At 44.2% G+C, this 288,358-nt stretch overlaps 3 protein-coding genes and 1 long non-coding RNA gene across 10 annotated transcripts in view; 3 read left to right on the top strand and 1 right to left on the bottom strand.

The window, feature by feature from the left end:
- WT1 (WT1 transcription factor) overlaps positions 1 to 37,222 on the top strand; it is a 48,630-nt gene extending 11,408 nt beyond the window's left edge. Inside the window, exons 4-10 of one of the 2 annotated variants that reach the window (XM_032357599.1) lie at positions 4,841 to 4,918; positions 5,958 to 6,008; positions 25,420 to 25,516; positions 28,490 to 28,640; positions 32,562 to 32,651; positions 33,258 to 33,350; positions 35,819 to 37,222. In XM_032357599.1, the coding sequence (XP_032213490.1) occupies positions 4,841 to 4,918; positions 5,958 to 6,008; positions 25,420 to 25,516; positions 28,490 to 28,640; positions 32,562 to 32,651; positions 33,258 to 33,350; positions 35,819 to 35,940 (682 nt within the window). In that variant the 3' untranslated portion in view covers positions 35,941 to 37,222. The remainder of the gene's footprint in view (positions 1 to 4,840; positions 4,919 to 5,957; positions 6,009 to 25,419; positions 25,517 to 28,489; positions 28,641 to 32,561; positions 32,652 to 33,257; positions 33,351 to 35,818) is intronic. The other variant, XM_032357598.1, reaches the window with a different exon arrangement.
- A 44,770-nt stretch (positions 37,223 to 81,992) lies between these two features.
- On the top strand, positions 81,993 to 253,753 carry LOC116598860. Of its 6 annotated transcripts, none has more exons than XM_032358240.1 (3): positions 81,993 to 82,082; positions 165,453 to 165,698; positions 253,302 to 253,753. In XM_032358240.1, exons 2-3 carry the CDS (start codon positions 165,481 to 165,483, stop codon positions 253,684 to 253,686), a joined length of 603 nt encoding a protein of 200 aa, XP_032214131.1. In that variant the 5' UTR covers positions 81,993 to 82,082; positions 165,453 to 165,480; the 3' UTR covers positions 253,687 to 253,753. The 6 variants fall into 6 exon arrangements, with proteins under 6 accessions (XP_032214131.1, XP_032214133.1, XP_032214128.1 ...); XM_032358242.1 differs by lacking the exon at positions 81,993 to 82,082 and adding an exon at positions 98,021 to 98,043; XM_032358237.1 differs by lacking the exon at positions 81,993 to 82,082 and adding an exon at positions 111,782 to 111,928.
- Positions 253,754 to 258,569: 4,816 nt separating this feature from the next.
- RCN1 (reticulocalbin 1) lies at positions 258,570 to 271,054 on the bottom strand. Its single transcript, XM_032358236.1, has 6 exons — positions 270,706 to 271,054; positions 266,587 to 266,780; positions 265,311 to 265,489; positions 263,527 to 263,587; positions 260,607 to 260,806; positions 258,570 to 259,763 (listed from the first exon to the last, which is right to left on the bottom strand). The coding sequence occupies exons 1-6, from the start codon at positions 270,957 to 270,959 to the stop codon at positions 259,656 to 259,658; spliced, it is 996 nt and encodes a 331-aa protein (XP_032214127.1). The 5' UTR covers positions 270,960 to 271,054; the 3' UTR covers positions 258,570 to 259,655.
- A 1,466-nt stretch (positions 271,055 to 272,520) lies between these two features.
- On the top strand, positions 272,521 to 288,044 carry LOC116599533. The gene is made up of 4 exons (XR_004289405.1): positions 272,521 to 279,899; positions 280,148 to 281,900; positions 286,210 to 286,361; positions 287,695 to 288,044. It is a non-coding gene; the product is annotated as an uncharacterized LOC116599533 (long non-coding RNA).
- Positions 288,045 to 288,358: the final 314 nt, after the last annotated feature.

Below are 288,358 nucleotides of genomic sequence, written 5' to 3'. Positions count from 1 at the left end.
ATGCCTCTTTTCACTTGTGTGTCTAGGAACACTTTACATGGTGTAAAGTTTCACTTAAGACAATACTGGTATTTGTTTCCTGCATCAGTAGGCATGAAGGCAGAAAGTCTGAAATGGTTTCCAGGGGTGGGCAGTGTTATCACAACCAAAGGCTCGAAATGGACTTGTCTCCAGGGAGGGGGAAAAATCTAGTTTCAAATATTCCTGCAACTTTTGTGCTGACCAAGTGTTTATTAATAGAAGTTGAATCCCCAGTGGGTTTTTCTTTGGTTAACTGGTGAGCTTGAGAGAAATAACAATACCAAGAGATTGACTGTAAAATAATTATTCATCATGGCCTGCTGGGCAGAAATTTCTCAACAGGCAGCCTCCATGGCGCCTTGGAGGGAAGAACGCAGGAGAAGGGCTGCGTGGAGGTCTGGCTGCAGCCTCTGTGTCTGCGTCCTGGTTATCAGGTAGGGGGAACCCACAGGGGCCCCTCTGTTGGTGTGGGGCAGAGCTATTGCAGCAAAAGCTGGCCATCGTGAATTCTGATCCCAGATGCCAGCTCTAGCTGCATTTTTCTTGGTTGGCATTTTCTTTTTTAATTCTTGCTTTCTTCTTCTTCTTCTTTTTTCCTTGTGGGGTTCTTTACTTCCACCAAAGTGCTCCTTTGTCAGTCAGCCACCATCTGGCAGACAAGACCCCAACCTTAGCCAGGTTCGACAGCTCTGTGCCAGTGGCGACATGAACTTTTCTACCTTGTTCTGCTGAATGTAGTAAACACACTTAGAGATGAACATGTACTTGAATTACACATGCATTTGAAGAGTGGGGGAGTCCCAGCTCAGATAATAGCTAAGGGCTTTTTTTCCCCTTCCTTTCTTTTTTGTGGAGGTCGAGAACTCAATAATACTGCAGTCCAGGCCAAAACAAACTCTATATGATCTACTACCGATTTCCTTTTAAGTTCCTCTTTTTGCTAGGACTGACTTCCTTTTATTTTACTCCAACTTGCATTAATCCCAGTTATAGAAGTTTCTTTCCTCTCTCCGTTGCTTCCAACTTCAAACATTTCTTACATAGGAAACAAGGGCCCTTAAAAAAAATCTACTTAAAAATATAAAGGATACCATGACTTGTGGAATATATTTTGGCGGCCTGCGATTTCAGAGTTCACTTCCGAACAGACAGAGTAGCTGAAATGCCTACGTGACCACTGTGGTTTGCTTTGAGCCAAACCACCTGCTTATCTGATCTCCTCTGGGAATGAAGTGGTCGACACCTACAGTGGTTATTTAATAATTAGATGCTTTATTTGTCAGAGGCCATATATTTCCTGACCAGCTCTGCCTCTTTCTGTGGGTTTTCATGATGAAAGCTAGGTGTGGACCGATGGCCCAAAGAAATCAGAGCTGGAGCATGCCCGGGCTTGGTATTTTTAGCTCGGGTTCACATTCTGTCTCCTCCCTGACAGCAGTTACTGCCATGTTGTCATTGACTTCCATGAAGAGGTTGTGCCAGCCTAGCTAAGTGACTGAGGCTCTGAGGAACCCCAGCCAGCAGAAGGCAGGATGTGGTTAAAATGGTGCTCCGATCCTATCACTGGACTCAGGAAACCGATTCGTAGTTTGGGGATTTTCCACAAGTCCGTCTTCCCTATCGCCCTTCCCAACTTCTCTCCCCTCAAGAGGATTCGCAAACTGAGCTATCGGGACCACTAAAACAAGAAGTGTTTCCTGTAATCTTGGCATACTATTCTTAGTTGGCTGAAAAGGATGTGTTTGGGCATCTTGCCTCTTAGAACTTTCTGGAGACAGAAAGTCACTCTGCTTCCTGGAGCATGCTCTCTTTCCCCTCCAGACCTGTCTGTATTATTGTTATGTTATGATTCCTGCTATTTAAGTGGTAGAGGATGAGCTTGCAGGCCAAGTGATGCCAGGATGTCTTCAGAGGGGTACAGCAGGTGGGCTGGGGGGCATCAGGCAAGCCAACGCCAGGCACTTCTGTGGGCCCCAGTCATCCTCTGATAAATGGGGATCATGACTATACCTGCCTCGCCAAGTTGTGGGGCATATTGAGGATGTGTGAAAAGCACTGAAAAATTAGATACTTTAGAAGATTTAAAATATAGTATCTGGATAGCCTTCAAAGAGCTACTTTTAGGGCTTTACCAAATCCCTGTAAAGTTAGACTGATGGAGATTAAGATTTCCATTTGGCGGATGAGAAAACTGAGGTACAGTAGAGAGCTAAACTGATTGGCTCAAGGTCCTAAAACTTATAGAGCAGTACTGACCAATAAAACCCATGCAAGCCAGATAGATAGATAGATAGATAGATAGATACAGATAGATATAGATATATAGAATTTGGAATTTGGAATTTGTTAGTAGCTGCATTTAAAAAATAAGACCGTGAAATTAATTTTTAAAATATTCTATTTCTAAAATAGTCAAAATTTTGGGGTGCTTAGGTGGCTCAGTCAGTTAAGCATCTGACTTTGGCTCAGGTCATGATCTCAGGGTCCTGGGATCGAGCCCCATGTTCCTCTCTGTGCTCCATGGGAGTCTGCTTCTCTTCCCCTGCCCTTGCTTGTCCTCTTTATTTCTCTCTCTCAAATAAATAAATAAATAAAATCTTTTAAAAAATAACCCACATCTTATTTCAGTGTGTGGCGCTAGCGTATTTCAAGTACTCGACAGCTTTGTCTAAGCAGTAGCTGTCCTACTGTGCAGTGTATTTATTAAGCACACGCTAGGAAGATACACTTATGTAAGACATAGACTGTATATTTGAGAAAGTTTGCTTTTTTGGGGCTGAGAAAATGACCTTAAAATATTTTCTCTTCACGGTACTTCCTGATAAAGACCCTTACGAATCTATTGGACTATTCCCTAAGTGTGTGAGAAAATTCCTAAATCATAAAGTTAGATATTTGGTGCTCATTAACCCATACACATAAACTTCTGTCCCTCATCTCCCTTCTCGGCCCTCTTGAAAATGGTGGTCTTCGTCGTAGGCAAGGATGAAATAATTTCAGAAAGATCCCACATCCCAATAGGGCCTAGGAAAATTGTCAACCGGAGCTGAGTGATTTTAGTTGGTGAACAATTTTTTAAAAATCAGTGACAAAAATACAGAGCTGCCGGGGGAATACAATGCCTGTTGGCTGAGATTAATGGCGAGATTAATAAATGGATTGCTTGATGAAAAGGCGCAAGAGAACAAAAACCAGTAGAGATTGTGGAGGAGGATGCTTATTAATGAGCTGTCAGCCCACAGAAAGTTCAAGAAACTCTTCTGTGTTAAATGCAGCAGGGCTGGCACTTCTAATAAAAATTGGGGGTCCTTCAGGAATTAATTACATCGGCCTTACAGCAAGAATTTGTGGAATTGCGAAACGTAGTGGCACAGACCAGCACGGGCCGCTACTGCAAATGGAGAAGCGGCAGGAGAAACTAATCATTTTTTTTTTTTCCATTGATCTTTAGGATATTGTAGTAGCATAATAGCCAGTCAGACTGAGGATGAGTGATGGGCTCCAGATACACACTGACTAATGAAAGGACCCGTACTTGGAGCTTGAAGCCACTTCACATCTCATATGTAAAATTCCCTCCTGGAATCTGATTTTCTCCTTATCCTGTGTGCCCACCACAAAGGAGTTCCAGATCGTTTTCCGAGTGATTATGTGAACAGCAGAAGGGACTCTGCCATGATTTATCGGGCTGTGCCCAGAGGGAGCACAGCATCCAAATATCCCAAGTTGCTGTGATTTCCCTGACCTCTCTACAAGCTCCCAGTTTGGCTGGCCCGATGAAACCTTCTCTTAATTAAAATTCGGTGTTGCCTCTGCTCAAGGAAGGCATACCACGACAAGGTGGAGACGGTCTGGGTTTGGGGTCTGATATCGCACGTTAGACACTGAAAGCTTCTCTCTTTCTCTTCTGCCATGAGGGTGGAGGGAAGGTATTCCTCTGTAATGTGTTTAGACCGAGGGTCCGCAGACAGCCCATTCATCTCTTGGGTCTCAAATTTCATAATTAACCGTTTCAGTTCAGGACTGAATGTATTCCACATAGAGCTTGGTAATTAAGGAGATTTCTGCCAGTTGATTTATGTACTGCTTTTCTAGGAAGGAGATAAATGGAAGAGGAGAGGAGAGAACAACTTCTGGTTGGTTTACGTGATAGTGTACTTTCTCCTTTGGGGTCTTAATGTAAATGATCAGCCGTTATTTTCCTTCTTAGAGCTTAGGGCTGGGTTTTTTTTTTTTTTTTTCCCTCTCCTTTTGACTTGTTCCAGGATTATACAATTTCTAGAGACGAATTTCTTCAGTTGTGCATAGTCTACCATTCTTTCTCTTTTGCTTGTCACATCCTTGAGTATGAGACCATCCACCAGCCATCACTCTTCGACTTCTCGGACCCTCATAATCCACATGATACATATCCTTTCGATTCAAACAACTTACTGGCCTTTTCACGAATAATTAATCTGCCATCTTTTTACTTTCAGCTCCAGGCTTTTAACTTTAATGTTGAGTTCTCCGGCCTGTGTTGCCTTTCAAGAGTTTCACTCCCTTTTAGCCTCTTCCCCTGAAAGGTTTAATACCTTTTTAGAAACTTCAGTGTTTGCTCTGCTGAGGTTTTTTAAAGGCTTCCAGATTACTCTCACATCCTTCCTGCTCTGTGTGACCTTGAGGAATCAGTGGGCTGAAATGAAAATCATTTCAGACTCACAGTATTCTGTCATTTTGGAAAACATGGAGGCTTTCACTGTAAAGAAAAGGTAAAATGCTATTAACTGTGTCTTTCTTTGTAGCTCTCTGTTTCTAACTCTGGATATTTTTCTAACAGTGACAATTTATACCAGATGACCTCCCAGCTTGAATGCATGACCTGGAATCAGATGAACTTAGGAGCCACTTTAAAGGGGTAAGGTTTTCTCTGTTCCGTTACCCTTCAACATACACCTGTTTGAACCATTTAAAAGGCGCTTTTAACTCACGAAGGAAATGCAGTCTTAGAAAAATAGTCATGGCTCTCTGTAGAATTAAGATGCTTTCCTCCCTCCCCCAGTTGGTGGGGTGTGTTCAGTATTAAATTTTCAGGAATATAAATAGGGGATTTCTGTGTGTGTCCGGAACAAGAGAGTTGAGACTATTGAGAAGGCGTAATCTGGCCTTTACTTATGGAGTGTTTTAGAGTTCTTCAAAACTGTGTCCGTTCAACCTCACTTAATGTTTGTTTTGCTGGTGATATCATAGATGTTAACTATTACATTAGCTTATTGAGAAATACTCTCAGTTTGAAATACCTGGGATCCAAATTCGTATTTAAGTGCTGATGCTGGGATACTTCTGACTCAGATGAGCTCACACCTGGTTGTGCCAACAGGTTTTCTTCGTGCTCAATAGATTGTCACAGTAAGGAAGACACAGTATAGGGAGAGGAGATTCTTTGCACCTGGAGATTTTAAAAGGCAAACAGGTGGAACTTGCTTTCAACAGTACAAGAACTCATTGTTGGCTGTTCAAGTCGGAGTCAATGGGCATTAGGGGACAACTCCAGTGAGGTCCCCGTAATATAGCAGGTGCTTTTCTCAGTCCCCTCACTTACTCTTCTTAACACTGTAAGGCTTAGGTATGGTTACCCTGTTTTCCAAATAAGCAGATCAAGCTTAGAAAGTTAAGTAACTTCCCAAGTTCCCATCATAGTAAGTGGTAGAGGTGGGATTCCAAGCCTGGATCTAATTCCAAAGCAGAGGCTCTTTCCAGGCTCCCTAATGCTGCCTTCCACTCCACCAACAGCCCCGGTGGCACTGGAGACTAAGTCCAGCACTCTGGACGAGACAACTAACTTCACATCTCTGTGTATGAGGGGCTTTGCATTGGATTCTGGGATCCGGGGGCTTGCTAGAGCCATGCATGCTCCATTCCCCATTCCCCATTCCCCGCCTCTTCTTCTCTTCTAGAGTTGCTGCTGGGAGCTCCAGCTCAGTGAAATGGACAGAAGGGCAGAGCAAGTGAGTGGACGATACAATGATGGGAAAGTCAATGGTGTAGGCCTTGTTGACTGGCACCTGGGGTGATGCAGGAGTTAGCACTGACAGTGGGTGACCAGCGTAGCAGTCGGTGCAGTGGGATGGAAGGTTCTCTCCGTCTCTCTCTCCCTCTCATCTGTCATAGACATACTGTGGGCAAAAACGGAGGTGGTGACATTTCTCATCAACATACTCCTAGGAAACAGCTTTGCAATGATGCACTAGGAGCCCTGCTCATTTCCTCTGGAATGTTTTGCAAAACATTCAATTTGTGGTATTAATACATCTCCCTGTTAGATCATTCACATCTTTCAGGCATACATGACTTGCTTTTTCTCTATTTGCTTTTAAATCTCTCAGGGAGATCTTGATTTTTACCCCAAGTCTGTAGCCAGAATTCTTAAAAAAAAACTTTTTTTTTTTTTTTTTTTTGTTCTTAAACATCTGTGCCTTCCCCGGGCCTATAGTCTGCAGCCTGGGACATTTCTGTAGCCATTTCTTTTGATGTTATTTCCCCTGCAGGAACACCAGAATTGGCTGCCCTCTACTCATTCCTCTTTCTTTCATTGGCTCAGGGCTGGCTTTTGGATCATCCCTCAGTGATCAGCAAAGTTGTTTTTCAGTCTTCCAGGATTTACTGTTAGATCCTTCTCTCCACCCCAGCCCCCATTTTTTCCTGCTATTTTATCCAAATCTCAACTTCCTTTCTCAAGACCCAAAAGTTTAAAACAAACAAACAAACAAAAACCCCTGTTGATTTGAATTTTCCCTCTCCACACTTGTGTCCAAGGGGCTACTGACAATTTCAGCATTTTGTCTTTCTACCTGCTCTCAACTTGTCCGATGTTTCTTGGTTTCTTGCTCTTACCTTTCTTTCTTTTCCCCTTCCTTTTCTTCTCTCTGCTCTTCTCAGAATTCAGAGATTGTCCCCACATTAAATGACAAGAGTAGACAGAACTTGATTGTGAAGTGAACAGTATGTTTCAATTTTTGAAATTTCTTTATGCTGGAGTACAGGGTTGGTTTGTTTGCTTAATTACAAAAATTACAGATATGGAATCCTGGCATGTGTTTGATTCTGGGTCTTTCCATAGTTGAGATAATTTTGATACCTTCTAAGGTCTTTAGACACATGATATTTGTCACTTTCTGGAGAATCAGAAGCTGTATTGTAAAGATGAAGCATAAAGTGCGAATAGTTTGTTTTGTTTGATCCTCTTCAAGATAAAAAGAAAACTAGAAGAGCTTTTGTTGGCCTGATGCTTACATTTTAGGAAAGGATTTCTGAACCAAAATGTATTTCTTGATTACTATTTTAATTCAGAAAGCTGAATGAAAAGAATAAAATGTCAACAGTAGGTGGTCCTACGGAACAACAACTCTTTGGAAAACAAAGTTGCTTTGTATAACTTACTAACATCTCTCACGCTGCACATTTATCCATTTAGAATGTATTGTAAGTCATCTACTTCCATTTGTGATTCGACAATCTATCTCAGGGTGGATGCTAACATTACTGGGTCCTATGTAAGGGGCCTTACGTATGTTTTCACCTTTGACCGCATGACAATCCTAGGATATTAGGGTGTGTCCATCTTTCAGATGAGGAGGGAGGAGAGATTAAGCCATCTAATCCAAGTTCACATAGCAATGTGAACTTTATTTTTAATTAATTTATTTTTTAAAGATTGTATTTATTCGTTTGACAGAGAGGGAGCATGAGAGAGCAATTGTGCAAACAGGGGAAGCAGCAGAGGGAGAGGGAGAAGCAGGCTCTTCGCTGAGCCGGTGTGAACTATAAAATGCTTGTTGTGATGTGTAGATTGATATTACAACACACTGGTGTGTCGTGACCTATAGTTTGCCTTCTCTCTTATCACTCTTAAAAATGGCTACTCCTTAGCTCTTTCCTCCAAGCCCCTGGGCGGCCGAGAACTGAATTCAGTTGAATCTTTTATTCCAGTAGAAAATTGGGCTTTTCTCCAGGGGGAGACACAATCTGGGTCAGCATCATCCTTCTCTCTGATGTCGTATTCACTTCCTTTTGTCAGGGTATGAAAACGCTGTTAATATGGAAAATACATTTGAGTAAAAATACTCCGTGAAGGAAGATAGATAACTATTTTATTTTACGTAAATCCACAACTAGTGTCTTGACACTGAAATCAGTGCTAAGAAAAATCATGGTGACACAGTAGATATAGAACAGAAATACTGGAGGTTTGCCTCCTATTTTAGAGAAAAAAGATAATTTCCATATCCCTCATAAAAATGAGACATTATCCCGATGTTTTTTTATTAAAAAGATCATGAACTTCAGACAAACCCCCATTAAATATTTGTTCATGTCTTTTTTTCCTTGAAAAATTTTACTTAAAAAAGAAGAGGGTTTTTTTCTTGTGTCCTAAGCAAGTCCTTGGAGACATCTTTCATTAGATGTCAGGGAGCAGTGTTATTACAGTGGGTGCGGATGGGATTTTTAGGGCGAGCGTGGGCAAAATGAGATGAAAACATGATACATTGAGGGAGGAGGAGATACTCTTGCCCCTGATTTACTCCTCTCTCCTCCTCTCTTTATTCATTTTCTGATCTCTGTGTGCCCATTGGGATCAGAATTACTTTTATGACCTCATATGGGAGAGTATTATATTTCAATTTAAGTCAGCAGGAGGTATTTTGTGAACCCACTTTCTTCACTCTGACCCTTTTCGTCACTCACAAATGAAACTAGATTTTTTAAGTGGGTCACTGGGAGAGAAAATTGCCAGGGATTCCTTCTAAGCATTAGTCTACCTTTATGAATAATTCTGTTTATGGTATTTTTGCATTGGTTGCCTGCTTTTTTATGTCTTTAAAAGCCTTTCCCGTGTGTTCTTAACGGCCGCTGATTTCCTAAGGCTGCTCCCAAGCCGCAGCTCCTCCGTTAGTCTCTGTTTTGCCTCTTCTGAAGAAAATATCCTGCAAAATGGAGTAACACATCAACCTTGACTGTGGTCCAAGTTATTAAAACAAGGAAGAAGTTATTCTCTGGGGAGTTGGGCAGGGGGAGTGGGAAATCGAATACAATAGAAATGTTAAAGGAGTGCTGAGCAGAATGAATGTCCCTTTGCTGGTCCAAGAAGTTCACAGACGGTTGGGAACACACAGTATTTGACCTGTGGATGGTTGAAAGGAAAAACGAAAGATTCACGATGAGTGATGTATGGTGAAAACGAAGCGGTGCGGTTTGGTAGGGCCAAGGATGTCGAATCTGGAGAAAATCCCCGCTAGACATGGTCTCATCCCCGAGAACCTGTGCCAAAAGAGATAACTGTCTTCTCTGGCTGGGAGTTCCAATACACAGCCCAGCACCTTCCAGCTCATAAACATAAGGTATTCGTCCAAGAGATTTACTTCTTGAAAATAGATAGCCTGCTTTTAAGTGGCTCCTGGAGCTTGGGATGCCGAGCAAAGGTGGAGAGAAATAGTTCTGTGAGTATCAGCATTCCTGAGTGAAACCCTCTAGCCCCGCCCCCTACAAAACTGTGTTAATTTCTCCTTTTAAATGGCTACCTTTATGCCAGGAAAGTGGTTCTTTGTCTTCCCTTGGACTCCACTTGGATCTGAACTGCCAAGACAAACCTGGGACTCCTGGGTTGTCAGGGTTGGGGTGGAGACTGATTTCGAGCTGTGTCTCCTGCTCCTTGCACCTGGGAAGGAACTTCTTTGCCTTCCATTCTCACTCCATGCTGCTAGTTTCAACTCTCCTCCGCTGTCTGCCTTTCCCATCCTTTGCTCTTTGGGCATATATTCAATTAGTGTATTTAACTTTTTAAATTTTTTAAGTAAGGTATATAAATTATAGAACACCTAAAAAATACAATTATACAGGGAAGGAAATGACCACTTTCCCCTCCCCAGCTCAGTAGTTCAGATGAAATTACTGTTAATATTATGTTGCATACACTTAGACTTTTTTCTTTTGGGGAGGGGCAGTGAGGGGCAGGGGGAGAGAGAGAATCCCAAGCAAGCTCCATGCCCAGCGCCCTACACAGGGCTCCGTCCCACAACCGTGATATCAGGACCTGAGCCAAAATCAGGAGTTGAACACTTAGCTAACTGAGCCACACAGGTGCCCCTAGAACTTTTTCTATGTATACATATACATTTATGTCCTTTTCTTTTTTATAGCCAATGATTGGGCTTCAACTTCTGTAAGCCACTGCCAAGTTCTGTATTTCAGCTATCTAGAGAGTGTTTTGAAAATATTGTCAACTTGTTAAAAAATATTTCATTTAAAGAACTACTTCAGGCCTGATAGACATCATCTCCATATTATGTTTCTATTTTATTTTTCTAAATATTTATTTATTTATTTGACAGAGAGAGAGAGAAAGAGAGAGAGACACAGTGAGAGAGGGAACACAAGCAGGAGGAGTGGGAGTGGGAGAAGCCAGCTTCCTGCCGAGCAGGGAGCCTGATGCGGGGCTCGATCCCAGACCCTGGGATCATGACCTGAGCCGAAAGTGGACGCTTAATGACTGAGCCCCTCAGGTGCCCCTCTATTTTATTTTTAAGTAAGGAGTCATATTCGTATTGTAAAGGTGAGGGGAAATGACAGGTTTATTCAGACCAGAAGAACAAAGAGACCAAGCAGGAAAGATAGAAGAGGAAGATGGTGGCAAAGGGTCCAAGATGGATATGAGGAAGGTGATGGATGAAGATGAAGTAGGATTCCAGCCTGTCCATAAAGGGGTGTGTGTGTGTGTGTGTGTGTGTGTGTGTGTGTGTGTGTTGGGGAGGAGAAGTATAATAGATGCGTGGAGAATGTCTTTCATGACCTAAAGGAGTATTTTCGCAATTGTGGCCATTGCTATTATGAACTATTGGGGTACGTATGGTCCTTCTTTTCACGACATCCGTATCTTTGGGGTAAATAGCCAGAAGTGCAATTGCAGGGTCATAGGGTAGCTCTATTTTTAATTTCTTGAGGAATCTCCACACTGTTTACCAAGTGGCTGCACCAACTTGCATTCCCACCAACAGTGTAGGAGGGTTCCCCTTTCTCCACATCCTCTCCAACACTTGTTGTTTCCTGTCTTGTTGATTTTGGCCATTCTAACTGGCATAAGGTGGTATCTCAAACTGGAAGAAATCAGAGGGGGAGATGAACCATGAGAGACTGAGGACTCTGAGAAGCAAACTGAGGGTTTTGGAGGGGAGGGGGTTAGGTGGGGGGTTAGGTGAGCTTGGTGGTGGGTATTAAGGAGGGCATGTATTGCATGGAGCACTCTGTGGTGCATAAACAATGAATCTTGAACACTGAAAAATTAAAATAAAAATTTTTAAAAAAGGACTATTTTGCAACTCTCATGTCTGTGATCCCATCTTGTACCCTTTTGAGACCCTCTACTCACCATGAATCCTTCTCCCTATCATTTACCTAAGAAAAAAAATCATAACCTCCAGCTAGGAAAACATCGACATGGAGGCTATGCTAGTAAAAAGCCATCCATATAAACACTTCTCTGAAGTGAGGGTCTGTTGCATACTTGAGGAGGTTTTTTCCCTATTAAAAGTGAAAAAGTTCATTTACTCCAGCTTTATTTTTAATTATTTTTATTTATTTTTTAATAATTTTTATTTATTTGAGAGAGAGAACATGAGACAACCTGATGGGCAGAGAGCCCAATGCAGGGCTCCATCCCAAGACCTCTGGATCATGACCTGAGCTGAAGGCAGAGGGCTTAACTGACTGAGCCACCCAGGAGCCCTCTAACTCTTTATTTTAGAAACAAAGCCACAAATATAATGTTCTTAAGACTAAGATGGTGACTCTCTTCCAAAATGAAAACAACGCCCCTCCCTTAATTATAAAAGTAATGCAGGCTTCCTATGTATTTAAAAAATCAGACCAGTACCCAAACATCATAAAGGAAAAGAAGTATCTGTTACCTCACCACCCAGTGATCACTGATTTTTATTAGGATGTGTTTGTATCTGCAGAAAGAAATTCCTGGAAACATTTACCCAATTAGTAATGGTGGTTGTCTCTGGAAAGGTTAGAAGGAGAGGGGGAATGCCTGATAGAGGTGGGTTTAAGAGATCCTAGGAGAAGATAGACTGGAGACACTTGTACAAAGATGCTTGCATGGAGTTCTGCAAAAAGGAGCAAAGAAAAGGGGTTCTAGCCCAATGAGGATAGAATGTCAGCAGAAGGTTGTTTTTTTCTTCCTTGCTCTCTTTCTTTCATTCCTTTCTCCCTCCCTCCTCTCTCTTTCTTTCTTTCTTTCTTTCTTTCTTTCTGATTGTATTTATTTATTTGACAGAGAGAGATCACAGGCAGGCAGAGAGGCAGGCAGAGAGAGGGGGAAGCAGGCTTGCTGCTGAGCAGGGTGTCCGACGAGGGTCTCGATCCCGGAACCCTAGGATCATGACCGGAGCCAAAGGCAGACGCTTCATGACTGAGCCACCCAGCTGCCCCAAGAAGGTGGTTTCTTAGAGAGAAGTGCCTGCCTGTTTGTTTACTGATGAGAATGATCAAGAAGAGGAAAAAAGTTGGTGGGAGAGGATAGAATTGCTAGAACACTGTCCTTGAGAGAGAAGAGGCTTCGTGGGAAGTGCAACTGGGTAGCTGAGAGCTGGGATAGGTCATCCAGTAACCTAACTGTTGATCAGCAAGTGCTCTTTGTTTATAAGGGTGTTAACACTTTTGTTGTCCTATGCACTGCAACTATTTTCTCTGATTTGTATTTTGACTCTTAATAGTTTTGTTTTTTCCTATCAGAAAGTTTTATAGTAAAAGTGATCAGTTTTTGTTTTATGGTTTCAAGTTTTTGGCTTTGGTATCATGTCTATAAAGATTTTCCCATCCCAGGGTGCCTGGGTGGCTCAGTGGGTTAAGCTGCTGCCTTTGGCTCAGGTCATGATCTGAGGGTCCTGGGATCGAGCCCCGCATCAGGCTCTTTGCTCAGCGGGGAGCCTGCTTCTCTCTCTCTCTCTTCCTGCCTCTCTGCCTACTTGTGATCTTTCTCTGTCAAATAAATAAATAAAATCTTCAAAAAAAAAAAAAAGATTTTCCCATCCCAAGGTTTAAGAAAAATTACTTATTTATTGGTATTTCTTGGTATATTTTAAATTTACTTTTTATATTTAAACATTAGTTCATCTTGAATTTATTTGGCAATTTGATTCCACCTTTATTTGTTTCTAGAGGACTAGTCAGTATCCCCAAACTATTTTGAAAAATCCAGCCTTTCCTCACTAACTTCAAATATTTCCTTTATTAGTCCTTGGATCCTATAAAATTCCTTGGGTTCATTTCTAGATGCTTTACTCTCTTCTTTTGATCAGTCTAATTCTTTTTGCCAAGTATTAGACTATTTTCTTAGCTATAATTTTATAGTCTGTTTAAATATCTGATAGAAAATTTCCTAGCATTGTATTTCTTTTTTCAGACTAATTACGGCTATTATCTCTTGTTTATTCTTCAAGATGAATTTTAAATTCAGCTTGTTAATTTCAAAGAAAGCCTTTATTGGGGTGCTTGGATGGCTTAGTTGGTTAAGAGCCTGACTTGATTTTGGTTCAGGTCATGACCTCAGCACCATCTAGCTTCATACTAGGTGTAGAGCCCCCTTAAGGTTCTCTCTCTCCCCTCTCCTTCTGCTCCTCACCACCCTTGCTCATGCATAGCAGGCATGCTCTCTCTCTAAAAAAAAGAGAGAAAGAAAAGAAAGTCTTTGTAAATATTAGTGGGTTAATTGTGACAAAGGCACTTATATTAATGTGAGATGTAAGAGAGGAACCTGGGTATGACATACATGGTAACTGTCTATATTACTTTAGAAATCTTTCTGTAAATCTATAACAATTCTAAAATAACAAGTTTATTTTTTAAACCTTAATTAGAATTTTGAGTAGATTGCATCAGGTATAAAAATTAATTTTGGAGAAGATTGACTTTTGAAAAAAAAGTGGATCTTTCTTCAAGAATGTGGATAGCAGGGGTGCCTAGGTGGTGCTGTCAGTTAAGCATCCAGTTCTTGGTTTCAGCTCAGGTCTGATCTCAGGGTCATGAGATCAAGCCCTGCATCAGACTCTGAGCTCAGGGCCATGTCTGCTTGGGTTTCTTTCTCTCTCTCCCTTTGCCCCTCCACCCACTCTCTCTAAAATAAAGAAGTAAATTTAAAATAAATAAATAAATAAAAGAATGTGAATGGCATTCCTCAACATTTTTTCAAGTCGTGTTCTGTGTCAGATGTCTCCATTTTGAATTTCCTCCTTTTCAAAAACTTTTTAGCAGTAATGCCTTTGGTTTCAAAATTTCTTTGAGAATGAGTGTGGTTCCGTTAATATATTACAAGGATTTTCCTTCATGTCTTCACCTTGATCTACTCTGTCATGTTACGAACATTCGTGGGACCTGTGGAAAAGATGATTATGCACACAGCCTTCACATTTGCAAGCCTCCGTATCACCTGGAGAAGCAGGGGACATCTTAATCTTCAGAGCCCTGTGCTTGATCCTGGTGTTTTAGGAGCACAGGGTTTTTTTTTTTTTTTTTTTTTTTTAATGTAATTGAGCATAGTTGAGTAAACTTTTTCAGATTTAAGAGTGAGCAAGCTCGTTGGGTAGGAGCTGTTAGGAATCTGGGCTGAAAAGCTCCTGCCCCATTTTTCCTGTGCAAGGCTTGTCTCACATGGATCTGGGACAGCCATTCTTGGTATCTACCAGCAGTTTCCGGCCATAGAGCCCAGGTTTTGAGAACAGCGAACCCAGTGAGTTAGATGAAATTTGGGATTCTGATAAACTATCACCTCAGTATCAGACACATTTAAGGAGAGAGCCAGATATTTCTTATATAGTCTGATTGAGACGGTCTATGAAAATACAGTTGTGTGTGTGTGTGTGTGTGTGTGTGTGTTGAAGCAGGAATGAAAGTCATGCCGAAAACCATCTTCCAAGTGCTGGGGCCAGTAAAACTGTGGTGTGTTTGGACTGTGTTCTCCCTAAACTGTTGTGAGAAACTGGATTTAAATATGTAAAATATCTCTTAGCTCTGCTCTGAGTGTTAAATAAGAGGGAAAATGTCAGTCGGAGGTGGTTTGTGCACTGTTTCAAGTGGAGAGGAAGCCTGATGGCTCATATGGGCTGATATATACAAGCATTGCTGTCGGCCTGTTAACCACGCAGCCTGTGTCCCTTGTTAAACAGCAGCTGACCACCAGGCTGCATGAGAACTGAAGGCCTAGGAGCCATGACTATAAAGAAACTTTCAAAAGAGGAATCCAAACTACGTTTTGCTAATGATAGTGTTGTTGGAACCAGCAGGCATCTTCCAGAAGGTAAGACCTTGAAGGGACCAGTACTCCTCTATAGATACCATGTTTTGAGAAACTCGCTGAAGAAATAAATCCAATGGCTTTTAGGTAACTGCTAGATTATGTACGAATCAAGACTTTTTCTGTAGCAGGTGACAGAACCCTGGTTATAAGTGGCAGAGGTCAAAGTAATTTAGTAACTTACGTATTACCTTTTAAAATCTCATGTCTGGATTCAAGGACTCAAACGATGTCATTAGAACACTCTTTCATTGCCTTTTGTCCCTGCTGTTTTCTGTGCTAGCTGTCTTCTCAGACAGGCTCTCTCCATTGTGGCAAAAGTAGCTCTGGTTTTGGGCATCTATAACCTCACAAGGAAAATACCTTCTTATTGTTTCTTCTCCAACAAAGGACCCAGGAAGTGCTCTCATTGGCCCGGGTTGGGTCATGTGGCTAGAGAGTGCAGTGATCTGATTGGCCAGGTGCTGAGTATGTCCTCACCCCTGGGGTCCAAGGCCTGAATCAGCAGAAAAGTGGAAAGGAAAAGGGCAATGTTTGCAGAGAAAGGTGGGCTGGATGTGGAGTGGGCAGAACAAGAGATACTCAACAGAGAATTAACACAGCCAAAGTTAGGGGCGGCTGGGTGGCTCAGTCCGTTAGGTTATCTGGCTCTTGGTTTCAGCTCAGGTTGTGGTCTTGCAATTGTGCTATTAGCCCCACATTGGGCTCTGTGTTCAGTGTGGAGTCTGCTTCAGATTCTCTCTCCCTCTCCCTACTGCTAACTCTCAAATAAATAAATAAATAAATAAAATCTTTAAAAACAAACCAACAAACAGTCAAAGTTAGTAAAAGTGGCATGAGTTCTTTTCCCCTCCAGATGATTTTGGAGCTGGGTGCCCATAAAGGTGTATGAAACCTGGAGGGAAAATAAATGAAGAATGGTGCAGAGAAGCCTTCTTTCTTTTTTTTTTTTTTTAAATTAACATATAAGTACTATTTGTTTTGGGGCTACAGGTCTGTGATTCATCAGTCTTATGTGATTCACAGCACTCACCACAGCATATACCCTCCCCAGTGCCCATCATCCAGCCACCCCATCCCTCTCAACCCCGCCCCTCCAGCAAACCTCAGTTTGTTTCCTGAGATTAAGAGTTTCTTATGGTTTATCTCCCTCTCCAGTTTTGTCTTGTGTCATTTTTCCCTCCCTTCCTCCATGATCCTCTGTCTTGTTTCTCAAATTCCTTATATCAGTGAGATTGTATGATAATTGTCTTTCTCTGATTGACTTATGTTGCTTAGCATAATACCCTCTAAGTCCATCCACATCCTTGCAAATGGCAAGATTTTTTGTTGTTGTTTTATTGTTTTTTGTTTGTTTGTTTGTTTTTGTGGAGAAGCTTTCTTTCTAATAATGTTCATGAGAAAAGTTTTCATTAAAAGGTACAATAGTAAGGGTGCGCCAGGGTGGCTCAGTGCGTTAAGCCGCTGCCTTCGGCTCAGGTCATGATGTCAGGGTCCTGGGATCAAGCCCCGCATCGGGCTCTCTGCTCAGCAGGCAGCCTGCTTTCCCCTCTCTCTGCCTGCCTCTCTGCCTACATGCGATCTCTCTCTGTCAAATAAATAAATAAAATCTTAAAAAAAAAAAAAAGGTACAATGGTAGGGCACCTGGGTGGCTCTGTGGGTTAAGCCTCTGCCTTCGGCTCAGGTCATGATCTCAGAGTCCTGGGATTGAGCCCCACGTCAGGCTCTCTGCTCTGCAGGGAGCCTGCTGCCCCCCCACCCCCCCGCCCCCCCCGCCGCCTGCCTCTCTGCCTACTTGTGATCTCTCTCTGTCAAATAAATAAGCAATATCTTTAACCAAAAATAAATAAATAAATAAAAGGTACAATAGTTAGAATTACTATAGTATACTTTTTAATTAAAGGTGACACAAGATAGATTAGATTTTTGTTAAATGTCAAATATTCATCTTTTTCTTGAGATCTGAACTGAAATGAAACACCTGAGGGGAGGAGGAAGGCTCAGATAGCTGGTTGTTTTCTGTAGACTGTGCTTCTGGAAGAATTTTATACCATGAACCATCAGACTGCAGACATTACTTGTATTTTTTTGTTTTTTAAACTCAAATTTAACTTGGTTGTTTCATTTTTAAGTTTGAGGTTCTGTGCTGGATTCATAAAAGAAACTGCATCATTTAAATATTCTCAGGAACAGAACAATCCTTTGGCTTTTACATACGCCCATTATTCCCACTATAAACGTTGAAATTACATGAAGAAAAGAGAACGGCCTGGCTGATGATGTTTGTGCAGAATTTTATTTAAATACTGCCCTTAGCGCATCACATTCAGGCAGGGAAGAAAATTGCTTTCATGTTGAGCTGGAGGTGGTTATGCTAGGTTGCCACCACCAAAAGGAATCAAGCATTTAAGCATCTCATGTATATAGTCTGATTATCAAGGATGGACAGAGAAGAGGGGTTGATAGGAAGTTCCAGTCTCTGGATATGCAAGAGTTTGACGTTTTCTCAGGTGCTTTTCTTCAACCTGATTAACTCTGCAGAGGTGAGAAGATGGAGGTGAGGGTTGGGGGATGCCCACCTGGCCAAGGACTAGGGGTGGGAGAGAGAAATCACAGGTCGAGGCTTCCCCTTTTTGAATATTTTTTGTCAAATACTAATTATCTTCAAAAGTCTCTCTTTTTTCTTCTTTCTTTCTTTCTTCCTTTCTTTCTTTCTTCCTTTTTTTCTCTCTCTCTTTCTTTCTTTCTTTCCCTCCTCTGTTGATAAGGGATTTCAGAGCAGCTCTGGTTTTCCTCATCTGTAAAACCTCAATTCCTTTTTATTAATCTTCTTGTGCCTGTGGAATATCAAAATTAATCATTTCTAGAGAAGCTACTCTTCGAACATTTTTTTTTTTCTGAGCCAAACCTCAGTGTACAAGTTTTTAGCATGAAGAGGCTCATAATTTGTGTTATAGGGACATTCTTCTCTTTTTGTGAACTTTCTAAGGACACATGTTTATGTATTTTAAAGCTATCTAGGAAAAGCCAACTTTCTCAGGATACATTTTTATGCATTTTAAAGCTGTTTGGGAAAATGTGCAGTCCACATACCCCCAAGAATGTAGTCACGAGGTATATGCTCCACTGATAACTGTTTCTGCTTAGTTGATTTTCCCAGTTAGGTGGAAAGAAATTTTTTTTTGTAAAAATTGTGCTCAGTTTTGGTTGTTGTCTATTGCTTATAAGCAGACCGTTTCCATCAGCTAGCTTTGTGCTTTCCTGACACCAAAACGAAAGTTGTGCCTCAGAGCAGAAGCTGGAGTGTCTTGAAGAGTATCTTGAACTTGATCATCCTGATCGCTCCCCTTCTCCTATCCTAGCCATTCCCACACATATCAAACCTTCAGCAAGCCTAATTTCATTCACACTGCTGGAGAAAAGAGCTGGGAATTGGTCAAGGGTCTTGATGATAAAAGTGAACCCAGGATGGGGTTATTCCACCAGAATTGTCTAGCTAGTTTTGAAGGACGAGAGCTGCACTGACCTGGACTCAAACCCCATCTCTGCCTCTTGCCATCTGTCTGACTTTGGGCAGATAACTCAGTGTCTTCTTAAATCTCAGTAATCTTTGCTGTAAAATGCAGATCTTACTGTGATGTCCTAGTGAACATTTACTGAGGACAAACCGTGGGCTGAGCAGTGTGCTTTACTCACTCACCCAGTCTCATTAGATGCTATAATGGTTTGATGGGGAGGTGCTGTTTCTCTTTTAAACTAGATTAATCTGGAGATAAAGGATCCAAATTAATTTAATTCTTTCAAATGTATCTGCAAGAAACTGAGTAAGTCTGATTCCCTTGGTATGGGAGGTTGAATAATGACCCCCAAAGACACCTATGTCCTAATTGCTGGAACTTTGCAGTGTGATTAAGTTAAGGATCTTTTTTTTTTTTTTTTAAAGATTTTATTTATTCATATGACAGAGATCACAAGTGGGCAGAGAGGCAGGCAGAGAGAGCGAGGAAGGGAAGCAGACTCCCTGCTGAGCAGAGAGCCCGATGTGGGGCTCGATCCCAGGACCCCCCTGGGATCATGACCTGAACTGAAGGCAGAGGCTTTAACCCACTGAGCCATCCAGGTGCCCCTGACTAAGTTAAGGATCTTGAGATGAGGAGATCATCCTGAATCATCTGGATGGGCCCTACATGTAAAAAGTACCCTTAGAAGAAGACACAAGGGAGATTTGACTATAGAGGATATGTGGCGAAGGAAGCAAGAGGTTGGAATGATGTGAAGAAGGCGCCAAGGCATACAGGCAAGTTCTAGAAATTGAGAAAGACAGGAGACAGATTTCCCCCTCAGCCTCCAGAAGAAAACAGCCCTGCCTACCTCTTTTTTTTTTTTTTTAAAGATTTTATTTATTTATTTGACAGAGAGATATCACAAGCAGATGGAGAGGCAGACAGAGAGAGAGAGAGAGAGAGAGGGAAGCAGGCTCCCTGCTGAGCAGAGAGCCTGATACGGGACTTAATCCCAGGACCCTGAGATCATGACCTGAGCTTAACCCACTGAGCCACCCAGGCGCCCCTACCTCTTGACTTTAGGACACGGAGGCTGATTTGAGACTTCTGATCTTCAGGATTATAAGGGAATAAATTTGTGTTTTAAACCACCAGATTTGTAGCAATTTGTTACAGCAGCTGTAGGAAACAGATGCACTGGAATTTGTCCTATAGCTTCAATGTTTAAACCTACCTGCAAGAGGACCAATGAAATTTAGAGTGAACCATTGATACCTGTAGATGATAAGTGCTTCTGGATTTTGCCCTTGTGGCATTGGCCATGTCTGCTGGACAAGTACAGCTTCTTTTTTTTTTTTTAAGCTTTCAAGGGTTTTGCAAGTTCTAATATTCAGTTTTCAAAGAATCAGGTGCTTCCCTGCTTTTACTTTGTTGCCATGTGGAAGGAGATAACGAAACCAAGATGGAAATCTCTAGCTTGTAGCTTAAACTTCCTTGCTCACCTTTAAAGCTGAGGTTGCAAACTGGTGGCCTTTGGGCCAGATATGTCATCTGGCCGGACAGTGATTCTAAGAAATCTCAGTTATTTGCTAGAGTTTTGTATTGGTTGATTGAGTGATTATTTAAGAGGGGTGTAGGGACCTTTCCCCACACTTTTCCCCACCTCCCTAGCAGAGGGAGAGAATCTCCAGCAGACTCCTTGGTGAGCAAGGAGCCTGATGTGGGGCTCAATCTCACAATGCTGGGACCATGATCTGAGCCAAAATAAAGAGCTGGACACTTAACTGACTGAGCCATCCAGGCACCCCATTTGCCAGAATTTAGAGCTGAAGTGATCTCATATAAAAATCTTGATTTCTGACTTTTCTGGAAAATGGAAAGATCTGACAGACTGGGTTCATAGAATTACCAGTCCTTGGCTGAAAGAGCAGGGTCGGTCCTTTCGTCCTTATTATCTGGGTTGGAAGGTAGATCTAGCCACCACAAGCTTTTGTACCCTAAGGGAGATTTGGGTCTCATCATTGCTCAGTCTGGTGGGATTCACCTTCCACTCTTGAGCTGCTCCATGGGTAATAACACCCTTGTTTCTAGGTCATGACAAATTTTTCCCCCACAACTGTCCAGAGCTTTGTGATTGCTTCATTTGGAAAGTGCATCTTTGCCTCCAGAAATCTCTTCACTGGGTGGTAGCTCCTTGCCCTTCTTAGAAGCTTTATGGCTCCAGACCTCTAAGAATTCTGCCTTCATTCCTATTTGGTTCATTTACAACATAGTCACTAGAACTATTTTAGGCTAATACTCTTGGAGGAAAAGCTTGCTTTTCTTTACTTGACCACCTAAGCTCATATCTGGGTCTATTGTTCCAATGGCAGCCACCATCATTCTGAGCCATTCTGTCTCAGATTAACTCCTGCTGATGACATTTGTCCATCCAAATGACTAGATTTTCTATGACGGCTACCCCCAGGTTGCCGCATAGAGAGAACTTCGAGAATCCTAACACTTCCTAATACTAGAGAACAGTTACGTGTATTATAAATACAATAGTTCCCCACAACAGCAAAGAAGGTCCTCCCCCCACCCTCTTTTTAAAAATGGAAACCAAAAAAGGTGATTTTTAAACGTAGAGACAGTATGAAATGGGATGGAAAATAAATGTTTTGGAAGCCAAATTGAGTAAAAAAAGATTTCAACAGTTGAGGTAACTCGCTAAAAGAAATAAAATGTGGTTTGAAGGATAGATGTGTCGTCTTGAACTGCAGGTGAAGAAATCATGTGTTCATGCTCAAGGTTGGAGCTATGGGCCTTTATTGCAGTTCATGCTGTCTTGGATGTTGAGGATTCTATTTGACTGAGGAGGGCCACTGTGACCTGAGTGCCAAGAAGTAATGTGCTTGGATGTGTTCACTGAGCCCTGACAGCCTGTGGGCTTAATGCATTGTGCTGTGTTTGACTGGCATACTGATTTTGAAAAATTTGCAGTGGAATCCCTTTGAGTGAGGCATGTATTTATTCTCTGGTCATATTTATTTATGTCACTCCCCCAATTCTTTTTTTTTTAAGATTTTATTTATTTGATAGAGAGAGATCACAAGTAGGCAGAGAGGCAAGCAGAGAGAGAAAGAGAGGAAGGAGGAAGCAGGCTCCCTGCCTAGCAGAGAGCTGGATGCGGGACTCGATCCCAGGACCCTGAGATCATGACCTGAGCTGAAGGCAGAGGCTTAACCCACTGAGCCACCCAGGCAGCCCCCACTCCCCCAGTTCTTAAGGTTTTTGTGTTTATGAATGGTTCTCCTTCTCCTCCTCCCTTTGAGTGGCACTCTTCCAGGGGCACTGGCACCCACTCCCAGCCACATGCTGAAAGAGACTTAACAAAGGAAGGGGGTCACGAAGAGGACGGTATAGATGGGGAAGGAATCAGACACCAGTTTATGTCATCATCTCTGAAAGAACCGCAGCTCTGTACCTGGTCCCATACCTGAAGGACTATGATGGGAAGAGGATTTAGATTCAGGCCTTCTCATGGAACATTTACAGACTAAGTGCCTTCAGTCACCAAGCTGAGAGGATACAGACAGTGACAAGTTGGACTCTGTCTTTGAGGCTGAGTTTACCCCAGAGCAGAGGAGACACACAGAGAGGGCTGCCAAACACGCAGAAGGAAAGGAGGAGGCCAATTTCTGGTTGGCTTAGAAAGGTCTGTCCTCGCAATTAAAGCACTTCCCAAATGGAATGGGCTGCCTTTAACACTAACTACCAGTCTTTGTTGTCCAACTGTTGAAGATAAGCTACAGGAGTTTGAGCTGAGGGTTGGAGTAGATGACTTTTCTCCCTCTGTTAGTGTGTGGTTCCATGACCTCTGACCTGCTTTCCTTTACTCACTCAGAGAGAGTGGTCACCATGTGAAATGTCTGTGGATTGTATCCGGTGTTCTGGCCTGACCCCACTGGGAAGAGTGTTGGGTTGCAGGGTTTCCAAGTGTGGAATGGCATTGCTAGGTCTGTCTTCTGGAGACGCCAAGGCCAGCAGGCAGGACCCAGGTGTAGTTTTTATTCATGGACCTGGTGGAAGAAGCTAGGGACGTATTTGGCAGGTACAGTCTTGTTTCTGGTTGCCTTTGTGTGTGTTGGCTTTCTTTTGGCTCTGAAGAGCATGTGAGTGGGGCAACACTTCTTTTCCTGGGACAAGTACTTTGAGGGAAGTCTATTTCCTGTGCTCTCCAGGAACCCAAATAACAACACATCCGGTGATTAGCTGCCAAGACGAGAGATTCCTAATTCTTCCCCTTTGATAGCAGAATTTAAAATAATTCAGATTTCTGTTGTGTCCCTTAGAATCCCTCAGCCTTACAAAATGTGTCCCGTTTTGGCTCCATGCAGAGGACTACACCAAGCAGAGGCCACGTCTCTTCCCAGCCTTCAAGGCAGAATGTTCTGGCAGCATCCTTCCTTGTCCTGTCCTCTGTCAGCTACCACATGGCCACTGTCATCAGCTCTTGGGTCCTCACTGTCTCTATAGCATGATCATAAGGAAAACAGACATGGCGTCTTTCTTGGCAAGTACACTTTAAGGTTCAGAGGCAGATGTTATCTGGATTTGGCATTTCTTTCTGACTTTTGCATGTTTAACCCCAGTTTAGCTCTTTGGGACACTTCCCCCCCACTCCCAGATATGTCAGAAATCACCTGGAGGATGTGGAGACAAAGTGTAGTAGGTTCAAGGGAACAGAACTGCCACCCGATTCCCCACACTGCTATCACTGCTCTCTGCAAGGGAGACAGGCAATTCTTTCTGAAATGCCTGGAGCCAGAATTAAATGTGAAACCCCACAGCTGCTGTGGCTGTGGGATGTGTGGACAAGTCAGTCATCCTGGCAGACACCCTTCCCCTCCGGGAATTTTCTCCCCTGGGGAAGTGGGAGTGGAGCCAGGCCCCGGTTTTCCCCACACCCTCAGCTGGAGCGGGCTGATCGGCCCAGCTACCTGCCTCCCGCTCGGGGACCCCTGGTGTCTCTAGAGTAACAGAGGTACAGGGCAGAGGTTCTCAGCCCTGAAGGCAAGTTAATTACTCCTGGAGGTTTGGGGTAGGGGAAACCAGTACATGGACCCCTTGATTCCCTGGAGTTAATTTTGTAAAGCAGCTTTATAAATTCCACACACCAAACAACTCACCCATTTAGAGTATACAAATCAGCAGTTTCTCGTACATTCACAGAACTGTACGACCATTCCCACAATTTTAGGACATTCTCAGCAGTCACTCTGCCATTCCCCTCAACTTCCCCAGTCCTAGGCAGCCCATTACCAACTCACTTGCTGTCTCTACAGAATTTGCCTGTTCTGCACATTTTGTTTAAACGGAATCCCACAGGAGGTGTGTCCTTTGTGGCTGACTTCCTCCACTTAGCCTATTTTCAGGGTTTTCCACATGACCATGTATCAGTATTTCCCACCTTTTTATTGCTAAATAATATTCCCTCTTATGAAGATACTCGAATTTGTTCATCCGTTCGTCAGCTGATGGGCATTGGGGTTGATTCCACTTTTTGGCTATTATGAATTATGCTGCTAATCAACAACGCATACAAGTTTGTCTGTAGATACACGTTTTCCTTTCTCTGGGGAATATACCTAGAAGTAGAATTTCCGGGTCACCTTGTAACATTACGTCTAATCTTTTGAGGAGCTGCCAGACATTTTCCAAAGCAGCTGCACCTTTTTAAAGAGGCATTTCCTAAAAGCTTCCTGTGCTGATTCTAGAAGGGATTGTAACACGCTTCCCATGTAGATACGAATCCTTACTTTGCCTCATTTGGAAGTAAAAGAACGGCAGCACACATGCCAGCTTTTACCTAAAGGAGAGAATACTTCTCGAGTCTTTACTTTTTCCAAGTTGTTCTTTTCAGCCTTCCACAGCCCTCAGCTCTCGCTCACAGCCCAAGGGAACCTGGGCACCAACTAGATGACTAGCCAGCCTAGTGCTGAGTAGGATTACCTGGTGTCCACGGACACCACCAGTCAGCTGCGAAGAGTTAAGCTGATCTGGGAAACTGATTTGTAGGGGTGAGTGGAGCAGGGCCGCAGATGTGTAATCCCCACTTCTGAGAATGTGACATTTCTCCTGTGTCATCACTTTCTTGGGGCTATCTGGTAAAAACTGAGTCATGAGGTGCCGACAAAAATCCATTGCACTCAATGTGGAACTTGAGGGATCTGCTCATTCCTGAGATATTTGGAGCTGTCAGTCCTGCCAGCTAGAAGGTAAACAACTTGCTGGGAATGAAGTCCTGCCCCTGGGTCTTTTCCCAGCTCGTCTGAGAGGGTAGACCCAGACGGCCGACCTGTGAAAACCTGAGCATGAGGGAAGGCTGCGTGGAGGTGACGTGATGGTTGAGCGGCCCCGCCCTTCCCAGAGTTCTGTTTCCAGAGCAGCCCTAGTGCAGGGATGCAAAAGCCAGCTGTCATTGTCCTGTGAGCATTTTAAGAACATTCCTTCTGCCGCAGATGAGCATTTCCAGATGGCACCGGTGGACCGACCTGAGTCTTGTCCTTTCTTTGTGTTTGCAGCCACGGCACAGGGTATGAGAGTGACAACCACACGACGCCCATCCTCTGTGGTGCCCAGTACAGAATACATACCCACGGCGTCTTCAGGGGCATTCAGGTGAGAACTTGGGAGGGGGAGCTTGCTGGACGGGGACTTGTATGCCTCTTTCCTTTCTCAATAGCCCTTCACTTCCATGCTGATGGCCATTTGGCCCTGGTAAGTCTGTTCCTCATTACAGAGTGCTCTGACCATAGGGACCTCTCCTTTTCCACTGGGGTGGAGAGGGCAGCCCCTTCTCTACAGGTCTTTGTGACCACGCCCACATCCCTGACTCGGACCAAGATGCTTCTGGCAGAAGCCCATCCCTTCCCCTTACCTGCTCAATTCACCTTTCCCAGGTGGGCTGTGGAACTCTTGCAATGAATGACCCAGACCCTTGGCTTCCAAGTCAGAACCTTGACTTGGTCTGCATTGTCAAGCGCCCGAAGCTGACTCTTCTCTTGCCTGGTGTTCTACTAGTAACAATAAATAATGACAATAATAGCAACACCGTGTTGGTGCTGGACACTTTCTATGTGCCAGGAGGTGTGCCGAATTTTATATATGGGCTTTTTGTCTTCATCAACTCAAGTTTTTAGATCAGTTCCAGGTTTAAGGAAAAATTGTGCAGAAAGTACAAAGAGTTCCCCTGTCCTCCCTCTTCCCCCTCCTCCCTGGGACTAACATCTTGCCTCGGTATGATACACTTGTTACACTTGATGAGCCAGTATTGGTACATTATTTTTTTTCTGAAACATTATTGTTAACGGAAGTCCATGGTTTACCTCAGGGTTGGGTTTTCGCACTGGGGGCTTCCATGGATTTTCTTAAATGTGTACTTCCATGCTTCTACCATTGCATTAGAGTACAGAATAGTTCCACTGTCTAAAAATAACAATGCCTGTGTTCCACCTATTCATCTGTCCCCCCTTCCTCTCCTCCCCCCGACAACCACTGATGTTTTTACTGTCTCTATAGTTTCTCCTTTTACCAGGACATCGTCATGTAGTTGGAATCACACAGGATGCGGCCTCTTCAGACTGACCTCTGTCACTTAGCAATATGCATTTAAGGTTCTTCCATGTCTGTATTTTATTTTTCCATTTAATCCTCAGTGCACCTTTACAGGTGGGCACCATTATGTCCATTTTATGGATGAGGAAACCGAAGTCCAGAGAAGATGTGTGACTTGTGCAGTCACACAGCTGGTCGTAACGCGAGACTTGTCTGATTCCGGAACCCCTGTTTTTAAGCACCATGTTGCATTGCTTCTCAGGGAGACAGAGGGCTGTGAGCAGTTTGGGGGGGGCCTCCAAGGAGAGTGGGGAAAGTAAAGTAAAAAGGTAGACATTTTGGAGAATTCACAAAAGTCCATGGCAGACCACTTCAGCAGAGCCTCTTTTGGGGATCAGAACCACACACAGTTACCAAGAGTCTCCGTGTGTGACTTTCATGTGTGCCTCAGTGACTCTAACACAAGTGACCGTGGTGATACTTTCACCAGAATAGTCAGTACCCGAGAAGTAAGTTGTGTGCGAGCCGGGTCCCCACATGATGTGTGGGGCAGGTAGCTCTGAGATATTCAAATTGATGTTTCCAGAAGCATCATGGTGATAGAACAGTATTCTCCCTCAGCCCAAACCTTCCAAGGGTGACAATAAGGTGAGGGTTATAGAAATATGAAATCTGAAGGAGGTACAGGAAGCGTCATCCCAGTCTCCCCTCCATCAAATGCCCCCGGCCTCCTCCACCAGGATCCTTGACTGACATCGACAACACGGCTTTATATCCTGCTGTTGTGTGTGCTACCTCTAGATTGAATCAAAGGAAATGAAGAGAGCTTTTGACTTCCTGTCCTCCAATCCCAGGTTGTCAGACTCACTATCATGGCTGCGGATAGACTCCAGACCTCACAGGTGTTGATTCACTACTGACTCGTTTTCTCCTAGAGTCTGACAGTCAAACACCGCTGGCTCGTCATTTAAATTTACACCACCGTTTGCCTCGAGACACTGTGGCCTATCAACAGCAAATTTGTGTGTCACCATAGTACTTTTCCTTCCAAAAAGAAAATCTCACAGGGCAAGGCAGTGCGAAATAGGATCTAGAATGTAAGTGTGGTGTGGAAGGTGCACAGATCGGGGAATGGTTTAGGCTCAGAGGTAGTTCTGGGTCTTAACACAAAACACGGATGTGCTCTTTGGTCTTGAGTTGCACATCTGAAAGAGAATGAAGAAGATTCAGTGTCCGTTGGGATACTCCCACTTCCCCCATCTATGAGTCATTGATCCTGAGAGCAAGAAGGAGAATTTGTCTCACGGTGTCCCCTTAGCATGTTGTCACGGAGAACTGACACATACCCACTCCCTCAAGGTAAAGGGAATCAACAGTGAAGGACATGGAAAGTGCCCAGAAGGCAGACACAGTGTTTTCTGGTGTTACTATTGAGCGATTACTCTGCCTATATCATTGGCCTCTGGTGGTTTCAGCCCTTCACAGAGAGAGCCCCCAGCTCTCAGGGGCCTCTTCCTTCCTTGTCATTTACTTTCACATGGAAAGTCTGGTCAGTTTGGGGTTCATTCAGTATCCCATATTTTTCTCTAATAAGGACTTCGTCACACATTGCAGACTGGGCCTGAAGTCATGTGGCTGTGTGTCCAAGTGAGAGGAAATAGATTCTGGGATGTTGGATTTCTAGACCTCACCGTCTCCAGTGGCAAAGCTGAGAGACAGGATGGATGGGTAACTCTTGCAGTCACCAGCATTTCTTTTCCAGATCCTCTGGATCAGCAACCCCAAAAAGACCTCAAAGAAGTACCAGTTCTGGTTGATTCGTAGTAGTGATGTTGGTGTGCTGCACTGTAACATGGTCTGATCTGTCGTCCATTAGTGATGTCTGCTGTGGGCATCTGGAGTATGGATGGGAGCAGTTTTACGTCTTATAACCGTCATCCCGTCTTTGGGTATATTCTAAAGCTCACTTCCACCAGGACTGACATGAATGTTCACATGTGGCTTAAAGCCTCCATTTCTCTCATACTCTGCTCGTAGGATGTGCGACGTGTGCCTGGAGTTGCCCCAACTCTTGTCCGGTCGGCATCTGAGACCAGTGAGAAACGCCCCTTCATGTGTGCTTACCCGGGCTGCAATAAGAGATATTTTAAGCTGTCTCACTTACAGATGCACAGCCGGAAGCACACTGGTAAGTGTGTCCCCTGTCCAGCCTCATTTCCAGTGGCCGGTGGGCAAGGAGGATTCAAGAGCTCCTGCTCTTGGCTGTCCCACCGCTAAGGAAACCAGAAATTTCTTGGATTGGCAGTAGGCAGTGCTTTGAAAGATCTGACCAAGAAGATTAAAAAAGCTGCCAGGTGGGGCGCCTGGGTGGCTCAGTGGGTTAAGCCGCTGCCTTCGGCTCAGGTCATGATCTCAGGGTCCTGGGATCGAGCCCCGCATCAGGCTCTCTGCTCAGCAGGGAGCCTGCTTCCCTCTCTCTCTCTCTGCCTGCCTCTCCATCTACTTGTGATTTCTCTCTGTCAAATAAATAAATAAAATCTTTAAAAAAAAAAAAAAGCTGCCAGGGGCATTTTCCAACCCGATGGTCTATCCTTTAATAAAGAATTTAGTAAACTGTCTTCAGGAACGACAGAGCAGAGTGGTGGAAAAAGAATTCTGCTGAACTAAAGAGGCTTAACTTGTGTTTGAATTCTGACTTCACAACCAACTGGTAAGACCTTGAGCAAGTTACTGAACCTCTCTTTGGACTTCCTTTTGTCTCATGGAAAATGGAGGTGGTAATGTCTGTCTTATTCCAGTCTTAAGACTATATTTACTTTTTTTTTTTAAGTGAGAGAGAGAGAACAAGCAGGAGAAGGGGTGGAGGCAGAAGGACAGACTGTCTCCAGCAGACTCCACACTGAGTGTGGAGCCTGATGTGGGGCTCAATCTCATGACCTGAGATGATGATCTGAGCCGAAATTAAGAGTTGGGCACTTAACTGACTGAGGTACCCTGGTGCCCAAAATCTAGATTAACTTTTATTCTATTTACTTACTTATTTATTTATTTATTTAATTTATTTTTAAAAAGATTTTATTTATTTATTTGACAGAGATCACAAGTAGGCAGAGAGGCAGGCAGAGAGAGAGGGGAGGAAGCAGGCTGCCTGCCAAGCAGAGAGCCCAATGTGGGGCTCGATCCCAGGACCCTGAGATCATGACCCAAACCAAAGGCAGAAGTTTCAATCTACTGAGCCACCCAGGTGTCCCTACATTAACTTTTAAAATCAAATTAAATGCAAGGCATTAACTATGAAGCACCTAGTATAGTCTCTATGTCAATAGGTCTGAATAAACAATAGTGTAACTATTAGAATACTATTAGCATCTCTAAAGAGAGAGGACCTATTCCGGGAGTTTGGTAATCAGACAGTTTTGAGAGATTGATGAGCAAGGTCAGTAAGACTTAAAGAGAGATGGTCCAAGGCAAAACTGCACTGTTTAGGTTAGTAACAACCGACCAGATAGGAATGGGAAAATGGATTTGGAGGTTTAATTTTTGTTTTCAATCTTTAAAAAAATGATTTTTGGTGATGTGTTAAGGAAAATAGGCTTTTCCCACAGGTTAAGGGATCTTAACTTCCTCTGGGAAAGAGAATTGGCCTCATCTGGTTGTTGGCTGCTACCTTGAGTGTGAGCAGCTATTTCACACAAGTTTGCTCTTTTCCTTGTGGGCACTGGACAGGAGTGTGGTTGGATTACCACTGCAGGGAATACTGAGTGAGAAGCAGTGAGAAGCCAGACTTCCCTACAGGGGAGCTGGCACTGTTTTTTCCCGTAACTGGAAGGACAATTTTATTGTTATAGTTACCCTTACTATTTTGTTATTGCTGCTTATTTTGCTCTGGGGAAGCTGAAGAAGAGATGAGCTGTATTCAGATCCCTTTGGATCATTAGATTTTGCTAAGTTGCTGTGTCTGGAGGATGCAGTTCTAGAACAAACCTGAGTCTGCACTCAGTAGACCACAGGCTCCAAGGCTAAAGATGAGAGAACTAGGGGCCCGTTACATTTCTACATGTTTCCCAAATGAGATCGTTTGAAAAGCATTTGTGAAGTCTATTAAGAAAATGATAAAGCAAAATTGTGGCTATAGAAATGCAAGGGAATACACTGGAGGCAATATGATTGTAGAAACCTTGACTGGGGAAGAGACACTTAGAAAAGCAGGGAGGGGGAGATGTGTGTGTGAGGGGGAAGCAGTGGGCAAGGTAGCCATGACCCCCACGCCCTCTGATGGCTTTAAGAAGCTCCTCTTTGCAGAAGACAAGGAGAGAAGCCTGTATTTAACAGTTCTGGAGCCCTTTTCTTGGAAGAATGCAAGCTTTTCTTATCTATACATGACAGTAGTAAGACTGTTGTATTAAGTATTTTTATATCAAATATTTTTTATGTGCCAGACTCTCTACATGCATTCTTTCATTTAATCCCCACACACTGACCGGTTATCTTGTGGGTAAAATATAGTGGAAGCAGAACCCACACTTGTGCCTTTTCACTGCAAGTCATAAACCCCCTTCTCAAAGAGGTGATAGTCTGTTTTGCAGCTAGGATTCACATATGAAAAAGAGAGTATGTGACAATGTGCTAAACCAGAGGCTGGAGTTGGCTGAGAAGATTTGCTGATTTGAGCCAAAGTCATCCCAGAAGGAGGAAGGGCTTGGACTTACTATCAAAGGGTCAGTAGGGTGCGGAAGAGGAAGCAAAGAAGGAGCAGAAGCAGAAAGGCACCAAAAAGAAAGTAGACTGAGTACGGTTGTTGAAGTATAAGGCACTGGGCCAGATATAAATACGAAGTGAAGGAGAGGTTCCTGCCCCCGGGATTTTCCAGCCCCTGAAGGAAGGTAGCCACAGACCCAGTCTACCAAGTTAGATGTTCTGTAATAAGTTCTATACCGAGGGAATGAAGGGCTTTCGATCTGATCATGAAATTTCCAAGAAGGCATCACAGAGGAAGCAGGTGGCATTGGCAAGGGACGTACCGTAGACTTGTTGACAGGGAGAAATGTGGAGATAAGGACAACGGGCATTTGGGGTAAGCAAAGTGCAAGGCAGATTTAGGGAATGCTGAGCTCTGGTATAGCAGGAATAGAGATTAATCAGGGGAACAGAGGATATGAGGCCAGACAGGCAACGCGGGAATGCCTTTTAACAGAAAGAACAGCTGGTCCTGGGATGGTTTGCTCTCCATCCCAGAACACTGGTGACTCAGAATTCTCATAAGAAGGTGGGAAGGCCCAATGGGGTCACTCAGTGCACTCATGGAGCTTTGTTCCCAGTATTTGGCTGAACTTTCTCTAGCAAGGACAGGGGTGGGGTTTCTCCCTTCAGAGGCAGAAGTTTGTGCAATCCCACTACTGACTTCTCTTGGATAAAGGAATACCGAAGCCTTTCTAGATACTTCGGTTCCTGGTTTCACTTGAGTGTCTCACAAACATGGAGCTGTTTAGGCTTGATCCAGGAATGAGAAGTCAGTAGCAGAGAACACCAAATCTTTAGACCATAAAACATAAAACATTTATTACCTGGGGCCAGCTCCAAGGCATACCCATTCCAGAATTTTGCCTCCAACTCAGTTGAAGAGTTAAGACGTCTTTGGTTTATTATTTTTCTAAAGATTCTCTACCAGTATTTCTCGAGCAGTGCTTGTGTGCTTGGCACTGGGCAAAGAAGCCCTTTATGGGGCTGGCCTGGCTCAAGCTACTCATGAATCCTTCAAAGCTGTGAGACTAGTAGCCCCCTTTTTCAATAAGGAAATGGCTCTTCACCCAGACCTTGAAATGGCAGAGCTGGTTGGGAACCTAGTGTCCGACATCAGAACCTGAGCTCCCGTCCACTTACAACTCAGAGATGAGGGACCTATCCTCATTCAACTCATCCTCCACTCTCCACTCACTGTCCAGGAGCTTGTGTGCAGGAAGACCTTGAGCCTCACATAGCAGCACCCTACCGCAGTCAACTAGAGTGCCTTTGGTTCTTGGGGATCCCTCAGTCCCAGCAGGAAAGGTTGCCTTTCTTGAGATCCCCATTTCCAGCAGCATTTTCAAATGGATTATGTGTCTTCCCCAAGGTGAGAAACCATACCAGTGTGACTTCAAGGACTGTGAACGCAGGTTTTCTCGTTCAGACCAGCTCAAAAGACACCAAAGGAGACACACAGGTTTGTAGGCTCCCTTCTCGTTGCTGGCAGTATGTTCTCTTGGGTTGCTGTTGATTTTGTGATTCTCTTTATTGTTGAATATGGATGTGAGAGGGTTAGCCATTTGCTTAGCTTTTCCCAATAATTATGTCCCCCTCCCCCACCGCTGGAGATTTTCCTTTTCTTAAGAAGGAAAAAAAAAAAAAAGATGAAGAAACATCCCACGTTTCTCCTGCAGACCACAGAACAGTGGACTCCCACTAGCCATTTCCTGATGATATGCTGAATAGCAGTGAACAACAGGGTGGTGGAGAGCACGATCAATTTATAGTGTGTGATTCACTTTTTCAGTCTTGGACACAGCCGAGACTCTAGTGGGAAGCTGGACGTTTGTGCTTAAGGGTTAGCAGCTCCCCAGACAGAAGCAGCTCTTCAGGGATTACATTACGGAATCAGGTGGTCCATGCCAGGCCTGGGGTGCGGGGGACATCTGAGAGAGATGCAGACATCATCACAGGGGGCTGGAAAGGCCCGTCTCCTCCGGCCACCTCCAGGAAGCTGGCCCCGGGGGCCTCCTTATGCTCCCACATTGTTAGGGCTGCGGCTAGACCTTCTCTGTCCATTTAGGTGTGAAACCATTCCAGTGTAAAACTTGTCAGCGAAAGTTCTCCCGGTCTGACCACCTGAAGACCCACACCAGGACTCATACAGGTAAAACAAGTGCGTAAACTTTTCTTCACATTTATTTTTCATTATTTTTTTTAAAAAAATACAGTTGAATGAAGTTGTTTGTATTGGGAGAGATGGGAAAAGATGAGTGTAGAAGTTCTGAGCAGGTGTAGCAAGAGAAAGAACAGTGCACGGCTCTCTTTAACTAATAACATTGTTTCAGAAGGGATGGGGCTGGGAACTACAGAGCAGAAGGGAGAAATGAAAAGAACACTCCTTTACTGTGTGTCCAGAAAGAAAGAAGGAGAGGAGCTAGGTCCCCACTGTCCCTAGTTTGCTGCATTACACGGTGTCGCTCCATTTGATAAGATCATCAACTTTACAGAAAAATAGCAGAAATTCTCGCAAGCCAAATATTTACTCTCTAGAGAGCTCACATTTCATGACGCTATTTTCAGAGACCTGAATCCTTGCTGGGCTAAAAGTTAATGTCCCAGGAGCAGACATGGTTTCTGCCAAACGCATATCAGCATGTGGGTATTATTCCCTCTTTACTAGTGTCGAGAGGGGAACAGGGCTTTTATTCACTGGTCGCTGAAACTTTTTGCTTTTCCACAAGCTTGGTGTGATTCCTAATGAAAATAGCACCACCTTTGCTGTGTATTTTCTAGCTTCGGAAGGAGGGTCAAGGCTTAGGGTTATCTCGCTGTATCTTTGCAACATCTTTGTAAGAAGAGGAGGGTAGGCATGTTTTATCCCCATTTTTCAGATGAGGAGACTGAGGCCCGTAGTGATGAAATGACTTGTCTTCAGTCCCAAAGCTAGTAAGTAGCAATCCCAATTCCTTCTGCTCCCAGCCCACCATGTCCCATGGCTTTCTTTTTTGGAGAAACAGTGCAGGTTCGTCTCACAGCCCAGGGAGGGTAGGAATCAGGAAGAGAGCCAAGGTCAGCAAAGCTGAGTGCCATTGAGACCGAGGAGAGTGAAGACCAATGAGAGAAAGGGTTGGGCTTTGTCCATTAGAACATGACCTTTGACAGCGTGGCTGGAGGTTGGGGTGCATAGCCAAGGGTCAGATCAGGAAGAGCAGAGGCATAGTGAGTGGAAGGTGAAGGAAAACAGGAGGTTGTGAGCCCCCACGCAGTGGCAGATTCTCAGCCCCAAGAGGCTGCACTTATAAACCTGTGCCCGCCCCAAAGTTGATGGGACAGGCCTCTCTTTTACCCTTCTCAGGTGCCTCTCGTGTTTCTTCTTTTTCTTAGTCCTGAGCTCATAATTTGGTGAGAAAATTATCATTCCTTATATCCCGGCCCCCTCCTCCTGTAACCCTGTGTCTATAGGCATATGTGCAAAATGACCCACGCCACTGGCAGACTGTTTTACCCTATTTTGATCAGCCCCCAGTTCTGACCCTGGGACAGTGCCTCCCCTGGGACATTGCTCCCTGCTTTTGCCAACCAGTAGTTCTCAGAGGAGCTAAAGTGGGACCCATGATATCCTGGGAAGTTCTCCTTGGTTTGACAGAGATTGGCTTCTGAGGCATTTTTACTTGGGAAAAAGACACACACAGCTCTATCTCCATTAGGGCCAGGCCTGGGAGGAGGGATCCTGCCAAGCTCATGGGCTTAGGAACAGATAGGCCTGGGGGATTAAAGCCCTGCTTGGGTCTGCCCTTGCTAGTGGTCTAGCCTCAGCTCCAGAGTGGGGATACTAATGCTTGTCTTGCAGAGCTGTTGTAAGGGATACGTGAAATAAAGGATACAGAAGACGCCGAGCACAAGGCTGGGCATATATTAGGCATTTCATAAATGCTGATTATCTTCTCTGTCCAGAATGAGGCTTGGAAGGAACTTCTGAGAGCTCCTTAGGTGGGGAGGTCTCGATCTTTTGGCAGGCTCGTTAAAAATCTTAAAACTATGCTTCGACTAGAACAGGGATTATGCTCGGAGGAACAATTGAAAGCAAAGGAAGTGGTATCAGCGACTTATTTTAAAATACGCAGCCCATCCAGAATATGGACACAGACAGAGATATGCAAGCTACAGTCCCAGCTCTACTGCAGGAGGGCGACCAATCAGTAATACCCAGGGTCAGGAACCTGAGCTCCTGCAGCCCAGTGAAGCTGGATTCCCTGGGAAGACAGTGGAGGGGAAACATCTATGCAATTCACAAAACGGTCTAAGAGCAAAGGTTGAAACAAATGTTTTCCCCTCGATTACATATGAATTGCCCATTTTGATTAACTAGACTCCTTCCTTTCCTGTCATTTCCCCAGTCCTCTGCCTTAATAATATTTCATACTTTCGACAGTCATTTAATCCTGAAGGGTCCAGAGGTGCTGCCATTCCAAGGATGCCCATGAAATGAGCCCGATTTGTTAGTCTAGGGAAAGAACTGGATGGGGGTGGGCTGGGGTCAGGGGTGAGTGCCTTGGGATGATTTAACTCAGGCCTTTGAGAGTTGAACTTGTGCCCAGTCTCTCCGCCGCAAGTGTCTCTGACCGGCAATTGTGTCAACAGGTGAAAAGCCCTTCAGCTGTCGGTGGCCCAGTTGTCAGAAAAAGTTTGCCCGCTCAGACGAATTAGTCCGCCATCACAACATGCACCAGAGAAACATGACCAAACTCCAGCTGGCGCTTTGAGGGGGTCCGACCGGGGGACATGCCTGTGTCCCAGGCAGGACGGTGTGTGAACTCCTTTCAAATCTGACTTTAAAATTCCTCCTCACTCACCTCTCTAAGAAGGAAATGGCCGGTGGTCTTCTTCAACCAGCTTCCAAGACAAGATGGCTGTGCTGCTGGATCCCGCCAGGTTTGCCCCAGGCCGCTGGGCTCTGCTTGGCTGGCTTTTCCAGAGACCCTGGAGAAGTGGCTGACAAGGTCCAGTTAGTTCAAAGCCCATCTCCGCCATTTGGTCTGGGTTTTCCACTGGGAGAAGAGCCATTGTTGGTAACGTCCCCCCCGCCCCCTCTTCTCCTTTTACGTTCCTTTTCACTAGGAATGGAGTCACTGTACTATTTTCCATCATAGAATATGGGGCATGTGTGTGTGTCTGCTAATGTAAACTTTGTCATGGTTTCCACTTACTAACAGCCAGAAATAAATCAGAGAGCAAGGCACCGGGGCTGAGCCCTGTCTGACATTCCGGAGGCTAGGCAGGCCGCTAACCTGGACAGCGCGATGTACTGCTCCCAGGCCTCTGAAAAGACATGTGTGTTTCAAGCAGCCTAAGAAAGAATCAGAACTAACCAGTACCTCTGTAGAGAAATCAAAAAGAATCTTCCCGTTGAGCTAATTCAATGTTAACATTTGCACAATGCTCTTAAGAAGCTGTGCTTGGAGATCTGAGATTTGGGGTTTATTTTTGACTTTTTGGAGTTCTAATCACATTCCTCTTCAGAGATGTACATCTCTACTCACACAAAGGAAGTGGAATTCATTTTTATCATCTGGGGTGTCCTTAGAATGTACAGACCATGTTGGGTATGTGGCTTCAAGTTGTAAAAATTAAGTGATTCTAGAAGAAAATTGGGCTGGTCCAGCATCCCCACTGATAAGACTATTGTTAAGTAACTTTGAGTCTAACAGTGTATGTGGCAAGATGAGACTTACTAGTGTGAGGAAATCCATTGTTTAAAGGTGGTTGAGTGTGTGTGTGAGTGTGTGTGTCTGTGCATGTGTGCTAAAGGAGGGTGTTTATTATTTACTGTTGCTTGAAATTATTGTGTAAATGTATATATCTGATCATGATTTGCTCTTTGACAACTAAACTTAGGAAATGTGTAAATGTTAGATGCATCACTGTTTTGGTGTTGATCTTACAACGTATCAATGATAACACTAAAAATGTAACCTGCATTTTTCACTTCACTCTCAATTAAAGTCTATTCAAAAGGAAAGTGGCAAGATTGTATCCTCTGCATTGTGTTCAAATCTTAAGAAGGGTTGAGACTGTCTTAAACAGGTAAGAAGATGCTATGGGACATCAAAGGTCACTGGTGTAGTCTATCCACATCCTGGCTACTCTCTGTTTCTCTCTGTCGAACCCCAGGAGGCAGTTATCCATCCTGGAAGCAGCCAGCCCCCCCCCCCCCCCCCCCCCCCCCCCGGTGAAGATGCTCGTGCTGTGGTCAGATGCCTTTATGGAGGGCTTGGTGAATTTAATCAGGCTATCCTTGTATCCCTAACAAGTGATACAAGATTCCAGGTTAGCGAATGAGACTAGGGATGCTAATGATGACTGGGCTCTGTCTGGAAAGTTCACAGGTACATACGGCAGTTGGGAGGCCAGAGGCTGAACACCTTGAACACCTAGCACAACTGAGTTGCCGTCTGGGGTTGTTAGAAGTCAACTCGGCAGGTGGAAAAGTGCTTAGACTTTCCAGGGCAGCCGAGTGTAAACGCAAAGGTCTACATTATGTATAAACTATAAACTCTTTTTCTGGTTCTGGTGTATGGTCTCTGAGCTGTAAATAAGGAGGTTGACTTGGTGGTGCCACTCCCAGCTCCAGTAGCTTGGAATGCGCCTGTGCCCAGGTTTCACATCTTCCTCCATAGTGTACCCCGGGCAGACGGCCGCTCTGCCACGGAGACTCTCTCCAGCCGCTCAGAGTTTGGGCTGTCTAAAAGTCAGGTCCTGAGGCCCCCTCTTCGTTTGCATCTGGCTCTTGCATCATTGTTAATTATAGCTAGTATGGTGACTCATTTGTATCAGCCAGTTTTATCTTTTCCTGCCAGAAGACAGCATTTCTCTGGAGAAGCTCAGGACAAGCATGGCCAACGTCAGCAAGTCAGAGCGAGCCAGGTCTCACAACGATAGCAAAGCCGCATTGTCTCAACCGCAGGAGGAAGACCAGAGATTCTCACACTGCCCTAGCAGTTTAACAGGCGACAGCTAAGGTCACGACCAACCTGGGTTCAAATCCTAAATCCCTAGTTTCCTCTTCTGCAAGGTAGGAACAAAAGATTCCCCTGCTTCCTAGGATTGTTGTAAAGATTAAATTTAAAAAGAAAGAGAAGAAGGAAGAAAGAGGAAGGGAAGGGAAGGGAATGAAAAGAGAAGAGAAAAGAAAAAAGAAAAGATCTAGGACAAAGCAAAGGCTTAAGAAGCATTACCTAGGAAACTAATTAGATAAGAACTCACCTGCTAATTTCCTTTAGCTCTGCCCTGCGGATGTTTCCTGGCATTGTCCAGCCATCTTCATTGGTCAGCCCTGCAAAATAACAAATCCAGGGTGCCTGGGTAGCTCAGTAGGTTAAAGCCTCTGCCTTCAGCTTGGGTCATGATCTCAGGGTCCTGGGATCGAGCCCCGCATTGGGCTCTCTTTTCAGCGGGGAGCCTGCTTCTTCCCCTCTCTCTCTGCCTACTTGTGATCTCTGTTTGTCAAATAAATAAATAAATAATCTTAAAAAAAAAAAAAAGATAAATCCATTTTCCTATACCCCCAAGCAGAGGTGAGGTTTGCAGCAAGAGGGCTCTTGCCGGCATCCGCACAGAGACAACATCTGCTCGCTCTGTGTCTTCTGTGAGGCTCTGGGTGGCAGTGAGTGTGTGCCTCACACACAGGAGACTTACGGAGCTGAGCCTCAGTCAATCATCAGGGTGAAAGTCGGGGAAAGTTGGTCGGGGGAGCTCTCTGTACCTCCAGTGAGGTTTGTTTGGTTTGTGTATCAAAATGTGCATTTCCCCCTCTTGCTTGACTAGAGTGTCTAGTTCAGAATATGGTTTAATGTCTTTGACAGCCCCCTTCTCCTTTGCTGGATTACTCAGACTGTTGCAGTTCTCTGTAGCCCCCTCGTGTCTGAACTTGTGTTGCATTCTAAGTCTGTAACAATAAATCGTAACTTCCGTGGGTGTAGTGCTTTCCCATCTAGGACGATCTGCAAGGTCAACGGGTCAAGTGTCATTGCCACTTTACAAACGAGAAGCTGAGGCAGGACTTGGTCTTGGTATCCTGTACCCACCAATCAGGCTCAGTGATGTAGACTCGCACTCCCTCCACTGTTTCAGATCGGTGAAACGGTCTTCCCAGCCGGACGGTGAGCCTCTGGAGAGGAGCGGATCTGCCTCTCCTGGGTTACTTAGAGGAAGGCCTTCTCAACCTTCAGTGACCATGGGCATCATGTGAGGGATCGCCAAGGGGCGTGCTCAGGTTTGGAAGCGCTGGGGCAGGGCCTGAGAGTCTGCATTTCTTACAAGCACCCAGCTGGGCCGTAAACTGCCCTTTCCACAGCAAGGACCTAGAGAGTGGACTCAATAAATCCTTGCTGAAAGGTGAGTGGTGAGATTTGCTCTTGACAGTCCTGGGGCCACACTGAATCTGTCTAGCCCAGAGAGGGAGCAGCCAGGGAAGACAGCCCCAGGACTGTGCTGCGGTGGCCTGTGGAGCTGTGGGTAGGGACGCTCATACTACAGGTGTTACCCCGGTGGATCTGGGAGAACCCATGAGGAGTTCTGGTTTCCAGCCTGGTCTCCCCATCCTCTGTTGGTGACTTGCCACAAGCAGGGAGGCCTCCCCGGGCGAGATGAAGTGTGCTACGTATCCAGCCCTTATGCCTTTCATGGTCCACGTTGCCAAAGCAGCCCTCAACCTCCCTGACACCCACAACTTGGAATTCTGTGGCTTTGGAGAGAACTGACTCCCCGTGAGCCAGCAGCCTTGCTGACAGGCAGGAATTCCCCATGTCCTGCTCCTACCGAGAACCACTTGCTTGGCACCTTGGGTGCCAGTGGGCAAAGGCAGTGGGTTCTAGAACCCTCTCCTCCCTGCCAGGTGCTTGCACTTCTGGTCTTGGACCAACAGGTGTGTCCAGGAGAGAGAGAGAGAGTGTGTGTGTGTGTGTGTGTGTGTGTGCGTGCACTCTCACCTGGGGGCATTTTTCTTCAAAGCCTCACTGCTGGCTGAGTGGCTACTAAGAATTTCTCACAGGTAAATGCTTACGACAGTAAGGGAAAGCAAGCTTCCACAGGAAGACAGATCCCTAAGAAAATTCCAAGGTGTTGGCCCTTTTCATTTAGGTCTTTGCTTCTAATGACCGTGTTATGTGTCAAGGGATTAAAATCTGTGCAAAGCGTAATAAGCAAGTTTAAATGCTCATGATGATGAAGATCACACCTGGTCTGGTTTCTTGCACTGAGAAAGCAGCTGCTTCAGGGGAGGGCGCCGGGCTTTTCTCCATTTTTCAAGAGAAACCCTGATTCTGTTAGTTCTTGAACTAGCCTTGAGAAGGAATGAGAGAGCCAGACAGCAGAGGAAGGGGCCGGTGGGTTTCCAGCCCAGCCAGCAGACAGCCCTGTCTACTCAAGTCCTGAATAAGGCCGGTTTTCAGAGACAGAAGAGAGCAAACTCAAGACCCAGGGCTCTGGAGACTCCCTTGCCTTTAGTCCCAGACTGAAAACCAGCCGGGTATGAGGGGAAGCCTCAGACAGATCGCAGATGTAAGCAGCGGAGGCAGACCAAATCAGCACATGCGAGCTGAAGAGATAACAAGATATTTTTATGGAGCAGGGGAGGACGGAAGGCTGGGCCAGGGGAGATGGGGCCGAGATAAATGCGCAGGGTGGGTTGGTTGAAACAAGCAGCTTTTCCCCTCGCAGCGTCCCAGGGGCTTTGGGGATGTTGACACCGGGTAAGAAGGATTGCCTGACACGGCAAGGATTCTGAGGGCCACTGAGGAGGCAGCTGGACTCCGGGAGAAAGGGGGAAGGAGGGATGGCAAGAGGGAGACAGACAGCTCTGGCAAGAAGGATGAGACGGATGAGGGATGAAGTGTGGATGTCAGGGAGGTCTGACAGGAAGAGGGGGCTTCTGTCTGACAGGGCCTGACCCCCACGTGAACCGGCGCCAGCACTGTGAACACGTACCCGGGGCTCTCCCACGTCGGAGATGCTCAAGTGCCAACAGGCAAGTGATCCTAACAGGGGCCGTGTATTGGACCTTCGTGTGTGGATGGAGCCAGGAGTTCTCCTGAGAACATTCCCATTTTACAGGTGAAGAAACAGGTTCCAAGAAGTACGTCCCACGGGGTAATATACAACCGGCTTATATAACCGGCTTGTACATGGCAGAGTTGAGATTCTCACTCGACTCTGACTCTTAGCCCCTTCCTTGTATCCTGTTTATCCTTCCGTCCCCACACCCGTTGGCCCCACAAACCTGAGGAGCAACCCCCAATGCCTTGCCCGCTTGTTCGTTTGGATACTGGGAACGTTTGTCCGGCGTGGGGAGAAAGGATATGCTTGATCGGCGTGGTGGTCTCTTCCCACATTGCAGAGTTCTTTTGTAAAATATGTTTTCATTCAGTATTTTATATTAAATACCGGAACTTAAGAAATGACATAGCATAATGTGAGCCGGACAGTGATAAAAGGGGAAAATTGAGAAACACATTTAAAAGTTCAAGGTCAATGAGTACTTTTAAAAAGCAGCATCCTGCTTTCCCAAGGAGCTGAACGTCAGAGGGAATGGGCTGAGGAGGAAGCTGTTGGTTTCTGGCGATGGTGGGGGAGGGGGAGTCCTGTGGATGTGTCCCGTACATAGGACTGTCCCCACATCTCAGCAGGCAGCCTCCATGTTTCTAAGATGTCATTGGGTCCTTACTATCCAAATGAAGAGGGCCAGGGACACTGTCACAGATGCCTCTTGGACCAATTTTTCTGAGGTCTAAAAATATAATGACCCATGTCCCTGGACTCAATTTGGGCACAGCTTTCCTTCCAGCCTCAACCCTAGCAAACCTCTCCCCTAGCCAGAGAGGAAGGGCATGGTGATGCTTGGTCAAAGTTTGTGGAGATCTTATGGGGGAAGATAATCAAGTGGGGCTGCGTGATAAAGATGTCTTTGAATTCACTGTGTGGATAGCCAAAATTCATTCTGAGGAAGTTTCCTGATGCTGCCTTCTGGAGACAAGCTGCCACCACTTTTTGACAGGGACCCTGAGCCCTCAGAAGAGGCAGCTGAAGAGATGTGAATTTTGAAAGACTCCTACATTCCCTAGGTGTTCTAGCAACATCCAACACTAGTGGCAAGACAGAATGGTTCTGTTTGCTGATCCAGCCACTCACCTCTGATGAGAGCAGCCCAGAAAGACCCAAAGCAGACGATGAGGGCCGCTGAAGCAGACTGTGGGGTGAACATGTCCTCCAGTAGGCAGGAACACTCCAGCAGCATGACACAGCCACTAAGAGCACAGGCTCTGCCTTCACACCTGTGAGACATCAAACACCTGAACCTCCTGCAGGTTTGCCAGAAGATGGAAGGAGACCTTGCAGGTGCTTAGCCCAACTACCCTCAGTCAGAGGCAGCCAGGTCTCTGGCTGTTCATCAAACGGGCTCTGGGGTACCCCCGCCAGCAAGTTATGGTTCCGCCCCACTGCACAGAAGAGGGGGGCTGCCCTGGAGGAAGCTGGCCAAATTCCTCTTGTCTCACACAATTGTCTCCATTTTCCTTGTGTGATCCACGAAACTCAGGAGGTTGAAGGGACTGGTGTTGTACTTCCCCACCTGTCAGTCACCTCAGAGAGGAGGGTGTGGGCAGGTGGGACCAGGCAGGACCTACCCTCATCAAGGGTCCTGTGGCATCCTTTGTATAAAGGTCTTCTCTGAACCCATCAAAGTGCCTTCTGCAGGTTCAGCTTCCCAAATGAAAGGGGAAAAGTATTCAGAAGACTTCAGCACAGGTGTGTGTGGGCAAGTGAGACAGTATCAAGGAATTGGGAACTCTATGGGTTTGCAGGCCAGTGGGGGCCTCAGAGACAACTTGCCATCTAAGTTGATGGCTGCATTGCCTGGTAGGTGCCCCAGATGAGCAGAGCAGTAGCTCAAATAACCAAAATCATCAGTGATTAAAAAGCTCTGGAACTGGGTTCTGGGATGAATTTATGGTGCGTGTGTGTGTTTAATCCATAATGGTAGATTCAGCTCTCAAATTATGGTCATCTCCATGATGCTACCAAACCTGGATGAAATGGGGCACCTGGGTGGCTCAGTCGGTTAAGTATCTGACGTTTCAGCTCAGGTCATGATCTCGGGGTTCTGGGATTGAGCCCCAGGTTAGGCTCCAGGCTCAGTGGGGAGTCTGCTTGAGATTTTCTCTCTCCCTCTCCCTCTGCTCCTCCCCCGCTTGTGTGTGCGCGCGCTCTCTCTCTCTCAAATAAATTCCACACACGCACAAAAACCTGGATGCAACTGAAAAATTTACTCATTTATCTGACCATCCACTGCCAAATTGCAATAAACTTCCTTTCATCTTGCCCATTTTCCTCCACACTTGTCCTTTTAGGCTCTGTGAATAGATGACATATGGTTTCATTCCCCAGATCTGTCACTTACCAGCTCTGTGACTCTGGACAGGTTGATTTAACCTTTTTTTTGTTCATCTGTAAGATGGGACTATAGCATTGCCTTCATAGGACACTTGGATGGGTTACATGGGGCCAAGCACCCGTGTGGTGCTCGGCCCATAGTAGGAACTTAATATATAGCAGCGTTTGCTCTTGTTTTATCTTTGATACCGCGGGCACCCCCTGGGTATCTGGCTATCTGTCTGGCTTGGCGTGCTGGGGGAAACCTCTTGGCTTTTCTCGGCACTGCCTCCCAGTTGGAAATTAAGAAGGGGCCCAGAATGATGGCTAGACGGGCCAGTATAGACAGGGCACTCAGTCCCGGGTGAGTATCAGCCCTTGTCCTGCTGCAGGCATTCCTGCCTACAGCTCCAGAAGATGGAATGCAAACACCAGGCGAGTTCGGTACCATGCCCCAGACTGCCAGGATGCACTCCCAGAAGCAGATATGTGCAGGCTTCCCTCCCCACCCCACGCCCCCCACCCCCTGGCGCCCCCCACCTCCCATCAGAAGAACTCATTAGGACAGTCTGTGATAGGGTGCTGAAACCGGAGGCTCGTTCAGGCGGGCCATGCATGGGGAAGTCTCGTCCCTGCTGAGCCTCTACAGCTGATAAAGGCAGCCTCTGCTGGCAGATTTCATTTTTCACCCGGCCATCTGCATCCAGTCAAGGGTAGCTTGTCTTTCCGAAAAACCTCCTCATCAGCGTCAACCCTGCACAACCTCTCCCCTGGGTTAGCCGCCACTCCTGGTGCCCTGGCGGGGCGCGGGGACGGTGTGGTGTCAACGAACCAACCAGCGTCGCCAGATGGTGCACAGAAGCAATGACATGGACAGGCTGTTTCTATGGCGGATGCCCTGCTGCTTTTCACCAGGCCGAGTTATTGCCGAGTTAGCGCTGTGTTAGCTGCTCTAGAAATCTCCAGAGCAGTGTTCTCATTTTCTTCACTTTATCATTGCTGGGATGCACTATTATCACCTGCGCATGGAGAAAACGTTGCTGCTCTCTCCTGTCACTCTTCTTCCTTTCTCTCTTGCCCTTCACCTTTCCATTCCTTCCTTCCACTTCCCTCTGGCAGGTTGGAAGTTCCCAGTTTGAGATCGTCGGTCTTAGATCACCCTGCCCTCTGATGCTGGGCTTCTCATGGCAGTCCCGAGGGGACACCCTGCACGACACTCCCCTGCAGTGGGTCCCTATAGAAGCCTCTTAGGTTTGAGGGGAGGGTACTTAAGAGAAGGACCAACTTTGAGCCTCAAAGCCCCCTACGTTTTTTTTTTTTTTTTTGGTTCACCCTGGGTCTTCCCAGAATATCCCTTCAGAGCTGGGATGGGCCACTGTCACCCAATGACTATCGTTAGAACAGCTCTCATGGACCTTCTGGAGAAACAGACATTCTATGCAGGCTGAGGAGTCATGTCACTCACTGCCGAATATGAAACCGGAAAGAAGTTTATAATTTTATTCACTTAGCAAACACATATCGTGAGCCTTCTATGTGTCTGACCCCTAGTTCAGAGATGAAGCTAGCATGGCCTTCTCCCCAAGAGCCTCATGGTCTAGTGGGAGAAGCAGGAACTTAAACAGATGGTACAAGCATGGGGTAAAGATCAAGCATGAGCTTTGCTTAAAGAGCTTTGGGAAGGTTTAACAGAGTGTTTTTCAGCCTGGTCCTAAAGGATGTATAGGAGTTTCTGAGAAGGAAGAGAAGGGAAGAGCATTCCAGGTTCCAGGCAGAAGGAACTGCAAAAATTAAAAAGATAGGGAATATCTTAGTATACCTAAAGCCGTAGTGGGGGGGAGGGGAGCAACTGGGCCATTGTCCAAAAAGACTGCTGCTTTCGCAAGATGGCGCACCCTTGGATCTGGTTACACAGTGGTGTGTAGAGGTGGCTTCCACTGGCTTGTGAGCCAGGAGTAAATATTTAGAATTTTGTTGGGGCACCTGGGTGGCTCTGTTAGTTAAGCATCCAACTTTTGACCTCAGCTCTGTTCTTGATCTCAGGGTCGAGTTAAAGCCCTGCATTGGGCTCCATGCTGGGTGTGGAACCTACTTTAAAAAAAAAAAAAAAAAAAGATTAGACTTTTGCAAGACAGTTGTTAAAACATTCAGGTTCAAAGCAGTTCCACTTTGTAGCACCTGCCAATTTCTATGGTATAAATACTCCCAACCCAAAGCGGAACTGCTTTTGTTCATTTGTTTTCTGGAGAGCCATCTTACAGCACCAAGTGTGTTTGTCCTCGGTTCAGTTATTCCCTTTTCCCAGGAAGGCCCCACTTTGGTTCTTTGTAAGTGTCTGGCCTTCAAAGACGGGGTCAAAGACAAGTAGAACAGCACTGTGCTTCTCTCTGTTTAGAAGAGGGCTTGGTGTGTGCAGGCCTTGTGCCTGCCTCATACCATATTCTTCGGCTTCCTCCCACAGGCCTATTCTAAAGCCTCACTGGGGCCCAACCTAAAGTCAGCCCTGATGGGATCGTGGTTTCAGCCCCGGGTTCCTCCCTCCGGGCGCAGCCACCCTTGCCCAGAAATAGCTCCTGCTGGGATGCGGGCCCTCGGACCCGCGCAGGAGATCGCAGCTCAGCCAATGTCAAGGAAGGACCAACTTTTTAAAGAAACACTTTTTTTCTTCCTTTGCACCAAAAGGACCAGTTATTTCATTGTCGGTGGACACAGCCTTGGCCTTGATAAGTCTATGTATGATTGCTCAGGGCCTGAAATCTCTGCCTCCCAAATGTCCTCCCACTGCAGCTTGATAGAAGGGGCAAAACAAAACACGTTCCCAATGAGGCTTAGCTGCTGGCTGGTGGTGTGTACAAGTGTGTACAAGTTTCTTTACCTCTCTGAACCTCATTGTCCTCATCTGCGTAATGGGAATAGCAAGCCCACCTCCTGTGGTTGCTGGAAGGACTTAACTCGACCATGTGCGTAAAGGACCCGGCTGTGCCATTTCGTCTCTTTCCTCCACTTCAGCTCTCACCACCTCCCGACTATTTCCACCCACTGCCTTATCCTCAGTTAGCTAGCGGAGTCTGATGCTTACTTTTTCTTGTTTAAATCAATGATGGCTCTAATTTCACATTTCTTTTGCTGGACCTTATTTGGAACGTATTCATTAGATTGGGAAAAAATCAGTGACCCTTCTGGGGAGAGAACTCGTGGCTATGGCTTTATTACTTTCAGGTTCAAACCCCTCTGAACCTGTAAATGTGAGTTTTTCTAGGTTTAATTAATTAATTAATTAATTAATGTTTTAAAAGATTTTATTTATTTATTTGACAGAGAGAGATCACAAGCAGGCAGTGGGGGCGGGGGAAGCAGGCTCCCCACTATGCGGGGCTCGATCCCAGGACCCTGAGATCATGACCCTAGCCAAAGGCAGAGGCTTAACCCACTGAGCCACTTAGGCGCCCCATAGGTTTATTCATTTAATTTTAGAGATTTTATTTATTAGAGAGAGAGAGAGAGGGAGGAGCAGGGAGCCTGATGTGGGGCTCGATCCCAGGACCCTGGGATCATGACCTGAGCTGAAGGCAGACGCTTAACCGACTGAGCCACCCAGGCGCCCCTACCGTATGGGTTTATAATGAGAATCAAATGAGACAATGCATTTAAGGCGGTTTGCGGTTCGGCAGGTGCCCTGTGAGCCGCCAGTGATGGGTTTCACTGCCAGGGTTTCACTTGCTACGACTAAATGGAGTTGAAAGGAGTCTGCACATCAAAGAATCATAGAACTGGAAGGAAGCTTAGAATCCAGTCCTTTCATTTACAACGACTTGAAGGGCCACAGAATGAGCGGCAAAGCCAGGACTCAAATCTAGGGATCCTAATTCACAGGTCAGAGTTCACCATGTCTCATCAGCAGGAAATGGTTAATCCTCACACAGGATTTTTTTTTCCCTACTGAAGTTGGAAGACCAGAACAACCCTCAAGGAAGATCATTAATATTGGGATTTGTTATTTTGAGGCTAATTAGGACTCACATTGCTGTGATCCCCAAGGGAGAAACTGTAAGAGGAGCCTGGGGCCTCATTTCCAGGAATATGGAAGCTGTTACATGTTCCCTCTGAGCACCCCAGTGGGGACCCATGCCCCTGATTGCTGAATGGACATACATCATCCAGAAACCTGGATGCTCTGAGCCAAATAAGAGTACAGGCAAGACCCTCAAACTGGGATTTTAGTTGTCTCTTTAGGGAAATGAGGCATTTTATCAGATTAAGAGAAAACTGGTAAAATGGGCAAAAATCAAATATCAGCCTCATAATAAGTGTATTTGGGAAAGATATTGACCATATGTAATATGCGTGAAAGTGATTTTTAAATACAATTTCTTTTTCTTTTTTCTTTTTCTTCATGTTTATATTGGCCCTTCATTTGAGATGACCATTGACATTCATCACTGTTGAAAACCTTCCTCTAGGAGCTGACCTTTTTTTTTTTCTTTTGCATTTTTGGCCCCTGTTTTAGTCTGAATACTCAAGACATAAAAGCATGGGAAAGGAGGGCTGAGGGGAGGTCAGCCCATCTCTCTCCCCCATGTGATGTCTTTACACCAATCCCTAGTTACTTCAGCAGAGGGGTGAAAATCGAAGGCTTTGGAACCACAGGGCCTGGGTTTGTGTCCAGCTCTGCTGCATTCCTCACATGTTCCAAGGAAGTCATTTCGCCTCTGCTCATCGCATTCTCTTATCTCTAAGAAGGAAATAATAGTACTACTTGCTTGTATCAGTCTGGGTCCAAGCAGGAGGCAGAAACCACACAGTGATTTGAGCAGAGATGGTTTAATCTAAAGAAGTATTAAGCATGGAGAGGTCAATAACTAGAAAGATGTGAAGAGAATTCTAGAGGGTACACCAGAGTTGAGGGAAGGTACCCAAGGGAAGGACGATCTTGGGGTGGGGAGGCCTTCCTTGAGGCTGGGGTTCAGACACAGTTGGAGGTCGCAGCCCACCAGATGGCAGAGACGTTTGCTGGGCTGTTTGGCCCAGAGCTGGTATACAGTGGCCAGGCACAGGTGAGCCCAGGTAGGTGGGCAAAGGGAAGTAGGATGCTGGGAGTCTGCTTCCTGACTGGTAACACTTGGCCCAGGATTTGTGGTGTCGGTGTTGGGAAGGCCATAAGAGACCATCCTCCAGGGCACAGGCAAACCTGGTCTGGTGGGCAGGTGCATAGGAGAGCTGGGGAGTCTCAGGGAGGCCTGAGGTGTTTGCAGCAGGAAAGACACAGCGAGGTGGTCACTGGGCTCTGGGCAGGGACTGTGAGGCTGCTGAGGGACTGGGTACCCTGGGCAGAGCAGAGCACCCCTGCATGGCCCCCACATGGGGAGGGGTGAAATGCCTGGAACCAGCAGAAGCCAAGGAGCACAGCGCAACCAGGAAGAGACGCTTCTTCCTCCCATCACGTTCCTCCATTGCCCTCTACTGACAGAGTTTCACACAGTGGTCACGGTGAAGAAGACAGGCTCAGAGTCCCGTCAGTCATTGCAAGGCAGGTACTGAAGGGTGAGTTTGGAGCGGAGCGGCAATACACTGACTGACCGGCACACGGGTTCAACGAGTTTTTTGAGGGACAAAATGAAAGAGGCACAGAGGGTCCTTATCACAATGCCTGGTAAATGGAATCTGTTCACTTGATTCCTGCTGGGGGGTATCAATCCACATTTCCCAAAATGTGTACCAAGGTCTTCAATTTATATGGTAATAAACTCCATTGTTAAAGAGAAGCCAGCTCAGAAGAACAGCTTGAATAACCAATAAAAGCTCCAGCCCAAAGCCATCCCAGAGGCCAGAGGCTTTGAATGGTGAGAATTAGCAGGTAAAACCTTTAGATCTGCTCTCTGGGCCCCTGCAGCCTGGGCGCCCTGGGATAGGACTGCCCCTGCCCCCCATCCACCAAGATTTATGGTGAGGCTGGGGTGCTCACCAACAAGGCCACCTGTTTGTGTCCTTATACCCTCTCCCCGCCTCTGTCATGGTTTCCTGATGGTTCTTTCCCACGTTTCCCTGCATGCAAGCGACTCCATTGGGTCCCCAAATCTTGTGAATGGTTTCATTAAAAGAGACTTTAGAGGCCACCTGAACTGACTTCATTTGCCTGATGAGGCACAGAAAGGTAAAGTAGATTTTCCCAAGTCATTCAGCTCCAGGCAAGACAGTGACTAGAATGCCGGTCTTCTGAGTGTGAGGCCCGTGTTTTATAACCGCAGATGGCGTTTCCAAAGGTGTGTCAATATAGGGGAGTGTATCGGCTTGGATAGCGGCCCCCAAAAATCGTGTCCTCCCTGGAATCGCAGAATATGACTTTATTGAAAATAGCCTCATGGGGGAGGTAAAGTTTGTTAAGACGAGGTTATACTGGAGTAGGTGGGTCCTTAACCCAATAGGACTCCTGTGCTCATCAGAAGAGAAGGAAAAAAAAAAGAGAGAGAGAAGAAGAAAAGATGGAGACAGAGACAGAGACACAGAACAGAGATTGGAGTCATGACAGTCCAAAGGACGTCAAGCATTGCTGGCATCCGCGAGAAGCTAGGAGACAGGCATGAACAGATGCTCCCTCTGAGCCCCCAACCGGTCCTTCTGGCACCTTCATTTCAGACTTCTGGCCTCCTGAACTGTGAGATAAATTTCTTTTGTTTTAAGCCCCTCCATGGTGGGAACCTTAATCCCATGTTCAAAGACGAACGTCCAGTGGTTTTGTGTGTCAGGAGATACCGCGCCTGGTGGATACCTGCAGTTGCTTGTCACATTTCACAGAAAACGTTATCTCAAGTCGTCAGTCTTGCCATCAGGATTTACCGGGCGTCTGTCCTCCATCCGTCCTTTTGCTCTGGGATGAAGGAGATGCTGAAGCATAGAGAGGTGGAGAAATTTGCCAGGTCCTAAGGCCGGTGAGCGGTCTGATGGCATTTGGAGCTGTTCTCTTTGCATCCCAAGCCACTGCTCTTTCTACGGCACCATAAATAATCCTTTTTATTATACAAGTTCTTCCAAAATACCAGAGGTGGGCCTGTTAACTGAGGCTATTCTATGAATTGAATTTGGTTTTGATCTTTAAATGGAGAAGGACACAGCCCCACCTTGACCCTGCTTCCCCTACCACCAAACAATTTCAACTAATTTTACATGGGAAAAGATGCAAAAGCGGTATATCAAATTGTGTCTGTGAGAATAAACAACACATATGAAAAGAATTGTCCGCTATGGTAATACGAAATTTAATCTAGGAATAGAAGATGTAATTTGTAGAAGCTATCAACAGTTTCCTATTTAACAAGAAAAATAAATATCTTCATAAATTCAAATGCCTTAATAAAGAGTCTATCATTTTCCTGGGTCATACTTAAAAATTTAATAGGAAGACTTTCTTGACACAGGCACATACACACATACTTACACTTGCAGATTAATCTCAACAATTGAGATGCCATTTCACATTTGCTAGAACAGTGAAAAAAACCCTAACAACGCCAAATACTGACAGAGATGTGGAACATCTGGAATTCTCATACACTGCTAGTAAGAGTTTAAAATGGTAAAGTCATTTTGGAAAACTTTTTGGAAGTTCCTCATAAAGTCAAATATACACCTATCCTCTGACCCAACAATTCACCCCTTAGTATCCACTCAAAAGAAATGAAAACATGCATCACCAGTAAGAATTACACGAGAATGTTTATATCACCTATAATCACAATAGTGAAAAACTAGAAACAACGCAAATGTTCATCAACAGGAAAATGAGTCAATAAATGGTGGCAAATTCATATAAGGGAATATTAGTCAGCAATAAAAAGGAATGAATGACTAATCAACGCAACCATCCAGATGAATCTCAACAGCAATTTGAGTAAAAGAAACCAGACACAAGAGAGAACATACTGAATGATTCCTTTTTTTTTTAAGATTTTTTTTTTTTTTGACAGAGACACAGTGAGAGAGGGAACACAAGCAGAGGGAGTAGGAGAGGGAGAAGCAGGCTCCCCGCAGAGCAGGGAGCCCAATGCGGGGCTCGATCCCAGGACTCTGAGATCATAACAGGACCCTGGGATCATGACCTGAGTTGAAGGCAGACGCTTAACGACTGAGTCCCCCAGGCACCTCTGAATGATTCCTTTTATATGAAGCTCAAGAAAAGGCAAAATAACTCGATGGTGATAGAAACCAGAACCGAGGTTGTCTATGGAGAGAGGAGATTAGCTGGAGGAGGGCATAAGGGAATTTTCCAGAGTGATGGAGATGTTCTGTATCTTGATCGAGGTTTCGATGACTTACTTGTATACATTTATCAAAAAATCATCAAATTTTCCCTTAAAAATCTGTACATCTCATTGATTTTACCCCAGTTAAAAAAAAACCCTCGTGTCTGTGTCATTATCCTTGAGGAGGAGGAAGGGAATAGAACATTGGCAATAGGGTCAGTAAATAAAACAAGAAGAGAAAAATGTTAAAAATTGTTTAGTGTTGAGTACAGGGTGGTTTAGTATCCCTGTCTCTCTACCTTTGTGCATGTTGAAACTTTCCACAAGAAAAAGTTTTTTTAAAATTAAATACAAACCCCAAGCCATCCTTAGTGTAGAAGGACCAAAGCAATTCTTCTTGAAAATGAAAGCGGACAATGCTATGATCTCAGTTTCACAGGGATTAGGATCTCCTGGCAAGATCCATTCGCACGGCACCTTAAAAAAAATTGCAAAACCAACCTGTCAACTCTAATAGACCAAGTTCTCTTAAATTTTACACTTAAAGTCCCAAACATGTACTGAAGTCTTAACACAAAAATGTTAATATTTTTGCTTGTTTGTTTGATTCCCTTGCCACCTCTATGCTTCTGTATGAAAACTCCTCCAGGTTTCAGAATTAAGGAAATTTTACCACCTGAAGAAACAACTTCATTACCCGCAAACATTTTTGGAGTTACCTTTGGTAGGGTTGATAAGAGTCTGGATGCTGACTACGGAACTGTCCACTGGACTGATGGGATTCACCGAGCTTTACCTCCGGTCCTGTATCTCAGTGTCCCCCCATGCAAGTTACAATTCCCAACTGTTCTATGTACACACAGAATTCTGCACACCTCCCAGCCAACTACTTCATCACTTGACTGGATTTCACATTTCTATGATGCTTGAGATATTTAAATGTCTCTGCTCTAGTTTGAAAGACCTTTAAACTTGGTAGAATCCTTCATTCTTTGAATATTTTTCCAATCTTGGAGCCCAGCAACACATAAAATCCATGAAAACAACAACCAACTGGATTCTGGATATTTCTCATTGCATTGCCTGACCTCAAACTCACAACTTCGAAAGTTATCCTAGTGACAGTGAAGGCAAGCCAGGAATTTGAAATGCTGTAACTATTTAGAGGTTAATGTTCCTTGAATTCCTTTTGTCTCTTACGAAGTTGCTACTTTCATAATGGTAATACTTAAAGGAAATAAATTGCCTCCGGTAGCTCATAGATCATACAGTTTTTTCTTGTACCAAATGGTACTTTTTCCCGGAAAAATTAATTCCTCTCTCTGAGGGGCAAGTACTAATTAATTGCTCTCTGTGAGGGGGACATATGAATATTAAACTACCGGGAGAAATTGTCTCAGTCTTCTTACAAGTGCCTGTGTGCCCAGATGTGCAGACAGAGCTCTCTTTGATGGCAATGCTGGGTCGAAATCAGAGCTAAGAGGAGAATCAACTCACGGCTGCCATTGCTGATGTTGCTCCTCCCTCCCCCCCAACAGTTTCCCATTAAAAACCAACCAGCCTGGACTTCAACTTAGTGATCAGCCTGAGGAGTTTCCCTTCTGATTCCTCCAGGGACCATTGTGCACTCAGGGTAGTTTTGTTTTCTCTGTACTTGGTTAATGCTAATTGATGCCCCAACTTCAGCGGGCAAACCGTCTACCTTTTCTCTCTTCATCGATGGCTCTGAGAGTGAGAGCATGGACATACGTGCAGCGGCAGAATCACCCTGGTCCCTGCTCTCCCCGCATTTACTTGCTTTCCTTTTGTCCCCATCCCCTGCCCCCAGTGGCTCTCAGGGCATGGTTTACTGAAGCACAGCCCAGAACTGGATATAAAAGTAATAATACTAATCCTCACATTTACTGAGCATGTACTTTGTGCCAGCCACTGGGCTAAATGCACTCCGTGGACATTTCATTTACTCTTCACACGGACACAATGACATCTCTGTAGCCAACTGCTTCCCAGGCATCTGCACTTGATTCTCCCACAGGTACCAGCAAGTCAGCATGTTCAAAATGGAACCCATCATTTTCTTCCTCAAGCCTCCTCCTCCTCCCTCAGTGGCTCCAGCCAGAAACCTGGGAGTCATCCTGGTCTCCTCCTTCTTCCTTATGCCTTCACCCAACATCCAATCAATCACCAAGCCCTGACAGCCCTCAATATAAATCTTTCTACACTGTCTCTACTTGTCTAGGGAACCCCACCCCCATCATCTGTCTCTGGATTATTGTAATAACCTCCTAACTGTTCTCTCCACTACCGGTCCTGCCCATTCCCATCTATACCAGCATAGCAGCCACCCACGAAGAACTTCTCTAAAATGCAGGTCATCGCGTCTCACTGCCCTTTGCCCTGACGATAAAGCCTAGACATCCTGGGGGGGTTACCAGGCCTTTGAACACCTGACCCCTACCTTGCAGCCTTGCTCAACAACTCACAGCTCCAAAGATCGACTTCATTTTCTACCACCTTTGAGCCTTTGCTCTAAATTTTGTCTGGATCCCTCCTTCTGTAGCCTCCTCTTCCCATTCTCCCAAATCTCTCTTATTCATCCTCCAGGTCCCAACCTAAACAGAGAAGCATTTCCTGAACTCCCAATCTGCCATCCCTGAGACCTGTCCGACAGCCCCACGTTTCTCCTATAATCGCCCCTACCACAGCAACTCCAGACTCTTACCTCCTATCTTACTCCAGGCAGAGTAACGGCTCCCCAGATCTCCCCCTGGAGCTTTCGTGGGCATGCAGCTCTGATGATACACCTTGATTTTAGTCTAGTGAGAGCCACTTTGGACTGCTGATCTTCTAAATTGTATTATAATATATTTTTGTTGTTTAAAGCCACTGAGCTTGTGGGAATTTGTTATAGCAGCCATAGAAAACTAATACATACTCTATGTAGATTTTGTTTGCCTCTGTATCCCTAGCACCCAGAGCAATGACTGGCCCACAGTGTGTGCTCAACAATATGTTGGCCGGAGATACCGCTTTGGAAATATTATCCTTTTCATTTTTCTCTGAGCATTCTGCTCTTCCTCTCCCGACTCTAGTTGCTGGTTCCTGGCTTCTTTTCCTCAGGGGATAGGGATGATAGGAAGAGATGGCTGGCTGGTAGCTTCTTTGAGTTTTTATGTATTTTTGTATTTGTATTTGCCATGGAGTGAAAGAAATCATGGAGGGAATGACTCAGAAAAGAAATCACCACAATTTAAAAGAAAGAAGGATTTCTTCTGAAGATCAGTAAGACATTCCTTTAGGCAGGAGGAGCGGCTTGGGAAAGGAGATGGTAAGAGTCGAGAAAGAGGTGACTAAGTGGTATGTCTTGGGAGACAGAGTGGTAGGACACCATAGACTCTCCAGCTGAATGTCTAGTGCCCTCCTGACCCGAAGGGGACAGGCAGACAGGGGAAGTGTCTCAGTAAACACTTGCGTGCAAGGATTCCTGGAACAGCAAAAAGACAATATTCCAGGCTTTGGCAGTGAGTCTCCTGGAACTTGCACTAGTCCTGTTAATATTAAACAAGATTAGACCCCAGGGACATGGGACTTTGACATAGGAATTAAGTTCCATTCTAGGAAAATCAAGTTATTTTAGTTCTCATGCTCTTAGGTGTGGATTGTAGTTCAGCTCCCCCTCATGTATCCATACCCCCAAAAGTCAACTCTGTCACTTTAGTAACAACTCTTTCTTAGCTATGGAAGGAAAGATATGTTAATAACCTAGACCACAGCAAGTGTTTTAAGTCCATCTGGGTTTTTGAAATGAAAATTTGGATCTCTGAGGCTTCTATTTTTGGGTGTCCATTCATTGCATACATTCAAATAGTAAGATCACCCAGGACAGTGCTTCAGGGCAAGCACTCTGCTGGGTTCAAGCTCCCTGCTCAGTGACTTGCTAGTTGTGACCCTTGGTTGACTCTCTTAACCTCTTTACAAGAAGCTTGTGAGTTAAACTAACCCATAACCTCTCATCAAGATTACTTGAATGAGGGGTACCTGGGTGTCTCAGTGGGCTAAAGCCTCTGCCTTTGGCTTGGGATATAAAATATTTCTCTTTGGGTGTGATGCCTAATTTACTTTGTGTTGAACTTTTTTTTAACCTGATAAATGCATACAGATTGAACTAATGTCCCTTGCTGTAATTGGAAAAGGAGATGACTTCTTCATACAAAAGCACCCCTCTGGCAACTCAGGCAGGCACGCAAGGGCTAGTTGTTATTAGCCAGTGCAAGCCCTGTTCTAGGTCCTGGAATGTCAATGGATAAAACCAAAATTCTGCTCCCACGGAGCTTCCATTCATTGGGGGAAACAGACAAAAACAATAACAACAAAACCAAATGAATATTTATTAGACCAGCTGAAGAACAGTAAGCAGGGATAAAGGGTATGGGAACTCCATTTTAAATAGGATCATTATATGGTTAGAGACCCAAAGGAAGTCAGAGAGGAGGGAAGAGGGAGCATCCCAGGTACAACGGTCACGTTCAGGAGCCCAAGGTGGGGCATCGCCACGTGGGAGGACAGGAGGAGGCTGGTGTGTTGGGGCCAATGGGCAAGTAATAGGTGAGTTCAGAGAGGTTGCAGGATCTACCCTGTAGGGAATTGTAAAGACTTTTGCTTTTATTCTGGGGTGGGAAACTGCTGGAGGCTTTTGAGCAGAAGAGTAACTTGATCTGACTCAAAGATGAAGAAGATCAAGGCCCAGCAATTCCAATCCTAGGTAAGTTCCTCAAGTATTGAAAATGGGTAGTCAAAGGAAAACTTATATGAGAATGTTCACAGCAGCACTGTTCACAACAGTCAAAAGGTAGAAACAACCAAAGGTCCGTCAGCTGATAACGGGATAAATTAAATGTGGTATAGCCACACAATGGGATATTATTCAGCCATAAAAAACAATGAAGTACGGATATACACTATAACACGAGTGAGACATGAATATGGTAAGCGAGAGAAGCCAGACTAAAATGGTCTCATATTGTAGGAGTGCACTGTATGAGTGTCTGTGGGCAAATCCATAGAGACAGAAAGCAGACTCATGGTAGCCGGCGAGGGAAGCTGGAGAGTGGGCAGAGATGGCTTTAGGGGGACCAGCTTCCTTTGGATGATGAAAGTGTTTTGGATCTAGACAGAGGTGATGGTTACTCAGCCTTGAGAATGGACTAAAAGCCACTGGATTACATATTGTAAAATATTTAATTTTATGCTATATGATTACTACCTCAGTAAAGAAATAAATAGAAGGATCCTTCAGGCTGCTATGTGGGAACAGGCTGAAGTGGGTGAGGACAAAGACCGGCGGGATGGTTCTTGCAATAATCCAACTGAGGCATCATGGCGGCGGGACAGGAGGTGGTGAGAAGTGGAGAGATTCCCGATAGAGAATTGAAAAGAAAAGTGCCTCCATGTCCTCTCTGAGGCTCAGTGCTCAGGGGACCCCATGTGTTCGACACCTCCTATGGCCCTTGTGATTACTCTCGGCTCTGAGTAGGACTGGATTTAGGAAGCCTGGGTATTCTCCATCCTAAGGCAAATACTGAGCCTGAGGATGACCACAGGGAATGGGGTGTTATGGGCCACGGAGACCATTTGCCTGGGACAGTGTGTTGTGAGTCACACGACCCCCATTGAAGGATTACACTCCACTTAAGAGTGGAGAGCATGTTAAACCTCTCTATAAACTGTTTTCTTCCTTCCCATCAATAAACATCGCTTGAGAGAGAGCCAAATGCACTTACAGGTCTTAATTGTTCAGAACAGTGACTAAGCCCCACTTGGTCAAGATTTTCTTGACTTAGCAGCTGTCCAGAAAGTGACAAATTTATGATTTGAGAGCAATTTCGGTTTTTTTCCCCCCTGAATCACACAATAATTTGTGGGAATTAGCCACCTGATAAGATAAGGGGTGGGGGTGGAGAGGGGGGAGGGGAGGGGAGAGGGCATTCAATGCCTCTCAGTGTTCCAGGGAGCGCTGTGGAATTTTCAGAGTGGCCAGGACGCACTGCAGGGACCATTAAAGGATTAACAGGCCCTGGTCGGGCGGCTGCATAGCGGTGAGGTTAGTAAATCATGGGAGGCCCGGTCATTATCCTGGGAATTAGTTCAAGTTGTATCCGCAGAGACAACAGCTATCAATCGGAGTCTCCAAGGGGAACACCAAAACCCGAAGCTGAACTCCAGGACTCGAGGGGCCGAGATTTCCAGGTCACAGGCAACCCGGCTCGCTTTCCCTTTCTGGCACAAACCTCCCAAACCTTCAATTCCGCCGTCACTATCAGCACATTTTTGAAGGGGGCAATCTGTTGTTGCAAGTGTATTTCCCTCCACTAAATTGTATTCGCTTTGCGCTGAGTTGCTTTAGGGGAAAAAAGAGATTGTTGAAACGTGAGAAAAAGCATTCATTGCATAAAAAGAAAGTTTCTTCCACATTTCTTCCAGTGTTTGTCAACAACGGAGGCTTAGGTTTTTGCTTTTTCTCTTTCTTTGTAGTTTTTCTTTTTAGTCAGTGGAGGTGGGAGGGGGAGATGTATTTCACGTAAACATGGAATTGTTTTAAAAAAGAAACCAACCCACCCCAATCCATCTGGCCTATGGAATATGGAGGTTCTTGACAAAGGCAATAAGTGGAAATAAAAAATGTACTGGAATTGCTTGCGTTTCACTCCCCAGATGCCCAGCAAAACGGCAGCAAATCTTTCCCCCAACCCTCCACGGGACATTTATTAATTATGCTGCCGAGTGAGACTCTGTTTGAGGAATCTGTCTCTGTGTCCTCGTGGAGTTCCCCGCCATCTGAAAGAGCAATTTTGCAGAAAGAAGGGATTTTGTGTTGCTGGTTTAAGGGCTCTTAGACCCCTAATGCGCCATCGCTGAAGGGCTGTTAACAGACAAGGTGGAAGTATTTGGCTTGATTCAATCAACTAGCCCGCTACCAAGCAAAGGTTCTTGTGTCAGGTCCTGAGGTGGGGCCCAGAAAAATGAACCAAGGAACAAGCCCGCTGGGGGAAGGCGGCAGGCGCGGTGCCTGAGCATCTGGACCTCCGCAGGGTCGCAGCCTGGGCGATGAAGTCTTGGCATGACTACTTTCTGTCTGTGACAAGACACTGGATGCTCCCCGAGCCTCAGTTTCTTCATTCGTAACACGAATAGTGGTACCTTCCATGCAGGGCTCTTGTGAGAATCAGGAGATAATATTTATGAAGTGTCTGACGTAGAGTGAGAGCTAAGAACATGGTAGCTAGTTTTTATTTATTTTTGGTTTTGGGGGGTAAAAGATTGCTTCCCTGGCTGGGTCCAAGAAAAACAGAGCTCAGGCCCTGGGATTCTCGCCAGTTGGACTGTGCCTTGTGGTTACTTGCCTAACCTAAGCTAGTGGAAGGGAAGGAACACTGGACGTGGGGTCAGAAGACCTGGCTTCAAGCACCTTCTCTTCTTCTATTGAGATGATTAGACTTGGGAAGAATTCCTTATTTGCTACCAGCCTCACTTTTCTAGTCTGTCAAGTGCGCCCACTCCTCTGGGCTTCGCCAATATGTTGTAAAGACGAAAATAGATAACTAATTCACGTGGTTCTGTTGCATGGCCAGAAGCCACACTGTGAGTATAAGACGATGGCAACCACAGTGGCTAATAATGAAGTCATGTGGGTTGTTAATGTCGCGGGCTGTCCTGGAACCCTGTGATGGTCTTGGTCTCAAGATAGGCGGGGTCAAAATGGTCCCAATGGTGAATATGCTTTTATTCCCTGGAGGTGGGACGGAAGAGTCACTTCCACCCACAGAAGCCAAGGTCTTCGCAGGGCCAGTCTCTGTCCTGGAGTATCACTAAAATCATGTTAATAATAGCTAACTTAACCACTGCATTCTCTTACCTCCCCGGAAGAGCTATTTTGAAGTGTGGCAATCAGCCCTGCCCAGTACAAGCTCAAGAGGACTGGCCAAGGGCACAAGTAGCTGGAATGACTCCAGGCAATGTAACGGGCCTCCCTTCCCCATGGCCGGGAGAAATGGAGCAAAAGTTGGCCCAAGGCTTTTCTCAACATCTTTGGTTTCATGGGGGGAGGAAAGCAGCAAAGACAGGCCAGGATTTAATTCAAAGTCTCTTTCTTCCCTGCATGGCAAGCCCCCTTTAGTATACCATGCGATGGACTAAGCTCTATGGTTTTGCAAAAATCTACCCTTAGAGCAGTAAATGATTCCTGAACGCAAGGTGCTTTACTTAGTACTTTTCTATGTTCTACTTGCTACCTTAGCAGGGAGTACAGATGGGAAGGGTGTCATGATCTGAAACATGATAGACCGAATTTCTACACCTCCTTATTGGGATCCCCGTGTGCATCACCAAATACCCCCAAATGTTAGCTTTCCCTGTGATCCGGGCCCTGGTATGGAACTGTGGGAGTTGAGGTTATCACTCTTCTTGCTTATTTCAGCTTTGCTCCTTTTGGATGAGGACTCAGCAGAAGACTGGCACCGATTTCTAAGAATGGAGATCTTTGATCCTAATGCTTTATGTGGTAGACCTCTCCAATGTAACCTAAAACGATTTGAGGAGATCATTCCAGAGTAATTTGCTCTTTCCTCATTGGGGACAAATTCTTTCAGAAATACATTTCTAGGATGCCTGGGTAGCTCAGTCGGTTAAGCATCTGCCTTCGGCTTAGGTCATGATCCCAGGGTCCTGGAATCGAGTCCCGAATTGGGCTCCTGGCTCAGCAGGGAGTCTGTTTCTCCCTCTCCTGCTCCCCCTGCTTATGCTTTCTCTCTCTATCTTTCTCTGTGTCAAATAAATAAATAAAATCTTGAAATAAAAAGAAATACATTTTTAAATTATTCCATTGTTATCCATTTGAATCTTTAAGTCCAGCAAACTTATATCTAAAGGGCCCTGAGATAGACCTCCCGCATAACCTTGTATTCAGCCCCTTATATTCTGGTCCACACTAGAATATATGCTTCTTCTGGAAACCAATGCTTCTTTTGGAAGCATTGGTTTCAGTCAAGATCAATCTCCCAGAAAGGATAACTGCACTGTCTGACTCGTGGTCATGATTTCTATTTTTTGAAGGCTCAATTTTATTTTGTTTTAAAGATTTATTTATTTATTTATTTGACAGACAGAGGTCACAAGTAGCCAGAGAGGCAGGCAGAGAGAGAAGGGGAAGCAGGCTCCCTGCTGAGCAGAGAGCCCAATGCGGGGCTCGATCCCAGGACCCTGAGATCATGACCTGAGCCGAAGGCAGAGGCTTTAACCCAGTGAGCCACCCAGGCACCCCTGAAGGCTCAATTTTTAAGAAGATTACTACCAAAATAATATGTTTGCTGTATAAAATAATTCAAAATGAGGTATGCAAAAAAAAAAGGTAAAAAGTAAACTTTTCACTTGATGCTACTCCTGCAGGTATCAAATGTTCATTTATATATAACATTTGAAAGAAAAATGGAATCATGCTGAATATACTGTCCGCAACTTATCTTTTTGCACTTAAAAATATCTTGGACATCTTTCTATGAATATAAATTTTAGAGCAGGAAACTAGGGTCCATGGATCCCCTGGGAGATCCATGGATGGACTTCAAGAGTTCATGGACCCTGAAATTTTATGTGAACGCAGATGTGTGCATTTTTGGGTTCACAGTGTTCCATAAGTCTCGGGGAGTTCTATCACCCCCAAAGCATAGAAGCAAAATCACCCCAATCCTATGTTTAAGGCTTTTCTGTACTGGCTGCTCCGAAAATCACAGTTAAAACCTTTAGACGTCATTGTTGAATTGCCATTGTGATATATGAGTCTAATGATGACTTTATGAAATTGCCTTTAAATGCTAAGTATCTTCAAGCGTAGAAACTCACTCTAACTCAGTAACTTGTTCAGTAGACCACATTGTACCTCTCCCTGCTCTGTAAATTTTGCAGCAGCCTCAAGCCAAAAACAATAAAATTTGACCTGGACAGATCCGTGCGGTAACAACCATGCTATTAATGGGGTCCCTGTGCTGTAGGGCTGTGTGCAACGTTCTATCCCAACCAAACAGAAACTGAAAAGAGGACAAGGCAGGCCTTCGTCGGGTAGCCATTTTGGAAGAGGAACAATTAAGGAACTGGAAGCCGAGATTGCAAATCAATATCTAATTCTTTGCTTTCTCCAACCACGGCACAGGTTAATGATTGTTCGAAATGCTCCAAGCCACCTCCAACCCTGCTTCGTCACCTGCAGGAATTACCCGAATTTGTATGTTTCCTTGTTTATTATCTGTCTCCTTTGACACCCCCCAGAATGGAAGTTCCGTCATCAGTCTTAGTATATCTTCAGCTGCCTAAGACAGTGTCTGGCAAAGAGCATTTAATCAAATCACTTAAATGAATGAATAAATTGATCAATCAGTGTGTGGACGCTACACTGTGAGCCCTTGGACACGCAGGCTGGCGTGTGCTCACACTTCCTAACTTCCCAGAGCTGCGTGAGGCACAGGCCCGGGTTCCTAAAGGAGGAACCAAGCTAGAAAGATGCTGATTGGAATTCCTAACTCAGGCCTGCAGCCTCTCAGCTCTCAGCAAGTCGTTAATTCCCGTTGTGGAGAGGATAACAAAGACAAACATCTTTTCCATTCCCCGATTACAGAATGGGAGAATGCTGCTTTTTAAAAAATTTTTAACCTCGTCTTCAGTTTTAGGATGACAAAATGCACCAGCGTGTACCATGCAATGATTTCACCCTCTCACACCAGCCGAAGGGTCGAGTGCAGACATGAAGCAGCTGCTGGGCTATTCCCTGGCATTCTGACCCTGTTCCGACCCAGGACGGGCAGCAGCCTGTCCTCTCGGCCTGCCCTGCAGCCTGAAGCTCGGCAAGGCAGCCAAGACTCTGGAGGGAGATGAGGCCACCCCCTGCCCCCCACCGCCCCCTCTCTAGCACAGCCTTGTCGTTTCTTGGACTCATAAATCCTGAGCCAGTATTTGATCCCACAAAGCAAGATTGCGGTTATCTGGGTGGATGGGCCTGTCATGGGGCCTGTAGACAAACCCCAGCCAGGCTGGGCCGTGCGGCATCATTAGTCACCAGGACAGAAGTTCTGCACCGGGTCAACCCCAGGGCCAGTCCAGCTCTGGCCTCAGACAAGGCCCCAGGAGGACAGCTCATTATTGTTCTCAGGAACTCACAGTCAAGCCTTCCCGTTCTTTTGGGAGGTGCAGGGGGTGGGGGGTAGGTGAGTAAATAAATCTCTTGCATCTGTGTGCAGTGCCTCTTAGACCCCAGTGTACCTGGGAATTCTCCTACAGAGGGTGTTATAAAAGCAGTTTACCCAGAGATTCTGATTCGGTGGGCCTAGTTCCAAGATGACCCTTAACATCGACCCATGACCACCTTGTGACTGTGTGAGCTGCATCCCCGACATGGGTTTCATGCTCTCTAGGCAAGGCTCCCCTGCATCCCTCCCAGCAGCCGCTCTGCAAGAGGCTGGAGGCCGGGGAGAAGGTTTCTGGGTTTCTGGAACAATTCAGTACTCACCTTGCTGCTTCAGGGACAGAAGGCAACGAGCGCGAGCAGCACTGGGACGAAGGAGCAGGAGAGCAGAGCCTGGAACGTCCCCCTCATGCCCTCCCCAGCACTGGGAGACAGGTCAGCCTGTCAAGTGACAAGACTATGGATAATCGTCACAGTGGTCACCACTAACCGAGCACTTCCATGCGCCGGGTACTGTGCTGAACGGTTTCTCCGCACCCTCTCTTCCATAAGGAAAAACCCTATGTGATGGCTTCCATCTTTATGTCCATTTTACAGATGAGGTACTGAGAGGTTAAGTGACTTTCCGACCTCAGCAATAGGCCTGTGGAGACTGTTCAGTGTGGACTGAGACCTGGCACCAACGATGTCTGTGATGGTTTTAAAACCACGGTCACAAATGTGTCGATTCTCTTCCTCTCAAGTAGGTAGAGTTTCATTTTTCTCACCTTCTGTGTGGCCTTCTGACCAATAGAACATGGCAGATGGGATGGCATGTCGCTTCTGGGGTTACGTGTGAAAAGACTGTGGTTTCCGTCTCAGGTGAAGGAAAATCCCAGGTAAGCAGCCCTCTGGAGAGACCCACGCTGTGGAGGACAGAAGCCTCCTGCAACAGGACCCAACCGGGACACTCCTGGAAGCCGAGGGCCTGGGCCCTTCAGAGACTGCAGCCCGCACGACGGCTTGCTTGTCACTTCATGAGAGAACTCATGCCGGAATCTTCCGGCAAGGCTGCTCCCAGATGCCTGACCCTTGAACACGGTGTGAGACTATAAATCGTGGTTTCGCACTGCTAAATTTTGTGGTAATTTGTTATGCAGCAATAGATAACTAACGTGGTTATCATCTGGGAGCTTTTTAGAAATGCAAGCCTGAAGCCTCACCCCAGATGTACCGATTCAGAAGGTGGGCGTTCGCAGATGCCCCCAGGTGATTCACAGGCCCGTTAAGTTTGAGAAACAGGAAGCCACTCCATTCTTGGTCAAGAATGCAGATATACATACAAGTGTCTATCTCCCTGCGCAAGCCCTTTATGTTAGCTCATCTGTGTCTTTCCTTTCCCCCTCTGTCTTTTTCCCTTCACCGAGGAAACCAGAGCTTCTGCCCATTGCCCCACCCTGGCGGCCATGTTGGACATTGTTCCACTTTGTCCCAGACCCACAGGTGACAAGGCCTCCTTGTCTGAAGATCTCAGTGATGGCTTATGGGGAACAATTGAGGGAGTGCTTTTGCTGGGAACCCATGGAGAGGGGAGTAGGGAGAGATTGGAAGGGGTGTTTTGGTTTCAAGTTATGAACAGAGAGTCACCAAGAGAACCCACATGTGGATGAGGATTGTTTTTTTTGTGTCATGATTTACGCAGTGTGCCTGCTCCAGGTTTGGGGCCACAGACACTTCCTAGGGGACCAAAACTGGCTGCCAGGCCTTCAGACTCTGGAGGCAGCCTCACTAGCTAGCGGGGGGAATCAAGGGAGGAACCTTTGCTATTTCTCAATCCCCAGATGGTGGCACATGTGGCAAGGGACTGTGACTCTTTGAAATCATTCTTCCTGACCTTGTTGGTCAGGCCACCTGACAGGATTCTTGGGAGTATTTCGGTCAGGTCAGAAAGCACCACGGAATAGTTTGAGCAGGGAGGTGATTCGTGGCTGCAGGTAATCGTTTTTAGTTGTGTTTCTGGCCTGTCTCCATCATGGCTGTTTTTACTCCAGCCAAACAGAACACGCTCTTTTCTGCAGAAGCACTCTGGGTTTCACACCTAGACCTTTGGATATATACTCCCTCTGCTTGCAGTCTCTTCCTCCTTTTCCTATGGGAAACTTCTACTCATCCTTCAGTGCCTGACAGAAGTGTCACCTCCTGGGGGAGGCCACCCCAGATTCCTCCAGGTCTGGTTTCTATCCTACGTGCTTGAATAGCCCCCTGCTCAGTCCTTCCTCCTACCGTTTATCACTCTGTAATGGCTGATTTCCTCCTCCCCCTACAAAACTGGAAACTCGGTGAGTGGCCATGCCTCATTCATCGTTCTATTTATCCCAGTGTCTGGCACAGGGTAAGGGCTCAATATTTACTGTTGTATGAATGAACGAAGGGATATTAGCTGTGCCGAGAATGGCCCCTGGTACATGCTCAGTGAAGGTGTTTGGAATGAGTTGGTGTCTAGTGATTGTTTCTCTGGAGAGGTTAGAAAGGTGGCTGAGCTCTTGAAGACAGAACCCACATCCCCCCTTGGAAGTTCCCAGAAACCCGTGCAAACCAGGAGACGCTCTGCCTCATCCCTCTGTCTTCTAGGAGGGCTAAAGTTTTGGCCTCCACCTCAGCTTAGCCAGTGCCCTGCTTTCATTAGTGCCTCTGCTTCTCTCCCTTCTCTTGACTTGATAAATAGAATTGAACTTTCTGGTCTGAAAGGTGCTGCCTTATTGATTCAAAAGCTGGCAACAGTGACCCCAGCCCAGAAACATTTCCTGGGGATCAAATAACCAGTTCCTCTCAGCCCTCATCAATCTGCAGCCAGGCTACACGTCCACTTACTCTAGGACTTACTACCTGAACCCTAACCCTAAGTCCCCCAGGCCAGGGGATGGCCCAGATAATTTACTATCATCTTGATTTCCCAGGGTTGTAATTTAGAAGGGTTTGCTGTCTGAGGCAAAACAAAGCCATACTTCGGTTCACTCGGGGTTCGGAGGGGTGCTACTTCTCTGGATTTAGATAATAATCCTGAGTCAGAAATACTTTGTACACAAATTTTCTTGCCTGGGTTATATAAAAAGCTAGAGATAATCATAAATATCTCCAGTTCATAAATAAGGAAATAAGCTAATAGAAGTTGAGTAAGATGGTCCTCTGGCCAGAGATATAATAATATTCTTAGTGATACTGATAAATAAAATAGTAATAACAGTTACTTCTTTAGTGTTTAGTATGTGTCATTTAATACTTCATATAGATCATCTGATTAAATGTTCACATTGATGTTATAGATTATGTATTACTATTAAAATTTTGGGGCGTGAAAAAGGGGATTAAGAGTACCCTGGTTATATGAACAGACATTTCTGCAAAGAAGACATCCAGATAGCCAACAGACACATGAAAAAGTGCTCTACATCACTCGGCATCAGGGAAATACAAATCAAAACCACAATGAGATACCACTTCACACCAGTCAGAATGGCTAAAATTAATAAGTCGGAAATGGCAGATGCTGGTGACGATGTGGAGAAAGGGGAACACTCCTACACTGTTGGTGGGAATGCAAGCTGGTTCAACCACTCTGGAAAACAGCATGGCGGTTCCTCAAAAAGTTGAAAATAGAACTACCCTATGGCCCAGCAATAGCACTACTGGGTATTTACCCCAAAGATACAAATGTAGTGATCCAAAGGGGCACGTGCATGAGAATATTTATAGCAGCAATGTCTACAATAGTCAAAGTATGGAAAGAACCTAAATGTCCATCAACAGATGAACGGATAAAGAAGATGTGATATATATATATATATATATAATGGAATACTATACAGCCATCAAAAGAAATGAAATCTTGCCATTTGCAACGATGTAGTTGGAATTAGAGGGTATCATGCTTAGTGAAATAAGTCAATTGGAGAAAGACAACTGTCATATGATCTCCCTGATATGAGGAAGTGGAGATGTAACATGGGGGGTTTGGAGGGTAAGAAAAGAATAAATGAAACAAGATAGGATCAGGAGGGAGACAAACCATAAGTGACTCTTAATCTCACAAAACAAACTGAGGGTTGCTGGAGGGAGGGAGGTCTGGAGAGGGGTCCTCTGCTTGTGGAGAGGGTGGTTAGGTTATGGACATTGGGGAGGGTATGTGCTATGGTGAGTGCTGTGAAGTGTGTACACCTGGTGATTCACATACCTGTACCCCTGGGGATAAAAATACATTATATGTTTATAAAAAAAATTTTTAAAAATTTAAAAAATTGACTATTAAAAAAAAAAGAGTACCCTGGTCATGATGAGCACTGAATGGCATATAGACTTGTTAAATCACAATGTTGTACACCTGTGAAACCAATATAACACTATTTGCTAACAATACTGGGAATAAAAACAAAAACTTAATTAAAAAAAATTAAAAACACCTTCACAGCAAAAGCAAAAATTTTTTTTGAGTATAGTTGACACAGAAATTATGTGTTGTTGTGATTTTCATTGGACACTTGCATATACTGGATCTTAGGCAAGTTAAGTAAACCACCCAGGGTCCTAAAGCCCATCAGTGGTAGCACCTATGGTCTACCTCTGGTTAACACAGCTCCTGAACCTTTTCTCTGAGTCATTCCTCTGTGAACCCCACTAGGACAGGGATCGCCGAGCCCTCCACTATGTCCTCACTACCAGCCAGAGCCAGCAAATGGTAGGGCGTAAGTGCCTGCTACCACTCCTTCCAAATTGAATGTCGTAGGCAGACCTGTGCCGTGTGTTGGGAGGCTAGTTAGGCCCATTTCCCATCTGTCCCATTTCATCCTCTGAGCCTCAGTGAGCTCAAAGTCAGAAGGATCCTAAGCAGAGCCCCCACGTATCAAATATGAGGCACGTCCTCCGCACACGGCCAGGCCCTCTGTGAGCGAGCTCAGATCCAGTCCTCTGCCCTGCCCCGCAAGGGTTATTTCTGAGAGAGGTTGCTTGTGATTCAGACAGTTGTACAGTAACTAAGCAGTGGAGCTGGGTGGATGGGGAACCCACATCCAGGCCAAAGATAGACTCCACGATGTTATCTCTCTTTTTAAAAACAGCTCTATTGAGATATAAGACACCATCCAGTAGGTCTATATATTAAAATGCACTGGTTTGGGATGCCTGGGTGGCTCAGTCGGTTAAGTGGCTGCCTTCAGCTCAGGTCATGATTCCAGGGTCCTGGGATCGAGTCCCACATCCAGCTCCTTGCTCCACAGGGAGCCTGCTTCTCCCTCTGCCTGTACTCTCTCTATCTCTCTGATAAATAAATAAATAAAATCTTAAAAAAAAAATGCACTGGCTTTTAGTATAGTCACAGAGCTGTGTGTAACCATCACCACACTTGGTTTGGGAATATTTTCATTACTCCCACTTTGGCTCTCTACCACCCCAACCCCATCATTCTCTTTCAGCCCTAGGCAACCACCAATCTATTCTCTGTCCCTACAGATTTGCCTGTTCTGGGCATTTTATAGAAAGGGAATCATACAATATATGGTCCTTTGGGACTGACTTCTTTTTCTTAGTCTAATGCTGTCAAGGTTTGTCCCTATTGTGGCATGTTTCAGGCCTTCGTTCCTTTTTTACTGCTCCGTAATATTCCATTGTATGGTTATATCACATTGTACTTATCCATTCATCAGTCGGTGGACATGGCGGCTGTTTCCAATCTTATCTCTCTTACCTGCCCTAGTTGCTTCCCAGGGATGTCCTGAGGACCAAATAAAAATTAGACAAGAAAGCATTTTCTAACTCCCAAGTAGGAGGCAACCATTTTTATTGAGCTGATGGAAACAAATGAGGGCGAGTTGGCTTATGGTTGTTTATTTCCAACGAAGCACAGGGAGAGCATCCTGCCTTGGGAGTTGGAAATCGAGTACTGGCACAAGAGCTGTTTGTGCTCTTATTGCTAGTGCCTCTTCGGCATGCCGTTTGGTGATAATGTTTTCTATCTTGACTTTTATTTTTTACTGTAAAACAAATGAGAGCAAGTGGCTCTTTAAGGGAAGGGTTTTTATTTGGAGTGATTCAAAAGTCTGGCATCTAACTTTAATGGAAAACAGATCTATCTTCTGCCACTAAACTAGGGAATTGTTGACTGGAAATAATCTTACTAAACCAATTAAAAAAAAAAACTCTTCACGGATCTTTCTCATCAGCAGTTCAGGAATTCATATATCTTTCAGATATCAGAAGGGGCTAATCTTGTGTGTGTTACTAAGGAATCCACCGAGTCTATTTTGTAAACACACTTAGATGAATCCAAGAAGAAAACCAGGACAGTTAGGACACTTGCATCCTTTTCTCTTCCTTATCCTGGGGTGAAATGAAACAGAAGTGGGAGATTATGTTCTCTTCCCCATCTTAATTTAGCAAACCAGGAATTGTTTCAACCAAGTCCTATAAAGGTTGCGTGCACAGATAGTCCTCGCGTACAACACACTTTGGGGGTAGGTGTTTCAGCCGCCAATCTGATTGCAGCATACAAATATCCATGTAAAATCCTTCCTATTTGCAGCAAAAGAGTGCTTCCATTATTTTTAAAAGGGGCTCTACACCATTCAACAGATTTACTGAGTGCTGACTGCATCTGGCAAGGACACAGAGACAGGCATACAAGAGGTACCAGCCAGACAATGAGAAAAGTGATCACCCAGATGGGAAGGAAGGACCTGAGTAGGGCTGGCATTGCAGGGAAGGGGTCTGTGGTGGGACAGCAAGTAGAAGGGCCAAGATGGGCAGGAAACACTACGAGCTAATATTTTTGTTTGGCATTTACTGTTTGCTAGACACAGTGCTAAACTCTTAACCCATATTTTCTTACCCAATCACTGCAATTTAATAGTGGTATGCTCCACAAATGGGTACCACGGTGGGTATCATTATTACCCCCCCTTTAAGGCGGAGACTGACTTACCCAAGTTATACCCTTAGTAAGTGAAGGAATTCAGGCCAAGTTTCTAACCACTGCCCAAATCTCCTCTCAAGCAAACAGAAACCAGTCTATTCAGGTTGCCTCATATCAGAAAGTAGATAATGACTTTTTAAAAGGAAAATGAAATAAATTTTCTCACTACAAATTATGCAACTTAGTTCTGAAATCCAAGTGTTGAATATGAAAAGATCAGAGTTTTACATTTTTTTACCATCTGAGCATTTTGGGACTGAGCATATTATTTCAGTGGCCCCAGGCGAGCCTGGGAACAGGATGATTCCTGTCTGTGATACTTCCACCCTTTCTCCAACATGCAGGCCCCTTCTGTATCACCTTTTCAAGTTACCATCTGGCTGTCTGTTCCATCCACGCTGTCCTACATCCCAAATCTGATATTTGTTTTCTTAGATAAAGCCAGCAGGAGGCTCTAGAGCTGAAAAAGACTGGGAGACGTGATCTGGTCTCTCTCCCATTTTGTGGAAATCTGGAGCCCAGAGAAGTGAATCATCCCAACTCACAGAGCTGGATAATAGGTCTCTGGTGAATTGCATCAATTCTTATGTGCCACTGTGTTGGTTTTTGGAGAAACATGAAAGGGACCCACAGAATTCCCCCCAGAGCCTGGGATGAAGACCATGGGTGGTTCCATAGATAATTTAGATGATGTTCAATAGCTCTTAACTTCTCTGCCAATCCTTCTGGTTTATTTAGGTCAAGGAGACAATTTGGCCCTGTCTTTAACACCTAACACCTGGTAATCTCTCTTTTTAACAAAAAAGAGAACAAAGCTGAGGCACAGAGTCTTTGACAGACAACTAGCTAGGTAGCACCTAATAACATTGTTTTGTTTTCATGGTGTTTATTATTACGCCTCTATTTTTCACAAATGACACGGACTTTCCATTGATACTATTGAAGCAAACTTTTCCCTAAAACATATCTATTTGTCTTTAAAAATAAATATAAATTGTTAAGCTAATAATATTGCAGATGGTTCACAAATATGACAAAAATCTTCACGATGGTAAGCAAATGCCTTAAAAGCAAGAGATGTTGCTGTAAACCATTTGAACGGCAAAGAGCAATGACTTGGGACCCCTATGCAGATCCCCGAGGTAAACATATCTCAGATCATACTGCCCTAGCCCCTGGCCTATTTTGAGAAGGGTCATCTTTGCTTGAGGATTGGGGATAAATGGATGAATCACTTAGCATCGTCCATTCCCCGCCCCATGATGTTGTCATTCCCACAGCCTGACTTCTCCATGGTGTATGCTCATCCGTTCCCCTGCCCCCTCACTCCCCACGTCTCCCTCCAGTCCTGCAATGGCCTCCAAATTCCCCTCACTTCTCCCCATCGACACTGACAGTAAAGATGGCAGACAGCCCACAGGGAATTACTGAATGTTGAGGAATGGTGGTTCACTGTGGCGTCCTTGAGCACGCTTGAGTGAATGAAAAAAATGCTGTGGGCCAAGGTAAAACTATGCTGGTGTGGGGGTTCCCGGGAACTTAATGGGCCTTGTATGGCAAGTTGCTCTGTCTCTTGGCCTCAGTTTCCTTTCTTAGCAGCCGCTGTGCCACCAGCCCTAAAATTCCGAGTTCCAACACTCTGCCCCCCATTTACCTCAACTCTCTGCTTGCAGGACGGTGGGTTGAAGAAAGGAGGACGAAGGAGAAAGGATGTGGTGAGGACAACGGGAGTTTCCTGACCTGTGAAATGAGAGAGTTGTGTGTAGCCTGTTAGAGGTCCAAAGGCACAGAGTTGTTGTGAGGATTAATTAAGATATCGTCTGAAATTGTCTTACCACAATACTCAGTGCACAGTATTATGTCATGGTAGTTAGTCTTACTCTCATGGCTTTGCTGAGGCGGTGAGTCAGCTTCTAGAGAGAGTGGAGGCCCCTGAGGGGCATCAGGCTTCACCCAGGGTCATTGTATGGAGGAGTCACTCCGCAGGCCTTGCTCGCCTCTCCAAGGGCTGGGCTGGGAAATAGGCCTATTCCCTTCCACTGGGTCTGAGGCACAGTCAGAAAATAACAAAACAAAACAGAGACAAATGGCACAGTCAGAAAAAAATAACACCAGGGAGAGAGTAAGGGAAATAGAGGCCCCTGCGTAGAGGCGGGAAAAAAATGACAAGGAACCAGTCAAAGGTCAGGAAATCAATTTTTTTCTCCTTACAGATCTATAAGTTTAGAGGCTTGTAAAGGTCAGCGTTGTCCTTTTAAAGTACCTCCAGGATTTACATCCTGAGTAACACTTGGTTTCCTCCATGGTAAACATGAAGATCCAATTAGTTTTCCCTATAATTCAAAGAGATCCGAACAGGGACCTTTCCGGTTGGGAGTCAGTTTGGCTATAAAGTTTCTTGCTACACTATTCTGAGGATGAACTTTAATCCATATCTTATCTCCTGTTTGAAAATGAACATCCCTTCTCTTCTTATCATAATGTTTCTGCTTTCTTTTTCACTTTTTTTCCCCCTTTCCTGAGGAGCCTTGGCCATATTCCTTTTTGGCAATTAGAGTAAATTCTTCATACTTGGTTATTTGCTGCACTCAGTTACCTTAAGAATTTTTCTCCCTGACTTGACTCCAGAAGGCATTTTAAGGTCCTGTCAAAGCAGAATGTTGCTGGAACCCAAGCTTTTTGGGCCCTGATTCTAAGTCTTTTACAGCGATGTGGAACGGGGATCACTGAATATTTCTCTTTTTTATGGCATCCCTGACCAGGGATGAAATCACCAAAGCAGCCGTTCCAGGAACCTTGTTTACAGAGGCTGCTTCTCAGTCTCCAGGTTTCTCCCTCTCCCTCTGGGTCTACGAATCCATCCTGGTCTTTCCCCGGCGGACTAAGGGGTGAGGGGGCAGCAATACCCAAATATAAACAAGCCCCAAGCTGGGCTTTCTTCTCACGCAGGACGTGGTGCTGGTGTGCTGTCGGGCTAGTTCTGGATTCCCAGGGTAAGAGGATAGATACAGCGGGGGAGAACCCCCTTTTCACAGAGAGTAAGAATCAATAGCATTTAAGTGCTCCAGGTCCTTCTGAAAGGCAGGAGTGAACTTTGATTAAGAGATCTGTGTGTGAGCTAAGGAGTTGTGGGTCTCTTTAGAAATCCAAAGGATGGGGCGCCTGGGTGGCTCAGTGGGTTAAAGCCTCTGCCTTCAACCCAGGTCATGATCCCAGGGTCCTGGGATCGAGCCCCACATCGGGCTCTCTGCTCTGCGGAGAGCCTGCTTCCTCCTCTCTCTCTGCCTGCGTCTCTGCCTACTTGTGATCTCTGCCTGTCAAAAAAAAAAAAAAAGGAATCTTACTTTGCTCTCTTTTGACTGAAAGAAGAGGAATGAGCTCTTCAACATGATGATATCTTGTTCAAAGATCATTGGGAATATTGGGCAGGAGATATTGGTCTCCTCAGGGCAATCCCTTGTTGACAGAGGATTCGTTATCATCATAATAATCAACATCTACTGAGAGTTGACTATGAACAGGCTCTGTCAGAGGCACTTGACATGCATTCCCACATTTAGCCCCCAAGCCTCTCTATGAGATGGGTACCATTATCACCTCCATTTTACCTGTATAGACACTAAGACAGACAGGCTAATTACTTGCTAAAGCCCTACAGAGTAAGTGGCATGTGACATTACATGGGACAACTTGATGTGTCATATTTTTCTCCAGCTTTGGTGAGTGAAAAATAGGACGAATGACCATACATCTACCTAATATGGTGGAGATATGGAGGGATGCTTTCACTTTCGCTTCTTAAAATGCCTCCATTTGGTGTTCTTCTTTGTTGCCCATCTGTCCAGATAGGAGATGTGTCAAATCAGAATGAGAACAGAAAATGCAACTCAAACTGACTTTAATAAAGTAGATTCATGAGCTCATGTAATGGTAAAACCAGGGTGATCTGGCACCTCAAGGACATTATCATGGACTCAGTTTCTTTTCATCTTTCTGTTTTGCCTTCTGTTTGCATTCTAGGCTTCATATGTGAGTAGTTCAGAAGGTAAGAGACCACTCATTTCCTAGCATTACAAATACAAACCCAAAGTTCTCCCCGGTTGGACAACTTAAGTTGCAGCTAATCCTTGAATCAATCACCACTCAAAGCCAGGGGCATGGAATTTGTTGATTGACTTAAGTCAACAAATGATCACCTCCGGATGTGGGGACAGAATCTGTACCCACTGGCTACATGAAATACATAAGAAGACTGGATACCCAAATAAAAACCCGGGTAGCGTCAGAAAAGGGAGAGCAGAGGATGGTTAGCAGGTAAATAATTTATATCCCTGAATAATTTAAAGATAATGGGGAGCCTGGGTGGCTGAGTTGGTTAAGCATCTGATTCTTGATTTTAGATCAGTTCATGGTCTCGTGGTTGTAAGATTGAGCCCCGAGTTGAGCCCCATGTAGAGATCTGTGCTGCATGTGGAGCCTGCTTAAGATTCTCTCCCTCTGCCTCCCCTCCTCCATGCTCTCTCTCTCTCTCTTAAAGAAAAAAAAAAAAAAAAAGATATTCATGTCTTTGGTTAAAAGTGATAGAATGCCCGCTGGCTGAAGTGTAGATTACTAGTCACACTTAGTATGAAATGTGCCAGTCTAATTGGTGTTGTGGCTCAAAGATGGCCCCAGGGACCCGGGCTTTTTCTGCTTTATCATACTCAGTGTTTCAGCAATGGTTACCAATGGCTGCTAAAGCTCCAGGTGTTACATTCTCAAATGTGACCCACAAAGAAGGAAGCAGGAAGGACGGACACAAAAGGGCTCTCTTCCCATGCATCTTGTCTTTTACTGAGATAGGAAAATCTTTCCCCAAACCCCCTTTCTCTTCCATCTAAACAGCCTCAACTGGATCATATGGCCATCTAGCTGCAGAGGAGGCTGGGAAAATAAATACCTGGAATTTTCAGTCGCTGTAGTGGGAAGCTGGTGAGGAGGAAGTGGATTGAGAATGGCCTTGAGCAGTTATCCAATAATGTCTTGTTTGGGTAATTTTGTGCTAATGAAGTAGAGGCCATGTTCTAAGATTTTGCTAGTGCACATTACGGAGAATATTACCAGGATCTTTTTAGTAAACCTCAAGACTCCTAGGTAGTTAGCTTTCATCCATATTACCTTCAAATACAAAATTCAATATAGTCTTAGATATTCAAGTGTTGACATCACTGAGACATTTACCAGAACCAAATTTCGGCAGCAGCCTACTTCACATTGTCAGCAGTAAATGAACGCTGCACACCTAATTAAAATTCAGATGTCTAAAGTAGCCTTATAAAAACTGGAAATCCCAATATAGACAGTTAATTATTCTGAAATTTTTTTTTTTTCTTTAGATGGCAAAAATATTTCTCTGCTAATTGATTGCCTAATCTTTGGGGCTATAAGCTCAGTCTCAAAGTACGTTACAAATATCCTATCACTCAATAAATTGCAGCTAGTATCAGCAAAACATTTTTGGCTTATTGGAGGACTAGAGCAACGAGGCCAAGAAAGTGACTCAATAGATTAGGGAAACGGTAGAGTGAAAGATGCTGAGAACAATCTGATTACACACACACATACATCCATTATGTTTTCAGTTTCAAACCATTCCAACTTTGGACATTTTTTTTTCCCTTTCTGACTTCCTTTGAAAAATGACATGAACAAATTTTTCACTGCAGTTGGAAGCAGACTCTGGGAGAAGAAAGAGGCCAATATTCGGGGAAACGGTGACAAATGAATCTGCTAGGAGGAAAGAAAAACTTAAAACATTCAGAGAGCTAAAGATCCAGGAGTAATTGCAGTTTGGCTGGGCAGGGCTGATGCAGACTTACATTTCATACTGACTCACAACCAACATCTCATGGTGCTTTTAGCATTTATGAGGCATTTTTACTTACACTGCCAATTGGCCCATGCGCTAATAAATCTCCTCTAGAGCATATTTGGTATGTACAATTACACAGGGATGTAATAGGTTTTATTTTGGCACCCCAGTAGTTTATTCCCCATCTTTCCCTTTTCTGGCAGCCAATTCAAGCCTGGTTCATCACAGTATCCATTCACCTGAACCGCTGGAGAACCAATCTGGGTCTTCCCCTGGGATTTGGATGTAGAACCGGTAAAGTTATCCACCCACCCCATTGGCACCCTAAGTGGCAAAGCTCCAAAGGTTAGACTAGAGCTGCAGAGGGGAGCCATGGAGATGGAGAGCACTTAGTGCCACTTCTGGACCCAGGATCCATCTTTGCCGGAAGCTGGTGGATGTCCTAGTTGGATGGACCCAAAAAATTCTACTTCCAGCTGAGCTGGTTTGGTTGAGTATCTGTCACTTGCATAGAATCCTGATCAATACCACCATCTACACAAGCTACCATCCATCTTGACAGGTTCAGCTTGAATTGAGCCTCCTGGATGGGGCCTTCCCCAGGGACGGCCTCCTGCCCATCACTCTTTCCAGGTGTCACCCCATTCACTGGCTCTTACCAAACAATTGGCATGGTGTTGAGCACAATCACAAAATTTTCAAATGCTTTTCAGCTGTATTGTAAAATCTTATGGGAATGGATAATATGGTCCCCAGTAAATAAACAGAAGTTTTGAAAAAAAAAATTTTTTTTTTTTGAAGTTGTTTGGTTAGGAGCTACACATCTCTGAAGAAGTAGTATAAGCAATGGTTGCGTTCCCAGATTAGCTCACAAAAACTCGTCTTATGAAAATGTGCGTACAATGGAAGAGAATGATAGAGGAATCATGCAGAAAACCGCTGCTTGAAAAAAAGTGAGTTTGATTTGAGAAAATAAGGAGAAACAGACTTTTCTGGATCATCTGGAGGAGTTTCAGAATTGCGTTTGTCTTTTTTTGGTCTGTTCTTTAAAAATTTTTACCTAACTTCCATTTCCATGTGGTTTGAAGAGTCAAATAGTTCAACAAGGCTTATCACAAAAAATAGAAGTTTCCAAACCACTCTGTCTCCTTAGTTTTCTGCTTTTTTTTAGAGACAACTGCTTTTAAATCTTTTAGTTGTTTATTTTGGTACTTAACACATGTGTCTAAGCCACTTCTTGGTTTTTCTTTCATAAGTATTATCGACTGATTCCCAAGAATTTGGTTTTCGTGATCATTTGCCCACCCTGTTACACACCACTCATCTTCTCAAAGAAGTTCTATCATAATTGTGATTGGATCAGTGTTCCATGGTCAACATCTTGTGATGAGATACATGCAATTCACAGTTGAGCCACAGAGTGTAAAAGTACCAAGATAATTTTTTAATTTCTATGCCAATTTGAGGTTTTCCCAGACATGACGATCATCCTGTTTGTTTGCTTAGGTTTTCATGTCCTTGTAATGTAGCCTCCAATTATCTCCCAGTTAGCTATATAAGTTCAGTAGACATTCTATTTTTCATTGAGTCCTCTTTTTGGAGATGTCACTCCTAGAGCCTTCTGACCTGCTGCATTGTGGAATGTTGTTCTCTGTGCCTCCTGGACAGCTGCTATCCTTGGACCTCTCTCCATCGTTATCCTGGGGATCCTTCTGGCTTACTCTTGAGTTAGATTTCTTGCTTCCTGTATCCCAACTTTTCTCCTTCTTGTTCCACTCCCTCATTGGGGTGGTGTACCTTCTCCTCTAGTAGCTTTTTTTTTTTCTTTTGGTAAACATAATCTAAAATTTACCATTCTAACCATTTTTCAGTGTATAATTCCAAGGCATTAAGCATATTCACATTATCGTGCAACCATCACGACCATCCGTCTTCAAGACTTTTTCCATCTTTCCAAAGTGAAATTCTGTACCCATTAACCACTCCTTATTCTCACCTCTCTGCATACCTGTAACCAATGTTCTACGTTCTGTCTCTGTGCATTTCACTATTCTCGGTACCTCATAGAGTTGGAATTATATATTTGTCCTTAAGAAAGGGTATGTGAAAGGTAGATTTTTTTTTTAAAGAACATGCTTGTCTAAAAATATCTTTATTTCTCACTTACTGATAATTTGGCTAGATATATAATTTTGTGTTGATGTACTTTTCATGTCTAATTTCAAAAGCACTGTTTCAGTATGATATATCAATGAGATCTCAGACTTTGGAGCCAGACAGCTTGGATTCAATCCTAGTGCTTACCATTTATTACCTAGGTCATTTGGGCAAGTTTGTAGTTTGTTCCTTTGTACCTCAGATTTCTCACTTGTAAAATGGAGATAAGAAAAGCACCTATTTCATAAGGTTGTGGTAAGGATGAATTGTAAAACACTCACTATAGTCCAATAGAGCTAAAGTTAAGTCTATAATATTAGCTACCATTGTCTTACAACTTCTAGTGCTGTTGTCAAGAAGTCTGAAGTTATTTTTGATTCTTGATCCTTTCTAGGTCACTTTTTTTTTTCTTTAGATGTGGTTCAAATCTATTTGTACTAATATTCTGAAATTTCATAGTGATGTTGCTTTGTGTAGGTTTATTTTAAACCATTTTTTCTGAGCACTCAAGATGCCCTTACCATCAGAAAACTCATGGCCTTCAGTGGGGGGAATCCTACTGATTAAACAATTAATTATTTAATGATAGCCTCCCCTCTATTGTTTTCAATCTTGTCTCCCTGGAATACTATGGTTTAGTTGATCTGGTCTTTCCTTTATTTTCACTTATATCTGTTATGCCTTATTATTTTCATATATATAATGTTGAAGAGCTCTGTCTTTTCTTAGTTCTCTTGTTTTTTAAACAGACTGTTCTTGATCCATAGACTTATATCTTCTTTTATCTCTCTGAGAATTGTAATTTTAAAAAATGGTTTTTCTTCTTCTTTTTTAAAAAATATTTTATTTATTTATTTGGCAGACAGATATCACAAGTAGGCAGAGAGGCAGGCAGAGAGAGAGGAGGAAGCAGGCTCCCTGCTGAGCAGAGAGCCTGATGTGGGGCTCAATCCCAGGACTCTGGGATCATGACCTGAGCTAAAGGCAGAGACTTTAATCCACTGAGCCACAGGTGCCTTCTTTTTATAGTCTTCATTTCTTTCTTGCTCTTACCACTTCTTTGACATTAGCATTTTCCTTCTAACATCTGGTGATTCTTGATATCTGCCAAGTGGGCAGAGAAACTCTGATTAGAAGCTTCGTGTGTGTGGATGGGTTTGTCAACTGTGGGCTTCACCAGAGCGCAGTTTTATGGGATCTGATCAGGAACCCTTCATGACATAGAGAAGAAATCTTGCAATCCCTTCCCTGGAGGATGTATGTCAGGCTTCCAGCCTGCTGGGGGAGAGTGTTGGGGCAATATTTAAATTTTCATCGAGTCCTCTTGTTTTTGAAACATTCACCCTCTCCAGAGAATAAACCTTCAGGGTTTTGCTGCCGTGGGGGGCAGCAGATGACTTGGAGAGCTTATCTAATTGATTCTTCAGTAGATTTCAAACTAAAACTCTTTTTTCGGCTCTGTTTCTCAGGTCTACAGTTCAAAATCGGGATTCTTTTCTGTGTTCACTATCACCCCCTTAGGAGTTTGCTTTTGTGGGTCTTATGTCAGTTACCACTAGATTTTTTTTTTTTTAAACAAGAAGGGAGCGTTTGTTCATGTTCCCTTCTCACTTTACTCAACAAGATCTTTCCAAGTCAATAAATAATCTCTAAACTATGTTAATAGTCGTCTTGTATTCCTTCATATAGAGGTGCCATCATTTATTTAACCAACTTTCTACTGCTAGACAAATTTGAGTTATTTCCAATTCTTGATACTGCAAGCAAGAAGGTGTTAAATATATATTTTTTAAAGATTTTATGTATTTATTTGACAGACAGAGATCACAAGAAGGCTGAGAGGCAGGCAGAGAGAGAGAGAGAGAGAGAGAGAGAGTGAGAAGAGGAGGAAACAGGGCCCTTGCTGAGGGGAGAGCCCGATGTGGGGCTCAATCCCAGGACCCTGGGATCATGACCCAAGCCAAAGGCAGAGGCTTTAACCCACTAAGCCACCCAGGCGCCCCGGTGTTAAATATTTTTGTTGCAAAAATTCTGTTTACCCTCTTAATTATTTCCTCAACTTCAATGCACTGCTCTTTCTGACAGTACCACTTTTGATAACTCATTAATTCCATGAGATGCTTTGTAAAATAAATTTTCTGCAAACAAATATGTTTGGGATTACTGACATTCTGTGTGGGTCAGTAGTCTAAGAAGCTCCACAGATGACTTTATTGCACAGTGCAAATTGGAAGCTGCCATCATCACAGGCTCAGCTTCCATTTTATCAGGAAGGCTGTACTGATTAAGGCTTGAGTGAAACAGAAGAAAAACCAGCAGGTGTCTTAGCCCATTTGGGCTTGTTAGGACAGAATACCATAGACTCAGTAGCTTATAAACAACAGAAATTCCTCACAGTTCTGGAAGCTAGGATAACACTGGCAGATTTGGTGTCTGGTGGGAGCCCATTCCCTGCTTCAGCCATTCATCCCCGAGCTGTGTCTTACATGGCAGAAGGGTGAAGCAGCTTTCCCAAGCCGCTTATAAAGTCCTGAATCCCAGTAGGGATCATCTGACCTGATCATCTTCCAAAGGCCTCACCTCCAAATACCATCATGCTGGGGATGAGGTCTCACCATGAATTTTAGGGGACTCAAGCATTCAGTCAATAGCAGCAGGACAGGAGTGGGTCGGGCTAAGATTGACAAATAGCCCAACATTAGTGGAAGGCACTCAGCATAATTCACTTACCTAGTGGTATTTTTTTTTTTTTTTAATTATTAGGATGTGCTCAGAGCCCTAGACAGTGGGAAGTAATGCTTTGACATATTTCTTTCTTTCTTTCTTTTTTTTAATTCATGAAACAAGGCACAGTTTGTTTGGAAGCCAAATTTTGTGGCCTAAGGAAGAAGAAGAAAAAAGGAAGAAAAAGAAGGAGAAGGAGAAGAAGAATGTTTAACACTGTTGAGAGTCTGGAGGCAGTGCTCCAGATGGAAAAACAAGCACCATTTCAGCAGTATCAAATAAAGGGCTAAGTCTAGTAATTCTCAAACCATACTGAGCAGAAACCTCGAAAGACAAGCTTCTAAAGATGCAGATTCCTGGGCCTCATCATTCTGAATCTAATTCATTTAGCTATAGTGTAGGCCCTAAATCCTGAATCTCTACCAAGGGTCCCAGGAAGTAGGTGGCCCCTGGACCACGATTTGAGAAACTGGCTTTAGATAATGTTTTACCAGAAATTACTAGGGTTGCTTCAGTCTGGAAACTTTTCTAGAATTCCCTTTGTTGGCTGTCACAGGATCTTGGGGTTGGGGCCGAGAAAACTTTTTCCCATCAAACAGGGCACCACGCCCAGAAGACATGCTGGGGTGACCCGATTTGGAGTTTTCACGGGACCAAATGTGCAGGCAAACATTTGGGATGGGAGGCCTTCTCACCGTCTTGTCTGGCTGGCGGTTTCCTGGGGTTACTGAAAATTCATGCAGGGCTGTCGGAACCGAAGCTATACAGAGCCTAGTTAAGCGCTCTTAAAAGCAGTAGAGAAAAAGAAAGAAAGAAAGAAAAAAAAGTCGTTTTGTCGTTTGGTCCAAGGAATAGTAAGCGGCCGCTCAAAAACTGCAACTGTATTTTTGGGTTCCCTGTTCTCTGCTCCTTAACCGTTTGTAACCTAATAATGCTCCTTTTTTCTCGTCCCGTGGTCTCCACTTTGAATAGCTCTAGGGTCTGATGAAAGCGCCCACACTCAAATCTCTGACCCCCACAAGTAACCAACGCCGTCACCCCAGAGGCTGGGCCCGAAGTGGGGGTCCCGGCCCAGCAGGACCAAGCTCTCCCAAGCTCTCCCAAGCTCTCCCATGAGTTTCCCTGCGCGCTCGGGAGGGGGCGCGGTCTTCGTCCTCCCAGGCCCGACCGCCGGTCAAAGGTCGCGGGCAGAGAGGCCCGCAGGCATCCCGCGCCGCGCTGCCCCGAGTGCGGCGACCCCAGCTGCCAGCGCGCCGGCCGCCGCGTCCCGCGCCACTTCCCCCCCCCCCCCGCCTCCGCGCGCCGGGCCGGGACCCTGGAGACGCGAGCGCCACCGGCCGCCGACGGTAAGCGCCGCGCGACCCGCGCGAGTTCCGGCAGCAGACGGCGGCGGAGCTCCGCAGATCGGGGGCTCGGCCGGCCCCTCCGCGCGCCCGGCTCTCACGCTCCGATCTGCGGTGGCCCCGCTGCCGCCCTCCCGCTCTTCTAGGCCCCCGCGGGCCGAGCTGTGGTTCTGGGGCCTCACCTGCGCGCCGACCACACTCCTGGAGGCGGGGGCGCAGTGTCCGTGTCCCCGGCTCACTTGGGGCCCCTGCACACTTGGCCCTGGCGCAGCCAGGCCGCGCGCGGGTTCGCCTTGACCACACGCCCCGTTTGCCCGCCCCGCAGGAGTTGCCAGCTTTCTCTTTGCTCAGCTCACAAATCCTTTCTAGAAAACACACCGGAAGGGGGAGCTTTGGGCCAAGCGAAGCCTTTTCTTTGCAAAACGCCCTCCTCCCGCGCAACTGGTTTTAATAAGAGCCTGGGGGTGGGGGGGGGAATAAGGCCAGGATCCCGAAGGATCCCCAAGAAGTTCCGTCCACGGAGAGAAAGAAGGGTGCACAGGGATTGTACGTGAGCCAAAGCATTCACTGTACGAGGGTTTGTAAAGACCTCTTTCTTGCACTTCTCAACTTTATTTGTAGCCGGGAGAGGTTGTCGGTGGCGGTGATGTTGGAAATGGGACATGAACAGCAGTTAAAAACACATTTATTCACATTGAAGACAAGCAAATTGCACAGTTAAGCACAATGTATCTTTTATTCCCAGTTTTAATAGTAACAAAGGAATATTGAAAAACAACCGCCACCCCTTCCTAGTCTCCCATCGTCTTAATCCCTGTGCACACATTTTTTTTTTTTTTTTACATAGTTGCAATTAGGGGTACGTGGTATTCTTATTTCAAAATCTGGAACAAGGGAGGTAAATTACATCCGGACAGAACGGATGTCTTCATTAGTTCTAGGAGAAAGATCTTTCAGTGCTTGAGCTGGAAGAGAAAGATTGTATCATGCTTTCAACCTATATTACAAAAGTTTAAAGGATAAAGGACATGAAAGGCTTTTTAAAAAGATCCTTGTGAGACATATAAATGTAAATATATATTCAAAGACATTCTTTTTGCATCTTCATTTAAAGCCAAGGACAAATTTCTTTCCAACACAGCACTTTGATCTTTATGCTCTTAAGGAAATAACTCTACCATGTACTAGAATTTTGAGAGCACTAGTTTTTCATCAAACATTTTTTTTAAACCCCTAATCAGCGTTTAATCAGAGACCTCAGGGTCTTGCACTTCTGTTCTCTCTGCCTGGAATGCTTTTCCCTTGCCTTTGCTTTGCTACCTCCTCCTTTAGATCTTAGTTCATATTCATTTCCCTGTCCACCCCCATGGGACAAAGATATTTTATTTTCTTCAAAGCACTAATCACGATCCGAAATTATTAGTTTGATTATTGCTGCCCCCCCCCCCAATAATGTAGGGGACTTAGCCGTTATATCCTAGAACCGTACCTCCAATCCCAGTATCTGCCAGGGCTGGTATTGAGTAAGTAACTTTACTGAAAAACCAATCTTCGCGATATGATATAGCCTTGGGAGCACTCGCTGAATGTGACCCTGGAGGAAAGATCTTTCTTTAGTATCCTGTCCCCCACCCCTTGCTTCTTTCTCTTAGTGGCTCTGGTGCAGCTGCTTTCAGATCTGCTGGGCCTTCTTAGGGCCCCACCCACTGTGACCCAGGTCAGCCTCAGGAAGTAGGCCCTGGAGGCAGCTGGGGCCTCAGGCAGTTATTTTGGGGGCAGATTTTGGACTAGAAAGTGCCCGGGATTCTCCCCCAGAGGCCTGGGACTGTTGGCTGCGCGAACCCCGACCCTTTAGCACTTCTCAGTGCTCGGCTGCATGCACGAGGCTGCAAGGTTCATGGTGGGAGCTGCTTGTGAAAAATGCTCTGTTATTGTTGGACTCCAGGCACACAGAATAATTAGGGGAGTGACATGCGCTCAAGTGGAGGCCTTTCCTTGTGGGCTGGGCCACGAGGCCGTAACTGGCCTGCTTGCTGGCAGAGGCTGTGGATTCCTGCGCAGTCCTACGTGGTTCCCATCTCAGAGGAAGCCTTGATGAGGAAGAGGCCGGGGGAGTGGGGGCAGACAGTTTGGAATTTCCCGTGATTCCTTGGGGATTGATTGTTGTCGAGACCCACCCTGGCCAACACCAAGGTGAAGTGGCTGGGCCTGCTTGCCTGTCCTCAAGGCCACACACAGCTCGAGGGCGCTTCTAGACTGCCTGGGCCTGTGAGAGAGCTGGAGTCCGCTCCTGTGGAAGGAACCAGTGTTCTGGGAACTGTCAGGTGCTGGAGAGGAAGATGCTTTTCCTTAAACTCTGCAGTCCCCAGTCCGGTGCCTGGCACATGGTGGGTGTTAAGTCAGTGTCTGGTCATGGAGGGCGTGAGAGGGCCCTTAACACCCTGTGTCAAGCCTGGGTGTGTGGGAGAACAGGGACTCCGGAGGCCCACTGCGTGGGTTCAAATGCTGGCAGCAACGTGTACAAACTGCCTGGGAGCATGCTGTCATAGTTCCTTGTGCCCTATGCTCTGCGTCTGTAGATTGCCAGCGAGAATCCTGTCCACTTCGTGGGGCTGTGGGGAGGGTGAGAGGTGGACATTTTGGAAAGCACTTTGGACAGAGCCTGGCACATAGTAATAGGGTAAGTGCTAAACAAAAATTAAAAATAAAATATGGCAAAGGTCTATTCCCTCATGAGGGAGGACAGGGAACGGGATCACGGAGGGGTACACTGGGCATTTCAACAGTAATTGCCAGTTGGGAACATGAGTTCCATTATACTGCTATTCTTTATGCGTTACACGTATAAATGTTTTAATAATGATTGAGTATATAATAAAACATTAAAACTGCACACCTCAGTGTATCCTATACCACATTTTAACACACTGAAGACAATTGGGGCATACATTTGTCCAACACTATCTTGCTCTTGTACAACCTTATGAGGGAAGAACCATTATTATTTCCAGTTTTCAGATGCAGAAACTGAAGCCCAATAACTTGCTTAAGGTCTGCATTGTTAAACAGAGGGGAGCCAGGGTTGGGAGCAGACTCTAGGTTCTTAATTGCTGTGTATGGCTTTCTTAATGTGTCACAGATCTAGCAGGTTGAATCTGAGCTTTAAAAAAATAGAATGTGTTACCCTGTCGATGTCCGCTCACATGAAGGTGCACGCTGTGACTTAGTGATGTGAGTCAAGATTTTCTGAATCATGTGAAAAACCCAGAAATAGCTGGCTGAGGAAATGGCTGAGTGCAAATCACTACTCGTAACCCTCTACTTCACATTTTATATTCATCGAAACAGCCTGCTATTCTCATAGTTCACTTAATAATAGGAAATGCTATATATTTTAACTTAAAATAAATGTACATAAAGTGAGATGCCACTTATAAGTGCTTTACTCTGTATATAGAACACATATAAAATCTTCCTGTAAGACATATATTGGGATTCCATCTAAGATTTCATTAAGAAAAACGTCTGTGATGTAAGAAAGAAAAAAGAATATGATCACTGGCTTAAGGATGTAATTGAGGTTTAGGAATTTGATGGTGTGTGTTAAATATTATTCAACAGACATTAAATGGTTTTGATGTATAAAGCATTACGTTAAGCATTTGGGGAAAGTAAGAGATGATAGCACAGTATTTTTGTTTTTGTTTTTTTAAAATTCATCTCTTTTTCTCATACCATCTCTCTCTTTTTTTTTTTAAAGATTTTTATTTATTTATTTGACAGACAGAGATCACAAGTAGGCAGAGAGGCAAGCAGAGAGAGAGATTGGAGGAAGCAGGCTCCCCACTGAACAGAGAGCCCGATGTGGGGCTCGATTCCAGAATCCTGGGATCATGACCTGAGCTGAAGGCAGAGGCCCCAACCCACTGAGCCACCCAGGTGCCCTGATAGCACAGTTTTATATTCAAACTTGTTTGTGGTCCTCCAATATGGAATACTTTAATATGTAGTTGACTTTTGAACTATACAGGTTTGAACTGTGTGGGTTAACTTAAATGTGGATTTTTTAAATAAATATGGTACAGTACTGTAAATGTATTTTCTCTTCCTTAAGATTTCTTTCAAAGATTTGTTTTTCTGAGTGAGTGAGAGAGAGGTAGAGAGCATGCATGCTCGCAAGTGCATGGTGGGGAGGGGTAGAGGGAGCGAGAACCTCCAAGCAGGCTCTGTGTTGAGTGTGGAGCCTGGCCCGGGGTTTGCTCCCACAACCCCGAGATCACTACCTGAGCTGAAACCAAGAGGTGGAGACTCAACGAACCGAGCCACCCCGCTGCCCCCGCTGATGATTTTCTTAATAATGTTTTCTCTAGCTTGTTTTAATGTAAGAACACAGTATATAATACATGTACCATACAAAATATGTGTTTATAGACTAGTAAAGCTTATGTGGATTTTCGACTGTGCAGTGGGTCGGTACCCCTAACCCCTGTGTTGTTCAAGGGTCAACTGTACGGTTGACTATTTTGAAACTTACGACACTAAGCCAAGCTGAGTATATTATGAACTATGAGATTCCTACTGTTGAAGTGTCTGGGAGAATTCAAAGAAAAGATCAATGATTTCACAAAGTCCCCGCATTTAAGCCAGACTTCAAAGACAGAGGAAGACAAGGAGAGGCATGCATGGGTGGCTCTGTTGGTTGAGCGTAGGACTCTTGGTTTTGGTTCAGGTCATGATCTCAGGGTTGTGAGGTCAAGCCCCGAGTCAGGCTCTGTACTCAGCAGGGAGTTTCTTGAGATTCTCTCTCTCCTTGTCCCCTCTGCTCCTCCCCTTACTCTCAAGTGCTCCCCGCCCCCAGGTTAAATAAATAAATCATTAAAAAAAATATACAAGGAGAAAAGGAGGGGGTTCAGAACTGACTGAGGATGAGCAAGTGGCTGGTGGCGAGGGAGGGCGGGGTGTGATGGGAAACCTTGAGGTCCATTCAGGGAATGGAGAATTTTTGACTTGACAGTAGGGCTAGTTTCCCTGTGGTGGGAGACATGGCTAGGAGGGCAGTTTGGAGTGAGAACCACAAAGAATATCACATGCCAGACTAAGGGGTCTGGTCTTTTTTATCCAGTGGGTAATGGGGAGCCACCGAAGTTTTTTAGGCATAGTTGTGACATGCTCAGCACAGTGATCTAGAACATTCTTCCGATGCAGGCTGTAAAGAGGGAAGAAAACAGATATGAAGACCAGGGAGGAAGCTACTGAGGTAGTTATAAGGACATAAACTAGTATGATGGCTGGGGATAAGGGAAAAAAAAAGAGATATTGTTAGAGCTGAATTTAGAGTTTGATGACTAATGGAATGTGTTGATGAAAGGAGGAATAAAAAAAGACTAAAGATTTGAGATTGGATGCCACTTACAAAATAGAGAAATCAAGAGGGGGAGGAGCTAGGCATATTTTAAAAATGATCAGTGGGTGAGGATTTGCAGAATTCAAATTTCTGTCTTACAGGACTCTTCTGAGCCTTTAGAGAGAAGGTATCCTCCAGAATTTCCCAGGTTATCCCCAGAGACCCCTTCTACTCCGCCCCAAAATTCAAGCCTTAGACCTTTAGCAACATCACCCCGACGTGATAACAAGGAAACGTCTCGCAGGAAGCCTTACTCCCAGGACACTGTGTTCTAGTACCCGGGTGGGTTTGCATTTGCCCGTCTCTTCAAACAGTCCTTCTAGGGCCTCTTTTGTCATGCCTTGGATTTGCAGCATCGGGGAAGTGCATTATCGATTTTGAGAGGGAGAGGAGTGAGGATTTCACACTTGTGGAGGAAATTGGAATTTTCTTAGGAAAAAGGCCGGGAGGAGGTGGAAGCTCTTTTCTCTTCTCCATGCTGCTACCGTTCTCCTTTAGACATTGTTTCCTTTGGAACAGGCCTTTGGCTTTTGAAACATCCTGTGTGGATTTAACACCAGGTCCTCCAAATGGACTTATCTCTAGATCTGCTACAAGCTCTTCAACTGACATTGAAGGACGTGATTCCAGTTAAATCAAAGTCTTCCCTTAGCAGAAAGCCATCAGTGTGATTTTTTAAAAAATCAAATTATATACCTAACCTAAAATTTATCATTTTAACTTTTAAGTGTACAATTCAGTGGCCTTAAATACATTGACTCTGTTGTATAACCATTCTCCAGAACTGTTTCATCTTCCCAAACCGAAACCCCATATCCACTAAACAATAACTCTGCACTCCTCACTCCCCCGGCTCCTGGTGACCTCTCTTCTCTTTTCTCTCTGTGAATTTGACCACTCTAGGGACCTCATTTAAGTGGAATCACACAGTATTTGTCCTTTTGTGACTAGCTTTCTTCACCTAGCATAATGTCTTCCAGGTTCATCCATATTGTAGTGTGGGTCAGAATTTCCTTTCTTTTTAAGGCTGGTTAAGACACCATTGTATGGCTCGATAGACCACACTTGTCTGTTCGTTTGGACCTTTGTGTTGTTTCCATTTCTCTGTGATCTCCAGGGACTTGTTTAAGCAGTCTCTGCATGGAACTTCCCTCCCCACAAATTGGAGATGCCTTTTGAGTTTGTTTTAGTATTCTATTAGAATAGTGTTCTAACGTGTTCTATCAATTAGATAATTGATAATAGAAAATCACAAGCCATCACATTAAATCAAGATGTGAGACTGAGCTCATTAAACTTTAGGGAAAAATACTTCTTAATCCAGACTTCAAGTGGTTTTAGATAGTAATTGTTCCGTACTTGTTGCGGGGAGCAGGGAGGCTTGGTCCCAGGAGCTCTGCAGGGGAAGATGAGGGCCAACTCAGTTAGCAGTTGAGTCTCTCTGTGCTCTCCTACATCTTTGTGCTGTGGGACCTGCTCTGCTCTCCTACATCTTTGTAGGAGACCCTCAGACTTTGGGGTGGAGGGCGGCGGAAAAGTGAGTAGGTTCGTTGGAGATCCTAGACACCACAGAAAAGAATTTGGGTGTTTCCCAGGAACATGCTGCTTCAGAGATTGCTGTTGTTCTTAGTTTTGAGTAGGAGAATCATTGGCAGAGGAATTTGGTGAAATAGGGATATAGAGAAACCACCAGAATCCAGCGCTCAGCCCAGCTTCCCACACCATCCTTTTCTCCTTCCCCGAAGACTTCGGTTTAGAGAAAACAAAAATGGTGTCGACTGAGTTATTAGGTTGGAATAACTTCAAGTCTAGTTTAATGAGTTTCTCCTCCTTTGCCAGCCTTACAGGGAATCAGTTTTATCATTTGAATTTACTGGTTCCCAAAATGTGTGCCATGGTGCCCAGGGGCGCTGGAGTAAACACGCAGGGATACTATGAGATAACTTAAATTTTTAGGGGAAACACAACTATACTGGACGGTTGTGGGATGCCCAAGAACTATGGAGTTCAAGGTGCTCATAGTTTCAACATTAGGTCGCACTGCATTCCTTCCAATGGTGCCCTATCTTTGTGAAGCTGGGTGTTAGGTGGTTGTAAGTTGTGCTAAAAACTGAGTACCTAATGAAAATCAGTATGGAGTAGGAGATGAGATCTGGTTCCAAAGTTTAAGAAGTTGTATGATGCCCAAGAGGGGTACACTATCCATTAATAAGTAATTGTGGCCATTTGAGAATGAAATAAAAATACATTTTTTCAGTTTATGTATATTATTCTTTCAAATGGCCACGAAATTATTAGGACATAAATACTTGGTAAGTTGTTTGGATTTTGACACTTAAGAAATGGAACTGTTAAGTATTTCTTTCATTCAAGGGGTGCTGCAAAAAAATTACTGAGACACTAAGGGCCCCATGTACCAAGAGAATTTGGGATTCTTTGCTTTAATTTATCAGAAAATTCCCAAAATATTTACTTTTAAATATATCAAATATGGGGCTGGAGGTGAGGTAACAAGAGAAATAAAATAAACACTTTGCTTGGAGATTTCTTAAAGGATACGTCTTTATTTTAATGATTATAAAATTTAATATGTATTGTTTATTTTAAAAAACCCAAAAGGGTTCAGAATAGAAAATAAAATCTCCATACTCCCATTCTCTGTTCCTCCCCCACTTCCCAGAGATGACCGCTGTTAACATTTTGGTGGATATTCTTCCAGACTTTTATTTCTCTCACGTGTATTTAAGATTAGCTGTTATACAAAAATTGGATCATAGACCTTCTATTTTGCTTATTCCTTTTAAAAATTCACTCTATCACAGCTATCTTTCCATGTCAACATGAATAGATTTGTAATCATACATAATGCATATATATTTAAACAGATTTACAAATAGACCTTCAAGGGGAAAAAAACCCTTTCAATTCTAAAACCTAATTTATGAATAACTCTAGGAGGATTCCACTGTTACAGTGGCTCAATCGTGCCCCCTTGTGGCTTGGCATGATATGTAACATTTTTCTTCAAAGATTTGCGTGTAGGGCCTTGTATTCTGACATGGAAGATATAAAAGTGAATGAAATTGGATCTGTTTTAGAAACTCACAGTCCATAAGAGGAGATGAATTGTATAGCTAAATAACTATAGGAGTCAAGAAGAAGTAATTAGGCACATCATAAGAGAGCTACAGTTAAATATCCCATAGGAGCAAGGGGTTAGTCCGTCTGTGAAGATTAAGGACTTCACGGCACACTCACAGGGACAGCGGTAACCACAACAATAACAGAAAATGTTTAATGAGCGCTTTTAAGCCAGGCACTGCTCTTTGCACTTTTTATAGCAAAGATGGAATTCCTCTCTTCTAAGCTTTACTCAAGGGAAGGATTTCGACTCGTGGGGTGATGATGAGGAGATGGAATGAAGGAGGGGATAGTACCCTCAGTAAGGGAGCAGCAGGAGCACATGCAGTCTGTACAGAGAGGATTGGGCCTTGTAGACTGCCGGGAATGAAGTGGGAAAGGACATCAGAAAGAGGAGAGTGCCTCAAATCCTAGGCTAAGGAATGTGACCTTAATTCTGCGGACAGGCAATGGTAACAAATGATCCAAGTTTTGTGATCAGGGGAGCCATTTTATTGGAGCTGGACTTTTGGAAGATTAACTTTTCAGCACTGCAAAGATGAGAGGCTACTGCAAAAGTCCGGGCAAGATATGATGTTGCTCAGAAGAGGTGCAGCAGAAAATGGAACGGACACATGAATCTGAGCTTGGTTAGGATGGCGGCAATGACTGCATCTCTTTCTTGAATTTCAGTCTAATTACTGATGTAAAGCCACAGTAACATTTGGTGAACTTTGAATGGAGGTCTTCATACCCCGTGGTTCATAGATTGATTTGCCAGGGCTCACATGCTGATTTCCTCCTTCTCCTCCAAACTAGTTATTTTAGGGACACCAACTAGAATGCATTACTCAGCCTCTCATTTGGCAATTTTGACAGAGCTCAGGTCCTCTGGTAGGGCGTACTATTCCTAGCCATTTAATATGGGATCGTGGCATGGTATGTGGAGAATGGTGTTATAATATGATTCTCTTTTCCAATGAATGTGACAGCAGAGGGAATTCGCTGAATCTGAGCAAACAGAGTTTGGACTAGGCCTGAGGAGCTGATTCTAAGGATGGAAGATAACTAGAGAGAAATGGAATTGCAACGGTCAAGTGCAATTTTGTGGCCATTTAAAAAGATGAGATGGTCAAATGAGATGATGGGAGTTTAGTTTGCCTTCCAAAATAATCTATTTGATTTTTTTTTTTAATAAATGGTTATCTAAGAAATCCAAATCCTGCCTTTAATATTATAAGCACGCAGGGTGGTAATTCTCAAAGCAAGGTCACCAGTTCAGTGGTGAGCCTTCAGGATCTTCTCGACGGGCTTAAGCATATCCCATAAATGGACAGGGTGTTATTTTATAATGAAAAGTAAGGTGCATCGGCTCACATTTATCTCTAATAAAGCTATAACAGATGATTCAGATCGCTTCCTCCCAGTTCTTGCTCCTCTCCGGCTTTCCCATGCTGATGTGGGAGCGTCCCTTACACAGCTCGGGGCTCACTCATGTGGAAAGAAGTGACCATATTGATTGCTCTTCCTGCATTTTCCCAGTAACTGGTGAACTTCTCTGCACTTCATGGGTCCTCTGGAATATTGTTCCTTGAGAAAATGTCTTGAGTTGGATCACATTTGCAAGATAAGTTAAATTGAATGAGGGAAAGTTATGTCAGGTGTTCCTAGAGTATCCAGCGCCTAGAATTCAAAAAGCTTCATCTGGCTTTCCTCTCTGACTATTAGAGGATATGCTTTTGCCGGTGGGTAAAGAGGTGTGACCGAATAGAAATATATAACATAACATAATGCAGTTCTTGAATTTGTGGGTCACTAATTAACATGCTTGAGCTGTTTCAGACTTCGCTGGAGTCATAATTCAAAACTGGTTTGTCATCGGTGTCCAGCAGTATCATATTTCAAACCCTATCAGATTATACTTGTGTACTTTATCACTTTTTAACCATTTAAATTACATTCCTGTTAATGGGATCTATGTTTTAACATCAACAGGCAGACTGGCGGTTTGCATGGTTCATGTCTAGTTGAGTTTTTATGGCTAATTGGGCACATATGTACTAAACTAACCCCTCTCTTCAGAAGTGAAGGATTTTACTAAAAATGAGCACATTTTTATTACAGGCAGTTTAGTTTCATCTGCTTAAGTAGTTTTTTAAACATGAACCATTTTTCAGTACAAGTGTGACTTAATGTGTTAACTGTATTTTTTAAATGCAGATTTCTTTCACTAACTTAATGGGAATTCACAGAAATCATAGCCTTTTAATTAAAGCCAATCTGTTTCAGTGCCAGACATTCTGAAAGATTCCAGTGAACCAAAAAAGAACACATTTCTGTACTGGAAGTGTGCATATGGGACCCTTCAGAAGCCTGACAGAAATGCCCGATGGAAGGATTTGAAACAGGAAAAAGATTAATAAAAAGAATGTCAGAGTAGTTTTCAGAATAGCTTAAATAATGTGTGTACTGAAATAATTTTCTACACCAAAGGATGACTTGATTGAAAAACTGTGACTCTTGCATAATCTTAATGCTATAAAGCCTAAATCTCACTTCAGAATGTTTATAGGAAAAAAAGAGAGCCCACGATGGCAATATTTTTCAAACCTAAAATTGATATAAGTGACTATATTTTCAGAACTAATTCAAGCAGTCTGACAAGTCCAATTTGGAAGACAAAGGAACAGAATATTTAAAATTGAAAGGATCCTGGAAAATCTGGAATGTACAGTCATTGTAATGGCGGTTGTAAGGAAATCACAGGATACATCTGGGTACAGTTTGGTCAAAAAGAAAGAGCCAGGGACCAGAAGTCAGAGGCACTTAACTAGCTGTGAGAGTGGACAAGTCCCTTAACTTTGCTGTATTTCTATTTTCTCTGTTGTAAACGGTGATTATATCTACCTTAACCATTATTGTGAGGATCCTAGTGAACTACTGGGTGTAAAAGCGTCTGGAAAAGTAAAGCTGAAGTGTTATACAAGTGGAATTGTTTCTGTGGTTTTGAGTTACCATGGCCAGGCAGGGGACATGTTTTATTTGCCATGGCCTCCAGCAAGTGCCTGGTGTGAGGAAAGGCTCCCTAGACAGAGCTGAAGGATGGACGGGAGGAGGGACAGAGAGACGGACGGATGGAGGGAGGGAGCGAGGGCAGAAGGAAGGAAGGAAGGAAGGAAGGAAAAAAAGAAGGAGGGGTTCTCGTTGTTCTTGTTTTATTCTCTCCCTCAGAGACTTGGGCCAAAAAAAATAAAACTAAATGTGTGGTTTGGGATTCTTCGGAGTTTTCCGCAGGTGCGCCGTGCTGGTACCCATCCAAGTCTGAACCACATGTATAAATACAGATAGAGTCTCGTAGATATCCTAGTCGTACATGTGTACAGGCTGTTTGGTGGGATTTCTGTCTGTGGTGCTAGAAGCGCGGTCGCAGACGCAACATTTTAAGGAAAGCCGATGATAACGTGCCCCCTGCTCCTTCCCTTCTGCATCCCTTACCTTCCCCTACTGTGGGGGCAGCCTACTACATCCTCCTACCTCTCGTCATTGACTCAAGCCTTCTCTCATCCCGAAGGCCTTTCATGGAGGTTCTGGAGGAAGGAAGAGAGGGGAGAGGCTTGTTGGCTGTAGCCTTTTGGAGCAAGAGTGATTGATCATCCTTTCCCCCCCTTTCTATGAGGGAGCGGCAGAGGCTGGGGGTAATTCCTTCATCAAATTGAGGGGAGAAATTCTCTTTTGCTTGCAGGGAGGGAAAATTGGCTTTAGATGACCCGTTGGACACCCGCTTGGGTAGCCCCAGCCTTGCGGACTTGTCCCCTGGCCTGCTCAGCAGAGGAGATGCCCAGAGACGGACGGCATGAGGCTTCAGGGCTGGCCGCCGGGCAGCCTGGTCGTGTGCTGGGTGATGTGGCAAGGATGCCTGAGTTGATTGTGGTCAGGTGCGTGCTATGGGGCAGGGGTGTTGGGTTTGACTCTCTTGCTGGTTTTCTGGCCCCGAAGAGAAGCCTGCTGGGTGAGGAAGGACGCTGAAGACCGCCCTGCAGGGGAGGGAGGTGATGAGATTTAAATTGAGTCACACTGACATTTGAGACTGAACTAGCACAAAGTGACAGTGACCCAGGAGGTGACAAGCTTGCTTGAGACCCACTACTCCAATGGTGAAGGGCAATTTGACAGGACACAATAGAAAGCAGAGATTAGAAGATAAACAGAAAACGTCAAACCCAAACGTTCAGTGTTGTGCAGCACTGAGCAGAGATGTTCATGGAGTTATTACATTAATTAGAAACGGTCCTCACGGGGTTTGACTCCAGTTCCTTAATCACAGAACCAGACTCCAAGCAGATAAGACCTTAAAGATGATTCCTTCTAGGCTAGTAGATTTCAGATGCTGTTCCAGGAAGTCCAGGGTGGGGGGTGGCGGCCAACAGAGGTTGCCCAGGACCCCTGGGGAAGGGATGAGGTAGGTGTAGACAGAGGAGGTGAGGAAGGGAGGGAGATACGCTGAGAAGGTGGGACTTCTGGTCTCTCTCCTTTTAGCTAGAAAAAGTTTGCTTTTATGTGCTTTATACTTCAGGCTTCGTTGCAAGATTACTTTTGTCCAGAGGGTTCCCCGATTTAAAGAAAAAGCTCCCTTATAATCTAACCCTCTTAATTCTGAGATTAAGAAATTGAAGTTCAGTCTGGGGAAGCGACAAGCCCCAGGCCACGGAGCCGTGAGCGGCAGAGTCAGGATCATAGGCCATTTGGTTCTGAGGCCTGTCCCGAACCAAAGAGTGACATTAGCCTCATGAATTCAAGGCACATTTATTAAGCAGCTACTAGACAGAGTCATACGGTAGGCTCTTTTTTTTTTTTTTTTTTAATTTCTCCTTCCTAAAAGATTAATGCAGTTACTGCATCCATTTGGTGCCTTTACTGCCGGAAAAATAACAGCCAGCAGGGGCTTTCTTGGGTTACCTTGGTAAGAGATCTCTGCAAGTCAAACACTATTAACTTTAATGAAGCGGCTTTGATGGTGGGGAAGAGACAGCTGACACCACATTTCCCTAACAATAAACCACTCTGACAGATAAAAACAAACAGGCTCCAGATAACATATAGCATTTCGGAGAACAGGGCCAATAATGAATGTAGACGGATGTGAGCCCGGCTTTCGTCTAACGCTGTGTCCCTCCATCTGTTGTGGAAACTTCTAAAAGGCCAGGCACGATGATCTAATCCGGCTTTTTACAGAAACCGCTGCCTGGGTTATTATAAGGATGGCCCCGGGGTGGGGAGCGGGGGGGGGGGGGAAGAAAACCTAGTAGTAAAAAAGTAGTAGTAGTAGTAGTAGAAAACCTAGTAGTGGAAAACCTTCGTAAAGAAACCTAGTAGTATGCTGGGCTGTTTCTGAAGACCCGTTCTGCTGTGTGTGTGGTATCACACCTGAGCACTGCTGGTTGGCTTGGCCAGAGCCGCTGCGGTGATATGCTTCTCCACCTTCCTGGCCCTGGTGTGGCCTCACCCACTGATGTCCTCTCCACGGGGCGTGCTCTCAGCCTCCAGGAGCGAACCCGAGATCTGCAACCACTAACAGAGGGGGCTGCCGGGGCTTTCCTCCGTCTTGGCAAATCCCAGGAGAGAACTTGGCTTAAAACAGCAACAGCAACAGCCATGAAAACCAGTGAGCGGTGGACCAGGTTTGGTGTTAATGCCTGTTGGAGTCCACAAAGAGGGAAATGTTGTATGGTTTGGAGCTTGGTCATGATGTGGTCGTTAGTCATTAAACCCAGATTTCAGTTAGACTAGGATGAATAACACATATTACTTTACAAAAGGCTTATTTCAGTTCCCTCACTGGGACGTGCCTTAACAAAATACCCTAAGGCATGGCTTGTCACTGGGGGCGGCTTGTATGTGTGCAGTGGGGGAGGAATCGTTATGATTGTACTTGTGAATTTTTAAGTTGTCTTCTCCATGTATTTTGTCATTTGGTGTTTACAACCTTCCTAGGAAGGTAGATTTTTGATAGTCCCTCTGATTTGTCCAGGGACATACAGGGAGTACACAGATGAGTCAGCCCTGGATAAATTTCAAGACTTGTTCATATCAGATGGAAAGCTCGGAGAGTTCTCTCTCTCTCTTTCTGTCTATTGGAGGTGGGGTGAGGGGTACTGGCTAGCAAGCAAAAGAGCCCACCCTGAATTACTACTGGAATTCACTGATCATTCCAGAGCCCTGGTGTACTCTTAAAAGCCATGCTCTTTCCTTGGGAGTATCTTTATTAACACAGCAAGTTGCCCAGGCACCTGCTTTCATAATGGCAATAATTATTAATGGGTCTCTAACTCAAAGTTTGAAAATAAGAGAAAATTCCCATTGCCTCTTCCCACATCCTTGGCCGAGATCAGATTTCTGTCTGTTAGCCACACCAGACATGGGTTAGTGAGACCCTTCCTGCAGAAGTGGGTGATGGGATGTAATTCGCTTGAGCCCTTGTGTTCGGGTCCTCCGACCCGTGACAGGGGCTGCAAAGGGATTTAGGGCCCTGCAAAGACATTCTCTTGTCTTCCAGCTTGAGAAAGCCTCTCAGAGGCCAAAGTGACTGGGTTTTGTGGGAGCCCTCAGTGGGCTCCAGTCAGCCAACGACTGATTCAGGGTTGCTCCAAGAATTTCTCCTGGCCCCCTTTCTCTGCATCACAGCAGCTCTAAGGGTGCTCCCTTCATCTTTGACTCTGGTTGCTGCAGGCCAACAGCCCAACAGAAGACGGAGAGTTTTCAGAGGGGCCTGAAAATAAGGGATGCTTTGGGCCCAGAGTTGATTTGCCACCTCTTCTCACCCATTTTTTTTTTTCCTTAAGTAGGCTTGCTGCCAGCTGTGGGTCTTGAACTCACTACCCTGAAACCAAGTGTCTCATGCTCCACCGACGGAGCCAGCCAGGCCCCCTCCCCCAGTTATTTCATATGCCGGTGAAATCATAATAAGATGAACATCAGGGGCTTGGTCAAGGGAAGGACTACAGTGAAAGTAGCATCAGGTGCGGGAGTGGAGCGTCCGGTTTAAGAGACCAGGAGGATGCGGGACGCTGGCTGGCTGAGCCTGTGCTCCCTCTTGGTCCCGTTCACTTGGAGCGCCCCCTTCTGGGCGACTCGGTATCAGGCGGTCTTGAGCTCCGCCCTGCCACCGCGCGGTTTCCTTCTCCCAGGGGATTAAGGGCCCTTCGGAGGTCTTGGCGGGCTCCGCGGATCGCAAAGCTCTGCCCTCTAGTGGTTCTTTGGGAAACATTCACGATCTCTTAAAAAAATCAATAAAATAAAATAAAAGAAGAAACAAAACAAGACGGTGTTTAATGCTCGCTGTATTTGAAACAGAATGGCCAGAGAGCAAGAAGACTGGAGAGAGCAGAGTCAGCTCCCCAGCTGAAACCGCTTTCTGCTTCTGTTGTCACTCCTTGGCCATTGGTAAGTTTAGGAGCCATCCAGATCCAATTAGGCTGTTTTAGTGAAAAAATGAAGCAACACGTCCCTGAAAACAAGGCTCGGTTTGGATTCCTCTGTCTCGCTCAGGACAGTGCCTCTTGAGCCCTTTTGCCTATGGTGCCCTTTGTTTACATTACTGACCACGAGTGCATCAACCTCCCCTCTGTTTCTTTATGAAATATCCCTTTGGGATTTCTCACCCTCTAACAAGTATTCCTGCTTTCTTGCATGTGGGGAAGAAAACGCCTTTAGTAATGCAGACTTTCTCATATTCAGTTTTCTCTGTTTCTTTAAAGTGAGGACAGATCTTAATTTATATGGCAAGCTGAACTGTGTGCTTTCTTCCGAAAGTTTTTAACTTTACCCTTAAGTTGACTCTTGCCTACTCGGTGACCTTGTACCCTAATTTTTCCGTTTACTTCCTGTACTGCATTTGAAGTGCCTATAAATCACGTCTTGGGTCAGCCCTTTCCTTAACATGAATAATATTTGTATTCTCGCTGTGCAACACAATTTTACAACAATGCCAATTTATTTTTTTTGGCAGTCTAGACTTTCTTTTTTCTTCCCTTTTTCAAAGCCCTATTGAATTTCAAGCCTCTCTCTTAGTTCTTGTGGTGATTACTGCTTTAAGGCACTAACTTTTCACCTCTCAAGGCATATCTGGAAAATGTCACGTGTGAGGTTCTAGGTGGGCTGACCCAGTTTGACGTGGGTGTAAAAAGCAGAACTGGGCACAGTCAGGCTGTGACGTGGACGTAGACCGGGAAGGCGGGGTGGTGAGAAAGGCGCAGGTGAGTCTCACCCAGTGCTTGGGTTGACCACTAGCAGGCTTACTGCCCCTCTTCTCTCCCTCTCTACGTAGGACCCTCCTTTAATTAAAATAACATACTTTAATGATCTCGTAATCATTGGTTTGTTTCCAGAAGCTATCAGGTTGTGTGTGGAAAAGTCAGTGGAGCAGAAACAAGATCCACTGACCTCATCTCCCAGGCTACAGAGGAGGGAATTTCAGCATTTTGGCACAGGGACGGTAGAACCAAATAGAATGTTTATCCCCATCATATCTTCCAAGAGCCTAGCTTTTTATTTTTTATTTATTTATTTTTTAAAATATTTTATTTATTTATTTGACAGAGAGAGATCACAAGCAGGCAGAGAGGCAGGCAGAGAGAGAGAGGAGGAAGCAGGCTCCCTGCTGAGCAGAGAGCCCGACACGGGACTCGATCCCAGGACCCTGAGATCATGACCTGAGCCGAAGGCAGCAGCCTAACCCACTGAGCCACCCAGGCGCCCCAAGCCTAGCTTTTTATGATAAACTCTGGCCATTTCCCTTCTTACCATTTTTCCCTCTTGTGAAAATCACTCAACTGCACTTTGTACCCATTTTGTGTGTGTGTCCTTACGCTGTGTGTGTGTATTGAACGTTCTCTGTTGGAGGGCTTAGAATTCTTAATTCTTTATGCCCTTACACAGTGTGAAATGCATGGGGCACCTGCCCAGGCCATCAGCAGTATCTACAAATCTCTGGGCACTCAGAATTTCAGATTGTCTTCCCCTGGCATATAATTAGTATTGTGGCCCAGCTTTCTGGTACATGTAGCAAAATGTGAAGCAGTCAGGAGACTTCCTGACTGTGTGATGGTGGGTACCTCACATCTCCTTTCTAAGCCTCATGTTTTCACCTGTAAGATGGGAGTAAGAGGAACAGAGGTGAGGAATAAATGACAAGTTTTATATAAAGCACTTAGCAGCACGTGGAATTCAATAATATTAGTTATAACAATTACGAAGCTGGAAGATCTTTTTTTTTTTTTAAGATTTTATTTATTTATTTGACAGAGAGAGATCACAAGTAGGCAGAGAGGCAGGCAGAGAGAGGAAGGGAAGCAGGCTCCCCGCTGAGCAGAGAGCCCGATGCGGGTTGGATCCCAGGACTCTGGGATCATGACCTGAGCCAAAGGCAGAGGCTTTAACTCACTAAGCCACCCAGGCACCCTGGAAGATCTTTATGGGGGGATCAGTTTGTATGGTATAGACCTGGACTTGTGGGGTCAGAAAGGCCCGAGTTTGGGTTCCTAACTCATCTGTATTAGCGCAGTGACCCTGGACCCTTATCTAACCACATGAGCCTGTGTGTTCTCCTCCATGAGTTGATGACTGTATCTGTCCCCCGCAGGCCTATGGTGAGGCTTCTGTTAGATACAGGATGTACGTGCTTGGCCAATCTCCTGTTCTCCACATCTTCTGAGATGCTGTGTGTTGTCTCCAGTAGGCATTTCCACCCTCGTTCCACTTGATATGAGTCAGAGATTAAGAAAAAGGGATCTCTTAGAATGACACCACCCCCACCCCATATTAAAAACAACCATTTAATACTTTCTTTCCAATATCTTCAAAAACCCAGGATTCTTCGGCTCCGCAATTTAAAACACTAACTCAGCTGCAACAAATATTGCCATTCTGCTAAAATTAAATGAATGCAACTGTTGTAACAGAACAATGGGTTGAAAGTTCTCCTCATCATTCTGTAGGAGAACACAACTCCCTGATGGGGAAGGGTACACGGTGCCACCGAAGGTCCTCGGGGCGCCGAGTGCTTTGGATGGATGTGAACAGTCTGGTTGGAAAGAGGTCACGGCACGTACCTTCTGAGTGCCTGAGTCTCCTGGCTTGTACCTACGGACGTGGCTCTGGGCAGAATGTTTGCTTGAGTGTCCCAAAGAATTTTTTTTCTTTTGTAAATGAAGTATTCCGTTTATAATCCATGCTTTCTGGGGTTGCAGAGGTGAGAGAGGAGGTCGTCCACGGACATGGGAACTATACGTGAAAGCATCGTTCTGCTCTGCTCAGACGTGGGGCCTGTCGGCTGCACGGGCGAGTCCATGAAAAACAGCACCCACTTTGGTGTGAGCAGTCCGTTTTCTGCTTACGTATACAGACTTGATTTATAATCCCAGTCCGGACAGCATCTGAGTCTAATTACCTGGGTCTATGAAAGTTCGGGAGATCTCAGCTAAGTTTGCAATTCAGGGATGCGCTTTACCAGAAGCAGATGGAAAAAATAAAACACTTTAGTTTATGACTATTTTTCTATTTGGGGGAAGGAGAAAGAACAAAAAGGGTTGCCAAATTGATCCTTGTCAAGCACTAATTAAATATTATTCATGATTAATTCTGATGTTGATGTATTCAGTGTTTTAGCGGTGTCATAAATATCAGGAGGAATGAAATAACTCACTTTGTGTAGCTCTAACAAATCATGCATACCACAGTTCCCATGTGGCCTTGTGAGCCTGCCCCTTATTATTATTATTTTTAATGCATACACTTGTTAGTGACTTTTATGGAATATTATTAGAGATGTGAGGCAATCATTTCCTAATTATGCCTTGGCAGTTGCCACGACATTCAGTTAGCAAATACTTTTAAAATTACGAAGAATGAACAGTTTCTATCACATAGAGATAGATACTGAAATATTTACAGATGAAATGTCTGGTGTCTGGTTAAAAAAAAAAATACATGTTGTCTGAAAGGGGGGGGGGTGAGTGGGTGGGAATTTAGATGAAGCAAGAGTAGCCACGAATGGATAATTCTTGAAGCTTAGGGATGGTCCATGGGGGTTCATTATAATATTTTCTGTTTTTGGGTCTTGGAGGGATTTTCCATAATGAAGTATCTGAGTGATTTTTTTCTTGGGAAGGCACTCAAGTTTATTTCTCAAGGAAAATTAGACTCATCAGTTTTTGTTTAAGCGCATGTTCCTTAAATTACAAATCATGGATCGGAAATTGTTGTAAATTCAGTTTGGGGCTGATAGACTAATGATGATGGTGAGGAGGAGGAGGAGGAGAAGGAAAATCCCAGTCGTGGCTTCTACTTGATTGAACATCAGCTGGGTGCCGGTCACAGGGCTGTGTGCTTTACACCTTTCTTTCATCCTCGAGATAGCGATGCTTGAGATTGGGATCTTGTAAAGATCACATGCTCGAATGACAGAAACAAGGTATCCAGGTTCCCACAGCCAATTCTTTCTTTCTCTTTTTAATTTATAAGGAGACTGTCCTTGGTGACACAGTTGGGCTGGAATGATGAATTCAAGTAATTTGAGCAGGAGGGGACCTTAGAGAGGCTTTCTTTGGAGATGGCCAACAGATGACATGCTGAGTCCCCGCTCCTGGGCCCATGGTAGCGGACATGGCTAATGAATGGATTGTGGCTCAGAATCCCACTCAACACAGTGTCCCAAACAGGTCAGAGGCTCAGAATTGGCAATTATTTTAGAAACCTATTCATCACCTCTCATTCATCTGACCACCTTACTGGATGAGAAAACTGAGGTGTGGGGAGAGGCAGGACTTGCTCAAAATTTCTCGGACTTCATTTCTCCTGGCATCGGTCCAAGGCTCTTCCCCCACAGTAGCTGAGGGTCCTTCCAGGTCCAGCTGTCTGTGATTCTCCATGTGTGCATACATGGAAACTGCTTAGAACAGTGCCTGGTACATGCTAAGGACTGGATCAATACTGGCTATTATTATTATTATTATTATCATTATTTGTTATAAGGAGGCAAAATATAAAATACACCAGCTCTCAGGTGTAAGAATGGTGACTAAGGGGCACCTGGGTGGGTCAGTGTGTTAAGCCTCTGCCTTCGGCTCAGGTCATGATCTCAGGGTCCTGGGATCGAGTCCTGCATCGGGCTCTCTGCTCAGCGGGGAGCCTGCTTCCCTCCTCTCTCTTTCTCTCTCTGCCTGCCTCTCTGCCTACTTGTGATCTCTCTCCATCAAATAAATAAAATCTCAAAACAAACAAACAAACAAACAAAAAAACAACCAAAACGGTGACTAAAACCAGGTCAGTTTGCAAAATCATCTGTTAGTTTCCTAAAACGGTAACAGAGCCCCAGGCGAAAGCCAGCCACAGAGCTGCAGCCCCAGACCCCAGGGCCCCCTGGCAACACAGACCGCTTGGCCTTCTGTCCCCAGTCACTGCTCCTCAGGAATGTGCGAGCAGAGCACTGTTTTGAGGGCTCCGTCTGGGGTAGATTGATGATGCAAAGCAGCCGACCTTAGCATTGCATTTGAATGGTGCCAGCAGCAAACCCCCCACCTCACCTCTTCTGGGCCTGGCCGGTCCATAAACCACGCGGCTGGCTCCATGAGGCCCTGTGTAGCACCCAGATCTGCGCTTAGCTCATAATCACGGGTCTCCCTCTCTGCCCCTGAAGACTTTTGAATCGTTTAATGACTCTGACCAACATTCCTTCCACCACCCATGGCAGAATTTTCATACAGACAGAAAATGTCCTGCTGCTCTAGTCTTTATTCTTGGGTGGTTTTGTGGGTTGGTTCTGCTTTCCCCAGGAGCTTAGGAATGATGCAGGTATTGTGAGTAGAATTTTTTTTTTTTTTAAATCTGTGAATTAAACAGCTAAGAAGCCCATGTAATTTGTGTGACAAGTGACAGCTTGTGTGAAAATAACTTACCCATATCCTGTTACACATTTGCATCCATTATGCTGGGTAAAGCCGTATGTCACTGGTAGACCATTAAGTCGTAGTCACCAGTGTTTTCCTAGGTGAAAGGGTAATTATTTTTGCTGTTTGTTCATATTTATTAATAGTCAGTGAAGAACATTAGGGTAAAGGATTATTTCAAACAAAGTGACAGATCAAATGTGTGGAAGGCATAGTGATCTAGCGGTTGATAAGAAAAGCTATTAGCGTAAAGATAAGCTTTTGGTTGGGATCTGCATTTGCTACTACTGACTGGCATTTCAGATAAAATAGTTGCCTCCGGAAAACTGAATAGAAACTTATGGAGAATACCAGTAAATGGGTTTGCTTTGGATGGAATCAGCTGTGTTGTAGAATAAGAGTAAATTCCCTATAATGTTATATGCATGCTGGAGGTAGTTTGCAGAGTGATTTTAAGTGACACATGAATATTTGTTCTTTTAATAGTTACGTATTTATCTTATATGTGCTAGGAGAACAGTGTAACTTATAAAACACATGATTTCTTGGATTATTTATTGTTTATTTAAATTAGATATTAAAAATGAGTTAAAGAAAAGGGAGTCAAAGAAAAGAAATAAGAGAATATTAGTAGAAGTGGTGGTCAAATCTGACAACAATTGAGATAATGATATGTGAATAAGTGATGTTTAAAGAGCATTGGACTAAAGACTGGTTGGAACTTTGGGATTAGATTTGCTCATTGGGGATGGCCCTATGCCTCAACATAACATGTCTTATGGAGAAACCATCTGGAGCTCTTACAATATTCCACCTTTGATTTAAATTTTCAGCCTAATATTATACTTTGACTTGGGAAGCAAAAAGCAATACAAAGCATGGAAGGTGATTCCGAGCAGGTGGTGGGAGGAATCTTTCTTCTGAGTGTGAGATGAAAAAAAGATGAAAGTCTTAAGTGTGTCCTTGGCTTAAAGAAAAATTGAGGTCTTGCACAAACTCTGCCCTTCATTTCCTACTTGATCTCTGGGATGACCTCAACTTTCCCTGGACCTCAGTTTCCACATCTGTAAAAAGAGGACTTGAATTGATCTCCAGGTTGCCTCCTGGCCCTGAGTTATTGATTCATTCAGAATTCTGAGAAGTGGGAAAAGTGAAGCCACCCTTAGTGGCCTGATGTTCTGGGAAATTTAATGTATTCCTTAGCCGTTGAAGAAGGGGCTACTAACATCAGAAACTCAGTTGCTCTCTTCAGGTGGACTAAATAACTTCTTTAAAGAGGACAGCACTCATCTGGAATGTAAATTTGAGTGTGCTTGTTAAAGTGAAACGCAGTCCTGCTTCTTCATCATCACACACGGGAGCCTTCTGGTAATTGGTGTCCCCAGCCGGGCTCAGGGACAGGGTCAATGATGATTTCCCAAGCGAGCAGAACTCTGAAGCTGATTCTTATAAACAGAGAGGAAGTTAGAGGAATGGGCAAGACAGGTCAGTCAGAGAGGGTAGTTTGAACCAAGACCTGGAGAAGGAAAAGAACACAGTTCACTTAGAAAAATGCAAGTACTCATGGATACAGCGTGTGATCGTTGTGGCACCGACCTCCCCTGCCTCAACCATGCCAGGCACGTGACAAGTGACCAGGACAGATGGTTGCTTGGCTAGGCTGCAGCGCTTGGTGGCAGCAGTGGGGGAAGAAATGAGACGTTGGGGAGTGGGACTGTCTCCCGAAGGGGCTCCTGAAGGGCTTCTGAGGCCTTGCTGAGGAGTGAAGGGTTTGCCACTGCTACTGCCCACCGTTAAGGAGGCAATGGTTAAGGGACACCTGGCTGGCACAGCTGGAAGAGCACGTGACTCTTGATCTCAAGGTTGTGAGTTCGAGCCCCACGTTCAGTGTAGAGATTACTTAAAAATGGAGTCTTAAAAGAACAAACAAACAAAAACCTAAAAAAAAAAAAAAAAAAAGAAAGAAGAAAAAAAGAAAGAAAAGGGGCGTCTGGGTGGCTCAGTTGGTTAAGCATCTGCCTTCCATCATGATCCCAGAGTCCTAGGATCAGGCCCCTGGCCATGAAGCCTGGTTCTCTCTCTCTCTCAAATAAATAAATAAAATTTTAAAAAAGAAGAAGAGAGCTTTGAGATCAGGAGCGTTTTGGGAAGGATAGAGGCTTTAGGATGTACGTGCCCTCCTCCAATAGCTTAGTCTTGTCTCTGTTGGGGCCTTTCTTATGAGGGAGTCTTGTCACTTGAACGCCCCCTTGAGGCTCTAATGATAAACGTCCTTGCCCCTCTAGCTGGATGCCTGGGGAGCTCTAGTGACTGTGCCTAGCAAGGGTCCCACAGAGGTCTCAGATGCTGATTCACAAATCCCCCCACCCCTTCTTTTTTGATGAAAGCAGAGTCTTCCCTTTGAGCTTCTTGATTGGACAAGGACGCACAATCTCAGGAGATATTTCTGTGGATTAAGAAACATGGGCATGTTTCTTCTTGTAGAAATTCTTCAATTTGTAGCTAATTTGCACAGAACGTGTAAGTGCCATTCCAGAGTCAAGCTGCTTGTTCCCTTCTGCTGATTTCAGACACAAGCAGCCTGTTCCTTCCTAACAAGTAGATCTGGGGAAGCCACCCCCAATTTGGTCACAGTACTGCGTTGGAGCCCAGGAGACTCAGCACTGAGCCAGGCACCCAGGGGAGGGCGTGGGGTTTCTCGTTAGCTCCGATGCAGAGAGAGGAGATGCAGCCTCAGAACCAGCCCCATCTCACATGGAGTCGCACAGGCTATTTGAAACTACAGTAAAGAGAAGCACCCCCCAGACACCCCAAAACATAAAGAGCTCCACCACCCCTTTTCATTTTAAGCTTTGTATTTGATGTCTATCCATTTGAGGATAGACTGGCAGACTCGTTGGACTGCTGAAGGTCAAAATCTGTCCCTGCTGCTTGCTAGCTGTGGGGCCCAGTGCAAACGGAACAATAATATGCCTTCTTTAGAAGACTTCGGGGTGGAGGGAATGTAAGGAACTTGGCCAGGCTCTCGAGAGGTGTTCCATGAATGGTAGCTCTTGTTATTACCTGGCAGACGTTGTCGTTTTTCTGGTAACGATCACCTTTCCCCTGACGCTGAACCCTGTAGTAACCATTAACAACGTACACGCATGGAGTATAGAGTTTAGCAAAGTTTCTATGTTTTTTACAAATAGGCATTCAACTGAGCTGAACAGTAAGTAGGGCAACTGTTCCTTCCTTTGTGAGGGGGAGTAAACAAAAATTGGAGCAGTTAACGGATATGACTGAATTCCTAGAGTGAATAAAAGACGAATCAGCACACAGATTCAGTCTTCTGATTGAAGTCCTGTGCTTTTAATGGTGCCACAGTTTCACTCTTACTCCAAGAATGTCTCCTCACTCCTGTAAGTGAACCGCACCGCCGTTGCTCTTAGGTCTCAGAACACCACCAGCCGGCTGTGTCCTGATGTGACGCTCATCTGCTTTCCCGCTTTCAGGGGCAGGCAGGCGGGAGAGAAGTCAGCAGGGATTTGGTACGGCGGTTACAATCATGCCTTGACAAATCTTGAAAACCCAAACCCATGGGACACCTGGGTGGCTCAGTGGGTTGAGGCCTCTGCCTTCGGCTCAGGTCATGATCCCAGGGTCCTGAGATCGAGCCCCACATCGGGCTCTCTGCTCAGCAGGGGGCCTGCTTCCCTTCCTCTCTCTGCCTGCCTCTCTGCCTACTTGTGATCTCTCTCTCTGTCAAATAAATAAATAAAATCTTAAAAAAAAAACAACCCAAACCCAGTATTCCATTCTATTCACATGTAGGGGAGGGCTCCTTGCTGCTTTGTGGCTGCCTGGGGAAAATGTACAGGTGACATCAGCTTGGACAGTGAGTGTGATTGAGCCTTTGCAGGGGCAGCAACAGTTCCAGTGATGCCCCCTAACCACCCCCTGTGTAATTCGCAGAAGACATCAGGTTTGGGTCTGAGAGTATAATACTCCCCTCTCTCAGAAGGCTCCGACTCCATCTGCACCCCCCAGCATCATTTCTTGTTGGTTCATTGTGGTTTGTGGAACCAGGTCACCTGTACGTTGTAGATTCTAGTCCTGTCACTTTCAGGTTCTTTCTCATTAGAATGCGTCTCGGATTCCATAGGTTTGTGTTATTGCTTAAATGCCATTTCTTCACATCCGCAGAGACTAATTTCACTGCAACTGAAGACTTCAGTGTGAGCTATTCTTGCAGAATGTGCTGTGATGTCAGAGAGAGGGCAGGCCTGGGAGCAGTCCTGCCTGGGTCCTCATCTCTCCGAGGCTGACGTTTTGTCTTGTCTATGATGAGAGAGTTGACTTCTGTATCCAAATCTTCAGCTTTTAGAGTCTGTGATGTTTTAAGCAGTGATTTAGGAACAATTTAGAAGAATTGATTGGAACCCCTCACCAAAACTGAGAATTGCTGAGTTGTGGAGACATGAATATTTGTATTTTTTAAAAAATTTGTCTTGTAGCTATACCAGGGATTCAAAAATCATATTATTAAGCAGTTTCTATGTATTGCCTTTGCATGGAAGCTAAAGGCTTTTTTTTTTTTTTATTTTTCAATTTAAAAGGGTGTTATTCTTATTTCCTTCAAAGATGTCTTAAGAGGGATTGTCCTCCCGTCCAGAAGTTCCTACGCCTGGTTTATGGTCAGAAACATGGAGGACATATTTAAAAGGTGCTGGATTCCTAGGTATCTCCCAGACCCATGGAATTTGAATCTCTGCATTGGAAGACCCAGCAGTCTGTATTTCAAAACAAGCAGAGAGACACACAAACTAGTTCTGGGTGATTCTGATGAACAGCCGGGTCTGGGAAATCACTGCTGAGTCGGCTGACGTTGTGTGATTACGGTGGAGTCAGTTTCTGATTCCTGGCTCTGCCTTTCTCCTTCCGGTAGTTTTGGCGTGCTCAGGGTGAGCCGTAGGGAATGCTCTGGGTTCCTGATTGGTTGGTGTGTATGAGCGGAGGAGCAAGGCCTGTGTGAGTTGATCATCTGGCTGCATAGCACATCCTGTCTTTGGTGCCCTCTCCCCGGGGACTTCCGATCCCACACGTGCCCCTGATCCAAAGCTGCTCCCTCCTCATGCACGTCAATAATCCCATCCTGTTTGGATTGCTTTCTTTCATTTTGGGATAACCGTTTCATTGCGGTGTCACTGACATTTCATACAGTCCATCATTTGAAGTGGGTCGCAGGCTGGTTTTTAAGCATATACACAAATAAGTGCAATCATCTCTTTTCGAAGAGAGCCTGTACCCTCGAGCTACCATTCTTCCATTGCCTGCCACATCCCCCGGCACCAGGCAGCCACTGATCTGGTTTCTGTTGCAACAGATTTGCCTCCTTTAGACGTGTTCTATAAATGGTGTCATAGACTACGTGGCCTTTCGTGACTCTGTTCACTTAGCATGTTTCCAAGGTTCATCCATGTAGCAGTGTGTATCCAGCCCTTCATTGCTTTAGTTGGTCAGATAACATTCTACCGTATGACTAGCCTGCATTTGATTGATCTATTTGTCCACAGGTGGACATTTGGGTTGTTTCCACATTTTGGCTATTATGAATAATGCTGGGTGAACACCTGTGTACAGATTTTTTTGTGGCTCTATGTTTTCGTTTCTCTAAAATATATACTGAGGTAGGATATTGTGGGCCAGATGGTAACTTAATGTCAAACTTGGACTGTTTTCCAAAGTGGCCATACCATTTTACATTCCTTGCCAGCAGGATAGGAGGGTTCCAGTTTCTCCTAGTCCTTGTCAACACTTGTTATTATCTGGTAACAAAAACAGCCACTTGAATGATAGTGGAGTGATATCTCATTGTGGTTTCCTTTCTTCCTTTTTAAAGGGGATTCCTGCTAAATAGAATTTATTTAAGCCATCTACAAAAGGTCTTTTTAAAATCAAAATGAATTTTTCATTGTTCATGGTAAAAACAAAAACAAAAAACAAACCCTAGAAAATACAGATAAACAAAAAAGCTGAAAACCCCAATCACAATCTTACCACCTAGGGAAAACCAGTGTTACACAATGGAGCATCTCCTCTTAGATTTCTTTTTTATGTAGTATTCACTCTTTAGAGGAGAATTTGGTAGACTCAGTGAAACCAATTGGTAGGATTAGAGGGGAGATTTTTTTTTAAGATTTTATTTATTTCTTTGACAGAGACAGATCACAAGTAGGCAGAGAGGCAGGCAGAGAAGGAGGAAGCAGGCTCCCTGCTGAGCATAGAGCCTGATGCAGGACTCGATCCCAGGACCCTGAGATCATGACCTGAGCTGAAGGCAGAGGCTTTAACCCACTGAGCCACCCAGGTGCCCCTTTAAAGATTTTATTTATTTATTTATTTGTCAGAGAGAGAGAGAGAGAGAGTGTGTGTGTGTGTGTGTGCATGAGCACAAGCAAGGGGAGCAGCAGGCAGAGGGAGAAGCAGGCTCCCAGCTGGGCGAGGAGCCTGATGCAGGACTTGGTACCAGGACCCTGGGATCATGACCTGAGCCAAAGGCAGCTGCTTCACCGACTGAGCCACCCAGGTGTCCCACAGGGGAGATATTTTTGAGCAAGAAGAACCCTGACCTTTCCCCTTCCCCCCCTGAGATGAGAACAGGGTTGGGCCCCTTGGCTGTAGCCCCGTGAAGGTTCTGACCTATGTGGAAAATGGAAGAAATCGTCTTTCTGATCCCCATGGTCTGTTGAGAAATGTGTCTAACTTTTAGCAATGTAGCTATTAGCAGTTGCTGAATGAAAGTCCCCGATGCCACTTAGACTTTGAATATGGCCTTGAGGGTGTGGGTTGGGGGTGGCGAGGTTCTCTAACACCCTGACCCTAAGAAACTTTTGACACATGCTGTGAGAGGCCTACTTTCTTTTTTAAACATGAATCACATTGGACTCACTGGATAACGGAAAAGATCATGTGTGTTGCAACCCCGTGTTTGATACATGACCCACATGTTAGTATTGATTTTAAAAAGGCAATCTTTTTCTAGCTGATTAAGAGTTCAGTGGTAACTTCTTATTTTCATAACAACTGAATTTGTCAAGAGTTCATTTAGGGGTGCTTGGGTGGCTCCGTTGGTTGGGCATCTGACTTCAGCTCAGGTCACGATCTCAGAGTCCTGGGATCGAGCCCCGCATCGGCTGCTCACTTGGTGGGGAGTCTGCTTGTTCTCTGCCCCCTCCCACTCATTCTCTCTCTCTCCCTGTCTCTTTCTTTCTCAAATGAATAAATAAAATCTTAGGAAAAAAAGGAGTTCATTGTAAATCTGTGATTTTGAACTTAGAATATATTCTCCCTTATCAGCAGTGGTGTTCTAACTGGCAGCCAGATGCCAAAGCTAACACAATCTATTTTATATTTTAGCTCCAATAATAAAAACTAAATATTGTGGAGCCCTTGCTGTATGTCGGGTGCCCTCCAGTCTTTTACACGGATTATTTCACTTCATCTGCACAGCCACCTTAAGAGGGACAATTAATCACTCTCCCTGTATTATGGATAAGAAAGCTGAGGCTACATGACTCAGCTTGGACAAGCAGTCTGGCTGTGCTCGCATTCCAGAAAATGGTCCTTGTCTAAAACTCATAATGAAACAAAACAGGAAAACAGTGCGATCATAGAACGGTTTGCTTGTCTGGACTGCCTACACCACTCCCTGAATGTAAGTTTCCTTCTGTTTTTCTGTTGGGTGTCACACACTGGGCGACCTCAGGGGAGGGTTCCCTCTGTCCTGTGCCTACTGCTTGGAAAGGAGGTCTAGAATTAAGTGAGGTAAATCTCTCCTGGAGGGGACACCACTCCAACTATATTCTTTTGGCCAATTAAGCCCTTTTTCTGGGAATGCATTTGAGCAGTGAGAAGAAGCTAGGATTGGTTCAGCTTCTTTTTGTTGATTCCACCATCCTGAGACACCAGGTCATGAGAGGGATGAGAGCTGTGTTCTGGGAGCCTTAGGAGGATGGGGTGGTAGCTCGGGCATGGGAGCCCTTGAAAGGGCCTTGTTGGGGAGCTGGAGTTCTGTGAGTGGTCCAGGGCATGGGGGCTGGAAAACAGTATTAACCGCCAGCCCGCTGTGAGCCAGGCGCTGGCCTGGGCTCTTCTTGGAGATTGTGTCATAACAAGTGCCATTGTCATAAATAGTTAATAAACTTCTATTTCATTCGGACCACTGCTCAGTGAAGTACGTGTTATCAGCTGCCCGAAACCCTTTTGGAATAGAGCTGGTATGAACAGTTAAGACTGTCATCCCTGTTGAATGGACACGGTTTGTAGGTTCAGAGAGATGAAATAATGGGATTCCCCATCCCCATCCCACAGCACTCCAGTTCTGCTGTGACTCCAGAGGCCCCGTGAGTATATGGTTAATTTTCTGGAGCCTATGAATCTAAGTCCCGAGCGCTCGAGTGGGACCAAGGGGTGGGGCTGGAACGAGCGGTCCTTTGGCCTGGTGGGAAGGAGGCCAGGAGTCCATGATGGCTGAGTTCCTGTCCCACCTTTTACCCAAAACTAATTGGAATGAGCTGGGAGTTTTAAGCAGTGTCTTTAAAGAGGTTAGTGGTTAGGGACTCAGGATTAGGGTCCGACCTGGGTTGGAATTCAGACCTTGGGCTACTTATATATACTCCATTTGCTGTTATTTGTGAGGAGGGGATAAGACTGCCAATTTAGCAGAGCTGTTGGGATGATAATGCTTTGTACCTGGTAAACGGTCAAGAAACGTTAGCTGTCACTGGTTACCTCCAGAAGCCCTTCGTACTCTGGATGCCCTTTGTACTCCCCTGATGCTTTCCTTTTTCTTTTTTTTTTTTAAGATTTATTTATTTATTTATTTGATGGGGACACAGAGAGAGAGAGTCTTAATCAGACTCTGTGCTGGGCGTGAAGCCCATGGGGGGCTCGATCTCACGACCCTGGATCGCAGATCGAGCAGAAACCAAGAGTTGGCTGCTTCACCAACTCTACCACCCAGGCGCCCCTCCCCCCACTTTCTTATGGTTCCCCGGAGGGGCCTCCTGGACACCCTCTGCCATCCACGTTCACTGAGACCCACAAGATTCAGTGATTTTATGGAAAGTTATTTGGGAATTCCATTGATTCTGCCTTTGTTTGGAGTTTGCTGTTTGGATGCCTTCAGGCTCTGGGAGACTCATTTGCCGCACTGGGTCTCTCAAGGCTGTGTGTAGCTGCTATATTGACACCTATCTGGGGCCAGAGCTGCTCTATCAATTCTTTATTAAGACCAGTTATTTTTTATTTATGATGCTTGCGTGTTCATTAAAAATGGCACTCCCTGTTGGGGATACCATCAAGGCTTTTAGCCAGTTTTTATCAGGTTGTTAGAGTAGATATGAATATTTTAATAGAGAGAAAGAGCAAAGCCTTCAACAAACTTAATTTGTTCTGGAATCTAAGTGACAGGCTTAACAGGGGTGCCAAGTAATTCAGTATAATCAGTCCAGATAGTGGACTAAGAAACACAATTAAATGGACCAGGGAGCTTCTCCAGAGAGGTCTTGAGGGGGTTTTCCACCACTGAGCAGCTGTAAATCACTGTATCCTGCACCCTCTGAGTCCAGGTAAGATCTTGCATAGCCACAGGCAGCTTCTAGCCCCCGTCAAGTTCCCAGGAAGCCAGGGGGAGTGTTTTTTGCAGATTCCATTTTAACATTTATAGAGTTCTTTTCCCAGGGTGCTGATCTTATTAAATTATGTACAAAATGATGGATAAGTCAGGTCAGTGTTGCGATTAAAAGCATATATTTGGGGACTCAGTCTGGATTGCCATCCTAGATACCCTGGCTGGTTTCTTGGTGTAGTTTAAGGATTATCCACTTGGGGGAGCTTTATGATTGAATTTTAAAATCCATATCAGCTTTTTATATGCAACGTGAGATCCCGATGAATACCACCCCCCCACACCCACTCCAGTGACAAGCTACTGAAGCAAGCGATGGTTGCAGAAATACAATGATAAATCAATGTGAGTGGTTTTACTTTATTGGCAATTTCTCCCTCTGGATTTTGAAGTTATTCTTGATTTTTTAAAAGCTTCCCTTTCAAACTGAAATAGTTTAAAGATAAAATAAAGAGCAGCGGTACTTTCTGCTGTTTCTCGGATGAGTGTTCCGCGTATGCGTGCAGACATCAATGCATACTTAAATAAATGCACCAGAAAAATCTCCTTTGAAGTTTTATGAACATGGTCAATTGCAGAGAAGATGAAATCATGAAGCCAAATGTCTGAGCAGGGAATGCCGTTTTCCAGAGTATTTGCCTCCCAACCCTCCATCACTCTTTCTCTCTTTCACGTAGGTGGGACAGGGAGAGGTCTAATGAAGGACAGTCCCTTGCTGCCCGGGCATATGTCCAGGTTCCAGATGGTCTTTGGGGTCTACCCAGATTTGGACAGTTTTGAAATAATGGAAAGCTAGTTAGGGTTCCTAATTAGGACATTTGCTAGAGAATGTTGTCACAATATGGACGCACTATTAACCCATTTTACTATGGAATAAAATGAAACCAATTATAAACCCACGTACACACAAGCGTGACTCTATGCGCCCACCTGCCCGCACAGAGGGAGCGGGAAAGTGTTTCTCAGAGGGGGGTAGCTGGCTCATTGTCTGAAGCTCAGTGTTGTTCTGTTCCCTTCTTTTCTCCTCTTTGTCTTCTCCTTTTGAGTTGTCAAGGCATTTATAGATTCTCCCCTCATTTACTTAGGGTTCAATTATTATATGAATATGGCTCTGCTATTTTGACAAAGCCTCTTTCTCATTTTTCCTTTTCTCTCTCCGGAAGAGGAAGGGAGGAATGCCAGAGGAGGGTCGCCTTTCAGCCTTTTGTCCCTCCGGTCAAGGGCATCTCTGACTCGGAGCAGCTGCCGCTGGCCCAGTCTTCGCTTCCTTCTGCGCTGCTGCCTCACCCCAGCGCGCTCAGGCTCACCTTCTCCCCCTCCCCGGGCAGCCTGGCCTGTCTCCACACGAGCATCAGAGCGTCCCCCTCCGTGGTCTGCGAGGACAAGTCTCAGGTACCTGCTCTAGTGGGGACCCCGCTCTCCTCCAACCCCCTGTCACTTGTTCACCATCGTCATTGGTCACATCGATATGACTTCCACTGTCTGCTCAGTGGAGGAGAAATCTCGCTTCCTCAGGAACCCTGTTGCTCCCACCAGGAAGGCTTTTCTCCAGGAGGAAAAGAAAAAAATTGCTGCCCACTCCTATTTTTATTTTTTGGTCTTTGGCTTTAGCCGAGTGGGTTTCAAACTTTTCTCTGTTAACCACGGACTTTTTTTTTTTTTTTTTTTTTTTTTTTACATAAATCATACACAGAAGCCCGGACCAGTCCTTGCCGGACTTCAGAGAGCTCTGTGGCAGGTTGTTTTCTGAGGCAGCTGAAACCATTTCTGCTGCCGTCTTGTGCAGAAGGCCTCTGCTGCTTCTCCCATTTGGGGATGGAATCAGTTTCTCCTCCCCCTGAATCTGGTGGCCCTTTCACTTGCTAAGACCATCAGAATGGGGCGATGGGGGAGAAGCAGCGCTGACCAGGTCCCAGCCCAGCTTCGAGCGGCCTCGCGGCTCTCACTTCCGTTTTCACGGGTCCTTGCCCTAAGACAACCGGGTGGAGAAACTGCCCCTTCTGTCCTCTTGGGTCCTTCCCCTCAGACCGCCAGGGGAAGAGGCTGCTCTGCTCTGCCAGAGGACGAGAGCCAGTGGGGAAGAGAGCTCCTGAGTGCTGGACACACAAGGAAGCATCTCGAACCCTCTGGTCCAGGTGACTCCCCAGCTGGTGGCAGGAGGATGAGCAAGCCCACCAGAAAAGCAGAGGAACCACCCAGCCAAGTGCAGAATCAAGAGAAATAGTCAATTCTTGGGATTTTAAGGCACTAAATTTGGGCTTAAATAGATGACTGAACTAGCCATAGAAATAGATGGCTGAAAGAGGCATCCTTCAGGAAAATCTTATGTGAAGCCTGTAGTGTGTGTGTAAGCCAGCTTATTTTTAATTATGAAATCAGTTTCTGCGCTATGACAGTGGAAACGGAGAAGAGACGGCTTCCAGCGGCCCCGTGTTGCTGCCTCCCCCCTTCTCCCTGCATGCCACACCACATCAAGGCTCAGCTTATTGTGTATGTGTCTACACCGTGAGCATTTTATAGATGCTTTGTGGAGGGCTTCACATAAAACTGGGCTTATGTTTACAAAGTCTTAACATCTCTTTCATCTCTTACGTTAGCCAAGAGATCCCTGTATCTAAGGGCACAGAAAGGTCCGTCTGCTCTGATGGCAGCAGGGCGAGGATCTGGGCCCCAACAGCCCAGCCTAACCCCCCTCCCTTGCGGCACGGTGGACGGGAAGGACAGCGGCTGGGAAGGCTGCTGGCTGAGCGCACTCCGGTGCCTGCTGGGAAAATTAAGAGTCACGAAGATCAGCCAAACCGACTAGGTAGATGGAAGGTACATATGGTACTTTTCCACTGCAGGTGTGTGATTTTTTAAATTCTAAGGAGATAGCCGCTAGGGCTACCGTTGCACATTAACCTATCCTTGAACCTTGGACTTGGTGTCCATTTTGCTAGTACTGCCTGGGTAATAATTGCCATATTCCGACTCCTTACTGCGTATTGGGCTCTGTGCTAAGCCCTTCACATACATTGTCCCGTTGAGTTTTCCTAAAGACCCCGTGAGCCAGGTAAAGCAGTGAGGACTCACAGCCCAGAGACTTAACCCAGCAGCGCCGGGGCACCGCACAACTCCAGGGGGCACCATTCACATGGTTGTCTGTGCATGCGGTTCACATGGTGGCCCGACCCGAGGTAGCAGCCAAGGGGGTGCAGAGTTGGGATTTCAGACTCCCAAATCTGAGCACTTCATTTTATGTGACTTCACTAAAACTTTTCACTTCTCTAAGCTACTTTATTTCTTCTATCTCTAGCTCTGTGTCCCAGTGTCAGTCTGTCCAGCCACCTGTTCATCCATCTATCCATCCAAGACCCCTCCATTCATCCATCCATCTTCCCACCCATCTGTGCCTCCTTCACTCTGTCTACCACTCACCCAGTCTGTTGAGTCGTGTCATTGAAGGTAGTGAGTGTCAACAATTAAGGTCTGAACTTCCAGTATCTTGAAATATACATGGACACGTGAAATCTCTAATGTGCCTTCTTATTTTTAAGTTCATTTGAAAGGCTAGCATTACTGAAAGTTTAAAACAACGAGGAAAGAAAATCATTTTCTAGAAACCCATGTGTCCACAATACAGATTTCATATTGTGCCATATTTGCTTCAGATTTCTTTTGTCTGTTTTAAAAATGAATATAGAATAATGAGAGTCAAAGCTCTGCCTCCCTCTCTTACTCCTTTCCCTCGCTTAAAGATGGCATGTCATACCCATGTCACACTCCCAGGCATGATCGTGTGTATTTACCGCATCTGTGTGTATCCATAAATAATATTTAGTATTATTTTGAATTTTATAGTTTGCATTTACCATGGATATGCTTTTGCCCTTCAACACTGTATTTTTTGAGATTTATTCATCCTGACATGTATACATCTAACTGATGAGCCGTTAAGTTGTTTTACTTCTTTTGCTATTACGGATGATGCTGTAGTGAACACCTTGGAACAGTCTCCATGTTCACAGCCGCATGAGCTTCTGTAGGGCAGACCCGGGGGAGTGGAGCTGCACTTCGTCTGCTTTCCTGTTCAAAATACTCTTTGAAGTGGTTGTGGCTGTTTACCCCCAACAGCGCTCTACTGCAGTTTCTGTTTTCCTCCAGGCTCGCTACCGCCTGGGTTATCTAGTGTGTATCAAATGGTATCTCATTTTTTTTATTTCCCTGAGCATCACTGTATAGTTGTGTAGGTCATTCAGATTTCCTTTTTGTGGAGTGCTTCCTCATAATATGCTTTGCCTATTTTTCTAATGGATAGTCTTTGCCTCTCTAATTGATTCATAGGAAGTTTCTTGTTTCTGGTGTTGTTGTTGTTAAATCTTTTCTGGAAACAGATCCTTTGTCAGTTAATTGCATTGCAAGTACCTTCTATGTCAATAAACACAGTTTGGCAAGCTCCATTCAGTCTCTTGCAACTGTGGGTTTTCTACATCTCCTAGGTAAGCGTTCAGAATGTTATAAGTCATTACATATTACTGGTCGTTACCGATGACTAGGTCAGTCAGACATGGCCAGACACCAACATGGTAAGGATTAAGGCATTGCTAATGACCTCATTTACTGGACCTGTATTTCTCTTCTCCTTAACCTATGCCTATCAAAACCACAATCTAGCAGCTGCTAAGGCAGCACAAGGAACTAAAAAGGCTTGTTCCTGGTGGTAACTAATGAGTCAAATCAATGAAAGAGAATTAATTCACAATAATTCTATCTTACCTAAAACAAGCCAATCTGAAGCATAAATAACCCACATTATAGTTCATGTGTCCTGGAGAGAATAAGTTCATTTAATTGAATCTTCTCAGCCAGCTGCATGAACAGCTTCAGTAATGACCTGCAGGGCAGGTCACGGAATCTGTATGTTAAAAAGCTGCTCCAGAGGATTGTGATCTGTGGCCATATTTGGAAATCTCTGAATTAGGCCATCTGGTTTTCTGGGTACCACTCTGCCTTTACTGTGTGGCCACCTTCTCTGGAAGAGGGTATTTTTCCGCAAGACGAGGCAGGAAGCAGATCCAGGGATGGAAAGAGCATCCCAAGGAAGAACAGGAGCTTCCTCCCTATCTCAGGTACGCCCTCCAGACTAGCTTCCGGCCTAAAAATCTGTCTGACTCCCCCCGATGGCCATCAGGAATCTTCACAGCTCTTCCTGTCACTCTCTCCCAAATGAAACAAGCACTACAGAATGCAACCTGTTGCATTTCCTCCAAAGGGAGACCAGAGGTCGGAGTGGGGCGATTGTTTTCTTACTGCTAACCTGGGCACTGGTCCCCTAATACCTAAGATTTTTTATTTTGTTTTTAGAAATGTGCTCTAAGTCCTTTTAGAAGAACGGTCACAGCCACTCAACCTCTTGGAACAGAACCTTTAAGACTTGGTGTGACTCTGTGTTTTGCTAATGTTATCGAGATGAACCTCCTCGCTGGTTGCTGGTCGGTTCCAGAGGCAGGCAGAAGGAACCCCTGGATGGGTCTGAGGAAGGATGTGGGTAATTATTGAGTCCTGCGGTGCCTCCTGCCGGGCCTTTATTGCCTGCAGAGCTCTGTGACTTTCTGAACTGGTTGTTAGGACAGATATGGACCCAGGATTTTCTGTGCTGCCTAAGCTAAGGAAGCATTATGTTGGAACAGGTTTTAAGGTTTCAGTTTAACAGAGTAACGCGACCATCCTAGTCCTTGATTGCTTTAGTTCTCCTGGCAACACAGAAGCCTCCGAGAAGTCGGCCAGTTACATGGGACATGGGACAATGAATCTGGCCTTTCCTTCCTGCAAATCAGGTTTCCAGGAAGGTGAAGGGGTGCTTACACCCTTTCCGTGTTCTGCTCACACAGTCTAGTGCTATGGAGTCTGGCATCAGCTACAGAACAGACTCTTCATGGGGTTGCTTTAACTCTCGGACTAAGTCCATGGCCTTGATTGCATTACTTAGGTAGATGAGATGTCCTAGTTTCCTGGCTTACTCGGCTGTTTGTTCTCCCCTTTCTTCTTCTCTGTCTTCCTCTCTCAGTTCTTTCTACAGTTTCCTATGGAAAGAGCCAGTATTCAAATCCTACCACTTGCTAACTGTGTGACCTCAAGCAAGTCCCTTAACCTCCGAAAGCCCCAGTTTTCCCTTCTTTAAAATAGGAGGAATAAGAGTGCCAATCTCATAAGGTAGAATGAGGACTGATAATTTGTAGGGCCCAGTATAAATGAAAGTGTTGTGGGGCCCTTTATTAAAAAATTACTAAGAATTTCGAAATGGTGATTGTAGAAGGTGAAACCAAGGATGAGGCCCTTCTAAGCACAGGACCTTGTGTGCGTAGGTTAGACACCCATGAAACCATGGAATCAATGAGATAAGTAATATTACTATTACTCCTATTGGTTTGTGTCTTCTGTTTCCGTTTCGTGCTCTAGGTTTGCCGGGAATAGCCAAACATGCCCTCCACTGAAATACGCACGCATGTACTCGTTATCATTTGTTCTTAGGGCCCCTTAAGTCTGTTGCGTTTGCTTTTCTTTTTTTCTTTGCTTGAACCTAGTAACAGAAAGCATTAGGTATAAGGTTCTGATTTCATTCCGAATGCCTCTGTTTGTATATTCCACTTTTCCTCTGTCCTTCTCCGTGCCCCTATCCGAGTGTAATTACACCCACTACTTTTGTATCCTCCTTATCTCCATGTGCTTCCCTGGTTTTCCTCAGTTTTTAAAAAGAAAATCATGAAATCAGAGAGGGAGACAAACCAAAAGAGACTCTTAACCATAGGAAATAAACCGAGGGTTGCTGGGCGGGAGGTGGGTGGGGAGATGGGGTGGCTGGGTGATGGGCATTAAGGAGGGCACGTGATGTAATGAACACTGGGTGTTATACGCAACTGATGAATCACTGACCTCTGCCCCCGAAACTAATTAATACACTACACTATTCGTTAATTGAATTTAAGTAAAATAAAATAAAATTTAAAAAATAATAAAAGTCACTTTAAAAATTAATGAGAGGTTAAGTCACTGTTAACAATGAAAACAGATGCTCAAGAAGAAGACTGGGGCTAGCAAGGGAGGAGATGGGATGCGACCGAGAACTGGAGAGCAAGACAGAAGAGACTTCGAGGGCTTGAGTGCTTCGGTGACTGGGGTTTGGTTCATAATAATTGCAGCCGATACGCTGTGCTGAGTGCGTTCCAGAGTTCATCTCATTTGATCCTCGCAATAACCTGAGAAGGGTAGATGGGGTTGTTGTCACTAGTAAACAGGAGAGAAACAGAGGCATTGAGGTCAAGGAACTTGACTTAGGTCACAGACCTAGTCAGCGTCGGCTCCAAATAGGAACTACTGAGGCAGAGAAGTGCACTCGGAGTTGTGTGTGTTTTGTTGTGGTGGCTGCTAACGGAGACCACAGCGTGTTGAAGTCCGTCCTTGTCCTTTTGTCATTACACCCCTACGTAGTTCGTTATGCCTTTCTAGAAAACATGCATATTTTCTTATGGAACTGTAGTGTCGTAATGATATGTGATGAAATTAGTAGTAATTCTTTGGTATTACATCTAACCCAATCATATTCAGATTCCGTTGGTTGTCCCCAAAACGTAATTTTAAAATCTTGATCCATACACACTAGGATGCAAATAAGGATCTCTGTATTGCCATGGTTGTTATATTTCTTAACGTTATTTTCATCTAAAGCAGACTCATCTTTGAAAAAAATGCCATTCACTGAAAAAGCCTAGTCAGCTGTCCCATAGGAGTCCTCAGTTGGGGTTTGTCTCTTTGCTCCTCCCTGATATTCCCTGATTTGCAAAACTTGTTTTTTTTTTTAATTCCTACACTGTATGTCGCGTCTCTTCAAGGTGTTGTTCTGGGTCGAGAAAATCAGTCTCCTTTTTAAAATCTCTTTGGAAGATATCAAAAAAGATTCAGTTTATTTCTCAGTGCTTTTCCTTTGGATTATTGGATTTGTTTTTAAATATCAGTCTCCTATTTCCCCTAGGGATGGATCATCATTTAACTCTTTTCTCTGCTGTTTTATGTACAGCTTTTCCCTTCTTTAAAAATGCTTTAGGGAACATCTTTGCAAATATAATACTTTTATTTTATTTTATTTTAAGATTTTATTTATTTGACACAGAGACAGCGAGAGAGGGAACACAAGCAGAGGGAGTGGGAGAGGGAGAAGTAGTCTCCCTGCTGAGCAAGGAGCCCGATGCGGGGCTCCATCCTAGGACCCTGGGATCATGACCTGAGCTGAAGGCAGATGCTTAATGATTAAGCTGCCCAGGTGCCCAAATATAATACTTTTTACCATTTCATTAAAATACTTTTTGTCATTTCTAACCCAGAGTTAGGGTGTCAAAAGTTATGATCATTTTAGTGGTTCAGAAAATTACTTCCCATAGGAATGTGGGGTTTTTTTTTAACATTAAAAAATTAAAACTTAAGGTTTCTCAGATTCAGTTGGAAGATCCCATGGGTTCTCTGGGTAACCACAGACTCAGGGGTGAATGTATAATTGAAGATTTGTCCCTACATCTTTCCTAATATTTTTCGAAGAAAAAAGAGTTTGCATTGCATGACCCACAGCAACATGTCCAAGAGAGGCAACATACAGTGTAGGGTTGAAATGAAGATAATTGGAGTATTGTCCAGACATACTAGCTTAGTATGTCCCATCGTTGTAATTTTGGGCTCATTTCAGTACAACTTTTTTTTTTTTTTTTTAAGATTTTATTTATTTATTTGACAGACAGAGATCACAAGTAGGCAGAGAGGCAGGCAGAGAGAGAGAGAGGAGGAAGCAGGCTCCTTGCTGAGCAGAGAGTCTGATGCAGGGCTCTGGGATCCCAGGACCCTGGGATCATTACCTGAGCCGAAGGCAGAGGCTTTAACCCACTGAGCCACCAAGGTGCCCCTCAGTACACCTTTTTTAAGGATTTTATTTTTAAGTAATCTCCACACTCAACATGGGGCTTGAACCCACAACCCCAAAGTCAAGAGTCTCTTGCTCCACCAACTGAGCCAGCCAGGTGCCCAGTACACTTGTTTTAAAGGAGATTTTGTTTTGGTATGATCTAGTAGATTCCAGGTTGGTTGTTCCAATGGATTCTACCAAGAGCCAATCCATTTCAAAAAGATTCTTCTGTTTAGGTATCTAAAGCAGAGGAAAAACAAGAAATGAAAAATCCCAGTATGTAATGGTCTGTTACATCCCAGATGGTTGGTTTTTGTTATTTTGCTTTTTTCATTAGATGAAGTTTTGCAGTTGCCTTTTGTAGAGAATACTTTATTATGTTTAGGAATTAAAAATATGATACAGTGCTGATTTCATGGAGAATACAGTAATTAGAATATCAGTCTTCCTGATTCTCTCACATCCTCATGTCTGCCTTCTTACCTAAGTCTGTAGCATCTTTTTCATGTGACACTTGTTGGCATTATTAATTAGAGATCAGTTAAGCTGCTGTAACAAAGATCCTCTAAAAGTACAGTGGTTTGAATAATGTAGAAATGACAACTTTCCTCTCATGTAACAGTTCCAAGGTGGTCCAGGTAAACGGGACAGCTCTGCTCTATGTCATTCAGGAACTTGGGCTCTTCCAAGCTTTTAAATCTGTTATCCCTTAGGATCTAGATTGATCCTTGATATTGTGAGTTCCAGTCCATGTGCATTAGAGAGAGGAAGTCTGGGGTTAGGGAATCTCTTTTGTCTTAGAAGTTGCACATGTTATTTCCACTCATATTCCTGTAATAAGAACTTTGTCAAATGGCCACACCTAAGTGTAGAAGAAGCTTAGCAGTGTAGTTTTTGGTGATGCACATATGTGCCCAGGAAGAAGAAGAGAATAGACTTTGGTGGGCAAATAGCTGTGTGTGACATATTATTTATGACAGTGGGTTCTAGAGTCAGACAGACATGAGTTCCAGTCTTGGCTCTGCCACTCACCATCAAGGTGACTTAGAACAAATAATTTATCTTCTTGATTTTTCTCATTAGAAAAATAGAGATTATAACTTCTATTTTCTTGGGGTTGTTATGAGAATCAAGTTGAATGAGCAAGTTCATGCAAAGTGCTTAAGAAAAAAAGCACTGGTGGGTAAGAGCACAGAATTGGAATCAAACTGGTTGAGTTAAAATCCTGATTCTACCTTTGCTGGCTGTGTGGCTTTAGAGAAATTATACAAAATTGCCCAAGATCCACTTTTTTTGTCTATAAAATGGAGATATTATTAGTACCTACCCATTGAAAAATGTGAACAGAAGATTTTCCAATGAAGACATCCACATGGCCAACAGATACATGAAAAGATGCTCAACATCACTCATCATCAGGGAAATACAAATCAAAACCACAATGACATACCACATCATATCTATCAGAATGGCTAAAATGAACAACTCAGGAAACAATAGGTGTTGGGGAGGATGTTGTGAAAGGGGAATCCCCTCAATGCTGTTGATGGGAACACAAACTGGTACAGTGGCTCTGGAAAACAGTGTGGAGGTTCCTCCCAAAGTTAAAAATGTAACTATCCTACAACCCAACCATTGCTGTACTAGGTACTTAAAGGTTGCAAAAATGCTGAGTCAGAAGGGCACATGCACCACAATATTTATAGCAGCACTATCAACAATTGCCAAATTATGGAAAGAACCCAAATGTCCATTGACTGATGAATGGATAAAGATGTGGTGTACACACACACACACTCACACACACACGTGTGCATGTGTGCACACATGATGGAATATTACTCAGCCATCAAAAAGAATGAAATCTTGTCATTTGCAGTGATGTAGATGGAACTAGAGTGTATTATGCTGAGAAAAATAAGCCAGTCAGAGAAAGACGAACATGTGATTTCACTCATATGTGGAATTTAAGAAACAAAACAGATGAAATTAGGGGAAGGGAAGGAAAAATGAAATAAGATAAAAACAGAGAGGGAAGTAAATCATAAGAGACTCTTAAATAAAACAAACTGAGGATTTTTGGAGAGGAGGTGGGTAGGAGGATGGGCTTAAACAGGTGATGGGCATTAAGGAGGGCACTTGTTGAGATGAGCACTGGGTGTCGTATGTGGGTGATGATTCGCTTCTGAAACCAGTGCTGCACTGTATGTTAACTAACTTGAATTTAAGTTAAAATGAAAAAAAGAAGAAAGAAAGAAAGGATTCGGTGAGGTCCTCCATGCTGGATTTATTAAATATTTGTTCAGACTCGATAAATCATGATGGTCTTCTTATAGTTATTACTGCGTCTGTTCATTTTTTGAACTCTTGAGTTTATCTCCAAAAAAGAAGTAGTGAATTTTCATGGTGTAAGCATGCATCTGTCATGAGTTGCTGCATTCTCTTAAGTCCCTATTAGTGCTTTGGTCCTGCATCCTGTTAATAGGTTTCTATGTTCAGATTGTATACTGGTTCCTGTTTGATTTCTTGGGAAAGCATCTACTGATGACTTTCCAATTTTAGTATATGTGCTGCCGAAGCGAGCACTACTGATGACTTTCTAGTCTAAATCACATAGACTAGGCTAGTTAGTGTGACCTCTATAGCTTGTTTCAGAGGTTGAGTACATTTGTTTTCATAATGGCCTCAATCTCCTGCAGCCTTTTGAATGGACCAAGCTGGCCAGAAGAAATCTCTCTATGGATAGCTAGGCAATGAAATAAAAATGGAAAAACACAGGGATGATACAGGGCTGCTTTAATCTCAGGGTATCTCTCTCTTGTATCATTGCAATCACCCTGGATTTTATTGTTCAGGTCTAAGTTTGGGGTATATTTATAGAATTCTGCTTCCCTGGTTTCATGCAGGTAACCTTAAGCCCACAGTTGCTTCTCTTCTCTTCCAGGGACCCCTCCATGATTCCCATATTAACTGCAGGGACACTTTCCTCTTGCCCCTCTTGCCGCCCACTACTTACAGAGCTGACATGCTGCTGTGTGGTACCATTGTGCTATCCTGAGTACGTGACATTCAGCCTGGCGCCAATGACATGAAATGAGGGGTTATGTATGCCTTTTTCAAACTTGAGACTAGCAAAAGACAAAACCCCCTTTTGTTTGAAACCATTGGAAGTGTAGTTTTGAGTTCTTGTTCTTTTAGAGAAACTGTGGGGTGGGCCCTTTTCTTCCCTACACCCCCATGCACTGGCTGCTGTAGTTTTGCATGGAGTAATTGAGCAAATGAAATACCAAACCTATAAAAGGTAGCATTATCAAAGTGAATGAACGAACGCTTACCTAGCAGAACTGTAAGACATGGAAAAATAGGAAGACAAGTTAATGATCTAGAAATTGTATAGCTTTGCTGTCTTAGAATCATGGCAAATGGAACATATGGCATTGGGTCATTTTTTGCATTGATATGAAAAGAAAATGAGTTTATTTTACAAATAAATGGAGTTTGTGTTTCTGTTTGCTATTCATGACTGTACTGTTTACTTCTCTTGAAATAGAAATATGTCACCTAAATATTAAATATAGAGAAAGATTTTTTCAGCTATTAATGAAGAATTTTTTCTTTACATGCCATGCCTTCATCCACTTCAATAAACATTTTATGCTTTTTTCTTCATTTGCTATTACGTTGTCTGATGAGGCTGTCTGTGAACAGAGGCATCTGAAGGAAAAAAAAAGGTGGGGGCAATTGGTGAAAAGACAGACATGTTAAAATTGTTATTTGCATGAGTATTAGAATTTCAGATTAAGGCCTAGAATCAATTCACTTCATTTTCTCATGGATTTTAAGATATAACAGTATTTCTATTTCCTATTTTGAAATTCAGAATAGCCCCAGAATTCCATTAAGGTTGCCATTAAAAATTTACCACATTTATTGTAATTCTAGTGAACATTTAGTATTTTTTTAAATCTCCACAGCATCCCTTACTTCAGAAGCCTTCTTTTCTTTGTAGAAATGACCCCTGCCCTATTCTCAGTTCATGTGACCCAAGCCTGGCCAATCAAAGTCCCCAAGTTAGTCCAAGTCAGTTATAAGACTTTAGAGAAAAAGGAGCTCTCTGCCCATTGAAATTGCTGGTCGAGATGCAATAGGAAGCTGGCACAGGTGACCTAGGCTTCTGCATGGTAAGAGTCTCCTGAGACTGAAACCAGCTCAGAGAAAATTGACCCAAGAGATGGAGCAAGATTTCTGGCCTTATTTTTTGAATACTCATGCCTGAAGTGATATTTATAACTTACTACTGAATTTCTTATTTTCCCCCTCAAAATATTCTGAGTCGGTTTCATCCACTTAGAGTTGGAAGAGTTCTGGCCAATACGGTTATCATCATTTTCCTCAGGGTGCGTTTTGTGCAACACTTGGATCACTGCATATTAATCACTTCACATATAATAGGAAGAGAGAGTATTCATTGAACAGTAAAATTAGCAGGATCATGTGACAGCTTTCTACCCAGTGCAGAACTCCCTTCCTCAGGATCCTTCATTGATAGTCACGTTAGAATCAAAATCACTTTGTTTCTTCAAGGCTTTCAAGACACACTAGTGTATTTGTTTTCTATTCTGAGTTTCAAAATAAGTCCTGAATTCCATTATGGTCTTTACTTTAAAAAGTACACCAAATTCACCATGCAAGATAGCTTACTATCTTACAAAGTAGTGCATCCCAATTTGGAAGTTCTAATTCTCAGAAGGTTTTTTTCTTCTATTGAGTTGAAAAAGCTTTTATACTTATTTCACCCATTGGTCCCAATTCTGCTTGAAACCACACAGATTGAAGCAAAATCCCCCTTCTACAAGATAATGCTTCAGATATTTGAAATACCAGTCTTATCTCTGCTCTGTCTTCTTTGCTCCCAGCTACATAAGTGCAGTTTCTTCTCCCATCCTTCATGAAATGGAGATGTCCAGACCACCATGGTTTCCCTCGCCTCAATTTCTATTTGTTAAATGTTCCTTTGATATGGGATCAGCACTGAGTTGGCACCCTTTGTTTTCCTCTAGATGCTTATTTGAGTGCAGTCTTATACTGAATTATATTTTGGGGCTTCTGTTCCCACTTGCAGTTTCTGATTTATAATAAGCTTGCTGTGACCTAGTACTCTCTTTCCCTCCCTATTTTTTTTTTTTTTTTTTTTTTTTTTTTTTGGTCCAAAGAGTTTTTAAGCCAGGTCTGTGTTTGAGTTTTGATTATTTGAATCTGTATTAGGATTTTGCAAACAATCATAAGCTTTCCTTTCCTAAATATCCAGCACCATGTGAAGGGTATCGTTTTGCCCATGTGTTTCTGCCTCATTTGTGACCTCCATTGTGTGGAATGTTGGAAGAATTCAAACGTTGACACTTGGGCTACTAAAATAGCCTGCTGACTAGATAAGAGTATTCATTTGATCAATTAGGAACGACGTTCAGATCTGTGGGTAAGAAAGAATCTAGAAGAATGGCTTAAATACAAATAAGGTCATGTGGAGAGAGCTGGGATGATGTTTGCCTAAAGACATTAAGGACTCAGGCACCTTCTGTGTTAGGTTCCACCACCGCAATGTCTGACATCTGCGCTCTCAACATTGCTTTCTAGTCCAAGCTTGTGCTTTCTAACATCCTGTCACATATATATCCCATATATTCCAGATGGTAGGACGGACAAAAGGTTGCTTTTCTCACTAAAATAAGCTCCTATTAAAGAGTTCCCCCAAGTCCCCACAATCTTTTGTTTCTATTTCATTGGCTAGTATTAAATCATGTGGGCATAACTAGCGGCAAGGGAAGTTGGGAAGTAGGACCTTTATTCTGGGTGGCAGCATAAACAACCAGCAATTGGGATTCTGCTACTAATAAAGGAAAATGGATATTTTAGAGACCACCAGCCCCATTCCTGGGAAGCCATATTGAAATATTTTTCTTCTGGCTGTGGAAGGAAAAAGTAAAGAAAAGATCTACTTAATTTGGATAATGTCTTTCCTCACTTTTGGATGGCCTTTGGATTTGGAATGCTTATTTTCCTCTCCAGGAATTTTTCTGAAGGCCTGTGTGGAAGGTCACAATTCACTTGTTTTGCATTCCTTCCTCCTCCCCTCCTGGCTGCATAATTTTGCGTGAATCTGCAGACCGTGGGATGGCAAAGATGAAAATTGGTGGAGCCCAGGACATGTTTGAATTAAATCCAACCCTACCTTTTTTTTTTTTAATTTAAAGATTTTATTTATTTATTTGAGAGAGAATGAGAGCATGAGCGCACACGTGGAGGGCAAAGGCAGAGGGAGAGAGAGACCCTCAAGCAGACTTCATGCTGAGCCCAGAGCCTGACACAGAGCTCAGTCCCACTACCCTGAGATCATGATCTGAGCTGAAAGTAAGAGCCAGACATTCAACCGACTGAGACACCCAGCCACTCCCTGCCAGTCCCTTTTTTAGTAGAGTTAAGAGTGAGCTCTAGTCTTTCCTTCTCTCATAGAACTGTGGAAGTAATTAAACTTGACATAATCTGTAGCACACAATGCTTGCTTGGATAGCTCTGATATGCACAAGTTTCAGTTACCCTGGTTTGCAGAAGACCAGTCTCCTAATGATACCATTCTAATTTCGGTTACCAAATGTAGTAACTTAAAAGTAGCATAAAGTTCCAGAAACTGTGCTGCTAGCTCTTTAGTCCATAAATCATCGTGTAAGTGACAAATGTCCATGATCAGTGACCAGTCATGTCGCCACCTCTAGTCTGTCAGTGAATGGTCACTGTGCACATGTTACTCAGCTTAGAAACAGACAGCAAAGTATGTATTTGTGTTTCCTCCTTGTTCCCCGGTGATAAACCCATGTGACATTGTATGAATAGGGACAATCAGAAAGAGAACTGGCCAACAAAAGTGAAAGTGCAGCAAAGAAATAAAAGTGATAATACTGCGAGTGAAGTTGGAATCCAACATAAATGGAACAGAGAAGAAATAACTGGTGTGGGCATGTTGACACTGTTGCCTTTTGAAAGACGAGCAGTAAGAGGAACTTAGTGGAGGCAAATATATTGACCTAAGGGAGGAAAGCAGGTGTGATTAAAGGATAAAAATGTCCCAGAGGAGAGGACACCAGCAAAAACTTCACATAAACGGAACTCTTGGAGATATTTCAGGACATTGGAAATACAAGCAAGGGATAAAAGGTTGTAAGCAGAGGCAAACTTAGAAAGGAAGGAGACAATTTGCTGAGGCACAGAAAAGTAGTTCACTCCATAGTATGAGTTATATGATGACAAGAAGGCAAGCACTCTTGAAATGAATCTTGATTTTTTTTTTTTTTACAAATAAATAAACCACTTTATTTTCAATATTTCTAGTATTTTGGTGTACTAAATAAGCAACATCCCCCCCTTTTCCTTTACATTTATAAACAATAGTGAGAATAATTTTAATGTTTTGACAAAAATTTTTGGAGGTCATGGGACAAGTGTAACGTTTTCCATTCACAGTCTTACACAGTCTTACCCTGCATGCTCATTTTAATCGCCCTGCACTTGCCGTGAGGGTCGCCTGTAGTTCACTCTAATATCCACAACAATTTTACAACTCAGGCAAGTATTATCACCCCCATTTCTTCCACTCTTTCATTCATACTTTAAATGAATGTCACAGAATGAATGAATATAAATGAATGCCCCAGAGATCATGCAGGTTCCACATTACATAGTTGAGTAACAGGCAGGACTTGAACCATGATAATTTCCCTTTAAGTTCATTGCTTCTTACAGCCCCACTACCATGACACCTATATTCTTTCCAAATAATCTCATTAATATGTGAGGTATGAAGAGGAAAAATGTTCTAAAGGTAGAGTCCTCTCAAATCTAATGTGTCCCGTGTCAGAATTTGCTGACTGGTGGATTAGTAATCATTCTTGGGTTGCAAGCAACAGAGACTGAATCCAACATAGTAGATTACTACAGTACTGGTCCCCAGTGAATCCCGTCTCCCTGCGGCCACTTTTCTTGGCAAGGTTTCTTTGCCACTTCTCCCTCCAATTACCAGATGAAGTCTCTTCTCCCATCCTTGGAATTTGGGCTGGTTTTAAACTACCTTTGATCAATAGAATGTGCTGGAAAGGAAGTTTCATCTTCTGCTTTTGTTCTCTTGGAACATTTCTTCTTCATTTAAAGAAGCCCAGTTTAGGCTACTGGAACATGAGAGAAAACATGGAGAACGAGGTATTCCAGCTCATGGCTCCTGCCAGTTTCCAATAAGCGAGTGAGGGAGGCAGTCTGAGATCAATCAGCCCCCGACAGATGTGCCTACTGACTGGAGATCAGTTCCATTCCTGAGCCCAACTGACACAGAGCAGAGACACACCATCCCAGCTGAACCCTATCCAGATTGCTAATCTACAGAATTGTGAGTAAATAACTGGTTGTTATTTTAAGGCAGTAAAGTTTTGGAGTACATTATTAGACAGCAAACCACTAACCAGTAGAAACAGAATATATTGGAAGGATATGGGGTTGTTCGTAAGATTGAAGAAATCCTTGTAGCAGGAATTACTCAACAGTCTTGCCTGGGTATCACGTACAGAGTGAATGAACTCTAGCTGTTTCTTCTGTTCTTGTGTTGTTCTGCTAAAGATTCAGAGTCCTGAGAGAGAAAATTTGATGGGTTACATGCCTGTCTTATGGGTGGATTGACTGACGAAAGGAGAATCTGCAGAAGGAACTTCCGGTTTCCTTTAATCTCCTATAGTTGGGGAGGCAAATACTGGAACTTGTGCCCCCAAAGTTGTACACAGATACTACCACCAAAAGAAATCAGGGTGGAGAAGGAATGAAAGATGGACATCTTCAAAATGACACTGCTTACTACAGTTACTTCTCTTTCTTGATAAGGATTCAAAAGCATTTAAAGTTTGTTATTTCATGGCAAATAAATTTGTGGGAAATTAAAGGAAATTTATATACACATAACAGGTATATAAGTTAGTATATGGAGAAAAATTGCATATTGAACTTAGGAAGTTGAAGGTCAGAAGGACTTTGGAGGGGCACCCAGGTGGCTCAGTTGGTTAAACATTTGCCTTTGGCTAAGGTCATGGTCTTGGGATCCTGGGATCAAGTCCCACATTGGGCTCCCTGCTTTGTGGAGAGCCTGCTTCTCCCTCTTCCTGTCACTACCCCTGCTTGTGTGCGTGCTCTTGCTCTGACAAATAAATAAATTAAAAATTCTTAAAAAAAAAAAAAAAAGGACTTTGAATCTCATCAAGGCCAAGAACCTCATTTTATAAATAAGACTGAATCAAAGGTGATTGAGCCAAGGGTACATTAAGTTTGTGACAAAATCAGGACTAGAACTTGGATCCCCACCCCCACCCCACAACAGTCCATAGCCTTAATTGTATAGAGAATGGACAAAAAAAATTGACCTGATATGTTTGAAATTCGCATATTACCTTCCTTTTGGGTATTCTCATAGTAGGGAGTCTGGGAGGCCTCTCTGACCATGTGTGACATCTTCCTTATCTTTCCTCCCAATAAAATACCCATCATCTCTTTTCTACCCTGAAACACATTCAGAGGTACTCAGGCCAATATTGCTCGGGGCCAGCCTACACCCGAAAAATCAGATGAGGTGGATGTTGCAAGATCCAACCCAGTGGGCACGTGAATCAGGACCACATTGTCGGGCTAAGATTCAAACAGTCTTAGAACTTTGGTTTGGTGATGGCTATACATTGTATTTTCCCTTTGTTTGAAATAGCTTGGTTTTGGGTGTTTTTTGTTTTTTGTTTTTTTTTTTTGAAGATCATTTAGGTAAAAATAGCATCTTTGTATTCTTGTCTGATTCTGATGCCTACTGTTCCTTTAAAGTCCTAATCCTGTGAGACCTGTGGATTAGACTGGATCATCAGGGATTATGGCCTCAGAAGAAACAGGAGAATCTCAAACTGAATGAACATAGACCTACCAAGGAGAAAAGACCCTGATTATTATTAAAGAAAATCTCTTGCACAAAAACAAAACAAAACAAAACAAAACAACAACAACAACAAAAAACAAGGGCAAGAACATAGAAGAGGAAAATTTTTATGAAATAGAGTTTAAAGAATATTTAGATCTTTGGTGTGGGAGAAAAACATAACAAATTGGTGATAGTAGATGCCTCTGGAAAGAGGAGTGGATGGTGGGAGATCTAGGTAGGACAGACACTTTTCTATTTTGAACCATGTCTTCAAAGCCTTACCAAAATAATGAAAGGAAAACAAAATAAGTGTTATAAACTGTTCCTTGACCAGAAGTCTGTGTTTTGCTTTGAGAACTTCCACTGTTTTTTAATGCTTCAAGCAAATTTTGGTGAACGAGTTATAAAGACATCTCCCTTAGCCTTATTCTCTGGACTTAACTAATATGGGTTTTCTTTAGCTAAAATTTCAATTGTTGCTACCCTTAAGGGATTTTTTTTCCCACCCAATACATCTTATCTCAGTATTTTGTGTCTTGGTATTAGTTGATTTTTATCATCCTAAACATTCAACACATTAGTAACACTCCGTTTTCCATCTTTCTAGTCTTCTTGCCCAATAACTGATATTTGGAAAATAGCTCCCAACCAACCTTATTTTCATGACATTTCTCTTATCCTCTTTAAAATGTGGTCCTTTCATTAATGGACCAATTTTATTCACCCAAAAGATGGATTATTGTGCCATTTGCAGGCTGTTTCAGTGTGTAACCGATTAAATCGGGGTTGGTAGCTAAAGGTTTCACATTGGCATATAGGGAGATAGCAGTTCTCAGCGGGTACATCTTAATGGAGATTTTTTCCATTTTGAAAGACATGTTTTTTTGACGGCTCTGCCATGGTTTTGCCTCCTCTGGAAATAATACCAGAGTTGCCGTTATTTGTGATAGGAGAGAGACTGTAGAAAGAAAGGATGTTGGCTTCAAGGTAAAGGTTTTGGCAGATCCAGTGCCATCTCATTGGTTACAAAGCCTTTCTGGAAAGCGTGCAATTATTCAGCTTGTACAGCACAATTAAGTAAACAATTCATTTAGTCTCTCTATTGATACTCCATTGCAGAGGGACTTGGGTGGCTCGGGAGATTGGAAATGGGAGCTGGAGCTTTTTCCCTCGACGTAGGTGGTTTGGATTTGTTCCTTAGGGTAGTGACCACATAGTGTCTCCATCTGATGGCTGTGCAGTGACCCGTGGGAAACAGATTGGTGGTTTCAGGCCCATGGAGAGGCGGTCACATCTCAACATCCAGGATCCCAGCTGGCAGAAATATGTGAGGATTATACTGACATGATTCTATTCAGTTTGTGCTTTAGTGAAATTTATATGGTGGAAATCCTACTTGCAGAAAAGTGAGCTTTAGAATATCTTCATAAAACTCGGAAGGAGGGTATCGCAGCCTTCCACATTTGTCAGATGATTAGCACACTTGGCCTGTTTATTTTGGCTTCAAGCTTTCAAGAATTTTTAGGGTCGTAAGACTTCTCCCACATTTGTGAATGTCAAGGATAATGTATGTACTCACAGCTAGTACAGACTTCCTGAAGAAACACAGGGCTTGGGTACAGGATTCTCTTTTCGTGTTTTTGTAAATTGTGGCACAACTTGGGACTTTTAGACTGAGTGAGGCTTCCTGAAATGAAACAGATATGCTTATAAATTATAAAGGTGTGCTTATAAAGTACCATTCAGACCTAAGATATTTTTTAACCTAGGTCTGGGGGCCATGTTGATTGGCCCACTGTTCTACCTCCAGATTTTCCCTTTCCAATTCTAGTATGTCGTGACCTTTTCTACACACACATGTGCACACATACAAAAATTACTACTTATGTTACTTTTTCTAGTTGGAGGAGGTCCATGCCTGGACATCAGGTAGATAAGCTTTTCAAAACCGAATGCTGTACCAAAGAAAAGGAATACGAATGTGTAAAGTCCTAGGGTGCCATAGTTGCCAGTAACGTCTGCATAACCCTGTGACACCATAGACAGTTGCCATTTGTCTCAAGGTTCTTTGAAGACTCAGAGTTAACCGCAGTGTTGAGCAGGTGAAGTATTAATAAAAAATGGGTAATAAAATTCTCTTTAGCACTTGGGAGGAAGACATGGGCCCATGCAGAGGAAAGTCTCGCCTCTTCTTTTGCCCCAGCTCACCTATCCCTAATATTTTGCTGTGGTGGAAGGGTTTTCCTAAGGCTTGGATGCCTCTTGGTGAGGACATCAGCTAGGTCTAAGATTTCTGGAATTTGATTTGTCAATATCAGGCATTCAGATGCAACGTGCCGTCAGATGCCCCCTCCCTTTCCCACGTGTGCGACAAGAGGTAAAGACGGAGGAGGCCACAGGTGAGAGTTAGTGTGGTCGAAGTTGGGAACGAACTTCTGTTACCAACCATGATTCGTGTCCTTCCGAGGAGCTGACCTCGTGGGGGGCGTTGCTGGAGGGCGGCCCGTGATTGGCCATCTGACGGACTACTTCCGTGTTGGGCCACATTGCATGTCAGATCAGTGCGCACCCACCGGGTCTGGTCTAGGCAGTGGGGTAGAGTGATGGGGCCGATGGGCGAGTCCAAGTGGGGAATGTGCCTCGGTGGAAGGGATGTTCGCCTAGTTGTAGCTGTAGTGGTATTTATTTCTCTATGTTAACGATAATCATGGACTCTAACTCTCTTAGAGTTAGACCCGTGAGTAGTAGACCACTACGATGAGACTATTTTTTAAACTCCTTGCTTTCTTGGCAGAAAAATGGAACATGCTGGAGAAAGGCGTGGGAAAAATAGCAGGCTTGGACCTTTCATCTTCTCCCGTTCCCTTTTCTACCCAAGCCTGATGGTGTCAGGGGCTCACGAATCCCTTGGGCATGGACAGAGCCACTCTGCATAGGTCCTGAGAGAGCCTGGGCATGTGGTGGAGTTGAATTTGTGACAGCTCTCTTTGTTTATGACATGCTTAAAAATGTCGGGGTTTGCTTTATTTTGTTGCTTGATTTAAGTTTATTATTTAAACTTCAAGGTATCACTTAAATACAGAACTGAATTGGAAGAGGGTTAACTTGGATCTTTTCATTGACAAGAAAATTATCAAGTTATATCTTCATCACCGAGTTACAGAAACACAGTTGGATTTTTTTTTTTTTAAACTCCTTTGGTGAAGACTGAACTTATTCTTTTTGAAAATTATTTGAGAGGAATCTTGTGGGAGTTTATAGAACTGATTCACTCGCTTTCAGGGAGACTGATCTGACTTTTCTCTCCTGAGGTTGGTAGTAAATGCTTTTTTTCAGTTTAGAGGAGAGGGGCTTTATAGCCACCTCTTTTCCATGACTCCTAACTCTCTGAGCAGTCACATTCGGCTTTACAATGAGGGGTGTAATGAGAGTTTGGGGGAAAGTGTTACCTGAATTGAGCCAGCCATTTTGAGGGGAGAGCGTGAAATAAAGAAAGAGGGGCGATTGACCTTTCCTTTCCAAACTTCAAATCTGCAGTGTGCCCAGGCCCTAAGAACTAACTTTCCTGTTAAGAGGGAAAAAAAATTTTTTTTGGTGGATATCTTAAACAGAATTAATTCTGGCTTTAAAGCTTTCATACAGTCATTTTCAACTTGCATAGGCTGTCCATAATTTCAGGAAAAGTGGGTAGCTTCAGGCTAGATTGTTTTCTCTGTTGGTGGGTGTAAATGTGTATGGAAGCTATTTGTTTCTCGTGTAAAATTGGATCTGTTGACATAAGCATTTTTTTTAAAGCTTGGAGATGTAAGTCTGCATGAAAGACTTCACTCAAAGTTGTCCTCCTGAGAACCTGAATTTAGTCAAACATGTTGCTGTGAGATGAGTCACAATTTGAAATATTTTACATAGATTTCTCTCTGAATTTTGTATCAGAATGGGTTTGTAAAGGAGAGTTAAAAGTAAGTGTCAGTAGATTGAGGAGCGAAATGGAATGCCTCTAGTGTTGAAATGTCATTTGGGAGGGGAATATTCCAGCTAAAATAACGATATTTTGTATTTATCATCTTCTCCCTTTTCACTTGTTACCTCTTTCTGAATTCACAATCTGTTCCTTTCTTCATATAGGAAACGAACTAGAACTGGACCACTAGAAAAATGGAAAATCCAATAAAATCTATCCTTAGGCTTAGGAAATTAAAATATTAAAAATTTCACACAGATTTCATTGCCATGTGTAGCCTGGTAAAGCAAAGGAGGCATCACAGGTTCATATAGGTCCAAATTTGTTTATTTTCAACAACATAATTGAGGCTAAAATTTTTAGCTTTTTTCCCTCCGTCTCCTCTGGCCGCGCGCTTGTCTTCTCTCCTCCCTTCCCTCCCTTCGACTCTCCCTCCTTCCCTTGCTTCTCTGTGGTAATACTTAGGGCTCTGTGCGGTTTAGTATCCCTTAGCATATGTTGAGCAGGCTCTCTTCAAACCAGGATGCAAAATTTTATGCTCTCCTCCACCCATTGGCATTCAGATTTATTAAGAATTAGTGGAGGGAGGAAAGGAAAATGTAAATACAGAGCTATTAAGTCCATGTCCTTATTGTACCCATTGGTCATACTGCCTCATTCATATTTTGCCTTGTTCCTAGGACAAAGATTCTAGCCTCAGTTCTGTCATTAACTGGCTCTTTAACTTGGGTCTTGGCTCCTCAACATCTCTGAGTTACACTTTTCTCATCTGTTAAAGTAAAATGGTTGCAGCAGATGATCAATAAAGACCTTTGCTGGATTGTATGCATACTCTACAAATTCTCAGTTCTCTTTCTGCGGGCATTTTAGCCCATTTCCTGTCTGACTTCCCAGTTAATGGGGGATTTCACCCATGGCTGACAGGATGAAAAGTGAGAATTGAGTTCTGCAGAATTTTTCTCAAGGCAACTGGGAAGCTGCTTTCTCAAAGCCAGAGAGATGGGTCACACGGAAGCACACTGCTCACCAGGTTGTTAATCCAGATACACAGAAGTCATCCATGTAGAAGTCATTTCCCTCTCTCCATTTCCCTCTCTCTCTCTCTCTCTCATTTTCTCTCTCCACCTCTTTATCACCACCCCACCCAATCTCTCCTGTCATTTCTATTTCCTAAATATTTCTTGCCTCTGACTTCTGTTTCTGTTGACAATGCCCCAGATCAGGCCACCATCATCTCTTCCCTAAATGACTACAGCAGCCTCATAACTGGTCTCCCTGCTGCCAGTCCTGCCCTATCCGTTTCTCAGATGGTAGCCAGTGAGATCTCATTTGATTCCACTCTTTGCCCCATTGGCGGCCTTCTTGATTCCTATAGCATGCCAAGCTCTTCCTCTTATCAGGAAACGTGCTAGCCCCTCTATCTGGAACATGCTTATTTATTTATTTATTTATTTATTTTTACACATGCCTGGAACCTTCTGTTTCGTCTCTTCTCAGCTTAAATATCACCTCGTTAGAGAGACCTTCTTTGACTAAGCACTTCTCTTTACTGTCTATCACTTTTCTCTTTCCTTCTTGGCACTCATTACAGGTTGTAATGTATGTATTTACATGTGTAGTGAGTGTCTTTACAAAAACTTAGGTGTACAGGGAGATGGGACGCTATTTCTCTATAGCTGAACCTAAGCCAGCTCATGAATCTTTCTCTCAATGATTTCCTCTCACCCTTCTTTTCTTCTCCCTTGAGGCCATTAAAATTCTGGAGGAGCTGAAGTGTTTTCACATCAGGGATGCAATGTCCAGTTTGTGCCATTTATCACTGATGGCCTCTAGTAGATGTATAGTGAGTTTTGAAGGGAATCAATAAATAATACTCTTCTTCTGCTCCCAAATTCTGGTCAGTTGAGCTGTAAGCAAAAGAGGGCAGCATAAGGAGATTGAAATAGCACCACTCTCACTAATAAAGCTGATGTTAGAGAATGTGTTTTACATTTGTGGGCAAGTGGATTTGCTCATCAAAGCTCTAGCCTGAAAACGAACACCTTCTTAAAATAGTTGCTAACTATAAATGCTGAGGTGGTTTTAATTAGAAAAGAACAGTAGTTGTCTTAATCTTTATTCTCCTGCATCTCTGCTTGTGGAAAGAGGAGGTTGGTCATGTTCTTGGTGAATTTTAACGATACAATTTCAGTTACTCCTTTTAAAGGAAAGTTCCAGAGCAGTGAGTGTCTGGTCCTTTTCAGCCCTCTGTAATATTTGTTCAAAGAAATAAAGTGTTTGTTATCCAGCAGCATGTTCTTAAATGAGTTCATTTAGTGTTAAGCCAGAAATGTTGGAAAATAAGAGTTATTTTCTAGGTGTTCATTTGTGTGTGTGTGTGTGTGTGTGTGTGTGTGTGTATCCCTTGAGGCATAGAAGGGCAACATTGGAGATAGGTAGGCTCTAAGGTGGCCCTAAGTGATCCTTGCCTCCTGGTTTGCAAACCTTTGTGTAATTCCCTTCTGCCTGAGCATAGGTTGGACCTGCCGGTGACTCACGTGTAATGAATGACTATGGCAAAGTGATGAGATGTCATTTCTGAGATCAGTGACATAAATACTGCCACTTCTCTCTCTCTCTCCCCTGTCATTTGCTGTCTCTGAGGGAAATTGGCTGCTACAGGATGAGCTGGCCCATGGAGAGACCCACGCAGCAAGGAACTGAGGGAGGGCTTTGGCTAACAGCCAAGAAGGAACGGAAGCCTTCGGTCTAACAGTTCTCGAGGAACTAGACCTTGCCAACAACCAGGTGAAGGAGCTTGGAAGTGGATCCCTCTCCACTTGACTCGAGTCTTCAGATGAGGCTGTAGCCCCATTTGATGGTTTGGGTGCAGCCTCTTTTTTTTTTTTTTTTAAAGATTTTATTTATATATTTGACAGACAGAGATCACAAGTAGGCAGAGAGGCAGGCAGAGAGAAAGGAAGGGAAGCAGGCTCCCCGCTGAGCAGAGAGCCTGATGCGGGGCTTGATCCCAGGACCCTGGAATCAGGGCCTGAGCCTAAGGCAGAGGCTTTAACTCACTGAGCCACCCAGGCTCCCCTGGGTGCAGCTTCTTGAAAAATCTTGAGCTAGGGTCAAGCAAAACTGAACTGTGCCCAGATTCCCGACCCACAGAAACAGTGAGGTACTAAATATTTGTTGTTTTCAGCTGCGAAGTTTTAGGGTCAACCATCATGCTATAATACATAGTAATACATTATCCGTGTGAGGTAGGGAAAACAGAATGTATCCTATCCAGCATCTAGTGGCAGAAAGAGAGCACTGGGGAGGTGTGCAGTAATGCTTATTGATATTAGTAAGTGATAGACAACCAAAATATCTGTTAAATTATTTTAGGAGTTAAAATTCTCATGTTGCCTTTTGGGGAGAAGGCAGACAACTGTAGAGGGGTACTTCTGTATCTTTCATCTGGGTTTATTGTTAAGTGCGTGTTTCTGGATTAATAGCTGCTGCTAAGGTGAGGAGGGCATGGAGGGGCATACGAACAATTACAGCACATCACGGGTAGAATATGAAAAGTGATACCTACAGGAGAAAATTCCATTGAAAGGCGGGTCAGAAAATCTGGTGGAGGAAAAGACAGCTAAACCAAGTTTAGATGGACTTGGGATTTTGACGAGGTTAACAGATTTAAGTTGAGGGATAGTCTTTACATACATCAGTCTTAATGGTCTCCTGCCACTGCTGTATTTTGTTAATGCAAAATATTTTTATCATGCTCTTTGCCATTCTGCAGGGACTCAGAGGATCCCAGTATTATTGTAGATAGTCTCTGAACTAAGGTAATATATATGGAGTGGGAAAGCACAGTGGTGGGTCTTGGAGTCAGACGGGCAGTGCTTGAACATTTTTTTTTTTTTAAAGAGTTATTTATTTATTTATTCGAGAGAGAGAGAGTGTGAGAGAGAGAATGAGCATGAGAAATGGGAGGGTCAAAGGGAGAAGCAGACTCACCGCCGAGCAGGGAACCTGATACGGGACTCGATCTGGGACTCCAGGATCATGACCTGAGCTGAAGGCAGTCGCTTAACCAATGGAGCTACCCAGGCGTCCCAGTGCTTGAACCTTCTGAGCTCCCCTATTTTACTCACTGAGCCCCAGTGTCCTCAACTTTAAAATCATAATGGTATCTATTGGGAGAAATAGGAATCCATATAAAGATTTACCACGTTATTTGTCATATAGCTGAATGGTAGCTGTCAGTCTTGTTACAAGTACTGACACCATGGCTGGCACATAGGCATGCAGTAAATATCAATTTCCTGCCCTTTCTGTTTTTCCTCTACTTCCTAAAATCTAGCCCGTGGGGCACCTGGATGGCTCAGTGGGTTTAGCCACTGCCTTTGGCTCAGGTCATGATCTCAGGGTCCTGGGATCGAGTCCCGCGTTGGGCTCTCTGCCCAGTGGGGAGCCTGCTTCCCTCTCTCTCTGCCTGTCTCTCTGCCTCCTTGTGATCTTTCTCTGTCAAATAAATAAATAAAATCTTTTTTAAAAATTAAAAATAAATAAATAAAATCTAGCCCGTATTTTTTGATTTCTATTTATTGATTTTTTATTCTCCAATGCAAGAAATATTTTGATGCGGGAAATCTTAAAAAGGCATTGCTCGTTTAAAGCTTCTTTGCTTTCTCCATTTATTCCTAAAGGTTTTATTGTTAGCAAAGCCTTCTGAGAGCTTTCAACATAAATAGCTTGAAATCACCAGATAACAGAAGATTTTTTTTTCTTTAAATTTAGAGATTAGGAGCCAGCTGAGCTAGAGGGGAGATATTTATCATGTCATTATTCTGGCTATGTAGGATTGAGTGCCATTTTGTGTCTTCTCTATGAGTATCAAATTAGCAGGAAGGGCTGTAGTTGTATGAAACTGGGGGGCGGGGGTAAGACAAGGGAACTGTGCTGTATCAACAGGATGGAGTGTAGTAGGAAAATTAGAGAAGAAAAATGAACAATAGGGGGTTGTTTTAGACAGAAGGCACAACGGTTAACAAGGGTTAACCTACACTACAATACATTTTAATTTTTCCTATTAAATAAAACTTTAATTTCAATTTAACAACATTGTGACTCTCAACAAGTTCTCAAAAATAATTCTGCTTTTGTAAGCTGTTGCATTTAAAATAACTCATTTGAAAGGAGTAATTTTTCATCTCAGCTCAGTGCCTATGATTGAATTGAATTCATTACTGAGTTTCTAGGAAGGTATTAAGCATATCAAAGACAAAAAAATTATGGTATTGCCAAGGAGCTGAAAAGTGTACAGAATTCTCCACGGTCAGGTTTTCATGACATGTAAAGGAACAGGGGTGGGAGGGATTGTTAGGATACTTAGCAGTGAAGAAGAGTTTAAAATGCAAAGTAAACGTAATATAAGGAAATAGCATCTTGAAAGTGAAATCCAACAAAGTTGAGAGTTGATTCAAGTCCCTTCAGTTCTTCTTTTGTGTGGAAATGATTTTGTTTTTAAATAAAATCTTATCCGTGGTCATGTTCAAGTGTCCACGGATTATCCCTAAGCAAAATCATTGAGGGTTCACGTCTTTGCTCCTTCATTCATTTGTTCACTGATTGATTCATTCAAAAAATATTAATGAGTACCAGCTAATTGGCAGGCCCTGTATTAAGTCCTGAGATATAGTGGAGAGTCACACATGCCTGGGTTTGGGGAAATGCTGCCTTTTCTATTGAATCCCATTCCCCCTCTGCAGAAATATTCATAACGCCTGTTAGCACATTAAAGGCTCTGAGAAGTCCTGCAGTGAAGAAACCTGTTTAACCTTCTCTGATACAATGTTTCCTAGACCTTTGTATCCTTAAGGGTCTATTCTTTCCGGGAACACACTGTGGGAAATCTAGGTTAAGATCAAAGAGGCTGTGAAGAAGGACAGGATGACTTTGGATAACCAGGCAAGTAAAACCCTGCTTTAATTCATACTTGTTGATTCCAGGGGCTCTGTCACCAAGCAGCTTGGCCCTCCACTTAATGAAGAGGAAGCATGGACTGCCTCAGTTTTGTCCAAGATCCTTTCTATTCTCTGTATTTCCAGTGGCCACATTTTTCGGCTCAGAAAATAATACAAGTTCAATATGACCAGCGAGGTTTTTCAGTCCGTTCACAATGGTCCTGGAGCTAGCTGTTGGCCAAAAGAAACTTCCTTACTATTCACAATGCTTCATTTGGGGGAAATAGATGAAAATATTTAATATATGGTTAAATAGGATTCTTTTAAAACCATTCCAATACATCTACCATCTGAGAGACGAGGTAATCTTTGGATTGCCCTTTTTGAAATTATGTACTTTCATAAAGTGAAAATACCCCTCAAAAATTATATGCGTGTACTACAAAAAAAATTAATACGTGGGAAGTAATGTAAGCACATGGTACTTTTAATTTCTCCGTGGCCCCGGGGCACAGTTATCTGCTCTTTTCTGGGAAATCACTCATCATGTAGCTATTGGGGAAAGGGAGCATTTTGGCCCCCTTTCTGGGAGCAATCCAATGCAGTATGGATATTAATTAAATTTATTAAACAAATAACACAGCGACTCGGGGAAGCAGGGGTCCATCTGCTCGTTCTGCAGACAGATCTCTGCAGAGACGCGAGCTGAATGGTAGTTAAAGCGAAGTTGCCGAGCTCAGCAGATGGGCTCTTGTCTCCAGTGGGGGAGATTTGGTGGCGGTCCAGCAACTCTTTCCCCCCTCCAGGTTTTTGTTCCTTGCAACTGTGATTGAAGAAGCCCTTTTCTGTCTTTTCCCAGCCTTGTGCCCCTCTCTCCCACCCCACCCCGCTTTGTTTATGTGAGCAATGTTTAAATCTGAGTGATTTGTTAGAGAGGCAAGTCCCGGCTGATCTCATTTTGTGTATGTGCTGTAAAGCTCAAGCAGAAGATAATTAGGAAAATGTAATCCCATTGACTTTACACCCCACTTGTGTACATTGCAGCAACTCAGCCTCGTGCCCTGGAATAAAACCTCTGAACAGATTTGAATTTAGTCAGCATTCCCATTCCTTGCCTTTGGAAGTTATTATTCTGAGGTTTAGATGTTTATGGATCTTAACATCGTTCTTTGGATTGCCTTCAGACCTAGGCGCCTTTTAAGCCATGCAATTTAAGGATTCTTGTTTGTTTGCTTTTTCCTTATGTCTTCATATTCTGTTGGCAAGAGTCTGGGTGCCTTAAATCCCGGTGTCTCCTTCACTTGCCATCTGGGATGAGATGACAGTGTTAGATCAGCCCATTCGGGATCTGCTGTGTCTTTTAGAAACCCACCTCCCCACCTCCCCACCAGCCTCTTCCATGACAAAAGGTGGTGAATTTGAAACCTTTCTGTAAGGAAGAACCACTTTGCTTTCAGTGGACGATCGTATTTGGTGTAAGTTTTGACAAAAGCCCACTTGGACCCAATTTAATGCTAGCATGTTAGGTTAATGCAAATCATCCCTCCCGGCCTTTTATCCCTAACTGAATCTTTGCAATAATTATTTTTGTAGAAGGCTCAGTCATTTCTGGCATTTCATGTCCCCTCACCTGAGACCAGGGCCTTTTCGGGGTGGGGGGGGAGAGTGGGGGGGCAGACGAAGCCTGCTAGGCAGACTGTGTGCTCTATTCATGGTAAAGTTTTGGGCTAGATAGATGCCACTTTGGGCTGAGTCCTGAAATGCCCTTGTCTCAGAGAGATAGGTCTGGTTCCAGCCAAACTGCCAGTGGGACACATTTACAGAGATAAAGGCACCTCTGTGGGATAGAAACTCTTCCCATCAGAGTGTGTTCCCTCCCCGGCCCGCGATGCTCGGCCAGCAGAGGTCTCTGTTGATTACAGAACCCAAAGACAGAGCGGATGAATCTGGGGTTTCCATTATCCCCAGGTATGCCGAGTTTTGTGGGACGATGGAGGCCAAACCTTTTTTCCAGTTTGTAAGAAGAAGTTGGTTGTTTCTGTCGCTCATGAAGGTGTTCACCAAGTCCAGCCTTGATACTGGGCTGTGTTTGTGCTTTTTGATACCGAACCTGAAACCCCAGTCTCATCACAACCGGAGATGCAGTGTTTTAGCTGCTGGTGCCAGCCCCTGCCCCTCACTGGGGATCCAGCACCTCCCCCCCACCCCCCCGCCATGCTAATATTCATAATAGGAAGGCTTCCGTTACTATGGCAAATTGTTGGAATGAGGTGGAGATTTTGTTTTTCATTAGAGCCCTGCCGGCGATTATTGTGAACTCTGAGAGTTATCGTTCCGTCCCAGTTTTTTTTATGGAATTTAAAAAGGCACAGCAAAAAAGACAGTCATGAAGTGTCTGGTGAAAAATGTTTGTTTACCAGCAAGTCGTAGGTGAACTGCCAATTTATTTCTCTAATTTGTTGGAAGTCAGAATTGGCTGGGGGCAGGGGGAAGACTCTACATTTTGAATTCATAGGCTATTTACCAGTGTCTGCTCCGTTTCTCCTTCCCCCCTGGTGTACCTGGGCTAATTCTGTTCTCTGATTTAAATCGCAATCTACTGGCTCTGGCATCTCAATTTAAGGGAAGATTGGATGTTGTTTTTCAAAGGGAATTGCAAGTGTTTTACTCTTGTCTGAAAACAGATTGTGGCTTCTTTCCCAAGGATAAGCTTAGGAATTACATATAAATCTCAGGGTTTCATTCTTAGCAAAATGTTTTCAACCCTCTTGTCCACACATTAGTATAAATGAATAAAACAGAGAAAAAGCCAGAAAACACCCTGACAGACAGTGTGTGAATATTTCTGATCTGCTTCCTCAGGCCTGCCATTCTACTGAACACATTTTGTTTACTCTACGGCTTCTAATTGCTTTATTGCAGATTTTGTAGGCAGCGTGACAACTTGGGAGTAAAGGCATCAAAAAGCTCTTGATGGGCAACAGAAGTTAACACTCATCTGGGAGCAGGGAGCAGCTTGAAAAATAACAATTTATTTTAAAATTCTCTGATAAGGGCAGGTATTTTTCAGATGTACTTGTTTATTTGGCGATGTTGTACCTTTCTTCTGGGAACTCAAATGCAGACTTTAAAAATATTCACTCTGGGGCTCCTCGACTACTCCTTACTGTCTGTCATGCTTCTGCTGACTCTTTAGTCAAGAAGCCGTGTTTGGGAAGATCACCGACAGCCTTTTGTAGCCACTATCTCAGAATGACAATGTTGTAGCTCTTCAAAGCATGGAGCTTGCTGTGTAGGACAGAAACTGACGAAAGGTCTCTCCAAGAGAGACCCAGGCCTGGCAGCTTGTACCTGAAAACACTGACGGTTGACCTGGGCCTCGGGGGACACAGCCCAGCTCCTGAGAGAAAAAATAAGGTTCATGGCCCTTGTCATTCCTAATGATCCCCCAGCCTGTTCCTGTGACTCTGTCTTATTTCTGTTACATGTCTAGAGCTTTTCATAATCCTGGATACAATAAATATTGATTGATTGTTGATTAAATTTGCATTTGGTTTCCAGGAGCCACGCAGAATAAGCCAGCACACTATGTTTTGGCCTCGGGCCATCTGAGTCTTCTCAGGTCCAGGAATCCCTTATCTTTGCTGTGCTGCAGAAAACAGCCTTCCATTCTTCTGATCTAGTCTTCTGAGGTCAAGCTGACCGAAGGGCCTTCTTGAGGCTGTGTGATTCTTTGTTCTCACTGTACTACTGTGTATTTTAATTCAAATTCAGAGTCTTGTGGCAGGAAGGGAATTTATAGACCCGTAGCCCAGCGCCCTCCCAGTGACAGCCATGGTGGAGGGATCTCGCTGCTTGTCCATTTGTCCAGTTATCCAACGACAGAGTTTACTCCTGCGTTGTTGCAGTTTTTAATTTTGTGTTTTTAAAATACTCGAGATGTTAGAAGCTCATTCTTTAAATTCATGAGTAGAAGTCACCATCTAAGGCAACCTGGACTTGGTTTCGAGAAGTGATGAAAATAAAATTCCAATTCAGCTCCGTGGTATCATGATATCCTTTTCTACATACTATGTCTTCAAGTAGGCTTACGTATATTTAATGTTCCCACATTTATACATTTCCAGATATGCATATGTTTAATGATCACTAGCTACCACTGCTAGTTCCTGGGCGAAGTGCTTTATATGCGTCATGCCGTTTAATCTTCCCATCGTACTGGTATTCTTATTTTAAAGATGAGAAGATTGAAGCAAGGAGATGCTGAGTGAGTTGCCCAAAGTCTAAGGAGTCTAAAATAATCTAACGTCGTAGCTCATAGCCAAGCCTGGAGTTGCAGCCAAGTCTGCGGACTCCCGTATGGCCTCATTTAACTGCTCTGCTATGTTGCTATCCTGTATTTACTCATTTCTCATTTCCTTACATCCCTAAGGAATCTGAAGCCTGTTCAAACAAAGGTGCACATAAAATAGCATAGTTCAAAGCCAGAGGGAAAAGAGAAATCATATGAGAACCCTTCAGATTTTTGGAGGGAGCAATCCCATTGTGCCTAACTTGGTACTTTCTAAGTCAACGTTGCCAATTTCTGAAGCTTTCTGCCTATTGGGAGGAAGGTGGGTTCCTACACCGGTAACTCTTTGGGGGCAGAGGCCTTGTCTTGCCACCACTGTGCTCCTGGGTCCTACCCGACAGCGTTAGGATTGGAGGAGAAGACTGGGGACGATGAAGCTGGATACCGAGGTTTGATTCAGGTTGTTGCTGCTGACGCACGCTCATTCAGAGCAGGTGTGGGGTCAACTTGGATGGCATTTGTGACTTGGGAACCCGAGGCAAAAATGGGAATGGGAGGGACGCCTGGGTTAAGCCTCTGCCTTTGGCTCAGGTCATGGTCTCAGGGTCCGGGATCGAGCCTCCGCATTGGGCTCTCTGCTCAGCAGGGAGCCTGCTTCCCCCGCTTTCTCTGCCTGCCTCTCTGCCTACTTGTGATCTCTCTCTCTCTCTCTCTGTCAAATAAATAAATAAAATCTTTTTAAAAAAATGGGGATGGGAGAGGAGGAGAGGTAGAATAAATATTTTATCATCTGTTGTCCACTGTATGCTATTTTGCATTTTTTGTATGTATCACTGTAAAACACCTTGAATCCCTTTTAGAATGAGGCAGGGCATTAAAAAATATATTATATAGATGCACATACAAACAGAAAATATTAGATCGAATTGACCCGTTTAATGACATCCTTTGCTGTCTGCTGACATAGACAGAGAAAGGGTGGAGGCGGCTAAGGATTGCCGGCTTTGCAGACTAGGTGGGGAGGCAGAGGGGCTCTCCGTGTGCTGTGGGAGCCACCCCGGCGAGCATCCCGGAGAGTGTGGCTTCTAGGCCTTTGCCACGCAGTTCATCTTCCTCTGGAACTTGAGAGTTCCCCCCCCCCCCAAAACTGAACGTACCTCAAATTCATGCAGGAAGAACAGACATGTTCTTACTTTATTGCAAGCAATGGTACTTCCATTCACACAGCTGGGGATCGTACTGAAAACGTTGCATACATCACGTGCATGTCATATTGACTTTAGTCAACCAACCTCCCCCTTACCCCCTGGTTTTCATCACAGATTCCCCGCCTTAGATTTGTGCACCTGACGTTTTACGCCTAAGTTCGTGGCTTGGCTTTCGTTACTCCCATTTTTTGGGGAGAAGCAGGTTCAAGGAGGCTGGTTCAGTCTTCCTTGTCTTGTGTGGTCCCACCTTTTCTCTCCTGCCCTTGTGGCCCCTTCATTTTTATTTGTTTGCTCCCAGTCCTCAGCGTCATGTCCCTTGCTGTGGTTGATTCCATGTGTTTGTGACCAGATGGTACCAGAGCCCAGAGTGATGGGTTTTGAGGGAATTTTCACAATTATCTTCTCTGGGTGGGGAGTATTTGTAAAACACGGTAAGCAGCCCGTACTGGGGGTCTCTCATACTGTCTCATAGTATGCTAAAGTGACTGCCAGCCTTGCCCTGTCATCTTCACGTGCTAGACCTCCAGCCCCTGAAGGAAGGGGAAGGAAGGAAGAAACCCTACACGGTTCGATCAGAACTCAACAGTCCAGTCATCACCGGGTGCCCTCGGCACATTCTTGCTTTGTTCTCCCCAGAGAAAGTTGGAGGGTGAGTGTGGCAGGCCTGTTCCACAGAGCTGCACGTGGCTCTCCTTGTCTAGTAACCGGCGCTGCTTGGCCGCGTTCAGGATGCCCAAGTCAGGTGGTGAGGTTTTGTCGTGTTACATGGGAGCTCGTGGTGCACGTCACTTACTTTCCATCAAGACAGGGAGTCGGTTCTTGGGTGGCCCTTTACAATCCAAGCCAGGCTGGATGAGTCTCACTCAACCTAAGAGTCTCTCAGACATCAAGACCTTTTGTTTATGAAGAAGAAAATTTTGGGATAAGGAAGAGCCTGATGAAAAAGATTCTTTCCTTTGGATAGGTTGCATCACAAAGAGGAGATTGTTTTCCTGTCTCCTCAACAGGGCTGCTGTTTCTCTGCTGGGATGACTCAGAGAATAAGTCATGAGACTCTTAAATAATGAGATAGTCCTTTTCATCTTAAATAATGAGATAGTCCTTTTTCATCTCTGACATCTGTGTTTTTCCCAGCCCTTCCCAGGGGTCACTGAGGTGCAAAGACAAGCTTTGGGTCAGTTCTCCAGAACTTTTACTGTTTGTAATACTTGTTGTTCATTCATTCACCAAATATTTGTTGAGTGCTTTCTAGAATCAGGACAAACTAAGAAAGCAACAACAATGGGTCCCTGCCCTCCAGGAATCTCTGTCTAGAGAAGGAGAAAGATATCAATTAAAGAATTGATCACAGCAACAATATTATAATTACAAAAGTGGTAAATGATTTTAAAGAGACTGGATAGAGAGACCTCATTAGTCTAGTCGTCATGGGACAATTCCAGTAATCCCATCCACGAATGTGGATGCCCAGATGTGGGTTGGGGGCGGGATGAGAGTCAAGAACTAGTGTGGGTGGACAGTAGGGAACAAGATGTTGAATAATGTGGTAGTAATTCTTCATAAAGGCAATGAGTTGATCTGTTTCATGTAATCCTCTTTTAGAGCTGAAATGTTTTAATCAAGTGTATATTTCCCTTTCATAATCAAAACTTTTAAAATAAAAACTAGAGAAGATGGATTGTTGGCGTATACACAACATTTACTTCTCTCTGTTGTGGAGGTTGAGAAGTCCAAGACGAAGGTGCCAGCAGATCTGGTGTCTGGCTAGGGGTGACTTCTGCTTTATGGACAATTGTCTTCTCACTGTATAGATGGTGGGAGGCGTGAGGAAGTGCTCTGGAGTCTCTCTTATAAGGACACTAATCCCATTTCCTGAGACTCTCCCCTCATTACCTAAACACCTCCCAAACTCCCCACCTCCAAATACCATCCTGTCGGGGATTGGATTTCACCATATGAATTTTGGGGGGATATAAGCATTCAGTCTATAGCAGTGTATGATGCATCAATCTGTTTATTCTTGGCCCTGTCCAAGGTGGGATGCCATTCTAGTGTGGAATCCTACTCTTCCTTAGGACATCTCAGGTCCCACTGTGAGCAAGGGTGTCAGCATCAACCCATATAACATATTCCAGTGACACATCATTTGTCTTTTAGTCTTGATATTAAAAAAAAAAAAATACAAGTGAAAGTTCTAGTATTTTCTTCCCGCCTCTCCATGCTTCTCATCATTGGATCATCCTGGATAGATGCTTGAATGTATATCCCAGACTTTGGAGATCACTGGACTAGAGGACAGGAAGATTGTTGGGGGATACTAAAGGCAAGCAGAGTAAAGCATCATTTAAAAAATGTAGGGGTGGAAGTGAGTGATTCTCTGTGCAGCAGGTGAAGAGTTTGTTTCTTTTATTTGTTCATTCAACAAACAATAAATTGAGCATTCTGCCAAGTGCTGTATTATACACTGGGGAGAAAAAGATAATTCACTTGGTCCCTGCCCCTGGGCAGCTCCCAGCTTCAGGAGGAAGACTGAAATGCCGATGAGAAATTGCAGAACAGTATGTGGAAAGAGTTAGTACAAAACGTTCAGAGGCCCTCACCTTCTGGGTGTCTTTGTTACTTTTTTAATGGACTCGACTCTGACCACTGCTTTCAGTTGCACTGCCTCTTCCGTACAGCCTTACCCCCACACGAGAGATGTTACCGTAGGTTTTATTCTACGTGCCTCTTATCACCTTATAACAGTCTCTATAATTACTTATTTATTATATTTATTTTTACTGTCTCCCACCCACAAGTATATAGCTTCCCAAGCGTGGGGATATTGGTCTGTTTGGCTCATTAAACTGTCCTAACTCCAGGAATAGTTTGTTGACTGACTGAATGAATGAATGGAGCAATCATCCATCTCTGTCTGATTGTTGAAGGTTGTAGACAGAGGCAGGGGGTGGGTGACCAAGGAGGATGTAATAAAGAAGGTGATGTTTGAGTGGGCTCTTAATATGGGGAGTTGAAATTTTAAGAGGAAAAGACATGTTGTGCAGAAGGAACTGTATATACAAAAATACAGAGATGAGAAATAGCCTAGTGGGTTAGGAAAACACAAATGGTTCATTGTGGTTGGGACTTAGGGTATATGGTGGGGAGCAATAGAAGATGAATTCAGACAGTTGAGGAAGATTGTGAAGCCCCTCATATGTGGTGTTTATCATTGGGGAACTTCAGCGGAAGTACCTGAAGATCTGTAAAAAGAGAATTTGATAAAACTAATTTGTGTAACATACAGAACATCTTACTTCCTTTATTTTCAAGCCTGATGTGCTTGTCCAGAGCCTCATAGTCAAGGAAAGGACTTTAATGATGCCCTTGGGCTTCGGATGAGGCCTGAGAAGAAACGGAAAATCTAGGTTAGGAAACAGGTTGTTTCCAGCTGGCCCATCAACTACTCCATAGTAGTTGTTCCTGTATATATATAGAGAACTAAATGAAAGAATACACTTGCTAAGCAGTGTCCAGATGACCTCCAAAGTGAAAAGGATAACACTTAGGTGGCGTTTGGTTTCATCCCATTGTTGCTGGTGTGAATGCCCCTGGATGTGTTTGTAGATCATCTCCAGAAATCCTTCCTGATGTTACAGTTTTGTGATTAAAAGCGTGAACTTTGGCGTTAGAACAACTTGAATTTGAGTCTTGACTCCTTCACTTGCTAGCTGCATGCCTTCTGTAAGTTCCTTAACCTCTCTGAGTTTCATGTTCCTAATGGAAAGATGTCAGTGTCTAGGGTTGCTTAAGGATTAAATGAGGTGGTCTGTGGAAGAGTTTCAGGTACTCATGGGAATGTAGTGGACATTCAACAATGGGTGAAAGAAGATTCATTCCTTATGTTCATGGGGAGAAATGAGGTGTTTGGGGTCAACCTTGATAAGCGTGTATGGGGTTGAGACACATTGATGTTTCACTGTCTTTAGTCAAAAGCAGAATAAAATGAACATGACCCATTCCATTACTTAAAAAGTTGGTAAACATTTCCTTTGTGCCAGACAGTATTGATGGAAATAGAAACTCAGCAGTAGAATTACAGAAAAGATGCAGTTTTTCTAGTGACCCATAAGGACTGAACGTACCAGGTACTGTGTTCCTCTTCCATGCTGACACTTTGGGGTACAATGTAAGAAAGAGACTTGGTTAAATTGGGATGATAATAACAAGGTCAACGTTGTAAGTATGATGCCTGAAACCAAAGAATCAGTGCCACGTAGGGAAAGGGCCAGCCCTTTCATTCCACACAGCTCTGGAATGTTGAAAATGACACAGGATGGGTAGGAGGAAGGTTGGCTCCTCACTCATGGAAAGGTCCTTGAGCCTTATGCCCTCTTGGTGGTTCATTAATCTCAGCTACAATTTGATCTTGGTCTATCAGGCCCTGTGCTACCTGCTTTCTGCTGATCATCTCACTGTCTATGCATAAAAGCAATTTAAATATTATTTCCCCTACTATATATTCATTTGTGAAGCTTAGAGAAGTGAAGAATCTTGTCTAGTTTTCCTTGAGGAACAAGTGGTGGATTTGGGACTTGAATTTCTGTCTCGTTCACCCTGAATTGGTAACGTCTAAGCTATGCATTTTTGCTCCGAGGTACAGCTGTCCTGTGCTTCTTTGTTAATGAAGGTTAACCATTTTTTTTTTTTTAACATGCATTGGAGCAGTTTGAATTCCTGTAAGACACAGATGAATGTCTTTTTTCTTAGTATCCGGTGTCTAATGACTATGAAATGATAGCACAGTCATTTGTGAAGGTGACTTGGACAACCGTCCCTCCAATGAGCTCAACAATAGACCGTTCTCTTGCTATTCTGTGTGTTCATTAAAACAAGCTTTAAAAAACTGCATGTGTTCATTTGGATACTGACTTCAGAGGGTAGGAAGAAGTGACATACCTAAGTAATCAGTTTGACTTGTCTCGTGATGTTTTGTGCGTTTGGGTATAATATGCTTAATTTATGTGTCATCAAGCTAAAATAAATTTTAACGTTCCTAGTTTCAGATAAGTATATTTTATAATAAAACATTAACTTAAAAAAGTCAATGAAATGATCATTTGGGTAATAGGCTGGATTTAAGATACCCAAAAGATCAGATAACTGCAGTTGAAATTCTTCGTGGAGCATGAATCAAGCATTTTGGGAAGTGGCATTCATTCTGTTAGACTTGTTCAGGATAAAGTTTCAGCGGATTAACACAAGGTTCAAGAAGTCCAAACCATCTGATATTCCTAAAAAGCCTGGACATCAGCCTGGACTGAAAATTTGATTTTTACACAATCACTTAGCTTTATGCTATTAACATGCCCAGGCCTGGCTTCCAGCTGGACCGGTTATGAGCTACACATTGGCTTTTGGTCTTACCAGGGACTTGGTAAAATAGGGTAAATTGCTTGTGCAAATTTATCACCACTTCCCAAAAGCGTACTGCTCCCCCCCCACTTCAAGCATGTGCTCTTTTCATAAATTCAGCGACTCTTTTTAGAGGGAGTAAGTGATAACAGAAAATTTTAAAATGTTACCATGTGCTGGAATTTGGCCTTTGTTTACTTAAACATTATTCAGCCAGAGTGTAAAATACACTGCTGGGGCCCTTTAAAACATTTTTTTGAGTTAGATTTTTAATTCAACTATAAAGACAATTCAAGTGAGAAACTTCAGCGCGTTGATTTTCTTCTTTGCGTCATTGCACTGTAATTAGCTGAGTTGTGTTTTAAATGCAGCACAAGAACATCTTTCTTGTCTGTTTATGTCAGAAAAAAATGGCTAATGAGCACTTATCAAAAAGATGAACATTTTTTCATTAGATTAAGTAAAATCAAAAGAGATTAATAATGTACTATTATGTTCCAGCTTGGAATAAATTGAGTAAAATAGCTAATATCTTCACAGATTCTTGAGAATTTCTTCGCATGGCAGGATCCTCCCCCACCTACTTAGGCTTCCAGGATGTGCCCGTTTGTGGCGACTAGCTTTGTGAAGTCAAGGCACATTCCCAAAGGATTTGGAATGCCCTTAATATTATTTGTAAAATCCGAGTATCTACGAAGCAGGTGTCAAAATTGATTTCCTTTGGATATGCTCATGTTCTTTGCTCCTTATCAATACAGTTCTTAAAAATTGTTTGAGAAAAGGATTTCCCTCTACTTTTCTCTCAGAGATCAGTCACAATGCCACCTGGTACTTAGGACACGCAGAGCATGCTTTTATTTTGAGATTTTTTTGGTGTGTGTTCATGTGAATGACTACTAGCCTCCGTGTTCCCAAAAGGTACAGGTGATAAAGGTTGATTCCTCAGGGAAGTTTAATGTAAAAATGTACAAATTTAAGAACCTTCTCCTTGTAAATGTCACTTAGATGGCAGGTTTTTTCCAGGTCATCAAAGGTTCTAAGACATTGCTTTCTTTTTTACTATGTGGAGTGAAAATCCATTTTTATCAGTGTGTTCTTGGGGGCTGTATGTACATATCCACAAAGCAACTGATAGAACAAGGCCTTATATGGATAAAGAAGAATTTAACTTTCTCAAGTTTTTTGAGTTAGCATTAAGGTAAATGGACAAGAAATAAATTCTCTATGTAAAAAAAATGAAAAATAAACTGCTAGAGACTTAATTTAATCATGTAACTTCTGTCCACTCAGCGTACTTTTTGGGAAAACATTTTATTTTATTTTTTTAAAAGATTTTATTTATTTATTTGACAGAGATCACAAGTAGGCAGAGAGGCAGGCAGAGAGAGAGGGGGAATCAGGCTTTCCTCGGAGCAGAGAGCTCGCGGGGCTTAATCCCAGGACTCTGGGATCATGACCTGAGCCGAAGGCAGAGGCTTTAACCCACTGAGCCACCCAGGCACCCTGGGAAAACATTTTAATTGAAGTACAGTACATTCATAAGTGAAAGAAGCCTGATAGGTTTCTACAGAGTGAAATACCCATGTAAACATCACCCAGACCAAGTTGTAGAGCATTACTAACCCTGCAACAGCATTCTTTACTCCCTAGTACTTATCGAAAGTAGTAATTGTTCTGATTTCTGTCACTGTAGCTTACTCCTGGTGTTTTGGAACTTCACACAGCAAGTATTCTTTTGTGTTTTGCATCTTTCCCTCAAAATTATTTCTGTAAGATATCGTAATGTGATTATGTGTACCAGAAAGTCATTTTTTGTTGTTGTGTAGTACTCCATTCCAGCAATCTACCCCTGTTTATTTATCCATCCTTCTATTGGTTTTGTTACCAGTTTGGGGCTACATTAACAATGTTGCTATAGGTATTCTTGTATGTGTCTTTTGGTGGACATATGAATGCATTCCTTTTGGATACATTCAAAGCAATGAAATTGCTGGGTCACAGGGTAGTGTGTGCAATTTAGTAGCTACTGGGAATTCTGAGTTGTAGCTACCATTCACATTCCCACCAGAAGAGTAATAAACTTCTAATTGCTCTACATATTCACCAACAAAATAAAATTTTAGCCATTCTTAGGGGTTTAAAAGTGAAATCATTGTGGTTATCATTGCATTTTCTTGATGGCTAATGATGATTAGCACCTTTTATCATGCTTATTGGCCATTTGGATATCCTCTTTCATTATGTGCCTACTTAAATCTTCTGCTTATTTGAAAAAAAAATGAATAGTCCATTTTTTTCTCATTGATTTTTAGAAGTTCTCTATATTTTGGGTATGAATTCTTTGCTGGATATGTGTATTGCATATCTTACTGGTATCTTTTGATAAATATAAGTTCTTAAGTTTGAGGAAGTTATATTTATTAATCTTTTCTTTGTATGGTAAATGATTTTTATGTCCTGTATGCAGAAATTATTTTGCTCACCCCAACATTAAGAATATAGCCTGTGTTACTTTCCAGAAGGTTTAGTGTTCTTTTTACATTTACATTTACATGTAATTCATGTGGAATTGCTATGTATGTGTGCTCTGAGGTGGGTTAAAATTTCATTAAAAAACGTCAGTTATTAAACATACCATCTTTTCCCCCATTGCTTTGAGTAGTACTTTTTTCATAAATTAGGTGGTCTTATATGAGTGATCTATTTTCTAGACCCTCTATTCTGTTTTGCTGATTTATTTGTCCATCGTATGCCAATATCACTATTTTAATCAGCCCATACTTTATCGTACATCTTGATATTTCATAATGTAAATTCCTTAACTTTATTCCTTTTCATGGGTTTTTGTTTTGTTTGTTTTGTTTTGTTTTTTGACTATTCTAGCTCTTTTGCCTTCCCATGTAAAATTTTAGGATCAGTTTATTAATTTTTATAGAAAAACCAGCTCAGGTTTTGGTTGGGTTTATAATGAACTTCAAGATCAATGAGGAGAACTTGACATCTTTGTAATACTTAGTTTTCTAATCCATGGACACAGCTATCTCTCCAGTTTTGTAGCTCTTTCTTAATTTCTCTCAGCAGTGCTTTATAGTTTTCAATGTATGGATCTTACACATTTTTTTGTTAGCTTTTTTCCTAGGTATCTGGTGTTTTTGATGCTGGGGATTCTTAGATAACTTACATTATAGTAATGTAAAATGATATTGTTTTAAAATTTCATTTTCCAGTTGTTCATTGTTAGTATATAGAAATATAGTTGATTTTTTAAAAGTGTGATGTCTGTATCCCATAATGGCTCAATTCACTTTTTAATCAATAGTTTATTTGTAGATTATTTTGAATTTTTTATGTATATAATCATATCATCTGTGATCAATGACACAGATTTTTCTTTTAAAACTTAGAAAAAATAATTTTAATTTTAATTTCCTTTCTTTGGACCACCATGCTTAATAGAAACACACTGATGATAATGTAGCATTATGATGCCTAATAGAAGTGATGATTTCAGACACCCTGTTTCATTCCTAATCTCAGGGGAAAAGGAGGTTTCCTTCTATTACTAGTTTATCAAGATTTTTAAACATCATGAATGGGCATTGAATCTCATCAAATGTTTGTTTGGGGGCATCTATTGAGTGACTATAATTTTTCCTCTTTAGTTAATGGGGTAAATTATATTGATTGATTTTCAAATGTTAAACTAGCCTTATTATTACTGTTATAAATTAACTTGGTTGAAAAATCTTCTTTTTTCTGTATCATAGGACTTGATCCATTAATATGTTTGATTTTGTCAGATTCCTTCATCTATGTTCATGAGAGAGATTGGCTTATACTTTTCCTTTCTGGTAATAATTATTTTTTGGTAAGTTTTGGTAAAGGCCTCATAAAATGAGTTCAGAAGTGATTTTATTTTATTCATCCTATGAAATAATTTATATAAGATTTGTGTTGATTCTTTCTGAAGTGTTTAAAGAATTCACTGATGAAGTGATTTGAGCCTGAAGTCTTCTTAGGTAGACTTTAAATTACAGTTTCTTATTTTTAATGGACATAGGACTGACTGGATTATCTATTTTTTTCTTGTATCACTTTTGATAAGTTAGTATTTTAAAAAAAGGTATCTGTCCATTTCATCAAAATTATAAAATTTATTGGTCTAAAGTTATTTATAATGTCTCTTGTGTTTTTAATGACTATAAGTTCTGTAGTGATGTTCTTTTTTCCTTTATAGTATTACTACATTTTATGAAAAAAATTTTTTTTTATTTAAAGAGCCAACTATTGGTTTTGTTGTATTCCTCTATTGCATGGATTGGCCAAATATGACTCCTAGTTAGATCTACCCATCACTTGTTTTTGTAACTATAGTTTTATTGGAATACAGCTAAATCCATCCACTTATATATTGTCTGTGCTTGGTTTTGTACTCTAATGGCAGAGTTGAATAGTGGTGACGGGTCATGTAGTCCACAGGGTCTGAAATATTTACCCTTTGTCCTTTTACAGAAAAAGTTTACAGACCTGTGCTCTATTATACTTTTTTCTTTTTTAATTAATTTTTGCCTTTATCTCTTATTACTGCTCTTATATTTTCTATGAGTTTAATTTGCTGTTCTTTTTCACGCTTCTTGTTAGGCCATTGATTTTCATCCTTAGATTTTCATTTAACTGTTATATTTTCTCTAAGTGCAGATGAGCTATATCCCACAAGTTTTTTTTTAAAGATTTTATTTATATTTTTATTTATTTGATGGATTGAGAGAGAGAGAAAGAGAGAGAGATCTCAAGTAGGCAGAGAGGCAGGCAGAGAGAGAAGGGGAAGCAGGCTTCCCACTGAGCAGAGAGCCTAATGCGGGGCTCTATCCCAGGACCCTGAGATCATGACCTGAGCTGAAGGCAGAGGCTTAACCCACTGAGCCATCCAGGTGCCCCTACCACAAGTTTTTATATGTCATATTTGTGTTATTATTCTGTTGAAAATGTCTTATTATTTCTATTGTGATTTCCTACTTAACTCAAAGGTTATTTGCAACTTTATTAATTGATTTTCAGGCATTTAAGGATTTTCAAAGTTTTTTCCTTGTTATTAATTATTAGATTAATTTCACTCTGGTGAGAGAGCATACTCTGATTTTAATTCTTTGAAATTTGTTGAGATGTGTTTGATGACCTGGTATATGTTTTATTTTGGTAACTGTTCTATAGATACTTGAAAATAAAATATCCTGTAATCATTGAGTGCTATGTTAAGTTTGTTGATCATGTTGTTCTAATTTTTTAAATTTTAACTAATTTATTTTCTGCTTGTTCTTTTAGCTACTGAGAGAGGTGAGTTAAAGCTTCCCACGGGGTTTGCGAATTTGTTACTTTTTTGGTTTTGTTAGATTTTACTACATTTGAGACTATGTTATGAGATCTTCATGTTGAATTGACCTCCTATCTTTACCAAATTTTTCTTTATATGTAGTAATATTTCTTGCCTTAAAATCTATTTTGTCTGTTTTTAGTACATTTATACCAGACTTTTTTTGGGTTAATGTTTGTATGTTTTCCATCTTTTTCCTCTCAGCTTTTCTGTGTCCTTACATTTAAGTAATGTGCAGTTGGGTTTTTAAAAAAATCCATTTTGACAATCTTTACCTATTATTTGGAGTATTTAATTACAGCTAATGTAATTATTGTTATTTTTTTCTCAAGTCTACTACCTCACTTTGTTTTTTGTTTGTCTCATCTGTGTTTTGGTCATTTCACCTTACATTATTTCCTTCTTTTGGATTTGAAGATTTTTTTTATTGCTTAGTTTTCATTTTGTTAACCAAATGCACATTTTCTGTTATTTTTATGATTATCCTAGAGGTTACAACATGCATCCTGGACTTACAGTCAACCTTAAATTAGGATTGTCACCACTTACTGAAGAATGTGAAGACCTTGGAACACTATATATATATAGTGGTGTTATATATATGAACACTATATATATATAACAAAGTGTTTATATATAACACTATTATAACACTACATATACTATATGTCGTGTTTATATATAACACTATAAATATCACTGAATATCTATATCTATATATCTAACACTATAAATATCACTATAAATATCACTGAATTTACTATCCCTTTGCTACTGCTGTGGAATATTTTAAATATCTACATATTTATATTATATATATTAAATACCATAAGATATTGTTATTATTATTTAAGGATTCAGTATTAATTTAAACTTACCTACTTATTTGCCCTTTCCCCTGCTCTTCATTGTTTTCTGCATTATTATGCTTTCATAGGAGGATCATTTTCCTCCTGCTTAAAGAGTACCATTCTATATTTCCTTTAGTGTAGGTCTGCTGGGATGAATTCTCTTAGCTTTTGTTAAAATGGCTGTTTATTTAGATTTTATTTTTGAAGGGTATTTTCTCTGGGTGTAGAATTCTAGCTTTGCAATTATTTACTTTAAGAGCTTTCAAGGTGCCATTCTTTTGTCTTCTGTTTTCCATTTTTTCATCAAATAAGTCAGCCTGTTGTTGTTGCTTTGAAGGTAAAATATCTTTTCTTTTTTTCTTCAAGATTCTCTTTGTCTTTGTCTTTGGTTTTCAGCAGTTTTATTATGGTTGCTTTTCTTTAATTTAACAAACTTGGAGGATAATGATTCTTGAATCTGTGGTTCCATCTCTTTCAGTTTGGGAAAATTTTTCTGTCAGTATCTCTTCAAATATTGCTTCTTGCCCATTATCTGCTTCCTGTTTATCAGAACTTTAATTACAACAATTATGTCACTTAAAAAAAAAGCTCTGTCCTATGTGTGTCAGTTATGCTTGTTTGTATTTTAAATCTTTTTATCTGTTTGTACTTCAGTCTGGATATTCAAACTGACCTATGTTCCAGTTAGTTTTTTTTTTTTCTTCTACTGTGACTAATATGTTGTTTAACCTATCTACTGAATTAATAATATAATGATTATATTTCATAGATTCCAGTGCTCTGGTAAAATGGTTTTTTAAAATCTGTTTTTGAACATATGGATGATAGTTTTCAGGACAACTTTAATTTTTTTAATTTCAAATTTACAGAAAACCTGTAGGAACGGTGGAAAGCATTACTATATATCTTCTACCAAGAGTCACAAATGTGTTACATCTTTTTTCCTCATTTGCTTTATCATCCTTACCTCCACACACAGGTGTTCTCCCAAGCCACATTCACACACACACTGTTTCTTTCTGAACCATTTGACAGGATGTTGCAGATGTCATGCTTCTTTATTCTAAATTCTTCAGTTGAGTTTACTAAAAACAAGGAATTCATCTTACATAATTACAGTACAGCTATCAAAATTAAGAAGTTTCATATTGATACAATACTATTGTGTAATCTACAATCTAAATTCAAATTTATCAGTTATTCCAATACTGTCCTTATAGCTGCATTTTTTTCCCAGTCTAGTATGTGATTTAGGATCATCCATTACGATTAGTTGTCAGTGCTATTTAGTCTCTTTTAATTGAAAGTACCTCATTTGTCTTTCATGATCTTGATATTTTTTAAGAATATAGAACAATTATTGTGTAGAATGTTCTTCAATTTTGGTTTTTCTGATGTTCCATTATGATTAGATTCAGATAATGCCATAAATAACACAGAAGTGATACTGTATCTCTCAGTCTTTGGGTTTGTTATTGGTGTTATTGACCTGAATAACTTGTAAAATCATACTGTCTTTGTGTGTGATCCACCATAAAGCTACTGTTAGTGGTTTGTAATGAGTGAATAATTTGTGGAAGAAATATTTGGGGACCAAGAAATAGTATGTTCCTTACCAAACTTGTACCTCGTTTATTTTAGCATTCGTTAATGATTCTTGACTGAATCAGTTATTACTATGATATTTGCAAAATGATGATTTTATAAATCTATTATCCTTTCTACATTTATTACTTGGCACACTTATGTAACAAATAACTTTTCCCTTAACCCCATCTATTAATTTTGCAGACTTAAGAATTCTTAATTAATTGAGAAGATGATACTCCATCAATCTTTTTCTTTTAGAGAATGGGGAGAGGGGGCAGAAGGAGATAGAGAGAGAATCCCAAGCAGGCTCCATACCCAGCATGGAGCCTGATGCAAGGCTCATTGTCACAGCCCTGAGATTATGACCCAAGCTAAAATCAAGAGTCTCATGCCCAACTGATTGACAACCCAGGCACCCTCCCCCCTTGATCTAATTTTTAAATCTAATGCTGAAATATTCCAAATTTGGCTATTTCAAATCCCCTTAGGCAGGGTCCTATGAACGTTTGCCATCTTCTTTGAATGTTCTTTACCTGCTGGCACAGCAAGATGTTCCAGGATCATTTTTTTTTTTTTAATCTGCCTCAGCATTGGAATCAGTCATTTCTTTAAGGCATCCTGGTTTCTTTTAGTGGAGAAAGGTATTTAGAATCTAAGATCTGTACACTTAAGTAAGATCGTTTTGCTGCCGGAGTGCCATTGTGTCTAGGCTCAATGGGGATAAGAAATCTCTATTTGTATTTCTAATCTATGAGTTCATATTGATACTCCAAAATTTAATCTAACACCAGAAGGTTCATTTTAGTTTTTTCTCCTTTCTATTTGTAAATCCTTTCTCCAAGTGAGAAACCTGGCTCACATTATCCTTGACATATCTACTTGTTTTCTCAGTCTTAGAATTGCTAGCCCTTGCACTATAAAAAAAAACATGTGCACAAACCAGTGTTTAGAATTTGTTAAAAGATTTTTGTCTTTAGCCTGAGGGTATATAGTCAAAACTCTGTATTCAAAAATAATTATTTTCCCCTTCAGTGTGATTGTTAGTCATTTGAAATATAGTTGGACTCATTTGGTTGTTTATATTCCATTTTATATCTCTTTCCCTTCCATCATTGTTAATTTCATTGTCATCATCATCATCATCATCATCACCATTATCATCATCATCTTATGTGAGTATGTAAAACATGAACATGGTCCCCAAACCCAAAATCACCCCAAAAGCTATATTCAGAGGAACATTACTTCCCCTTCTTCACCACCCCCCCACCTTGTTAATGTACCCTCATTAGTTTCAGGTTCAACCTTCCTAAGTTTCCTTTTGTAAATATAAACAAATAATTATCTTATTAAACCATCAACCTGAGGGATAGGCATCGAATCTAACACATCTAGTAGCCTTCTGGAACACCTCTAGGGATGGAGACTGGCTGGTGCCATCTTTATGCCTTCCCTTTGCCGTGCTCTAGAGCACCAGCTTTTCCTGGAAGGGAGCTTTTATGTGTGTGGTGCCCTGGTTCTTGCAGCTGTTGCCCAGAGGACACCCCCTGATCCCTTGGCTCTAGTCGCCCACAATGGGGTAGGGGTATGTATACCTGGGTCCCAGGAAACTATGGCAGGCAGAGACAAAAATCTTTTAACAAATTCTAAACACTGGTTTGTGCACATGTTTTTTTTTTTTTTTTTTTTATAGTGGGAGGGCTAGAAATTCTAAGACTTGGCAGGGTGTCACCCCCAGGACATTGCACAGATAACAGACTGAAGCACCGCCCCCCCCAGTCCTGTGACTGGCCTTTTTGCCAGGCCTGGAACTTGGGTCTGAGGAGCAGGCTCCAGGTCTGGCAGACACCTAGTGCCCTGTAGAGCTGCTTTCAAGACATACAGGCTGTGGATATCACCTTGGTGCCCTCCCTCTGCCTCGCTCCAGCTATTTAGGATCTCCCAGAAAAGAGTTTATTTTCTCTTCTTTCTTATACAAAAGTAGCATACTGTGTATGTTTTCTTGTCTTTCGCTTATTTTGACTGACTGCAAATATATCCTGGAAATCCCTCCTTATATGCCTTCTTTAGTTTTTTTTTTTTTTTCCACAGCTATGTATTATACCATCATGTGAATGTACCATAGTTTATCAACCAACCTTCTGTGTTGGTTTTATCCCAATATTTTTTTCAATAATGAATAATGATGTTCCTTATTTATATGTATTTTTGTATTCTTGAAGGTGTACCTTCAAGGTAAGTTCTTAGATATAAGTCAAAAGTTAAACTCACTTGTGATTTTATTAGATATTGTCACATTCTTCTCCCAGAGAGGTGGAGGACATTCCCACCCGCCATGTGTGAGAGTGGCTCTTTCCTTACGGTCCTGTCAAGAGAATGTGCCGTCAAGCTTTGTATTTTTACCAAATTTAATCACTGAGGAACAGTAATACAGCATAGTTATAATTTCTCATATTTGGACCGAAGTCCATCTTTCCATATGTTTAAAGGTCATTTAAAAACATTTGTGAATTGTCTCTTTGTGACTTTCACTTATTTTCCTTTTGAGTTTTTAAAACTCTTAACCCCCTCAATTTTAGAGATCTTTATGGATTAGGGATGGATATTAGCCCTTTCTCTCTGATGTCTAGTAATCATGGTTATTACAAAATTTGTGTGAGTCTCTGAGTCTCTTTATTGTCTTTTTTTTTTTTTTTTTTTTAACAATTTGGGGTTTTGGTTTTTTGTTCCTCTATCCTGGTAGGTTTTGACTGAGTGCAGACTTCGTGCATGAAATGCTACTGAGGCTGTAGGTGGTGTTGTTTCCCTCCAGAGGTGATTTAGTTTCCCACTGGCTCACAGATGATGTTTGGGTAGGTGAGCTTGATCAAGGCTGGTCAGTTTAAGGTTTGTCCTCCCTGTAAGAGAGGAGCACTTCTCGGATTGTACCTGAAAGTCTGGGGTCTTTGCCCTCCTCCTCAGCATCCCTGAAAGCTGATTTGTGTATCCACAGCAGTGAGACTCCTACTTTCTCCTTAGTTTTTTTTTTTTTTTTTTTTAGCCTTGTAGTAGTTGCCTTCCGCGGGTTTGTCTGTCTCCTGAGAGCACCTGCTGTGTGGACGCAGTAGATGGCCTCCAGGGAACCTGCACCTCCAGGCTTACTTCTCTGCAGCTGGCCTATTACTGCTTGTCCCCTTTTCCAACACGACAAGACTCTCTTGAGCTGTAGGCTGCTGCTGTCTCGCAGGCTTTGTTCCCCACACAGTGAGCCGGCATATACCCGACGGAGGAACAACAGTGGCAAGTGCTGGGCTCCCTTGCATGTGTCCCCGTCCTGCTGCCTTGATTATTTGCTCCTAGCTTCAAGCAGCTCTTCTACATTTTCTGTAGCTTTGATAGTGCTTCTCAAACTGAGGGGTCAATCTGATACTGGTTATTCTATCAGCTGGTGGCACGAGTCCTCTCTCCACTTAGCACGTTTCATTGGATTTGTGTAGAAATGAGAGAACACAGTCAAATCGACAAAGTGTTTTAAAATTGACAAGGAAATTGACCTGCTCATACACTGCTGGGGAGGGTAGAAGTTGGTACCACCTTTCTGGAGGACACTGATTTATATCAAAGTCTTTAACAGTTCATTTGCCCTTGGACTCAGCAATTCTGCTTCGAGGTGTTTATCCTATGAAAATAATCGTGGGTGTGTGGGAAGATTTATTTACCAAGATTCTAATCCCAGTCAATAAAATTGGAGTCAGAATCCTAAGTACGCAGCAACAGAGGGTTTGATAAATTGTGCTGCTTCAATACAATGGAATGTTACCAGGAATCCAACCTTACAAATGATGTAGAAAAATATGTACACATGGTAACGACCTACTGTTAAGCAGAAGAGATAATGACATGGTGTGTGCAATATGGTCCAACTTAAGAATGCATATCCAGATACATGACTATAAAACTGGAATAATGCCTATGGTTGGGGTCATTGGGTTGTTGGGTATCGCCCCTTTGTTATGCATATTTTAAATTTTTTCCATTTTTGGAAATTACCTTTGTTCCAGGGAAGAATATTCATAACCTTAAAAAAGTGCTGATAGTTGGTAGACCCAGCTGATGATATTTTCTGGCAAGCATTTTATGTTATATTCGTTGCCTGAATTCTCTCTTTATACCCTTAGTGGTGTTACAGATTTCATCAGAAACGCACCCACCTCGGGGTGCCTGGATGGTGACATCAGTTAAGTGTCTGACTCTTGGTTTCTCGGGGTCTTGAGGTTGAGCCCCGCCTGGGGCTCCATGCTCAGTGTAGAGTCTGCTTAAGACTTTCTCTCCCTCTGCCCCTACCTCCACTCTCAAATAAATAAATAAATAAATAAATAAATAAATAAATAAATTGGAAAGGAAGGAAGGAAGGATAGAAGGAAGGAAGTTGCCTTGAAAATACTTTATGGAACAGAAGACCTCCTTACAAAATATACTTAAAATTCCCACTAGTCAGATTTAACAGAGGCTTCACTTGTTTCTGTCACTGTTTGCGAAAGCCTTTTTAGTAAGGAGTCCTTTAAAAAAGTAAATAGGTTTGTGATGAGTACTTGGATTATAAGGGAAGATTTATTTCCTAGGAGAAAAATCAAATTTCCTTTTGAAACCGATGGCCAAAATTGAATGAAATTGCTTTTGTAAACCTGAAATCAAGATTTCGGCACCCTATCTTTATCCTTTGTTGCTTTCTTCTTGAAGGTCGGCTCCAAGACCACAATCACCAGCTATGACCTGCTGGGTTTCCAGGTTGCTTCCTTGGAATGTCCGTTCCTTGAGCACATCACCAAAGAACCAGAGATTTGCGGATTGCTGTCGGCACCATGAGGCCTATGGGTACTTCTTACCCATCCAGACAAGGTGGCAGGACAATGACCAGTACGGCCACGTGAACAACGCCGTGTATTACAGCTACTTCGACACTATCATCAACCACTACCTGATCAGGTAGGCTTGGCTTCCGAGCCCCACGTCCTCCTGTCATCCCTCCAGCGTGCCCTTTGCCGGGAGTCCATGCGGGGCATGATGGGAAGAGATTCCTTCCATTTTCTCACGCTAGGGCACCCTTTTGTTGAGCCCACTGAAAGTCACATGATTCAGGAGGGGAACGGGAGGACCCACACGTGAGTGAGCGAGTGTCGCCCCGCTGCACCTGCAGTCTCAGGTGTGCCTGTATCTTGGTCCTTTGCACTAAATTGGCAGCAAATGTGCCGGCTTTGAATCTCCAATGACCGTCTACACAAAAAACCACGTCTTTTTAAACTTGAGCAGACAATAACATCAGCCCTCAGGCCTTTTTGTGAGAAAAGCAGCTGCTCCCCCCAAACAGCGTACATAAGGGGGAAGGAGAGAGTAAAGATGTTGTTGTAGCCTCTGAATGCAGTGATGACATGATTGCCTTTGGGTGTGTGTTTGCAAGGTGGTTGGTATATATTTGGTGAGTATAATTCTCTATATGAAAGATTGTGTTGTAGAAAGAAAGATTATGTCATGTAGACAGATCTGAGAAAATCCTACGACCACTTTGCATAAGCTGGGCCATTTTTATCAACTTATTTAATCATATTGAGTTTTCTGTAAAAATAACTACATCTATTGAGAGTTTTCTCTGTGTCTAGTGCTGTGAAGCATTTTATACAGACTTAAAATTGAGGGATAATTGACCTATAACATCATACTAGTTTCAGGTGCATAATGTTATGATTTGATATTTGTATACACTGTAATCACCGCACTAAGTCTGTTACTGTCCATCACCATTCAAAGTTACAAAACCTTCTCTTTTTTTTTTCTTGTGTTGGAAACTTTTAAGATTTACTCCTTCAGCAACTTTCAAATATACACAACAATACTATTGACGAGAGTCACTGTGCTTACATTACATCCCCATGATTGACTTCCTTCATAACTGGAAGCTCGTACTTTTTGACCCCCTTCACCCCTTTCAGTCACTCTCTAGCCCCTTTCCCCTGTGGCACCACCACTCTGTTCTTTAGATCTGTGACTTTTAGTTGTTTTTAGATTCTACAAAGAAGTGAGTTCACATGGTATTTATTTTTCTCTGACTTAATTTCACTCATCATAATACACTCAAGGTCCGGGCGCCTGGGTGGCTCAGTGGGTTAAGCCACTGCCTTCGGCTCAGGTCATGATCCCAGGGTCCTGGGATCGAGTCCCGCATCGGGCTCTCTGCTCAGCAGGGAACCTGCTTCCCTCTCTCTCTCTCTCTGCCTGCCTCTCCATCTACTTGTGATTTCTCTCTGTCAAATAAATAAATAAAATCTTTAAAAAAAAATAAAAAATAATACACTCAAGGTCCATCCATGCTGTTGCAAAGGCAAAGTTTCATTATTTTTTATGACCGAGTAATTTTCCTCTGTGTGTGTGTGTGTGTGTGTGTGTGTGTGTGTGTGTGTACTCTGTCTTCTTTATCAATTCATCCATCAATGTGTACTTAATGTTGTTCCCATATCCTGGTTATGGTGAATGATACTGCTGTGAACATAGGGATGCATGTATCTTTCCAAATTAGTGTTTTCATTTACTTTGGATAAATGCCCAGAGGTGGAATTGCTGGCTCATATGGTATTTCCATTTTTAACTTTTTGAGGAACTTCCGTGGAACATTTACACTGTTTTCCATGGTGTCTACACCAATTTTAAATCCCTACCAACAGTGCACAGGTGTTCCTTTTTTCCCACCTCCTTGCCAAAAGTTGTTATTTTTTGACTTTGAAATAGCCATTGTAATAGGTATGAGATGACATCTCATTGTGGTTTTTTTTTTTTTTAAGATTATTTATTTATTTATTTGACAGAGATCACAAGTAGGCAGAGAGAGAGAGAGAGAGGAGGAAGCAGGCTCCCCGACAAGCAGAGAACCCGATGCAGGGCTCAATCCCAGGACCCTGGGATCATGACCTGAGCGAAAGGCAGATGCCTAACCCACTGAGCCACCCAGGTGCCCCCTCATTGTGGTTTTGATTTGCATTTTTTTCCTTGTGCTGAGTGATATTGAGCATCTCTTCCTGGTCTGTTGGCCATCTGTATGTCTTGTTTGGAAAGGTAGGTATTTAGATCCTCTGCCCATTTTTTTTTTTTTTTTTGGAGTGTTTGCTTTTTTGCTGTTGATTTGTATGAGTTTTTATGTATTTTGGATGTTTGCCCCTTATCAGATCTATGACTTGCAAATATTTTGTCCCTTTCAGTATATTACCTTTCATTTTGTTGATGGTTTCTTGTGCTGTGCAGAATCCCTTTAATTTGATGTAGTCCCACTTGTTTATTTTTGCTTTTGTTGCCTTTGTTTTTGGAGTCAGATCCAAAATAGCATCAAGGACAATGTCCTGGAGTTTACCACCTACATTTTCTTCTAGGAGTTTTATGGTTTCAGGTCTTACATTCAAATCTAATCCACTTGTAGTTAATTTTTCCATATAGTGTAAGATAGTAATCTCATTTCATTCTTTTGCTTGTGGCTGTCTGGCTTTCTTAAAACCATTTATTAAAGAGACTGTTCTGGGGTGCCTTGGTGGCTCAGTGGGTTAAAGCCTCTGCCTCCAGCTCAGGTCATGATCCCAGGATCCAGGGATCGAGCCCTGCATCGGGCAGTCTGCTTGGCAGGGAGCCTGCTTCCTCCTCTCTCTCTGTCTGCCTCTCTGCTACTTGTGATCTCTGTTAAATAAATTTAAAAAAGTCTTTTTAAATAAATACATAAATAAATAAATAAATAAAGAGACTACCCTTTCCCCACTGTATATTGTTGCCTCCTTTATTGTAAATTCATTGGATAAATATACATGGATATATTTCTGAGCTGTCTATTCTATTCCCTTGATCTGTGCGTCTGTTTTTATGCCAGTATCATACTATTTTGATTATGATAGCTTTGTAATATAGTTTGAAATCAGGGAGCATGATATCTCCAGCTTTGTTCTTCTTTCTCAAGATTGCTTTGGCCATTTGGGGTCTTTGTGGTTCCATACAAATTTTAAGGTTGTTTGTTTTCTATCTCTGTGAAAAATTCCACTGGGATTTTGGTAGGGATTGCACTGAAGCAACCTTCTTCATCAGTGACTGGTGGGAGTAAGTATATAAATACCCCAGCTTCCTCACTTCTTGGATGAGATAACGCTGAGCCACCCACTTTACATAGGCTCCCAGCTTCTCCAGTGGGATTAAGCTCCAGTTCCCAGATTGGCATTTTTTTTAATTGAGTTAAAATTTATATAACATAAAATCTACTCTTTTAACTATTTTGAAGTATACAAATTCAGTGGTTTTTATTATATTCACAATGTTATGCAACCATCACCATTATCTGATTCTAGAACATTTCCATCACCCCTAAAATGGGACCCCATACCTTTTAGCAGTCCCTCTCATTTCCATGTCCTCTCTTCCCTTGGCAACCATGAGTCTACTTTTTATCTCTATAGATTTGCCAATTCTTGACACATCATATGAATGGAATCATACAATATGTGCGCTTTTGTGTCTGTCTTATTTCACATAGCAAGATATTTTCAAGGTTGATCCATGCTGTAGTCTCTCATATACTTCCTTCCTTTCTATGGCTGGATAATACTCAGTTGTACGGCTGAGCCACATTGTGTTTATTCATTCCTTAGGTGATGGACATTTGGGTTGTTTCCACTTTTTGACTTTCACGAATAATCTCATCTTGGGAACTCCACCCTCATGACCTCGTCTAAACCTAATTACCTCCCAAAGTCTCCATCTCCTAATACCACCCTATTGGGGGCTATGATTTCAAAATATGAAGCTTGGGGGGAATACAGTCATGTAGTACATAACATGGCCTCTTTGTGGCTTTTGAATTTCTCTCATTTATGAATCTGGGAAGTCGATGTGCAGGTTGCAGATGATGATGATTGAGACCTCTATCCATGGAGGACTGTGTCTGTGTGGTTCCAGTTGTTTGAAACTGTTTCACACAAGATCTGTTTCTGCCAGTTTGTAGGGGGAAGGATAGGGGTTAGCAGCATGTAAGGAAGAACTCCTGACAAAACAGAGTGTCCTTTCGCACGTAGGGGTCTCCAGATGTTACACGTTTTCTCTAAAATTGTGAAAACACTCCGGCCACCAGGGACTTCCTAGTTGTGACATACTTTTCCTCAGAGACCTGAGGATGGTCTAAGAGGTGGCTCACTGACTGTCAGAAGCCAAGTCAACACCACATAAAGGTGTGAGAACATGGGGAAGATGAGCTGAAGAGAGCCAACCTCTTGTCTCACCGGCGTGAGGTAATGTGAGGAAGGGCAGCTGGTCTAGTCAAAGCAACATGTCCTAGCCTGGCTGGCACATTCCCCTCCTTTCAGCTGGCTCTCTGTGGATGGGCAGTGCTGTACGTGCACCAGACACCCATGGGATAGTCAATGAGCAACATCCCCAACTAGAACATTCTGTCTTTGAGGGGGACTTTCTGTAGGAGAGGGGACCAGGGAGTTGTGGAAGGCATGGTGGGGGAGGCTGAGAGAGACAGTGGAAGAGGCTGCAGCCTGCCCAAAGTTCCCATCACTTTGACACACGGAAGGGGTTAAGTCATTCTTGAACAGTTTATCGCTCATCAATTGTAATTAAATATGTTTATATTAAATTATGTTCTGTAATTAATGTAAAATCCTTTAGCCTGTGCTGTTATTAGAACCAGATGCTGAAGTACCAACAATATTTCAACATGACTGTGCTGCCTCGCCAGCTGTCTGACTGTAATTACTTTAATCTCAGCTTGTTATCTAATTATCACCTTTGTAAAGGGAAAAGTGCTCTCTAATGCTTACTGATTGTTTCAGAGGATGATGAGGAGCGGGGAACAGCTGTCAGAGATCGTGGGCCCTGCTTATCACAAGGAAGGAACTTATCCTGAAGCCTATTCAGGGCAAAACTGTTGGGGGGGGGGTGCGTCCAGGGCGGGAACGGGGGCCTGGCCCGCAAGGCGAGACATTTGGAGCCGTGGTGAAGGGTGCGGGCCCTGTGGGCAAACTGTCAGGTGACACCTGCCTCTTCTAGGGATGGCTGGAGGATGAGTTACTCTGTGTGACGCTGTTGCTGTATCACATAGAGATGGTCACAGTGCTAGAATCTGCCTCGGGATGGTTGGGAAGATGCAGGGGGATAAGGAACCTGAGGAAGTCCTCAGCCCCGTGCTTGCCAAGATTTAGTAAATGTTAACTCTTCTTCCTTTAAAAAAAAAAAAAACCCACTACTGGTTTTCTCCATTTTAGACTTTACAGACAAATCTGAAACGCCTGAAAATGGCTATCTACATGCCAGCAACTTGTAGAGACCAGGTTGTTTTCCAAATTATGTGTAAGTTCTGTCCTTTGGGGGCTGAAATTGACCTTTGCATTGCTTTTTCCGAAGTGGTTCATCCGAATCGGTCAAGAGTATAGATAAGTATTGTCAGGGAAATCATGGCGCTCTCAAGGGGGAGGAGACTGGTTTGGAGTATCTTCTAGTACTTCGCGTACCCGCTCGCATGTCAGCAGCTGAAGCGGTAACTGTAGTTTATTCTAAAATAATCATTACAGCATGTTCCCTTAAGAAGTTCATGAAGCTTTTACTCTCCTCCGTCTTTACCTCTCAGGAGCTGCGTTCCCGTCAGAGGGGAGGGGGCACCACTTGCCCTGCCTTGAGAATGGCAAGTCTATCTCCCCCGTTAGACTGTGAGCTCCTCAAGGGCAGGGGGTACCTTCGTCGTTTATCTAGACCAGGTGTATTGTCTTGCTGGGCACATATTTTGTTCCTCAGTGAGGGTCTCGAAAGAGTTACGCAAAATAGCTCATGGTCGGACTGTGTGGGATCACTCAGGGGTTTTTCTTTCCCGAAGGTGTGAAGAAGGACCCCTCCCGGGGCTGTGCAGGAGGTCTGTCTCCATGATTGTTCTTGCCCCCTCCGTTACTGCCACGTCCTCATATCAGGAAACGGCAAAGCAGGCCTGTGGCAGAGGCCTGTCCGAGCACCCCGTGGCGTCTGACTGTAATGGTGATTAGCCAGCTGTGTCTGGAGCAAGAGGCCACAGCTGGCCTACTCCGAGGCATGCAGCCCAAGGAGGGCAAAGCACTGTAATGGCAGGAGAGCCCATTTGCAAAGGGGGCTGCTTTATGAGCGGGGCTCCCACTGTTCATCAGAAGAGCATCCACGTTACGAACTTCACGTCAACTCCCTTCAGTTGAAGGTACAAACTAGACTCTGGAGTCACTTTTCCATTAGGGCATCCTTGCCTCTTAAAGGAAGTATCTCCAAATGAGAGAAATAACCCAGTGTTGATTTCCTTCAGGAAAAGTCTGCCTGTAGTCTCATCTCCCATCACTTCTGTTGCGGTTCTTTCTCTCGTGCAACAGTGAGCCGCGTGTGATTCCTTGCCAGCAGCTTGCTGAGGCTCCGCTGTGCCTTTGGTCCACCTGTTGCCTCTTCCTTGCATGTCTTTGTTCCTGTTCTTCAACGCTCTCACTCTTCCCAGCTTCCGGTGACCATCCCACCACCACCTGTCAGGTAGACTATGTGCCCATTCTCGTTATTTCCATAGGCTCCTGGATTTCCTGTCTCAGAGACCCAGCTACTAGATATGTTAGGCTTGGTTGGCTGTGGGTCTCTGTTGCAGCTACTCAGCCCCACTGGTGTAGCGGGAAAGCAGCCGTAGGCCACATGTCCGCCAACACATGGCTGTGTTCCTGTAAAACTTTATGGTAGCTCCCTACTTACTCTGCTTTCTCTGTGCTCTTGTGTTTTTATAGCTTGAGTCATTGTTCTGGCTACTCGGTCATAGATTCTTAATCTCCCATTACTGAATTGTTCCTCTTGTAATGACCTGTCACCCTCCTCAACTCCTCAAGCTAGGAACATTAGTGTCTTCACCTTGATTTCCCCGCAAAGCAGAGCTGAGACAAGCTCTTAACTACGAGTACTGTGCTTTAGAAATTGATCCCAAGCAGCAAGAGTGAGGATCTAGGAGGTATGACCTAGAAGAAGGAAAGCCAGCCTCGCATGCCTGAGCTGATCAGCAGTGTGGACATCCGTGGCTGAATTCCACTGGGGATGGAATACATCCCCGAGTTGCTGTGTAGAGGGGGCCTCAGAATTGTCTGCCCACAGGACTGAAACGGGAATCCCTTACCTATTGGTTCCATCCCTCATTAGTCAAGGCTTGCCCTATGTGGTGTTAGCTCCCTGATTTTTCTAGGTCTGTGCAGGAGTCAGAATCGTCACCTGCTTCTGTTGGGGTTGGGGCAGAGACCCCTGGGGGCAGAAGAGACCCTTCATGCTGCTGAGGCAGGGTGCTGTCAGGTCACTCCTTGGCATGGACAGTCGCTGCGGCAAAGCTGGAGGAGAAAGGAAGCTTCGGGGGATGCGAGGCAGCATAGCAGAGGTGTCCCACATGCGTGACATACATTTTTCTTCACCTAGCATGGGGACTTGTGTGTGCTGAGTAGCACTGGTTAAGAGGATGCCTGTTGGTACCAGGATGCCCACGTTTTGATCCTGGATGAGCTCCTTACTGAATGCGTAACCCTAGGCAAACTCTCTGGTCCTCATTCTCTCGTCTCCAAAGTGGGGATAATAGTACTTACAGCAGAGGCTGTTGTGAGGTTCAGAAAGGACTTAGAAAAGGACCCATGTCACATGCTCAGCAGATGTTAGTTATTAATAGGCACTTAGTAAATACTAAAAAATTTTTAACAGTGGTCTTTTGTAAGTCAACACGGCTATCTTTGCTTATTTATTTTTTCTTGTTTTATTATGTGCCTTTATTTTATTCATTTATTGTATCTATTAAAAAATGGAAAAGCGAAGGACAAATTGGTAGGGCTACATGTCTCCAAGAAAATGAGAGGAAGTGTATTTCTTTGAGGATGTGAAGAATTTCCCTGTGTGTTTTCTTTTTTTAAAAAGATGTTATTAAAGTGTAGTTGGCATACAGTGTGACCCTATTTCAGGTTATCTTTGCTTATTCTTTCCAAATTGAACTTGAAATACCTTCCCAAATAAGACACTTAGAAATCATTCTTTTTTACTGGAAATAGAAAAATAAGAAGATAGAAGATAAGGAGGAAAAAGACCTAAAAACATCAACCTAATGCTGGTGTTTTATGAGGTTACTGTGCATGATCTTAGTCTCTAAGCTTCCTGGCACCCAAGGAAACAGGAGAACGAGATGAGCCACACAGTTCTTATTACCTTCTGGAAGAAAACATGGTATTTCTTCCAGAGAAACAGACCATTTTTTTTTCTCTCACATTAAATTTTAAAAGGAATTCAAAGGAATTTCCCAAGCAGGCTTGAACCATAAACTCCTATGTGTGTAAATAGCCTAAAAGAAGGGTTTTCTCTGTTTTGGGGCTTGACCCATGCTCAGTGTATATGGTGCTCAATGAGTAAAAGAATAACGGGAAGTGTTTCAGTAGCAGATTTGGTAAGAGGCCGCATGGTGCCGCGGATGACTGATATACAGGGGAGCTCTACTGGTAAGGTTTAGAGCCAGGGTGGAGGACAGAGGTCAGCGGGTCTGCCCCTGGGGGTGTGCTTGGGGGCTTGAGGAGCAGCTGGTAGGTCTTTTCGGCTGCCCTCCTTGCTGACCACCCCCCCTACACCCCCTGCCAGCCTCTACTGCTTCCTCTGTCCCATGATCTTGTTCCTTATTCCCCACCTCGGGCTCGACAAGCAGACTCAGCCGAGCAGCTCCCTCCTGTGGGCAGGTGAGAACAGCCTTCCCGGGGCCCTCGGCCAGCGCCGGGTTGCTCTGCTGGGGAGGCCGTGAGCTGCCCCAGGCAGGCAGGCAGCCTACAGGGCTCAGTTGTCACTTCTGCTGAGTGGCATCTCCCGGAGCCCAGCCAAGGCCACACTCCCTCTTGAGTACATTTGCATCTCAGGGCTTCTATTAACAGATGGATCCTCTGTCAGTCTGAAGGCCTCAGTTAAAATACTATGATCTGTCTCCTGGAGCCCAAGGAAATCTCATTATAAATAAAGTAATCTCATTTGCGGGTGTGTTCTCTAACCCACAGGCCCGGGAATGTACGGATACAGTATGCCTGGGAAGGAGGGCTGTCAGATTAATACATTGTGTGAAAATTGGGGCCAGAGGTCATCAGTCTCCTGATACACAAATCTCCCTCTGAGAATCTCATTTCATTCAGACTATCAGTTAGATTAGAAATACCCTAATTATCCCACTGAAATTAAATTACTTTATGTTCGGGTGATATAATGAACAACCATAAAGAGGATATCTACAACCAATCATCTTATTAGTCACAGCAAGACCAGACCAGACACTCACCGGACCTTGCTGGTTATTGTCAGTCAGGCTTTCATACAAAAAAAAAGAGAAAGAGGAAGATGGGAGAGGTCAGCGCTAGTTGTCCTTCTGGAGGGTTGTGTGTTTTTCCTGGACAGCTATGGGTTCCTCCTGTGTTCTTCCGCTGCGTCGCTAAGAGTTTTTCCCCAAAGACGCCCCACCCCCCCAGTCATGAATGAAAGAGCTATGAAAAGTCCACTGCATTCTTGACCTTATTCCTTGCCATGGTGGTGTGAGGCCTACTGACTTAACGGATAGGACCGAGTGTTCACTGCCCTTTACTTTTTATCCCACAAACATTCACAGGACCTGTCAAGTGATAGGACTCCATTGCTAAGAGAACTAATCTCTGTCACTTGTATTTGTTGATCATGCTTGCTGCTGTAATTACCTGCAAATCTCAATAACATAACCCAATAGCTTATTTCTTGTTAAAATCACTACCTAACAAAGGTCAGTGCGTGTGGGGTGTGTGTGTGTGTGTCCGTGTGTCCGTGCAGTCATTCAAAAACCCACCTTGTGGCTCTGCCCCCCTCTAGCTCAGAATTCACAGTAGTGGGACTGTCAACATTTTGGGGTAGGCTAATTCCTTGTAATGGATGGAGGACTGTCCTGTGCATTGTAGGATGTTTAGCTGTGTCCCTGGCCTCTCCCACTAGACGCCAGTAGGACATTCTTCCAGGGTGACAACCAAGAATGTCCCCAGACATTGCCAAACGCTCTTGGGGAAAGGGGGAGAGAATTTCCCCCACCTGAGAACCACTGCTCTATAGCAGTGGAACCGCCTGTGTTCACCATGGGGTTGGGAAAATATAGCGAGGAGGATTCTGCAAGAGGTTTTTATAAGCCACGCCCAGAAGTGGCACACCTCACTTCCATCTGTTGTCTGAGGCAGAAATCACGTGGCCTCACCTAACTGAAAGGGAAACGTAGTCTGGAAGTGTCTCCAGGAGAAGAAAGAAAGGGAGCTAAAGAAAGGGAGTTCAACATGAGGCATTTCGTGCCACACTGACCTTCTTGAAGGACAAACCAAGGATACACCAGAACTAGAGATTTACCTGCATGTGACACTTTAGCACTGCTGGTTGCCACCAGGGGAACCCATCCAGGCCTCCCTTTTTTTGTCTCCACCTTCCTTTGCCTCCCTATCAAAGCTCATCCGTCTTGCCTTCCATTATTTGTGCAGAGCCCTGATTTCTAACTAATTAAATAATCTAATCCATGCTGATGTGGTCCAAAGAAGCTGATGGGCTCGCGTGAAACTCTTCTGTGGAGCATACTTATGAATTTTTAACAGAAACAAAGAGAGGGAGAGTATGGGAGCCACTCTAGCAGATTGGGCAGAGGGGAAGGGGCAGAGCTCTGGGTAGACTCCGGGCAACATGGTCATAACAGGGTTGTTACAGAAAAAAATATTGACAATAGTTTAAAAATTAATACCATTATTTAGGTAGATCTTTTTATTAAATGATAAGCAAATAAGAAAGAATTTAACAAAATGAGCATGCTATGGACTACATGTTTGTGTCCCTCCAAAATCCCTATGTTGCAGCCCTAACTCCCAATGGGATGGTATCAAGAGGGCCTTTGGGAGATAATTGGGTTTGGGTGAGGTCATGAGAGTGGAGCCTTCATGAGGACGTGAGGACACAGCAGTAGGGTGGCCACTGTAAGCCAGGAAGAAAGGCTTCACCAGAACAAAATCTGCCTGTGTCTTTACCATGGACCTCAAGTCTGCAGTCATGAGCAGTAGATCTCCGGTAAGCCACCCAGTGCATGGTGTTCTGTACTGTGGCTGCCCAAACCAAGATGGAGCACACCGTACCCTAAATCTTCGATACCTAAACCTCTAATGAGGTGAGCCTGTGTTCACACACTTTGGTCCTTTGGGTGACCAGTTCTCTTCCTCATCTCAAGTGCATAAGCACATAGATAGTGACTGGAGTTAAATGGTTTTTACTCTTATCATTTTTGAAGAGCACACACTTGAACTTCTCTCTTAGGCATAGGATATGTCAACAGAGATAGTTGGAAAGAGATCACCAGGTGGGTGCTGCTTTCCCATTATTGGAGTTGGTACCTTACTGTTTGATTATTAGATTACTTGTTACTGTCAGTGCTGTCGTCTGGGACCCTCGACTGTTTTCCAGAGAGGTCTAGGGTTGTGGTGCCTGGTTTACCAACTTACTCCCAGGAGTAAGTTGTGCTGTGCTACTAGGTAACACTGCAGTAGAAGGAGTTCCGGGGTAGGAGACTGGTACCCTGAATTCCCGAGTTGGCTGTGCCATTTCCCTTGTGGTTGTGGGTGAGTCAGATTTCTGCCATGGCAGCTAGGGCTCTGAACACCTTCTTGATGGGTTTTTGGCAAGCAGTTCATAGTCCCCCTCACCCCCCATGCCACCTCCTGCCCCACCTCCTAATATGGCCTCCATGCTGCAGCCAGAGAGACATTTCCTAATGGCGTGATACTTACTGTCTTTCCACCCTCACTCCCACTTAAAACTTCTCCATGGCATCAATTTGCATGTCAAATAAAGACCAAACTCCTTTGGTGTACTGCAAAGCCCTGCAGGGTCTGGTCCCTATTCAGGCTCCTCTGGTGCCGTGTTCCTCCTTGTTCACCAAACGGGATGATCCTAGCCTTTTCCCCAGTCCTCAGCACAGCCCTGCCCAGGAGGGGCTCTGGCCCTGCCATGCCCTCTGCCTTGAGGGTTTTCCCGTCTCTCTTCTGTTGTTAATTTTTCCTTTTAGTTCTCAGCTTCTTCAGGACACCTTCTCGATGTGTTGGCTTGGCCTGTTTCCCCTCTCTGGGCTCTCCCAGGACCACCCACTACCTGACCTAGAGCATTGTCAGAGCTGCAGTTTTCATTTGTTGGAGTAATTATGAAAGCATCCTTTCTCCATCGTTTGATTGCAAGCACCATGAGAGCCGTGACTGATAGCTGTGTCCATTGTTCTATCCCAGAGCTTGGCACATAGTAGGTGTGAATACACTTTCCTTGCATGAATGCATTAAGGATTTGGTCTCTCTGGAAATATTAGTCAATAAGGCTTGACACTGAAACGCAACCGTTTGATTCACTGCGAAGCTGCTGACAATTTGGAAATCTGATTTTTTATGTTTTGGAGGGGCACCTCAAAGAAAGCAAAGGTAGTTGGTGAAAAACACAAAAACAAAAACAAAAAACAAAACGGTGTGGCATTCATTAAATCTTTGTCACCTTGACTTCATTGCTTCTTTTGGAAATCTTAAAGAGCCCAGAAACCCCATAGTCCTCCAAAGCCTTTTATTTGAAATGCATGTCCCTGGGCCAGGCTTATTGTAGCTGGCAACCTCAGGGGCCTGATTCTGGTCAGAAAGCATGGTTTGCAGGTAGATAGCCTGGTTTGGGGTAGGAGAAGCCTGCTAAACATAGGGCAGGGGCTCCAGCCCTCTGAGTTCACTAATTCCTGACCCAGGTTAAGGGATGGGGTGAGCAGCCCGGCACTGTGTAGATGCAGATGTGGGAGGAAGGCTGGGCAGCCCTTTGAGAGCCTCAACCTCTTACAATTCATACCATGCAACTGCCTCTCAGCTCTGAACAGAGTGAGGTATGAAGTCATTTCCAAAGCAGCATCTATGAAATTCCATTACACGGTGCTTTTCAATTTAAGGGGAAAGACCTTTGCAGAAACTAATTTGCAGTTGCTTTAATCATGGAGCTCAGAGACCGCACACTTTCCCCATCGCTGCTGCTAAAAAGGCTCACACCGGTTTTGCAGATCGGGTCTCCCTCCTCCCCACCCTCAGCCCCATCTCAGCTCCTGGATTCCTTCTGTGGTTGTTGTACATCCCCTAAGTTTTGCAATTTTTGAGACACAAAGGGAGTAATTATATTCGTTCCTCCTGGTGAATGTAAATGTTTTGGAGTCAGAACTCAGTTGGAAACACTCAGAGTTAGATCAAAGCAAAAGGAGTCACTCCAGGGAGGAGATCATCTTGGGCTTGTTTCTTCCTCCCTGGCAGCCTGTCCTGCGTCCCAGGGACTGTCTGTTGGATTCCCCTCGTTCTCTTATTCACGGACACCACTGTGATTGTCCTTGCAGAAGGACGGCGAGGGACTAGAGAAAGTGGAAAGCCCTTGACCAGGAGTCAGGAAACCTGTGTCCTGGCCCAGCTCCCCTGTTTGCCAGATTTAGTCCTTTGGGAGACACGTTCAACCTTTTAGACTATCTCATTTAGCACATGAAGGCAATAACACTTCCCATGAAGATCACATGGGGTTTGGGGGGAGGTTGGGTGAGGTAAAATCCGGGGAAGCACGTGAGTTCTCTCTACAGGTAAGAGGTTACTAGGGAGTCAGTGATCCTGGTTTACTAAGGTTCTTTCTTAAAGAGCAGTTGCCTCAGTGGAAAGACTTCGTTACCGACCCCACACTCCCCAAGGTGAATTGCATAGCTGCTTGAAATTCTGCTGGGTTTGAAGCTTTATGGCTCCTGGAATCTCATGTGAAAATAGAAAGACTCGGGGGGCAGTGGGGGGGGGGGCGGGAATCACACTAAGTAAACCATTTTCAGTTATCAAACATTAGGAGAGATTTCTTTATCAGATAACCAGTGACTTCTTGGGGGAAGAACTGAGACACCGACGTGTGGAAATAGGTAGATTTTCCAGACCAGAAGTTTTGTGGGGATGTTGGGGGGGAGGGGGGAGGGAGTTGGGGATGTCTTTATAATGGGGATGTCTTTATAACACAGATAAGGTACAATGAGAAAAGGGACAGGATGGTAACACATCAGGTACTAGATGAAGCATTTCATCTGCTTAATGCACATTAGTCGTTCTTGTTGGCTCTTAGCAACTAAACACACTTCCTATGATGACAGGAATCACCTCCTCCGCAACACACGGTACGGAGGCTGGAAATGCCAGGTACTTGTTTTCCCAGCCTCCTTTGTGGCCTCCTGCTGGCGAACGATCCAGCCTCTGCCAGTGCATCAGGCCCAGGCTGTGACCTAGCGGCGGCTGACGCATAGAAGTGGGGACAGCGGAGGGTAGGAGAGTGAGGGCAGCTGCCTCCTGCTTGCTCCGTGACCGTGTTTCTTTTTTTTTTTTTTTTTTAAAGATTTTATTTATTTATTTATTTAACAGAGAGAGATTACAAGTAGGCAGAGAGGCAGGCAGAGAGAGAGAGGAGGAAGCAGGCTCCCTGCTGAGCAGAGAGCCCGATGCGGGACTCGATCCCGGGACCCCGAGATCATGACCTGAGCCGAAGGCAGCGGCTTAACCCACTGAGCCACCCAGGCGCCCCCGTGACCGTGTTTCTGGTGTCAGCCTCCACGGTGTGTCTGGGGACGGCAGTTGTGGCAGAGGCTTCTTCCAGGGACTTGCTCTCTGATATGATTTTGGGTGTCATTACAACATCGGCTTTAAACCTGTTTTTCAGCCTTTCTGGAGATCTCTGGGCTCTCCAGAATCCTTCCAATAAATCCCTTTTCATCCTAAATTAGCCGGACTTCATTTCTCTGGGTTGCAGTGCAAGATCCTGATGATAATATGTGTGTCTGTATCTATATTTATATAATATACTTTAATCTTCACAACCACCCAATTGAGATTGTGTATCTGTTGCTTGCATTTTATGATTGTGAAACTGAAATGCAGGGGTGGAGGGATCAGGCAGAGGGGAGCAGATATTTCAGGGCAGAACCATGGAAATGTCGCGTGTGGGCCTGTGAGCCTGAGGCTGCGGAGAGAGACCTCACAGCCTCCCCTGCTGGGGGCCCCCCGGGTAGGACCTGACTGACCTGGTGCAGGAGGAAGGAGTGCTGAGCCACTAAGGCCCTGGGCCAGCCCTGCTAGTCTGCAGTCGCACCCCTCACCCCCAGGGGAGGCATTCTGAGGCCCTGCTAGATGTCTGAAACCACGGCTAATACTGTGTTTTATCCTATACATACATAACTTTGCTAAAATGTAATTTCTGAATTAGGCACAGTCAGAGATGAACAACAATAACCAATAATAAAAAAGAATGGTTATAACAATATACCGTCATAAAAGGGATGTGAATGGGGTCTCTCTAAGTATCTTACCGTCCTGTACCCTCCCCTTCTGGCACTCCCCCTTCTTCTTGTGATCACGTGAGACGGTGAGATGCCCGCGAGCCGAGATGAAGCGAGGTGCGGGGCGTAGGCGTGAGGATGTAGCATGAGGCTCCTACTGACCTTCTGACCCTCTCTCTGCTTGAGGACTGCAGCTGACCTCAGGGGAGTGACCCTGCGGAAAGCAATATCATGGATAAAGGGATTGCCGTATTCGAAGTTCTCTGGAAGCTGCAGGAGGGGCCGTAGAAATGTGTTGGAGCCACAAGAGTAGTCACTACATAATGATGATGACGATGGTGGTGGTGCCTCGTTAGGGGGCGCGAACAAAGGCCCCGATGATTCCTGGACACTTTTCCCAGGGACAGTGAAGCAGTCATTTTTACAGGAGAACTCAGTTTAGCCCTCTCACCGCAGGGGGGTTTCCTGCCTCTTTTGTGGTTGGCCCCAGCAGCAAGAGAGGAGGCGCCCATTCCCTGGTTGGTTTGCGGAGCCCCCGTGGGGGTGACCCACTCTGACTTAAGGCACAGGTTGGGTTTGCGTGACCCCAGAGCTGATTTTTCAACTTGTCTCACAGACACAATCCTCTTGTTTTTGAAGACTTTAGATTTGGTTGTAATGAGTGCTGTAGCGGCTCCTACCTCTCTGCCCAACCTGACCCCCCTCCCAGACTCTGGAACTAAATGTGCCCTTGGTAAACTTTATGACTGTGTGATAAAATTATAACAAAGGAGAGTCAAAAGAAAGCACGCAGGTGACTTGCCAGTCCGAAGCCGTGGCCGTGCGGAGCTCTGCTTCCTACTTGGGGAGCGTGGGAATGATTCATTTTACCTGTGCGTGTGTTTCTGAAGTAAAACATTTGTAGGTGGGCTTCTTTAGTAAGGCCAACGCAGGGAAGACATTCATCCCAGGTTGTGGGGTATGTTAAAATAACTGACAGAGCAAACGTATTTTCTTTTCCCTCACTTGGCATTAGAAATAGATTTGCATTCCGTCGTTAGCCCCTAGAGCTTATTTTTAAAGCAAGTTCCCCTCGATGGCTGCACGTGAAAGCCTTCTGCTGAGCAGGGAGGCTGATGGGGGGCTCGCCGCCTGCTGCCTGGGCAGGGGGTGTGGACACACTTGGTCACACTTCCTCCCCCTCTGCCTGGGACCCTGTTTCTGAATCGCTAAGAGATGTAAAGTCAAGGGTAAGAGGCCCATGAGTAGAATCATTTGAGGAGCCCCTTTGGGAAGAATAGCTCGTCTGACAAAGGAAAGAGAACGAAAAAAAAAGTGAAGAGAATGAAAAATTGTACACTGCAGTTATTTTCTATTTCTGTGGCTCTTTTTCCTCTCCTGCTGTTACCGGCAAGGCATCACGGATGAGAAGCGGTGGAGGTTTTGCTCCATTTCTGATAGGCTTTGTAAGTTTTGTAATTATGCAGAAGGATTCTGATAAGGGCAGGAAACCCAGGAAACGGGAAGACACTTGTTCTTGCCACGTCAGGTAATGGAAGTGGTCAGTGCAAGTCCTGCAGCAGACCGTGTAGGTCGGAATCATGGCGGACAGGGCAGAGGACTTAGCCTCCCCATGTCTCAGGGGCCGCGTCTGGAAAGGGGGGGTAATAATGACACTAACCTTAGGGATTCTTGGGTGGAGCACTTAGAGGAATACTTGGTACATCCACAGACTGTGCTGGCTGTGTGTTCGCTGCTGTAGCTGTTGTCATTCACACTCTCACTCTCGTCCTCTGCATGTAGTGCCAGACACCTGCTGTGAGGTTTGAGCTGGGGGTCGGGGGGGCGCATACATCCCCTTTCCGGGTCACACATTACTCCTCTTCTCACTGGCTTTCCACATTGCCTAATTCCTGTGCTTCTGTGAGAGGGGGCCCCTTTCCAGTGACTCTGAGCTTCGTCCTCAAGCATGGCTCGGTCTGTAATGGGAATGGGATACCACGCCAGTACCTGGGTTTGGGGAAGGGGAACCACCGGTCTGAGAATGAGTGGCTGATGAACCACTGACCTAGGCCAGTTTGCTCTTTGGATCAGAACTCAGAATACTCGCCTTTTTCCAGGAGATACAGGTGGGGACAGGAATTCATTACTCAGGCATTACTAGGGATTCCCCAAGTTTCTCTTTCCCATCGCGTCTCTTTGCATGTGAGTGGTGTGTTCCACTTGTCCAAGATCTCCTGTTGTATGATGTCACTTGAATTTCACAAAGGCTATGCAAGGTGAGAAGGCAGGTATGATCTTCCCATTCGAGAAAATTGAGGCCCAGAGAGGTTAAATAGCGTCCAGGGTCACATAGGTAATTAACTACAGAACCTAAACCAGAATTCAGGTGTCTTCTCATGCTGCCACTTGGATTTCCAAAGGTGGGAGCCACTGCACTATAATGACATAACCTCTGATGTGGTCTCGTGTTCCTTTGCCCTTTGACCGTGTTTATCCTGGCAACATCACCCTGAGAATAGTCAAAATGCCCTTGCTAAGGAGATTGCTACTTCCTTACATGCCAGCCTCTGCTTTGTGGGAAAAGAAATGATTCAATATTTTCATACTCTCTTGCTTCCAGCTGTTTGAGTCTAGAACGAAACCACACACGGAGGTTCAGGACCCTGCTTCTGGCCTCCGGCAGGCTGCGCTCCAATCCTAGACCTTTCAGTTCCCTGTATCACTTTGGGCGATTTATTTAGCATCTCGGGTTTCCATTTCTTTATCTCTAGAATGGAGATAGGAATAGTCCCATGTCATAAGTTTGCTGAAAATGAAATACGATAGGGATTGTAAGAGAGGTGAGAACAAAATCAGGAGTGGGTGGGGTCATGGGGGCAGTTTCAAGGAAGGAGTAACAAGGGTGAATACTCTTTGAGGCCAAGGGGTTGAAGAATCGATTCCTTGACATGAGGTCACTGGAAATGTTAACTAGGAGTCCTTGTGCAGTGTTGGGGCATAACTTTTTGGGGGGTAGGCTGGGGGTTTAAGAGTGAATACTAGCAGAAGAGATAGGAACAGAAAGTGTAGATGAATTTTTTTTTAAAAGATTTTATTTACTAGAGAGAGAGAGAGAGAGAGAGAGATAGTGCATATGCACAAGCAGAGGGAGGGGCAAGGAAGGGGAGAAGCAGACGCCCTGCTGAGCAGGGAACCCAATGTGGGCCTCAGTCCCAGGACTGAGATCATGACCTGAACCCAAGGCAAATACTTAACTGACTGAGCCACCCAGGCACCCTAGACAACTCTTTTAAACAATGTTGCTGGGAAGTGATTAAGAGATCATTTGAGAGTAAGGGATGGTGGGTGTGACCAATCCACATATTTTTTTATCATTAAGATGAGAAAGACACAAGCATGTTTAAATACTGCTGTGGACACAATTGAGAGGGCGAGGTTGAATCATGAAAGAGAAGAGATGACTGATAATCATCATTCCCTGAAGGGTAAGTGGGAACGTGGGACCCAAAGCCCTGATGGAAATCCTGGCCAGGACAGGGTGGGGGACACCCCCATGGAGTCCCTGCAGGGAAGGAGGAGCAGGCTGGGTGCCGATGTCACAGAAAAAGGTTACATAGTGGAACCTGAGAGAGAGTTCCTATATGCTGGCCCCCTCTCCTCTCTGATACAGATCAAGTTGTCTGCTGAGAATGCGGGATCGGGTGACTAGGCAGGTCTGAGATTTGCGGAGAGTGGAGAAGGTTTAAATATCAGGTCAGAGACCAAGAGTACGAGTAATATGTGGGCTAGGTGGCTCTAACAGGAGTCTCCCAAGTGCCGTGCTTTACCCAAGTAAAAGGTTTATTTCCCTCTCACACGGTGGTCCAGGTGGGGGGTCTGGGGCTGATCGGGAACTCAGCAGTGTTGAAGGGAGCACTAGAGCCAGTTCATGTAGGACTTCATTGGCCCAGGGAAGGGCATTGGGTTTTATCATGAGTGGGACTGAAGGTACCAGCTGGGATGCATCAGGAGGCAGTGGGCGGACATCATGAGGGCAGTTGGGGAGGGCACCTGGGACCCTGTGTCTTACTAATATCTAGAAAACTGAAAAAGTCTGGGAAAATGCAAAGGGCAGGAGGTCCCTCCACCTTTGTCCCTCGAATACAGGGGCGGTGTGGGCACTTGGCTGCATATTGCCAGTGTTTGGACCTGTTAGTGGAGAAAGAGAAGAGAGAGTTTGACTTTATTCTGTGTCCTTCCTGCCTCTCGCACAGTGAATGCCCAGGGTGCTTACATTTTATGTTGGTCATCTACATACACACACACATAGCACAGGCTTTGGAATCGGGTGGATGCAGGTTTAAGCCTCTGAGACTGCACATATGCACTAGGTGTCTTTGGGAAGTGAATTAACCTTTTGGAGCCTGCACTTCCTCCTCCATAAAATGGTGATATGAACAGAATATCCTTCACAGAGGTGTTGTGAAGACCAGGTGAAAGAGGGCGGGTGAGGCATAGTTCCTGGCATGTAGTAAGTGCTCAATAAATCGCTGCTACCATTATTATCAAGTGTGATCCGTAGCTGCTATTGGCACCACCATTTTACTTTTTTCCAAGAAATGTCTTTTTTCTATTAAAACAAAATGCTCAAACAACTCAAAAAGTACATTTGCATTCCAAACAAAAAAACAAAAAAGGCTCTGTTTGGAGCCAGCACATGTCTTCCTCTCCAGGCCTGACCAGGCAGCCTGGGGTCTGAAGAGAAAGTGATGGGTGATGCTTTTCAGTGGGAAACCACTTGCCCACCCTTTTGTGTTTTCCCCAGAGAAATCTATTGTCCTGGGAAGTCTTTTTCTTTGGATGGCGATTTGGCTGCTAAAATGAAGCCAGGCTTCTTTGTTTCTGAGCACACACTGGTTCCAGGGCTCGGCATGGGGATGGAACAGCTTGTTGTTGGCAGGTGATGGTAGAGCTTCCCGCTGTGGCCCCTTCTCCTCCTCACAGCCACGTGAAGTGCTGCCTTCTGTTCGCGAACACCTCCGCGTGTGTATACATGTGTGTGGCAGCCGCGGCAGACTCCCTCAAGGATCTGATCTTAGTCTTGTCTCTTGCTTCGAGAGGCCATGTGACTATGTGTCACAGATATAGACAGACTCTTCCCTTGTCTTCCAAGAGTTAGGATGCTCTGTTTCTCCCTGGGAAGGGTGTGAGTAGCTCCAGGTGAGGAGTTTCAGAGTCTTGGTGATTCAGTCCTGCAGGTTGAGGGGACCCCTGTCCTGGGAGGCTGTCTGATACAGAGAGTAAGTATTCAGGTCTCTGAGTCAGACACTCTCATGGTCAAATCTCAGCTCCAGTCCCTGGTAGGTGTCTAACCCAGGACAACTCACCTCTCTGAGCCTCAGTTTTCTTCTCTGTAAAATAAATGCCTGGCACATAGTAAGTGCTCAGTAAACACCAAGTCATTTATAAGACTTGCCTATGCCATTAACTAGCTGAGTAGGCTTGCCTATGTTATTTAACCTTGCTGTTCTGGTGGGCAGAAGCTGTGGGGAACTCAGAAGTCCCCTTTCACTCTGGGGTTCTATGATTTAGTCTAGAGGTCCTGGTTCCTTTGGCCATTGCCTATCCCTCCTGAATTACTCCTCCCTACATCTCCAGTGGATCATTCCTGGAGTGTAGATCCACGATCCACTGTCTCCTATCTTCAAAACATCCTTCACCTTTTAGTATATGTCCTTCCCAATAAATGTCCTAAATGGTTTCTCCTCTACTCAGTTTTTTGTTTCCTATGGGAAACAGAAAAGGGAAAACAAAAACATGATGTGAAAGCGGGAAGCTGCACAGAAGTCTTACCTTTCCCAGGTCTTAGCCAAGGAGATGTTCTGGAATGATACCAACTTTGTCCCTCCTGTGTGCTTATAATGTTCATTTTATGTCAACATGGCTGGGCCATGGTGCCCAGATACTTGGTCAGACATTATTCTGGATGTTTCTGTGATGGTATTTGGGATGGGATTTCCTTTAAGTCAGAGGACTTTGAGTAAAGCAGATTGCTCTCCATAATGCAGGTGGGCCTCATCCAATCAGTAGAAGCTCAGACTAGAACTAAAGACTGATCACTGCTGAGCAAAAGGGCCACCCCTGCACTAATAGAGTAAGGCTAGATTTAAGGTGCCCTCTCTTCTGTGGTCCCCTTTGGTGGTGCCCTCCCTTCTCTGGTCTCCTTGGGGCAATGGCACAGACATGATTTGAATGCAGATAAAGCAAAGCCCCAGGAATACAGAAAAAAAAGATGCTGCATCCTGCCCTTTCACTTGATGAGAAGACACTTGGTTTGTTTGGTGTCCTAATGGATACCTTTTGGGGAATTTTTGTTTTGCTCTGGGGTGAGCCTTCTCCTTAATTTAAAACTGTCAGACCATACTTTCAAAAGGAAATTCCTAATTGCAAGTATCTGGGAACGTGTAAAGATTTCCAGCCATGTGTCCTGCCTGACTCAACATTCTTCAAAAAGCTTAACCTAATTCATGAATAGAGAAACTAGCTTTATCTCAGATCTGTTTTCAGCACAGAGACACATAGAAAAACCACATTGCCTGATGGCATCACTTCCCTGTACTGACTTCTCGTCTGTGGGGTTCGCAAAGTCATTGACGCATTTTTAGTGCAAGGCTGCTAGATATGTTCGTGCCAGATATTATGGAGACATACAGAAGAAAAGAAGAAGACATGGCAACCTGTTCTCAGGGAGCGTGGGGGGCTTCTCACTTTGAGGCAGCTTGTCCCCTTACCATATCCCACCTTTCACCCTTGGGCACCCCATCACCAGGTGGCCAGACAAGTTATCAAACATAATGGGGCACTTTCAGGAATGGAAGTTGGTGCTATTAATAGTGGCATCAGGATGACAGATATAAATTGAGGAATCTGGCCACCATATTTAATATTAAGAGCATCAGTTAGAAAAGTGGAGTGACTGGGTCTTGATCTAAGCACCAGTCCCATGAGCGTCGCAGATGGACAGACCCCAGCCATTGCCTATCCTGACACGAGGCATTGTGGGCTGAGTCGATCCAGTACCAGCACACCTGGGCGAAATTGCTCCCCAGCACTGCCGGAACCGGAACTGTGGGCTCAGAATGAGGATGGTCGAGCGAAATGAGTGAAGAGACTTTTTGCTCGTGGATTCTAGAAGCATTAGCCATCAGGACCCCACTCCTGATGGGGAGCCAGAACCCTCCCAGAAGCTCGAGCGGCTGTAAGTTCAGGACAAGTTTCACGAGCGGCTGAGCATTTCTCCCCTGTTCTCGGATAACAGTTTTCGTAAGTGACATTTTGTTTCAAAGTCTTGTCCATCCATCAATCCTTGTCCATCCTTCTGTTGCCTCCCCAAGTCAGCCGTGCCTCTTCCCAGCCCACCTGGCACCAGATGTTCTGTCAGCCACCACTGTGTGTCCCGTGTCCTCCGAGTGGCAGAATGCGAAATCTCCGGCGACGTTCCCTGGAAGCACTTAGCCCTCAACAGCTGCAGCCCCTTGATTACCTTGCCCGCCTCGGCAGCTCCGTGCCGCCACCGTATCAATTGCTTGTCAATTCGGTTTAGCCATGACTTTGACTGACTGGATTGAGGGGAGTGGAAGTGGGGTGTAAGCGAATGGTTAAAATTAATTGCTACATAAGAAAAAATTGAAAGATAATTATTCCTGCTTTCCTGTCAGTGCTCGAGGGTAGATGACCTCATTAACTTGCAGCTTGTACACAATTCAATTACTAGGAGATGGAAAATACATTTTTAATTACCTCGGTGGCCTGCGTACCATTCATCTCCATTTGCACGGCTCTTTTTTTTTTTTTTTTTTTTTTTTTTTAACTGTTGTGCTCTGAAGAAGTAGCACCGTCTTCGGAAGGTTGTCATAAAAGCTGGTTCCTGGTTCCTATTATTCCTATTTAAGGGAGGACAGAAAATGTGTGAGATTAACCCCTAGATGCCGGGTGAGTTGCAAGGCAGTCCTAGTAACGCGTTCTGAATTAGCTTGTGAGGTCAGGAAATTCCCAGTTCCTAGCGAGAGAGAATTTAAGAGGGCAACATCGTGTATTTGGTTTCCAGTGATTGAAAGGAGAAATTAAAAACTGTGGAAAGCATGGAAATCAGGAAAGTGGGCCAATACCAAACTTGGATACCGAAAGAAAGTTTTGGGGCTGTTTTTTTGATGTCTGTTTTTTTAGTGATCGAATTAAGCAATGACTTCATTATCTCCTGTGTATTGATTGGCATCCCCTCACCTTTTTTTTTTTTTTTAATTCCAGGCACAACGTAGAGAACTCTCTAAACTTTGGGTGATTTTGCAGCCAAGTGAAAAATATGTGTTGCCTGTGATTGGTCTCAGGATCATGTGTTCTGGAGAGTAGCTGTTACCTCTCTGCATCTCAGTCTCCTGTCCACAAAGTGTCCTGGGCATGGGTTCCCAGATATCTGAAATAAGGTAGACGTAAGCCCCTCTGGATAAAATTGTACATGTGGGACCTGCTCCCACTCCAAACAGCCTCTCAACCACTGATAAGTTGCTCTTCCCCCTTCTCTACAAATATAGAATTTGAAGTGGTGAGTCTAGTGTCTTTGTTCATACATTTGGGGATTTAAGAGCCATATCTGCGAAGGCAGCTTCTCTATTTGTAGGAACTCCATGGATGTTGCTCAATAATGATGATGGTCACGTGCCTTGTAGAGTAGGAATAACAACTATACGTAGCATATTTTGAAAAATGTGGATGACTTTTTGAATTGACTTGCTATTGCATCCATTTGGATGTAACATCACAATCAAAACATTGTTCTTGAATCCTAATGGAAATACCTAAATAACAGGTGAGACCTCTTAATTCTGCCAGTGCCAGGTTTGTAAAAGTGATCCTTTCCTCTCTACTCTGTCAGTTCAGGCACTCATACACGAGCCCAAGAATATTGAACACTCGCTGGGCAAGGCCTGGACCAGAGACACCCCAGTTTCCACGTTTCCACGCAGCTCAAGGTGTAGCAGAGAAGACTGGCATGTAAATCAGTAGCTAACAATGTCATGTGGTAAATGTGACAATGAGATATTCACATGGAACTGAGAAGAGAGTCTGGTGAGCTTCTCTCAAGGTGCTCAGGAAAGCACCTGTTTCACCAGGCTTGTTTTTTTTCTAGATTCATGGTCAAGGAGTGAGTTTCTCTCTATTGAGTAACCTGTGGTTAGCTCTCGCAAAGGTGGACCCAGAGTTCACATGACTGTAAGAAGCTGGGAGCTGGGGCCTATGTTTGCAGGAAGGGGCAGGTCTGAAATCTCTCTTCCCCAGGGGGTAACTGGGACTACTGAAGACCTTGTCTCTTTAATTATGAGAATTTATCATTGAAAGAGCTATGTAAGTGTCCATAGTGCTATGCAGTGGTATGCTTTATTTATTTTTTTTTTTTAAAGATTTTATTTATTTATTTCTCAGAGAGAGAGCGAGCGAGAGCGAGCACAGGCAGACAGAGTGGAAGGCAGAGCCAGAGGGAGAAGCAGGCTCCCTGCGGAGCAAGGAGCCCGATGTGGGACTCGATCCCAAGACGCTGAGATCATGACCTGAGCCGAAGGCAGCTGCTTAACCAACTGAGCCACCCAGGTGTCCCAGTGGTATGCTTTAAATGTTTAACAAGTGACTGACTGTCCAGGAAAAAGAAAGTTTACAATAAATTTTACTGTTATAAAAGAGGTATAGCTCACAACTTACAAATAATATTAACATAGGCAACACACTTTATTTGTAAGTCTCGGTATCACAGAGTGCTTTTGTTTGCTTTTGCTGAACTCTTGTATCCGAAGCCAACCTGCGGTTGCCATCTAACCAGTGGAACGAAATCAGACTACAGATAAACAGATGATGGCAGTCTGGGTAAGCAAAGAAGTTACTCACATCCCTGACGAATGAGCATGGCTCCAACATGAATGACCCAACAAAGACACATATCAGAACTCGACTTGTTTGTCAGTGACGTGAGCTGCTTCTTTAGTGAGGTGGATACTAGCTTTCAGATACCAGAGGAATATTTCTGCAGTTTTTTTGTGCTAGTCACAATGTGACAACTACACATGGCACAGTTTAAGTCTAATCTATATTATTAACATTTTCTTCATAACCTCCTGAAGTCTAAACAACAAAACAACAAATCAAGCTCTGATTTCTAGTTTTGGCTGATTTCCATGGTATAAATACTATCACTGTAGCTGGTTTCAAGCTACCCAGGAGATGTTGTGGAAAGCAGAGTGGGGAGATACACAGCAGCGTACATTTCCACCACACAGATAGGAGTGTCATTGTAGAAAAGGTAGTAAGTTAATTAGGAAGTGAGGAGTTTTGAGTGCTATATTCATTACCCTGGCCTTTAATAAAATTTATTTGATTGTCATCATTGCTACCTATTCCCTTATATTTGACAACTTCCAGATGGAGGTTTTCATGCCAGTCCCAGGAATTTTGGAACACCTCTTTGATGCAGATGCATTTTCTATAAATATTAACGAACCGGATCCTAAGAAGGAAGAATTGTCTATGAAAACTCAAGGCTTTGGTGTCAGACAGACCAGAGTTTGAAACTCTGTTCTTTCCGTTACTGGTTGTTGGGGATTGGGTCAGTGCCTTGTGTTCTCTGGGTCTCTGTTTCCTCATCTGTAAAATGGGAGTGATGGTCCCCAACTTCCACGGTTGTTGGCAGGATCAGTGAGATAGTGGGAAGCTGCTCCGCACAGAGCCCTGCGTGGAGACCACGCAGAATAAGCAGCAGCTCTTACAGCGGAAGGGTTAGCCTACACACCCTAGGTAGGAACCGAACTAAAAAAAATATATATATATATATTTTTTTTTCCCCACTGAATGAAATAGCAGTGATGGCATGCAACTCTACTTGCTGTTACCCAGCCTTGAATTCTTTTTTTTTTAAGATGTTATTTATTTATTTGACAAAGAGAGATCACCAGTAGGCAGAGAGGCAGGCAGAGAGAGAGGGGGAAACAGGCTCCCTGCTGAGCAGAGAGCCTGATGTGGGGCTCAATCCCAGGACCCTGGGATCATGACCTGAGTCGAAGGCAGAAGCTTTAGCCCACTGAGCCACCCAGGAGCCCCTCCAGCCTTGAATTCTGTGCCTTGGAACAAGCCAGGTCACAGAAATAAGAGTCAGGGAAAGCGGCCAACCATGTACTTGTTCTGGGTCTTGACCCTGGCTGGGGGGAACACTTAAAATTGCTTGTATTTTAAGTAATAAATCATTATTATAGAAACTTTAGAAAATGTAGATAAGCCCAAATCACGAGTAATTGCACACTCATCAATAATCAGTAGCCTCTCTGAACACTTTGATGTTTTTCTTCATGCATTGATTTTTTTCTTCTTTTGTATGAATTGAATAATACCATAACACTACTTCATAGTTTAATTTCTTTCACTTCACAGTGTCAGGAACATCTTTCATGTTAGTGTTTGTCCCGCGACACTAATTGTAATAGCTGTAGTGTGTGAGGGGAGAGGATGCCTTCATAGATCTACCGTGCACCCTGCTCTTGGACATTTATGTTACTATAGTATTCACTGCAGTCACATGTCTCTTCTTGAGGAATTTTCCAGATCAAAGGGAACGCACATTTTAAATTGTGTGTTAAAAATAAAAAGCTCTGGGGGCGCCTGGGTGGCTCAGTGGGTCAAAGCCTCTGCCTTTGGCTCAGGTCATGATCCCAGGGTCCTGGGATTGAGCCCCGCATCGGGCTTTCTGCTCAGCAGGGAGCCTGTTTCCCCCTCTCTCTCTGCCTGCCTTTCTGTCTACTTGTGATCTCTGTCAAATAAATAAATAAAATCTTTTTTGAAAAATAAAAAATAAAAAGCTCTGTTCTCATTGAGGCTGTTCTGGCCTCGTCTTCTGTGGAGAAAGAGGTGTTCACCGCCCCCCCCCCCCCCCCCCCCCCCGCCGGCTGGTGAGAAGGCTTTGCAGACTCTGAGGTCGGGAGCTACAAACCTTTCTCTAGCTTCCGTTCATCTTTCTCTGCATTTCTTTCTCAGGATTCTAGCTTCCTAAAGGGTGTGACAAAGGGAACAAAGGCTCCCAGAGCACTGACTGCCCGTCTGAGGGGTTCCTCATCCCTAAAATGCCTCCTCCGTCTCCAGGTGTTACTCTCTGCGCTCATGACGTATGGATGGCTTTTTATCCTCTCAGCACAACTTCCCCTCCACAATGTCTCCCTGCCCTCCTGAGTACAAAGAACTTCTCTGCCCCTCTGTAACCTGCACCTGCAGCAAAACCTTCCCCTGTCGCCTGCAGTTGGCGACACTGGCCTGCTCCTGTGCTCACTCCCCTTTGCCACGCTTGCCTGGCACTGTTGCTGTTTGGTGCGATCCTTCTCTCCACCAGAAGGTGGAAGGTGGGATGTCAAGGCCATGTCACAATGTCTGGTTTGTTTTTGTAATGCTGCCGCCAGCACAGGGAGCAATGCATACAGTCAGTGATTAATATGTGTCTATTTAGTGCACCCGATGGGTGGTTGGAAGTAGGCATGAACCAGATATGGTGCGGTACTGTGTTTAAAAACGTTTTTTTTAAAGAGTGGAATCCTTTCATTCCAGTAAACCCTTAGCTGGGGCAGCTCAAGCCCTGGTGGATAGCAGGTGCAAGCCCTAAGGTTTGCCCCATGAATCTGCCCTTCACCCTACCTAGGACATCCATGGAACCCTCAGGATCCTTCCTGGACTTAAGTCAGAAGAACTGGCCTTGAGCCCTCATTCTGCTATTGTGTGATCTCGCACAATTACCATCTATACATGGGATGTGTTCATTCCTACCTCCCAGGGGAGTTGGGAGGACTAAGTGATAGGACTTAACCAAAAGCAAATAGCACAGAACTTGGTGCCTGATGAGCACTCAGAAAATGTCACCCTCTTTATTTCCCTCTCTCCCTCACACTTAATCTCCCTCACTTTGCGCTTTCCTGTTCTCTTCACTTGACTCACAGAACTTCTTAGTCTAGGTTTCTAAATGGAATGGGCCCAACCAGTTTGGGTGCTGACCTACCCAACCCCCTCTCTGCCTCTGTCTGCAGGGAACCCACCTCCTGGGACCCTCTCCAGCCCCGAGCCAGTCTCTGGTTCAGGGACTCTTCTGCATCTAATGAAGAGATTAAAGCACAGGGGCAAGTATGTGCTGCACACTGTCTCTGACTCTTACTGTTTTTATTTTAAAGGCTTCAGTGTTCCTTTTGGCCTAGAGACAAGGCCATCTTGAGGGACTTTGTAAACCAACCACCACTTGTTTGGGCAACAGGAAGTGTCCCTACCAGGGGCTTCTGTCCCTAACAGCTTGGTGTAGTCGTTAAGGATGGAAGCTTTGGGATCAGAAAACTTAGGTTCAAATCATGACCATCTCTTTTAGATCTGTGTCCTTGAGCAAGTCACCTAAGCATGCCATGCCTCAGTTTCTTCATCTGTAAAGTGAGAATGATAATTGTAATAGTACCACCCTTGCGAGATTGTTGGAGGAATAAAATAAGATAAAAGTATGTAAAATGTTTAACAAATACTCACATTCTTTCAAAATGTAATCCTATTTCAAACCTAAGAATATAGATTCCTTTTCAAACTAAATGATAAGCTTTGCCAGATTTCTGGTGAGTGCCCCCTGCCAGCCCGGAGGAGGTGGGAGCACGTAGAGGTGTTCTCAAACAGTGCCTTGCACAACATCAGTCTTAGCTATTATTATTGTGCAAATATTTATAAAGAACTTAATAATTATATAGTATAATACAAAGAATAATCACACTATACAATAAATAATTGTACTATGTTCTCATATATTTAATACAACAAAAATAATTATATTGTGCAATAAACAATTATATAACTGAACTGACTAAAAAGATGCTCAAACTCACTAGTAATAAAAATGGGGATTAAAACAATGAAAAATTTTTTTTTGTCCTTTTGTTTTGGCCAAGATTAAAAACAATGGTGGTACTAATGTTGGTGAGGACCTGGTGAAACAGACACTCTTTGGCACCATTACTGGGAGCAGTTAAAAGTGACATTAAGTATACCTTTTTGAACTAGCATGCTACTTCTCAGAATTTATACTGAGGAAATGATCATTTTTCTAAGCTGTAATTTCAAAGGTTTTCATTGTGCTTATTTAAAAAATTTTAAACAACAGAAAGTTCCATCAGTAGGGGAATGATTAAATAAACTTTGATATTCTAATACTATGCTTCCATTACAAATTATAATATAAATTTATATTTCTTTACATAGGGAGATTACATAATCTGTTAAATGATAAGAACAGGTTACAAAACAACAGGTGATGGCATGATTTCTCATCTTTCGAGAATGTGTCTGTGTATCCATGTGTTTGAACATGTACACGCAGTAAAAATTCCGGAAGCATTCCACAAAAAATTTAGCAGCAAGGGAGTTTTGGAAGACGTATTTTATTTTCTTTTTAGACTTATTTACTTTGGGGGGGAGGAGGGCAGAGGGAGTTGGAGAGAAAAACACAAACAGAGCCTGAGAGACCACCCAGTCCCACAACCCCAAGATCAGATGCTGAAACCAAATGGGCAGTCAACTGACTGCATCACCCGCGAGTCCCAGACATACGTTATTTTCAATATCTCCATAGAATTTGACTTTTTTTTTTTTTGCAATAAGTAGGTACTACTTTTATGATCAGAAGAAAATAATAGTTATTTTCTCTCTTCATTAAAGAAAAGGGGACTTTCCTTTTGAGAGAGTGGGGGCAGGTAGAGAGAGTGAGAATTTCAAGCAGGCTTCAAGCCCAGCACAGAGCCCAACACTGGGCTCAATCTCACAAGACTGACAACATGACCTGAGCCAAAATCAAGAGTCAGTCATTCAACCAACAGTCATCCAGATGCCACCAAAACGGGATCTTTTATTTGCAAACCAAGGTGCTGTGTGTGAGTGGTTAAGATAACGGCCCATTCTCAGGACTAGAGAAAACTATAGGGAGTAGGCAGTGTTGTGCAGTGGGGAACGGAGTGATGAGAGACTTATTCTAACTCTGTGGGTGAGAGGAAGGGACATTTGAACTTGGCCTTGAAGGATGAGAATCGGTGGGACATAAGAAAAAAGTGTCAGGATTGATAAAACCCACTATGCATAAGCTGCATATAGTCTGAACTAAAGTAATGGATTTTCCCCCAAGAACTGCCCCTCAAAAAAGAAAAAGTTGCCTTATATTCAAGTCTTGTAAGTTCCCTCATGTTATGGGATTCTCTTTTCATTGTTTTATTTTGAAGAATCATATTAGCCTGAAAGGGCCTAAATCAAGGTTAGTTTTCAGTTCCTATAGACGTTCCCAGCGGCAATTTAGGAATTATTCCTTTAGGTGTGTCTTCACAAAGGCAACTGTTAGAATTTGTCTTCACGCACCTTTTAGACATCATGCTACACAGCACTGGGGTTACACCGTGAAGGTCATGAATATACATAAAAGCACAAATACATGAAGGGAAAAACCCCCAGCTATCATGGGTAGGTGAACATAGTACTTGGAGATTAGGACAAAATTTTCACGTCAGCATCACTTACAGATTCAAAAGTGCGGCATCTCCAACAACTTAGATGGAAAGGAAGGTGAAGTTCTCTTGAAAATGTCTCAGGGGAAAAAAAATGCTTCTAAGATTGATGAAGACTGATGTTAGAATACAGTTATTTCATGAACTGTGAAACTAGAAACCGCATTTCTAAGATCAGCATGTGATCTTCTTCTGCATGTGATTTTACATGTGTGTGAACTAGGTTAAACTGAGTCTTGTTGGGAGACATTTGGCTACTTCCTCTCTAGCCCTGAAAATTTCCCCCTGGTTTTCTCATTAGAAAAATGGGAGATCGTCATTTAGGGAGTTGTTTTATATTCAGACAAAATGATACCTCCTGTGTTTGTCATACACGTGTATCTGCTGTCTGTGTCATGTTCCATTCCTGGCACTCTGATCCGTAAGCCCAACAGCAGCCGACTTCACACTGCAAGGCTCTCTGTTAGTTTCCTGCCGTAACAAAACACGCAGCACTACGTGGCTGAACTGACAGGGATGTATTGCCTCACAGTTCTGGAGGCTAGTGGTCTGAGATCAAGGTGTCGGCAGGGTTGGCTCCTTCTGAAGGCTGTGAGAGGGACTCTGTTCCTGCCACACACACACACCCCCCACCTCCTGGTGCTTGGCTGGCAGTCTTTGGTGTTCCTTGGCCTGTAGAAGCATCACCCCGGTCTCTGGCTTCATCTCTACATGGTGTTCTCTGCGTGCGCCTGTCTCCAAATGTCCCCTTTCTGGAAGGATACCAGTCATACGCAAGCAGAGCCCACCCTCCGGACCTCTTTTAAACTAGAGTGCATAGCCTTTCCCCCAAGTAAAGTTACAGTCTGAGGTACGGGGAATTAGGACGTCAGCATATGAATTTGGGTGGCATGGGGGACACCGTTCAGCCCAGAGCAGCAGGTGGATTAGTGCTCTTCTGCACCTGGAGAGAGGCAGACTTGAAGTTGTACTGAGAAGGTTGTGGAGCCAGGAATGGAACCCAGCTCGGTTGGGAGCCAGTCCTGGTGCCTGCTTGTCCACACAGCCTTCCCGGTCTGTGTGCCCTCTTGGGCACTGCCTTACGGAAATTCTCAACGCAGGCGTGTGGGCTTGCCAGATTTTATCTGAACTTGATGCTGCCATTAAATTCTTCAGTCCTGATGGCTTTATGTCTAGTTGTGAACCAGAGTAGAAGCAGATAAGCTTTCATGTTTGTATAACTAGTCTTCATCCTTAGGATGAACCTGAGGTTAGCTAGAACCTGAGGTTGTGGCTCTTTCCTTTGTTCATTTACTGTTTATTAGGCACCTGCAGTTAGGTTGGTAATGCTGAGAAAATATAAAAAGACAGAACCCTGGCCCTCATCCATTCCTGTTGCTAGTCTGAGAGGTGCATAATCAAATTAAAATTTAAAATGCAGAGCCCACATGTGAGAACAAATTTGGCTTGGAAATGGTGGCAGAACTTTTGATTTTTAATTAGTTTCAGAGAAATAAGCCGATTCCATTCTCCGGGCTTTAGAGCTTCCTCTGGCTTGATAGTGCTTTTTTTTTTTTTTTTTTTTAAGGATTTTATTTATTTATTTGACAGAGAGAGATCACAAGTAGGCAGAGAGGCAGGCAGAGAGAGAGAGAGGAGGAAGCAGGCTCCTGCTGAGCAGAGTGCCCGATGCGGGACTCGATCCCAGGACCCTGAGATCATGACCTGAGCCGAAGGCAGCCGCTTAACCCACTGAGTCACCCAGGTGCCCTTGATAGTGCTTTTTCGAAGAACAGAGGGGTTCCAGGAGGAAATCGTGGAACCCCTCAGGATTCTGAAAGAGCTGGCAGGTTTTTACTAGCTTTAAGATGGAAGGATGAGCGCCATTAATTGAACTGTGTGTCCAGTTCTGTTCCAGGAGCTTGATATACACGGTCTCATTTAATTTAATTCTTGCAACAACTGCTGTGTTAGGTGCTAATCCCTGCCCCCATCTGAATAGGGGAAGAAATGAAGTTTGAAAGAGGGGAGGTGAGACAGAGAATGGGTGGCTATCCTAGGGCTTTCTGGAGAATGGAGTGTTTCCCAAGGACGGTCCCCCTGCAGGCACTGAGCACAGTGGCCCAGGGCCCGGCACGGTCCCACCCTTGGGGACTGCACAGGCCCGGCCACTAGCAAAACAGAGGGTAGAGTCGGCCTCTTGTTTTCCGAAGCCCTGTGTGTGACAAACATGGAGGAAGAAATGCCGTTCAAGTTAAAAAGCAGGTAAATGGGACCAAACCCAGTGAAGTCCACGGATTGGATAAAAGATCGTCACACCAGCCAGAACGGCATTAGCTGGCTCATCATCTCAGCCAACACTGCGGAGCCGCAGCCTGACCCTGCAGAGTGCTAGCAGTGGGGTCCCGAAACGCCACCCCATGAATTGTAGGGTCATGCTATTGCTTACTGAGAGGTGAATGGAATCTTGGGGGTGAATTTGCTGCTGATTGTAGATTGCCTCATATCCAAATCAGCATTATCCTGGGGCTGGGACCACAGGGTTTTACTGTAATTTGTCTAAAATCATAAACACTACTTAGAGGAATATCATCTAGCCAATGTGTCAATTTTAAGTGTATTTCCCCAGTCTTGTTTCTCTTTAATTTTCTGTTTTTTAAGTTTTTTTTTTTTAATTTATTTGAGAGTGTGTATGAGTATGAGCAGGGGAAGGGGTAGAGGTAGAACCAGACCCCCCAAGTTGGGGCTCGATCCTAGGACCCCAAGATCATGACCTGAACCAAAGGCAGATCTGAGTCCAAGACCTGAGCCATTCAGGCGCCCCTTTTTTTAGTTTTCCTATGGCTCTAGTCCGGATTCTCTCAGTTTCAGCTCTCCTGGCATTTCAGGCATGTTGTGGGAGGCATTCATTGTAGGAGGTTGCTGTATCGTGCATTGGGGGCATTGAGCACAAGCCTAGCCTCTACCCTCTGCATACCATTAGCACATCCCCATAGCTGTGACAATGAGAAATGTCTCCAGACGATGCCAAATGTCCTCTGGATGGGGGAGGGGAGGGCAAATCACCCCCTGGGGCTAAAGGTTGAGAACTCCTCCTCTAGCCCTATGATACTTTGCATTATCAAAAATCAAGCCAACCATCAAATGTTTACTGGGTTTTACTGTGCTGTGCACAAGGCAATATACTAGAAGGCACCAGGCCCACAGTCTGATTGGGGTCATGCTGGGGAGACAGATCTTGTGTTTGTGGGCAAAGAAGGAAACTGGAAATCAGAGAGGACACAGGTGGTGAGCCACACCTGTTGAAGGGGGCATCAGGCAGATAGTGAGTGTGGCTAGGCCCTGGAGGATATGGGTGTAGGGTGTGGAAGAGAGTGAGCAGGGATGCTTGTGGTCTGTTTGGGTCCCAGGAGTGTTATGTGTAAAGCAAAAGTAGAAGAGAAAGCAGAACAGGGAAGTTGGGGTTGGAGAGTCTTGAATGGTTACACACAGCTAGAGCCAACAGGGTCTTAAGGAGCTCTCTCAGAAAACAGGGGCTTCTTGTCAGGATGTGGGATCTGTAGTTGGGTAGGGATCCCATGGATTCACTGTTGTCCCGTTTCCAAGTTCTCGTCCTCTGTACCTGGAGCTTGAGGTCTTTGCCTCTGCCCTCTGTCAACTAGGGAGATGCTACTCTGTGTGCTCCCTGCATCTTTTGCAGTGTTTTCTTATTCCTCATCCTCTTTCCCATTGGTTTGCATCTCTCTGAAGTTTTCTGCTCACGTCTGGAGAGAGGCTGAGTCTGACTGACTTCACTAGTTACCATTATCCATACAAAGCAAGGGGTCTGTGAGGGCCGCATTGTGGGTCTTGGAAAGCCTACAGTTGGACCGCTTTGGGGTCAGGCGCCCACCTGTGGTCCAGTTAGTCGCTCTGCCTTTCTTGGGGATCAGCCTGGGGCTGCTTCCCACAGTCAGGGGTATGAAGACGGAAGTAGGGTTGACAGGTATGCAGTCTGGCCTCAGGAGTCCAAATTCTAACTCCGTAGACATGAGCATGGTCTGTACGGTTGGGAAAGAGTGAATCCGGCCCTGAAGGCTTCATGTTGAAGGGGATGGTACTCTAGTTAAGTCCTGGCTGTGTTTGAACCCCAACCTATTTACTTACTAGCAGGTAACTTCAGGCAGATTGAAATATGCCCTAGGTCTCACTTTCAAGATTGATGATGATGATCACAGCACCTACATCTCTAGAAGGGACTTTGTCTTTTTTTGCTGCTGGATCCCCAGCAACTAGCACAGTGCCTGGCACATAGCAGGTGCTTAGTACCTGTTTATTGGATGAGAATGGCTACAGTTACTGAACACTAACCATATCCCAAAGTGCTGTTACCTGTCCCAACTCATTCATCCTCACAAGGGTGGCAAGAGGTAGATACTGTGACTATCCTCTTTTTGTAAACAAGGCAACTGAGAACCAGAAAGGTTAAGTCGCATAGCGAAGACACCCACAGGTAATCCAGGCACCCCGGCCACTGAGTCCAAGCTCTTAGCTGCTCTCCTGCGTTCCTATGTGGTTAATTGATGTACTGTATGAAAGGGGTCAATCCTTAGTGAATGGTAACCTCTTAAAAAAACACAAACTTCCCATTAAAAAGTAGTTCCTAAAATCAGTGAGAAGGAAAGACTAATACTTCAATACTAGATATTACATAAATGCTTGTTAGATGGACAGTGTCCGTCCCTGTCTGGAATTTAAAAATAATAGTGTTGTTATAGGGTTTACTGTGTTCTCAGGATTTTATGTATACTAACTCAGTCAGTTCTCCTGAAGATTCAATGAGGTAGGTATTTACCAAACTTTCTCCATTTATAGGAGGAAAAGAATGAGGTGAGAGGTTATGGCATTGCCCAGTGTCACCAACAAGTTAAGTGGTGGTGCTGGGATTTGAACTTGGGTGTTCGGGCTCTTAACCAACAGGCAGCCCTGCCCCCAGAGAGCTTTCTCTATGGACTGATGGCGATTACACAATCTAACAGTCATGGGCAACAATACGAAGACTTTTCAGAGAATCTTTGTTTCTCCAAAGCAAGCTGGTAGAATTTTAAATCCTAGAGGTATAATTCAGAGCCAAGACATGAAAACACCTCGATGGGCTTCATAAATTATATGCAATCTCTGCTTTATTTTTGCATGCATGTTTGAAGAACGTTGTGTTTCCTTACATTGCTTTGTGGCTTTTCATGTCTGGACAATCACCTGTATTATCTCAAACATACTGCGAGGCCTTGAAGAGCCATTTTCTCCTCCAGAGCTGCTTTTCAACATGATCCTGACCATGGTGCTTTTCAAATCCACGTGAACCTATTTCAACACAACTCATAACTTCGATTCATTTACTTCATTTGCAGTTAATGGAAATACACTGAGCGTCTGTTGTGCTCAAGACGACCTAGAGGATTCGAGGTGGATGAGGCGGGATTCTTGTCCCCGAGAGCTTGCCGTCTAGCAGGCCAGTCTGCGATGAAAGCAAGCAAATGTAATAATAGGCAGAATAAAGGAGGGCTCGGTTAACACATACACTATGCGTTGCAGAAATGCTTTGAATGGAGAGATTGATTTTACCCAGAAAGAAGGGGAAATTATATCTGGATTGAAAGGAACAGTGATAATTATGTTAGCAAGGAGGGCGAGACCCTTGTATATAGATGCTCAGAAATGAGATGACAAAGGTAAGTTGGGACTAAATCATTAGAGGCTCTTAAAAGGCAGGTGAAGGAGTTTGAACTTTATTCTGTAGGCCGTGGGGAGCCACTGAAGGATCTTGAGCAGCAGAGTGACAAAATCACCTTGTATTTTAGGAAAGCAGTCAGCTCATAAGAGGTCACTTCCATAGGTCACTTCCATCAGGATGGTGCAGGCCTCCTGAGGGCAGTGGAAGTAGAAATGGGAAGGGGAGCTGGGACAGGATAGGCCTGACTGTGGGGGTGAGAACAACATAACCTAGTTACCAATCAGCTGTCAGAGGTGAGGACAGGAACTGCAGGTCAGGAGCTTGGTGTCCACCAAGATGAGTTTGTGAGGACAGAGGACCAACAGAGTGTACCTATGCAAGACAGATGCCATATCAGTGCTAGAGGCAGAGGTGAATTCACACCATGCTCTGTGTTGTGGCGGAGGGGGTTGGGGGACACGATCACACCATGTAGGCGTGCAAGGGTGGAGGAAAGATGGCAGCCTGTATAGTAGCCCAGACAGATGTTAGCAGCTGGCCTTTTGGGACAGAGTATGGAGTAGAGGCTCTACAGTCACCGTTGGGGATGTAGAGTTGACAGTGCTTGGTGACAGTGGCTGCACAGGAAGAAGGATACTGAGATGGTGGGTGTCTGGCCACACCTCACCCGGTTGTAGGATCTGCCTCCGAGTCACCGGTCTGCCGTGTTCCTCTTCAGGAGGCTGGTGTCCCACAGAGGTCACTGCTGAGACCCTTGCCCATCCCGCCTGGTGTCTGTTGTGGAGCAGGAGAGCTGCCCACAAGCACACTACCTTAACAAAAGCAGCCTTGGTAGACTGCCAGAGGAAAAGGATTTCATTGTCATCTCATGAATCACAATCGCAGTTTCAAGAAGACTAGATTTTAGCTTGTGGTTGATGAAGGAGTCAGAGATAGCTCCCGTAGTCAAATGAGGGCAGCCATTCAGCACTGGTGCTCTCTGGCCCCTCACAAAGCCACGAGAGGGGTCTGTCAAGAGGATCCTATGTGGACAAAAAATGAAGCAGGGTTGGGGGAGTGGTCAAAAATCAGAAACAAAAAACTCAGGCACCACTCCAAGCCCGGCTGTGGAGTTGCTAGGAGGCCAGGGACCGCTGCCGGAAACCATGCTTTCCGCTTCGCTTCACTCTCTGTCATGGCGGCCTCCTGTGCGTGGCCCCGTGGGGCCCAGTCTCCCCACCGGTGGGCACTATAGCCACGGGCATAGAGGGGCTTACTGAGGTGGTCTCAGAGAGATCAGTGTCTGAAGGTCCTGTGAAAAATCTCTCTCTCAGGGGTCAAGGGGAGGCGTGACAATAGACTTGATCTCTATTTTGCCTGATGCGTCATGTCCTGGTTTCTGAGAATGTCCTGGGGAGAAGTTAAGGCCTTCTCCTGTCCCATATCTGCACATCCTTCCCAGGGAGGAACGTGTGCCTGATACATAATGAGGACTTGGTAGGGGCCAGCTTTAACCCTAAGCAAGAGTTTAGCCGGAAGCTTCATAGGAATGCTGCGAACAAGCTTCATCATGCGGCTGAGGAAAAGCCTTACTTGGTTGGCCCCTTTCTGGCCTCAGCCCCAGCCCTATCTGCACTGTGAGTCTCTGGAGGCTCTTCAAGGATGCCCTCTGAATCCTGTTCTGAGTTTGGAGCCATTGTCTTCTGGAATCCGAGCATAGGCCTGGGCCTGCTTCCAGGTTGCTGTTTCTTAAGGGTTTTTTTTAGCTGTTGTTGGTTCTGTTTTGCTTCATAGTCTTTGAATCATACTGCAAGGCCTAGGGTGGGCAATTAAGCTTCCCTAAGCCTCGTATCCTCACTTATAGAATGTACATGTCCCCACTTCATAGCACTGCTCTGAAGGTTACGTGTGATGGCTCTTCTAAGGCGCGATCAGCCCAGCGCCCCCCATTGTAGGGACTCAGTAGGCAGCGGCTGTTATGATGAGAGACTGGCCTCAGGGGTTATGGGAATGCCAGAAACAAGGCCCTAACTGAGCTTTATCTGCAGGAGGGACAGTGGACTTGAATAGGTCAGGCAAGAGGGAGGTGCCTGGAAGCTTCCATTTGGGGAAGGATGTGGTTCAAATGTCACCTTGGAAGCCTTGTCCAGCATCAGTGTTATGCTCAGTGACCGGTTCCTTGAAGGGCATGATTAAACGTTCCCCAAAGGGTCTTGGGAGTTAATGCTCTGCCTTCTGGGGACCGCAGGGTTTGGAAATAATGACAAGACAAAAGCCCCACAAAAGCAAGAAGTGTCGTGGTGGTATTCTGGCTTGTAATTTGCATTAGACATAATTACATTTCCTAGACATAAAAGGAAATATTTGTGGTCTGCAGAGAGGAGGCTCTAACAGACAAAGGCAGGTCTCTCTTGGTTCCCTGACCCATTAAGTGACAATCACAGTACCCGTGTTCAACATCTTCTAAGTGAAACAACTTGCCATAGCTCTCTGTGGCTAATGCTGGCCAGAATGACATTTCCTCCACCAGTTCCACAAATGTCAGCATTTATGATTTTAAATAATGGCCCGTGAAAGCCCAGCCCTGGAGTATTTGCTGGCTTTCTTTGCCACCCCAATTAGACTTTCAAGTCCTTTTCCTCCTTTATTTTTCCCCAGCTAGTTGCTGACCCACCGTAGCAGTGAGGAGTGGGGTGTCTGCGCAGAGCAGAGAATCCTAAATAACGGGGCTTGTTGGAACTTCAACCCTTGCAGCCGCAAGTGGGAGGAAGGTGGGAAGGACCGAGGGTGGGCGGAACTTCCGGGGGCGTCTGCTTCCTCGAAGAGTTTTCTGGGAGACCCACACGGCACTTTTGTGTCCCTCTCATTGGGCAGCACTTAGTCTCTGGGTTCCGCAAGGGAGGCTGGAGATGCAGTCATTTAGCTGAATGCTTGTCACCCTGGGGTAACATCAGGCTTCTGTTACCGAAGAAGGGAAGAATGGGTGCTGGGTGGTCATCAGTCTTATCCAAGTATGGTAACGGTTTTGTAAAACCCAGGATCATATTTGGTAATAAGAGATGGGAACATGAGTTCCATCCATTAAAGTTGCATGATCAGCTTTTTAAAAAATAATTACAAGTAACTCCTATTGCCTTTTTCCTTTTTCAAGAGCAACACAATTTTATTGTTAGAAAATTTAAAATGCAGATTAGCAAAATTATTCAAAAATTAGCAAAATTTTTTGCAGATTAGCAAAAAAAAAATTACAGTGGAAAGGCCCTGTGACTCCATCACATGGTGATAACTGCTGTGAACATCTTGGTAGCTATCCTTCCAGAAATTTTGGGGTCCATTCACACACGTAGATTTCAAAAAAAAAATGGGATTATACTCTAGAAATGTTTGTTCTATGCTCTTTTTGATTTAATAAGATAGGATGAGTGCTTTTTCTGTCGATAAATATTATGCTCTTGTAGACTGCTGGTATTTTATTGAATGAATGCCATAATTTCATTAACTAATCAATCTATTATTGAGCGAGTTTCCAGCTTTTCACTAAAAGATACTATGATGTATGTCTATAGAGCTACATTTCTGAACACATCCATGGTAATTTATTTGGCATATATTCCTAAATAAACTGATAATCTTAAGAACTCACACCTTTTTAAGATTTAAGTGAGTATGCTAGACTGCCCCCCCTGAAGTCTCTCCCTATCAGTGCTGAGGGGTGCCCTCGGGGGTGCTCAGCTCAGAGGCCCAGGGCAGCCATCTTGCCTTTGCCCCTCTGATGGAGAGCGGAGCCCTTTACTGGCTCCATAACGGCTTTAGCACCCCGCCCCCGCACTGATGTATCCGATGGCTATGAAATGTATATATTTTTATTCTGTAGAATACCTCTCAGTAGAGATGGGCAGGAAGGGATCAGAGTGGGAGCCCCCAAAGCACGTGACAGGATAGGATTGACCTCTTCTGTCCGATGGCTTGGGGAAGCGAGGCACCCAACAGAGTAAGCCCAGCAGACAGACCAAAGCCAGGGGATTGGCTGTGTGTCTCTGAGCAGCTTTCGCTCACACTCTCCTCATCCAGGAGTGGAAAACTATCCCCGTGAACAAATTTGGCTTGAAATGTTTGCATCTTCCTGAAACCTGTGGAAAAACAGTGGACGCAAGTGGTTAATGGAGATTAAGAGGAGGAGTGGAAGCAGGCCAGGGTCCTCGAGACACTAAGACGCCATCTCCTCTTTGTGAGGGACAGGCTGCCAGTCTGTGAGCAGCACGAGGCTTCTCCCTCCTGCCCTGCTAGCCTGGGCCTCGTGAGCCTGACCTACACGTGATTCCCAGGTCCCAAGCTTTCCAGTATAGCAGGATCGGTCCTGTGTCCCATGCTGGGGCTGACCCAGGCCCTGTCTCTGTCACCCTGCCCCCTAGCCTGTTAAAGTGACCCCACTGCTGCTGGTCTGCTCACTCTGCTGGAGCGCTGGGCTTTAGCACCTTCGGACCTTGGGCCTTTCCCAGCTCCAGGAAACAAGGCCAGCTGGTCAGAGTGTCTGTGAGGAAAGAGGCTGCGCTCGCGGGTCCTCTCGACCACTCTATTTTTCTCTTTCTGGTTCTTGTATCTGTCCTCTTTGCCAGCTAAAGGCGGCGGCGGCTGCTGCCTCTTCTCCCCCTCCTCCTCCCCCTCCCCTTCCTTCTTCTTCTTTAAGATTTTATTTACTTTTGAGAGAGAGAGAAAGGTAGGGGGTCAGGAAAGGGCTGAGGAAGAAGGGAAGAGAGAATCTCTAACATTCTCCCTGCTGAGCACAGAGCCCGACGCGGGGCTCGATCCCTCAACTGTGAGATCATGACCTGAACCGAAATCAAGTGTGGGGAGCTCCACCAACTGAGCCCTTGCCAGGCTTCTTTGGTGAATAAAGGCTCCTGAGAGAAGAGAGAAGAAAGCAGACAGATACACGGACAGTTGGTCAGTCTGACAGACTATGAGAGGTCTTCCCACAAAAACAAGCAGAGCGGACTGCTTTCGCACCACAGAGGAGCCTCCCGAGGGACACAGAGAAGCAGAGCCCCGGAGCCCTGTTGCCCGGGACCTTTGAGTCTGGTGGGTGTGCTTGTGATTGAGGATTTCCTAGTGATGTCATGCAACTAGCTCTATTAAGTGCCGGGCACTGCTAACCACAGGAGACTTAAAAAGAAGAAGAAGCAGCCATGAAAACACTCAGCCTGTCATTGAGGAGCTCCCAGCGTGGCAGGGGAGATAGAAGCCGACCTAAATATTCACAGTGAATTGGTGGGTGTGGAAGAGGTGAGGGCAGAGCATCGGGCAGGTGGAGGAGACCTGCCCTGTCGGGGGAAACCTCCGAGAAGAGGTGTCAGGTGAGCTGCATCTTGAAGGAAGGTGTGCTAGTTTGAAAGCAGAGGGTGGCCAGCAGGCAGAAGGATGATGTGGGCAAAAACGTTGGTCATGAGTTTGGGGAGAAGCAGGTGTTCGTAGCCTGAAGCTTGGGATACGTAGAAGGTAACTGCATAAGCAGGGGTTGGGGTCGGATAGTGAAGGGCCTTGACTAGTTATTGTGCAGAAAATTAGTCTTTGAGGAGAGTGTAGAAAGGTTTGGTGGAGGAAGGAGGATTTGAAGATGAGGGAAGGCAAGCCAGGGCAGAATGGGGGAATGGCGTGAGCAGGGGTTTGGAGGCATGGTGAGGTGTTGGTGAATGACCAGCCTGGTTGGGCGGAGGATTTCTGTGAGGCAATGTTGAGGGACGAAGCTGTAAGTAGATCCGTGTGGGCAGCAAGGATACCCTGCAGGATTCTGAGCAAAGGGGTATATTAAAGCAAATGATTTAGAAGGATTCGTTTCTTAGCTATGTAGAGATGGTTTAGAGACGGGGAGAGACTGAAGGCCATCCAGTCAGTTGTGAAGTTCTTAGAAAGATGCTGTAAATGGTGGGTGAGGAAAAAGTCCTTTTTGCTTCCTGCTTGTTTGGATCCTAAAGCTACTATTATTATCAGAAGGATTCTAGAAAGTTCACCAGAAGGCATATACCTAGACTGGATTATTTTAATACCCTACAGAAATCGTTTTGCCAGTTTCAATATAAAGTTTTGTCCTTGCCTATTATGGAGTGTTCACATGAGAAGTACTTCCTGAAGAACACTTTAGTATCTTTTCTAAGCCATATATACCCTGCCTATCCCTCTTACACAGTGGCCCTCTATAAGCAATCACACAATCAATCTCTCAAATTCACGCCAAAGAAGTTAACATATTCTATTCAGACAAACTTGTATGTTACCTTTAGGACGTCAGATAATGAGAACTAGATTTCCCAGTGCCCTTATCACTTTCTCCTTGGCTACCAGGAAGCTCAGGCTAAATTAGCTTTGTGAAGGTGGTAACTACCTTATGCTGTTGAATCTGTTCTCTTTCTCACCGACTTATTATTAAAAAAAAAAAAAGCAACACTTTTGTATTGATTCTGTTTGTGTGTTTGAATAATGTATATATCTCAGACACATCTGGGAAATAGACGGGGCGTATAATATGATTAAATCTTAAATGAAATAATTTCCTCCTCCCCGGGAAGGCAGCTCTTACTATGCTTTTTCATGCAGCCAAAAAAGCCTCTCCCCACTCCGCTCATTGGCCCCAGCTCCGGTCTGGTCGTGGTGCCCAGCCTGCCTCTCCATCGGTACATCCTGGCCAAGCTCCTTAGGAAGATACACTCACTCTAAGCCCATCCGCCTCTGTTCGCTGGCCCTTTTGGCTTGAGATGTTTTCTAGCCTTTCTATATTTCAAAGCATTGTGGTAAATAATCAATTCAAACCAGCACCAAGTCTCTCTTTCTGTAATTCTAAAAACCCATTAAATTATATTGTTGGGAGGAAACAATAGCTGTGCTAATCATGCCCTGTGCATGCGCATCTTAATTTCCCTAGAGGCCTGAATATGAATTTTTACTAACATGTTAATTTTGTGTGTTAATCAGTAGCTGTAGGCCGAATGAATGGATTGACTATGTAAAACTGTTTGATATTGAAACAACTCCTTTTGACCCCCTCAAATTGGCTTCATTCCCCTAAAGACGGTTAAAGTTAATTAAGCACTCAATAGGTTTATGGTGTTTAAATTAAAATATATTACTCCTCATTGTGTAGTCATCAAGTGAGAAAGACATCCTCCTCCTGGCTGCCTGGCTGGCTAATGGGCTTATCAAAATTCATGATGTAATAAGAAGGCCGACAAGTGCATAAGAGACTCTGGCTGTCACTCAAAGAAAAACAGTGACCACTTCTGTCCACTAGAGGGCACAAGAGAGCCACAAATGCCTGGTGGGCTGGCGTGTTGGTTTTGGGACGGGAAACAGGAAAGGCCCCTTGTAGGCCTGATTCTCTCATTTGTAAAGAAAGCAATCTGTTATTCTTTTTTCCCCATAAATGAGGAGCTCTCTCTTGATTTCTGTAATTCCCTTCTTCTCTTCCACGTTCATATTTTACACCACTCTTCTGTCTTCTTGGGTTTGTCTGTGACTGTGTTTATAACAGCAGCATGCGACAGAAAGCAGCCTACATAGCTCTCAGGAGAAAAAAAAAATGTTGCCTTTCTTAGTCTGGATAAGTTTTCTATGAAATTTTCATGGGGGGGGTTGATGGGGGAGAGAAAGCCTGAGGCTTGTGCTTCCCGAGAAAAATCACTGACATGGTGCAGAGAAAATATATAAAATAACACTTAAGTCTTCGCTCCAGAAAGACACATGAAAGCTGTAATTGTGCCTGCTGACTTTCCCTCTGGGCCTCTCAGGGGCTGGGGGGTAGGGAATGCGGCTTTGCAGCCTGCCAGACAGTTAGTATTTAGATCTGGGGAAGAACTGCTTAATGAAATGGGCAGAGTGCAAAGAGGGGGAGGTAGTGCGGAATCCTGCAGGAGCACTTACTTTGAATTAAAGCTGGGCCCAGGTGAGGCTGACCAGGGGAGCTCTGCTAACATGTCCGACCCCGCCAGCCCCTCCTGGGTCCAGCAGACTCTGAGACATTAGTCAGCTGGGGACAATTATTTGTAGTCACTTTGGGAACCTTGGCTGGTGGTAAGGATCATAAGGGGATTCCAAAGCATTCTTATCAATGAATCTGTAGCTCATTCTTTCTGGACTGGTTTTAAGAAATTTGTACTTTTATCAAGCTGTGTGTGTACGTGTGTGTGTGTGTGTGTAGGGCTGATTCACAAAATGGATAGAAGATACCTCTTTTAAAGGTTATATAAACACAGGTATAAGACAAAGAGAGAGGAGGGCAGCATGGTGAATGAGACAGGTGGCACCATGAGGATGACGGGCTGTTGTGAGAAGAGGTGTATACTCAGAGGAGCGAGTCTGCCCCTCCTTGGGTCTGATGAGAATAAGCACTTGAAGGTCATAGTGGGTTAGCTTCTGTTCATTATGTGTGATAGCATGGACTTTATTTTCACAATGCTTTGGATGGGCAATTATCAATAGTGACTGTTGGTGGAGGGGAATGGTTTTCAGATTGTGAAGCTGGGAACTGATCTAGAGCATACGGCAGAGCGGGTGAGGCTCAGACTTTCCTCTCTCTTACGTGTTGGGGCTCCAGTGAAGACAGCTGTTGGAGCAGAGGTGCTGCTGCTGAAAGAGAGAGGGGGAAGAAGAATTTTTAAACTTCTTGTTTATTGCCTTCTGGGTTACAAAATTTTCCACTTTCTCATTTGAATCTTACAACAGCTTTATTCCGTTTTCAGAAAAAGAAGCAAAGATCAGGGAATCAAGAAATGTCTTCATTGTCACTCAGGGAATGGCAGAGTTAGGACATGAACTTGGGTCTTCAGACTCCAAATTCAGGATCCCTGCCCTACAGCAGGGTAGGGTGAGGGCCTCAGACTAGACTGGAAGAGGATCTTGGCTTGTGCAGGCCAGACTGAGTGAGGGGGGTGATGATGAACCAGACTGAGGGAGAAACCTGAGATTTTAAAAGGCAGGACAGCAGGAGGCAGCAGTGGCCCAGGAAGGGATGAAGGTCCGCAGGGCCTCCCAGGGCCTAGGACCTGCGGCTGGCTTGAGTCCTCCTTCCAGCCTGGCCTCTCTGCTCTGGAAGAGAGGCGAGTCCTGCCCCTGGCTTCTCCTTTCATTTGGGGATTGTCAGCCTCATTCCAGGCCTTCAGTGGGTGGGGAACTGAGTCCCAGAGGGCCTTGGCTGGGAGGGAATCAGCCCCACAACTCTTAGGGCCCCAGCCAGCAGAGGTTCCCATGTCTTTCTGGGGGAAAGGATTGATTTTGGGGTGTGACATGTGATCAGTTATTACCCGTCAGCTCCATGTGTTTAGGAAAGCCCCCCCACTGCACCCCTTCCCACCCCCCACCCGCAGCCCCCTTTCCAGAATTCCTCCCACTGACTCCTTTGACAAATGGGCTGGTGGGGCCATTTCATTCACTGTATTAGGACGCCCGCCCCTCTCCCCGGTGTGTGCAGCTCTTTCTTCGAGTTAACCAGTAACTGGTCTTTTTGTTATCCCATTTCTGTGTGAGGAACCCTTCCAACAATTCTCACGGAGGAAGCACTTCTGATTTTTGTCTCCTTTCTCTTTCGAGTCTGCAGAAAACCTTTCATGTTCCTTTGTGTGAGAGAGCTTCACACTGGCCCCCAGGATGTGCTTAGCTGCCTTCGTGTTCTCCTTGGCACTCCTAATGCTGCCCTCAGCCATTCCCTTAACATGCCATCTTGGGCAATAAACCAGGCCAGGGAGATTTAGGGCTCCTCCAAGAAGACGGACTTGTAGGAGACTCTCTTGGGAAGGAGCGGCAGGCAGAGAGCAGGGATAAGTACATCTAAAGTTTGTGCAGTTTTCTTCCTTTGTGTGGAGTTCCTTCCCCAAAGAGGGGCCTGATAAACAGCAGAAAGCCTACAGAACCAATTGGCTGGAAAAGAAATGACAATAAAAGTCACACAGAATAAAGTCTTCTGTCAGCACCCATTTAAGTTAAACAGGTTTACAAGTTGCAGCAGAGAATTAACTGTTTGATTTCCTAGAAGCCAAGAGGATTTTTCGGCACTTAGAGGGAGGAAAAAAAAATCATTTTACGTTTAGTTCATGTCTTAACCCCCACCCCCAACCCCAACCGGGACCTAACTGCGACATTTCCCCCGTCCAGGTCAGAGGCGTTCATTGGAAAGTCCAAATGCGAGGCTCTCGGGCTTGCTGGACGGGTCTGTGGTTTGCAGCCTGGGAGTGTGCTCTGTTGCAGAAACCCCTCCGTGTCATCTCTCCTAATTTGTGCACTTAATTGACAGCTTGTTAACAGTTCATTAGGAACACTGAAAACCATGTGGCAAAAACAGATCTATCTAGCAGAGAGGATGTGGTCCCTTCTTCTGAACCACTCTTTATTAAATTTCACCAGAAACAAGATAGCATGGCAGAAACAACCTACTGCCTCTTCAAAAGCAAATACTTTCTGCCCATGCCTGCTAAACTCTTCAATTCCGAGGACACTAGGGTTGTCTCCTGGCTGTGGCTTTGTTCTAATGGATTGGGACCCCGTGGGCCTGTGATGGGGACATATGCAAAGGTTCCTGGGGCAGCAAAGGGAGGAATCGCTCATCTGTGAAGACACTTTTAAAGAGCTGTAGGGATTACATGGCCCCTCTGATCTTCCCGCCTCCCACTCACCACTCCTCTGGGTCTCTGGAGACCTTGAATATTGTCTTTGTGGAGGCTGCTGGTAAGAACAATTAGAAGCCAAAATTCTTTCTTGTAATCTTCCCTCATCCCGCTAGGGAAAATTAGTTGCCCCTTCATCTTTGTGCCCATAACACTTCACATCTCCTACTCTTATCTATGCCCTTGTGTTATTGCTATACAGGTGTTCCTCTTGCCTTGAACATCTATGACCTTGTGTTATTCCCATCTCCGGATCCCCAATCTGGGGTTGAATTGTTGGGATGATTGCTTTTAGGTCACCTTTAAGCATTCTGTTCTTGACCACGCCCTGACCAGCGTCACTACCTGCCTCACCTCAATCCCAGCCACCTAGAGGAGTTATATGAGAGTAGTGGAATAGTCTTCAGGCCAAGGCTGTGTGCTTAAAATAGGGTGGCTTCTTCCAAATAAATTCAACCTGATTTCACTGCATCGGATACATACTGAATGCCTACCGGGTTCCAGGACTTGGGTTCATGGTGGCGAACAGAACAGTCACAGTTCCTGCCCATATGGATGTCACTGATTATTAATTACAGTAATTGCTATAGATTATAAACTTAGGAGAAGCAGTCCATCTTTCAAATGAATGTGATATTTTAAAGCCTTCTGGAGCAGAAAAATGCTAAAGGATACTTGAGTGTCAAGATTTACTCTTTTTCAAAGTGTACCCCCTGCTTCCTACTTCTGGGGTTCCCCCTCCCCCCTTAAACGCATGGCGCCTTCTTGTCACCAGAAAGAACTAGCACAGCAAGCTCTGAGCCTGAGGAAAAAAAAAATTATTTGAGGAGCTCATCACAGAAATTTGACATCACAGGCTTCCTTAAATCCTTTCACTCGTTGTTGAAAGATGAGCTAGCCTCGTGCTTACACAGGCTCACTTGTGTCATCTTAGGGTACTACCTGATGACACCCGAGCTTTGTTCCTAAAATCTTTCCATAGTTTTTATCTTTTGTGAGGCATTGATGCCTTTACTATCCCTGGATTATATTCAGGATTTCAGGAGAGCGCTCCGGGAAAACCCATCCAAAATGGGGGCTTGCTTTCTTAAAAGCTTTGTGCCGGGGAGATTCTTCTCCGCCCAAAGAAGTCTAGGAGTTATGAGAGTTCTCCAGAAGGACTGAAGTAAATTGAGTGAGGCACAGTTGAGGCTACCCGAGAATCCAGCAGTTCTCCAGGTCAGTCCCCACACAGGAGGCAAGATGTAGTAACAGCCTCGGACACATCATGTTGATTGTAGTGGACGTGTGTCGGGGACCTTTCCAGTGTTCCCCGTCCGCTTCTCACATACGGTGACCTTGACCTTTCCTGTGGGGACTGCACCCCCCTCTATTCTCCGTGTATAGTTCGGGTGGGGCGAATCCCGCCACTAGCGCCTCAGATGGGCTCTGATTGGCCTAAGCCGGTTGGGGGAGGTCAGGGATCCTGTGCAGTTATTGGCTCAGACATGGACATGTGGCCCGGTTCTGGCCAATGGCAGACGGTGAATCTGAGGGTTCCTAGGGAAACTCGCGGAGAGGCTATTTTTCTCCTGCTGGGTGTGGGGGTTGCTGCGGTTGAAGTCGCTCTGAGACCTCAGAGCGTTTCCAGGTTTCCTGGAGCTGGGGGGGGGGGGGACCACTAAGGGAAGTCCGAAGATTGTGTCAGTGTGGAGGAACGCAGAGTGGAGAGACTGTGAAATGACGCCGCTTCGGCTGACGCTCGCCCTCTCTGGGCCTCCGTACTTCCGCGGACCGGGAAAGCGCTCGCGTCCTTCGCCTACTTCTGACTTGAGTTAGTCTGGATGGGTTTTTCCGTCACTTGCCGCTGCAGCGTTCCTAACCGCTGACTTTACTAATAATACCCAGAGTCGTATATGTTAGAATCAATTGGCCAGAGATCAATAATACAATGAAATTTAGCCAAAGGTAGACACTATGAAAGCTTTAGGGTAGGATCACTCCCCTGGGGTCCCCTTTACCCCTTATAGAAGGTCGCCGTAGCAGCAATCCCAAGGACGGTGATGCTGTTAGGGGTTGGGCAGTCTGGGGTGCTACCGGTGCCCGGCACTGGCCGTGTTCTACTCTCCTGGGTCTGTTCCATTGCCTGGAGTAGAGCAGTTAGTCCACAGAGCAGGTAGCCTTAACGGGTAGCCTAGGAAGTTCACGCCGGGAAGTCCTGGGCCACCATCCCTGGGTTAGGGAGGAGACAGATTCTGAGTCTGAACATGACTTTGTGTTATGGAAGGAGTGGGAACAACTTTCAGCTCCACTCGCCTGTAGCCTCTAGAGCTGCTCTGTCCAGTAGTGGCCACTAGCCACCAGCGGCCACTGAGGAACATGGCTCGTTTGAACTGAGATGCGCTATCCATGTAAAATACCTGTGGGACTTTGAAGACGGAGTGTGAAGAAAACGAAAGTATCCCTCTCATAATCATTGGTATTAATTACATGTTGGAACCATACTATTTTGATATATTTGGGTTAAATAAAATAAACTATTCACATGAATTTCACTCATTTCTTTTTACTTTTATTAATGTGGCTACTAAGGTGGAAAATTTAACTTTACCTTTTCTGTTTCTGTTAGCGCCTCTCTGGAGGTCAGAGACATGTCACTTGCTTCCTGTGCCAGAGAGAGTTCTCCGTGTTGTTTTTAAGTGACTAGACCTTGACTTAAACGTGCCTTTAAGAGCGGCCATCAGCGAACGCTCGCAGCCTGTGTTTCCACTTTGTTGGTGGCCTTTCTGTAGATGTAGCCAGGTGTGGGGACGTCCTGAGCAAGGTCACACACCTGAGAGTAAAAGGCAAAGTCTCCACTGAGGAATGAGACCATCCCGGAGTGGAAACAGGAGGAGTCAGACAGGAAAGAAGCCTTGGAAGCTAGTGAAGGGAGCCCTCTCTTTGGCTCTAGACCACAGGGGTTCTAGATATGCCTGAAGATGCTTCTGGGGGTGGAGATAGGGAATGTGGCTTCTGCCACCGAAGAGCAGACTGAAAGCAAGCAGGGAAAGGTTCAAGGGACCCAGTTGGCAATGAGAGAAAGCTGACCCTTCTAATCCAGACTCTCTGGCTGTGTGTTACTCTGTGGCACTATCCTTGAGCAAAGCCTGATCTACATGCTGCTCTCTGGCCTCCGTTGGGTTGGGTCTACTGGTCAGGACTATGGTGAGCCATGGCGGTCGCGGCAGCAGAGCTGAGTGAGATGTCCACGGTAGAAGGAGACCCCCGAAATGGTCTTCTCCTCTGTAGTGTGGGCATGCTTGCTCCATGGACAACCCCAGAAATGCAGGTGTGAAGCTTGTGGGAATTATCTTTCAAGCAATACCCTCTGAATTAATGTCTGGTGGGACTATCGCAATGAAACCAAAAATGATCTAGTGATGAGGAAAGATGTCCCCAGCACATGCTTGCTCAGGCTAATTCACAGAATGACCTCCAGGACATCCCTAAACCCATGGCCCAATACCAGGAGTCACTTCTAGAGTCACTTCCCATCCTACTGGACAGAAGGATGTTTCCTATACCTTGTATGTACTTTGGTTTTGTCATTATTATATGCTAATATATTTGTTAATGGCTCTGTCCTCTCTACCAGGCTGTTTCCTTCCCAAGGGCTCATCGCGCTATACCTCCTGGCCATGGCACCATGTTTGACAGCCAGCAGGCATTCAAGTAATAGTTTTTAGAAGAAGGCAAGTGTGTGGTTAGGGCTGTGGGCTTATACGGACAGACATATGTGGATAGTGCTAGGCACTGGCTTCAAAGAGTATAGGCAAAGTGCTTAGCACAGTGTCTGACACGTAGCAAATGCGTTTCTTTCTACATTACATATCCATCTGCATCGATGACCACATTGTCCTTAATAATCTTGATCTTTGGTTCTTGTTGGAAAAATACTGCCTCACTGCCTCACCAGACTAGAAGTGAAGAGACCCTGCATGTAAATATACTTGCCTTGCCCTGATTTGAAATGAGAATGATGAGGGGACAGATTGAGAATTCTGTGGCTTGGTATAATTGAGGTTGGAAATGTTGTTGAGCTCAAGCAGGTGCTTTACTCCCTGGGTTGTCTGAATTGGCCCAAAGTTTGGTATAGATAAGCAAATGACCCAAGTCACCACATATTCCTGGGAGCTGCAAAGCTAAGGAATTCCTTATATTTTACTCCCAAAAGAGAAATCAGATTTGAATCCTTTTTCTGGCTTCTCTATAGCCCCAAAGGAGCTCAAGTGGGCTGATGACACAAGAATGATCTTTTAGGGAGAAATGATTTGGACAAAGTTATTGATACTTATCAAGGTCTTATAAATTTTCCAACGGCCAGCATTGGCCCTTCCCACAGTTTTCCATGGTAGAGTAATAGGTTTTAGTTATTTGGGGACTCTAAGGAAATTAATAACAGCTATTTATTTTAAAAGTAGTTTTCAAGGGGCGCCTGGGTGGCTCAGTGGGTTAAAGCCTCTACCTTCGGCTCAGGTCATGATTGCAGGGTCCTGGGATCAAGCCCCACATCGGGCTCTCTGCTCAGCAGGGAGCCGGCTTCCCTTCCTCTATCTCTGCCTCTCTCTCTCTCTGCCTACTTGTGATCTCTGTCAAATAAATAAATAAAATCTTTAAAAAAAAAGTAGTTTTCAAAATTAGACATTTTTTACAAATTATTCATGAAGTAAACAGTGTAGCTTCTTAGGAAAATTGTATGAAAGTGGCATCAAATGCACTAGACGTTCCAGAAATTCTGGGTGAGAGGCTGCTGTTTACTTTTCAAGGAGGGCTGTTGAAACTTGCAGCTTTCAGGTTCACTGGTACATTCACGGAATCAAGATCTTTAAGGTTGACACTAAGAAAGATTGACAGTTTAATAAGGAATTGGCATTGATTCTCAAGATCAAATCGAGTGCTGCTGTCATTTTTATCGATGCCAAAAGACCTAAAATCAACCCTATGCCCCAAATTCATTTTAGAGTTCCATTCTTCTGTTGCCATAGACTGTCCATCTTCCTTGATTTGGTGTTTCAGCTTCTGTCCATTTCTCATTCAGTCTGTCAGTGTCTAGTTTTATAACTGGGTGGGTACTCCTCGGTCTCCACTGAATCCCGCTGAGAGATCTTAATGACATTACTTTCTGGAATTGTGTTCTGATCTTTGACTTGCAGCCTCAGAATCTTAACTTCTAAATAGATACTGTCTTGATTCCATTCTTTTTTCTTTATTTTTTAAAGATTTTATTTATTTGGGAGAGAGAGAACACACACAAGCAGGGGAAGCAGCAGAGGGAGAGGGAAAAGCAAGCTCCCTGCTAAACAGGGAGCCCCACATGTGGCTCCATCCCAGGACTCTGGGATCATGACTTGAACCAGAGGCAGACGCTTAACCAATGGAGCCACCCAGGTGCCCCTGTCTTGCTTCCATCCTGACAACCTCTTCTCTTTAGAGTGTGGGGTCTGATGCCAAGCCCAGTGCCTCTAAGAAGGGTCTCCCCTCCTTCCTGGTCTTGATTGCTCTGGGTAACCTTGATCAGTTTTTAGCAGCATCCCAAGAATTTCAGCACTTTGGTTTGTTTTTCAAGGAAATATTATATTATCCTTTATCTTCCACTCTTCCCAATTTCTGCCTGTCACACTGCTAGTAACATGTGACCAGGATTGGGAGGGGCACCTGGGTGGCTCAGTCAGTTAAGAGGCAACTCTTGATTTTGGTTCAGGTCATGATCTCAGGGTCATAAGATCGAGCCCTGCACTGGGCTCTGCATTGGGTATGGAGCCTGCTTAAGATTCTCCCTCTCTCCCTCTCTTTAAAAAAGAGGCTTCACTTTTCACGCTTCTTTGTCCTTGACGATGCTGTTATCTTCCCTAAACCCCCACCTTCTTCATGGTGGAATTGTCAAACTGTATATATTCATTTTTGAGAACTATAGATTGGGGACAAGTTCTGCACTTCTCTTAGTGATTCTCTTCATGCATACTGTGAGAACGGTTTAGTACGTATTTAAGTAGTTAGTTATCTAGTGTAATGGAATTGATTGGACTCCATACTTGTTCAGTTACTAGTTAGTTACGTGACTTGATTTGAACTAGTTACATTGCCTTCCCGAGCCTCAGTTTCTGGGACTATAAAATAAGAATAGTGGTATTTACCTTATGGAATTATTCTGAGGCTTATATTAGCTACCTACTAGCAAATACCTGGGAAAAGTGAAGTGATCAATAAAATTAGGTCTTCTCACCCATTTTCTTAATGCTATATTCCTAAGAAGTTCCAAAGTGAAATGTAATTACGTAGTGATTTAAAAAGACTCCAGACATCCAGCATCACAAGGCTGTGTTTTCAGAGAACTGCAAAGTCAGGGTGCCCCTTTTGTGCTTTTCTTTGGCGTCTCTTTAGAAAAATAATTATTTTGTGAAATCTGCAAACTTTTGAATAAAATGGAAAAGAGACTAGATACTTTAGATATTTTTATGAACTTTGCAAAACGTTCTGGATTGAGCTGTGCTTGCATAAATTAAAATTTTAAATCAAAGTAAAATTAGAAATGGAATTTTTAGGAAATTTTCAAATGTTTAAACAGAAAGCCAAACTATATACCATTTTGCAAGTTTGAAATTTTTAAAAGACCTATCGTTGCTCAAAATTGGTCAAAATCATTATCTTTGGAATGCTAGGTTCACTCCAGAGGTTATCTGTATATTTGCATTGCATATGAAAAACAAGGGGTAGTTGATGAAAAGCTTCTGTTCACAAAAGAAAAAAAAAAAATCTCACGACATCATCTTTTCCTATATAGTATTGGCCTCCATTGTAAAAGAGAGTCACCCACAGACCCTCTCATTCATGGTTACAGCTGCTTTGCATTCTGTGTGTAATATAATTTCAGGCAAATGTACCCTGGTTGTGAAGGGATGAGGAAGGGGCTGGCAGTTTGCTCTACATGACTTGACTGAGATGCTTCAAGAAGGTTCTTCAGTTCTACCAAGGGACAGTTTTTATGGGCTTGAAATAAATACTTTGGGGAAGACTCGTTTACAAAAGAGAATACAAAACTACAAATACGAAATTAGATCCAGGGCCTGAAAAGGACCCCAGTGGGTGAAGGGACTTTAAGATAAGGCTTCAGGAGCTCATGTGAAGAGATCTCAACCAGATCAGTATGAAAGGTAGAAGGAGCTGAAATCCTAGAGACTGAGGGGAAAGCTCAGTATAAGGCTGGTAGTGGTGGTCCCTCATCTCCAGTGGCTGAGCAGTTGTCAGAAAAATAGAATTGGGACGCCTGGGTGGCTCAGTGGGTTAAGCCGCTGCCTTCGGCTCAGGTCATGATACCAGCGTCCTGGGATCGAGTCCCACATCGGGCTCCTTGCTCAGCAGGAGCCTGCTTCTCCATCTGCCTCTGCCCTCTGCCTGCCACTCTGTCTGCCTGTGCTCACTCTGACAAATAGATAAATAAAATCTTAAAAAAAAAAAAGAAAAGAAATAAAAAGAAAACTGGGAATTGCAAAAGATGAATTTGAGGATGAACACCAAGATGTTTTCTAGTTAGAATTTGTGTTTCATTACACTGGGCAAAATGTCAATGCTAAAGTCACTTTTAAGCTAATAAAAGCACCAAGAACTACTATGTAATTGGTTTTCTATATGCAATTTATCTAACTTCCATAGATGCATTATAGTGCTGTATGTGGTCTTTCAAAACAATTTGCAAACTACATGCAAAAGAAATGGAGTTTTTCGCTAGAGAACATGACTCGGAGGCCCAGTGTGATTTCTCAGCTATATTGGAAATATTTTTGTAGAGGGTGAAGCATAATTTTTCCTGTGAGTTCTTTCAGTAGCATAAATATCAGAAGGATGATTTTGAAATTTCTTTTCATAAATTAAAAGTCTTTAAAAAATGTTTTTTTACCTTATTTTATTTTATTTTATTATTTATTTATTTATTTTTAAAAAGAGAGCCTGGGTGGCTCAGTCAGTTAAGCGTCTGCCTTAGGTTCAAGGTCATAATCTCCAGATCCTGGGATGGAGCCCCTGTCAGGCTCCCTGCTCAGCGTGAAGTCTACTTCTCTCTCTCAACTTCTATCTCTTCTCCCTGCTCATGCTGACCCTCTCTCAAAAAAATAAATAAATAAAAAATCTCTTTAAAATGTTTAAAGAGAGATTTCTTTTCAAACTCAGGATGGGGCATTATTATTTGGCTGTTTTAATCTTCATGCTTGTATCGGTATGCTAACTATCATCAAAGTCTGTCATCTATTTTAATAATTTAAATGGTATATTTCCCTTTTTAAACATCCCTTGAATATAACCATATGGATTCTAGAGTCTGAAGACTCAGATTTATTTCGGGCACCCTCCTAGGAGTTTAGGAATAGCATTTGTTTTTATCTTTTAAATATTTTCTTGGTGGAACATTTTGCTACATGTCCTGAAACGGTTAAATTGGCCTTCGAGCATCACAAGGCCATGTTTTCAGAGAACTGCAAAGTCAGGGTGCCCCTTTTCTGCTTTCCTTTCGCATCTTTTCCTCTGGCCCTTTCTTGCCTGGATTCTGTGGAATAGCAGCTGGTTCCAACCACCCCCCCAGTCTCCTGTTTTGCTCTCAGGCTTACAGCCTGCTTACAGCCGTTGTGATGTACAATTAGCACCAAAGCACATGCAGATAATAAAGAGAATCACCATAAAAGTACTAAACAGAGCAAATAACATTTCAGGCTGGATTTAATCCCAAATACTTGTTCTAATGCTGGGAGGTGCAGACACCCAGAAGCCCAGTAAGATTATACTCCAGTTAGCTGTGGAGGGATGGGTATATATATATATATATACCCACTGTAATATATATATATATATATATATATATATATATATATATACCCACTGTAATGGTCAAATTCAGACGTTAATCAGGACTGCATGCAAAGTGGGTAAATATCGTAAATTCGAAGCTAAAAAGAACCAGGAAAAAAGAAGGAAAACCTTTAGGTTTAATGCAGCATTAAACTGGTTAACTGGTTCTTCTGGTTTAAGGATGACAAGAGATGCATTCAGATTAGATGGAAAGAGTGAAACCTTCGTGAGATCTTGGGCAGACTTTATACCAGTTAGCTGAGCTACCGCCTTGACCTTGGCCTGGCTGTTGACATCTCTGTGCGTCAGTTTTCTCTTTAAAATATAAATAAAAATAATCACATGCATTGCTGAACAACTTCTACCAAGCAACCTGAGATGATTTTTCCTGATAAATCAGAATCCACCAGAGGATATTTCCTGATGGTGAGATGCTCTTGCTTCTTTTCTAAATAAGTTCATTTAAATCACAGTAATAGCTGATAGTCAAGTGCTTTGAAGTGGGACTGAGGTTTGGAAAGGTAAAGTCACTTTCCCAAGTTCATAGCCACACAGAACCTGCGTTTGAACCTGTTCAATCTGATTCTGATTTAAGGATACTCCTGGAGCTTCCCAACGAGGTCTCCTCCTTCCCTCTGGGCTTTCTTGAGGCTGTCATCAAAGGAGGGGCATTTGGATGGGCCCTGGAGCCCCACTGGGGTATTTGAGCTTTTCCTTCCCCTTTCCAGATGTGTGGTTGAGATGGGTGGTAAGCCGGCGCTTGGAGAGCACGCATAACAGGGCGATGCAGAGACAGTTCTGTGTGCTTGGAGGGGAGGACCGCATTTGTCCAGGTAAATCTAAGCACCTTGTTTTTCAGAGGCCCAGGGATACTTAAAGTCTGCAGGGCAGTGCTAGGGGCTGATACATAATAAATACAGCTTAGTCTTTCTTTGTCTCGCTTCGGGTACGCTTTAGACAGCAGCGTGCAGGGGCTGAGAGCTGATGATTTATTAATTACATTTTCCAGATGGAATGGCAGCCTAAGGGGTGATTTTTCTACCTAAAATAGACACCGAAAATGCAGAGATGCTCCAGATCTAGTAACCGACCTTAATACTTTCATCTTTGCAACTAAACCTGTAAAGGCTGCCAAGTTGGAGGCAACTGTTCCTTTTCTGAGAGGTTGGTTTCTTACTGCGGAGAAAATAGTTCTTTATGAATAATCTGCAGCCTCAAAACTTCAGTTTTTACCAAATTCAATCACAAGTCTGAATTATATTAAAAACTTACTATTACATTTATATCACAAGGTCTTTCCAGTTTAACTTTTAACAGAGCTCAGAGAGAGTGAGCTGAGGATAGAGTACAATTTCTGACTTTGGAAGAGAAATTGTTTGAAAGTCTGCATGATCTTGGTAGCTTAAATGCACCCAGGGACGTTTTTGCCCAGTTTTTTTAAACAATATGTTGGATCTGACTTCAGCGCACTGGGTATTTACATCCAAAGTTATGAAGCTATTTTGCAAAGCCTAAGTGTCTGTGTGTGTGTGTGTGTGTGTGTGTGTGTGTGTGTGTGTGTGTTGCACCCTTTCTAATCTCCTGATAAAGCTTCTGAGCTTCAGAAACAAATCACTGGCCTCCAGAGCTTGTTGGAAGTTATTATTTTTGTTTGTTCAACGTGAAGATAGCTAATCCCCCAACACATCGCACTGTGTGTGTTTTTCTCCTCAAGCATTTGGGTATTAACTTCAGCATGGTATATACTTATTCCCTGTTTTTCCAGTTTTCGTGGTGTGCATTTTAATAGCAGAAGGGGATTTGCTGTTGATTAGGAAGGAAAATAGAGGGAGAAAAGTTCTTATTATATAAAATGATCCTTTGCTTGCATTAAGAGGATTCTCCGGGGGCTTCATTGGGAAAAAAAAAAACAAACAGGAGGTAAATGTCCTAGATGTTTACAGGTTAAAACATTCCATAAGTGGCTCGGAATCAGCCCTTTCTGGCAGTCTCGAGGTGGCTAATTGCTGGAGCGTCCAAACCGTTCGAGCGACTTCATTTTCCCCGGGGATCGACACTCACAACAGGATAATGCTTACCCTGATGGAAGTGTCACAGTGGGGACCCAGCTTAATTTGCTGATATGATATCAAAAATAGCATTAAGGTAATTACGTTGTGCACTTGTAATATTTCACAGGCAATAATACAGTAGAAAATTGCACTTTTTTTTTTTTTTTTTGGTAACCTGGTCATTTAAAACTTTAGCGGCAGTGAAGCTGACGTATTTGATGGGTTGTTGTTTCTTAAATGTGTGCTCAATTTATAAATGCATAAATGCAGTTATTTCTCCAACCATTTGACTGAGATTAAAAGAACTGAAAGTAGTAAATGGGAACTGTTTCAACGGGTATCGTAAGAAGAGTCTTTTTAATTGTAGTAGCAGAGAAATGAGGAAAGATAAGAGCCTCCTTTGCCAAGGACAGTTTGGTATAGTAGAAACACTGCCTGAAGAGGCCAAAGACATGGGATCCAGGCTCTCTTCCCCTATCCTTGCTGTGTGACCTTGTGCAAGTTCTTAAACCTCTCTGAGCTCTTGCTTCAAACAGTAGTGCTGGATGGACTGATCTTTTGCAGACCATATCAGCTGTAGTATCTGTGATTCCAGAAAGAATTAAGATTTTTTTCAATTTATTTATTGATTTTTTTAAATTGCAAAATATTTTCAGGGGTTTCATTTACCACAGAGGTAAATTTTCTTTTTGCCAAGGGAGCATCACAGCCACCTGAATATTGGGGCTCACACTGTGTTTTCTTCAGACTGTTGAAATTTTGGCAGTGGCTTCAGGTGAAAAATGTTACTGATTTAACTTCACTGAAGAAACCCTCATCCTTCTGTTGTTCCAGGTGCACTTGGTGAGGAGTCTCAAATGCTGCCACTTTCTTAAACCACACGTGTCACTACTTTCTCATCCAGGCATTTATTTGGCAAATCCTCGGGGCACCTGGCTGGATTAGATGGGGGAGCTTGTGACTCTTGATCTCAGGGCTGTGAGTTCGAGGCCTATGTTGGGGGTAGAGGTTACTTTAAAATAGATAAATTAAAAATAAATATATATATATATATATATATATAGTTTCATTATTTGGCAAATCTTTATTGAGAAACTATTATGTGCTGACGCTGCTAGGCTCTGAGCATACAGTAGTGAATGAGATACAGCCCCTGCCCTCCTGCAGCTTAATCACAACTTGTGTATATGTAATGTATAATGTATATGTATATGTAATGTATAAGGTATTTATGTATAATACATAAATACATATATTTATGTATTACAACAGGATATCTTTAATCGCAAGAAAGAAATCCACTCATTAAAGCTAATTAAGGGAGTTTCTCAGAAGGAGAGTAGGACACCTCCTACAAGCCTAGGGCAGGAAGCAGAGCTGGTTGTTACAGAGAGTGGAGCAAAGAGCCTGATACTTTTCAGGACCCAGGCAACATCTCCCCCTTTCCTTCTCCCTGGAGTCACATGTCTCTCATTACTGCTGCTTAGCTCTTTCCTTCTTGTCTTTGCAGACCACAGGTGTCTGCCCACATTCATCTACTTGCACTGCTAGCTTGCTTGACAACTTTGTGCAAATCAGGAGAAAGGACCGCTGTCTGAACACACAGTGTAGCAAGCAGAGTTTGGTGCTCACTTGCCCCCTAGCCGGGTGCTCTCGTGCATTTAGCCTTACGTCCACATGGCCTTATCTTAGTGAACCCAGCAAGATGTTTTCAGCTCCCAATTCCACATGACCTTCTAGTTAGTTTCCCCACAGGTCAATGACCATGTCTTCATGACCCAAAGTCAGTTTCCGCAGAAGTTAGTTGGGCTGGGTATCCCGTGAAGACAACCAAATGTGCCGAGAGTGAGTGAGAAGCAGACCCATGATAAATAGGGTTCTAGGGGGAGATGCTGTACATCTCTGGGAAACACACCTCTGCCTGGGCTGGACATTCCTTAGAGGGGAGACACTACTGGGGACATGTGGCATCTGAATCAGATAAAGCTGTGTGGTGTGCTTACAGGGACCCGAGTCTTGGTCTTGCCCCTAAATCATTCAGACCCAGTGGGTTTGGAAGAGCAAGATGTTGGATGACAATGACAGCTGTTCACTATCCAGTGTCAGAAAACCCTAGGGTCTGTTGTGAAAAGCGGCAGATCAGGTCACTATACACTATACACTTTCTACACTCAGCTCCTAATATCTCGTCTGAAATGGAGATCCCTGCCTTGAACATTTCAGAGTTGTCCCTTTTCCAGACAGCAGTTCTCATAGGATCACCAAGACACAGGAAGTGGGAACATATGTCACAAGGGAGGAATCTGTATTTCTTGTGAAATGCAGTTCTCAAAAATCTCCACCTGCAAAAAGTGCAGACATTCATCAGGGTTATTTTTTTTTTTTAAAGATTTTATTTATTTGACAGAGAGAGATCACAAGTAGGCAGAGGCAGGCAGAGAGAGAGGAAGTGAAGCAGGCTCCCCACCAAGGAGAGAGCCCGATGCGGGACTCGATCCCAGGACTCTGGGATCATGACCTGAGCTGAAAGCAGAGGCTTTAAACCACTGAGCCACCCAGGCGCCCCAGGGTTATTTTTTTTTAATACCTGCCCCTACATGCTTTTTGGATAGAGATCTATTGAAAGGCCTATTTTGGCTGCTGCAAAGTAACTGGGAAGATTCTGTCTAGGAGGTAGGATCTCATTATACCATGAGTTGTGTCAGAGTGTATTGCACAATATCTGATATCGTGCAATATTGGATATTTTTATCCAAAAATAAATAAATGAAAAGGGCCAAAAAAATGCTTGATTTAGGTAGACTTGCCCCATTAGGAAGCTGGCCTGGATCAGGGTGGCTCAGTGTGTTGTTTATGCTTTTGCCCAGTATCTCTGCTCCACATCCACAGTAATGAGAGATAAAATATGGAAGTAGAAAACTAAAACGCTATAAAAGGCTAGGCTCAGAAATAAGATAATTATGTGGACGAGAAATGCAACTTGAATTCCCATGAGTCCTTGGGCTTGTTGATGGGGTCTGGAAGTCAACAAGGGTGATGAAGAGGTCTACTAGGGAGGAGTAAAAAGGATGAATAGTGTTCACTGGGCCATGTTCAGGGCTGCTTGAGCTGGGGGGCTAGGGCGCAGCTCTTTTGTGGAAGGGCTAAAAGAGCGGACAACTGCTTGACGCTGTGCCAGCGTTTCTCACCTTCAGTGCTGTTAACACTTTGGACCACATAGTTCTTTGTAGTAGGGTTATTTTGTACACAGTAGGGTGTTCAGCAACATCCTACTCGTGGCCTTGACCCACCAGATGCTAGTAATAGCAAACACCAACCTCCTGTTGTGACAACCAGAGATGCTCCAGACATTGCTAAATATTCCCTGGCAGCGGTAGGGTGGGGGGAGGAGGAGGGTGGGGATCAGCCTTGGTTGAAATCACTGGACAGGATTATCACAGGAAAATGGTAGAGGTTGGAGAACACAGAGTCTCCCAAGTAAGAACTTAATCAAGTTGCCCACTCCCTCGTGATTGAATCTGTTTTCCCAATAATACATGGGACAGGACCCCTGAAATACCATTAAAATAACATTAAAAGTTTTGATTGGGGTAGCCTTATGGAGGTAATTGCAAAGCTGTCAGACAAGGGGAGCTGAGCAAGCAATGAAAGGCAATCAGTCCATCAGTCAATAACAAATTAGAAATATTGGAAATAAATATAATCACTGGAAAAAAGTTAACAGGATAAAGTCTATATTTATACACAGTTGAAAAAAGAGTTCGTGACTTGGAAGATAGCACTGAGGAGATAATTCAGAATGTGGCACTAGCAGGAAGGACATTTTAATAGAACAAAACAGTAATATTTAAAAAAATAAGTTAACAGACATGGAGATAGATCAAGGACTACAACATAGGAAAATGGCACAGATATAGCATCTGAAATGAAATTGAAGACATGACCGTCTCCTTAGGTTCAAAGTGCATGTCAAATTCTAAGCAGTAAATAAAGAAAAACTCATATCTAGACACATCATAGTAAAACTACAATACATAAAGTATAATTTCTTATAAGTAATAACAAAGGTCAGCAGACACTGAAGTAATATGTCCAAAGGGACAATAACTGTCAACCTAGAATTTTTCTACCCCATGAAACCATTATCCCAAATCAGGGGTCTGCAAATTTTTTCTGAAAAGAGCAGATAGTAAATATTTCAGGTTTTAGGGCCCTATGGTCATTTTCACATGCTAACATCTGTGTTACATTTGGGAAGAAGATAGAACTACTGAGTAATTTGAGACTTTTGTGTACAAATATACAGTTAAGTGGGTAGGTTAAAGTATTAAGGATAACCATTCCAAGAATAGCATTACAATCTATTGCTTTTAAACCAACTGAATAGACAAGAGGAATTACCAAAAATTTTGTCAATCTAAAAGAAGCCAGAAAAAGAGAGGAGGTAAGAAGCCAGGAAAATGGATTAGCTAAGAGGAAAAAATAAAATATGAAGGCAGAAACAATTCAGTAATCACAAGAAATATAACTAACCCATTAAATGACCAAGACTATCAGACTGGACCAAAACTAAGTAAAATTAAACACCACCAAGCTGCCAATTTTAAAAGACCATCTATCATAAATTGCATTAGAAGGCAGAGACTTTCAGATGATTCCCATGCAATGGCTAATGCCAGTTCCTACAGAAGATTTAATATCTTGGGGTTAGATAAATTCCAGTAGTCCCTTTTCTGAACTGAGAGCTCAACAGTGAGGGAACTGGATTAGAAGATACCTAAAGTCTTCTCAACTCAGAAGTTCCAAGATTTAATGCTTTTCTAGTGTGGCATCTTTGTGGGCAGAGCTCTATACTGGCATTCTGGGGAATTAAAACTCTGGATAACACTGTCCACTGTGATGAAGCCTGGCCTTGTCACTTGGCCATTTAGCATTTTGATTGCATTCTCAATTCCAGTTGTCACAAGTCTATGGTAAGGAGCCTTTTGCAGAAGGACAGATGCTTGTTATTACCATACGCTTATAGGCAGCATGGAGATTGACTTGTGAGAGGCAAGAGAGGCTTTTTACTCCTAATATGTTATGAAAGTTTGATCAGAGTGGGAATTTTCTGTCATGGGTGATTAGAATCAGCTCAGATTAATATTCACTTTCCCTAATTCAGTATGAAAAGTGCCAACATAAGAACACTTTGCTATGAGATGGAGAGAAAATGCAGAATGATGCTGATCACAAGATCTACTGTCTCCTTTCTGGAAAATGAGAGCCTTCCTTGACCCCCTGTTTATTCTTTTTTAAAAAAACATTTTAAAAAATATTTTATTTATTTCTTTGAGAGAGCGAGAGAGCGAGAGAGCACAGGAGCAGGAGGTAGAGGGAGAGGGAGAAGCAGGCTTCTCTGGTGAGCAGGGAGCCTGAAGTGGGGCTCAATCCCAGGACCCTGGGATCATGACCTGAGCTGAAGGCAAATGCTTAACCGACTTAGCCACCCAGGTGCCCCCCCATTTGTTCTTTTTTAGAAAAGCTTAGCGTCCCTTTTTAGTATTAGTTTTATTAGTTTAATATTAATTTAATATTAGTTTAATATTAATTTTCCAGCTTTATTGAGATGGAATTGCCATGTAACATTGTATCACTTGAAGGTGTACAGTGCAATGATTTGATATTTGTATATATTGCTAAATGATTATCACAATAAGATTAGTGAACACATCTATCATCTCACATAGTTACAATTTTTTATGTGTGGTGAGAACTTCTAAGATCTACAGTCTTAGCAACTTGCAGATATGTAGTATCATACCCTATAGTCACCATTATGTATATTACATCCCCCAAATTTATTCATCTTATAATTAGAAGTTTGTACCCTTTGACCACCTTTACCAGTTCCTCCCGCCTCCCTCCCCTGGCAACCATCAATCTACTCTCTGTTTCTATGAGTTAGGGGTGTTTTAGATTTTATATACAGATGAGATCATATAGATATGAGTATTCATTTTTCTCTGATTGACTTATCTCAGCATAATGCCCTCTAGGTTCACCCATGTTGTTGCAAATGGCAAGATTTCCTTCCCTTTATGGCTAAATAATATTCCACTGCACATACAGACTACATTTTCTTTATCCATTCATTTGTCGATGGACAACTTAGATTGTCTCCGTACCTTGGCTTTTGTAAATAGCGCTGCAGTCAACATGGGGATGTATTCATCTTTTCAAGTTAGTATTTTAGTTGCCTTTAGAGAAATACCTGAGGTGGGATTGCTGGATCATATAGTAGTTCTAGTGTTTTGTTGTTGGTAGTGGTTTTTGTTTGTTTGTTTGTTTGTTTTGGTTTTTTTGAGGAACTTTCATATTGTTTTCCTTAGTGGCTGTACCAATTTACATTTCCTCCAAAAACACAAAAGCGTTTTTTCTTCACATCCTCACCAGCACTTGTTATTTCTTGTCTTTTTGATAATAACCATTCTAACAGGTATGGGGTGACATCTCAGCATGGTTTTGATTTGCATTTCCCTGATGATTAGTGTTACTGAGCACCTTTTCATATACCTGTTGGCCATCTGTATGTCTTCTTTGGGAAAACGTCTTTTCAGATCTTTTGCCATTTTTTAGTCAATTGTTTGGGTTTTTTGTTTTGTTTTTTCTTTGTTTTGAGTTATAGGAGTTCTTTATATAATTTGGACATTAATTCTTCAATAGATTTGTGGTTTGCAAATATTTTCTCCCATTCTTCAGGCTGCCTTTTCATTTTGTTGATTTTTTTTTAGTCGTTACACAGTAGCTTTTTAGTTTGATGCAGTCCTACTTATTTATGGTTGCTTTTTTTGCTTGTACTTTTGGTGTAATATCCATGAAATCATTTGGAAAAGAATCGCATTGAGATGGCTTTGGATAGTATGGACATTGTAATAATATTAATTCTTCCAATTCATGAGCAGAGGATATTTTCCCATTTATCTGTGTTTTCTTCAAATTACTTTATCAATGCTTATAATTTTCAGTGTGGATCTTTCACCTTCTTGGTTAAGGTTATTTCTAAGTGTCTTAATGTTTTTGATGCTATAGTAAATGAGATCACTTTCCTTACTTCTTTCTCATAGTTTCTTATTGGTTTATACAAACACAACTGATTTTGTATGTTGATTGTCATATCTTGCAACTTTACTAAATTCCTTTATTATTTCTCATTTATGTTGTTAATCTTTTTTCTTTTTTCCTATTCTATGTTTCATCTATTTCTGCTCTAATTTTTATTATTTTCTTCCTTCTGCTAATGTATGGCCTAATTTGTTCTTCTTTTCCTAGTTCTTGAAAATGTAAAGTTTTTTGTTTGAGATTCTTCTTTTATTTAAACTTCCCTTTTAGATCTGCTTTTGTTGCATCCCACAAATTTTGATATAATGTGTTTTCATTTTTATTTGTCTTAGTTTTTTTTTCTCATTTGATTTCTTCTTTGATCCATTGCTTATTCAGAAGTGTGTTTAATTTCTATGCACTTACAAATTTTCTCACTTTCCTCCTATTACTGAACTCTAATTTCATAACACGGTCAGAAAAGATACTTGATGCAATTTTTATCTTCTTGAATTTGATGAAACTTGGTTTGTAGCCCAACAATCCACTCTATCCTAAAAGATGTCCCATATATACTTGAAAAGAATATTCTGCTGCTGTTGGATGGAATGTTCTGAATATATTTGTTAGGTCCATTTGGTCTATAGTGTTGTTCAAATGCACTATTTCCTTATTGATTCTCTGGATAATCTTTCTATTACTGAGAGTAGGGTAGTAAAGTCCTCAACTCTTATTGGATTCTATTTATTTCTCCTTCAGTTTTGTATTTATTTTATATATTTAGGTGTACTGATGTTGGATGCATAAATATCTAGAATTATTTTATATATATTATTTTTTCTATGTATATAATAACTTTTTGTGTCTTATCATTTTTAGCTTAAAGTCTGTTTTTTTAAGTATAGGTACCACTGATTTCTTTTGGTTACCATTTGTTTGAAATATCTTTTTCCATCTTTTCACTCTCAGTCTTTATATGTTCTTAAAGTTAATGTGAATCTCTATAGGCAGCTTATTACTGGCTCTTGTTTATTTACCCATTCAGCCATTCTATGTCTTTTGATTGGAGAATTTAATCCACTTACTTTTAAAGTTATTATGAATAGGCAAGAACATACTATTGCCATTTTTCCCATTGTTTTCTCTTTCATAGGTATTTGTACCTTGCTTTCTGTCTTGCTGCCTTCCTTTGTGATTTGATGGGGATTTTTGTTTTTTTGGTGTGGTATGCTTTAACCTCTTTATCATAATCTTTTGGGTAACCGCTAAAGGATTTTTTATTGGTGTTGTCACCATGACACTTACAAAAATTATCTTATGTTTATAACATTCTGTTTTAGGTTGATATCATCTTGGGATCCATAGTATACAAAAACTTTATACTTCTTCCCCCTCATATTTTAGGTTATTGATGTTACATTTACATTTTTATATTGTGTATCTAATAACAAGTTATTATAGTTGTTTTTAATATGTTTAATTTAGTTTTTTAAATTGTTTTAAAAGATTTTATTTACTTATTTGATAGAGGGAGAGACAGAGCACAAGTGGAAGGAGTAGTGGGCAGAGTGAGAGAGAAACAGGCTCCCCACTAGGCAGGGAGCTGGATGCAGGGCTTGATCCCAGGACCTTGAGATCATGACCTAAGCCAAAGGCAGATGCTTAGCCAACTGAGCCACCTAGGCATCCTATGCTTAATATAGTTTTTTAGATACTTTTTAAACTTTTAAACAACAGTTGTAAGTGGATTATGCATTACTATTACAATATTAAAGAATCTGACTTTGACTGTATATTTACTCTTACCAGTGAGTTTTACACATTCATGTGTATTATGTTAATTAGCATACTTTTATTTCAGCTTGAAGAACACATTTTAACATTTCTTATAAGTCAGGTCTAGTGGTGATGAACTCCCTCAGCTTTTGTTTTTTGGGGAAAATCTTTATCTTTTCATTTCTGAAGGTCAGCTTTGCCAGTATAGCATTCTTGGTTGACATTTTTTTTTTCTTTTAGTATTTTAGTTTAAAGTATCATTCTACTTTCTCCTGGCCTGCAAACTTTCTGTTGAGGAATCTGTTGATAGTCTTATTTCCATTCACAAATTAATAAGAGTAAGAATAAGAATGGGAATATTGATATGTAACAACCATATAATGAGTACTTAGCTGTGTACCAGTAATGGGACTAAATCATTTATAGCTATTAACTCCCACTGAATTCCCTCCAACTCCACTATTATCTCATTTTATATACGTGGCTCAGGGGTGTTGTGGCTTCACACAATACTCAGCCAGCAAGCTTCCATGTAGGATCCTAGTTCAGGAAGTGGGGCTGGGATTCAGCCATTGCGAACATTGCTGTACCCTTTATGGATGTGAAGGCTGTAGGTGTTTGTTTGTTTGTTAGTTTGTTTGTTTTTGAGGCTCTTGTAGGCTCTAGACCAGGATTTCTCAACCTTAACACTATTGACATTTTGAGCCAGAAAATTCTTTGTTGTGGAGGCTCTCTTGTGCCTTTTAGGATGCTTAGCAGCCTCTTTGGCCTTTACCCATTAGCTGCCAGAAACGCCTCATCCCACCCCGACCCCACCCCTCTGCAACCCATGTTGTGAAAACCATAACTGTCTCCAGAAATTACCAGATGTCCCTGGGTGACAATCTTCCCTGGTTAAGAGCCACTGCTCTAGATCAAGCCCTTCCACCCTCTGCTTCAGTGTGTCACAGTCTGAGGTAAGGTTCACTTCCTTCCTGCCTCTCTATGCTGTTAGGAACTATTGTTTGCAGAGGTGGGAGCAACTCCAAGTTTTATTTCAGTTGAGGGTGGGTTTCCTGAGTCCTGAGCTTTTTTGGTGATAAAGGCATCTGCGCTTCTACTAGTCCAGTAAAAACAAAAGACTTCTTTACGTCTCATGGCAGTCACACTGGGTTGTCTGCCCAGCTCTTCCTTCCTAGGAATTGCACCACACGTCCACAGTCAGCTGTGTGTCTGGCCATAGCTGAGGGCCCAGGGTGAGTACCGTACTGCAACTGAGTCAGTCAGTTCTGTCTCGCAGGAAGTTGCCATGGCATGAGAGTGAGTATCTCCTGGTGACTAAAGCTGTGTCCTGCAAACGTAGCCATGCTGGTGGCCATCTTCCCGCCCTGTGCACTGACAGGGAGGGAGCAGAGGTTCTCTCTGTTGGTGCTCAGACCAGCCACAGTGGCATTGCCTGGAAATGGGTGAAAAATGCAGATTATCAGCCCTTCCTCGGGCCTACTGATATGGATGCTCTAGAAAGGAGCCCAGCAATCTGCATTTTAACAAGTCCTCCAGGTGATTCTGACATACACACTAATTTAGTATAGAGGGTGAAAGAGACCAAGGAAATGTGATTCATGAGAGAAAAAGAGAGCTTCTGGAGATGGGATGACTTCCCAGTTCTTAGTTCTCTGCCTCCTGATGGCTGGCTTGCCGTGGGCCTTCTCGTGGCTTTGCTGAGAAACTTCTGTGTCCTCATAACAAAATAGACCCTGACTTATTTTTCCCCCTTAGTTGATTGAAATCAGTTTCTTTTGCTTGCAGCTAAAGATCCCTACTCATTCATCTCACAATATGACTATATGCAATTCATGTAGAGAGGAAATTATATGGAGCAATATCACTCCAGCTGCTCAGGAAAGACTATTTTTATCAAGGACTCTCGGAAATATTTTAAAAGCTACAGATAAAAAATACCCATTTTTTTCTTATCTTTTGCTTGTGTACACACACAAGAGCAAGAATTTGTGTGTGTACATGGGTGTCTACTTACAGAAGCTTATCTACTGAAGAGAACCCCACCTTTCCCCCTCCCCTCTCATCTCTCTTTGTAAAGACATGGAGTTTTCTTGACTTCTCTCTCTAACTTGTCTATCCTAGGTTAGCCTATAGTTAAGATAAGTATCAGTCAGCTGACAAATATTATGAAGGCCTATGATGGGCCAGGTATTTGGAGGGTCAGTTGGTCATGGTTCCCAGGTAGTCACCCCTCAAAGAACTTACAGTTTAGTAGGAGAGAATGCAGTCTTTTTTTTTTTTTTTTTAAGATTTATTTATTTATTTATTTGACAGACAGAGGTTACAAGTAGGCAGAGAGGCAGGCAGAGAGAGAGAGGAGGAAGCAGGCTCCCTGCTGAGCAGAGAGCCCGATACGAGGCTCGATCCCAGGACCGTGGAACCATGACCTGAGCCGAAGGCAGAGGCTTTAACCCACTGAGCCACCCAGGCACCCCGAGAATGCAGTCTTAACTACATTCTTTCTTACAATGCAGTGTTAGAAGTCCAGGATTATGTTTGTGTACAAGGTTCAGAGGAAACTCAGAAGAAAGAGTGATGAACCTTCAGAGTAAGGAAGTTCTAGGAAAAGGGGAAGGAAGGGTGGTAGTAAGAGAGGGCTTCCTGAAAGAAGTTCCACCTGAATTCAAGAACGTGGAAATATGATTAGGTTTCCACTAGGCAGAAAAGATGAGGGAAGGAGGGTATTTCATTTGTGATTTGGAAGTATCCCAAGGGATGAATTGGATGTCTTGTTCCTCACCCTGTTTTGATTCTGACTGACTTGTATGGCTACTGTATGCACATAAAGACTGAAAATAAGACAAAGAACTTTCTAGTTTCTTAAGGCCTCTAGAAGCTGTCTCCTTTATAGCACTGGCAATTCCTCTTCCTGGACATAATTTATTAACTGGACTTTCAACATGATGTAGCTGAACATAACTGGCCTTTTAAAGTCATCCTTGTAAGGAGAATGACTGTATGTTGGTTTATCTCGACCAGGAGAAAAATAAAAAGTATGAAGGGGGAAAAAATTCCCTATTAAGTTTTATAATTATAATATGAAAATTCAGTTAATTTCTTTTATCATGGTGAGTCATTAAAGACTGAAGTAGGTTCCCAGCCTTTTGTTTCCAGAACAATCCCCTAGAGGCTTAGTGCTCTGTCATCCGAATGGGCCTGATTAAAGCGAGGAACCTCTATCTTCAGATTACTGCCCTCCGTCATTAGCATTACGTTATCTTGCTCTTCAGACTGATTTTTAATTTTTATGCTTGCAATTATAAATGATTTACAGGGACATTCATCGCCCGACCTGTCCTGAGTCATTAAATTCACCTAGGTTGAATGGCCCGATGTGCACCTGAAATTAACCAAATCAGTGACATTATCTTGCTGGAGTTTTTCAGAGGCTTTAGAAATAGAGGAGACTCCTTTCTCCCTCTCAACTCCTTGGCTTAATGGGAAAATATTTTTAATTGATAAAAGAGGTAATTAGCCAAGGCTAAGAGGTGCACACTAATTGTGCAGTATATCTTGCAGAGTTAGTTTGGCTGTGGTTTCTGGAATAGAAGGGAAGATGACCCGAATACGGACCTGGCCGTAGTCACATGAAGCTGGTTTGAATGAGTTTTATCTCCCTCAGTGAAGTTCAGGGGAAGAACTGTGCTGACGTTTATTGGGCACCTACTACGTGTCAGAAACAAGAACTCTCACAACACTCCTCTGCTCCTCTCACTGTTGTAATCTGTTCTTTTACAAGGAATGGAAACTTCACAGGGAATGGAGACTGGGATGTCACTCAAGCCAAGGAAAATGGAGCCAAGGGCAGGCTCTCCCCTGTTCTTTTTCTCATTCAGGAGCCATGTCATTGTTCTCATTCTGATTCTTTCTTATCTGTTTATCTCAAAGCTCTCTTTTTTCTTGCCTGGCTTCCTCTGCTCATCTCTTTTGTGCTTGGGCACAAAGAGCTGTACCAACCCCATTCATTCACCCAGGGTCTGTAGCACCCACCAATGGCTTGGTAAGAGAATTACTCTTCTTAGATGAAATTCTATGTGGAACATCAGTGGTTTCTGACACTAGTGATTTTTCTTCCCTTGGGTCAGGAATATATCCCTGGTCCACTGTGGCCAGAAGGGAGAGAAGTTGTAGGCAAAACCACTAGAATGAGGATAATGCATCCTTAAAACAGGTGTGGTCCTTCCCATTTTCCAGATGAGGAAACTGAGGCTAATTTGTTAAAGGTCATATAGCTAGCACAAATCAGAGGCAGGAACGAGGGACCAGTTGGTACTGACTCCAGTCTCCCGCCTTCCACTTGATGTGCTGAGTCTGCAACATCCATTTGTTCCATAAGGTATAAGAACAAGGACGTTCAGGAGCCTGGTGGAGTGGAGGTTAATTTGGGTAGAGACCCTGTGACCACTTTGGCAGTGTAAGCAGCACCACATTGCCCCATTTTCTTAATTCCATCTCTGTCTGTTCAGGGACATTAAAATAGCACATCCCATCCTCCTAAACTCAGATGAAAGAGGAGACATCTTGTACATCTTGAGCTGTGGAAACAGCCTAAAGAAAATCTGGTTGGAGGGTCACAGAAGATACCTGTGAGGCTCTGACAATGAAGCTTGATAAGAAAGGGGATAGGAAATCAACAGTTTTCTCATTGCCAGAGGATGGAGACCTGTACCTCCATTTATTGGCTCCAATACTGAGTATCTGGGTGACGTTGGGCAATTACTTCACCTTCTGATCCTCTGTTTCCTCATCTGTAAAATGAAGCTGATGTAGTTACAAAAACTAAATAAGTCAGTGTGTGCACCAGCAAGAACCGTCTCTCACATGGTAGTCATCCTGTGATTCTTAATTCTTCCCTCCTCCCTGTCTTATCAAGACCCTAAGGCCCTGGCCTCTTAATAATTATAGCCTTGGTATTAGCCATTGCTCTGGGTCTGAGAATCCCCTGGAAAGTTCTGCTAATCAAGGGCCTTCAGCCTTTATTTATCCAGCATCCCTTTCCTCCTTAGGTAACAGCACCCCCTTACCTGGTGAGAAGTGCCCCTTCTTCCATGGGGTTCTGGCAAAGCTGCCAATTCAGTAGGACACCAGGCCTGGGCAGCCATGACACCCACCTGCCTGGCCCTGCTGATTGGACCAGAGATGGCCACATGACTGGATGAGAGTTTATATTCAGACATGGGCAGTTTATATTCAGACATGGGCAGGCTGCAGCTCACTCCCTTTTCGGTGAGTGTTGAGCTGGGACGATATGGCCTTGCTGCAGGAGGACATGTCCCTTGGAGCAAACGGAAGCACAGTCAGATAGGAAAGCAGGACAGGGCTAATTTCTGTGAACATTGCTTCAATCCCCAGTGTCCTGAGGCTACTCTTAAACTTCCCAGTTCCTGAGCCCATAAACTCTCCTTTTCTACAGCCTTTTGAGCTGACTTTCTATCACTTTTAACTGAAAGAGCTTTGAGGAGAACAGGCCGAGTTTCTTCTAAGTCAGGTGCTTGGGTGTTCTAGTCAGGTGCTTTTATGTCCCAGTGATAACCTTCCCAGCCAGAGCCTTTTGGCTGCTGGAGTCCGCAGAAGGTCCCCCGTAGGAGTGGTGCTGCCACGGTGATGTTCTCTTTGCTGTCGCTCGTGCTCTTCCAGAGTGTACGCCCGAGCTCTGAGCCCCCTGCTGTCTTCCTTCCTTACCTCCCGAGCTATAACATCAGCTCAGTACCTTCTAATCCACCAGCACCGTGGGCAGCCATGGTCCAACACCTCCTATTCATCTCTGCCTGGATACCACCTGAAAAGTATGCTCCATTTCCCGCCACAAAACCATTTAATTGGATTATAGATGCTTGCGCTCACAATTTCTTCATCATTACGAACCATCATTGATGAGATGAAATGTGCTTTCGGTGGCAGCACTGGCACCGGAAGTTCTCCGATCCCACCTCTGTGTCCAGATGCTTGCTCTCACCTGCATCTCAAACCCATACCTGCGTATGTGCCCCAATCACAGCCTCCCCGTCCTTCTCATGGGCCGGCCTGCCTGCCTGGCCTTCACCTGGGTATTGAGCCATCTGGAATTTCTCTTTTCTAGCCCATTTCCAAACCAATTCTCTTTCATAAATTCACTACATTCTCCTGAACCAAATCCACGGTTTCTTCGTGAGGCCGTCTCGAGGGATGGACTTTGGAGTCAGATAGACTTATGTTTGGATTTCATTGCTATCTGTTGCTAGTTATGTGACTCTAAATGAGCCTCAGTTTTCTTATCTATAAAATGGAGATGTATTAGGGTGCCCAGGCAGGCCTGAGAGGAGATTCAGAAACATTTGGCTTGTGATGTCTGGGAATAGCTCCCTCCTCCTGGATCCGTCGCCACTCAAGTATTTCCAGTGGAGCCCTACTTCCTCTCTCATTTTCTCCTTCCGGGCTCCTAGGAAGTCATTGTCTCCTGGATATTCTCACACCACTTGGACCCCTCAGTCTTGTTCTTCTCAGAGCCTTCTTCTTTGTGTGCCTCTGTCTTAAGTTGGGTTCTCCTAGAAGACGACTTTGAAACAAGGGTTGGAGTATAAGTGGTTTACTTGGGAGCTGATCCTAGGATAAGCCGGTAGAATAGACACGTGAGGCTGTGAAGTGAAGGAAGCCAGAGCAGATAGGAATGAGGAGGTAAATGCTATGAGCAGTGGGGGCGCCAACCCAGGGAGACCCCTGGGAGGTGGTGCAGGACACAATGGAGTGAGGAAACTAAGCTAGTTCCCCTCTGCCTCCCATCTGTCATCTGCTGAGGACTGTTGACCCAGGCATTTGTGGCTGCAGCCTGAGAGAAGGCCCTGGGAAGAGAGAGTCAGCAAGATGCCATGAGCATATTTGGAAACATATTTCTGAGCAGAAATGGGCAGGGCACTGAGGGTATCTTATGGCCATGGCCCCCAAGGGTTTGCCCTCTCTTCTCTGCCTCCTCTCTGTGCTCTCCATGCGCCTGCCAAACGCTTTATGACTTCACCAGCCCTCTATGTCTCAGCAATTCCCTAAGCTCTGGCCCCAGCTACACTGTCTTCAGGTTCCACTGCCCACCGAGCCTCTCCCCTGGGGCTGTCCCATAGGCATCTTGAAGGAAGTACCAACAAAGCCACGCTCATCATCCTTTCCTTGTGACCCTACCCCAAACCAGATCTTCCCTTTATAGTTCCATTCTTGGTGGACGGCATCACTCTATTTCCGTTCTCCTAAGCTAGAAATTTCAGAGTCATCTTTTTGCAGCAGCCCCGTGATTCATCCTCTCATCATCAGATTCTCCTGCTCCAGCCTGTTCTATGTTTAGCTTCCAGAAATATGTTCGTACACATGGCTCGCACCACGTTCCTGTAAATTGTCTAGTATCTGTTGTAAAAGACACCCTTGAACTATTTGTCTTGCTCTGGTAACCCTCGTAACTTACCCCAAATGCACAAAAATGGGCCGATAGCCACCATATTATCCCTAAGATTATCCCCATTCTCACCATCACGGTTCACTGGACAAGCAATTCATTGGTCAGATTCCCCCAGGGGTTTTGAATTGGAGCTAAAAGTTCTTAACTAGAGAGAAAGAGTAACTTGAGCTGGGGATGGCAGTATTTGCTTGGACGCATGGCCCAGGCTTGGCCAAACAGGGTTCTCCACTCCTAGGCTACTGTGATTGGTTCAGAAGTGGTCCAGGGCCCAACACCAGGCCAGGTGGTCATCCCCTGAACTCTTGCTGGAACTTTCAGATGACAGTCTTGCTTCTGACTGCAAACATTAGCTCTGCAGATGATTTCAGTGGAGAGTGGCCATCTTTGTCTGCACTTAAGGATAGCGTTTGGGAAATGAAGCCAACACAGAAAGTGAAGTGAAATAGAGTGTCAGGACCCCGATAATGTCCCTCGACTCCTGCATCTAGCAGTACCGGAAGGTGTGTGTTCATCTTAGATTCTCCACATTTTTTATTGTGTTAACCTGTATAACATAAAATCTAACATTTAAACCATTTTTAAGTGTATAGTCCAGTGACACTAAGTACGTTCCCAGTGTTGGGCAGCCGGGATCCCAACCATCCCAGACCTTTTTCATCTTCCCAAACTGAAACCGTTAAACAGCAACTCCCCTCATTCCCCTCCCCTCAGCCCCTGGCAATTACCATTCCGCTTTCTGTCTCTGTGGTTTTGACAACTCTAGGGGCCTCATATCTATGGACTCATACAATGTTTGTCCTTTTGTGAGCATCTCATTTCACTTACGACGTCTTCAGGGTTCACTCAGGTTGTAGCATATGCCAAGACTTCCCACTTTTGAGAGCCAGTTCATTTCTTTTGGCTTGAACTATTTTGAGTTACGTTTCTGTCACTTATGACCAAGAGAATCCCGGGTAATACAAACTAGATGCGAAGAGAGAAAGAAAAAATAAGACAAAAGGTAGAGGAGAGTTCTGCTAGAAAGCTTCTACCCCCTTTCTAAGCCTGACCGCATGAGGCCCTTGAGGTCTCTCAAGACACATGACCATCTCTCTCTCTCTCTCAAATGAATTCATTTCTGTTTAAATGGGGAGTTGTACCCAACACACTTCCTTGTTCCCTCTAACATAAAGCCGGAACTCTTCCAGCATGGGATAAAGGGCCTCCTTCTTCAAGTCCTATCACCTTCAAGAGGATCCTAATCTTAATTCTCACCAAAGCTCTTAGCATTTATCAAATAATTCAGCTTTTTAAAAATATTTGTATTTATTTATTTGACAGAAAGAGTGAGAGACACAAGCAGGTAGAACAGCAGAGGGAGAGGGAGAAGCAGGCTCCCTACTGACCAGGGATCCTGATGTGGGGCTGGATCCCAGGACCCTGGGATCATGACCTGAGCCGAAGGCAGTTTCTTAACCAACTAAGCCACCCAGGTGCCCCTAATTCAGCATTTTTGATGCCTCCCTGCCTTATGCTGTCCTCTCTGCCCAGAATGTCTCTCTTTTTCTAGGCAGAGAACTCCTATATACCCTTCAAAACCCTGCTTCAGTGTTACCTCCTCTCCAGTTTCTCTGACTTCCTTTTTATTCTCTCAAGCCGTAGATACTTTGTGCTGCAACTGTTAATAGATTTCTTAGTCTTTAGATTAAGAGCTCTGAGAAGGCATGAGTTGTATTTGCTTCTTTATATCCTAGGACATAGCCCAGTGACATTTGTCAAATAAATAAACATAAAAAAATTACTTGATCAAACTAAGTACTTGATATCTAAATAATTAGTGCACCGAGGGCTTTAAAAACATTGCTTACCATCTAAGTAGGTAAAATATGTTCCCTGAAAACTTTTTTAAGAAGTTGTTATTTTCACTATTAATAAAAGTCCAGAGTGAATCCTAAACCCAGTACAGACAGTTTTAGCAAATATTTCAAAGAGTGGAAACCCAGATAAATGATTCTTCACCATATTTGGTCAGATGTGGAATAGCATTTTTCCATCGTCTAACTTGCACTTTGCAGTATGTATTCTTTTTAAGGATATACAATGTAGATTACTTGCTAATTGTGCTGGATTATCCCTTAATCCTTAAACTCCTTGGTGAACGCAAGAAATGATGGGTCATGACATCATGTAATAATTCACCCTCTGTTGCTCTCTGGCATTGTCTCTTTCTTTTCCATATCCCTTGCCTCTGTCTCCCACTGATGTATTGGGAAGACATTTGAGCTGGACAGTCCAGCTGAATGAGACATTTTGCTAATGTGGTACCTTCTCTTTAGGTTGCTTTAGAGTAAGATATTTTTGTTCTTGTGGAACACATAAAACCCTCTCATAGTCCCCTCTGGCCTACCACAGCTTTGAAAGAAAAGAGGATCTTTGCCATTTGGTAGGGGAGAGTGAGAAGCAGGCTCCTCGCTAAGCAGGGAATCCAACACAGGGCTCCATCCCAGGATCCCAAGATCATGACCTGAGCCAAAATCAAGAGTCATACGCTTAACTAAGTCCCCCAAGCATACCCCACAAAAGTAACTTTTTAAATTTTAGTAATATATATTCTCATTTAGGTCAATTTGGAAAATTCAGAAAAAGATAAACAAGAAAGGCATCATCATTAACAATCCTATAATCCCATGATGAGAGCCTGATTTTGTTAAGATATTGGTATATCTGCTGCTGCTAAGATATTGGTTTATCTCCCTCCATTGTATTATTATTTTCTAAAACAGCCTCACTATCATGGCATAAAATAAGCTGTGCATACTGAAAGCATACAGTTTGATGACCTGGGGCATAATTCCACTTGCAAAACGGTCACTGCAACACAGATAATGAACGTCACCCCAGAGTTTCCTGGTGCCCCCTTGCTCATCCGTCTCCTCCCCACCCCGAGGTATCCACTGATCTGCTTCTCTCACTAGAGATTCAGTTGCATTTTCTGGAAATTTTTGCAAGTGGAATTATTCAGTATGTACTCTTTTTGTTGTTGTTGTTTTGTTTTGTTTTTGTCTGGCTTTCACTCAGCATACAATTATTTTGAGTTTCATCCACATTGTTGTGTGTTCATTCCTTTTTAATTGGTGGCTGATATTCTATAGCATGGAGGCACTGTGCTTTGTGGACCTGTGGACCAACTCTGGGTTGTTTCCAGCTATTATAAATGAAGCTGCTGCAAATACTCACATACAAGAATTTATGCGCATGTATGCGTTTGTTTCTCTCAGGTGAATACCTAGCAGTGGAATGGCTGGGTGGTACAGTAGGTGCCTTGTTCACTTTGTTTCAGGAAACCGGCAGAGTATTTTCCCAAGCAGTTGCAAAGTTTTACATTTCCATCGGCAGTCGGGATTTACATTTCCAATCCTCTGCATCCCCATTGCTTGGTATAGTCCATCTTTTTTAATTTTAGCCCTTAATTTTAGCCATTTAATTTTAGCCATTTAGTGTGCAATGGGTATCTCCTTGTGGTTGTAATGATCACCTCCCCAATGACTCATGATATTAACTATCTTTTCATATTTTTATTGCTATTCATATGTCTTCTTTGGTGAAGTATCTGTTCAAATCTTCTGCACATTTTGAAAGTATAGTGTATGTCTTTTTATTATTGACTTGCAGGAATACTTTATACTCTAGATCCAAGTCCTTTGTTGGAGCGGTTTGCCCAATATTTTCTCCTAGTGGCTTGCCCGTTCATTTTTTCTAATAGTAGGTTTTGAGGAGCAAAAGATACTGATTTTGGTAAAGTCCTGTTTATTGATTTTTTTCTTGATACCTTCTACTTTTTGCATCCTATTTAAGAAAATCTTTGCTAAACCCCAAACCACTAAGATTTCCTCCTGTGTTTTCTTCTGAATGTCTTTTAAATTTCAGGTCTTAAATTTTTATCTATGATCCGCTTTTTAATTTTTGTATATGATGTGATGTATGGATCCAAGTTTGTTGTTTTGTTTTGCATATGGTTCTCCAGTTCCAGCATTTTGAATAATTTTATATCATCTCTTTGTACATGTGCCATGATGAACCTGGTATCTCTGCTGTACCATTGAGTAGTTGTGTGGCTTTTTGCAAGTCACTCTGACTTTCTGGATCTCAGTTTAATAATCTGTAAAATGGGCATATAGTTACTGGCCCTATCTGTCTGACAGTGGTTATAGTGATCGGCTTGAGATCAGTAATATTTTTTTTTTCTCTGAAATGTTGGAAACTTGAAAGTCAATCTCGATTCTTCCTTCACCATCATGGCCACACTTAGGCACTTCTAGATATTTCTTGAATCCATTGTCTTCTCACAACTCCCACCCTCATTGTCCTCATCAGGTCAGTCTCTTTTCTCATCCAGACTATTGCAATATTCTACCAGCTGGTCTGCTGCCCCTGGATTTTCTGCCTTCTGACCTGACCTCTCTGCTGCCTCCAGGGTGAGTCATCAGGCCTTGTTGGTCGGGTTATCTTCTGCTTACGCTCTATCATCTTCAGAATCAGGTCTGAGCTCACACCCAGGGACTCTATGCTCTGCCCTGCCTCTACTCCAGCCTCATCTCCCACTGCTCCCTGCTGATAGTGTATGTGCAAGAACACACTCCCTCCCGGCCCCCTGAATCCCGGAGCCCCCACAGACATGTCGCTCACCTCCATGCGCCTTGACTCTAGCTGTGAGACTTGCTACTTTTCTGTGCTTCTATTGAACTTTGAGAGTGACCTCCGAGCCCGGAGTGTCACGTGGCCTTCACCACACTGCGCTGTGAGTACTATTAGTGTCACTTCCCTCAAAAGACAGGTCGGTCAAGGAAAGGCGCTGTTGCTTTATGCATTGTTATTTCTTGACATCCACCGCAGAGTCTGGCTCAGAGTAGAGCCAAGAATTATTTGAAGATCTAAACATGATACCAGACAAGGGATGACTATTTTTGTGAATAATTAAGGCAATTCAGGACAGAAATGGCTCTTGGAAATCATCCAGGTGAGCATTTCCTCACCCAGATTCAGAGCCTGTGACTGTAGAAACTTTCCACCCATGTCTCTGGAAGGAGGGAAAGGTAAAGAGGAGAGGGCGGGAGTTAATGTAGGGCATTGCTTACTCTTCGGTCTTGTGGAGATCATTGGTGGATATTAAATAGGAAGGTAGGAGGTAGATGGAAAGTTATAAAGGACAGTATCTGAGAACGAGACTAAGATAATCTCAGTATCTCCCCACAAAGTACTTGTTAAAAGGAAAAATAAAAACTAGAGTAGAGGCGGTTTATGGATGGCTCAGTGGGTTAAACGTTGCAACTGTTGATTTCAGCTCAGGTCATGATCTCAGGGTTGTGAGACTGAACCCCATGTCAGGCTCCATGCTCAGCCGGGAGTCGGCTTGAGATTCTCTCCCTCTCCCCGCCCCTGCCCACATGTGTGCATGCACCCGCATTCTCGCACTCTCAAATAAATAAATAAATATTTAAAAAAACAAACAAACCATAACATATATACAAGAATGTGAATATATTTACTGCCACTGAACTATACTTAAAAATGGTTAAAATGATCAATTCTGTGTTGTGTATAGTTTTACCATGAAAAAAAAAATAGACAAAGGGAAAAAACTATCTAGAAGGAAAACTGGACAATAAATACCTTAATCAAAGGGTCAAAATTAACATGACTGATCAAAGGCAAATGGACACCGTGGGCCTGTGGATGTGATGCCTGAGAAGGGCCCAGTAGCTCTTATGTAGCATTCCAGCAAAAATGCAAACCCCAGTCCAACCCTGAGGGGTCCCCAGGGAGACCCCCAGTTAAGGGTCATGCTGTGCAATAACTGGCCCATATTCTTAAAAAATATCAGTGTCATCAAAGGTAAGGCCTGTCCCAGATTAAAGGATGACAACTCATGAGCCCAGATCAGGTCCTACACCAAAAAAAAGAGAAGTTTTTTCTTCCCTGACACACAGCACACAGTGAAGGGCCTGACATCCAGCATCTTGCTATCAGGAGAAATTGCTATCAGGAGAAGTTTTTCTTCTTCTTCTTCTTTATTTTATTTTGTTTTGTTTTTTAATAAAGCACCTTAGAGGGACAGCTGGCAAACATGGAATGTAAACTATAGATTAGATAAACTGTGTTCCTTTTCCTTTCCCTGAGTGTGGTCACTGTGCTATGATTATGGTAGAGGCTCTCCTCCTTTTTAGGAAATACGCACTGAACTGTGTGGAGGGAATGTGCCACAATGTGTACAACCCCCTCTCCAGTAGTTCATGAGTTCTGTGAGTTAATGAAAGCACCTGTGGCAAAGTGTTACCAGTGGATGACTCTGTAGAAATGATATGCAGGCATCCTTTGTACTGTTATTACAAACTTTTCATTAAGTTTGAAAGTATTTCAGGGAACCTGGGTGGCTCAGTCGATTAAGCATCTGCCTTCGGCTCAGGTCATGATCCCATGGTCCTGGGATCGAGGCCCACGTCGGGCTCCCTGCTCAACGAGGAGTCTGTTTCACCATCTCCCTCTGTCAGTTCCCCTGCTCCAGCTCTCTCTCAAAATAAATAGGTAAAATCTTAAAAAAAAAAAAAAGTTTGAAAGTATTTCAAGACAAAAAAGATTTTTATAAGCGGCAGTGATTAAAAATAATTGTAAGAAATTTATTGATTGATGTGAAAACAAATTCATAATATACAATTGAAGAGAGCAAGTTGCAGTACGACCTTGGTTTTATTCAAAACAAAACAAAAATCTCCTGTTCTAAAGAACAGTCTGGAAAGATGTGTACCAAAATGTCAACTCTGGTCATTGTTGAGTTAGGAAATAAAGGATAATTTAAATGTTTTTCTTTGTGTTTATCTACGTTTTCTATTTTTCTATTAATGTGCATGCATTAATTGTACCATAAAATTAATTATTAAATATTGTGAAGAAACAAATGACAAAAAAAGCTTTAAAGCCATGCCCGTGCATGGACTGATGGGGGCCCTCTCAGCTGGGGTACCTACCTTCTTCAGTAACCTCTTACTTGGCAGAAGCTCAACATTCTGTCAACTTCCAACATCACCCTGTGGTGATTGAAAAGGAAGAACTCTATATCCCCCACCCTCTGTCTCCCGCAGCTCTACCTTCTCAAGGCAGAGCCTCAGAAAGCCCCTTCTTGTGTATTTGGTATTCTAGCTTGCTCTTTGTGTGTTCTCAGTGTTTCCTGCTACCTGGCGGATTTCAGGGAGGTTTTTCAACTGCTTTCTAGTCTCCTGCAATTTCTCCTGATAGCAAGATGCTGGATGTCAGGCCCTTCACTGTGTGCTGTGTGTGAGGGAAGTATCACCCACCTCCGCCTAGTTCCACTTGAACCTGCTCTTAGCAGGTGCAGGACTGATCACTCCATCCCTGCCCTGCTGAATTTGAGGGCTTGGAAGATGGAGTACTCCCTTGTCGGAGATACCTTCTTTGGAATCTCTCTCTCCAGGAGCAACTCTAGCATGGACAAAAAGCACAACAGTTAAAACATTGTTAGTGTGTAGATTAAAAATTTCTGTCTACCCTAATCTGTCCTGCAGGGCCATCTCTCATGGATGATTCGGCTTCTGGATGTCCGAAAAAATCAGATCATCATCTACCACATTTACCCTGTAAGACTGTGTTTTCCTGTTAATTGAGCATAATGTCACGGTCTTCTTATTTTTATTCAAAATGTTTTAATGAATTTGTTACACTTCCTTTGTTTTCTTGTCTTGAATTCTTCATCAGACCCTTTAACGTTCAGTTTCTGAACATAGATTTGGAGGTTTTTGCTTGTTATATATTGTATCTCTTGAGACAGGTTGGGTTTTCTTGTCATTTTGATGCTGATTTACCAGAATGAACTTCCTGAGAGAACACTGTTGCGGAGAAATTGTTCTGCTCTGACAGTAAATGATTGTCGTTTGCTTTGCTCAGTTTGGGGACCCAGACGCTGTGGAAATTGCAATGGTGATGATCTGCGGCCCACTGGGTCTGGACATTTTCCTAATGCGAGCCACCGCCAGCCCATTACATCAGCTTCTTGAGGAGATAGGCAACCTGGTTTAGAAGTATCATTTTTCTTATTTTTTTTAATATTGCCAAGTGACAAGATAAACATAGCAGGGGTAAAGGCTTGCTTAAATATTTGTTCAGGCTCATGTCTTCCTGGACCTTAGTTCTAAGGAATCTTTCTTGTTGCTTTTTTCTTGACATCATTTGTCCTTTAAAATAAAGCCAGTATTTCAGCTAAAACTAATCAAAGGAAAAACTCGATATTCTTCAGGTCAAGCCTGTTCAAAATATCCCTTTCATCCCTTTGGAAAACAAAACAACTTACAAGTTTGCAAATGAATTTATTTGCATGGGCATTCCCTTGAGGTTTGGAATAATATTCTTCTTAAAGTACTTGGAAGACTTGGACCTAAAATTATACTCGACTAGAAAGTGGGAAAATAACCCCAAAGACTAGAAAGGAGTCGGAGGAGGCCCCGCTCTTGCTGTAGGTGCTGTTACCATCAAACACTGACCTTTGTGAAAGGCGGAAGCCAATCAACCTGGAAGACCCAGGTTTGGGTCCTTTGAGCCCCTCCCTGAATGTGTCTGGAGCCACAACTTTCCGTCTCAGGACCGCCACCCAGCCGGGTTCTCATCATCCCCTCGTGTCCTCCTGCTCCCTCTTCACCCACTCTTGCCTTCCCCAGCCTGTTCCCTCAAGTTCTGCACTTGAAATGCAAGTGGGATCATGACTCTGGTTCCCCTCCTAGAGCACCACAGTGGCTTCTCACTCTGTTAGGGCTGAAATCCAGCTCCTGCACGATTGGGCCCCTGGTCCTCCGCCGCCCTGCTCCCCTCCAGCCCTGCAGTCCCTTCTCAGGGCTACCCTGGCCTCCCTTCCATTCCTTAGAAGCTCTGCGCTCCCGCCTTACTTAATTTTCACAAAATCCACTCTGGACTGTGTTCTGAGTGTTCATTCCTGTTTTGGAGATGAGAAAAAAACCAAGACTCTGGGACACTGAGTGACCCATTGACACAGTCGCAGGGCCACGAGTCCAACCCAGGTCGCGCGATGTTAGCTCTCACCCAGTCTTCTACCTGCAGGCCGTGGGGTTGGGCATGGCTGCCACCGGGACTTGCTTCCGATTGATTTCAGTTAGCCCCAGTCTGAAATGGTCCTGTAAAGGCAATATCAGATAGGCTCAACTAAAGACAGATTATTTCCAGAAAGACACATAGTGCATTCCTAAGCGTCTGTTCTATCATCTTAATCTCTTAACTTCATACGTGCTCACATGTAAGGTATTTTCTCCCAAGTCTAGATTTCTAAATGTCTGTATTTCTCCTTGTAGCCGCAGGACTTCCTAGCGCCACCCAGACAGGGACCTCCTTGTACAGAGTCCCAAGAGCTGACCCTCCCTTCAGCTGCCCACGTGACGCTCCTGGAGGACTTGGCATGGTCATCAGGTCATGCTGCCAAGCTTGTGCTTATTCTTAGTTTCAGGAGTGTGGGATAGACTTTTTGCCAGAATCCTGCTCTGGCATTCCAGGTAGCTGACCATAAGCTAAGGCCCATTCTGCTATTTATAGTGAGTGCTGAAAATAGCCTTGTCCCTTTGAAAGGTGTGCCTGTGCCATATGCCCACTGGCCTCCTACCATCTGAAAGATGCTTCCTTCCAGACCTCACATGGCAGCATGGCTTCTGACACAGACCCAGAAGCACCAGAGCCCGGGGAGATGCCGGTGTGGGGAGTAGAACCGAGTTATGGACTGATGGAGGCAGGAGCTTAGGAAGAGGGGAATGAGGCAAGACCGAATCCAGCTGTTGGAGTGGGGTACAGAGTCAGGGAAGAAACACGAGCATGGCTGGTCTCATCCTGAGCCATGAATATAGCAGAGACCCACCAGTCCTTACCCCTGGGCTGGGACTTAGTCTGAGTGTGAAGGGTTAGTGGACCCAGCTGAAAGGGCTGGGGTGACCAGTCGAGTGTAGGCAGACCCGGTTCCTTTCTAGCTGCATGCAGGGGAACAGCCTACTTCATCTCTCTGAGCCATTTTCTTATCCAAAGCGGTGGGCCCAGAGGAGCCGCTGCTGTGCTAGGTGTGTGCATCAGAATGCCCTAGAAGCATGTCAGAATCAGGATGCTGGAACCCTCCTTGCAGACTGGTTCCCCAGGGGGTTCCAGGAGGATCCTGGGGATCTGGAGGTTTCCCAGGTTCCTTAGGAGACTCTGGTCCACACCAGTGTGGGAGAGCCCCTGTACTAGATGGACACGAGGGGTCTTCCCTAACAGCCCCGTGTTCTCAAGTTTGCCCGGTCAGCAATAAGAGAGAACAGATGGTAGGCATTGGCCTCACACAGTAGTCAGGCAGCATCAGAGTCAGACACTTCATCAGTTGCTCGCTGCACCCCAAGAAATCACCAGTTGGGAACTTTCCTAAGCCAGTTTTTCATGTGCGTGTTCACCCACTTCTACTTTCTCTCCTAGGCGACCCCTCCCTCTCCCACGGCTTAATTACTGTCTCTCCCAGAGGTCACAAATGGGGGGTCAGAAAGACAAACCTGGCCTGGCCACACATGAATTTTATTTAGTCTGCCCAATATTTTTTTTAAAGTCTGCAGCCGTGTGGGGTCAGCCTGAGTATTTACTTCCCGGCTCCCCACAGGCCCACCACGCCCAAGTATGTTACACCCATCCAGCGTTATGGCTTTCCGTTCCCTGCCTAGACCCCAATTTTAGATTTAATGAAGCATCTTAGCTCCTGTCCCCAGACCCAGCCTCTTTCTGAGCATCAGGCACATATAGCCACATGCCTTTTGAGACAGAATCCAGCTGGGAGACCTGGCCTGTAGTGCAGGGCAGGGTAAACACGAGTGATGTTATTATCCCGACTCTGCACCTCCTCTCTGGGTCTTGTGGGCACCTCAGCTCCACCTACAGTGTTAAAAACAGAGCCTAGCACTGTCCTCACCTTCACCCCGGGCCTCTCTGTGTTCCCTCTCTCCACAAATGAATCACCAGAAAGTGTGTAAGACTGGAAGCCATCCTGGGCCCTTGTGTCTCCCTCGACGGACCTGGACGTCAGACCTTGTGCAGAATCTCTTTGGGTTCCATTCCGTTTTTTCCATCTCACGACCACCATCCCAGCTCAGCTCACCATCGTCTTTGTCAGGCCTGTGGTCGTTGCTGGATTTTTCTCCTGCGGACATTTTTGTCTTGGTCTGACCCATTGCTCATTTCAAAGCCATGGTGCATCCGGCCATCTGTGTTCTAGACATCTGGGGCTTGTGTTATCCCTGGGATGTGCCTACTACGTCTCTGGCCTCTGGGTCCTCGCACATGCCGTTCCTCCTCCCGGAGGACTCTTCCCCTTACTGTTCACTTGAATAGTTGCTACAGTTTCTTCATGTCCCACTTCGAAGTCACTTCCTATTCAAGTCTTCTGTGATACGCAGGTCAAGTCAGGGCCCCTGCTCCGAGCTCACCGAGCCCCTGTGCCTTCCCTGGCATGGCACCCCCCACACAGCAGCCTGACTGCATGCTCTCTGGACTAAGGCTACAGGAGGGCAGGAGGGGTCATGGTCTGGCTTGTTCCCTGCTCTCTCTTCCAGGCCTAGCACATGCTTGGAACAGAGAAGTGTGCAAAGTTTGCTGAGGAAAGGGAGAGAAAAAGGAGAGCGTGGAAGGGGAACCAGAAAGGAACACCACGAGCACCTCCTTCTTGCTCAAGGGAAGACAAGAGCCGATACAGCCCACCTCCAACCCCAGTCTCCTAGAGTTGAGCACTTAAGAGAGCAGGAATTCTCATAATCAGTGCTGTGTCCTCAGTACCTAACAAAGAGCAGGTGTGCCATGGAGGTCATTCTAAGAACTTCTTGACCTAGACGATAGCCCATAGCAGAACCAGTCAGAGAACTACTACTTTTTTTTTGTAAGTATATCTATATGTATATATATGTTTTTAAAATAAAATTCATATTCAGACTTTTTTTAAATAACATTTTTTTTCTTGTTTCAAAGGCAAATTGTGTTCATTCTGGAAAATTCACACAAGCCAAAAGAAGGAAAAAGTTAGCCAGAAACTCCCTAGCAGGATGGCTCCTGAAGACTTTTTTCGAGTCCATTCTTTCAGAGTTTTTTCTAGGCCATAAGTATGTCAACCGATAGTTCTTATATGACAAATGAGATCAAATGGTACCTACCGCTCTATAGTCTGATCTTTTCTCATGGAACAGCTTCTATGTCAGCAAATGAACGTTCTCTAATGTCCCCATGGGTGACATCAACAGGCGCCCAGGGCAGCTGGAACAGGTACTCACCATGCCCTCCCTGCGTGGGGTCTGGCAGTTTGTTTCTGTGGACGGTGACTCAGTGAGTGACTTTGTAGTCAAGCCTCTATACCACACCTGATTGTTCCGTTACAGTGAATTTTCACATTCAGTGTTAATTTTCTCAAGAAAAGAAGATAATAAGATAGCACAGTGAAAATGTTTAGGTCGCAAGTGGGCCTCTTTGGTGGTGGCTGGGGGTAGACTGTAATTCGGCATTATGCTTTTATTTCTGATCCTGTGCAGCCTCCAAGTTTATCTCATGTGCAGCCTCATTTCTAGTCCTCCAACTTAAAAAAATAAACAAAGCGCAACCACTGTCCTTTAAAGAGATTATAATCTGATAGCAGAGATAAGAGACATGGTAACTGTCTATATAAAAAGTGAGTTTTCACTCCCAGAAGTTCCTGGCTCTTCACAATAAGAAGCGAGGATAAAATAGAAACGGTAACGCTAGTAATAGCTCATGTTTAATGAACACTTACTATGTCCAGGAACCATTCATGTAGCACACGGTACTGTGTTAAGTGACATGCACCGCTGATTCTCACTGCTAGCCCACAGGGTAGGGGTTACAGTTATGAACATTCTATTGTTGTGAAAACTGAGGTCCAGGGAGGTGAGCTAACTTGCCCACTTAACTCCGTAACTCGGCTAGCAAATGGTGGCCCTTTGAGGCTAGAGCCCTTCACTCTGGAATACACATCCTTGGGCTGGGAGAGAGGGTCATAAGGCCTGAAATAAGCATTGCGATTCAACCTTCTAGATACTGCGGCCTGAGGACCGGCTTGCTGACGTCCCCCATGGTGGGGTTCATGGTGACCAATCAGTGTACCTTCCACACACCCATCGGCTTTCCTCAGGTCCCAGTGGCTGCTTTGGCCGTGGAGAAAGTGGGTCACTCCAGTGTGCATTACCGCCTGGCTCTGTTCCCACCCAAGGCCACCGAAGAGCTGCCTTCTGTAAATCACTGCGACCTCAGGGATGGCTTTTTCTTTGGCGACCCCAAGCTGGCCCATTTTGACTCTTTGGCCTGTACCACCGGGTCTTCAGTCCATGTCTTTGTGAATCCAGCCACAAGCAAGCCAACGGGCCTTCCAGAAGACTTCAAGAAGGGCCTGCAGAGGTTAATGAGCCCAGCTTCCATGTGAATCATCTGTACGTGGCATAACGCCTGTCAGAAAATAAAATTCAGATGATTTTCTAAACGAGCTCTTTGGATTCTGTGGCATATCTTATAATTCTTAAAATGACTTTCAGTTAAAAGCTTTTAGGACACAGTCCTCTGGCCCCACCAAAGAAGTCAGGCCAGGGGTAGAGAGCTTTACACAGCGTCTCCCCGAGCCCTCTCAGCCACCCAGCAGGGCCGGTCCGGCTCTTTCTGCCTTTTTCTGGAGAGGAAAAGGAGGTTTGTAGAGCAGAAGCAATGGGTCTGGAGTCATCCAGTGGGCGAGTCCGTCTGACCCTCGGTCCCCCGGGAGTGCTGTCCACGTGCATCTTTATGGCTAATGTCTTCGCAGCCCGGCCACACACTTCCCTGGTTTGGGATCACTGATCTGACAGGACTTGGTAATAACCATGTGACCTCTATTTTTTTTTTTTTTTAAGATATGAACTTTAAAAAAATAAAACAAAACAAAAACCCCTGCCTTTCTTCATTGTCCTTAAACAATAAACAAGCCTCTGACAATTTTCTGATCCACAACCTCGGTAGCTCACACCTGCCATGGGTAGAGGCCCAGAAGGAAGCACCAATACATCCACTGTCTGCTCTGAACGGTGGGAGGCCCCTGCTGTGGCAGACTAATGAAAATGGTTCCCGGGGGTTGCGCACTGGCTTCCTGAAGTGCTTTACAGGCATTGCCTTGATCAATGCCTCTTCCTCTTCTCCAAGGTAGGAATTACTGTTGCCCTTTTTCTGATGCGGTGGTTGAGCGAACAGTGGGAGTAGGGGAAGGAGTTCTAGTCTAACCTGTGCCTCAGTGCAGAGGAAGGAAAACCAGAAGCTGACTCTTTCTGAGCCTCAGTTTCCTCCTCTGGAAGCAACACCCGGAGTGACGGTTTTTCAGTCGGGTGTCTGGCTGGGTTTTTTTTGAAAGTGTAGAGGCTCTTTTGGTCTGCTCTCGAAATGAGTTCTGAGTCGTTGCCACTTCCACACAGAGCTTTGGAATGCTGTCACCGTGATAACAACAGTGCTGAGGGCAAGTCCTTTGTCATTTCATCCAGTCAGTTCCCTCCGGTGGTAGATCCCGTCTTGAGAAAGCTTCACACAGGGAGAGAATGCTAACCGGCTGCCTGGTGTCTGCAGGTCTGGCCTGACTGCAGCCATGTGACCTGCTCAGAAAGGAAAAACTTTTCTGTGTGTGTCACTTTTCAGTCCTTGTGGTTCCTGCATGTGCCTTATTTTATGCATCTTTGTGACTACTCTGAGAGCTGGGGATTATTATTATTATTATTATTATTATTATTATTATACATGTCAGAATAGGCCTTTCAGGAGGAAGGTGACCTACTGAGATGACAGAACTGTGTAGCAGAGCTGGAACTCAATCCAGCCAGACCTCTGGACCTGTCTTTCCATGCTACCAGCTCTACATCTTACCCCAGTGATCCTGAATTTTCAAATTACACCATGCATAGCCACCAGTTTTTAAAATGGTAGGAATATTAGCAGCGGATTTACCAAGAGCCTCTTTAGCTGAGGGCAACATAGTGGGGTGATTAAGAGAGTGGGGTCCCCCATCAGACGGGGACCTGGATTTGTATCCTGGCCCTGCCATTTCTAACTAGGAGAACATTCTTTGACATGCAACACTGTCACTCCTGACCACACCGGCTTGCCTGTGTTTGACTCTCACCCCGCTGAGCCCCCACACCACAGCTGCCGTGGACGACTGGCCTAGAGCAGCCTCTTTAGACCACTGAGGTGGTAGGGTTGTCTGTTCCCACAGCACAGCCCAACTTATCCCTCTTTCCTGTGGGTACCAGCCTCATAGGTTGTGACGAGGGTTCCAGGAGAAATGTGTGGAAGAACTTGGCTTAGTGGCTGGTATGGCTATTAGTGTAAGAGAAAAGAAATGTTTTGTGCTCTCGCTACACAAGCACCTTCAAGGTGGGAAGTAACCAAGCCTTATATTCATTTTCTTTCCCACGCCTCAGTGGCTAGATGCACACTGTTTTCTATTTTATTTTTTTAAAGATGTATGTATTTACTTGAGAGAGAGCATGAGTCGGGGAATGGGCAGAGGCAGAGGAAGAGGGGGAGAGAATCCTTAAGCAGACTCCCCATTGATTGTGGGGCTCCACGCGGAGCTCGATCCCACTACCCTGAGATCATGATCTGAGCCAAAATGGAGTCTGACACTTAACTGAAGGAGCCACCCAGGCACCCCTATTTTCTATTTTATATGAGAAAAATGACAGAGGTACTGAAAACACATGGGATGCCGGGATGCCTCCTACCTAGGGTATGAGGCATTGAGTACCTTGAGGGTACATTGAGCCAGCCTCGGACTGTGGAACTGGCCCGAATTGAGAGTGCAGATGGATTCTGTGCAAAGAGCTCCAAGTTCATGTAAACTGCAGGAGTTTAAGTACCGATGACACAGTCTTTCCCCTGCCCAAGTTTTTAATACTTCAGCGTGAGCCAAAGCAGTGAACATTACAGCGCTCATTGGTTTTTAATGGGAAATTCTAGCATTATAAACTTGTTTTAAGACTCCAGAGAGAGCCAAATCCTAGTTGCATATACTTGGGAGGAAGCCAGACTTTATTATAAAGGTGGCAGAATCCATCTAGAAAGACTTTTAAAAACATCCAGTCAGCCATCCACCACTTAACTCCACAAAATATTTTTGCTGGGTGGCTAACAAGTAGCTGTGTCGCTCTTTTTTTGCTGGGCACCTCTCAGCAGACAGGATTCATGCCTTTGCTAACAAGAAGCAACTACAACAATCCACGCAGGTGAAGAAAACCTCCAGGTGTTGCTGATTTCCTAACTAGATTTTTTGTTACACTCGAATTCATTCAAAAACCTATAGTAAGAGACAGGCGGTACAAAATGGGTGTTCATGTTTTGCTTGGACAGATTTTGGCTCCTAGCAATTAATGCTTTGAATCACATTAAGCATATAAATAATGCTTTGTGACACTACAGTATTTCCCATTACAGATCAATTTTGTAGCATTTGTCCATAATCTGACTTGAAATGTTACCTAGGAACAAAATATGTTTTCCTTGAAACAGTCAGACCCTATTAGAAATCTAAGGCTTTACAAATCACCATGTTAACAGTTATGTCCCCTAGCTAAGGTTTTCGTTCTTTAAATAGTGTTAAATTCAGCCCCAGAAGCACTAGTCTCTGTGAGGGTTCTCTTCTTATGTGCACTGACTTGAAAGTGTTCAAAATATATTTAACATCTTACTATGCATAACTTCATAAATCAACCAGCAATCCCTTTTGGGGTAAAAATAATGTTAGCACCTTTTACAAGTGTTATGCTTCTAATTAGGTTACAAGATAATATTTTCTCATTTTCCAAAAGACAGGTTTTCATTACCAAAAAAAAAAAAAAAAAAAAGAAAAAAAAAAAAAGGTGTCAGCCTCGTTCTGGGTAAGAGGAGTTATTCTCATTCCCGGACCATATAATCATACACCGTGGGTGAGCAAAGAAATAAAGGGGATATGTATCAGCTCTGAAAGTTGGAGCAGTAAGGCTTAGTGCTACCCAGTGGAGATATGGGGCCGGAGCACCTGGGTTTGATCCCAGCTCTGCCATTTAATCATTGTGGAGTCAGGCAAATTACTTAACTTCTCACTCAGCAAATGTGAGCTATTTTTTAATTATTTACACACTTTTCCCCCGGGAAGAACATTATCTCTGATGAAAGCTAACCACCTCTCATCCGTCCAGCGGGTAATTACGGAGCACCTATTACAGATTAGGCTCTCCTCCTCTTGGTCCTGGACAACGGCAGTAGAGAAGACAGACCAGACCATTGCTCTCCCATTGCATTTTGGGGAAGATGGACAGTATACAAACAAGAAAACATCAAACGGTACAGTGGGCTGCAGGTACCTGCCCCCCCAAAAGACAGGTCTACCTCCTAACCCCTGGAACCTGTGAATGTGACCTTAACTTGGAAAACCAGATTTAAGGAAGGATCTTGAGATGAGAGGGTTAGCATGCTGGATTATCAAGGTGGACCCTACATCCAATGACAAGTGTCCTTGTAAGTCACACAGAGGAGACAGAAAGAAAAGGCCATGAGACAGAGGCAGAGAGGAGGGTGATGAGCCATAGCCAGTGAACAGCTGGGGCCACCAGAATCTGGAAGCAGCAAGAAAGGATCCTTCCCAAGAGCCCCCCAGGGGGTTAAGCCTTGCCTACACCTTTGTTTCAGACTCTGGCCTCAAGAACTGGGGAAGACTTAAGTTTCTGTTGTTGTAAGCCTCCCTCTTTGTGGTAATTTGGACATCAACCCTAGGAAACAGTGGCTTAAATGTGTACCAAGAAGAGAACAGGGAAATGAGACAAAATACAAACAGGGACTCAAATGGGACCACCATAAATGATGGGAACGTGGGAGGCCCCATTGTGGAGGCACCATCCGAGTTCCCTGAGGACGCGGGAGATGGGTGTTTGGATCTCCGGGACAGCAAGTGCGAAGGGCTCAAGCTGGGAATGACCTTGCTGTGCTGGAAGACTAGAAAGTCCGTCGCTACAGGAGGTGGAGGGGAGAGCGGTAAGGAGATGCTGATACAGGAAGGGACCAGAGCCTGTAGGGCCTAGGCCTTGAAACCAGTCTAAGAGAGACTTACAGTTAAAATGACTGGCAAATGCCCCTACTAGCAGAGAAAGAAGGAAGTTATGCACTTGTTACATAGGTAAATGTGAGCATAATCTAAACATTTTTGTAGTCAGATTATAAATGGAGCCTTTATCATCTTAATGAATATAATCCTATCCCACTGTTAATTCTATATGAACAAGAATGTCACAAATAGTACATCAGAGGTCAAACACCACAGCACACAGTAGAAAATCCTCAGTGGGATCCTTTATTTTGTTCACTATTTATAAGGTGAAATTTCAACCTTTAAGAGCTGTTTTCTACCAGTTCAGCCAATGACTTGGAACACCACCTTTTCCTAATTCCCTGGTGTAGCAGTCCCCAGGGCACGTCCAAGGGTCACAGATTCCCCAGGACCAGCAGGAGTGGGTTCCAGGGCTCCACGACGCCGGCCTCCCCAGGATCCTACCGCTTCATTCCTGTCGGTGATCAGCGAGGAAACGGATTGTACTACTGTTCACTTTTTCAAAGCTCAGACCTACCTCATTTACATGTCAAGAAAATGTTCTCAAGTATAATAAAGTGTTCATCATTTTCCTGGAGTTCTTCGAAGGCCTGACATTCATTTCTTCCCTACGGCTAAACTTCCTTTCTTTTTCACATTATCTTTCTTGATTGCTGCTTATTGTAAAAACAAACAAACAAACCAAAAAAAAAACCACCACAAAGATATGGATTTGTTGTGCACATTAGCAGGTCTGTACAGAAAAATGCACAGAGGTTTTATATACCATTTACAGTGACAGCTCAGAGTATAAGGTCAAGAAGGAAGACTCGGGAATATTAGACTTGCTCTGAAATAAGCCTGCAGAGGGGGGACACCACTGTAGCTTCACCAGATGTTTCCCTCACCCGCTGTTCAACAGTGGCAGACCCAAAAACTGTGCAGTTAAAATACACAGCAGTCGCTCCATGTACTGTCCCCCAGCCCCCCAACTTCTGAATCTGGTGCTCTTTCACATTCTCTTGCTCTTTCATTTATGTTTAACGGAAAAAGCTACCAAATCATGTTTTAGCAACTATCCCCATAGAGTGTCGCGACTGACCAAGATTTTAATGTGTTTGCGGAGAAGTCTTACTGAAACGAGCGCGATGACTATTTTCCAGGAAACAGTGATTGAAAAATCATTTTAACCCCAATCTGAGGTCAGAAACTTGCTTTTTGGGGGTCCCCAACTGCTGTAAGCGAGACACCTGTAGCAAACCCTCCAAGACAATGAGAGAAAGCCTGTGACAGTCTGCTGTATGCACCATGGGGAAGAGGTATCAAAGTTCATCGTGGTTTTTTGTGAGATCTTCCCCGTAATTGGTAGCCTGGCTCCCGACGAACATGTTCCAGTTCTCCAATATCTCCTCTTTAGTTAGCTTTTCATCCTGCAAGAGAGAGGAAAGATCTGTCACAGAAGTTCTGGTAACTCTGAGGAACGGTTCAGCGTGAAACTCCCCTAATTTCATGGATTCTCAACATTTAAAATAGCGCATGTCATAATTAAGAGAAGCTGCCAGGCACCCCCTTCACCCACCGTCACCACCCTGCAAAAACCAGACCGCGGTGAGAATCTGGTTATGTCTACAAGCAGTGCTGGCTTTCCCAAAACAGGCCCTGAAGAAGAGATCCACTCCCCTTTTATGGCCTGACTACGGAACTTGCCTGTCTCCCAGGAACGTGGAGCAGCGATCGAACTGGGAAGAGGCAGGGCTTCTTTCTAAATCTCATTTATTTATGTGGGTATTTATCAAAAGATGCTCAAGGGCTGGGTGTCTGAGCCAGCAGGACGAGCTTGCTTGGGAATGTCTGGGATGTCATGGGATGGGCACCCTTGTGCCTGACACATTACAGATGTTTGCTAAGTGTCTGCTGACCCAACTGACAGAATGAACAAACCAGTCCTCGGACAACTCAGGGTACACCTCTGAAATCCATGCCCGGCCCACAGCCAAAGAAGTGACGGTTTCTGCAATCCTTAGGGGAGGGAATTAAGTCTGTGGCCCTTAGCGGACTATCCAGGACTGTCTGGGCCTCTAATGAGTTCACCGTGGGTTATCACGGTATTGGCTTAAGCTCCCAAGTCTCCAGTGTAGGGCAAATATGAGAGAAGTCGATAAGGATACGGCTGCGTGGGCCACGGGCCAATGCTATCACCAAAGAAGCAAACAGAACCCATCTTGTGTAAACGGTCTCCCTTCAAGGAATGACTCCAGGAGAACGTGAACTACCTTGTCTTTGTCTGATTCATACACCAGGTGCCTGGCCTCCGCCTGAGCATGGTCGTAGTCCTGAGGGAGGATCCAGTGGCGAATCTCATCTTTGTCCAACTTCCCGTCCTTGTTCAGATCCCGGAACTCATTAAACTGCTCCCGTTCCGACAGAACCCAGTCTGGCTCGGGGCCGTTCTCCTCGTGGGAAAACATATCCGCTGGAAGGGAAGGGGGTTCTCGGTTAGCAGGACAAGCGGGAAGGCAAGTCAAGGAAAACCTGAGCTGCTGAGGTTTTGGAAAGATGAGGGGGCCCATCGGGACCCCTCACCCAAATGTCTGGCGGGCAGTGTCTGTAGGATAATGACGTAGTGACTTAGCCGCCGTGCAGGCCACCTCATGGAACAGAGAGAAAACGGAGCTCAGGAGCCAGAAGATGAATCCTGGCTCGTGCCTTAGTTCAGTGACCAGGATTAAGTTACTTAATTCAGTGAATCTTAAGTTGCCTTGTCTGTAACTTGGAAGTAGTGATTTACAAATCAGAGTTTCTATGAGATTAAGAGGATCCTCTCCGTGAAAAAACTCTACAAGCCAAACTGGCACTATGTGGGTGAAAAAACAGTAATAAAGACCAACATCAAGCACTTCCTATGGCCCAGATATAAAATACTTTACACATTTTTTGTTGTTGTTGTTTAACTTTCATAATAATTCTAAAAGTAGCTACTGTTACTGTTCCCATTTTATAGATGAAAACACTGAGGCACAGCCTTAACCCAAGGACCCACAGCTAGTATGAGCTCGAGGCTACATGGGAACAGGGCCACTCTGCTCCCACCCCTGGTCTCAACCACTTATTCCTATTGTTGTTTATATCATCTCCAAAGGGCTTCCCCAGAGATCATTTTATTTCATCCTTATAACAATTCTCTAAGATGAATTATTATATTTTATGAAATGACTGGGAAAGGAAAAAAAAAATCTAAGTACATTGCTTGCTAAGTCACTAGCTCTTCTTTGAAAAGACAGATACCCTGTGTGCAGTTTTCTCTTTAATGGAAACACAGCTTGGAAATGCCAAGTGGTAGGGAGAGTGCGTAGTGAATGAAGGAAAAAGAGAGGCAAGACCCTTGGTTCTGCTACAAGGCAGAGCCACACCTGGCACTGCAGACTGTTTTAGAGCAAGGCTGTCACATTTATTAGCTAACCTGGGCTTCATCAAGTCCCACATGCACGTGTGCTGTGTATTCCCATTTTCTGGATGAGAAAACTGAGGCTTATCAATATGCCGTGACTCCCACAGGGTCGCACAGCTACTAAGTGGAGAAGCCAGGACTCCCAAGCCCGGTGCTCTTCCCACCGCACCAGATCACCACCGGTTTTCTGCTCACTCCCAGCAGAAAACAAGGCTCCTCCGTAAATGAAGTCACTTGCTGGGCAAGTCCACACGTCGGGCCTCCCCTCTGCCTGCGAGCCACTCAGAATTGTGTTTTCAAGCACCATGCCCCGCACCTCCCTCCCTCCCCGGTGTCAAGAATGGAGTGTTTCTTTCAGGCAGAGCCCCTCAGAGTTTTGCCCCTGACTTTGCACCGGTTCAATGCAAAGTTCAGGAGGGCCAGGAAGAGCACACACTTTTAATCAAAAGGGTGACATGGCTTGTTTCAGCGCGTCAGCCTTTTCTGTCTAATTCCATCACCACCGTCAAGGCGAGGCGTCCGCAGCTCTGAGCTGTCCCTAGCTCGCACCCCGGGCACGGGGAAAGCTCCACGGCTCGCACCCACGAGGGGCCTGTCAGTATGTTATTCTCTGGAGGTAGTGCCACCGAGATTGCTTTAATTACCACGGCGAGAGCGAACTGTCTGTTCCACACACCTGCAGACAGCGCTCGGGCCTTCCGATCAAAGATCACCTCTGCTTAGAAGAAACTTTGCTCGTCATTACAGAAGGCACGATTCTCGGGCCTGGGGTGGCCAAGCAACGCAACCATGGACCAGGGACCAACGGCGACGTGCGCGTTGGTCTTGTGCCAAAAGGTAATTAACTGCCTCTATTAACAGTGGGCACGAAGATTATATGTATCCCATCCGTCAGATGACTTTCCAGCATTTACTTTATCAACACTTGGGAGTACTAGAGTCGCCAGGGGAGGGCACCTGCTTTAGGGAGCCCTGTACCAGAGCACCCATGTGACTGTGGTGAGGATGAAATGGAAAGTTCCAGTTGGCCTGCCCCAGTCCTCTATGCTGGGAGGCCTACCAGCTGCTCGGAAGGGCTCTAACCAGCAAGGCAGCTTCTGATCCAGCTGCATGAATTTGACTCCCACTCCCGCAGCGCCCAGTACCAGAAAAACCCACTTCCTGACGCTTCAGTGGAAGCCACCGGGGCAAAAGGCGGGTTGCGGTACTCCCAATGAAAGCAACAAAAACCAGAGGCACAGGATGACCAAGCATGGGGCAGCTGTGCCCTCTGTACAAGGAGTCACCTCTCTAAGGAGAAAGCCCTTCCTGCAGATGCCTGGGCCTGTAAACAGTCGCATTCATCCCGGCTCCACCTGCTCAGTGCCTCGAGGCCCCACGGACCCACCGTCTGCCTTTGGGGTCTTTCCCCTGACCCAGTCTGCTCTGGCCTCACTGGAAACCTGTGGGATTTCCATGCCCATTTTGCAAAGGTAAAACCAGACAGGGGAGTGGGGGCCACCTGTTGAAGCCGTGGGGCCTGCTGTTGGCCTCTGGGTGAGGTCTCCCAAGTGCATCCCAGATGCTGTACCCTGGGACTGGTGTGACAAGTCCCTCTCCAGTGGGAGGGCATAGGAGTGACAACTTCAGACTTGCAGCTGTTGCTAAAAGAGATGTGCACGGAAAGCAGTTTGAGATGTGGGTGGAGTAATGGTGTCCCTTGGCATGTCCGAGGACGGCCTAGCAAGACCCCAGGCCACACTTACCAATGTACTCATCTTGATCCACAAACCCGTCCCCATTCTTGTCAATGTCCTCCAGGGTTTCCTAGGAAGCAAAGGGCAATAGAGAAGGCAAGTTGGAGGCGTGCTCTAAGTAAATCTGAGAAATCTACCTACTATCCTTCTCTATCTGGCTTTTATGGCTGAAAGTGCTTGGAAACTTTTGGCTCACCTCCTTACCTCCCAGGGCAGTAGCTTCTTACCTGTGAAAAACAGGTAGTGGCTTCTGTTAGTCCTTCTTCTTCCCCCAACTTTAAGAGCAGAACACTCTCTTCAAATGCAAAAGCCCAGCGGGACTCCGATTTTTATCAAGAAGCCCTGCCAGGCCAACCATGCCCACCATCCCGCCAAATCATCCCCTGGGGTACTGTGAGGAACCCAGCTTGAGAACCACTGGACCGGGTAATCACAAACAGTAGATTCCAGGGTCGAGTGGATGATGAAGACTAAGTGGATGTCATAACAATATGAAACAATAGGCAATTAAGACATAAAAGTATATTATACTTTTGGACGTATATGTGCTACACTTTGTGCATTTGACTTCTTAATTAGGTTTATTGCTCGGGTGAGTAATTAAATGACTCTCCTTTGTCAGATGCATCCTGGGCTGAAGCGAACAGCCAACCTGAGAGCAGGGAGCCAGTCCAGAGGCACGTAATGCACTTACGGACAATTCCCCCATCTTCACGGTCCCCTGGCAAAGTAGCTATCGCCACATGGATGGTGGGTGATAGAAAGAAATGATGCTGAGAGCCACTGCCCAGTCCTTGGTGTCACGGTGATCACGAGAGGGAAGCATGAGGCAAGAGGGGACTCCATCCACCAGCTGGACAACTAAAATAGTCCAGAGCTAATTAGGAACAACAAACCCTAGCCCCTTGTTTCCCAGCATCGAAGCAGTTAGAACTGGCCTGGGCACCTGCTCAAGAAATAGGTGATGGCATTTATTTTACTGTCACGGAAAATGAAGACGTTTGGGACCCCACCAGACCCTGTGGAATGCCCATTCACCGCCCCCTCCCCCCGAGCCTTGGTCAGACCCACATACCCTCCCAAGCCCCACTCCTAAGAGAAGCGTCCTTCCAGCCAGTTTTAAATCCCCCTGTGGTTCAACAATCACTTTCAAGTTTCAAGTAACAAACCACTTTCAAGTGGTTTAACAAGACACTTTCAGTGTCTTTTTCTAGTTCCCGCAAGGCTGAAAAATGGGACATAGACTAGCTAGTGGATCACTGAACCCATCTGCTCTTTCCTGGCACACATCTAAACTGTTATCTCCCTGCCTCATCCTATCCAGAAGGAGCCCGTGGAAGGTAAAAGGGAGGGACAATCTTGGCCACAAGAGTAATAGCAGACTGTTGCCTTCTCTTCATTCCCCTTCTTTTCCTTTGTCTCCCAGCTGGTTGTTCCAGGATGACCAGGAAGTCACGAGATGGCAGCGTGTCTGGGTGTATGGTGTCTGGGTATCTGATAGTACTCGCGGAAGCACCCAGAAGGCCCACATGACTCAGACCATCTGCATGGGACTTGGTAGAAACAAAAATAACCTTTGTTTCCCAAGGCTGGGATTGGGGCTGTTTGTTACAGCGGCTAGGCGACCCTGACTAATCTATCAGGTAGACAAGGATTCCCAACGTAGTCCACTTCAGAGTTCTTTTCCAACTCCCATCCGGCCGACAAATGCACTCTCTTTGCAAGGAGGGACAAGCTTTTAGTACAGATGAAGCTTTGGTCTTTTCCCAGCTCAGGTTCTTTAATGATCTTACCAAAACCACAATTTCCTTCATATGCTCAAACTCCTCGGGGTGCAGAAAGGCGGTGAACTCCTCCCGAGTAGCTGTCTGGTCACCATCAAGGTCTGCGGCCTTGAACCTTCTCTCATCGCGTGGCAGCATCTTTTTAAAGGTGTGATGATCTGAAGTATCCTGAAACTCTGTGGGGTTTCCTGCAGGATGTATGCAGAAATGTCTGAACTGGGCTACTACGGAAAGCATTTCCTTCCAGACCACTCATCCTTCATGCTCAAACGGTACACACGGGACAAAAGGTCCCAAATCCACTGAGTTCTTTGAAACATTTCAGAATGCCTTTATCTGCCCCTTCATTCCCTCCCCTGCAATAATCCAGGCCCTAGCAGTTTATTGGGGGCATTATAGCAAGTGGTTAAGAGTGCTGGCTTTAGGCCACATGGTCATACTTTTCTTTGCAGAACCCTGCTTTCATATCATTTTTTGATCTAGAACACACACAGGCTCCCCAGTACGCACGACATTCTGTCTAAATGTTTCTGTCTGGCTCTTAAGATCTCCCTTAATCTAACCATGAGTGAGTGCATCTCCGGCTCTCCTCAGACCTATCTCCTAGCTTTCTCTCCCATGCACCCAGTGGGGCCGCACACTGCGCCTGCACACATCCCTCTATCATTCCCCACAAACAAGCATGGCTTCTATCCAAACCCTGTCCACTGCTGAATACACTCCTATCCCTTTGCTTCCGCAGCTGACCCACCTTCCCCTCTTGTCTCTCTCCAAATACATATCCATTCTTCAAAGCCCAACTCCCAGGCCACCCTCCCCCAGGAAGCCTTCCCTGAGGGCTCCAGCCATCTTTGGTATCTGAAACCAGGCAGCATTTTGAAGCTGTCCCACAGACACGCTTCATCTCTACTCTTTGTTCTTTATGCCTCCGAGATCGTAAGCTCAGATTGGGCAGCAACCGAAGTCACATCTCACGATCCTGACTGAAATGATGGCCTGAACCCGAGTCAAGATTCAGATGCTTAACCAAGTAAGCCATCCAGGCTAAGTCACTCATTATTGGGCCCTGGACGCCTCCCACTACTCACCACCTACAGCCTCAGTCAGAGTAAGCAGCTCTGTACATTCTTACTAAGCAGAGGAGGGTGCTACACAAGGAGGTTCTGCTTAGGGGGTTGTGACATCTCCCCGAGGCAACAGATGTGTCGACAGAGAGGACAAGCTCGAGCAGGGAGCTTGTTCTGAGGGCCCCAGCTGTGCAAAAAACTCGGGCAGCACCTCTTACCTAGGTAGTAACCATAGGTGGCTTGTTTGTATTCTTCCCAGGAAATCTTATCGTCTTTGTCCCGATCATAATCCTTCCAGACTTTGGCAACGTTATCATAGATGTATCTTTTCTGCACTCGTTTGATCCACGTTTTCAGCTCCTCAGTGGTAACAAAGCTGTCCCCATCACTGTCAATCCGATCAACAATCTTCCTGCAGTTAAAAAAAAAGCCAACACCAAACCCTCAAGTCTATTTTCAAGACTTAACATGATCCTGATCCAGAAAAAGATCAAACACCATAGAATCTAAAATGCATAAACAACTGAAGTAAAATCAATTATCTGATCATGCTGGGAGGTATCTTAAAGTTTATCTTTTCTGAAGATAATACGCCTCTCCCGACCCAGTGCCAATGGCAGACACGACCAGGGTGGGCCATGGCCTCTGCCCTGATAAGCCCAGATGTGCCTCAGAATCCTTCTCAACACAGTGCCCTGCAGCTGGACAACTGATCAGAGCTGATTTGTAAGATGAAACCTAGCAGTCCTCTCCAGGTGCATTCTGACCCCCTCTCTTTAGAGTGATGGCACCGAGGCTGAGGGAAATGAGATGACTTTTCCGAGATCACACAGCTAGTATGTGCTATGACCGCGTAACCGGGCTCTAAGGCCAGTGCAAAAAAAACAAACAACAACAACTTGAAGCGTAAAGCAGAAGGAGACCGGACCTTGTCAGTCAAAGCCTAAGACGTCAGGGGTGAAAGAGCCTTCACGGCACGGAAACTATTCAAGAAATTTGACCAGCTGAGCACCCGCAGGAGCCCACACCCCTGTCCTCAGGGTACAGATGTCTCTGTCCAGTGGCGTCACCTGTTCCACAGCTGACCCCCAGTCCAGTGACTGCCCATGCAACTCTACTGAGGTACCCCAAGCCCGAGTCCAGAACAAACTTCAGGTCGGGAACTCCCCAGTGTCCACCTCTAGGCCCGAGGGTCCCAAGAGAAAGAAGCTGTCCCTGTGGGGACCTTCAAGGACACCCACAAGCTATTTCTAATGCTTAAAAAAGTCTGAGTCCATTCACCTGGGATGGGGTCACCCAGGCTAATTAGCGATTAGGTTCTTTGCTTTGTGCTGCAGCCTGTCACCTCACTGGTAAAACTTTCTTACTGTCAACTGAAGTTCTGACTGACAGCTACTCTTTAATTAATTAGAAATGGGGGATGAATTCATTAATACGCGTAAAGTCTCCATCGTCTACCTGAGTCTGGGTAGGGAGCTGCTCCTCTTAACTCAGGAAAACGTAAGCACTCCCAACAGCTTCCGGGTGTCCCCTCCTCAGCGGCCATTTTAACAGGTCTCAAGACTGACAAAGCCTCGAGGCTTCCTTCCAGGGAATCACAGCCCCTCGGAGTCTCAATTTATAGTCAGTCTCCCCTCACCCAGTGAGGAACAGAGCGAGCAGAGACCCCCGGCAGGGCCTCGGGCAAACCTGGAGATGTGCTGCGGCCACTTGCAAGGCTGGCCATCTCCGCTCCAGACACTGCCTAACACGTGGGAATAAAAGTCGACCGTGTCAAGAGAAACTAGGAATCAGGGTCTGCATGTGACATCACTTGGATGGTACTTTACGTTTTCTCCAAGACCGTGCAGCATATCTGCGACTGCATGTGGCCCTTGGGCCTCCACTTTGCAGCTCCCCGGCCTACGTGTCTCCAGTGGCTTTAGGACGGGTCCCCTTTTCAGAATCTAACATCAGGCAGTGATTGCCCGGATCCAGCCACACTCCCCCTCAGCAGCCCAAGCTTGGTGGGGGCAGGGGACAGGGAGGTGGCTATTCCTGTTCCAGTCTGTCCCAGGCGGCACCCACCGCTCCCAAGCCCTCCCCTCTAGCCTAGATTTACCTGACCGATGAGTGGTGTGTCCAGTCCCCATCCGGTGGTTCAGGCCGCAGACCGGCTGGGTTCCCTCCTCTTCCCCACCCCCACGCTAAGCCAAGAGCAAGCACGCACAGTTCTACCTCCCACTTGTGTCTGGATTCACCCTCTCCTGCCCTCGGGACAGGCTGGGCCTGCTTCAGGCCCTCATGGACACTGCCCTGTCCCTGGTTTCTCCATCCATGCCTCGGTCACGTTCTCTGTGCTGCTGGTCTTGTGTTCCTAACAAGTTTTGAGGATGCTCACGTTTTGATCATGTACAGAGTAATGTCCAGTCTCCACCTCACAGAGACCCTTTCTGCTCTGCCCTGTCCCTTTACTATCCCACTACTCCTCACCCCCAGGACAGGTCTCAACACCTTTGTGAGCAGGTCGTTTTCACTTCAGGAAAGCCTCGCTCTGCTGGTATCCCCAGCAAACTCTGACCATCCCGCTGGTTCTGATCAGATGGCGTCCCCAGGCCCCTAGGCCCGTCTGGAACCTGCAGCCCTAAGGGCTCCTTCTCCCGATTGTGGTCACCGTGGTTTGTACGTGGCACCATCACAGCAGTTACACGCAGTGTCTGCTTGTGTCTCTCTCCTCTACTCCTGACAGTAAGGACTTGGAGGCCTAGCGTACAAGGTCTTAACTTTGTATCTGCCTGGTACCTAACAAGGTGCCTGGCACACAGCAGCCATTCAAACATTTGCTGCATGACTAAATGAGTGACGTGGCGGTATGCCCAAAGGGACCAAATGCAGACGGACCACCTACACTAGTTCTCACCACTAGGCTCGCCTGTCATGAGGAAGGCACTAAAACCGGAAGCTGTTAGGACAGCAAACTACAGAGTTCCCTACTCCACATCCCAAAACCTGTCCTCCTGCTCTCTGGTGGCAGTGCTGCAAATGGCGGCCTCTCAGGGTCCCAGAAGAAATCAGTTACCAAGTGCTTCAAAGCAATACAATAGACCGAACCCATCAATGGCCCTCATTGTTAAGTGCCAGACAAGAAGAGAAACTACTTCTCTGCAAAATAAAAGGTGATTGTTTGGGGATGACTTTGAAGTTCAAAGATCCTTTTATCTTAGAAGGCAGCTGGTGCACCTACACAATAGGTATAATTTAGCCTCCTATTTTAACCAAGCACATTGGCCTTTGGTAGCACTGGCAGCACAGGGATGGCTGTGTTCTTTTTCATGTAGCAGGACAAGAAGATCCTCCACCCCCAGGAAGCAAGTTCCGGCAGGCCTGGTGCCCAGTAGGCCAGGCTAACGGGAGCCCCCACCCCACCCCAACACACACACCAGAGCAGCCTAGCCTCCACCTGGGACCAGGTCTTGGGGCTGATTGCTCAGTGGAAGGGTTCCCAGGTGCCTTTGCACAAGCCCAACGGTATCCCCAGGGGACCTAGAGAGAGAGAGAATGCAGTAATGTACCAAAGTTTTGTGTTCCAGGTTTGGCTCCTGATTCAACTGCCTTCACCAGTGAAATCCACAATCTGCCACGAAACCCGCCAGCTTTTTGCCCTCATTGCCAAAGGACTGGGTGCCTCCGCAGACAACTGCAGGAAACATAAACTGGGGGACCAGTTTCCACTCTCAATTCCCACTCCCTATCCCCTAATGCCCCTCTTCTCTTGAGAGGATCTTTATACCCCTATTTCTGCTATTCCTACTATTAGCCAGATGGCAAGAACATCTCTGCCCCCGCCCAGAAATCAAGCCTCTCCTTCATCTGCCCCTCAATCTTTTATCCATTTCTGTTTATCCTGGAGACCTTCTTAGCAGTGCCACTAACCCTAAACCCCGGGGAATGGCGGGGTGGGGGGAGAAGAAGGAAACTGGGAGGGTGAGGAAGAGCTCATATGTCACTAAAATGCCACGGCGCACAAACTCTTTTGTACACCCTCCGCCCTCCCTTCTGATGCAACCGAGGGTAGGGGGCGGGCCCTGATCGCCTTGGCTCCCGCGGCCGCTGCCACGTTCTTGCCTCCCCGCGGTAAACCTCCCCGGCTCGGGCGCGGTGGCCGTGTCCACGCCGCGGTCCCGGGACCCCCGGGCAACTCCGCGCGAGCCCGCCGGCAGCGCCTGCCGGTCCCCGCCCTCCGACCGCGCACCCGATTTCGCTTTCGCTTTGCGGCGCGAGTCCCGCGTGGCGGCCGCCCGGGTGTCCCCGCGGGCACCTGCGACGCCCCCCGAGCGCGGCCCGGACCGCGGCCTTACCCCAGCCTCTCCTTGCTCTCCTCCGAGGTGAGCTGGTCGAAGGTCTTGGAGTCTTCTTTGCCCAGGAAGGCCTCGTGGTCGTACTGGAAGCTCTGGTTGTCCTCGGGCGGCCGCTCGCCCAGCTCCGAGTCGGGCCGCACCACGCGCTCCTTGCGCACGGTGGGCTTGGCCCGCAGCGCCCGGGGCGCCAGCGCCAGCGCCAGCAGCAGCCCCAGGGCGAGCCCCAGGAAGCGGTCGCGGCCGCCACGCGCCATCGTCAGGGCAGGAGAGCGGCCCGCGGGGAGGCACCGAGCGAGCGAAGAGGACGGCGACTCGGAGTGGGGGCTCCCAGCGCGGCGGCGGCGGCGGCGGCAGCGGGGGAGGGGACGGGCCCGCCCCGCGCCGGAGAGAAGGGGCGCGCCCCGGGCCGCGGGCAGGGAAGCTTCGGGCAGCCCGGCTCACGCGCCCATTGGCCGCCGGGCTGCTGGGGGGAGGCCGGGGCCGCCGAGCCACGTCGCCAGCCCGGGTGGTGGGCGCGGGGCTCGGGTTTCGCCTCGGCCCCTCCCAGCGATCTGGTTGCGAGGGGCGGGCCCAGGCGTACTGGGCTGGGGACTGGAGGGCTCTTAGGAAGACGGGCAAGAAGTTCTTTGTCAAGCAACAGATGTTCGGGATAAAATTCTCCCTCTCTTCTCCCAGTTCCGGAGAATGAACGGAGGGAGGGAGGAAGGCGCTGCCCCTCCCCAGCTTCCAGCGGGGCGCCCGAATCCCAGTCCTGGACCCCGTCCCAAGATTTGCTCCTACACCAAATTCAACCCCACTTACCCAAACTTGGGAGTCTGGTAACAAACACAAGAGACTGGAAAGAAACCAGGGTGGCCGAGGTCCCCTAGAAACAAGGGTCGCAAACCCTAGTGTCGAGGAGGGCCAAGCAAGTGGCTTCAGTATGACGGGGGCCAACTAAACTGAGCAGTCCTGCGCGTTCCAGCTGCCACGAGTGCAAGGCCCCAAACTGGGAGATAGTTCCGCTTCCCAAAAGAAATCAGAATGTCAGATGTCCGATGTTTTCACTTCTGAACGATGGCAACTCATTTTACGAAACACCGAGTGATTTAAACAAATCTTGTCTGTACATTAAATGCAGAGTAATGCTACCAACATTGAGAAGCTCTGCAGAACTTTGTGCAATCATGGAAATGCTCTCCATCTTGGCTGTCCTGTGGTGGTTATTGAGCACTTCGTGTGTAGCTACTGTTACTAAGCCTTTGAAATTTTAATTTAAATTTAGACTTAAATAGCTACATACCGCTAGTGGCTGTCCTATCGGACCAGGTGGGTGTAGGGCAATGATTCTGAGTCACAGCCTTTTGAGACTCATTGAAATCCATGGGCCTCCTTCCAGAAAAAGGCACATACAGCTATTGGCAGGGATCGTTGATAAAAGTGTCAGGAAATCTGCCGATCTTCTGAAGCCCTACTGATGAGCCTCAGGTGAAGCATCCCTAGAAAAGTAAAGGTGTGGTTGAAGAGAGGAGAGATCTTTTCCTTTATCTTGTTCAGTCCCCCATCCTGACCATCTAGAAAAGGTCACTGAGCTGCCCCTTGCAACAAGGATACCAGGACATTATCAACATAGATCCAAATACTGTTTTTATGAGGACTTCTTTCGTTCTTTTTTTTTTTTTTAAAGATTTATTTATTTATTTGACAGAGATCACAAGTAGGCAGAGAGGCAGGCAGAGAGAGAGGGAAGCAGGCTCCCTGCTGAGCAGAGAGCCCAATGCGGGGCTTGATCCCAGGACTCTGGGATCATGACCTGAGCCGAAGGCAGACGCCTAATGACTGAGCCACCCAGGCACCCCTTTCAATCAATGAATAATTCTTATGTGCCCATCATGGCCTAAGCTCTGGATGGGATGCTGAGGATACAATGGAGGACAAGGCAGTCACGGTCCCTGCAGAGCTTAGTGTTTTGTAGACCAGTCAGTAAACTAAGCACCTGCTAAATGACAGGGCTGTGATGGCTACCGGTTTACTGAGTAGCAAATCGGCGTGCTGAGGGAGGAAGGCATTCGGTGTTATGGGGGTAATCAGTGGGTCAAGACCCAGCTTTGGGGATCCATTGAGGAAGGCCTCCCAAAGAAAGGGATATCTAAAGAGAGACTGAAGGTGAATAAGCTAAGCCAGACAGCAGGGGTGTGGGTATATGCGCAGAGGACAAGGTCATGTGTGACCTGGCACAGAGCGGTGGAGTTTGAGGTCATATCCTTGTGACCCCATACATTCCCAACTGTCTGCAGTGAGATGTGGGGATATAGTCCTTGGTGCCTCACCAAACCTGAGCTGACTTCTCGTGGGGCAGGAAGCATGGTGCTAGAGAACACACATGCTTCCCACAGTCAGTTTAGAGGCTTGACTTTCTAGCAATAGAGAGACATTACATACTCTTAAATACTTTGGGTGTAGAGGAGCTCCCTACTAAAATGCGAGGGCCCTGAGGTGGGTGGCTTTGTCCCTTCAGTACTCATCACACAAGCAGAATGTGAATTGGGTTGGGGGGTGGGAAGAAGGAGTTGGAGGAGGCCCAGAAAAAGATCAAGGCTAAAGAGGAGGAGGATTAGGAATGGACTAGAGAAGTGGGTGGAGATTGGAGACAGTCTCTGCTTTGCTTATTCACAACTTTGCCACAGGCAGGCCTGGGCCCCTGGGTTTGATCCAGACTCTCAGGACTGAGGGTGGCACATCGTTTGCCCTGTTCTAGTTGGGTTTCTGCCAGATACTAGTGGTTTCCAATAGTTAGACTGTTCCAGAGGTAGTCTTGGCTCCTGTGGGAATTACCAGAGAATTCCACTGCTGTGAATCTGGAAGAGTTTATATAATTTCCCCTGGGATGGCAGACACTTTTTTTGTTTCTTCTGGTGGAAGCTAAAATGTCAAAATACCGGCCCCCCCACCCCCCGTTTATAAAGTACCTTGCTTATTTGGTGTTTAAGTTTCCTTTACCATTTCAAAAATTCCGTTTATTTAAAGTAAAAAATCCAACGGAACAGTTCACTTACATTGAGCCCCACGTCAGGCATCCCAACTTTTAAGACATACACTTGAGAGATAAGCCTACAAAATGTTAACTTTGAAAACCGACAGAGCTCATATCCCAAGCCCCACAAGCCTGTAGGGAGCCCAGGAACCGCTGTTAAAGGCCTGGAGGGTTCAGGCTCATCAGCTTCTGGGCCCAGCTCGGGAATGGTCGATGCACCCAGACTTAACGTGAGGGAGGTTCACCTGTTTATATGAAGGCATCTGTGGGAGCCACAGTATCTCCTGGAAAGGAGCTTTTACACACACGAGACCCTGATTTTTGCTGCTGTGGCCTAGGGAGTCTCTTCATCACTTGGCTCTGGAGACCAGCTTGCAGTCCCTGTCCTGTTGGACTCTAATAATTGGTGTCACCCAGAAAGGAGCTCATAGTTGTTATCTGGTACCCTGAGTTTTGTGGCGGCTGCCAGGGGTGCCTCTACATTGCCGGGTTCTGGTGGCCAGTAGGACTTATATGCTGGGTGCACAGGATTATAACCGAAGGTGGCAGAGTTCCTAAACAGCTGCCACCCCTGGGGCCCAGCAAGACCCAGGAGTTCAGTCTTTCTAAGAAAGAGACCAGCTGATCATCATCAGGCTGAGACCTGAGGAGCAGACTTCTAATTAAACACGCATCTAGGGACTGACTGCGATCCTCTCCAGAGACGTTGGAAGGCAGGCTCTACCTTTAGGCTCCCTCTCTGCTGCAGTCCAGAGCACCATTGTCTCCTTGAGGGTACCTGTGTCTGGTGCCCGTTTGGGTGGTTGCTGCCAGGGGTCCCTTTACCTTGCTTGGCTCTGGAGGCCACTGAGACCTATGTTTGTGATCCCACAGGGCTATATGTATTTGCATACTTGTAAAAACTGATGCCTGAGGGTCTGGCTTCTAGTAAGTCTGAATCTGACTGCTGAGATCCTCCTCTTTGGGACACTTCAAGTCTTGGTACATCCTTAACTACAGGGAGCCCTTAAACCTGTAATTGGCTGCTTGGACAAGTGCCAAGGATTGAGCAACAAGTTTCATCCCCTACACAAGGCCACTCTTTAAGACTAGGAGAAGGCACATTTTCATCTACTATATAGAAACCAACACAGAGAGTCAAACAAAACAAAAACAAACAAAAATAAAACAGAGGAATATGTTCCAAAGGGAAGAACAAAATAAAACCTCAGAAAAAGCTTTAATGAAATGGCGATAAGTAATTTATGCTTATCTTTGATAAAGAATTCAAAGTAATGGCCATAGGGATGCTCACCAAATGAGGGAAGAATGGATGATGACAGTGAGAACTTCAACAAAGAGATGGAAAAATAAGAAAGTACCAAACAGAAGTCACAGAGCTGAAGAATACAATAATGCAACTGAAATATACACCAGCGGGGGATGTGACAGCTGACCATGTGAAGCAGAAGAAAGGATCAGTCAACTCAAAAATGAGTGGCACTCAATCAAACAGAGCAGGAAAAAAAAAAAAGTGAAAAAGAGTGGAGATCACTTAAGAGACATCAAATGGACTAACATTCTCATCATCGGTCTCCCAGATGGAGGAAAGAGAGAGAAAGGGGACAGAAATCTTAATTGAAGAAATAATGGTTGAAACTTCTTTACTTGGGGTAGGAAATAGACATCTAGATCATGGAGCCCAGAGTGTTCCAGATAAAAGGACTGCAGAGAGACCCACACCAAGACACAATCAAAATGTCAGAAGTTAAAGACACAATGACAGTCGAGGCACAAGAGAAAAAAGAAAAAAAGAGTGCTACAAGGGAATCTTCCTAAAATCATCAGACTTTACAGCCGAAATTTTGCAGGCCAGAAGAAAGTGGCATGATATAATCAAAGTACTGAAAGAAGAAAAGCTTCCAAACAAGAATACTCTGCCTAGAAAAGTTATCATTCAGCAGTGAAGGAGAAATGAAGTGTTCTCCAGAAAACAAAAGCTAAAAAAAAAATAAAGTAAAATAAGAAACAAAAACAACAACAAAAGCAAAAGCTAAAGGAGTTCACCAACAAACTGGCCTTATGAGAAATGTTAAAGGGCTCTCCTAAAGCTGAAAAGAAAGGGTGCAAATTAGTAATAAGAACACACATGAAATCGTAAGCCAGCTACTTTACCAGAAACAACCAGGAAAAGACAGCTAAGAAGAGCTCACCTGGGGTCAGAGCATACCTCAAACATGGATCTCAAGAAACTACCCTACAAAAGAGTATGAGTTTAATGGGATCAGACTGGGGAGCTGTCTTTGCCCCAGGACATTATCTAAAACCATAGAGTAATTAACTGGCAATTCATGGTGCCTAAAGTTGGTTGCAGCATAGGGAATTGTCAGAGAGCTCTGCTTAGAGACTCGTTCCAGGGTGACCACGTGCTTGTCCGAGCTATATTGGATTGTATTAGACCAGATGATAACTCAGATAAAGTTGAGTCCACAGGACAAATGAAAAGAACCAGAAATGACAAATACAAGGTAAATATAACAAAAGCTATAAATATATATTTGCTTTATTTTCTTTTCTCAGCTCCTTTAAAAGACATTGAATTATATAAAGTAATAATTATAGCAATGTACTATTGGGTTTGTAACATAGCTATAGATGTAATAGGTGTAAAAATAATAGCACAAGGGGGAGAAGAGAATAGTTGCGGAGAATGGACATTTCTATATCTCATTGTAATTAGGTTTTTATATCTAAAGTAGATTCTAATGAGTTAAGACATACAGCATAAGCCTTAGTGCAAGGACTAAAGAAATAACTAAAAAAATACACAGTGAAAAAAATCACTAAGGAACTGAAAATACAACACTAGAAAACATTCACTTAATGCCAAAGAAAGCAGGAAAGGAAGACTAGAGAGACAAAAAAGGCAGAAGGAAAATGTCACCAGCTGGGAATCTGGCTGAGCACACAGAAACCAAAGGCGACAAAAATGGTCTCTGAAAGAGTAAATATATAAGACCTTTTCTTCTTATTACTTAAAACATTAAAAAATGTAACTGACTTCTTAAGCAAAGACAGTCACATTGTATTGTGGGGTTGATAACGTGTGCATAAATACAACACATAATGATAACTGCATGTATGATATAGGCCATGAGGAGAGAAATGTATGTCCATTGTTTTAAGGTTCTTCTATTACACTTGAAGTGGTGAAATATCACTTGATGGTAGACTATGATATATTAAAGAGTGTGCTGTAAGGGTCAATTCCAGTGCACTAGGAATTAATCTGAGCCATTTTGCTAAAGTTTCTGCATAGTAAAGGCATGACCCCTAGTAAAGGAATGAAACATACCCATTCATAGTATTGCCTTGAAACCTAGGGTCCAAGAAATTTGGGAGCGATTTTTACAACTTTCCAGCATCATTTATTGAGACTACTGGAGGAGTCTATTGCTGTGTAGCAAGAACATGGCTATATGACTGGACAAGGTGCCATTTGGGGCTACTTGGTTCTGAAATGTTCTGTACACACAAAAGGGGTTCCTGATCCAAGACACACATTTCATTTGGCCATGGCCCTTATAGAAAAGGGAGGCAATAGAGGACTCCTTCTGACATTTTCAGACCCCCCATTGTGAGATAGCCTTTGGTTGTGATGCATATTTTTACTTTAATGCTGTTATGTATATATTATAATGTTTTATACCTTTTCCTTTAGCTTGTAAGCATGGCCATTTTGAGTCCCACAAGTCTTAATCTTTAGCAATTGACTCTTCAACTTCCATACTCTAAACCCTAAAGCAACACAAAACTACCAAAGCAAAGAGTTAAATGAGCCAACAAAGTTCATAGAATGGAGTCATAAAAAGTAATAATCACGCTAATCCCAAAGCAGGCTGATAAAAGAGAAAAAAAAAAAAAAGAACCCAGAACAGAGGAGACAAAAAGAAACAAATAGAAAGATGATAGACTCAAACATCATCATGTTAATGGTCATATTAAAGATAATTTGTATAAAAACTGCAGTCTAAAATACAGAGATAGTCAAATTGTGTAAAAAAACAATACCCACGTATATCCTGCCTACAGGAAATGCATCTTAAATGTAAAGACACAAATGGGTTAAAAGGATAGAAAAATAGACCACACTGACACTAACCAAGAGACTGTTGGAGTGACTATATTTATATCAGATAAATTATATGTCAGAGCAAAGAATATTGCCAAGAGTAAAGAAGGTCATTTCACAATCACATAGGGGTCACTTAATCAAACAATTCTAACAATAACAAATGAGTATAACAAATGTTCATGCACATAATAGCAAAACTTTAAAATAAATGGAGAAGAAAAAACAACAAAGAGAAATAGACAAATACACAATTATAGCCAGAGACTTTTAGAAAATGCTCCCTCCATAGCTAATGGAACTAATAGCAGATCAGCAGAAATATAGTAGACTTGAACACCTCTAGCAATGCTTGCCCAGACTGACGTCTTGAAAAAACCTCCACCCAGCAACAGCGAGATACACATTGTTCTCAAGTATACTGAATTTACCAAGATAGAACATTTTGTGGCTCATAAAACAAGTCTCAGTAAGTTTAAATGGATTCAAGTAATATAAAGTGTATCCTTTAGGTGGAGGGACCTGTTACTACCAACTGTTGGATTTCATGGTCAAAGCCAAACTGGCGAATGAAAGGGCTAACCTCCGGCAACAAAAACCTAGCCTGTCTCACGACTTCTAGTTTCAGCTTCAACAAACAAAGAGCTTAGAGGTTGTCACTCCTGACTTTAAAACAAGGAAAAAAGCTGAACAAACTGGGAACCAGTGACTTTTCTTGATCCCATCAGAAAACTGAGATTGCAGGACAAACCAGCATGCTCCAATCTGGACAGATAGGTGATCACAGAGCGCCGAGTGCCAAGGTCAGCTTACCTGCAGCAGAAGCTGCTGGAACCCCTAACTGATAGGAACACTCAGATGGCAATTTTGATAAGTTGCTGGAGGCAATGTGTGGACTACAGGGAGAATGAGACTGTCCTGAGTGCTGGCGTCATGAGGTCAGGGGTCAGGCTTTTACAGGTTTCGCCTCCAAGAGCCCCACTAGGTTCTCATGGGGAAGGGTCAAGAGAAAAATCACCTTCTGTCTCTGGCAGGTAGAAGGGGGAAAGCAGCCATTCTGAACCCAGTAACCATAAGTAACCATGATGCCCAGAGTGTTCTTCATTACAAAACCCTAGTCTCCAGTGAAAAAGACTTTCCAGAGCCTCGTCTCCCCTGGGGGAAGGGCACTTCGTGGTCTCCATCCCTCCAGTTAATGAGGACTGTGTCAGGAAGGGTAGATTGAAGCTTTTGTTCTCAGGTTTGGTAGAGGGATCAGAAAAGCATGTTCTGCTACTGCACTCCTTAGTGAGTCTCGAAAGAAGCGATATTTCCAAGTTTCCTGCACCCAATGCTGTAGAACAATTATGCAAGCAACATGTGTTTTTACAGAATAACTGTAAATGCAGATAAATAAAAAATGAAAAACACCCCAAATTCTACCACCCAGAGATTACCACGTCAGCATCTTGTTGTATATCAGACCTGACACTTTCATTTGCAGGTGCAGACATGTATGTTTTATGAAAATGGTGTCCTATTCTATACAATGTTTTGTATTCCTTCGGAAATGTATCCATCTATTGTGAGCATTTCAAGTCAGTATACATCTATACAACGTTCCTAATGGCTGCGTGATATCCTACCATCCTTCGATTGTTGGATCTACTGCAATTGCTTCAGAGAGCCATGGACACAATAATGCTATGTAGCAGCCACAAAATTGCAGTGGCACACAAGAATAATCATTTGTTCAGTTTACAAGATTGCAGGCGTTCAGCTGATCCCAGCTCACTCACACCTTGGCAGTCAGCTGCCTGTCGGCTAAGCAACCCTCATTTTGACTTGTTCCTGTGTCTGGACAGGCTGGCCACTGGCTTCTTTAGGAGGCTCACCGTTGGGACAACCGGGGTGATTCTGTCCTGTTCCAGGTGAGTGATCCTCCAGGAGGCTAGCCCCGGCGTGTTCTCATGGCTATTCAGAGGAGCCACAGCCAAGAGGAAATGGGCAAGCACTTTCGTAAGCCTCTGATTGTGGCATATTTGCTCTCATCCTGGTGGCCAAAGCGAACCACGGGGCCAACTGCACAGAGTAGAAGGACTCAGCACAATTATGGACAAATGGTGTGGATCCAGGAAAGGATGAAGAATTGGGGACTTTTTTTTTTTTTTTTTACGGTAAATTCTTATACAAGTATATTGAGTGTCATGTGTGAAATATAAGAAACAGCACAGAGGATCGTAGGGGTAGGGAGAGAAAACGGAACTGCAAGTCATCAGAGAGGGAGACAAAACACGAGAGGCTCTTAACTATGGGAAACAAACTGAGGGTTGCTGGAGGGGAGGAGGGTAGAGGGCGGCATAATTGGGTGATGGGCATTAAGGAGGCCATAGGATGTGATGAGCACTGGGTGTTATACGCAACTGACAAATTAATGGAACACGACATCTAAACTAATGGTGTACTATATGTTGGTTAATTGAATTTAAGTAAAAAATAAAATATACTTGCTGCTTAAAAAAACCAAAACCAAAAACAAATGTCTTTGAGTGTTAGCTTATTATTCTGTGGAACAAACCCCTACAAGTAAAATTGCTAGGTATATCCTTTTCTGAAGACTCTGAAGTTAAACTACCAGCTTGCTCTCCAGAAGAGGCTTTCCATTCCCATTAATGGCAAGTGACAGTGCAGATTTCTCTATGACTATGATGTATAGAAAAAATATTGTGCAAACTCTGGACGTTCTAGGGGTCTGTGGTTAAGTTGTATGATGTGCCCTCAAAGGTTCACAAACATAAACCAGGAAAAATAAGGTCTTCTTGGGAGTTGCAGGATAGGTATCCCAGTGTGGTCCTTTGGAAATGCACACCCTATTCCTTCCTTAAAAAGGATTGGAAAATCTTGAAACGAATGAACAAAAAGAAACACCCACAAACAACAGCAACAACAACAACAGAAGTATTGGAAAGACTCTAGACAATGTGGAGGGACAAAGAGGGTCAACATAGTTCCTGGTTTTCATGGAACCAGGTTCCATGAAATCTTGGTTCACCCAGTTGTCTTGGTTTACCAATTAAGCAAACTCCCCTTTCACTCGCAGAAGATTTCCATTTTGGACTACAGATTTTACAATGCCCAGGGAAAAGTCACCTTAACAAAAATCATTCCCTTTGATTTCAAGCTCCTTCCTTCATACAGTCCACGATGTTTTAAGTTCTGTGTTTTGGTGGTTTTGTTATGTGTCAGACATTGTCTTAGGCACTGATGATCCAGTAGTGAACAAAATCAGACATAGTCCCTGCTTTCGGTCTGAAATGTTTCAGGGGAGAACTAGTGATGGTTTAATCACAGAAATCAATGCAGAAGTGCAGCAGTGGTGAAGGTTACAAGGGAGAAGTGCACGATTCTAAGAGCATTTATGTAACAGGAAGATTTGATCTTCTTGCAGAAGGCAGGGACGAATCCAAGGGGAAGTAATGCTTTAGCTGAGATCGGAAGGATACTTTGAATTTACCCAGGGGGAAGGATCAAGTGAGAGCATGTAAGAAGACTGACAAAAAGGAAGCAGGTACAGACAAGAATGTGAAAGACGTTTCCTGTAGCCGCAGTGGAGAGGATCAGGGGAACTTGGAGTGAGATCAGAATGGAGACCCCACCCAGCATCCCCTACACTTCTGTTCCTTCCCAACAGAATCCCCATTTTGTTCAGGAATGCAGACAACCCCCAACACAGTGCTCTGCCTTCGGGGACACTAACTTCACTCCCAGTCTAAAGGGGTCACTCCCTTAGACTTGTGCCCTGATTCTTGCAACTGAGAAGATAAGGAAAGCTTCCCGTGGACTTCCAAGGAAAGTTACCTTGCTCCTAAGAGTGAGTCAAAAGAAAAGATGGTCCTTAATTGTTCCTCTGAGTTTTGTCAAATCTAGATGGGAAGTGGGGGGCAGCTGCAGTCGTCTCCTCCTCCTGAAGATGGAGCCGGCTCCAAGGATGGTGGAGCGCACACATGAGAACCTTTCCCCTTGATAAAGGCTGAGGTGCCGAATCAATGTTCCCCGAAGGCCACTCTACCGCAGGACTTCCGGTTACGTGGGGTATGTAATTCCTGAAATTTCTTATTGTTCAATTGAGATTGAGTTCAAGTGTCTCTTACTTGTGGTCATAATGTCATAGCAAGAAACAAGAGACCATGTCTCTTATTGATTTTGGAGGTTATGTTAAGAATTATTTTTTCTCTGCCTTTATCCCAAGATCGATTAGAAGTCATTAGAGAATTTTGAGCAGAGTGCATGATCCAAAGGTTACTTTTGCTGCTGCACGAAAAAATTCTAAAGAGGCAGGAGTAGATGCAAGGAGACCAATTAGCAGGCCTTTCGCTTGGGTAGAAAATACAGAGGATCTTTCTCAGCCCTACACAGTTTGGGAAGCTGCAGAATGAAGATCATTTAATCAACATCACTAAAATTCAGTTTTTAAAAAGATTTTATTTATTTGTTAGAGAGGCAGTGTGCATGAGCAGGGTGAGGAGCAGACAGAGGGACAAGATGGAGAAGAAGGAGCCCAACGAGGGACTCAGTCCCAGCACCCTGGGATCATGACCTGAGCCGAAGGCAGATGCTTAACCAACTGAGCCACCTAGGTATCCCTGAAATTCAATTTTGATGTTGCTATTTTTAAGAATATCTCAGGAGATAATAAAAGATGCCTATGCAGAATGGCCTCCTCTCAAGGGCCAGCATTTTCAATGAACTCTGCACTGGCTTGTGTTGCCCTGGATCTCACCCTCTTCAAGGGAGAGCCCTAGAGGTGACATTTGTGAATGGTAGTCTGGATAGTAGGTGGTGATAATGGAGATAGAGGTGGGGAAGATGGGGCAGAAATATTCTAGAAATAATGTTTTGATGAAAGGATGACTAGAGCCAATAAAGGAGAGAGAGACAGAGACAAACATTGAGGATGAGCCTCAGGTTTCTGTGCAAAAAGAGGAAATGGTGGTTCCATTAGGTGATATAGAAAATGCTGGAAGAGGCCCCCCAGTTGGGGGCAGAGGTCCATTCAGAGTTCAGCTGGACATGCTAAGTTGGATGTACTTTTGGATATTCAAGGGGAGGTTTCAAGAAGGTGGAGGATGGTGCTCAGAGGATAGATGGGGTTGGAGTAGTTAACATTCTCATCATGCACATTTTAGGAATTAGTAAAAACTGTGGACAATGAAATGGCTTTGGGAGAGAAGAGACTTAGAAGAGAAGAGGCTTAGGGCCGGGCCTGGAGGACAAGGGCAGAGGAAGATGAGGCATGCAAAGACCATGGAGAGACTTTTGTCAGAGAGGCAGAAAGAGAATAGAAATGCGATGTGTTACGGGAACAAGGGAATAAAGTATTTCAAAAAATAGATAGTTCACAACGGTTCTGATAACTGTTGAAAAGTCAAAGAAGTATCACAACTAATCTCCCAAGATGGTCCCCCAATGATGTGATGCCTCCTGAAATTCATACCTTTGTGTGGTGTCCTTCACATTGAATGAGGGGTGGCCCAGTTCAACCGATAAACTGCACGGGAGGGGCACTATGTGATTTTTGAGGTTAAGTCATGTGAATCCTTACAGTGTCCACCTTGGTCTCTTGAAAGGCTTGTTCAGAAGAAGGCCAGTCACCATGTAAGAAGTCATTTTGCTCTTAGACCATCATGTTGTGAAGAAGCCCAAACTAACTGTGAAAATGACTCATGGAAGGAGAAGGGTGAGAGAGAGACCAAGCAGAGAGAGAGAGATGCTGGCCAGACCCCAGTTAATCTAGCTGTTCCAGTCTTGGAATCAGCCATGTCAGGAAAGAAGCCATCTTGAACGTGAAGATGACTCCAGCCCTTTGAGAGACCCCAAGTGAGAACTGCCCAGCTGTTCTCAGTCAATCCACAAGATCCGGAAAGATAAAAATAAATTCTTATTTTAAGCTCCTAAGTTTTATACTGGAACAAAATAGGAATTGAAAAAAAAAAAAAAGTCTCTGATTTGGTGGTATAGAGGTCATTACTGTTTCTAGGAGCAACAAGGGCAGAAGCCAGATCTGAGTGGGATAAAAAGTGGGTAGAAGCTAAAAAAAAGTTAAACAAGTGAAGGAGATGCTTTTGGTAAATGTTTAACTGTGGATGGGGAGGAGATAGAAAAGTTTATAGTTAGAAGAGGATATGATATAAAAGAGAGTTTTTCTAAAAGTGGTCTCTATTGTGTCATGTTTAAAAACTCTGACCTCTGAAGTACTTTTACTAAAAATAAGACTGAACCCAAATCTAATGAAATCTTTTGATGTAATTACCAGTTTACCAGAAATGTGAGGTATACAGACACAAGTTATCAACACTGTAAGGATATGATCAACCAAATCAAGAATTTGAGATAATCTTTGTAACAAATGGCCCAAGAAATAAATATTTAGAAAAAAATAAAGGCAAGGAGACTGCTACGGGATAAAAACAACTTGAAACACAACAATGAGATACAATATGGGCATCCTGACTGAATCCTGATTTTGAACAACTCAACTTACAAAGACATCTTGTGACACTTGGGAAAATGGAATATGGACTGGATATTAGATGATATTAAGGGATCACTGTCCATTATCTAGCTATGATAATGAATGGATGTAATGTTTTTTGAAATTTCTTTTCATCTGGAGTTGCATCTTGATACCTAAGATTGACTCTAAAATACGTTCATAAACTCGTGACAATTGCTGAGGCTGGGTGATGGCTAAGTGGAAGTTCCTTACACTAGTTTCTCTGCTCTTGAGTACATTTGAACACTTCTATAATCACAAGTGTTAAAAACTCTACTGAATCATATTCTTCATTCTATTGAGGATTTATGGACAACATAGGATAGGTCCTTATTGATGCAATTATTCTCCAAGCAGGATATGGGAGACAACCACCATCCTAATTTTTTACTCTAGTGATGCTCTACAATGGGAAAAGAAAGCCAAAGGGAAGGGTTCCGTTAAGAGAAGGTGACTAAAAACACAGGAGAGAGGAGGTGTATGAACGTGTAAGGTTCTGAGAAGGAGGGGAAGGTGGGATTCACCAGACTCAAGGTGAAGGATGGGGCCAGTGGAGACAGGTGTGTGTGTTTGTGTTTGAGTGTGTGTGTGCGTGGGCATGTGTGTGTGTGTGTGTGTGTGTGTGTGTGTGTGTGTGTGTTGATTTCTAGAGGAGGAGAGAATTTTCATTGAGTAGCCTCTAAATCCTTGGAGAATTAGGGATTGAGGTCCAATGCTATAAGGTCGTGGGGCTGGTAATTAGGAAATTATAATTTGCAGAGAGTAGAAGAGATTCGACAACATTATTGAGGTGTGTGAAGAGTGAGTTTCCTGGGGACACAGAATAGAATTGCAAGGTGCAGTAGAATTGCAAGGATGATTAGAAGAAAGCAATGGCTCAGACACCCTAAGTTGGAGAAGGGCAATGGACGGAGAATGCCAATATCCTGGGAGAAAAATGAAGCCTTGCTAGTCTGACTCCACAAAAATGGTGTTGAAGCATGAACCCACCTTCTGAGATTTGAGCTCAGGAAGCACAGACTAGAGACCACGTATTAATGCAAATGTAGGTAGCTCTTGGACCATGATTGGAGAAACACCACCCTAGTGGCTGGAAAGGGAGCGAAGCCCGCTTGGGGCCAGAGGTGTGTCATGTGCCAATGGGGCAGCCTGGTGGACAGACGACAGAACCTGGGTCTGCTGGTTATTTCACGTAGCTCTGTAGCTTTCTTGGCCCGAGGGATTTCAATTTGTCCAGCGGGCTGCCCTCCGCAGAGTTCTGAGAGGGGATCAAACACAGAGATGGGCACTGTTCAAAGTTACCCTGCCTGTGTTTGCCCCAGGGGCTTCTCATCTGTGGACCACGCAGCTACTGGGGGTCTTGTTTGCTGGGTTTTTTTTTTTTTTTTTTGCAACTTTTGATTCTAGAAATAAAAATGGGCTTTCAGAATCAACCAACCAGCCAACCAACACTGTCGAAGTTGGCACTTTTGGGCTAATTGTCTTCCTTTTCATTTAGACTTATTTCCCACAGAGTGTGAGGTAACACTTTCACGTAAATCTTGGTAATTCCCAGGCATAAAGCAATTGCCTTCATTTCCCAGCGGGACATACTAAAGTGGGTTCATTTGTGGTAAGATCGGGAATAGCAGTTTTTACAGTTTAGGTCCTATTAAAAAAAAAACAAAAACTGCCCCCCCCATCATAATCCATTCATGCTTTAAAAACGCATCTCAAAAATCAAAAGGACTCTGAATGTCTGGAATGTGCCAGGAGGCTGTGTTAAGACACATCTGATTAGCCAATTTATTTATTATCTAGGAAAACTTACCTCTCATTTCTCCTCTTTCATAACTTCCTTAACCACAGACCCTGTGAGTCGCCTGGATGTCAAAGAATTAAGCCTGTCCTGAATGAACGGAAGTAACAGGAGTACGGAGGGAATTTCTTTCTCTTTTCCTGGTCTCCACCGTGATTCTCTGATTTGAATTTGCAGTGGCAGAAAAGAAAGGAGAGGCGAGGTGGGTGCTCTGGGGAGGGAGCATAGCCTGAATAAAGACTAGAGGCCAGCAGGTCAAGGGGCCCCAGTCTGGACAGCTTGGCTGAAGCAGTATAGATCGAAGGCGGCTTGGTGTGGGGGAGCTGGATTAGAGAGCCTGAGCGGAGGGGCTTTGAGTGGTGCCTGGGGAAATCCTGAGCCATTTAAATGAGCCATTTAAATCTGACAGACAAATTGGTGTTTTAAGAAGATTTACCAGGCAGTGATGTGCAGGATGAGGGTTGGGGGGGGCGGGCAACAGGAGGAGGAGGTTACAGAGGTAGGAGGAGAAGAAAGCTAGGAGAAGAAGGATTCTGCTTTGACTTAGCAAAGAGTGAGCACCTACTGTGTACCTTACCTTGTGCTGGGCACCACAGTCAAGCATCCTTTCTCTCAGTGCGCAGAGCCAGCGTCTGCCCTTCTGTCCAAGCCAGGACCTAGCATCCTTTGGCATACCTTCCTCTCTTTCCGCACCGAGCAGCCCTCAGGCTGTCCTGTCCATGCTGTGCTCCGCAGGTCTGCTCTCCCTCCTCCCCACTCCCTTTCTCCTGCTTCTGCAGCTGAGCCCCTCCCCCGGCCTTCAGGTCTCCCTGCCTCCAGCCTCCCCTTTAACTCCTCCGCCTGGCAGCTGTTGTGGGTGGGGATAGCCTTCCGAAACAGTCAGGCCACCTCCTCCAACAGAAACCCTTCTGTGGCCTCCCCATTGCCTTCAAGGTTAAGTCCAAACCCTGTAGCAGAACCAGGAGGCCCTTGACTGGGTCCTGCTTAGCTCTCCTTCCTTCCCAGGGCTCCTGCCTCCCCTCCTGGAATCTCAGGATGTGGCCATGCAGAGATGCTTCCAGTACCTTTTGTCTTCCTTGCAGTGATAATAGCTTCCATTCTACCCCCGTCCCCCCTGACTTGTTCTTCAACAATTCATTTAGAGATCCCTTGCTTCCAGAGCTCTTTCGGGTCCCCAGGTGCCTCCTGGGTGCTTTTAAAGAACTGTCTCTGGCTATTCTAGGGCTTACCACAGTGTGCAGTCACTGGCCTCCTTTCCTCTGCATGGGAGCAAGAGGGCAGGGGCGACACCTTCCTCCTTGCCCAGCACCGTCTTGATGCATAAGGGGCTCTTGGTAAACGGTCATCAAATGGAAATAGATGAATTTATAGGAACCTAGGTGGCAGGAGGCAGAGGGCATGGGTCCCGTTTTACAGATAAAGAAATCGAGGCTCACAGAGTGTTTTAATAATTTGTCAAAGGCGTCTCAGCCTAGCCTAGAACGCACTTCGGGGTGGCTGAGTTCTTACCTAGGGCTTTTTCCTCTCCCTTGCAGGCACAGAACGGAAATCGTCAAAGAAAAGCATCCCATCTAGTGCCTTCGATTCTGGCTGATCATTGGGAAAGCCTCCGGGGGGGGCCACTGGGGGAATGAGTATGACAACAGATGAAGAGGCTTTGATAGATTAGTAAGGGATTTCATAAGCTGGAGTATTATTAGCTTTGGAGATTGCAAAAGGCTAGGAGTCCAAATGAACAATTTTCCAACATAATTTGAACATTTATTTCACCGAAGTTATTATTCACAACACAAATCCTCCCCGTTTTCTGAAAGTCGAAGGATACGGTTGCCTGTGTTTGTTGCTGTTTTTATTTTATTTTTTCCCTCTCACTCCAATAAATGCTCTTTGCCTATGGTTTTTTTTTCTTTTTCTTTTTTCTTTTTCTTTTTTTTTTTTTTTTGATTGGGAGAACTGCTGTGCAGAATGATAGATATTGTTCATTTAACCCTAGCATTTACTTTCCCCCTAAACGAGAGCTCTGTTCGTGATTGATCAGACTTCTCCCCCATTTAGCGCCCATGTAAAACATTGCGAAAAATCGGGTCTGCAGCTCGGATAGCATTTTTGCAGCAATCTGTTCAAGCCGCAGCAGACACGCCGGCTACCACGGGGGCTCTTAATGAAACGTCGGGGGATATTAGGGGTTTATGGCCTGGA

This window comes from Mustela erminea, chromosome 9, assembly GCF_009829155.1.
Source record: "Mustela erminea isolate mMusErm1 chromosome 9, mMusErm1.Pri, whole genome shotgun sequence".
In the NCBI taxonomy this organism is placed as follows: Eukaryota; Metazoa; Chordata; class Mammalia; order Carnivora; family Mustelidae; genus Mustela; species Mustela erminea.
The sequence above is the reverse complement of the archived record's forward strand: the minus strand, read 5'-3'. Positions and strand labels throughout refer to the sequence as shown.

Coding starts and splice junctions, on each gene's coding strand:
- LOC116598860 (XM_032358237.1), top strand. CDS start 111,870: ATGGGATTCCCCATCCCCATCCCACAGCACTCCAGTTCTGCTGTGACT. Junction 111,929..165,452: donor GCTGTGACTCCAGAGGCCCC/GTGAGTATATGG, acceptor TTCTTCTTGAAG/GTCGGCTCCAAGACCACAAT. Junction 165,699..253,301: donor ATCAACCACTACCTGATCAG/GTAGGCTTGGCT, acceptor TCAACCTTCTAG/ATACTGCGGCCTGAGGACCG.
- RCN1 (XM_032358236.1), bottom strand. CDS start 270,959: ATGGCGCGTGGCGGCCGCGACCGCTTCCTGGGGCTCGCCCTGGGGCTG. Junction 263,588..265,310: donor TGAAGGAAATTGTGGTTTTG/GTAAGATCATTA, acceptor TTTGCTTCCTAG/GAAACCCTGGAGGACATTGA. Junction 259,764..260,606: donor ATGAATCAGACAAAGACAAG/GTAGTTCACGTT, acceptor TCTCTCTTGCAG/GATGAAAAGCTAACTAAAGA.